At 43.6% G+C, this 233,647-nt stretch overlaps 3 protein-coding genes across 6 annotated transcripts; 2 read left to right on the forward strand and 1 right to left on the reverse strand.

Annotated features, from left to right (window-relative positions):
* The first annotated feature begins 412 nt into the window (after positions 1-412).
* Positions 413-160,465, forward strand: MCU (mitochondrial calcium uniporter). 4 transcript variants are annotated; one of them, XM_050959637.1, is made up of 8 exons: positions 413-568; positions 131,837-131,906; positions 139,814-139,984; positions 146,545-146,649; positions 152,044-152,204; positions 153,059-153,265; positions 157,342-157,458; positions 158,653-160,465. In XM_050959637.1, exons 1-8 carry the CDS (start codon positions 449-451, stop codon positions 158,728-158,730), a joined length of 1,029 nt encoding a protein of 342 aa, XP_050815594.1. In that variant the 5' UTR covers positions 413-448; the 3' UTR covers positions 158,731-160,465. The 4 variants fall into 4 exon arrangements, with proteins under 4 accessions (XP_050815594.1, XP_050815595.1, XP_050815597.1 ...); XM_050959638.1 differs by having other exon boundaries at positions 415-568; positions 153,062-153,265; XM_050959639.1 differs by lacking the exon at positions 413-568 and adding an exon at positions 21,591-21,656.
* A 12,474-nt stretch (positions 160,466-172,939) lies between these two features.
* OIT3 (oncoprotein induced transcript 3) lies at positions 172,940-200,357 on the forward strand. Its single transcript, XM_050959493.1, has 9 exons — positions 172,940-173,003; positions 176,702-177,076; positions 179,258-179,368; positions 183,038-183,160; positions 185,556-185,678; positions 190,138-190,298; positions 192,537-192,952; positions 197,446-197,545; positions 199,466-200,357. Exons 1-9 carry the CDS (start codon positions 172,940-172,942, stop codon positions 199,646-199,648), a joined length of 1,656 nt encoding a protein of 551 aa, XP_050815450.1. The 3' UTR covers positions 199,649-200,357.
* Positions 200,358-206,001: 5,644 nt separating this feature from the next.
* Positions 206,002-229,087, reverse strand: PLA2G12B (phospholipase A2 group XIIB). The gene is made up of 4 exons (XM_050959757.1): positions 228,751-229,087; positions 224,048-224,136; positions 221,871-222,036; positions 206,002-206,628 (listed from the first exon to the last, which is right to left on the reverse strand). The coding sequence occupies exons 1-4, from the start codon at positions 228,974-228,976 to the stop codon at positions 206,510-206,512; spliced, it is 600 nt and encodes a 199-aa protein (XP_050815714.1). The 5' UTR covers positions 228,977-229,087; the 3' UTR covers positions 206,002-206,509.
* Between the last annotated feature and the right edge of the window lie 4,560 nt (positions 229,088-233,647).

The raw sequence follows: 233,647 nt of genomic DNA on the forward strand, positions 1-233,647 counted from the left end.
AATCCTCCAGGATTGGCCTGGAGTCTCCAGAAATTGTAAAGATTATGGCATGTGATAAAATCTCCAGGAATATCTCCAACCAAAACTGGTAACCCAAATTACAAACCAATTTTTCTGTACTATCCACGCTGTGCCGCCAGCCACCCTGCCCGCTGCACAGGAGCCCGCCCCCGAGCTGTGCCCCGCCCCCGCCCGGTTAAACTCCCCGCGCTGTTTCCGGCCTCGCGGCCACCCCTTACTAACCGTCCCCGCTGATTGACATCCTATAGTCCCGCCTCTCACCAGTTTCCTCGCAGAAGGGAGCTAGACGAACATTAGCCCCGCCCCAGCTCGGGGGGGAAGCCCGTTGATTGGCTGGTGGTTGCACGCCTGCCCCGGCCTCTGGCAGCCCCGCGGTGCAGCCTGCCTGAGTGGGGCGGGGGCCGGCTGGGCTGCTTCCACTTGAGAGATGGCGGCTGCCGTGAGGAGATCGCTGCTGCTTCTCCTCTCGCGGAGCGGCGGCGGAGGGGCGCTGACAGCCGCCGGCTGCTTCCCTGGGCTGGGCAGGCACCGCCAGCAGCACAGGACGGTGAGCGCGGCAGGCGGCTGGGCTGTGCCCTTCAGGTGCTGCAGGAGCTGCAGCGGGGCTGGGGGATGTGCGGGCAGGACAGCGGGAAGGCGGGAGCGCCGGGACCGCAACAGCCCCCGTGGGCCGCCGCAGTCGCTTTCTTCCCGTGCGGCAGCAGCAGCTCCGCACTGGCTGCGGGCTCCAGGGGAGCAGCCCGGCCACGTTCAGCCTTTCGCGGAGCCGGCGCGGCAGGCAGGGGAACTCGGGTCCCTCGGCGGGCGGAGCCGGCAGCTTCCATAGACACACAGGCACTTCCCGCGGGGGGGGCTCTGCCCAGTCCACAGCCCCGCGGGGAGCCCTGCTCGGCCAGCTTGGGCTTCCCCGCGGGATCCCGAGAAGGGTCTCGGTGCCTTAGGCGTGTGTCTGACGGGTGAGCGCGCTCCGCCGGCCCAGGAGGGGCTGTGGGAGGAGGTGCTGCTGCAGTGACTGGGGAGAAGCCCTGCACTGTCCATTTCACCTCCTCTCCTGTCAGCGGGTCCCGGGTGGACCTTGATTGCCGGTCTCGTATTGCCTGGCAGAGGGGAAAGGTTCGGGGGACGCCGCAGGGGGGACCCTCCTGATGATGAGAGCTCCTTCTGGTTAGGGCTTTGTCTGTGGAGACATCCCGTGAGCTAGCAAGAGAGAGGGGGGCAACCATAAGTGACACGGGCCTGCTTTTGTTCTAACTGCATTTAGAAGTGCTGAGGAGTGGCACTGGGGCTTCCTTCTCGGCGGTCAGCAGAGTGTCTGTCTTCGGCATTGTCCACAATCCTGCGTGTTGGCCCCTAGCCAGCGATGTAGCATAGTTGTAAGAAGCTGGTCTCCCGCCTTCCCTCGGAGCAAAGTTGTACACTGAATGCAAGATAATACAGGCTGGTTGGTTTAACTGACACTTCCTCTTAAATATGTATTTGTCTGTAATGCTTAATCTGCTGAACATAGGGCAGAAAAATGATCCTTGGGGATAGGAATGAGGAAGGTAGTGTGTAGGTTGTGGATAAGGGAATAATCAAGGCTAAGATGAGTCATGCATAGTGTCAAAGTTGATGCTGAATTGATATCCCTTTTTGCATATGGCAACAAAGAATGCAGAGGTGAAGGAGTTAAACTATAGTATGGACAGCCTTCCTTTAACCTTTAGAAACACATCTCAGTTGTGTTAATGATACATAACAAAAAAAAATCAGCAATATTGACATGAGCTTTCCCACAGTTGTGCTGAACTTCTTTTATTTTGTTTTCTAATGTTATATAAACTGTGATAAATTTTTAAATGTCCCAACAACATCCTTTCATTTACTAATATCCACTAATATCCATTGTTTTAAAAATCTTCTAAACCCCTGTTTATAATTTTTTTTGGGGACTAGAAAACCAACCTATGTTTCAATGAAACTGAGCAAATAAAATTAATAAAACATATGCAAGGTATGAAGGTGGAAGGTGTGCAAAGCCAGCAGTGTGCTCTTACAGCTCAGTAAAGCAACTGTTCAACATTCTTAGCATTATGTTATTGCATATCTGCTCTCTGCTGTAGTGATGGCTAATTCACGTGAAGTTTGAATTAAAAGTGCCTTGATTGTAGAAGGTCTGCATTTCTATCTTCCTCTACAGATCACTGTCTAAAATGAAGGTTAAATTCAAATGTAATGATGTACAGATAAGAAACTAAGAAAGTATGAGCCAAAGTAGAAGTATTAATAAAAAAGAGGCTCTTGTATCTTCTAGCTGAAAGAGGGTAACTTTTCGATCTCATTTTACACTTGCAAGTTACAGTCTGAAAATTTGGTACATGATCCCTCCTGCTTTTCCGTGCTGCTATTTACACTACTTCTCTGCCATCTTCATTAAACAAACCCTGTCAAACTTCCCTTTCCCTCCACTGGCAGACTTGTTATTTGGATAAGTGGCAAATAATCTGCATACAGCTATCCGAACAGGAAATCTTTGTACAGTTGTTAAGTAACAGGATAGTAAGTATTGTGGTAAAACAGATGACAGACAATTCACTTGTCAAATGATGTATAGGATTTTTAAAAATGAATGCCGTATTTTCTTCATTGCTACTTTTCAGAATGATACTAGTTTACACTGGGTTTAGGAAGTTTACGATATATTTAAATATATCGTAACAACTACAAAATAGCTCTTTAAGGAAAGCTTGTTATCAGATGTATACAAGGGATATTTTTGAGATCTGTAATCAAGCTGAAAGAGAAGAATAAATCTCTGTGGCATCCTAATCTAGTGAGATGTTTGATTATACTCTGTTAGCAGCCAGTTCCTGGATGATGTTCTCAAACTGGCCTTGGAATATAAAGTAGCTTTTAATTGGTATGAATCTGGTGATGTCTTCATAGAAGTATTAGAACATCCAAATCAGGGGTTCTCAAACTGGGTGTTGGGACCCCTCAGGGGGTCACGAGGTTATTACATGGGGGGCCATGAGCTGTCAACCTCCACCCCAAACCCAAACCCCCTTGCCTCCAGCATTTATAATGGTGTTAAATATATTTAAAAGTGTGTTTAATTTTTTAGGGGGGATTGCACTCAGAGTCTTGCTATGTGAAAGGGGTCACCAGTAAAAAAAAAAAGTTTGAGACTCACTGGTCTAAATGTTATTGGTAGCTGTAACCAATAGTGGGGGAGGTTTAGTTTAATTTTTAGATTTTTGTATAATTATTTTTTTCCTGGTTTTAAAAGATGTATGTTGAGTTTTCTCTGACATATATTGAGTAACACACAAACATACTAAATTTGTGATTAAAATCATGAACACAGTGAGGGGAGAACATACAGACAGCAATTTTTTGTTTCCTTATTTTCCTTTCAAGATTAAATTAGACATCTTTGAACAATCGTCCTGTGTATACAGTAGGTGGCAGTCTCTGTTTGGATAACTCCTGGCAACTGCTCTAACTTCTTTTCTGTTGCTCAAGTACATATTAGTATGTGGGTTTGATCCTCATAGCATGCTAGTTGGGCCATCAGTTAAGGACATGTAATTCACAAATAGATGAGCTTTTTGGGGGTTGAAGGGAAAAATGGGTACATTAGTGCTATAAGCAAATTAGTGGACTTTGTTTAGAGACTTAGTCAAGATTTTTGTAAAATACAAATTTTGCTTATATCTGTTCGAAAAAGCCTATTAACTATATTTGTCTTCACTTGAAAACAAATTACTAACAGCACACGAGTGTGCATAATATGTAATTAATGAATGTGAGAGCTAAAAAATAAATTGGTATGGAAGGAAGTTTTTCATTTTTCAAGTTATCAAGGATTATTTCTACACAAATGAGTGAAAAAGAATTGCTAAAAATACCGTGGTATTCCTCAGTTCAGACTGAGTGTACAGAATACTCAACCGTGAAATCTTCTTGCAGTTCTTACCTGACCACAGTTCTGTTATAAATCTGTCTATAATGATACCTGTGGATTTGCTGCTTTAGTGGAAAGTTGTAGTTAATGCATGACTTCTATTGGTAAGAATGTCCAATTCTGAACTGAACACCTTATGGATCATTAATTATAAATTTCAAGTGACACACAAAAATTAATATGTTTTCAAAGTATTGAAGCTTTGTTTTTTAAGTATTGCAACTTTCCCCTAGCTTTATATGGTACTTGTTTGTAAGACCAGCTCCTCTCATAAACTTTGATTTGTGGCATGATTCATCAGAGCAGGGAGAGACTGGGTTGTATTTAATGAATATTCCTGCTGGCTTGATTCCAAAAATTGATATAGCTCTAGTAGTTAGTGCATTTCTCTTTCCAAATATGCCATATTTCTATTAATATTTTGTGTTAACTATTAAGTGTACTTGGTCCTGTATAAAACACAGAAAACACCGTGCTTACCACATTGTAAATACAAGATCTTACAGCATCTTAACTAAGCCCAAATTGGGTAAGATGAAGCTACTTGTGTGGCATGACCATTTATTTGTTGTTTAAATATCGACTCTCTCCATGTTACTCTGGCTCCAAAAAGGCAGTTCGTTGAAATTGTATTTCCTGTTAAGTTTTCTAAAGGTGAATTTATTGCAAAGGTGACTGAAATCTATGTGCTGAATGTTCCTACTAACCAGGCTAAGAGTAGCATTCAACCCACAAACAAGTTTAAAAACAAACAAAATCCCACCACCTGTCTGGGTTCCATATGCTCATCTGTGATACTCCACAATGTCTCATTGTGATATCTGAGCTGCCAGACTACTGCTGGAGTTATGAGCAGGCCCAGAGGGCATAGAATAAAAACCAATCTTTCAGAACCCTCTCCTCTGTAATTGTAGAGGAGAGGGAGGACTTTGCCTGAACACTTTTGGCTGGCTAGGTGTTTGTAGTGGATTTTCTTCCCTGTAATTGTGATGTCTTATTTGGATATATGGTATGGTTTTGGCAACTCTGCCTGTGGGCCCTGAAGCATGACTTTCACTTATGCATTAAATCCCTATGTCCCTTCATTCTGGTTGATTGGGGGCAGTTGCTACCGTGGAGAATTAAATGGGTTTTAGTGTCTTCTTCACAGGTCCTCCTTAATGTTGCAGTGAGTTTGGACTTTTACAGTGTATGTGGATCCAGTCTGTGATATAAAAAATTGTGTATATGATATTACTGCCATAATCTAATGGGCTATATTATAATCCAGGGGTTGGCAGCCTTTCAGAAGTAGTGTGCCGAGTCTTCATTTATTCACTCTAATTTAAGGTTTCGTGTGCCAGTAATACATTTTAACGTTTTTAGAAGGTCTCTTTCTATAAGTCTATAATATATAACTAAACTATTGATGGATGTAAAGTAAATAAGGTTTTCAAAATGTTTAAGAAGTTTCATTTAAAATTAAATTAAAATGCAGGACCCCCCCCCGGATCAGTGGCCAGGAACCAGGCAGTGTGAGTGCCACTGAAAATCAGCTCGTGTGCTGCCTTCGGCATGCGTGCCATAGGTTGCCTACCCCTGTTATAATCTGACAGTCACAAGAAGTTGTAGGGTTGAGGATTGTAAGAAGAGTACAAAGCACCACAAACATATGATGTGGTATAGTTGATCGGTGTACCAATCAACTAGAATCCGTGCTGTGAGGAGTTGTAGACTAGTGTCATGGGTATTTCCAATCGCACCAGTAATATGATGTGTAGGACTGCATAAAGTTTGATAGGGACCGGGGCTGTTATAGTTGTGGGAGTCCTTCTTTGCATATTCAGTTCCTTCCATCTGCTCTTTTACCATCACCCAGGCCCAATGCCAAAACACTCTGTTGTTAAATTACCTGTTGTTTTGGTTCTGTTTTTTAAATATGATATACCAATTTAAAGCTGAATGAACGTTGAAATTAACACAGCCATTCTAAATTTGGCTCGTACCTGGTAGGCAATTAAAGCATAGCATCTCTATGCTTATTACTAATTAGCTGTACCAGTGATATTCAATTACATTTTCTAACAGGCCTTATAAGACACAGAGCACTCTCTAGGGCCAAAGGACTCTTCAGATATTTGCTCTCTAGTGAGGGCCTGACACCAGCCTTTCAAGACCAAGTGTACTGGGTTAGATTTATTAATCTGAAGATAAAAGGTTAAGCATGCTGATAGGCAATAGTCCAACAACATCTTGCAAACAAAATTATACAAATGAACTGTAATGCCATAGCATGCTGCTTTAATTCTGTTGTCATATTAAATTAAAATTAAACTTATGAGAAGAATGGACCTCTAATTTCCCTTTGTTACTGCCTGAAACGGTTGACACTTGGTTGCATTGTCTGTTTTTTTGGAAAAGTACTGCACAGCCCACAATCAAGTAAAACTAGTGGAGCACACCAATTACTGATTTCTTCACGTTGTGTAAGTACAGTAACTCCTCACTTAGCGTTGTAGTTATGTTCCTGAAAAGTGCGACTTTAAGTGAAACAATGTTAAACGAATGGAATTTCCCCATAAGAATTAATGTAAATAGGGTGGGTTAGGTTCCAGGGCAGCTTCCCCTACTCTGCAAGCACCAAGGTGGGGGCTCAACCCTCAGCCTGCCCACTCCACCCCTTTCCCCCAAGCCCCCACCCTTCACCTGCCTCTTCTCCCTCTTTACTTCTCACTCTGTGTCCTGGCTCCTCCTCCCACCTAGCCCCCCAAAACGTAGCAGGCCAGCTGATTGTCGAGTTTGGGAGGCAGAGGAGGGAGGCGGGAGATGCACCGAGTCCTTGCTTCTCCCTCCTGCCCGGAGCAATCAGCTGGCTTGTAGCGTTTAGGAGGGAGGGGGGAGGAGCGAGGACTTGGCACAGGCTTCCCCTCCTTCCCCCCGCCTCCTACCCAGGGCAATCAGCTGGCTTGTGGCATTCAGGAGGCAGGGGAGGGAGGAGGAGTAGCCTGTGCGCTGAGTCCTCATTCCTCGCTCCTCCCTCCAAAACACCACAAGTTAGCTGATTGCCATGGGCAGGAGCCAGGGGAGGAGTGGAAGGTGCTGATCCGTGGGGTCTGCTGGCAGGTGGGAGGCGCTGGGGTTAGGTAGGAGGGGGAGCATAGGGAGACAGCCAGCTGTGGAGAAAGCAGGCAGCCAAACAACTTAAGAGTGGAGCATAGCACAACTTTAAATGAGTATATTCCCTAATTGATCAGCAATATAATGAAACAAAGTTAACTGGGATGACTTTAAGTGAGGAGTTACTGTATCTGATTAAGCACCTGATTAAAAGTGTACCACTAAGTTGAAATGTATCGACATAGTCCAGTTTCAATGTGTCAGAATGTAAGTGAAAAAATTCTAAATTAAATTAATGGCATGACAGTAAACAGAAGGAAAAATAAACTGAAGTGCATCTGGCCCGTCCCCATCAGTTCTGTCTTTTAGCCCACCTCCATCTGCTCAGCCCTCATCAGCTTTATTCCCCCCCCCCATCTCACCTCTGCTCTTCTTGGGGTTCTTCACCTACCCCGTCGCAGGCGGGGGAGAGGCATTGCAGTTGGTTCCCCTGTGCAGGAGGGGTAGGTAGCTCCAGGAGTTGTTCATCCCCCTCCCTCCCTCCCTGTAGCACCCAGCCTGGGAGAGGATGTGGTGAGTGAAGAGTGGAGGAGCCATTCCTGCTCAGAGGAGGAGAGGAAGGAAGAGGGAGGGAAGCTACCATGAGCAGCAGGGCTCTCTTTGCTCCCCCTCCTCTCCTCTTGTGAGCAGGGACCACTCTTCCCCCTCCCTTCCTGTGAGAATAGGTTTGGCTCCTGAGGGGCTGTGGAGAGAGCTGTGCTGCTTCCTCAGGAACTCAGATTGGCTGTTGCTTCTTAGGCGGCATGAAGGAACAACTGATGGCCAGTGATCCGCCAAATAGAAGTCCCATGAGGGCCAGTTCTGGCTTAAGGGCTGCCAATTGAAAAACAGTGCAATAAATTATATATTTTGAGGAGCCTCTTGAAATCTGAGGCCCCGGGTTGTAGCCCCACATCGTCCTTGCATTAATCCAGCCCTGAGTACATGTTCTTCAAGCAGAAAAGTATGCCAGATCCCTCCCCAGTGAGTTTATAATCTTCAGGCAGAGGAAGAAGGTGCTCAGTATATACACAGTTGATATTGTGACTGGTCGAGTCTTGGTAACATAAAGTTTGAGGTTTTTATAAAATATATAAGCTGTTCCCAGTTAGAGCTCATGATTGCTATTTTCAGTTGGTAAATTCCCTGAAGATATGATAGAAGTGGACTTTCAAGAAAGCTAATGACTTTGTGGGTGAGATCACCCAAAGAGGGTGTAGAATTGCAAGACATAGGGCAGAGAGCTCTGTAGTACCCCCAAGGACATTGGGAGAGACCAAGAGGAGGATTTTCTGAATAGTTAATTGAGCAGAGGTGGGCAAACTATGGCCCGTGGGCTGGTCCCTGAGCTCCTGGCCCAATGCTCTGGGTGGCAGGGCTGCGAGCTCCTGGGGCAGTGCAGCTGCAGAGCTGGGGCCTGGCCCAGTGCTCTGTGCTGCGCATTGCGTGGCTGTCTCCAGCTGGGTGGCCACCGGTGGTCTAGGCAGTGCAGTAAGGGGGTGGAGGGGGGTTCAGGGTGGTGGTCAGGGGGCAGGGGTGTGGATAGGGGTTGGGGCAGTCAGAGGACAGGAAACAGGGGGGTTAGATAGGGCTGGGATCTCAGGGGGGCAGTGAGGAAGGAGGGGGGTTGGATGGGACGGTGGGGGGCAATCAGGGTTGAAGGTTCTGGGGGTGGTCAGGGGACAGGAAGTGGGTTTTGTGTGGATGGGGCAGGGGTCCTTGGGGAGGGAGGCATCAGGGGACAAGAAGGGGGGCAGGAGCAGATAGGAGCCAGGCCATGCCTGGCTGTTTGGGGAGGCACAGCTTCCCCTAACCGGCCCTCAATACAATTTCTGAAACTGCTGTGGCCCTCAGGCCAAAAAGTTTGCCCGCCCCTGTAGTAGAGGTTAGTATCACACAAGAGCAAGGTAGCTAAGATGTTTGGAATGAATTTAAAACCGGGTCAAAAGCAGTAGAGAGGTTAAAGAGGACAAGGGTGGAGCCCTGGACCCAACATTTTTGTCTACATAGACTTGGTTATATTTTTGAAGAGAGTGATTTCAATGGAATGAAAAATGTGGAAGACAGAGTGGAGAGAACAGAAAATAGAATTGGAGCTAAAGAACTCAAGACAACAGTTGTCTATGGCTCACTGAATCTTAAAAGTGAAGAGCTGGGAAGTAAGTGAGGTCAATGGATGATTGATTGATTTATTTTTTTGAGAACCAAGGAGAGAGAGCATGCAGGTAAATAATTAAGTGGACAGAGTGATCTGAATTACTTGGTAAACTGGGCACAAGCAAACAAAATACATTTTAATATGGCCAAATGTGAAGTCATACATCTAGGATCAAAAAATGTAGGCCATACTTGCAGGATGGGGGATTCTGTCCTGGAAAGTAGTGACTGAAAAAGGTTTGGGGGCAGTGATGGATAATGGATAATCAGCCAAAGATAAGTGTGAAGATGTGGAAAGCCAGGATCAAAATTGATGAGGAAAGTGATTGAACATTGAGATAGGGATAAGTTATGTGACAGATACAGAGAGAGAGTGATGGGAAGAGTTGCTCAGAAGAAGTGGGAAGGAAGGACTGGAAGTAGTAGGAGAGGGAGAGGAAAAGCCTGACAATGTCCTATTGGATGGCTTGAGGTGGAATGTTACAACGTGTGGTATAGTACTACAAAACCTGCTGTATAAACCAGTACCATTTTAAACAATAGGAGCGGAGTGTGAATGAGTCAGGTACTTCACTTTTTTGCAGGTGTTGGCCATTATAGTAGCCGTTAGAGTTTACGCTTTTGGTCTGAGGAATTTAGTAGGTGGTAATAAGATGTATGATCTTAACAACTAATTTATCAAGGTCTTTATCTTTCAGCAAATATTGTCTGTTAGGGCCAGGGCTTCCTGCTTGTCTGCTGTTTTAGATAACCTGCCTTTCTCAGTGGATAAAGGCCACTGAGTAATGTCAGAGAGAAATTTTTTTCTAAACAGTTGCTTCTGAAAATAAGGATTACTGTGAAGCAAGGGAACATGCAGTGAAACCTGTGATTTGATTCTGTGTTGCGGCTGACTTTTTCAGAATGGTATGGGTGTGGTGGGTAAGATTTTAATGATTATGTGATCCAGGAATGTGGTTGGAGAGCTGTCTTGTGTCAAGAGCTGTATACAGAAGTAAATTACAAATATTTTCAAACATGAGTGATTTACTAAAGCTCTTAAAATATAATCTACATTTGTGCTGCATACTGGTTCTGAATGCCTAATCTTCATGATTTCCTCCTATGTAGAAATGGGGGGGGGGGAAAATAGTGTGGTGAATTCTTATATGCCATTGAGACAAATAGAATTGGGCTGGATTCCTGAAAGAACTTTAATTCATATTCTCCATTTATGCCGTGTTCAGATGGTGGTGAACTCAAGGGGTTCTGGACATAATACAGTAGTAATTGCCCATTGATTTTTTTTTTTTTTAAACAAGGAGAAATTATTGCAACTGTCCCTAAGCTAACACTTCTAGTAATGCAACAAAATTGCGGATGGGCTACCTATATATATATATATATATATATATATATATATATATATATATATATATATATATTCAAACTTTTTGATTTCTTTCTCTCTTCCCCTCCCCCCCAAGTTTTAGAGGAAAGACTATGGTTACTTATGTTTATCAGCAGTCTGAGTTCCTCTAGGATTTCAGTGCAGCTTGTTCAGTATTGCTCGTACATATTCATTATCAATGTAATGGTAAGTGTACCCGTCAAAACCAAAGTCTGATGATAACCCCTTTGTTCCTAGAAATAGTTTAAATGTTCTTATTCTAGAAGCTTTCCTTTGTCTTTCATTGAACTGATAGGTTTACGTATAGCGTGTGCCCAATGATGCTCTCCATTCTATGCCTGAAACAATTGTAGCAATAACCGTTCAAACATTGTTGCTTAGCGGGGTTCCAATAGTTTCCCTGGATTGTGTGGATTTGGAATTTTTGTGACAATATTATGAAGTTAAAATTCTACTAATGACTACCTGCAGGAATAATCTGTGGCACTGCTTGGCTTGCCAGACTCTCAGGGAAGGACTCCTCTTGTCTACATTCTCTTCTCCACCCCCACACTAAGGCTGAAATAGCTTATTCCCAAAGATCACAATTTACTCAGCTCTTCAGAGCCCTACTCTCCTGGAATATCCCATATCATAACTACAAATTCAAACCAAGAGTAGTGAAGACCTTTCGTAAGAAGCATGACTGTCAGATGAGATGTAAAAAAACTGTAGAGCTCATCATGTTTCTTTGTCTCCTTTTCATCTTGGGGTGAGCACACTGTGACCACAATTTGTCGTCCAAGCTAAAATCCTGAACACAACACTTCTATAATGTCTCCAGATGGGTTCTGGTGTTGGACTGTCTCTAGAGACCTCTTTTGCCTGGCCTACATTAGAAGAATGACCCACTTCTGACAATTGGAGCAGCTAAACGTTGCTAATGCAGAAAAAATTATCTGCATCAGAAACGCGGTTTTCTGCTGCACTTCCTGAGATAACCAGTATGATAAGGATGACCCATCCTTCAGTACAAATAAGTGTTAGTCATTATTCATTAGGGATAAGTTATTAGACTACTGGTCTAACTAGTTGCTCCTGGTTGGGGAGAATGGAAGAAGTTAGCTGAACTGTTTGGTATCAGAAAGCTGTCCTGCCCCCTTCCCCCAAAGTGAAAGCTGTGTCCCTTGTCTGATTCCTTGCATCTTGGCCATTCTTGGCTAAGGTGAACTGAAAATGGACACTTTTTGAAACTAGTCAGCATTGCCCTTTGACCTCTAAGTGCTGCCAAACATAATTGGCTGCATATGTAATGATTTTGAGGATCTGTGTAATTTATGAATTCTCTGAGCTTATGAACTCTCTGTTCAGGCTGGAAACATCCATTTTGAGTGTGCAGTTTTTTGCCTTATCCATGGTCTGTTTTCCCCTGTATTGATTTGAGATTCCAAAAGCTTCTGGCAAAAAAAATACCAATAGAGGGTAGGAGAGGGTCTCTAAGGGTATGTCTACACTATGAAATTAGGTCGATTTTAATAGACATCAATTTTTTAGAAATAGATTTGATACAATCGATTTTGTGTGTATCCCCACTAACCGCATTACGTCGGCGGTGTGTGTGTCCACAGTACCAAGGCTAACGTTGTCCTGTGCGTGTTCCTGGCCGACCTCAGTTAGGTGGTCGAGGTTCCTGGGCAGACATGGGTGCTCCTGACTGGCCTTGGTGAGGTCAGTCAGGGGCGCCTGGACAAAAATGGGAATGACTCCAGGTCATTCTCTTCTTTAAGTTTCCTCTAATGGAGATTCAGTCCTGCCTGGAATATTATGCCAGCTGGATGCTTCTGCCTCAGGCTGCTTTCCCAGTCGGAAGCATCGCGCAGTTGCACCTACCCCAGCCTACTCCTTGCTCCCATGGCTCATGAAGCCTGAACAGTAGTAAGGAGCAGTTCAACTATAGGCTGAGCAAATGCATAATGGTGGTAGAATGTGCCATTGGACATTTAAAAGCTCGCTGGCGCAGTTTACTGATTCACTTAGACCTTAGTGAAACCAATATTCCCATTGTTGTTAGTGCTTGCTGTGTGCTCCACAATGTCTGTGAGAGTAAGGGGGAGACATTTATGGCAGGGTGGGAGGTTGAGGCAAATCACTTGGCTGCTGATTACACGCAGCCAGACACCAGAGCGGTTAGAAGAGCACAGCACGGTGCGCTGTGCATCAGAGAAGCTTTGAAAACCAGTTTCATGACTGGCCAGGCTACAGTGTGACAGTTACGTTTGTTTCTCCTTGATGAAAACCTGTCCCCTTGGTTCACTGTACTTCCCTGTAAGCCAACTGCCCTCACCTCCCCCCTTTGATCTCTGCTTGCAGAGGCAATAAAATCATTGTTGTTTCAAATTCATGCGTTCTTTATTAATCCATCACACAAATGGGGGGATAACTGTCAAGGTAACCCAGGAGGGGTGAGGGAGGAGGGAAGCACAGGGGTGAGGTAGTTGTAGGGGCACCCCCTAGAATGGCATGCAGCTCATCATAGAAGCAGCATGTCTGGGGCTCTGACCCAGAGTGGCCATTTGCCTCTCTGGTTCTTTGGTAGGCTTGCCTGAGCTAGTTGAGCTTCACGTGTCACTGCTTCGGGTCCCTGTTATAACCTCTGTCCTTCATGTCCCTGGAGATTTTTTCAAATGTTCTGGCATTTCATCTTTTGGAACGGATTTAAGATGGCATGGATTTGTCTCCTCATATAACCATCAGATGCAGTACCTCTCGTTCGGTCCATGCTAGAGCTCTTTTCTGATTCTAGGGCTCCATGGTCACCGGTGCTGATGAGCTCTGCATGGTCATCTGTGCTGATCAGTTCGCCACGCTGGCCAAACAGGAAATTAAATTCAAAAGTTCACGGGGCTTTTCTTGTCTACCTGGCCAGTGCATCTGAGTTGAGAGCGCTGTTCAGAGCAGTCCCAGTGGAGCACTCTGGGATAGCTCCCAGAGGCCAATACCGTCAAATTGCGTCCATGCTACCCCATATTCGACCCAGCAGGGTCGATTTCAGCGCTAATCCCCTTGTTGAGGAGGAGTACAGAAATTGATTTTAAGAGCCCTTTAAGTTGACAAAAATGGCTTGGTCATGTGAACGGGTGCAGGGTTAAATCGATCTAACGCTGCTAAATTCAACCTAAACTCATAGTGTAGACCACGGCTAAGTGGGTGAGGTAATATATTTTCTTGGACCAATTTCTGTTGATGAAAGAGACAAACTTTCAAGATACACTAACCTCTACTTCAGGTCACAGTAGAGAGTAGCTCATTCTAAGCACTCAATTGTTGGACTTCTAGTCACTTTAGACAGAGGATTGGTCCCTGCCCAGAAGAACAAGTTTAGCGGGGGCGGGGAAGTCACCTTGGCAACAGAGTTATCTGGCAGGGGTTTGTACTTATGTGCATAGGCACTGACTTCCTCTCTACCTGAGGGATGCTCACTCCCTCCCCACCCCTTCACTGCACCCCCGAGTGCACCTCTTCCTTGCTCCTCCTTCTCCATCCCAGAGCTGACCTGCACGCCGTGAAACAGCTGTTCAGTGGACAGGAGGCCCTGGGATGGAGTGGGAGGAGTGATCAGTGGGGCTGCCGGGGGGTGGGGGGGGAGGCAGGGGCAGGCTTAGCTGCTGGTGGATGCTGAGCACCCACTAATTTTTCTCCACGGGTGCTCTAGCCCTGGAGCACCCACAGAGTCAGCACCTATGCTTATGTGGGAAAGCTTACAAGGGTGGCACTTGACACAGGGGTGAAAGTTTTAAAAAGGGCAGAAATTGTTCTGTTCTGGGTTATCTTCTCAAGTCTATGAGGAAGAGACTACTCCCCATGTGATGGCCATCATGAGGCAGGGGACACCTTCTAGAGACAACTTGCTGGATATTTATGATCCCTAAGGACTTCCAAAGGAAGGGTGAGATAGAAAGTGACATGCAGGTAGCATTTATTTTGGATGATTTGTACTCTTGTGCTTTATATGATTAAGTATCAAAGAGTAAATTGAGTTAGACTCTGTGCAGAATGTGAGTATGCATTAACTTCACAACTGCTATGTGCCCCTGAGAGAATTAAATTATAAACCAGAAGCTTCACACCTTAGGGATGGAGTTCTGGGACAGGGTCTGTTTAAGTAACTGGGGTATCTTGCAAGGGTCAGTGCTGGTCCTGGGTGCTGAAGGCAGGTGGGCTGAGGAGTTCCATTTCTGAGAAGAAGTAGCAGACAAAGTCAGTGCCCAGAAGATGTGTCAGACAGGCCAAGGGAGGAAACTGTACTACAGCTTGTTGATTCTCCAGAAGCTTGAAACACCTGGGGATCCAGAGCATCAGGCTTGGATTCATCTCAAAGCAGTCCCAGTAGGAGGCCAGGAGGGGGCACTTGCTAGGATCTGTGATCACATGCAAGGCAAAATGTGTCTGCTGTCTCAGATAGAATATGCTACCATGGTTTTGAAGGGCTCAGTATCCCATAGGCTGAGTGTTGAACCATTTCTAGTCCTGGTGAACGAGTGGACATCTAACATGGGTTGGCTTTTTTGGTAAAACGGAATCAGTGGCAAGCTAAAAACCTTGGACTAAAGTTATGTTTTTATTATATATTGTTTGACTTGTACCAAATAGTGTATGGGACACAAGGGGACAGACGGCTTTGAGTGTGAAAAGGGCCAGATAACTTGCTTTTAGTCTTGTCATTCTACTGCTATGGTGGGCAGACTTTTTGGCCTGAGGGCCACATCTGGGAATATAAATTGTATGATGGGTCATGAATGCTCAGAAAATTAGGTTTGAGGTGTGGGTGAGGGCTCTGGTTGAGGGTGCAAGCTCTGGGGTGCAGCCAGAAATGAGTTCAGGGTGCAGGAGGGGGCTCTGGGCTAGGACTGGGGAGTGTGGGTGGGGGGCAGGTGAGGACTCTGAGTGTGCAGGCTCTAGAGTGGGGCTGGGGATGAGGAGTTTGTGGTGTAGGAGGGAGCTCTGGGCTCGGACGGAGGGGTTTGGAGGGTAGGGAGGGGATTGGGGCATGGGGAGAGGCTTCAGGGTGTGGGCTCCGGGCAGCGCTTATCTCAAGCGGCTCCCAGAAGCAACGGCATGTCCTATGCAGAGGCACGGCCAGGCAGCTCTGCTCACTGCCCCGTCCGCAGGCACTGCCCCCGCAGCTCCTATTGGAGCGTGCGAGAGGGGCCATGCGGCTGCTTCTGGGAGCCGCGTGGAGCAGCCCCCGACCCTGCTCCCTTGGCTGGAGCTCCCAGTGGGAGCTCAAGTGCTGGCTTAAAATAGCTGGTGGGCAGTAGTTTGCCCACACCTGGTCTAATATCTCTGTCCAGACCATGTACAAGGGCTATATGATAGTCTTGTGCTCCCAAACCTGAAAGGAATTGCACCTCCCTAAACTGTCCATCCTTGGTTTGCTCCATCCCATGATTATTCCTCTTTAGTTTCCGCTATGTTTCAGTCACCACCTTTCTGGGTGTTTTGTTCAGCATCTCTCCCTCCATTACTCCTCACCGCCTTCCACCAAGCTGAAGGCTGCTTTTGCAGCACTCTCATTTTAGATCTAGAAACGTCATAAGACAGAAAGCACTACCTTTGGGCTGGTTCACGTACCTGAATGATTGCTATATTTCTGATACTGAAAGATGGTAATGTAGGAGTGTATGGGGTAACTGTTACAATCGTAGGAATATTTTTGGCAAATAAACCACCTTGGGTATTGCTGGAATATTAAACAGTGTTTAGCTACATGGTTTTTCAGCAAACTAAATGTTTTTAGACCCTCTAGGACGTATCAGTCCTTAGCATTGAGAAGAAAGTGGCTCATCCTTTTTTCCCTATTACAGTTTTGGCAGCCCTTTACTTTCCCCATGTTATTGTCTCATATTGCATCCTATTAATAAAGCTGAAAAAATATAGTGTTCCAGTATGACATGAAATAATTCTCCAATAGTAGATGATGTCACACTGGCTTGTTGCCTCTTGTAAAATATAAAGTACTTTCCCCCTCTTCATGAAAAGGGTGAATTATAATGTCCTTAAATTTCTGTGGCAGCTTTTAGGAATAATTAAAGTAGCATAGCTCCACCTTGATAAGTGGGACTTCAGAAATTCCGAGTATTTGAGCTTCTCTTGGTAGATCGCTTGTATTAATCTTTATGGAGGGCCAGGGGCTGCCATGCAGCGAGGTAATTCCCAGTCTTATAAAGTCGATAAGTTGGATAATGACAATTTTGAATTTGATGTAAGGATTGCAGTTGTATGCTCCATTTAAGGAGGGCTTCGGATGTACTTCTGTACACAGGTACAGTTGCTAAGCCTTAGACTGACAGTATAGTGTCACTTGTTAAATGCAGTATGTCTGTAGTACTTCTCTAGGATTATTAGTGCAAGGCTTGAAGTGGTCTGGGGAGGTCAGTCACACAAATAAAGCTGAAGTGATATGGTTATTGGAAAGGAGATGTTAAAATATGCTTAAATAAGCTGTTTGGGTCTTAATGTGTTTGAGCTTATCAGTTTCCATCTTGGACAGTGACATAACTGTCACTTTTCTGAGAGCACTTTTAGCTGAGACTTGGCAGACTGACCTGTGTGCTGTACTTGCTTTGGAACCAATGCACACTTCCTGCGTAACAAACAATTGCAGGCCCTATTCCCCCAGGGAAGGTGAGCAGATGTTCTTTTTGCATCCCTGATAGGCATTAAAAACTTAATGCTGAATGACAGTCATTTGTACATGGCGTCTTGTAATACAGGGTAAACATATTGGAGAAAACATATTTAAAAACAATAAAAGAACCTGGGCATGCTAAGTATCGGAGAGGTAGCCGTGTTAGTGTGGATCTGTAAAAGCAGCAAAGGAGTCCTGTGGCACCTTATAGACTAACAGACGTATTGGAGCATGAGCTTTTGTGGGTATTTACCCACAAAAGTTCATGCTCCAATACGTCTGTTAGTCTGTAAGGTGCCACAGGACTCTTTGCTGCTTATGCATGCTAAAAAGCTTGCTAGAGATCACCCCCAACTCCAGTCTCAAGCTCTGGTCGATGTCAGTCCTTCAAAACCCACAACTGGGTTTTCCTTATAGTGACAAGTTCATAACTGTTTCAGATTCAGAACTAGAATCCAGACTGGGCAGTTCAGCATTTTGTTTTCATAACGCTGGCTTTGATGGCTACCTGTTCCCAGAGACTGGACAGCAGACAATGACCCACTCCTCAGAGCATAGTTTCAAAAGTCTAGGTTTTTGCATATCTCGAGGTGGGGAATTTACATTAACCTCTCCCTTGGTGTTCCTCATGAAATCCACTTCATACTTACTGTCTCAAAAGTCCATTCTTATCTGGCACATTTTCAATATAGTCCTTTGAACTCCCAGGCCACACATCACACCTCCTCCTTCCCCCAACAGAGGTTACGTCCAATCTCAGCCCACAATAATACATAAACTTTGCATGTAATACAATGGGCCTCAAAGGTACTCAACATAACTCAGGTAGGTCTCCCAAGGGTATGTGGGAAATTGCCATATCTACCACAAATTTATCATCTTGGCTAAGTCTGCACATACCCTGGAGCTGAGAAATGGCAAATGGCCACACAGAGTTGCCAGGAAGCAGTGCAAACTGCATCCTCTCTTCCAGATGCTGAGTATTATCTCTAATACTTCCAGTCCATCCTCTATCTTTCAAACACCGGCCAGACGAGCAAGTCCTATGTTGCCCCTGTCCTCTTTCTCCTGGCTGGTAGTCTAATATTCACCAAGGCTCTGAGCTGGCCACATTTTTTCTGTTTCTTTACTTCCGTGTAAAAAATGTAAGGTAGGTTTGTTTGTTTTTGAGATAATGCAGTATGACCCCCTAATCATATTAATTTTAAAAGGGAGTAGGTAGCTTGCACCATTGTGAGACTCTAAGACAGGATTTAACAGTTTTCTTCATTTTTATTTATAACATCTTCAGCCACCATTCTGGCTTCTTGTTGATCTGATGATGGTAGAATGGAGACTCTAGTTCATTTAGTTTCAGTAGGAGACACAATCTCTACACTTAAAGCTTGTTTGCTAAAGGTTGGTGTACTGTGTCTTCTGCTTATCAGACAGTCTCATCTCTGTTTCTTGTGTTCCCTCCATCTTGTACACCTCTTTCTTGTGTTGAACTTACACATCTATCTCCTAGAACTGGAAGGGACCTCAAAAGGTCATCGAGTTCAGCCCCCTGCCTTCACTAGCAGGATCAAGTACTGATTTTTGCCCCAGATCCCTAAGTGGCCCCCCTCAAGGATTGAACTCACAACCCTGGTCTTAGCAGGTCAATTGCTCAAACCACTGAGCTATCCCCTGGTACAGAGTCAGTGTTCTATGTCTTTTAAGATGTATATAGTACAGTTCAAACCGTTATCCATGACTGGGGCCTGTAGGTGTGTTTGTAACACTGATAAAGGGAATCTTAACTTGAGAACTAAAATAACAAATCTCATATTCAGGAGGGGTTTCTTAGGTCTTAAGAAAAACTTGAAATCCAAAAGAAGCAAGATAGAGTAAAACAGAAATTCAGCATTTAAACCTGTTACCTTCTCCCACCTCATTACACTCAATGAAAAACTGCCAATGTGCTAATGACTCATGGAAATGTTGCAGAGGTTTCCTTCCACTTTTTTCACAAATGTTTGCTCTCCTGGGATAACTTCAAATGGAGTTTTTTCTTGTCTCCCGGTACCTCATATAGAGTATTTGTGAAATTACTAAGTGTACGCTAAAATCCTCACTTCCTGCTACCAGAAAAAGTTCCTATTGTGCATTTTCCTTAGTCCTAATCTGCAAAGTACCAAAAGTAATAAATATTCATACTACGAGTCAAAGTGCAAACAGTGAGCTTTAATCAGAATGGCCAATTCCAAGGTATATTTTGAATTTCAAAGATCAGTGACAACTATTTTTAGAGGGATTTTTAAATTATTCTATTAAATGGAGCACTGAACCCTATTTAGTGCTTTTTCCATAACATATCAGTCTCATTCTTATTTGCTGTTTGACTCAGAATGGAATGCACTCTGCCTGGCAAAGTACCTCCAAAAATGGGAAAGCTTTAAATATATAATGTCTTCTCTTAGGCTATGTCAACACTTGGAGCTAGAGGTATGTTTTCCAGCCTTTTCTTTTTTTTTTTTTAAAGTGTAGCTACGGTAGCAGCAGTGGTGTCACTAGCTCTGGACCCCACCCCCTGCAAACCTGCCTTACTCCATGTTGCTGCTGCCCTGCCCATGCTACCATGGTTACACTACTATTTTTAGCAGTTAGTGCAGGAATGTCCACATGAGCTGTAAACTGCACCCTTAGCTCTTGAGTGCAGGTGTAGTCATGATGACAGATGAGCAATTAGTTCTGACATTTTCCCCCGTTCTCTTAAAATCCTCAAGATATGCATGTAGTTTATATAGAATATCAGAGTTGGAAGGGACCTCAGGAGGTCATCTAGTCCAACCCCCTGCTCAAAGCAGGGCCAATCTCCATATAAATTTTTACCCCCATTCCCATATGGCCCCCTCAAGGCTTGAGCTCACAACCCTGGGTTTAGCAGGCCAATGCTCAAACTTCTGAGCTATCCCATGTTACTGCTAGAGAACCATCCAGAGGCCAGAAGCTTGCCTTTGAGGTTTGGAGGACTGCAGATGAGAATGAATCAATGTACAGATTGTATGTGATGATAAGCAACTTTATAGAGGACAAGTGATTTAAAGGTTTCTGTACAGTCTGATCTCCCATGTCCCAGCCGTGTGTTCTGGTTTGAGACAGAACTGGAATGTAGCCTGTGCATCGAACTTGAATAAACCTATTATAAGGTGTTTTTGTTAAGGAGGAAGAATCTTGCCTGGGTTGTAGTAGCTGGAGATATATATAATTTTATTTTTTTTTTTTGGTGAGGAAGAGGGAATGGAAGAATAACTTACTTTCTCCTTAGATGACGGTGAACAGAAAAATGCTGATATTGCACAGCAAAAAGCCTGTTCCTTTTTTGGAGTGGAAATGCTCTCATTTATCATGTTTGGGAAATCCTCTTGGCTTTCTGCAGAAGAAAAAGTGGGAGTTAGAGATTTTCTTCACATGACAGACCATAGTGTGTTCAAAATTTGTAACAGCATCTGCTATACTAATGGTATGTCTGCACTGCAGTTAAAAACCCACAGCTAGTCAGTGCCACCTGACTTGGGCTATGGGGCTGTTCAATTGCTGTGTAGATGCTTGGGCTGGAACCTAGGATCTAGGACCCTGAAAGGTATGAGGGTCCCAGAGGATCCCCAACATCTGCACTGCAGTTAAAGCAGCCCTCAAGCCCTGTGAGCCTGACCAGCTGCAGGTGTCTAACTGCCTAGATACATCCTGTGAGCTGATAAGGGCTTGTTGCTGAAAAGAGTGTTAACCCCAGTCAGAGATTCATTTTTTTTTTTAATGGTACAAACTGTAATACCTGGAGTTGTGTTGGATTTAATTCTTTCAGCAGTTTGCAGTTTTGGAAATTAATACACAACTGCATTCCTATTAAATTTGAATGAGTTGAGTGGTTGCAAGAGAATCAAGTTAGTCTGTATCCTTGTGAGCAAGACTTGTATACATATGTGTATTACTAAAAATTCATCAATGAATTCAAGAACTACAGGGAGGAACATTACCTTCCTGCTGTAATTTCCAGATATGTTGTTGTGCTTGTATGACTAACTTGCAAAAAAAATGATGCAGTACTGTTTGTTTGTCTGTCCCTTAAACTTAATGAATGTCACACATCATTGAAGTGTTGAAACAGCAGAGGGAGTGATATTTGGGACATTTCCAGGTACTTGATCTATAAGATAGCCTTGCCCTCGCTTGCCATCGGAGAAAACATTAGGTGAACACCTTGATGCTTATGTTGGCAGCCACGGTAGATTGAATGTACAAAATTAGTTGCATAATGAAGGTTACAGATGAGTTTAATACCAGGAGTTTTAGTCTGGAGGTCACTTGGCTGCTTTGAGGTAGGAAATACTACTTTTAACCCAATATGGTGTCCCTTAATAGCTCATGTTTACTTCTACATATTGGGAGGAGGGATAGTTTAGTGGTTTGAGCATTGGCTTCCTAAACCCAGGGTTGTGAGTTCAGTCCTTGAGGGGACCATTTAGGGGTCACTTCAAAAAATCTGTTCAGGGATTAGCTCTGCTTTGAGCTGTAGGTTGGACTAGATGACCTCCTGAGATCACTTCCAACCATGATATTCTATGATCATATATTAAGAAGCCTAGCCCTAGAGAGCAACATTGTACTCATCTATAGGAGAACTGTTTGAGCCAATATAAAAGTGAGTGGGCAGGCAAGGGAGATAGGGTTTATAGTTTAAGATGGATCTTTAGTATCTCCAGTCATACTGCAAGTTCATTCATGGCAAGCTTGGGTTGGGAGGAAACTGAAGCATTGCTTCAGTAATTATTCGGATAAGCAGCACTGGAAAAATGGACAATCATGATGATCTAAACTAGTCCAGAACTGGGAATACAGCTTTTCTGGTAGTGCTTTTCTGAATGGGTAAATAGTTTTTGTTTTCAGAATGTAACACGAGCTTTTCTTTCTCTTATAAAACGAAACAATCTATCTCTTCATACAATGCACAAGTCCTTTGAATTGAAGTTGTTACATAATATTTCACTCTTAGATAGTTCTGTTCACAGTAATTTTAATGTAATTTATTTGATTTGGCAGCATTTGTAAAACAGAATTACTCTGGATTGACATTTTTGTGTGATATAGTGTACCATTTTTTAGGGATGTCTTCTCAGAATTGCAATGATGAAGCATCATTGTGGTTTTATGGGAAACCTACATGATGATAATTTACATCGATATCTGTATTAAAGTGGGATCCATTTTGTGTTTGACAATTAAATGACAGATACACCTGTTAAGTATGAACTTGTTAGCTGTGGACATACTAACTTTCTTGGTGGAAGATGTTTGTTTTCCTACTGGAAAGAAATTGAAAATATAAAATTCTAAATATAAACTGGAGTTGGAGCTTGAGCTTTCTGACTTATCGTTTTAAAAATGGAAAATCTGGTTTTGTAATTTGAAAATCCAGAAATATTTACTATAATCAGTAATATTTAAACAATAGTCCATCAGTCTTGTTCTTATATTTAGAAAATTTAGCTCACTGAAAGCAATTAAATCAGTTATCTAGTTTAATCCCTGTTAAAATGAATTAATTTGATTTACTTTTGGTGTAAATGTTCGTATGGAAATAGTCACACTTGTCTGTGAAGTAGTGTCTGGTTTCTCTCTAACCATCCAAGTGAGCAGCCCCATTTACTCAGCACAGGCAAACAGAGCTACCCATATAGGTTGTCTAATAAAAAAGTAATTAATTGAAAATTTCCCCTGTTGTTGATGAATCATGTTTCCACTTAGGAGCTAGCGTGTTTAATTTTATTTTCTGCACTAGTGTGCCAATCAATTTGTAGTATACAAAATAATCCTATGATGAGAGAATGAGCATGCGCTCTCTCTCTCTCTCGCGCTCTCTCTCTCTCTCTCTCTCTCTCTCTCTCTCCTGCCCACAATCCTCCAAATATCGGGAGGCGGGGGTGTGGTGAGAGAGGGAGTCTGATCCAAATTCTTCCTCAACTAACCCTTCCGTAGGTCAGGGACTGGCCAGTAGTCAGTTCAGCTCCTTGAAAAATGGCTGGTAGTCACTGAGTTATGAGAGGCTTTCCGTTACTGATTGTTGTGTGCCTCTGCGCAGTTCCCAGCATGAAACTTCTGGGACCTTATCTGAGTATCTTTAGGCTTAGTGACGGAAAATTACTAGTCAAAATCCAAGACAAATCTGTTCGTCAATGCAGTCATTTCCTAAGTATTGCAGACAGTAAATCAGTTGAGAGATTCTGTGGTTCTGCTTAAACTGCTTTAGAGCCATTGATACATTGGCACTTCAGAAATACTGCTGTTTTATGAATGCATCAGCAAAGGAGTTAAATTTCTTTGTGCTGAGCCAATGTTTTCATTTTAAGTAATTAACTTACTGATATTACAACTAATTTACAATAAAACATTTCAGTTAGTGTCAAGACATGCAGCTGGGAATGGGCGATAAGGTTTGGCTCACTTGATGATTACCTGTTATGTTCATTCCCTCTGGGGCACCTCGCATTGGCCACTGTCGGAAGACTCTCTTATTACAGAATTAAGTTTTCAGCAGTATGTTCTGTATTGACTGTACATTGCTATATCATGACCCCTTGCCATTTTTCAAATTTTGTTTATACCCAACCATTTATATTAACTTTTTAAAAACTTTATTGGGAAGTTGAATGTTTTTGGGGTAGGAGGAAAGGGAGGAGTCTCAGAAGATCGGAAGTATAAATTAAAGGAAAGGGAATGTAACTTAATGATGGTTCTGTATGAATGTCCTTCCTGGTGATCTATTGTTCCTATAAATATAAGATTGAGATGTTCTGATATGGACATAATGGTTTTAATATGTTGGCTGTATTTTTCCAGTTCAGGATATATGCTTGCTTTTATCCATTTTGTGTGAGTTTGTCTAGCACTGTTCTCTTAAAATGTAAATCACCAGTCCTTCTGCATCCTTGTCCTGGCCAAGTGCTTCTCAACTCAGAATGCTGCTTTGATGTCCCCAGCATACCATGATGCCTTCTCTACCTGAATGCCGTACCTTTCAGCTGTTACAGGAGCAGTGATGACAGGCAGGGTGATACTAACAGTTGTCTATGTTTGGTCACGTGATATTTTGCATGATTGGCTAGAGAGTGGTTACCTACTGGTTGTTCTTCATTGGTTCTGAAGTGAGCAGGTGTCCCTTAACTGGTATATGGGGTAAGGAGAGTGCTTTGAAGAATGCGTCTTACCTGGCATATTGAGTTTGTGGTGAGACTGGCTTCTAATTGGTGGAGAGCAGGATTCTAGTCACTTGCTAGTACTGACTTATCAAGTTCTGGGCTTGGGTAGAGTAGACACTGACAAGGAAAGCTAGCAATTGGGTTCCACCTCCTTGTGTTGCTGTTTGGAGTTCTGGCACAACCTCTCTGCTCTGTCTCAGCATTAGAGGATGCATCCATGATATGATAGATGCCCAAGGTAAGCAACACTTGGGTCTGTCCCTGCCTTGGTGAGGGCTGAATATATTAGTAAGACGATTTAGCCATCCGGTTTTTTTTTTGGGTGGGCTTGCATAACACTTAATTTTGTCTCCTCTGGTTGTCTGCCAAAATCCTGCCCTCTGTAATCCTGTCTCAGTTCTGTGAACAGGGATAGCCTGAACGTTCTTTGAGCTTAACTTCAAATTTTAATTGACTTATTTGTGTACACATGTATCAAGCCCTCAGCCCAGTCCCCCCACCATCACTTCAGATACAGAAGTAAGCACATCTCCTTCATCACGAAAAGGCAGCCAGCTTGTCCTTCATGGTAGACACTCTTCCTCTTTCCTTCAATTAGGAATGCTCTATCTTTACCTGTTTTTGTGTTTTAAAACATTCCTCCCCCAGCAATCCATCTTATCATATAAAAGCAGCAAAGAGTCCTGTGGCACCTTATAGACTAACAGACGTATTGGAGCATGAGCTTTCGTGGGTGAATACCCACTTCGTCAGATGCATGTCACATCCGATGAAGTGGGTATTCACCTACGAAAGCTCATGCTCCAATACGTCTGTTAGTCTATAAGGTACCACAGGACTCTTTGCTGCTTTTACAGATCCAGACTAACACGGCTACCCCTCTGATAGTTCTTATCATGAAGCGTCACTGAACCAGGGTAGATTAAAGTTAACAAAAATATTTAAATTTGATTTTAATTCATCTTTCTTTAAAAATAACTTCACATTTTAAATATTTATGCCAACCTATATTGTGGTCTAATCTATTAAAATTTAAATTAAAAAGTAAAAATATTCAGGCAAAATTTTAAGCAGTCAAACCAATCAGTTGGTACATATCACTAGCTATGCAAACTGGAACTAGGGTTTATTGAAATTCTAACCAGTGTTTGAGAACTTAAGCCTCTTTCATGTTTTTGAATTAGTTCAGCACATTGACTAATTCATTCAAAGTTGAGAAATCAATTGAGAGTTGAAAAAGGAGTTTGTTTCTGGTCACCTTGTCCTCCAAGATTTTAGAACTAGTAGAGGTGATTCTCTCAACATTGTTTTTATTTATAGATTGGAAGAGTTCAATTATATTATAGTTCAATTAATTAACTACAGATACTTTTTGTTTAATAAATCTGTTTTAAACTCAATATTGGTTAAAACTTTTATTTGTTATGTATTCAGCACACTTAAGGGAGTCTTATTTGAAAATAAATATTTTTGTGCATTTTAATTGAATTACAGTGTCATCCAGATGCAGCTTGACACCTTGAATAACAAAAATTAATCAGTGCCATTTACCATTTTCTAACTTAATAAAAATAAAAATTAAGAATCTGGACGAGTGTACATTAAGCTAGATCATTGCTTAATTTAGTGTATCAAGATAAAACGTATTGTGCTGGCTTTTGCTAACCAGAAGCAAATTTTGTGTAAAGAAGTTGCAAATAGGGTTGCCAATGCTCCAGGATTGTCCTGGAGTCTCCATGAATTAAGGTTGTTGTGTGATGAAATCTCCAGGAATTCATCCAACCAAAGTTGGCAATCCACTTTGCAAATCAACATGATTTAATGGTTATATCAACCAAATGAGAACCAACTTCTCCTTAGGAAAATAACTACAATGTACAAATGCAAAACAAGATTAAAATTGATTATTTAAATAAACATTTCCTGCTTCCTGATTTTGAATCACTGGTTTAAATCAATCCCCCTTGCATGGAACAGTCAAACAGCATCATGGATGACAGTCAGCGGGCAAATGTTAGGTGATTATTATGGAGGAGTTCTGTTCAACAACAGCTTGGTTTTGTTTTTGAAGTATCTAATCCTTATGAAGTCATCCATCAGGATTTAGTTTTCCTGAACTGAAACACAGTGCATCAAACACTTTAATTCTGGAGTTCCCCTGTAGAAAACTACCTTAAGTAGGTCATAACTGATAGCACTCATACAATACCTGCCCTCAGGACAGAGAATAACAGCTTCTTTTCTATACTTGACCTAGAAAGGGCCCCAGGGATTCGATTTCGTCATTACTTTTATCACCATTATTTCACCCTTTAAGAGCTGCAGGCCTCTAAATATCTGCAGAGAGCTTCTTCCAACCAGAAGCGCAAGCACTATGCTGTGTGAGTGACTCTGGATTGGCTGAGCAGCCATCATCCTCGGCCATCTCTTCTCATTCCTAAGTATACATTAATTAACTTTAACACTGGAAGCGTGCACTGCTGCCAGTGTGCTACTCAACAGAGAGCAAAGTGGATTTGGGTGGCATATCAGTTCCACCAACAATGGTGCATACACAGGAAAAGGTTTGGGTGTCTAGTACACAAGAAGCTGTTGATGCTGTTATCATTTTAAGAGATGCATCTCTTTTTTTTTTTTTTTCCTCCTTCCATTTGTTGGCAGAAATCAAGAGCTATATTGTGTGTGTGTGTGTTTTTGTTTTTGTTGTTTAAGGGCTTGAGTTCTTAAGCTTTGTCTGTTAGAGGGAGGCATGATGTGATTCAGTCAGTACAAATTGCACTGGTTCAAAGTGTCCATGGTAACCATTTTGTTCTGAGTGCAGACAGTGCACCCCATCGATGCACAGAAGTCTTAGTAGCACTACTTTGTAAGTACCAGTCTCAGATTACTTCACACTGCTGTCCATCTGTCTTATGCTTGTTAAATATGTAAACATTTAAAATATGTACTGATTAAGACACACACGTTATAAATAACAATTTTATGTGTAGAATTTATATATTTAAAATGTAAATATTTGAGAGTTGACTTGTGATACATATCCACTCTGGAGTGCAAAACCTTGACCAGAGAGGTCAGTGGAGCCATTTCTGGAGTATTGTGGAACTTGCTGGAAGTGCCAGTTGCACCAGTACAGCTGAAGCACTAATCTATTCTGCCCATTAGTGTATAGGGATTTAAGAAGTGGTCAGATATCTTGTAAATACTCAAATAAATAAATAAATAAATATGGAATATCCTCTCTGAAGCAGGATATATAAGGATCTGTCCAATCTCTTCTGACTTGTGCCAAAGGCTGTTTCACCCAGCTATGGGTCATATATATGTGCAGAGCCACTGGATGACTGGGTCCCTATGCAGCTGCCTATGCATAAAGCTGCCACTTGATAAATAATATATAAAGGCACCAGGGTGCTGATGGTAAAATTGCAGTGTGTGGCTACTGGGTGAAAATCCAGATTATAGATTATAATGAAACAAACAACTGGATCATCCTAGTTCATCAAATTTTAAAGATTAATTCCGAGCTACACTTTTTAAATGTGGAGATGTTTATTATGTAGCTAAGAGGACTAATGTGATCCTCTTAATGAACCAGTGTTTTAAGATCTTGAGCCAAGAAGTAACAATGACCATTAATAATATGAACTGATTTTTTGCTAAAAATTCATGGCTGGGAAGGAGTAGGCAATGTAGTATTACTGCTCCCAATCTTCATTTTGCAGTAGAACAGGGGTTCTCAACCTGCTCCTTTCTCTGACCCATGTTGAGGAAAGTTTTGAAACTTCCTGTTCTTCTTCGAGTGATTGCTCACATCCATTCCAGTTAGGTGTGCGCGCCGTGCGTGCACGTTCGTCGGAAACTTTTTTACCCTAGCAACTCCAGTGGGCCGGCAGGTCGCCCCCTAGAGTGGCGCCGCCATGGCACCTGATATATACCCCTGCCGGCCCACCCGCTCCTCAGTTCCTTCTTACCGCCGTGTCGGTCGTTGGAACTGTGGAGCGCGGCATAGCTGTCCTCCACGTCCCTAGCTCTCCTTGTTCTACGGTTGATAGTTGTAGTTAGTAGTTAAGTGTAGTTAGTTATATAGTTAATAGTGTAAATAATATTGTAGATATTCGTTAGCCGGTTTGGGCCGTAGCCCTTCCCGGCACCTGGCACCGGGCTCATGCCTGGTTCGCCGGGCTTCAAGCAATGTGCGGCCTGTAAGAAGCCGATGCCGACCAGCGACCCTCACAACGCATGTCTAAAGTGCCTGGGGGAATCGCACAGATCGGACAAGTGCCGCATTTGCAAGGCTTTTAAGCCTAGAACAAAGAAGGAAAGAGACCAGAGACTTAGGACTCTCCTCATGGAAGCGGCACGTCGACCCGGCAGCTTCGCAGGCTGTCATCTCGACACCGGCACCGGATCGCGCCGGCACCGGAAAGACTCCCCGGCACCGACCTTCCCCAGCACCGGGTGCAGAAGCAAGACCCTCGAAGTCTGCAACTCCATCCAGGCAGACTTGAGTGGAGCGCCCGGCACCGACATCTGCCGCGGCGCTACCGGCACCGTCGACTCCGGGCCCGGAGGGTCCGTCGAGTCTGATCCCGCCGAGCTCCCCCATAAGATCTGGGGTTGAGCTATTGGTCCCATCGACGCCAGAGACCTTCGCCTCGGCACGGGACCTCATTGCCCTGACTGAGTCAACTCAGCCTCCACCCCCGGTACCTCCGGTGCGGGTAGCGTCCAGGGGCAAACCTATGATGACAGCACCGTCTCGGGACTCACGCTCGCTGTTGAGGTCCCGACACCATGGTCGCTCAAGATCCCGCCGCCGCTCGCAGTCCCGGCACCGCTCCCCTCGGCGGTACTGGTCGTACTCGCGGCACCGATCGGCCTCCAGACGGTCACGGTCTGATTCCAGCCACCGATACCGACACTGGGACTCTAGGAGCCAGTCCCGCCGTCGATCAGCGCACCGGTCGACCTCCCGGCACCGAGCTGGTGGCAGGTCCCTGTCCCGATCCCGGCACCGAGTCAGCGGCCGGTACCGGTCCCGATCCCGGCACCGAGTCCAAGACAGACCCCGGTCCCACTCCCGGTACCGGTCCCCGGCACCGAGAACATCTTCGGCGCCAGGATGCGGAGACTCTTACCAGCTGCGGTCGGCCCCTGCATGGCCTTCCAGACAGCCGTCGGTGTCATCGCAGGCGGACAGTGTATACACGCTGGGCACTGGCATACAAGCGGCCCTTTTTCAAGACCCTCCGCAACAGGACCAGGGTCCGCAGCAGTGGGGGTTCTGGACACCCTGGGCGTACCGTCAAGCCCAGGGCCCCCAACAGCTTCCTCCTAGGCCTGCAACGGCAGAGCACAGGGCGCCGGAGGCGTCGTTGTCTCGCCCCCCTCCCTCCCCGGATCAGGGTCAAAGCAAAAGGACCCTGATCTCCCTCCTGAGCCAGAGGCGAGGGCTGAGGCGGACCCTCCGCTGGACACTCTCTTGCCGGGGGTCTCCTCATCGTCTTCTCCCGATGAGGCGGTGGCTGGCACTTCCTCTAATAGCCCTCCTCTGCTAGATCTCAGGGCACATCAGGACCTCCTCAGGCGCGTAGCACAGAATCTGAGCCTGCAAGCTGAGGAGGTCTCTGAGATCGAGGACCCCGTCGTCAGCATCCTCTCCTCCGATGCTCCCACCAGGGTCGCCCTGCCCTTCATTCGGACGATCCAGGCCAACGCCAATACGATCTGGCAATCGCCGGCCTCCAGCCCCCCTACTGCACGGGGCGTCGAAAGGAAGTACATGGCCCCCTCCAAGGGCTATGAGTACCTCCATATTCACCCGACACCATGCTCCCTGGTGGTACAGTCGGTGAACGAGAGGGAACGTCATGGACAGGAAGCCCCAGCCCCCAAATCCAAGGAGGCCAGGCATATGGACCTCCTCGGCCGCAAGGTTTATTCGGCTGGGGCCCTTCAGCTCAGGGTTTCCAATCAGCAAGCCCTTCTTAGCTGCTACGCATTTAACTCTTGGGTGGCAGCGGATAAGTTCAAAGAGCTGCTGCCACAAGAGGCGCGTCAAGAATTTGCGGCGATTCTTGACGAGGGCAAGAAGGTTGCACGAACCTCGTTGCAGGCCTCCTTGGACGCTGCAGACTCTGCTGCCCGTACCCTCGCCTCGGGGGTGACGATGCGCCGCATCTCCTGGCTTCAGGTTTCTGGCCTTCCACCGGAGCTCCAATACACCATCCAGGACCTCCCGTTCGAAGGCCAGGGCCTGTTCTCGGAGAAGACAGACCCCAGACTGAAAAGTCTTAAGGACAATCGGGTCATTATGCGCTCCCTTGGTATGCACACGCCTGGGACGCAACGCAGACCCTTCCGGCCGCAGCAACAGCAGCAGCGTCGGCCGTACCCCCAGTTCCGCCAGCGGCAGGACCTTAATAGGCGCCGCGGCAGAAATGGCAGGCGCAGGCTGTCGGGCAATCAAGGGGGGCAAAACCAAAGCTCCTCTAAAGCCCCACCTGGACCCAAACCTTCGTTTTGAAGGTGTGCCCGAGGGCGTAATACCAGTATCCCCCATGGATCCTTCCCCCTCGTTTTCCAGCCGCCTTTCGTTTTTCCTCCAGGCATGGTCCCGGATAACATCCGACCACTGGGTCTTACGCACGGTGCAGACGGGATACCGTCTGCAGTTTGTATCATTTCCTCCCTCCCGCCCCCACCCTCGTCCCTCTTCAGGGACCCCTCTCACGAGCAATTCCTCCGCCAGGAGGTACAGACGCTCCTCAACAAAGGAGCTATAGAGGCGGTTCCGGAGAACGAGAAGGGCAAGGGGTTTTATTCCCGCTACTTTCTGATCCCCAAGGCCAAGGGAGGCCTCAGGCCTATCCTCGACCTGCGAGAGCTCAACAAATATCTAGTGAAGTTGAAGTTCTGCATGGTATCCCTGGGGACCATTATCCCATCCCTGGATCCTGGAAACTGGTATGCCGCCCTCGACATGCAGGACGCTTATTTTCATATTGCCATATGGCCACACCACAGACGTTTCCTTCGGTTCGTGGTCGACCGCCATCACTACCAATTTGCGGTCCTCCCATTTGGCCTTTCTATGGCTCCGAGGGTATTCACAAAATGCATGACTGTCGTTGTGGCACATCTTCGGCGCAGTCGCATTCACGTGTTCCCTTACCTCGACGATTGGTTAATTCGGGGCACGTCGGAGCTGCAGGTCCGCAGCCACGTCCGCAGGATCACCGGCCTGTTTGCTACCTTGGGCCTCATGATCAATGTGGACAAGTCCACCCTGCTCCCCTCGCAGAGGGTGGAGTTCATTGGGGCCGTCCTGGACTCCACCGTGGCCAGGGCCCTTCTGCCGTTGCCGAGGTTCCAGTCGTTGTCGGCGATCGTTCAGCGCTTGCTGGCAGCCCCCCTGACATCGATACGGACATGCCTAACCCTGTTAGGCCATATGGCAGCCTGCACGTTTGTGACCGGGTATGCACGGCTCCGCATGAGGTCCCTCTAGTCTTGGCTCATCGCACATTACCGGCCGGCAAGGCAGTCGCTAGACATGCTGATCACAATCTCCCAGGGGGTGTTGGATTCTCTCAGTTGGTGGCTAGACCAGTCCGTCGTGTGTGCGGGGCTCCCATTCCACCCACCCCAGCCCTCGGTGTCCCTAACGACGGATGCCTCAGATCTCGGCTGGGGGGCCCACCTGGGAACCCTGAGGACACAGGGCCTGCGGTCCCCACAGGAGGTGGAGCTACACATCAACATGCAGGAGTTGAGAGCGGTCCGCCTTGCTTGTCAAACGTTCTGTCACCAGCTTCGGGGTCGTCGTGTCGCGGTATTTACCGACAACACGACGACCATGTACTATATCAACAAGCAGGGTGGCACCAGATCCTCTCCGCTATGTCACGAGGCGATGCGACTCTGGGACTTTTGTATAGCCCACTCCATTCACCTCACGGCTTCCTTCCTCCCCGGAGTACGGAACACGCTGGCGGACCGCCTGAGCAGATCCTTCCTCGCGCACGAATGGTCCCTCCGCCCGGACGTCACCCTCTCGATTTTCCAGAGGTGGGGTTGTCCCCGCGTGGACCTCTTCGCGTCCAGGGGGAACAGGAAATGCCAGGCGTTCTGCTCCTTTCAGGGCCGGGAACCCGCGTCTATAGCGGACGCCTTCCTTATTCCGTGGACGACCCACTTGTTCTACGCATTTCCCCCCCTTCCCGCTGGTCCACAGGGTCCTTCTGAAGGTGCGCAGGGACAGGGCCCTCGTGATCATGGTAGCCCCGGCGTGGCCCAGGCAACATTGGTACTCCATGTTGCTGGACCTGGCCATAGCCGACCCAGTTCCCCTGCCCCTTCACGGACCTGATCACCCAGGACCACGGAACTCTCTGTCACCCAGACCTCCAGTCGCTGCACCTAGCAGCGTGGCTCCTGCATGGCTGACCAGTTCTGAGTTGCGCTGCTCCACCCCGGTACGTGAGGTACTCTTGGGCAGCAGGAAGCCTTCCACTAGAGCGATGTACTCGGCCAAGTGGAAGCGTTTCTCCTGGTGGTGCGTGGAGAAGGGTCTCCTCCCGATGGAAGTTTCGGTGGCCAATATTTTGGACTATATTTGGTCCCTTAAGCAACAAGGCTTGGCGATATCGTCCCTGCGGGTCCACCTGGCGGCTATCTCCACCTTTCACCCGGGTGGGGATGGCCGCTCCGTTTTCTCTCACCCGACGGTGACTAGATTCCTTAAGGGGCTGGAACGTCTATACCCTAACGTCCGACTCCCTGCCCCTACCTGGGATCTTAACCTGGTGTTGTCTCGGCTCATGGGGCCCCCCTTTGAGCCATTAGCTACTTGCTCCCTGCTCTATCTTTCTTGGAAGACTGCCTTTTTAGTAGCTATTACCTCAGCTAGATGGGTGTCGGAACTCCGGGCTCTCACGGTAGATCCCCCGTATACAGTCTTCCATAAAGATAAGGTGCAGCTGAGACCGCACCCTGCCTTTCTCCCCAAGGTGGTCTCAGCCTTCCACATCAACCAGGAGATCTTCCTCCCAGTTTTTTTCCCGAAACCTCATTCTTCACGCAGGGAGCAACAACTCCGCTCGCTTGATGTCCGTCGGGCTCTCGCGTTTTATGTGGAGAGGACCAAACCGTTCCGCAAATCCCCCCAGCTTTTCGTGGCAGTAGCGGACCGCATTAAGGGGCTTCCCATTTCCTCGCAGAGGTTATCCTCGTGGGTAACGTCCTGTATCAGGACCTGCTATGACTTGGCTCACATTCCTACGGGCCGTGTGACTGCGCACTCTACCAGAGCGCAGGCGTCGTCGCTGGCTTTCCTCGCCCGTGTGCCCATCCAGGAAATCTGTCGGGCAGCGACCTGGTCATCGGTCCACACCTTTGCTTCCCACTATGCCCTGGTCCAGCAGTCCAGAGAGGACGCGGCCTTCGGATCTGCAGTGCTCCATGCCGCTACTTCTCACTCCGACCCCACCGCCTAGGTATGGCTTGGGATTCACCTAACTGGAATGGATGTGAGCAATCACTCGAAGAAGAAAAGACGGTTACTCACCTTTGTAACTGTTGTTCTTCGAGATGTGTTGCTCACATCCATTCCACACCCGCCCTCCTTCCCCACTGTCGGAGTAGCCGGCAAGAAGGAACTGAGGAGCGGGTGGGCCGGCAGGGGTATATATCAGGTGCCATGGCGGCGCCACTCTAGGGGACGACCTGCCGGCCCACTGGAGTTGCTAGGGTAAAAAAGTTTCCGACGAATGTGCACGCACGGCGCGCACACGTAACTGGAATGGATGTGAGCAACACATCTCGAAGAACAACAGTTACAAAGGTGAGTAACCGTCTTTTTTATCTAATCATAAAAGAATGGGTGGAAGATGTGAGCCTCTGAAATTTTCTGTGACACCCCATGACTACCCCCATGGCTGTCAAAACCAGTAGGCCAAGAATGCACGCTTTTTAAGAGCAATAGGAGACTGAAGGAGAGGTGTATGCTAACCTTGAAAAATGTGGCACTCCAGCTTGTAATAAAGCAAAGTTACTAGGTACGTGTGTATCCTTTTGTATACAATTGGCAGTGAAACTATACAGAATGATTCTGACGTTAGTAATATGCTGCAGGCTTTCAGCATGAGTAAGCATGTGTTCGCAGATGGGGGCTGAGGGCAACCCTGGCAGAGAGAAGCTATAATCATTTTTTTCATACAGACTTTCCATCCCTCTCCACTCTCTTCTTGGAAGCTGTACAGAGCCCCCAAAGAAATTCAGTGCTGCAGTTCCGGCAGCAGTAAACTGTTAGGCTTTCTAAAATTCCTCTTTATCGGGATATAACACAGCTTCTAACAAATTGCTTTGATACAGTCTATCTGACGTGGGTATTTATCACTACCAAGAACCTCCATTATATTATAATTGATGTCATTGATGACTTGTGTTAGTGCAGGATCTCACCTAAAATCAACACTGTAGTTCTTGGTTCTTTAAGCTTTTAAACAAAATACATTCTTAAACTAATGTGTGAGCAATACAGTTAAATTTGGGATTATATAGTACCTTGAGTTTAGAGGGTGAAAAGGAGGGAGAAAACAGTAACTCCTAAGATCATAACTGATTGGATTGCAAACTGCATAGATCTGTTGATTGTTCAAAAAGGTACCATACAGTAATGATATCAATAAATAATATTGCTGGCTCATAGAGCACACACAAACTAAGGATCACAGGGATAATTTAGTATAGAGCTCCTTGGTGACTTTAATAGCTTGCAGGTGGTATGCAAAAATGAGCCAAGTTATTTAATACTATTAAGCATTAAAGAAAAGATTTCATGTGAGTGTCCTTCGTATGTTCTACACATGCATATACAGTACAGGATGTCAGAGATGGGGTCAGTAGTTTATTTTCCTGAATTAGTGATCACATACTGCTTTAAGGATAATTCAACAACAGCAACAAAAATGCATATCCACAAACTTTTTATTTGTAATACAACATTTAGAAAGGCCATATTGAGTTAAATGAATACAGGTTTGTGTTACTGCCAGGCTAGAGCCAAATAGACATGCAAATACTTAGTTACATAAAAACTGCCATATCAAGTCAGACCCATGTTCTATCTAGTATGGGATCCTGTCTGCAAAGGGGGCCAGTATTAAATGCTTCAGAGGCAGGGGCGGCTCTAGCTTTTTTCGCTGCCCCAAGCACAGCAGGCAGGCAGCCTTCGGCAGCTTGCCTGTGAGAGGTCGCCGGTCCCGCGGATTTGGCAGCTTGCCTGCAGGAGGTCTGCTGGTCCTGCGGCTTCAGCGTACCCACCACCGAATTGCCACAGAATCTGCAGGACTGGCGGACCTCCCGCAGGCAAGCTGTCAAAAGCTGCCTGACTGCCACTCTCGCAGGGACTGGCAAGGCACGCCGTACGGCTTGCCGCCCCGGGCTCTGGTTGGAGCTCTGGTTCCTGGAGCCGCCGCTGTTCAGAAAAAGTTGTAAGAAGCCTGAAGTATGAGTAATTGAATGATCTAGCTATCAGCGTAGCCTCTTCCTCATCCTCCTTCAGAGATGGTTGCATGCTGTGAAGCAACAGAGTTTGTATCCTTTCCAAACTTCTGACCCTTTTATAATCCTGTCTGATGTTGCTGATGTCCTCATCTATATAAATGCCTAAGCTATAGTTTGGCAATAATCTCCATAGGCTAATTGTGTAAAAGTTTCTATTCTAAAATTACCTTTCAGTTTAATTGAGCATCTCTTTGCTCATATGTTGACTGAGTAAATAGCAGTGCCTGATTTTACCATGTCTATACTATTCATTATTTAATTTTGTATGTATCTCATGTATCTGCTTATTCATGTCCTCTTCATATTTAAACAGGCCCAGTTTTTTAGTGTCTCCTCATATGGAAGTTTTTTCCATGCCTCTAATCACTTTCGTCACCTGTCTTTTTGTTCTGATTTTTAACTCCAAATGAGGAAGACAGGTCTCTTTCTTCCTCATCTGACCACCTTTGTGGGAGGCTGTTAACACTTGAGGGGTTCTCTTTCTCTTCCACCCTCCTGTGGATGTGCTTGAAAATGGTAGGTGTGTGAGGTCTGGTCTACACTACGCATTTAAACCGAATTTAGCGGTGTTAAACCGATTTAACTCTGCACCTGTCTGCACAACTAGGCCCTTTATATAGATATAAAGGGCTCTTTAAACCGGCTTCTGTACTCCTCCCGACGAGAGGAGTAGCGCTGAAATCAGTATTGCCATGTCGGATTAGGGTTAGTGTGGCCGCAAATCGACGGTATTGGCCTCCGGGCGGTATCCCATAATACACCACTGTGACCGCTCTGGAAAGCAATCTGAACTCAGATGCACTGGCCAGGCAGACAAGAAAAGCCCCGCAAACTTTTGAATTTCATTTCCTGTTTGGCCAGCATGGAGCTCTGATCAGCACAGGTGGCGATGCAGTCCCAAATCCAAAAAGAGCTCCAGCATGGACTGTATGGGAGATACTGGATCTGATCGCTGTATGGGGAGACAAATCTGTTCTATCAGAGCTCCGTTACAGAAGACAAAATGCCAAAGCATTTGAAAAAAATCTCCAGGCTATGATACAGAGTCCACAGCACAGTGCTGTGTGACAAGCGTAACAGAAAGCCAAAGAATCAAATGGACACTCATGGAGGGAGGGAGGGGGTACTGAGGACTCCAGGTATCCCGTATTCCCCACAGTCTCCGAAAAGCATTTGCATTCTTGGCTGAGCTCCCAATGCCTGTAGGGTCAAACATATTGTCTGGGGTGGTCCAGGGTATATCTCATCAATTTATGCCCCCTCCCCCTCATGAAAGAAAAGGGGAAAAAAATCGTTGACTTTTTTCAATGTCACCATATGTCTACTGCATGCTGCTGGTAGACATGGTGCTGTGGCACTGAACAGCAGCAGCCTCTCCGCTCTCTTCCCCAGTGGCAGACGGTACAGTGCAGAAGGACTGGTAGCCATCCTTGTCGTCGTCATCCCGTGAGTGCTCCTGGCTTGCCTCAGGTGAGGTCGGCTGGGGGCGCCTGGGTAAAAATAGGAAAGATTCCCGGTCATTCCCAGCAGATGGTACAGAACGGCTGTTAACTGTCCTCATCATAGCAACTGGGGGCTGAGCTCCATCAGTGCCCCCCTTTCATGTCTAAAGAAAATATTCTGTACTGCCTGGACTATCATAGCAGCAGGATGCTGGGCTCTTCTCCCCTCCACTGTTTAATATTCTGCCTGGGCTATCATAGTAGCTGGAGGCTGCCTTCCCCTCATTTTATCTCACTAAAAAGTCAGTGTTTCTTATTCCTGCATTCTTTATTACTTCATCACACAAATGGGGGGACACTGCAATGGTAGCCCAGGAGGGTTGGGGGAGGAGGGAAGCAACGGGTCGGGTTGTTGCAGGGACACCCCCTAGAATGGCATGCAGCTGCTCATTTCTGCGGGATCTGACACGGAGCGGCTGTGCTCTCTGGTACACTGGTTCTCTAGTACACTTACCCCATATTCTAGGCAGGACTGACTCTATTTTTAGATAAAACATAAAGGAGGGAATGATTCGGGGAGTCATTCCCATTTTTGTCTTTGCGCCCCCGGCCAACCTCAGCGAAGGCCAGCCAGGGGCACCCATGACAGTAGCAGACAGTACAGAACAACTGATAACCATCATCTCATCGCCAATTTACACTGGCATGGCAGACGGTACAGAACAACTGATAACCATCTCTGCTACCTTGCAAAGGCAAATGAATGCTGCTGTGTAGCGTTGCAGTACCGCTTCTGTGAGTGGCATCCAGTACACATACGGTGACAGTGACAAAAGGCAAAATGGGCTCCATGGTTGCCATGCTATGGCATCTTCCAGGGAAAAAGGGCGCGAAATAATTGTCTGCCGTTGCTTTCCTGGAGGAAGGAATGAGTGACGACATTTACCCAGAATCACCCGCGACACTGTTTTTGCACCATCATGCACTGGGATCTCAACCCAGAATTCCAATAGGTGGGGGAGACTGCAGGAACTATGGGATAGCTACGGAATAGCTACCCACAGTGCGACGCTCCAGAAATCAACGCTAGCCTCGGTACATGGACGCACACCGCCGAATTATTGTGCTTAGTGTGGCTGCACGTACTCTACTTTATACAATCTGTTTTACAAAACCAGTTTATGTAAAATCGGAATAATCCCATAGTGTAGACATACCCTGATAATGGTGCACAGCTGGACAGTCTTCATTAAATATTCAACATTAAACGTTGGTGGGCTTGGGCTTGTGCACTTGAGAGATCTGAGGGATAATTGCAGTCACCAGCTGGCAAGAGCGAGGAGCATTGCAGAGGAAGAATGTGTAACTTAAGGGGCGAAAAAGCACTTGTGCTTTATTCTGTGCTGATGCTTTTCCACCACACTAAAGGAATGGCATTGTGATCTGGAGGGAACTATCTCTGTTGCCTTTGACCAGACATTACTAGAATACCAGGTCTTTCTTCTGGAAAGCACAGGGGAAGCCCACTTGAAAGATGCATAAAAATCTTGCTTGCCTGTACTGTACGTACAATATACAGTAGCTGCCTGAATCACCCTACTTCTTTTGCTTCAGGCTAGAATTGCAAATAGCCTGCCATTAACTCCAAACATATGAATGCATTTTTTCATGTTTCAAAAAAAACCCCAGGATTATAAATAGTAAAGTAGATTGAAAACTGCTCTGCAGACTATTTTTAAAACGGGCAAGCTGAGAAACAACTGTAGAATAATTTTTTTCTGTTGAGTATTAGAGGAACCTCTTACCTGTATGTGGATGCCAATTAACATTTTATAAAGCCTTCTGTTTTTTCTCTTAAACCAACTTCTGCGAATTAGTACAGGTAAAATATAAACCCATCTTTCGTATACAACAGATTTGGGCTTTGATTTGTGAGGTAAGGATTTTTGGTGGGTAGTGGGCTTGGTTTTTTTACATTTTATGTTGCTTATCCTGAGGATCTTTCATATTGTAAAGACATGAATCAAGCAAACACTTTCCCTGCTAGCCCAACTTGCAACTGCTCTATTTTTGGCTGAGGACTTGGTGCAACTCATTCTAAGACCATGAATCCCTCACTATTTAATCTCCTTGGGTTAATCTTGAATTATGTGCGGTTCTTCCTCTTCACAGGCTGAGCATGCTGTTTATTCAGTGTCCTCTGTTTAGGTTAAGACCCCAACCTCAAGGTCAGGGTTTCTCAAACTTCATTGCACCACAGCCCCCTTCTGACAACCAGATTTACTACATGATGCTAGGAAGGGAGACCAAAGTCCAAGCTCCACCACCCCAGGTAGAGGGGCCAAACCCCCAAAGCCCTGCCACCCTGGGGGATGTTGAAGCCTTGGGCAGTGGGCCTCAGACTTTGGCTTCAGCCCCAAGCCCCAACAGGTCTTCCAGCCCTGACAACCCCATTAAAATGGAGTTTGACCCATAGTTTGAGAACTGCTGCTCTAAGTCTTGCGCAAGCAAGTAGACAAAATTGAAAAGAAAATGTTTAACTAGCTTTCACAGGCAAATCTAAAAAGGTGGAAGACCAACTGTTGCTTATATTTTAACTTCTTACCACTCTTGACTTGTTACGAGCATCAATTGGACCAGTGCTCTGAATGTTGGGAACTTTTGTTTCTTCCTGAAGCAATCAAGTTTGCCTCCTAGGGAGAAGTGTGAGGACTTGGCTATTCCACTTAGTTTCACCAGGACAATTCTCTGAGGGACTTTTTTCCTCCTTCCCCCAGTTTTATAACTCAGCAAATAAAGAAAACAGCAGCAAACTTGTAAATAAAGAAAACAGCAGCAAACTTGTAAATAATAGCATTGTGAGTGTACTTTCATAACTGTTTGTTTCACTTCTAGCTGTCAACTTCATTGAAAAAATTAGTATAGACAAGAAGTATGGGGGGAGGGATAGCTCAGTGGTTTGAGCAGTGGCCTGCTAAACCCAGCATTGTGAGTTCAGTCCTTGAGGGGGCCACTTAAGGATCTGGGGCAAAATCAGTACTTGGTCCTGCTAGTGAAGGCAGGGGGCTGGACTCAATGACCTTTCAGGGTCCCTTCCAGTTCTATGAGATAGGTATATCTTCATTTATTTAATTACTTATAAGTGTTTTGCAAGGATTGTTGCAGTAGCATGTTAACTAGAATGCATACATCTGGAAGAACAGGCTAACTTTAGTCTGGTGACGGGGGGAAAAAACCCCAAACGATGGCATTTTCAGACTGTGCAAGTGTTTATCTGAGCAGCTAGTAATCGTTAAATGTTTTTGGATGAGGGTTTGAGTAAATGCCTAAACCTTCTGTGTTGCCCTAATTTATCTGGGAAGTTCCACCTAATAACCCATAAAACCACATGTAGAGCTGCAGGACTCATGTTTTGTGTGAAATGTGGACCTTGTGTGGCTTACCACGCCCTTATCAGGAATCTGGGTTGTCATATGTACTCAGCAGTTCATTCCTGTGTGATCTGGCAGAACGGGTTAGTCTGTGGCTGGCTTCAGGGACTACATATGAATAGTGTTTTTTTAAATCTGTTTACCACCTTGGCAAAAAGGCAATTCTGTTGCTCAAGTCTAGTGACTGTGTGTGTGTGTGTGTCTTACTAGGAGCTTTCAACCGAAGAACCTGCATTTGTTACAACCAAATTGACCTATTTGTGGAAATAGGGTGTGTGAGAAAAATATACACCCTGATTTACATTCACTGAAAATGTGGTGAGAAAAAGCAGCACCTATAAATCCTTCCTTGAAATAACAAAGTACAAATTACTTTTAAGGAGTCTTTGTTTTAAAAACCTATAGAGTTGGTTGGACTAAGATTCTCTTTCTTATTTACAAAGTCAGTTTAATTCTTGGTCTCCAAAACAAACAAGTATTTCAGTGCACCTTTTTCCTTAATGAAAAAAAAAGCCAATATCAAGAGTTTTGCACAGCAAACCTAAAACAAAGCACAGTGTGTGCACGAAAATCTTGGATACCACTTAAAGGACAGTTTATATACACAGGATTTTTTAAAATTAGCTTTCTATTATCTGTAATTTAGATTGCAGGCTCCTTGGGTTCAACTGCTAGGCACAACAATGATGCTAAATAGCCTAGACTTTTTTTTGTAATGACAATACATGCAGCCACACAAGTCCAGAAATTAGACTTTTAAGGCCATGTGGACAGTATACACAAATCATAAATGGATCAAAATACAGGAAGTTTTCTTTTCATTTGGAAAGCATTAACTTGACTACAAAACATGGATTACTTTGTCACTACGAACTAACATTGAATCTAGTAGTGGTCTACCCAGCTTAAAAAAAAGTTGAGTAGATAAATGGATGCCATAGAAACTTAACTCATCTCTTTAATAATAGCAGTTTTTCTTTTGTCTCTATGTATTGATGGAAATAGCACTAATACTGCATATTCTCTCAGTTTAGGATAGTAACTACGCTGCTTAGGTAAACAACTCCTACATGAAGCAACTTAAGTTTCATTGACACTTATCCAAATTTTTTTCAACAAGAATCATGACAGTCAGCCTTGTCTGGGTGACAGAGCTGGTAGGTGGAAGTGAGTTTGGCTTCATAGAAATGCATTAATTTGCTGGGGACTTCAATTTGGAATTTAGACAACCTTCCACCCTCACACCTGCATGTAAAGCAGTTTTATTTTTACTAGCAATTTTTTATTCACCCCATCCTGTCTTGTAGGTATTGCTACTTTCTGGGAGACCCAGGTTAGGAATAACTTTTTGGTTCTTTATGTGTGGGACTCTCCTGTTGGAGTAACTACTGGGGCTCTTGAAAAATGTAAGGGATTGCTCAACTGACATTGGTTTATAGCAGGACCTCTTAGCTTGTATACCCCAAATTAAGAAACAATAAAGAGCCACCATAGCTTAACAACCATGTAAAAGAAGCAGTGAGAGATAAAAAGACTTCCTTTAAAAAGTGGAAGTCAAATCCTAGTTAGGCAAATAGAAAGAAGCACAAACACTGCCACCTTAAGTGCAAGAGTGTAATAAGAAAAGCCAAAGAGGAGTTTGAAGAACGACTAGCCAAGAACTCCAAAGGTAATAACAAAATGTTTAAGTACATCAGAAGCAGGAAGCCTGCTGAACAACCAATGGGGCCCCTTGACGATCAAAATACAGAAGGAGCGCTTAAAGATGATAAAGTCATAATTGCGGAGAAACTAAATGGATTCTTTGCTTCAGTCTTCACGGCTGAGGATGTTAGGGAGATTGCCAAACCTGAGCTGGCTTTTGTAGGTGACAAATCTGAGGAACTGTCACAGATTGAAGTGTCACTAGAGGAAGTTTTGGAATTAATTGATAAACTTCACATTAACAAGTAACTAGGACCAGATGGCATTCACCCAAGAATTCTGAAAGAACTCAAATGTGAAGTTCTGGAACTATGAACTAAGGTTTGTAACCTGTCCTTTAAATCGGCTTCGGTACCCAATGACTGGAAGTTAGCTAATGTAACGCCAATATTTAAAAAGGGCTCTAGAGGTGATCCCGGCAATAACAGATCGGTAAGTCCAACGTTGGTACTGGTCAAATTAGTCGAAACGATAGTTAAAAATAAAATTGTCAGACACATAGAAAAACAAACTGTTGAGGAATAGTCAACATGGTTTCTGTAAAGGGAAGTTGTATCTTACTAATCTATTAAAGTTCTTTGAAGGGGTCAACAAACATGTGGACAAGGAGGATCCAGTGGACATAGTGTACTTAGATTTCCAGAAAACCTTTGACAAGGTCCCTCACCAAAGGCTCTTACGTAAATTAAACTGTCATGGGATAAAAGGGAAGGTCCTTTCATGGATTGAGAACTGGTTAAAACATAGGAAACCAAGAGTAGGAATTAATAGTAAATTCTCAGAACGGAGAGGGGTAACTAGTGGTGTTCCCTAAGGGGCAGTCCTAGGACCAATCCTATTCAATTTATTCATAAATGATCTGGAGAAAGGGGTTAACAGTGAGGTGGCAAAGTTTGCACATGATACTAAATTACTCAAGACAGTTAAGACCAAAGCAGATTATGAAGAACTTCAAAAAGATCTCACAAAACGGAGTGATTGGGCAACAAAATGGCAAATGAAATTTAATGTGGATAAACGTAAAGTAATGCACATTGGGGAAAAAATAACCCCAACTGTACATATAATATGATGGGGGTTAATTTAGCTACAATGGATCAGGAAAAAGATCTTGGAGTCATCGTGGATAGTTCTCTGAAGATGTCCACGTGTTATACCAATTATATTAGACCAGTAAAAACCAGCAGGATCTTATTAAAGGGGACAAGACAAAGATGCCACATTTATTACGATAACAATTTGATTTGACTAATAACTAATATCTTAATTCTTATACACACACATTATACCTAATACCTATACATTCTCTCACACACACACACACCCATCAGATGTTCTGCAGCTGCTGCATAGTTACCAGTCCTGAAGATAGCTTAAGTTCATGGGTTGATTTTGTAGCTTGGGTTCGTAGCTTGTGGTGGTTAACTGGCCAGGAAAGCCAGGCACAAGGACAAACTGGGTCTCTGTTGGGCAGGCACTGATGTCCTTCCCTGTTGGCAGTAGAATGTTACCCAGAGTCTCTCATCTCACCCTTCTTTTTTATAGGTTTTTAGTTTGGATTCAAAGTCTATAGGTCTTGCTGTGTCACGCTGCCTCTGGGTTTAGATTTATCACCCATCAATTGCAGGCGTGACTTTCAGCCTTGAACCTGGCTTTGATCTTCCTTCTGTTGTTCTGTTGTCCTTTTCTCTTTAGGGTGGATGCTTCTTACTTTGTTTAGGGCTGTTGTCTAGGTCTTCAGCCGTTGGTATTTGAACTTTATCTCATCAGGACAGGCTGGGGCTGGAGGTTGATTCCGTCATCCACACATACCTCATTCACACATCTAAACTAAACTAATAAGATTACAGCAGGGTGTGCAAAAATGAAGGTTGGAGGAAGCTTTTACAAAATGGAGTGAGAGTTTTAAAATGGGGTTTGAATTACAATATGGAACCGAAGTTACAGTGTAGGCAAGTGTAGTGAATGGTGAACAGAAGTTACATTAATAAAGTGAACAATTAAAAACAATTTCATTTATCAGTTCTACACACGCAGTGTGCAGAGGCGGTCAAAAAAGCAAACAGGATGTTAGCAATCATTAAAAAGGGGATAGTCTCCATCTTATTCTCTATCTTATTGCCCTTATATAAATCCATGGTACTCCCACATCTGTGTACAGATGTGGTGTCCTCACCTCAAAAAGATATTCTAGCACTAGAAAAGGTTCAGAAAAGGGCAACTAAAATGATTAGCGGTTTGGAGAGGGTCCCATACGAGGAAAGATTAAAGAGGCTAGGACTCTTCAGCTTGGAAAAGAGGAGACCAAGGGGAGATATGATAGAGGTATATAAAATCATGATTGATGTGGAAAAAGTGGATAAGGAAAAGTTATTTACTTATTCCCATAATTCAAGAACTAGGGGTCACCAAATGAAATTAATAGGCAGCTGGTTTAAAACAAATAAAAGGAAGTTCTTCTTCACGCAGCGCATAGTCAACTTGTGGAACTCCTTACCTGAGGAGGTTGTGAAGGCTAGGACTATAACAGTGTTTAAAAGAGAACTGGATAAATTCATGGTGATTAAGTCCATAAATGGCTATTAGCCAGGATGGGTAAAGAATGGTGTCCTTAGCTTCTGTTCATTAGAGGATGGAGATGGATGGCAGGAGAGAGATCACTCGATCATTGCCTGTTAGGTTCACTCCCTCTGGGGCACCTGGCATTGGCCAATGTCGGTAGACAGATACTGGGCTAGATGGACCTTTTGGTCTGATCTGGTACGGCCGTTCTTATGTTCTTATGGAGGAAAATACTCTTTCTGCTCCAAGTGTGCTACAGTAAGTGTCATCATGAAGGGGGCAAAATGGTGACTTCACTGAATATACACAAAAGATGTGTCCATCATTTCATTTTGGTTGGGACTTGGCAGGATGTGGGCAGAGAACCAAAGGTCAAATGACTGAGATGGATACTACCATATGTCAATAACTCTTGAAATAACCCATAAATGATATACTGTGCAATCTGTGAATGTATTATCTGAAGTGTAAGTCACACGGGGTTGTCAGATAGGGATGGAGCAGAAGAGTCATTCTTCAATTAAAAAGAATGTTGAAATTGCATTTTGTTGAGACTCTTGAGATGAAGGTGAAGTTAGGCTATTAAGCAACATCCATGATGACGCTGAATCCTTCCTTGTTAAGCTGCACCACTAGATCTATTTCTTTTCTGTCTATTAACAGGTGACTAAACCCTAGAACTGAAATAAACACCAAACTTCAGTTTTAACAGATGGGAAGGATTTTTTTTTTAAAAAGTGAGGGGGAGGAGTTAATCCATATGGAATGGTACACAAATGCTGCATTCTGAAGAAAATCTGAGTGGAAGCTTTGACAGTTGTATTTGTTGGTGGCTTTCACTGGTGTTTACCTTGGTCAAATGTTTTTTAGTTTTATAACATTTAAAAAGGAAAAGTTCATCTTGCATCTTTCTTCAAAGAAAATGAGGCTTAAGTAAAATGTACAGGTAGAATTATTACAAATCTAACTGTGGAGAGGCATGTCCACTCATGTAACCGATGAGGTAAATCCAAATACAACCAGCATGCAAATGTGTGATTTAAAAAAAAAAAAAATAGTAAAATGACATGCACAAAGCTATAAGGCCTCCAGGGACTAGGTTAGCTTTTGAAAAGAGAAGATAGCACCTGCTGCCTAGAAAAATAGTTTCTGAAGCATGAAAACATACTTGTGAGATATGAACTGAAAATTTCATTTTTTTTTTTTTTTTTACTGTAGAGATAGTAGAAATGTAGAATCTAGCATGGTTGAAGGGCCACTGGGATGTCCAAGTAATTTATTGTGAGCATAATTAATTGTATAGAAACTATGTTGAAACTCTGACAAAGGTTCCACTATGAAGATGCTAGAACAGTTAAGTAGGTGTTAACCCCCTCCTCCCACCACTTCAGGGGACACAGAAAATATAGTTTTAAACAGCAATTTAAAAATCCCCTTTCCTGTTTAGACCTCACCTTTTCATCATCTGACTTTTGTTTGTCATTATATTATTTACAAGCCATTGACATAGACATTTTCTTGCTAAGTCACCCAGTTTTGTGAGATCCCTTTGTAATTCTTCAGTCAGCTTTGGACTTAACTATCCAGATCATTGATGAATTTGTTGAACAGCAGTTGTCCCAGTACAGATTCCTCGGAAATGCCTCTGTTTTTCTCTCTACTGTAAAAAATGGACATATATTCCTTCCCTGTGTTTCCTATCTTTTAACTAGTAACTTATCTATGAGAGGACCTTCCCAATTATCCGATGATTGCTTACTTTGATTAAGAGCCTTTGATGTGGGACCTTATCAAAGGTTTTCTGAAAGTCCAGTTACACTGTATCGACAGGATCTTTGTCCACATGCTTCTTGCCACCTTCAGAGAATTTGACCGGTGCTGAAAGTAGTTGCCAGTATTGCCTCTGGAAACTGCTTTAAAAATTGATGTTACATTAGCTATCATTGAGTCATCTAGTATAGAGGCTGATTTAAGCAGTAGGTTACGTTTCACAGTTGTTAGTTTTGCAATTTCAGATGAGTTTGTTCAGAATTCTTGAGTGAACACCATCTGGTCCTGGTGACTTATTGCTGTTTAATATATCAGTTTGTTCCAAAACCATCTCTACTGACACCTCAATCTTGGACAGTTCCTCAGATTTGTCACCTAAAATGAATGGCTAAGGTGTGGAGATCTCCCCCAGATCTTCTGCATTCAAGAGGGATGCAAAAAATTCATTTAGCTTTTCTGTAATGGCCTTGTGTTAAAGGAGCACTCAAGGAAGACTTTGTTTGGCCAGTGACCCCACTGGCCAGGTAGGCATCCTGCTTCTGATATACTTTTTTAAAAATTGCTGTTAGTTTGTTTTTTTACAAGTTTCTCTTTAAATGAGTTTTTGATCTACCTAATAATACTTTTCTCTCATGTAATAAAGCATCAGGTGCTGGAGTCATCTTAAGCACCAGAATACTATAGAACTGGAAAAAAAATTTTTTTAAAAACATTTTAAATGGGTTTTTAAATTAAACCTTTTCTTTATAAAAAAAAAATCAGTCTTAAAGTCTCAACTTACTATAATCTATTTTCTCATGCCCTCCTTCTTTGTGTCTGTAGTAGTTTATGCCCCTTGCCACACAAGTAAATATACTGATTAAAAAAAATTAGGGCTGGTGATTAATTGCAGTTAACTCATGTGATTAACTGAAAAAAAATTATTACGATTAAAAAAAAATTTGTGATTAATTGCACTTTTAAGCGCCCTGTTAAACAGAATACCAATTTAAATTATTTAATATTTTTGATGTTTTTCTACATTTTCATATGTATTGTATTCTATGTTGTGATTGAAATCAAAGTGAATATTTTTTATTACAAATATTTGCACTATAAAAATGATAAAAGTAGTAGTATTTTTCAGTTCGCCTCATACAAGTACGGTAGTGCAGTCTTTGTTGTGAAAGTGCAATTTACAAATGTAGATTGATTTATTTATTTATTTATTTATTTATTTTTGGTTACATTACTGCACTCAAAAACAAAACAATGCTCCAGCGGTCCCAGGGCTTGCCCAGAATAAGTCACAGAGGTCTGGAAGGTCACTCAATCCATGACCTCCATGGCAGAATCGTATCCATACTTAAAATTAAATGTGCACACCATGTCGTAGCAAACAGATTAAAGTACCGATGGAAGCCACTTTGTATAGTGCTATGCCAACTTAATAGAAATCCATCAAAATGCACAGTGCCATCTGAGGACCTGATATGTCAGGAGGAATTAGCTAGTTATTCATTGTTGTGGGTTAAATGTGCACAGTAAGGCCCCCCCCCCCCAAAGCTTCTTACTCCTCCCCCGCACAATACATTCTGTACTGCCTACTTTGAGATTATTATTGGTCACTAACCTTTAAAACATGTTGATTTGCAGCTAAATATAGTCCTTAAATCTGGTACTATTGTCAGCTAACCAGGAGGCCTCATTATATTTGTAGATATTTAGATAAGCAGTTATATATCTTAACATGCATTTATTCAATATTATTTTTACAATATTATATTACATGATAAACGATGTATTTCTTATTTACTAGATTGATTTTTTTAAGTCATGATTTGTCAAGCTGGAAATTGGAGTTCAATTTAAAATGTAAAAATTATCTTATTAGCTTAAATGTGGTGGATATGTAAGGTAAAAATGAGTTTTATTAAAAAATGTTCTGCATTTAAAACTAATGGATTAATTAAACAAAGGAGGTATTAATTGATCACAAATCATTTTTAAACTCTAGCTACAATGTCCAGGATTTTAAAATTAGTACTCTCGCATGCTATTTTTATTCATTATGCAATTTATATATTATATATACACATTTATAATTTTATATAAAAATACTATGCAAATGCAATCAGCATGTTTTAATGGTTACCAACCAGCAAGAAGCAACCTTTCTTCTTTAAGAAAATAACTAAAAATTACAAATAGAAAGCAAGATAAAAAATTGATCAAGCTTTTCTGCTTCCTGATTTAAATCACTTTAATATAAATGAATCCACTCTGCTAGATTCCATTCCCAAAATTGGTCCACTGTTTGTCATATGTTGCATAAAAGCTTTCTTCCAAACTATGGGACTGCTTCATAATGGATTGTTTTTGGTGCTTGGAAGCAACACAAAATACTTCTAGGGGCAGTGAGGTGTGGTGGTTGTTGTTGGTTTTTTTTTTTTTAAACAAAAAGCCCCACCCTGTAACACGCTAGTCTTCAACCTCTTTTTTTGTTTGCGTACCCCTACAAAATTTCAAATGTAGGTGCGGAAAATCTTAAACATAGTCTGTGGACCCCCAGGGGTCCATGGACTACATATTGAAAACCACTGTTCTAACAGACAAAAGGAAGGAAGTCCTGAGGTTGATTTTTGAAAAAGGATGTTCAGCTTGGAAGGAATAATTCTAGAAACTCAGGCCAGACTCAGAATATTGCCTTCTCTATTTGTCCTAATCCACTGGTTAAATCTAAGTGTAATAGATTACATCTATTGGGTTTGAGATACAGCTGCCTGTGGTTATTGATTCATTAATTGCTTCATGTTGCCTTAATATGGCTATAGATAAATGTTGTATAGTAATGCTATCTGTTAGAGCAGGCTCTTGAGTCTTAGTTCTTAGAGCTAGTTTTGCCATACATACCACTAGTTTCTGTTTGAAGACTTGCAGGGTAATGGAGGTTGAGCAGGTGGCTGTGAAGAATTAATGTGCCATCTATAGCTGAATCTATTTTGCTGGAATCTGTATAATCAGCAAGGAAGGGAGGATTGGTGATGGAGGGGAACTTAAGTATGTCAAATATTTTAGTACCAAGAATGTAACTTGAGCAGTTGTGAAAGTTTTGATAACTCTGACTAACCAAGTTTCCTACGTGCATTCTATAGCATTGTCTTAGATGACCCTCTACCATCTCACTTAGAAAATTGTCCAGTTATTAACAGATGGTGACAATGTCAAGTAAGCTAAAGTGTGATGAGTTTCTGTGCTGATGGATATTATGTAAATTACCTGCTTGCTTGTCTGAATTCATAATTCAGACATATTTCTCTAAATCAGTTTTATCACTTGTAAGTTGATTTTGAACATGATTCATTATGTTCTTGTACTTATGCAGCACTCAGGGCTTGTCTATATGGTATAACAATGTGCACCATCGTAATGTAATCTGGGGTGTAATATATAAAGTGCTCTGAAGCGTTGTGCTCTAACTGATCTGTGCAGATCCTGTTGATGAACTCTGAAAGGTACCTAGTGCGCATTGATGTAGTCCCAGTTGAAACAGTACTACGTTAATGCACACTAGGTACCTTTTTAGAGCTCATCAGCAGGGTCTGCATGAGACTTTTATAGCGCAACGCTTCAGAGCGCTTTAGAGTTTACACCTTTGTGGTAAGCATTGCTGCACTGTGTAGACTAGCCCTAAGAAATAATGGTCACTTTTTCACATCTCTGCTTCACCAGTTTACTACATAAGAAGCTTTTTTAGCTATCTAAAAACCAAAAGGGATGGATACATATAGGAAATGGAAGGAGGAGTATGTCACCAAGAAAGTATACATGGGAATAGCGTGAGCATGTAGGGACATAATCAGGAGAGCCAAGGCAAAGAATGAGTTACAGCTGGCAAGAAATGTTAGAGACAAAGTTTTTTTTCAGATATGTTAGATAAAAAAGATCAAGGACTAGGGGGGTCTGCTGCTTAATGGAGAAGATTAGCTGGTAATGGAAGATGATAGGAAAGTAGAGCCGTTCAATGATTACTTTTCTTCAGTCTTCTCACCAAAAAATAACATGACTGGAGGGCTAGCAAAGATGCCATAGACAATAAAGGGGAAGGGATGTAGATAAGGATAAATAAAGAACATGTCAAAATGAGTTCAAATCAGCAGGGCCAGAGGCTGTTCACCAAGGGTACTGAAGGAATCAGGAGAAGAAATCTTGGAGCCACTGGCAATAATATTTACAAACTCATGGACGAGAGAGTTGGTTCCTGAAGACTGGTGAAGGGCTAACTGGGAAAAAGGAGGAGCCGGAGAACTATAGACCAGTCAACCTAACTTAGATACCTGGGAAGCTACTAGAGCAATGTATAAAATAATTAATTTGCAAATATCTGGAGGATGAAGGGGTAATCACTAGCAGCCAGCATGGATTTACCAAGAACAAATCATGCCAAACCAGCTTGATTCCTTTCTTTGACAGAATAACTGATTTGGTGGATGAGGGGAATGAAATGAACACAGTATACTTGGACTTCAGCAAAGCTTTTGACACAGTCTCACATGACATTATAAAAAGTAAGCTGGAGAAATGTGGACTCAGCAGAATGACCATTAAGTGGATACGTAATTGGTTAAATAACCGCAGAGTAACTATTAATGGAATTATGTCGGATTGGAGGGAGATCTCAATTGGGGTTCCCTGGGTCTGGTGTTAGACATCTTTGTTAATGACCTGTATGAAGGACTAGGAGCACCCTGATCTAATTTGCAGATGACACAAAGCTTGGGGGTGGGTTGCCAACACTTTGGAGGATAGAGTTAAAATTCAGAGGGATCTAGATAAATTGGAGAACTGGGCTATAGACGACAAAATGAAATTCAACAAAGACAACTCTAAGATGTTACACTAAGGGAAGAAAAACCAAATGCAAAAATACAGAATGGGGGAAAAACTGTACTGGCAGCAGCACTGCTGAGAAGGATGTGAAAGTTATGGTGGATCACAACCTCAGTATGAGTCAGCAATGTGATGCAGTTGCAAAAAGAAGAAAATGCAATTTTAGGTTGCATTAATAGAGGCATAACATGCAAGTCATGGGAGGAGATTTGTACTGCTTTACTCAGTGCTGGTTAGGCCTTAGCTGAAGTACTGTGTCCAGTTTTGGTCACCAGTGTATAGAAAGGATGTAGAGAAACTGGAAAGGATCCAGAGGTGAGGGACAAAGATGATCAAAGGGATGGAATGCAAGCCATATGAGCTAAGTGTGGTGTTTAGATGTTGCTTGAAATTATTAGAACTGGGAGCACTGGCTGTTGGGAGTCTGAAAGGGGAGGAGTTGAGGAGGCAGAGTGAGAGTTACAGAGGGCTCAGCAGCAGCTTGGTAAAGAGGTTTCCACTTTATTTTTAAAGTCCTGTTGAAGTTTAAATGCAAATTTAGAGAAACTGAACTCTCCTTTCTGGATCATACAATTTCACCGGCTGGACTAAAGCCTGATTCAGATCATATCCTGGCAATTTCAAATGCTCCTCCTCCAACAGATTTGCAAACCTTACGTTCCTTCTTGGGTCTTACCTCCTGGTATGCAAAATTAATTCCCAATTATGCTTCTGACATTGAACTGTTAGAATTACTACAGAGAAGTTCAACCTAAGTGTAGACAATGGAAGCACAAGCTAGTTTCGAAATGGTGAAAGACTTGCACTACTCAATCTTGCATTGCCCACAGTTGTAACTACTGATGCTTCTGATTATGGACTTGAGGCTGTCCTCACACAAATTCATGAGGACAACACAGAGAAGACTGTTGCATTTGCTTCAGGGACACTAAGTAATGCTGAGAGAAAATATTCTACAGTCGAAGAAGAAACGCTTGTATCTGTGCTACTGAAAATGGAGAACTTACCTGTGGGGCCATACGTCCAAGTTGCGCACACACCATAGCCCTTTGACGACGTTGCTCACCACGAAAGGACTGGGAAGAGCAGGATATTGTATTGCTAGATAGTCTGCAAGACTACTCTTTTTCAATTATGAACTGGAATATAAGCCTGGAAACAAAAATGTGGTAGCTGATTGCCCCTCTCACCTGCCTTTGCCTTCACCGGATGGTCCACCAGAGAATGAGGATGTAGTAGTTGTGCTTATTACAAGCACTCTTACTGCAGTTAAAAGAAAACAATTTCAAGCTGCTTGTTCAGTGTGTCCAGTTCAACAAAAACTACGGGAATTTCTGACTAAGAGTTGGCCCAGTAACCCTAAAAACCTTAACCCAGTTTTGCTGCCTTATTTTAGAGTTCGGGATGAACTTTCTTTGCTCGATGGCTGTGAGCTACGAGGTACACACCAGCTTCTTTTGCCCGAAGAATTACAGTCAAAACTCATATACCTGGCACACGATACTCATCAAGGAATTGTCAGAACCAAACAATGACTACGGGAACTGTATTGGTGGCCAGGGATGGACTCTCAAACTGAAGCACTATAAAATCCTGTGTCACTTGCCAAATGCATGATAAGACAGCAGTGACAGGTTCCTCTCCATTACAGCCTGTTCCTCTTCCTTAATCTGCATGGGAAAAAGTGGTGATTGACATTGTAGGACCCTTTGATACTGCTCCAATTGACTGTCATTATGCCATCACTTTAATAGACTATTTCAGTAAACACCTAAGGTAACGTTTACATCGCAAATTTCTTCTGCTACAATAATTAAGTTGCTTTCTTCAGTTTTTAGCAGGGAAGGTAACCCCAAAGAACTGGTTTCAGATAATAGTAGTCAATTTACTTCCCTAGAGTTGGAAACTTTTCTAGCAGAGAGGAACATTGTACACAGAAGTCATCCTTATATTACCCTCAAGCCAATGGGGAAATCAAATGGCTTAACAGAAGTTTGAAAAAGTTTGCAAACGGCTAAACTGGAAGGCTGATTGTGGATACCCTTCACTACTGATTTTTTGCAAGCATACCGGGCTACACGACATGTCACAAGGCAAAGATCACCTGCAAAGTTACTGCATGGGAAACAGATGAATATTTGAAAATAAACGATAGAGAGTTTAAAGCATCAATTATTGTTTCATCGGGGATATCATACAGACTACGGGGGGGGGTTCAGTATTTTGGTATTGGGCAGCATATACCATATACAGTCTGTCATGTCCCCAATGCGGGGTGAACGGTGGGTGAGATCAAGATACAGTCGAGAGGCAGTGAGGGTACATCGCTCATACAAACAGGTTACAGACAGTCGTGGGAATAAAGGAGCGAGCTGGGTGATGAGGATAGGGCGACCCTCACATAGTGGAGTTTGGTTTGGTGGGTTCAGGGCTCAGGGGATAGAGTCCAACGGGGGAGTGTGAAGATCTCCTCCCCCCTTCGGGTGCACGGAGTCACGCCCGCTTACTCCTGGTATTGGCGATGACCGGTGACGTGCTCCGTGTAGATGTCTCTGGACCATCTGATAGTGTCCGAGACCATCAGGCGTCTCATGAGCTGCGCGTAGCGACGGCCTACCCCGCAAGCCCGAAGCACGCGTTCATTACAAGGGTCCCAGGCGCCCAGGGCCCCAACGATCAGGGCGTCGGTATAGACCTCGTAGCCCTTTGACTTCAGAGTGTCCGCCAAGGGGGTGTATTTTTCGAGCTTTTGGGCTCGGGCCTCGCGGAAGGCCAGGGTCCTGTTCTCGAAAGGAACCGTCACGTCAACGAGATGATCTTTTTTCGAGCCTCGTCCGTGACGACAATGTCCAGGCGCAGTGGGCTGTCGGTGCCAGGGACGGTGCGGTTGGTGGCTTTTTCTCACTAAACTGAACATTGCTGGATTGTTAAAGGCACAACGTGAGGCCCCAACCGAGGATGATGTGAGGAAAAGCAGTTGAACAGAACCAAGCAAAGTATATGGCTTTCACAGGCACGTGGCGGGGTACTAAGGAACCAAAGTTTGAGTGTGGTTCCTTCGTTAAAATATGAAAACCTGGAATTTTACGCAAAGGGGACCATAAATTCACAGCTCCTCTTAAAATCATAGAGAAGAAAGGACCTTACACCTATCGACTTTCTGATGGGTGGGTATGGAATGCTTCTTATCTTGCACCTGCCTGTGCACCAAAAAGAGATTATGCCACTCAGTCTGCATTGGATAACTTCACCATAGTATCAACACAACAAGACACTGCATTGGAACCGAGGCTTGAGAGACAGGCTGTCAGACCCAGATGACCACCTCTCTGGACTAGAGACTTATGTAGTATCTACAATATTTTCAGTGTAATACTTCTGCCAATAGTATAGTGTCTTGTTTCTTATTTGTTCCTGTGGTTAGAACAACGTTTATTCTAATTGGGAGAGTTTCTTGAGAGGAGGGTATGTGGTGTTTAGACGTTGCTTGAAATTACTAGAACCGGGAGCACTGGCTGTTGGGAGTCTGAAAGGACAGGAAACAGGAAGGAGGAGGGAGGAGTTGAGGAGGCAGAGTGTGCAGCAGCAGCTTGGTAAAGAGGTTTCCACTTCAAAGATAAAGTCCTGTTGAAGTTTATTAGTACCTTGCCTGGCTGATACAACACACAGGCTGAAGGAACGGGGTATGTTTAGGTTGGAAAAGAGGAAATTAAGGGGGGTTATGATAGCAGTCTTCAGATACTTGAAAGACTGCCATGAAAAAGATGGAGAAAAGTTGTTCTCTTTTGCTACAGAGAGCAGAACAAGAGCATAGCATAGCACATTTAGATGAAATCTCAGGAAGAACTTCCTGACTGTAAGACGACTAGGCCAATTGAATATACTGCCTCGGGAGCTTCTTCACTGGAGGTTTTCAAAAGGAGGCTGGATAGCCATCTGTGTTGGATGGTTTAGATGACCCTTGTGGTTCCTTCTAATTCTATGATCACTTCTATCTCAGACCCAGTTGCTTCCTTATTTACATATCCACTAATTTTTCTAAACTGTTCTCACTTTTGATGCAGGATGGTGGCTTTCATTAAACCTTCAGAAATGCTCCCTGATGAGTCGAAACTGTATGTGATGGGATCCCATGTGAGGGGTGCAGCCTGTGACTGTGGGACCACTGTACCCCCTTAACTCTCTCCAGTCTGGATAGAGAAATGATTTTCAGCAGGTCATAACCATTCCCCTGATGCCTTACAAGGCATGCTTTATATGTAATATCAAAATTATATATGATGAGTAATATGGAGGGTTACATTGTACTCCCCCAAGGTACAGAAATCACACTTTAAAAATGCTGACTTGGCTTCCTTTGCTGAACTTGAAACTAGCCTTGCAAGTGACTAGCAGCAAACCCCTCCAAGCGCTGTTATCACTTAGCACAACTGCATGTGGAGACCCTACACCGTTATGTTGCATGAATACTCCCAGAGCCACTCATGAATCACACAGAGAGGCACCACAGCCAAATCCTCCCAGCACGGTACCTCAGGAATATACCATCTTGCACTGCTCAAGATGGAGGGTGCAGATTTATTAATTGGTTCACCAGTTCATCGGTGGAAAATGGATATACACAAGCTTTTGTAAAACCTAAGCAGGTTTGCCACACAGTTCATACAAACTCACTGGTAAAGATAAACAGTCAAAGAGATTTTTTAAGTGATAGGCAAAAAGTCAGTTATTTACCAAAAGAAAGGAAAATATAACCATGCAGTCTAAACTCTCAACTCTATTAAACTGGGCAACATCTAGATTAAGAGGTTTTTCTCATCCTACTGGATACTGCAGTACTTGATATACAGGTTTGTCCCTTAAATCTGGGCCAGCTCCCTCAGTTGGAGCGTTCAGAGTGTCCTTGTTGCTTGCAGCGTAGGTGGGTGACGGAGAAAGGCCAAGCATGTGGCCCTGTTCTATTTTATATTGTCAGTCCCATGTGCTTGGGGAGCACAAGTCCAGGCATGTCTGAGGGCATTGCTGAGTCTCCAGTCAAGGTTGAGCAATTCCCCTGGTGTGGCCTCATGCAGGTGAGTCATTGCATTTTAGGTCCCTTGCGGGAGAATGGTTGTTGATGGGTTGATTGACATCCTGCCCAGTTGTTGGTTACTTTCCTTGCTGTTGCCTCTGGGGAGCTAATATCTGGCTGATTCCCCAACTTACAGCATATTTTAGCGACTACCATACAACACAAATCTCATAACTTCATATGAATTAGTGATATACATATATGGATTGAGAAATGATTTTCAGCAGGTCATAACCATTCCCCTGATGCCTTACAAGGCATGCTTTATATGTAATATCAGAATTATATATGATGAGGAATATGGAGGGTTACATTGTACTCCCCTAAGGTACAGAAATCACACTTTAAAAATGCTGACTTGGCTTCCCTTGCTGAACTTGAAACTAGCAGCCTTGGATTCCAACAGATGTCCCCAAAGAGAAGAGAATATGGTGGGATTTCACTCGCACTGGAGTTGGAGCTTTTCCTTGTAGTTGGGGGTACCATGGCTGATAGTTAATAAAAGAAAGTCCGGAGATCTCCAAGCTTGGACAGCTTTCATTTATGTGTGGCTCTTAGGATATGGCTACACTTGCAACTTCAAAGTGCTGCCGCAGAAGCATTCCCGCGGCAGCGCTTTGAAGTGCGAGTGTGGTTGCAGCACTAGCGCTGGGAGAGAGCTCTCCCAGCGCTTCAGGTACTCCACCTCCCCGTGGGGATTAGCTTACAGCGCTTGAGCCGCGCTCCCAGCGCTGTTTCACTGTTTACACTGGCGCTTTACAGTGCTGTAACTTGCTGCTCTCAGGGGGTTGTTTTTTCACACCCCTGAGCAAGAAAGTTGCAGCGCTGTAAAGTACCAGTGTAGCCAAGGCCTTAGCATTTCAAGAGTCTGAGGCAATTGTTTTAAACATCACTGAACCTCTGCTGAACTCTTCCTCATAAAAATTAGAAGGCACATGCTTCAGAGTATGTCTGTTGCCCAAAACTAGTTGGAAGGGGTTATGTTGGTTGATGCATTCCACAGGGGCTCAGCATATTATCTGTGCAGTATTTCTAGTCCATGGACCCAAATGTAAAACTGAACCCAGCTTATCCAACACATTGAAGTGCAGAGGAGTGCTAATGTTAGGGTAACAGTCTAGCTTCTGTGACTGCTTGATATTTATACATTTGTAGTAATGTTTGTTTCCTAAGGACGCTGCTACAATTGTTCAGAACTAGCACAACACTTTTATTTGCCTTGAAGGGATATGATTTAGTGGAGTGGGCTTCATTGTGTCTAGTTTGTGGATTTTACTATCTAAACTGCACCTCATCAGTTTTCCTGTCCTGCTCGCTGTTGCTGCATTCTCTACTTTTCCTTCAGTCTAGGATGGGTGTGGAAGACTTTGAGTAATGCACAAAGAAATTTGATATATTTAGGTTTTGAGTTTGACTCTGATGTTTCAGAAACTAGTAAATTCCACGGCAGAAAACTTCAAAGCTATGTGGAGTAAATAGACTGAAATATATGCAAGTGGCTGATGGTTTTCCACTTGCAAGCAGTTTGGTTAATGGTAGCCTGGGATGCTTTTAGCCCAGAAGATTTAGGGCTGTGGGGATGATGAGGTTGGGGGTGGTGGTGGAGAAGGGGGAATCTGTTTGATCAAATTGCCCCGTGCTGTTTTGCTCAGTTTAAATTCTAAGCATAGAATTGACAATTGTAGGGCTTGCATATGCTATACTTGCAAATGTAGAGTGCTTTGAGTTAAACCAGCCTTCATAGAGTGCAGTAGGGAAAGTGCTGCAATCTGTCCCCACTGACAGCTGCTAGCACACTGGTGTGGCCACATTTGTGGCACTTGCAGTAGCCACAGAGAACAGTGCATTTTGGTAGCTATCCCAGCATGCAAATGGATGCAACGTGCTTTTCAAATGGTGGGGGATGGAGAGTACCAGCGTGAGTGGGTTTTTGGAGGTCTGAGAGCATGTCAGCATGCTGTCTTGTAAGTTCAGAGAGCAGCAGGTCCCTCTGCCCCTCTCTCTCACACACAGCATTCCACATTAATGGTTTGCTTTGTTAGCCGCATTCCTGCAGTGATTCCAAAAGAATGATAAGAGTGGCCACTTGACTTAAGGGGATTATGAGACGTTTCCAGAGGCTGATCAAAGCTCAGTAATGCAATACTTTGTTCTCACTGATGTCCAGGTGTTTCATCCGAGGCGCACCAAGCGTTATGCTTCTCGCAGAGGTGGATTACCAGGAGTGCTCTAGCCATGGAGTCAGAGCGCTCTGACTGCCTTGCCAGTGTGGATGGGTTGTGAGTTAAGGTACCCAGGACTGCTTTAGTGAGCTCTAACTTGCAAGTGTAGCCAAGCCCTTAGATACATGCTTTATACTGCATCAGTCCTGTTTGCAGTTTTAATAGAATTTGCTAACAACTTCCGAGCTGTAAGAACAGTTTTGTTTTAGTTCATGAGCTGTTGGAAAATTATTTAACATAGGAAACAGGAACTGCTTTTGATGATGTATGTTGTGAGGCTTGAGTCTGCTCTTTGTATGTAAGCACGTTCCCTTTGTAGAATTTCAAATGTAAGCAACGCTTGTCCACAAGCTGTTATTTTGGTTACTGTGTCTGGTAATTCTGGACACACAATATAGTAATCACAAGCTCATTAACCTGGTTTCTGTATCCAGGATCCCCCAGTGTTTAGAAGGTCTCATTTTAGTACTCTGTACATTCATTGTTTATTTGGCGCATAGAATTTTTAACACATACAAATAGTATTTCTATGTTGAAATGGATGTGTGTGAACTTAGAAGCCATTTTCTGAAAAAATGTCCAAAATACATTTTGTACAGTTAACAGGATCTGGAGATTTTTGATTGGCTGAGGTAATAACTCTTCTGTCCTAGAAAATGCCATTATAGAAAGAATATTCTCTCTTTTCAAATAAGCATGCATAAAAAGGATATAAACAATTGCTGTTTGGAGGAATGGGACTATTACTACTAACAGCAAAATTACCTCTCAGAATAAAAGAATTACTAGTATTTGTGGATCTCATTGCTGTCACTTGTGAGACAATTTGTATTGGAAGAAATCACATATCCCCTCATCATCCTTCCTAATGGCATGTATACAGATTTACAGTAGAAATTTTGTCAAGGAACAGTGCTGTTAGAAAATACATTTTAGTGCAATATTATTTTATGTGGGCTTATTTCAGAAAGTTCTGGCTTTCAAAACCTTTTCTGAGTTAAGGACACATGTAATTGAACACTATACTGAAACTAGTGCAGACATGGTTTAATTTTTTGTGAATTGTCATATTCCTGAAAACTGTAAAGTAAAGACACCACCTGACATACTTAAATAACTTTGGATTTCTTTAAAAAATAAAAAAATAGTGAGTTCCTCATTCTAACCAAATGTAAGTTGGTATCTGTCTTGTGCTTTACTGGCTAGTGTAACTTGTAAATTGGGGCAATGCTCTTGTGCAGAGTACACCTTGCAATTCTTGGTGTGTCATAAGGTACACTCATTGCATGTGGCACCTCCTCCTGGTGGCTCCCAGGGATTAGTTCTTTCCAGGCACTACCCTCCTTTGGCACTGTCTCTCTTTCACCCCGTGGCCCATCTCACTCCTGGAGCTGCAGCTTCCTGCTTGTGGCTTGACTCTGCAGCCAGGTCACTACAAGATTTCTCCTAAAGTCCTTCTGCACAAATAGTCTCAGGCAGTCTTCTCCAGCACTGCCCTGATGGTGCCACTTCCCCAGTGGCCAGTAGGGGAACCTGGGTCTGCCCACTACTCTGGATTCCAGTCCAGGGACCCTCAATAGGGTTGCAAACCCTCCTAGCTTGGGTAAGAATCTATTCTGGGAGATTTGAGGATGCTAAAAGTCCGGTGGCACAGCAGGACTAAAGCAGGCTCCCTAGCTGCCCAGGCTTTGCACCGCTCGCAGAAGCATCCGGCATGTCCAGCAGTGGCTTCTAGATGGAGGTCTGACCAGGGGGTTTCTGTGCACTGCCCCAAGTGCCACCTTCACAGTTCTCATTTGCCAGGAACTGGGAACCGTGGGAAGTGGGAGCTGCGGGGATGGGGCCTTCAGGCAGGGGCAATGCACAGAGCTTCTTGGCTGCCTCTGAACCTAGGAGCCACTATCAGTCATGCCACTGCTTCGGGGAGCCACTTGAAGTAAGTGCCACCCAGCTGGAGACTGCACCCTGAACTTCCTCCTGCACCCAAACCCCCTGCCCTAGGCCCTTCCCACACCCAAAGTCCCTCCCAGAGTCCACACCCTGAGCCGCCTCCTGCACCCAAACTCCATCCCAGAGCCTGCATCCCACACCCCCTCCTACTCCCCAGCTCCCTGCCCCAGCCCTGTGAAAGTGAGGGTTGGGGAGAGCGACCGATGCAGGGAGGGGGGCTGGAGTGGGTGCGGGTCAGGGCCTCGGAGGGGCAGGGCAGGGCAAGGGCATGTCCTTGAGGAAGGGGCAGGGAAGGGATTGTGGCAAGGGTGTTTGTGCGATTAGACAGTTGACAACGCTAACACTTACCTTAGCAGTTGTGAGCTTTACTCTCCCAGCCCTCACTACTCCTACCCTGGGCTGCTTCCTGCAATTCCTTGTTCCCTGCCTTTCTTACGTGTACCAGCTCCAAACCTTCCCTCCTTCTGCTCTGTTCCTGGCTTATATAGGCTCCACCTGTACCTCCTCAGCTGGATACCACCAGCAATTAGGTTCCAGTCCTCTTTGGCTTCTCCTCTAGGTGCAGCCTGTGCAGTTAATAGGCCTGTTTGGCCACCTTAACCCCTTCCAGTCCTGTGTGGGGTAGACACCCCATCACATGGTGCTTTGGAACTCTATTTGCTAGATGACCTTGGTATTAGTTAGAAAGAGCCTCTCTGTGTTTTGTGAAGTTGGGCTGTAAAGCACAGAAATCATTTTCAAGTTTCTCAAATGATTGTTTGTATGTATTTAATTTCTGCCAGGTGTCTGATGCTAGTGTTGGAACCTTCCAGTTAAATTGGGTGCCCCAGTGCAGTAGTTTAACAGAAACACCTATGAATGTTGCAGATAAAACTTAATTACAAAATACACATTATACCTGAGGATCTTCCAGAAAAGAATGCAAGGAAGAATGTATTCCTTCCCATGAATGCCTGTGGTGGCAATAATGTTATTTGAGATGGAAGTAGGATCCTGGTTAAAGTTGCCTCTGAAATGATTCTCAAAAAAGAAAATGCAAACTACTGATTTTTCCTTCCTTTTTAGAAAGGGTAAGTAATAGTTGTTACCAGATTTGCCCATTACTTTGGGGTATGCTTATTTATTTAGGTTACTCTTCTGGAGGGTGGGGCTGTGGGGGGTGTTCTGTAATTCTGTCAATGTACTGGTTATGTCACGTGTGTTTTCACATGGAACTCTACTCCTCCCTTATGCAAGTCCCTTTCCAATGACGCTATCCTGCAGGACCTAGCTTTCCTAAGGCTGGGTTCCTCTGGCTCCAGAACCGCGCGCGTGCACACACACTAACAGAGCAAGTCTGAGGGGACTGGGTCAATCAGCACTTGCAAGCTGACCTCTTATGCCCCTGGGCTCAATGGACTGGGTGAAGCAACACTTTTAAGCTGTCACCCTTATGCGTCCCAGATTCAGCATGTCCCTATCCCCAGTCTCACATCACAATTGTACTGGTAGTAACCTACTTGATGAGCAACCCCACTGTATTATTGGCACTGCAGGGGTCTTTAGCTTAGGTTAAAAGAAGCTTCACTGTAGAGTAAATGGGGGGAAGCTAAAAACACAAAAGAGTAAAGCTCAGCAAGAGAGAGAGAAGCAACCAGCTTAACCATAAAAGTTATTTATTGAGTAATAGTGATAACTACACAAGGAGGGCTAACCCAACATAACCTACATTATTAAAGGTTAATACCTAAGCTAGAAAGGAAAACAGAGAGAAGGAAGGGGATCTCACTGCTCCCTGAAGCTTGGACTGGTCAGGGTTCCCAGCTGATGGTGATAGCTGAGGGCTGGAAACAGGCAGAGCCCCCAGCACGATCAGTCAGGAGATGGAGTCCCAGTGGAACTGATGCAGAGTTTGGGTCTATGCATCAGAACACTGACTGGAGGGTGAGTGTATTTTCCTCTACAAAAATCCCTAATGCTTCAAGGGAGAACACTAGATTTGTTTATTGGTAAAAACCCTTGAGTCATCAGTTTATTTAGGCTAAACTAGGGATCGGCAACCTTTGGCACATGGCTCGCCAGGATAAGCACCCTGGCAGGCCAGGCCAGTTGGTTTACCTGCCGCGTCTGCAGGTTTGGCCGATCGCAATTCCCAATGGCTGTGGTTCACTGTCCCAGGTCAATGGGGACTGCGGGAAACGGTGCGGGCCAAGGGATGTGCTGGCTGTGGCTTCCCATAGCCTCCATTGGCCTGGAGCAGTGAACTGCTGCCAGTGGGAGCCGTGATTGGCCGAACCTGCGGGCGCGGTAGGTAAACAGCCTGGCCTGCCAGGGTGCTTAGCCTGGCGTGCTGTGTGTCAAAGTTTGCTGATCCCTGTGCAAGGCAATAGAAGCTGATCAGTCTTGGCTATGGGTGGTGTTTTCTTCAAGGAAGCTCACAATGCAACTAGGCTGCTTCAGTATTTTGGATATCAATCAAGGATTCATTACTAGAATTGGTCTGATAATTGCTGAGCTGGGTGTGTGCAGGCATAGGTTAATTAGCATTTGGAGCAGAGATCCCCCATGATGCCATGCTTCCCTCTAGTCCCAGAGTTCAGTGTGGTTCTCTGTTCTCCATGCTGTATGCCAGGGTTAGGCAACCTATGGTACGCGTGCCGAAGGTGGCACGCAAGCTGATTTTCAGTGTCACTCACACTGCCCAGGTCCTGGCCACCGGTCCGGGGGGCTCTGCATTTTAATTTAATTTTAAATAAAGCTTCTTAAACATTTAAAAAACCTTATTTACTTTGCATACGACAATAGTTTAGTTATATATTAGACTTACAGAAAGAGACCTTCTAAAAATGTTAAAATGTATTACTGGCACGCGAAACCTTGAATTACAGTGAATAAATGAAGACTCGGCACACCACTTCTGAAAGGTTGCTGACCCCTGCTGTATGCACATTGAGATGTCTCCCTGTCCCATCTTTCATGCAGATGAGGCTGAGTTGTCTCTGTTCTTAATTCTGTATGCTTATGGAGATGTCTTAATCTTGTCACCCTTGTCAGGAGGGGTTTAGGTGTGTCTCCCATCCGCCTTTGATTGCTCTCTGCAAGTCTTTTCTCTGATGGGTTTTGGTTTAAGCAGAGACTGGGCGGGGAGGGGTGCGTTATCTTTCATGAGTCAGACAGGCTGGATACTGTGCCCTGGTTCCCCAAGAACACAGAGCTGACTGGTATCATAGTGGACAATTGATATAAACATAACTTTTCAGTGATATTTAGCAGGCTCAAAACCCTAAGTTTAACGTAGTACTCTACAAAAAAATTAATAAACATCAGATGCTCCAGCAAATAACAGGAATTTTAATAGTCTTCTCTCATCTAGCTTTTAGATTTTCACTATGGTTACTTGCAATGCTCAATAGGAACCAGATACATAATTTATTAAAACATATTTTTGCTCAAAGTGAAAATTGTTGAAGTCAAATCTTTGCTTTTGAAACTATTGAGCACTTGCACATCTCTGAAGTTTCTTTCCTCAGAAGAAGAGTGTGTGATCACTTGCCAATACCTTTAACTTTCATGACCTAGTACAGTGACCATTCATATTTCTGAAAGTGACACTTTTGCTTCCACAACTGTTGGAACTGTCAGTGTTCTAATGCATTCCAGCCAACCTGCTGTGATGAGCAAGTCCCTGCCATTTATTACACTGAGCACCAAAACCTTGCTCAGTTGTATTAGTTTGTAGTTATGCTCTGTGGCAGCTTGCCTTGCATGGCTTTGTTTGACTGTTAAAGAGGCTCATCTGATAGTGGAAGTAAGAGGCATGTGTGTAAAAGTAGAAAGTTGAGATTAGTTTCCCATAAAGTGCATAATATTGGCTGATGACTAGAGTATGTAAGTGAACATAATACAGTAACTTTAATGAATATAGTGTTTCCACATGCATGTGCATCTACCCTCCCCCCACTCGCTTCCTTTTGAACATGAATACAGTAAACAGAGCTGGTCACAGATGAATAAAGATGGTGACACGTATATTACACATTTGTCTGTCTAGGTGCTTCAACAAATTAGAACATAAGATTAAGTGTAGTTAAGAGATGCATGCTATTTTTAGTAGGTTGATAATCATATAAAACAAAAAGTCCTCATTAAGGAATCAAAATTAATCAGTTTGTCTATTGCAAAACATGTAGGATTAATCATAAATGTGTTGTGTGTTCTTGTCTGTTTTTAGTGCTTGGAAAGCGAGGACTGTACCTCAAACTGTCAATTGAACAACACCGCTGGCTAGTTTTATAGGTTTGAGGGAAATTGTAGTATATGAACTCTTCCAGACTGTTTGTGCCTTGGATAAGTGATGTTGGCCCGACCAAAGATTGTCATGCACAAATTTGTGGAGGGAGAGGGATTTTCTAAAACTCTCTCTTATAGTTGTCTTTTGTATAGAGTTGAGATCTTGAATTACCCCTGTGGACTTATATTTGAGTGCTAGAGGTTGTACTACAACACTACTTACTTTAGTGTATTTGCTCGATGCATTTATCTCCTTTAGTACCAAGAGAACAGACAATGTGTATAATTTTTACACAGGAGTATGTCTACTAAATGTTGTAGCTCACGGGAATGAGCCTCCCATCCTTGCTCAACAGACTCAGGCTAGTGGGGCTTGTGCTGGCACTCTAAAAATAGCTGTGTAGGCAGCACTTTGAAGATGTGACTCAGGCCAGAGCTTGGGCTCTGAAGCCTAAGCAGGTGGGTTTCAGAACCTTCTCACATCACTGCATTTTAATATGCCTAAACATAAATATATAATCTAGGAACACAGAATGTATCCCTTACTTATGGGATGGGGATCTCTATCCTGGGAAACTGTCTCTGGAAAGGATTTGGGGATGAGAGTAGATAATCATTTCAACATCTACCAGTATGATGCTGTGGCCAAAAGGGCTAATGCAATCCTTGGATGCGTAAACGGGAATCTCGAGCAAGAGTGGAAAAGATATTTACCTATGTATTTGGCACTGGTGTGACCTCTGCTGGAATAGTGTGTCCAGTTCTGGTGTCCACAAAAGAAGGATGTTGATAAATTTATAGAGGGTTCATAGAATAGCCACGAGAATGATTAAAGGATTAGAAAACGTGCCTTGTAGTGACACTCAGGGAGTTCAGTCTGCTTATCTTAAAGTTAAGGGGAGAATTGATTATAGTCTAGAACAGTGTTTCTCAACGACCGATCTGTGGACTAGCACCTGTCCCCGAGATCTCCCGAATACAGTTTAGGAAGACAGCAAGCCAGACGCTAGTACCTAAAAGTCTAGAAGTACCTATATGGGAATGAATATTTGATAATAGGCTCATTAATCTAGCAGATAAAGGTATAACACAAACCAATGGCTGGAAGTTGAAGCCAGACAAATTCAGACTGGAAATAAGGAGTACATTTTTAAGTAAGGGTAATTAAGCATTGACATGGTTTACCAGGAGTTTTGGAGTCTCCATTACTGGCAATTTTTGAATCAACATCAGACGTTTTCCTACAAGATGTGTTCTAGGGGCTATTTCGGAGACGTTAAATGTCCTGTGTTATACAGGAGGTCAAACAAGATCACAGTGGTCCCTTTTGTCCTTGATATCTATGCATCCATGAAACTGAAACAAAGAATATGATGACAAAAGAGGCAGAAGGATCTTGACAAGGCAGCCAGATAAGTTGAAAGCTGTTTTTTGACCTTTGCCAGAATTGAGCCTGGCTCTTAGAAACAAATCCATTCTCTCTTTCTCAGAGTACTGTAACGTTTGAGCAATTGGAAAGTCAAAAAGACTAGGGCCAAGATTTTCAAGAGTAACTAGTGATTTTTGGTATCAGAGGGGGAGCCGTGTTAGTCTGGATCTGTAAAAGCAGCCAAGAGTCCTATGGCACCTTATAGACTAACAGACGTTTTGGAGCATGAGCTTTCGTGGGTGAATACCCACTTCGTCAGATGCATGCAGTGGAAATTTCCAGGGGCAGGTACATATATGCAAGCAAGCTAGAGATAACGAGGTTAATTCAATCAGGGAAGATGAGACCCTGTTCTAGCAGTTGAGGTGTGAAAACCAAGGGAGGAGAAACTGGTTCTGTAGTTGGCAAGCCATTCACAGTCTTTTTTTTTAATCCTGAGCTGATCGTGTCAAATTTGCAAATGAACTGAAGCTTAGCAGTTTCTCTTTGAAGTCTGGTCCTGAAGTTTTTTTGCTGCAGGATGGCCACCTTAAGGTCTGTTGTAGTGTGGCCAGGGAGGTTGAAGTGTTCTCCTACAGGTTTTTGTATATTGCCATTCCTAATATCTGATTTGTGTCCATTTATCCTTTTCCGTAGTGATTTTTGGGTGTCTCCGTTTTGGTGCATCCAACTTCTGGGATATTGTAAAGGAGGGCGTCTGACTTTCAGAAATTGCACAACTGTGTAAAGCAGGCCTCTTGAAGATGTCAGGGCTAAGCAAAAATGGAGGCACCTAGAATCATCGTTACTCTGAAATCTTGGACTTGTTTTTTAGAGTTGAAAAACTTTTCAAAGGCTTCTTGGGGTGTCCTTGTCAGACCGGTCAAATCTGGCCCCTACACAGTATCTTAATAAGTCTGCTGAAAAAATAATATAACTACACATAATGTCTGTAAAATGTTGTCATACACTGGGATGAAAGAGCAGTGTAGCAATGCAGTCCAGTATTAAACATTCATTTGTGCAAATGCAATTTGATTGAATTGGTGGGGTCTTTCCGGCTTAGTCTACACTGCCAACTTATGTCAGTGTAACTGCTTCACTCAAGGAGTGTGGAAGATCCACATGCCTGAGTGACACAGTTCTACTGACTTAACCCCCAGTGTAGACAGCACTATGTAGACGGGAGGGCATCACCCATCAATGTAGGTACTCCACCTCCCCAAGAGGTGGTAGTTATGTCAAGGGGAGAAGCCCTCGTCTGGGTGTAGGTAGCATTTTCACCAAGTGTTACAGTGCTGCATTGGTGCAGCTGTGCCACTCTAAGTGTAGACAAACCCTTCATCAAGTAAAGAGTCTCTCCTAATTCCTTCTAAGACTCAGCAACAAATATGTTGTCTTGGATGGAGACTCTCTGGAGCTGTTGGTGTTGCTCTTTTTGGGTATGCCTACACTACAAAGTTAGGTTGGTTTTTTTTTTTTAGAAATAGATTTTTTACAGTCGATTGTGTATGTCCACACTAAGCACATTAAGTCGGTGGAGTGGGTCCTCACTACCGTGGCTAGCATCGACTTACAGAGCAGTGCACTGTGGGTAGCTATCTCACAGTTCCTGCAGTCTCTGCTGCCCATTGGAATTCTGGGTTAAGCTCCCAGTGCTTGATGGTGCAAAAACATTGTCGCAGGTGGTTTTGGGTACGTGTCGTCAGTCGCCCCTCTTTCCGTGAAAGCAATGGCAGACAATCATTTCGCACCAGACACCAGCGCAATTAGAAGAACGCAGCAAGGCGCATCGTGCATCAGAGAGGCTTTGAAAACCAGTTTCATGACTGGCCAGGCTTCGGTATGACAGTTGTGTGTGTTTCCCTTGATGCAAACCTGCCCTCTTTGTTGATTTTAATTCCCTGTAAGCCAATCACCCTCCCCCCTTTGAAATAAAGTAACTGTTGTTTTGAAACCATGCATTCTTTCTTTCTTAATTTTTTTTTAAAAAATGAGATAACAGACAAGATAGCCTGGGTGGGATGCGGGAGGAGGAAGGGACAAGGTCTCATTGCTTATTGCAGCCACACTGAAAATCAAACTGTTTGAATGGCAGCCTTCTGTTGCTTGGGCCATCCTCTGGAGTGGAGTGGCTGAGTGCCCGGACCCTCTCCCCTGCATTCTTGGGCATCTGGGTGAGGAGGCTATGGAACATGGGGAGGAGGGTAGGCGGTTATACAGTGGATGCAGCGGGGATCTGTGCTCTTGTTCGCTTTCCTGCAACTCCAGCAGACACTTCCTCATGTCTGTTTGCTCCCACGTTAGCATCAGCATCGCGTTCTGCCTCTGTTCTTTGTGCTCTCTTAATTCTTTCCTGACCTCTGCCACTGAATGCCTCCGTGCATTAAACTGTGCCAGGACTGCATGAGCTCAGAAAACATGTAATTGCGAGTGCATTTTTTTTGGCCTTCTAATCTGCAGTAATCTCAGGGACAGAGATGATACGGGGAGTGTGGAAACATTCTACGATTCTGGGGGGATTGCATGGTTACCTGTGCTGCTGAGTTTGCCACGCTGACCAAACAGGAAATGAAATTCAAAATTCCCGGGGCTTTTCCTGTGTACCTGGCTAGTGCATCGGAGTTCAAAGTGCTGTCCAGAGCAGTCACAATGGAGCACTCTGGGATTGCTCCTGGAGGCCAATACCGTCAATTTGTATCTGCACTACCCCAAATTCAACCCAGCAAAGTCGATTTTAGCACTACTCCCCTCGTCAGGGAGGAGTACAGAAGTCGATTTTAAGAGCCCTTTTAGGTCGATGGAACGGGGTTGGTTGTGTGGACGTGGTCATTTTTAAATCGACCTAATGTGGCTAAATTTGACCTAACCCTGTCATGTAGACCAGGCCTTTGACTTTCGGAATTCACGTGAATTGTACTCAGGTGTTTCACTGTTCCTTTTCCTAGGTGTTCCTCTCACTACCAACTGGAGCTCAGCACCCTCTTAGCACTGCTAGTCCGTGTCAATTTGGTGTGAGACTGAAAATTAAACTCTGTCTCCTACATGAGTGTGGCAACCTAGGACTCAGCTGGCTTCAAATATGTAATGTAACAATTAAGGATACAATTATCATGATGGTCACCACTGTAAAGGAACCTATACATTTTGCCAATTTTATGGATCCTACAGCTGCTCATTAATAGTTCATTGGTTTGCTTTAATATATTCCTCTTTGAAATGAGACTAGATCAAAACAAACTAATCAACTGTTAATGTGCAGCAGTAGGGTCCACATAAATGACAAATTCACAGGTTCTGTGATCGTTAGTTAACTTTGATCCAGGCCTGTTTAAAAAAAGCCTAGATCAAAATGAACTAACAAACTGTTGATCCATGGTAGCAGGGTCCACAAGATGGTCATAGTGTGAAATAATTTTTACTATGATTATGCCGTGAATTATGCTGTGATAAAATCCGGTCCTTACTAATCGTGCCCTAACTCCATCCCTAGAGGAGGAGGAGGAGGAGCAGAAATGTAGGTTGAGACCTTACACCTGAAAATTGCCATTTAAGCACAGCTTGGCGAAGAGCAAAATTATTTCCATTTAAATAGCCAAGTGCCCAGTGGATGTTAATGTCGCATCCTGGTTCAAAAGACCAAGGACAGGATGCTAATGGCTGTACAGAAGAATTGGAGTCTTTGTATAGCTGTGGGTGAGAGGGGAATGCCTGCACTATTTTGGGCTATTGTTAGTGGTATCCATTCCTGACTTATAAGCATTAAAAAATATTTGACACAAAACAGAATAAAGTGATGTTACTCAATTCTGCTGAAATAATTCTACTCCCAGTATTGCTATAGCTTTATATGACAGCTATAATTTTCAGTTGAACATCCTAAAAGCAGTGTATCCTTCATGTTACTGGATGGGGCTTATTTGTGGGTTTTTGCAGCTTTAGCTTCCCTAATATAGATATCACCTATCATAGTTTTTAAACATGAATAGAACTTTAATGTTCCTAAAAGGGGGAAAAGGAGCTTTGGAAACCTTCAGAGCCATGTGTACACTACTTTGACTGACTGACTGACTGACTATAGTGACATAGCTTCGGCATTGTACAATAATCCCGTAGTGTAGATGCAGCCTGTAGAGGAAAAAAATGGTTTTTCCCCATTGCTATGGAAATACCACCTCCCCACGCAGTGGTAGTTAGATTGATGGAAACGTTTTTCTATCAGCTTAACTGTGTCTACGCCAAAAGTTAGGATGGCATAACTATGGAGCCAACATTTCCCACCTATGAGCATCGTAGCTATGTCTACCTGAATTTAAAGTGTAGACCAGGCCTTTGTGGTCTAGCAGGAGCATATGTATAGGCTTTGAAGAAAAGTACAAGCAGATAATACATTCTTGTGTGTGTGTTTGACACTACGCCTCTACCCTGTCAAAACAACAACAAAAAACACCTAGTATAGTGTTGAGAGCCAACAGTAATTCAGTTGAGGCCTTCTTTGCTATACCTCTGATGCAGAATTTTCCTTCATCTCTAGTCCTAAATTTCCCTAATCCAAGTCTTATGATTCATCATTTGTATAGTCTTGGTCCTCCTATCTCATCTCTTGAGAGTTAGGAAACACATCTTTGCACTGTAGGAAATATATTTCAGCCATACAGCCCACTTCAGTACTGCCAAATGCAAGCACTGAAAAATAGATTGGCTTAAAAATCATTATTTTAAAAATAATTTGCGGTGGTTTTTGGCTTGTTTTTGAGCCTTGAGTGGTCAAGTTTTCCATTTTTTTTTTTTCTGTGCAGCCCAGAGGGATAGAAACTTTATTCAAATGAAAGTTCAGATGTTCATGTAATTATCTGACTCCAGGCTCCAAGAAAACACTAAATATCACAAACTTTGTAATAAAATCACTACAACTTTTCCTTGGGGCAAATTTTCTTTAAAGGAAAAACTGGAAGAATTCCCAATTTTGTTTTCTAGGCTACTTAATCATAGTAATTCAAGGTGGCTGTGTTCTAAAAGGTGTTCCACTTGTGCAGAGGAAACACAGTACATTTCCTTAATATGGCTGGTCTGACCAGGATGTGGGAGTACATCCTCAATAGAAGCCCAGCAGGCTGCATCAGGACCCATAAGATAACATGCCTCAGAGCAAGGTAGACTTTGTTTCCCTTTTCAGAATTAAATGCTTTGTGGGAAGCTTCTCATGCTTACAGGGAATAAAAAGTTATCCGTAAAGAATTGGGGTGTTTTGTGGGGTGTTTTTTAACAAAATAAAACCACCACAACTTGAATTGTTCCATGTCTCCCTAAGACAGTGGGCAAATCTTTAACTTCTTGCCTGTTATTTGTGTTCAACTTCAGTGCTCTTGAGTTCATGGCTTTAGAAAGTGGGGTTAAGACCATTCTAACCATAACTGCCAGCAATTATAAGAAGCAAAGTATGCATTTCCTGCTGTCATAAGTGTGTGTTTTTTGGATAACTTACAGGTCTTGCTCTGTCGGATGCCACCAAAATAGAGAAAGAAAAAGGAAGTCTTGCAGAGGGGATAAGGAGAAAAACTTGTATTCAATACTGTTGAAATAAGTGTCTACGAAAAATTGATAGGAAACCAAACTGTAAAAATGAAATTCATGCCTAATACTTCACTAAACAAATAGCAGTTGACGCCCTTGCACAGTGCTGTAAATGTACTCTCAGAAACAGAAAAAAATCTTTGGGTAATACTTCAGTTTATAGTTTCCAGTAAGAGCTGGATTTTGAATTTCAAAATCCCCAGTTCAGTGTGTCTGTTGTTTAACTACAATGGGTGTACTAGGAGCTAATGTTGCTTCTAATTGAGGAGTGGCCAGGTTGAGCCAGAGAAGGAGCCAGAATTTACTAATGTACATTACCAAAGAGCCACAGTAATACATCAGCAACCCTGCATCAGTTCCCGCACCCTGCTGATCAGCGCCTCCCCCTCCCTCCCCACACCTGCCAATCAGCTGTTTCATGGCTTGCAGGAGGCTTGAGGAGCAGGCAGGGCACTGCAGGCTCAGGGGAGGGTGCAGGAAGGAGTGGAGAAAGGGCAGAGCCGGGGGTTGAGCAGTGAGCATCCCCCGGCACATTGGAAAGTTGGCACCTATAGCTCCAGCCCCAGAATTGGTGCTACACAATTAGCCACATATTAACTTCTGAAGAGCTGCAGATGGGCCACCCCTGTTCTAATTGATAGGAACAGGGATATCTAGGTTAGGTATTACAAAAAACTTTCTTGCTATAAGGGTAATTAAGGTTTGAAATAGACTTCCAAGGAAAGTTGTGGAATCCCCATCACTGGAGGTTTTTAAGAGCAGATTAGACAAACACATGTCACAGGTTATCTAAGTATGCTTGGTCCTGACTCAGAGCAGGGGGCTGGACTACATGACCTATTGAGGACCTTACATTTCTGATATGGGACCGAACGTAGTTGCAGGACTACACAATTTATTCTCTTCCTTGGGAGGAGAAAGGTATTTAGTGACTTTCAACAAGCAAGACTTAAGAGAGGGTGTAATGTAGCCTTTTAAGACAGAACTAATTTTAAAATATAATTTGCTGGATTTTCTTCTAGTTGGATAAACTCTTTATAGGAGAGCAAACTATGGATGAACAGTCATCATCTAGATGAAACCTGCCTTCTTGGGTAGGGAGGTACTGTGAGTAAGTTCATATGGGGTATCTAATTCAAGACAGGTATTGATGTAAAGTTTTTGGTTCCAGAATGAGATGAGACAAATTAGGTACAAAACTGATATGTTGCTGATGACTCTGTTGCTGTCATTTTTGTTGCTTCTGGGTGCAGGGTTGGAAAAGTTTCAGCACCTACTTATGCAACTGTTTACCTTAGTGCAACCTGAATTAAAAATGCCAAATCCCCACCACCAATTTCCTCTAGTCAAATCTATTAAATTTAAGTTGCTACTTCTTCACACTCTCACCAATCTAATTTGCTACCCAAAACATAATAAATTGACACCTCCTACATCAGTTAATAAATTCTGGGCTCCTTCTGATCAAACAGTTTCGGGGACCTTGACTCAATGGATTCAGAGCTCTCCTCTTGCCTTTGTAATGAATCCTTGGCTTGCCTTATCCCTTCTTTTTAAAGGAGAACTGACACTTGTGTACTGTTTTTCCGAAGTTTTTCTGTTCACCTACTGCAAAAGAGCAGCAGCTCCTGACAGTCTGTTTCACCTTAGCCCTCCCACCCCCCCAAAAAATGAAATACAAAACAAAACAAAAAATCCTATGAACCCCTTGAAAAAACAAATGCTCTGATTTCTCTACCTCCTTTCACTTGCTGCTCTGCATATTTTGTCTCTTCTTCCCATCTGAGATAGTCAGTGGTTCCTCAGCCTACTTTCCCTGGAGAGTTGGTATTACAAACTCTGTACCACTTTACTTCCTCCAAAGAAGATTCTACTGGGCTGGCAGGAGAAACCCTTAATTTAGGCATTTTGTTCTACTTAAATTTTCTTGAACCTTACACAGTGATTGTGTAGCTTTTTTAAAAGATGGTTTTCATGTATTGGAATAACAGTTCTTTTGAAGCTGTTGTTTGCTTTATACTTCAGGATATTTTGGCAAGCGATACAGTTGATAGTGACTACACACAGAAAAGTGTCTACTTCAAACCTAAAAATCTTGCTTACTGTTTTATAACTTTAAATATTCTCCTGCCCCGCTGTAAGTCCTGTGGCAATGAAACTATTTTCTTGACTAATCACTTAACATTTTAAAATTACCTTTTAAAAAGAAGGTGAGAAGTTTGAGCCCATAATAGTGCATCCCTGATCTTACTGTTAATCTTTATTGGTTCTCTGTGGGTGTGCTAAATGGGAATTTAGAGCTTCTTAACAAAATATTATTTGATTTTTGGAATGATCTTTGAATTATGTGCTGTGGCATGAGTTTGCTTTGCTATATTAAGCGGGAAATTAATCTCCAAGGATTGGAGTTGAATTTTTCATTTACATGACCACTTCAAAGCAAAAAGTAAATATTGGTAGATGCTGCTGGAGTTAATGGTGTGTATGTGACAAAAGGTTCACGAACTTCAGAAGTTTGGTTCTAGGTATCAGTGAAGTTTAGGATATTGTTCTCCTCCATAAGTCTATCATTTGCCTTAAGTAGGAGGTCTCTAAAGAGTAGTTAGTGAAGAACATTTGTGGTTGCCTTTGCGAGGAAAGTCCTTTCTCTGTGTGTGCGCATGAGGATGGGATGTGTGTGCAATTACTTTCTTCTCCAACATGAGTGCCTGTGACATTTTCCAGTGATCTTTCCACTTGGTCTCATTAAGTGGTATTCAGCTGAGGTGCACCCTGAGGTTTTGCTAACACTTATGACTCAGAATTCATTGTGGAATAGTGAAATGCTTCCCCCCTCCCTTGCAGATTGTCAGTACCCATATGTAGTATGACAGATTGTGTTGTTATTAAAGGCATAACTTTCGTGACCCCTGTGTATTTAAATTTTATGTTTTTCAGCTCTTAAAAAGAGGAAATGCCTTCATTTGACTAGAATTGCTTAAAACATGTTTAACAGTATCTGGTGCATCACATAGGAAAATAGAATACTTCTTGTAATGTGCGGTTTAAACACTAACAAAATTTTAAGCATGGCAAGTCACTAGGAGGAGGGGACTAAGTTTCATGCCAAGTTTTTAGAAACCACTTAGCTGTGGTGAGAAGCAACTAGGGGCGAGGGGAAAACAAGGCAAGTAGTAATATAATAGATCTTCGTTCTCATATCTGTGCTCCCTGTGTCTGAATCTGGCTGAACTCCTATGTTTTAAAGGTCTGACCAGTTAATTACTCACCTAGCACAATCTCAGTTACATGTGGAAAGGATCCTTAACTCTTACTTCACGTGAAGTAAAATTAATTGAACATTCATCCTGCTTTTTGTTCGGACAGTAAGGTTGGGGATCTATAAATGAGTTAGGCATCCAGATTCTACTGAATCCCTTTTTGGATTTAGGCACCTAATGTCCTTGGGCTTCTTTGAAAACCCCGCCTAATACATTAGGTCAGGATATTTCCAAGAACATATAGAAATAGCTGTCTGATAAAATCTCTCATTGTTTTTCCTTAGCAGGCCTGAACCTTCAAGGGCATATTAAGGCGCATGAGGTCAGAGGCATGGTAGCCAGCCTCAGTTTGGTTCCTATCCAGGAGATTTGCAGGGCAGCTATCGGAGTTCTTCAGATACTTTGTCAAAGCATTATTGTGTCGACTCAGCATCACGGCATGAATCCAGGTTTGGCCCATTAGTATTAAAGAACTTGTTTCTGAGTTGGGAGTAGCCTGGATCTCATGCCCCCATAGATTTAACTTTTCATGATATTTCCATAAGTAATTTTTTTTCTGTGTTGTCTTTTTGAGTGGTCTTAATCCTGTCTACATTTAAAGAAATCTAATTTTTGTTACTGTTGCATACCATGCTAATTGCATTACATTATAAATACTTGTTTATATTGTAACAAGTGTTTACATCTTAGTATTACTAAATATTACTGGAATTTCAGTCTGAAAGTGAGGATCTATTATTACTGCTTGCCTTTCAGAGGAAAAATACTTATCTGTAATATATTTCCATTTCCCTTCTCCCCAGAGAGTTGAGAGTGGTTTTGTGCTTGCTAGAGTCTATACAGTTTTGGGGGAAAACAACAAATCAGTTGACTAATACTGTTGCTTAATATACTGTGGATAAGTGTGTGTCACCTCATACTTACGTAGTTTACCAGTAGAGAACAGTAAAGTAAGAAGGGAGTTCAGCCAGGTCCTCCCCCCCCCCCCCCCCCGCCCAATTGAAAGCTTGGATCCAAGAGAGGGATTCTAATTTCTTTCTGAGAAGTGAGAATTAGTTAGAGGTAAGTAACTTACATCCCCATTTTGTCTTATGAGGAGAGCTGAATGTTCAGACTTACAAACAGACCCCTCTATATTGACTGTTCAAGTTTGTAAGTAAACGAATGTTAACCAAAATTATGTCCCCATATAGAGAGCCCCAAAGGCAAACCATTAACATATATAGTCTCAGTAAGGCTGGAGTCATTATGATCACTTTTTTTTTTTGTATTGATTAGACTAACTGAGGGGGTTGTAGAGGATTGTTATGTGGAAATATATTCTTCCATTCCTTGACTGCTGTTTCTGCAATGATGGTAAAAATGCCAGTGCTATTCGTGTTTCTTTGGGGGCAGGAGTTTAATTCTTGTGAAGTTCTGCTCAGTGGTAGACAATTGAAAATTGCTCTCCTGTCCCATTCAGAGATTTGGCTAATATTTTTCTTTCTGAATGGGAGAGCAAACATAATTCAGAAATCCATATGCTTGTTTTGTTAAAATGTTTAGTTAAACATTCGTCATTGTTTTGTTAAAATTGTTAACTAAAATAGTTAAATGAAATATTAAAAAAAAAAAAATTAAAGCGACTGTTAGCCAGGTCAACATGAGAAACTTAAAATATTGGCTTCTGCAGCTAACTCAGTCATCTTCACCTTCATTTTCCTGCTTGTTCATAATCTGGAAAAGAAAAACAAGCTTTCCTGGTTTTTCAGGTCCCAAACGATTTCTCAGTTTGGAATGAATTAGTCCAAAGGAAGAAAATATTCTTTCTACACTGGCAGAAGAAGCTACTGCTATTAAAAGCGAGATTATCACTTCAACAGTCTTTGAATCCAAGTGCTTAAGTGACTTCCACCAGTTCACTGGTGTGACTTTCTTTAAAAACATCATCAGCAAACATATATTTCTTGAATGGTTCACCCTTAGCTCTGAAGTTTATTACAGTTAGCATAATGGAGGGATGATTGCTGGATGTCCATGTCATAGCCAACTCCTCTTCTTCAGCAGTTAAGGTTTGACCATGGTACCGAGTATTGAGAATATGTGCAAGAAAATGAGCTGGAGATAGCTTGTCCCATTTGTTTTTTTAACACTTGTAATTTAACTCTGTCATTACATATTTCTCTTTTTTAAGTTCTCACTCAGTTCCCTCCAAATGTCAATAGCGTCAGCAATAAAACAGCTATTTCCTTGCATTTTGTTCAAGGCTACAGAAATAGGCTTCAGGGTATTCAGCATGTGTTCAACACTTCTCTTAAGCCCAGTGTTCAGAACTTTGACTGTGACAGTGCCATCTGTTTTTTCACTATTTTGTTCACAAACTGTCTTCAGATTAGGTCAGTTCTTGATACAGGGCTCAAAACAGCCCACTACTTGAGTTCCATCGCACATCTGATGGGAGAGTTAGCCTGGTTCCTCCTACTTTTTTCAGAGCAGCTGCTGCAAAGTGGTTGTTACGGAAGTATTTTGCCATTTCAACATTAGCCTTTATTTCTGGAACACCAAAGGCATTGGCTAGGAGGGGCATCAAATGAGCCCTGCAACTGTATGTTATTAGCTTGGAACTCTCTTCTAAATAATTTCTTCTCATCTTGGATATATTTGTAGCATTGTCTGTGACCAAGCTGCGTACTAGACATTTGATTTTTTTTTCAGTTTGTTATAGCTTTTCCTGCTGCTACTTGTAAGTATTCTGCTGTGTGTGCATTTCCTGATGTATCAATTCCCTTCTTCTGTTTTCACACAAGCATATACAACAAGATCATTGTGGACATGACTCCACCCATCAAGACTCAGGTTAACAATTTTACCCTCTAAACCAGAGATGGCCAACTTGAACCTGAGAAGGAGTCAGAATTTACCAATGTCCATTTCCAAAGAGCCACAGTAATATGTCAGCAGCCTCCCATCAGCAACCGCCCTGCCCCTGGCTCCCTGCATCTCCCACCCACCAGGAGCCCTGCTGATCAGCACCTCCCTCTCCTTCCCCTCACCTCCTGATCAGCTGATTCATGGCATGCAGGCAGCTCTGGGGGTGGAGAGGAGCAAGGGCACAGCAGGCTTAGGGGAGGGGATAGAAAGGGGTGGAGTGGGGGCAGGGCCTGTGGCAGAGCCAGGGGTTGAACAGTGAGCACCCCCTGGCACATTGGAAAGTTGGTACCTGTAACTCCAGCCCGGGAGTCGGTGTCTATGCAAGGAGCTGCATATTAACTTCTGAAGAGCCACATGTGGCTCCGGAGTCACAGGTTGGTCACTCCTGCTCTAGACCTTTTGCACACTGCTCAATTTCTCTTTCATACACTTTATCCAGCAATTTGCCTGCGATATCTGCTCTGTTGAGTGGACTGTAGCCTGGTCTTTATGATTGAACCATGTTAATGAAGTGCAGGTTCTCAATCATATGGAGAGGAGAGTTTGTTGCATAAATAAACTGGACAATTTTTTCATCAATTACCTCTTTTTGTAATCTACTGGTTCTTAGCACAAACTTATCTATGGTTATTTCTGGATGATGGAGATTTTTTTTTTCTTTTTGCTACAGATGATGTTTGTCACATAGCCACAGTATATGATGTGGCTGAAATGCTATCATTGGCAGATAACTCTCTGAAACTATAGAAAATGATGGTGATCTTGAAGGTGAATAGTCTTCAGAATCCTGTATGTTGAGGATGGATTCTCCTAAACAAAATAAGTCAATGCAGTTATTTAATTATTATTCCCATACTGCTCATTTAGTATTACTCATTGCATTCACTGACACTCAGTACTACATCTCTACCTTGATATAACGCTACCTGATATAATGTGAATTCAGATATAACATGGTAAAGCAGTGCTCTGGGGGGAACAGGGCTGCACATTCCGGTGGATCAAAGCAAGTTTGATATAACGTGGTTTCACCTATAACTCAGTAAGATTTTTTTGGCTCCCGAGGACTGTTATATCGAGGTAGAGGTGTACTTTAAAGGTGAAATTGTAAAAGGGAGATCGGCTTATTTCAGCTATTTATTTTTTATCACAACTGCATCTAAAATGATAGTACTCTCGAATAACAACAAACATGAGAATTCAAGAATAGTTCAGAAGGAAGAAAGGCAGCCTTTACGAAAGAAATAAAATGAAATAAAAAAGTTTACCAACCTGATGATCCTGCATGTTTAGAAATGTTCCTTTCATCATCTTCAACGCAGCTTCCTCCTGAGAGAGAACATTTCTCATGATGATGTTTCGTTTGGGCAACCAGGCTTTGCATTTCTTTGTTGCACTATTTGCATTTTGCACATCTGCCTGTCTTACCCACAGGTAGAGGAACTTCATTAAAATATTCCCAAACTAGGTCTCTCTTTACGGTATGCTGCCATTATAGGTTTTCCCTTCTAGTGAGAGAATGGTATGGTAGATCTCAAATCAATGAAGCCTTCACTCAGAAAGACTTGAAGACTTCTGGAATATGCTGCTCAAACAGTTTCACTTTTGTTTCTACTGCCTGTCCCTCCCTTCTCACATTAATCTCCAGACTTCTTCTCCTTCCGCTCCCAACAATCTTCTATTCATTGAACTTTTTGAAACTTTACACTTTTACAGAGAGGAAAGGGATTGACTCTGTGTACACAAATTTGCAGAAGGACAGTAGGGTTAAGATCTTATTTCTCACCTCTATATATTGTTTATTTAAAAATATTTTTGCTGTTTAACAAGCATGTTATCTCTGGAGACACAAATCCACAGTTTAGACCTCTGATGGCACCTTCTAGACTGAGCTCTAAATCCCATTAGGTAGATAGAAAGATTAACCTAAATCTATACAGAAGACCCTGAAACCCCATAAAATTGGGTCCCTAATCCATGAACTTCTGGAATTTATTTACAGAACTTTTCTTAAACATTACACGAATATATTGTCTCATACTATAGAATTAGAATTTATAATCCCTATTCCCTATAATCCCTATTCCATGATGAGTTTTAATTAAGGTATCTTTTAGATTGACTTTTTTCCTCAAAAAGCATTTTATCAAAAAAAATCTGATTTAAATAAAAAATCTGTTTTATTTTAAATCCGTGATCCCCAACCTTTTCGTCTGGTGGGCGCCAGACGAAGGACCATGGCGGCGGTGGAGCATCCACCGAAATGCCACCAAATTTCCGCGGCATTTCGTCAGCAATGCCTCTTGATGACGTTGCTTGTTGGTGGCAAGCGGTGTCATTGAGAGGTGTCGCCGCAGAAATTTGACAGCAACGCCTCTCGATGACTCCGCTTTCTGCTGACAAGCGGCATCATCGAGAGGCGTCACTGCCGAAATGTCGCAGAAATTCGGCAGCATTTCGTTGGATGCTTCACTTCTGGCCAGGACACAGGTGCATTTAGATGCCCCTGTGGACGCCATAGCGCCCGTGTGCACTGCGTTGGGGATCCCTGTTTTAAATAATTGATTTTTATCCACCCTGGCATTTGAGCTCTGTACTAATCTTCAATGTAAAGAGTGCAAGACAATGGCTGAGCGCATTTGAAATTATTTTAAATTAAGACCTCTAAGTTTAGTTCTCTTTTAGTGACGGGACTATCATTAAAACAAAAATAGAAGTTGGAGTTCAGAAAGCTACTGCCTCTGTACATTGCTTTTAATGTAAATACTATTTTGTTTTCCTTTTTACCCAGGGTGAAAGTCCCCTTTTAAAATGTGATCGACTATAAAAATGACATGGTAAAAATAGCACCCCAGTATTGCATGTCTCCTCCGTTCCATTTTGTCAATAACCTAGGCAAAAAACCATCAATCCTTTTATTTTACCCTTTAGAGCTAACGTAAATGCAGAATTACAAAGCAGCATTTTACCTTGAGCATTAACAATAAAATACAACCATTTCAACTCAATAATTTTGTTCTTGGTTAGGTCTATGTTGTTTTGTACATATCTTGATTTTTTCACTACTTTGAAATTGAGGTGGTACCAGTCTTCTTATAAATCTTCATTTTGACTTGTACATTTGACTGGAGGTCTAAGGAGTAGGAAAATGTCCCATATTTAGACCCCTTTCTGACTATAACCATGCTTTAAAAATGAAAAGGATGCCTCAGTGGCTCAAGTATCTTTGACCTTGAGCCACCTTGCCCAGCCAATTGAAATGCACAAACCTGTGGCTGTTTTAGGATATCCCTCACAGCAGTGGAATGGATATGCTGTTTTAGTGTCACCACAGTGAAACAAATTGTAAACGCTGAATTAATTTCTTTGTACAGTGGTCATAACTGAATTTGTACTGAAATGTTCTATGAATGCTTCTGGAGGCTCCAACTCTTCAATTGGCAACAATGAATGGGTGAAAGACTAGCCTAGCTTTCAACAAAAATCACAATGCTGGTTATTGATTTAACATGCCAACGTTACCAGGAATGTAACTTGACTTTTGTGGTAACAACTAATGTCCATAGTTGGTTCATCAGAATATATGCACTTGAATATAAGTTTCAGTACTTCCCTTTGGGATATCTAATAGCTAGGATGAAAGGATAATAGCTGCAAGCAGATGTGTAGTTGGAGCATTAATTCTTCAGGGGGATCTTGTCCTCTCTCTCTTGGAAACCTATTCTTTTTCTTCTTTCCATTCAGTTATGCACTGAAGATATTAGTTTCTAGTACATAATGCTGGGAATAATGAACCAGAATGCTTACCATGTTAAGCTTGGTGCTAAAGAAATTGTTTGTTTTTCTAAAATGCATGCTATGACTTTTATATGGTCTCTCAGAAAAGTTTTGTAAGTCTTTGCATTTCTTTACCTATAAGTACATAGAATGATAAACCTTAAAACTGGCTTATTACCAGCCTTCTATTATTCAAAGTAGGTGCAGTAGTTAATGTAGCAAAGATTTCCCATGATGTGCTAATTAATCACATGTACATTCCAATGTGTTGAGTTCTTACTGTTTCTTATTACACTAAGGTCTTTCATTTGAAAATTCAGTTTCTGGGGAACAATAAATGCTTTGGGAACAAACAAACAAAAAAATGGAACCGTACAGGGTCTTGAGTATACTGGAGAAAGAGCTTCTGATTGCCTTTTTTTTTTTTTTTTTTTTTTAAGACTGTCATGTTGAAATTAAGAGTGAGTTAAAATCTGTTTCCATGGAAAGCTGAAGATTTAAGGTAATTTGGGGTATCCTGCTTCCATTGAGGTACCGGACAATACCAAAGGACTCAGTTAGGGTTGGACAACTTCTGAAGCTTTCTCTGAAGACCTTGCCTCTTAGGAGAGACTTTAACATCCAAAAGCAAGTCACTAATTATTGTCAACACAGGGTACAAATGTTTTCATTGGTTCTTGCATCTGAACTATGCTTTTATCTCACTTATTCTGCTTTGATAAATCAACCAATTACCTGTTTTTTTCCTAAAGTAAACTATCAGCATAAGGGATGCACTTAAGTTCCTGTCCACCCACATGGTACAGGCAAAGAAAAAGGAGGAGGTTATTGGGAGTTTTGAAAGATTAAAACTTGTAGAAGGCAATCCAGACTTGGATGAGGACACAGACATTGAATCAGAAAGCCAAAATAAAAATTGGCAATTAGTTAAACCTAGGAGAAAGGGATCACCCAAAAATAGAAGAGTGAAGTTGAGAAAGATTCATAAGGAGATGGGCATTCAAGATGAATGTTAAAAAGAGGAAGGAAAATGATGGAGCAGGTAACAGAGTGTCTGCTTTGCTTATGAAGTACTCTGAACTACTCTAAAAGGGTATTATTTAAGTCCCAGAATATAATGGGGAACAGAAACAAGGATTACAAATGTGCTAGCTGTATGATTTGGAGGAGAGGTGCAGCTGCATGCTAAAATAGGATGTAATGCCTGAAATATGACTTAGTGTAATTCTATCACAGATACTATTCTTTATTAAAAAAAAAAAATACAGTGCCCCAGCTTCACAGAGGCTGTGGGTATTGAGGTCCCCCCAGAGGGAGTTCACCATATGAGAGGAGTGGGCTGATTAGTCACATGCATTTGGGAATCTCCACATTGTGTAGGGGAAGTGTTTTGTTTGGTTTTTTTGTTTCAGTATATTTTTGAGGTGTGAAGGATTTAAGGGAGAGAAGATAGGGAAGGGCTTGTGGAAACTAAGGATAATGCTCTAAAGTTTAATTGGTTATTTATGTTGAGGGTGTTAATTTTATATGTTTGTAAAATGATGGGAGGGGTGGACAGAACAGTTTGTAAAGGGAAAGTGGGGAGAAGAGAGCTCAAAAAGTTAAAACCTTGGGAGGAGAAGTTTCGTTTTCATTATCCCAACCCGTCTTCAGATCCAAACAAATTTTGATTTAAGAATGAAAATTGATATTTTATGCAGGAGAATGTTTTTGTTTGAGTGCAGAAACCTACCAATGGCACAAATGCACTTTGAATTTAAAAATATTACTCTTTATTAAAAAAGAAAAAAAAAAAAGGTAAAAAAATCCAATTTGAATTGGGGCTTTAGATGATATTTGACTTTTTTCTTTTTCTTTAAAGAATATTATCTACCAGCTAACATTTATATATTTTATCCTGGGTAATACAATTAAATTCTACACCATACATACCAGTGCTTTTAATAGTTTTAAAAAGAGAAAAGCTTTTCAAGCTATCAAAGCTGAAGTCTCAGATATATGCTTTGTACAAGAAAGTCATCTTAAGGAGGAACATAAAAAATACATCAAAGGTCACTGGTTCCACATGCTTTGCATGCTTTACATTTCTCCAAGAACATCAAGTAAAAGAATAGCAATCATTGTTGTCAAATGTATCTTTCCAATTAAAGGATAAATGTAGAGGTCATGAAAGCAGATGTCTACTACTTACCTGTAGAACTGGTGATAGAATACTAATTTTAGGAAATACTTACGCCCTAAATCAAGGTGATATGCTTTTTTTTCAGGAAATACTTTCACATACTAGAAGATTTTAGAGAGGGAATATTATTATTGGAGGCAATTATATTGTGTCTGGACATGAGGTTAGGTGAGACAGCAATAAAATAAAGTATAGAAAACCAAACAGAATAATCTCTCTAATGTTTAAACATGGTTTCTGTGATTTCTGGAGGTGTCTTAATCCCAAGAGAAGAAACGACTCATTTTCAGTACCCCATAGAACAGTGTCTCTCAACCTTTCCAGACTACTGTATCCCTTTCAGAAGTCTGATTTGTCTTGCATATCCCCAAGTTACACCTCACTGAAAATCTACTTGCTTACAAAGTCAGACATAAAAATACAAAAATGTCAGTGTGCTATTATTGAAAAATTGCTTTCTCATTTTTACCATATAATTATAAAATACATTCATTGGAATATAAAGATTGTACTTGCACTTCAGTGTATAGAGCAGTATAAACAAGTCACTGGCTATATGAAATTTTAGTTTGTACTGACTTCGCTACGGCTTTTTATGTACAGGCAGTCCCTGGACTTACAACGCAATTTACAGGAACCAAGTCCTGTAAGTCAAAATGTCGTAACTCGGAACATCAACACACTCCATTGTGGGATTGAGCATTGTAAAGTCGAAACCAATTGTTGTAAGTCAAATCAGGGGGTCAATTCAGAAACGTAAGTGCAGTTCATCATAAACGGAACATTGTAAAATCAAGGATTGCCTGTAGTCTGTTGTACAAGTAGGCAAATATCTAGATGAGTTGATGTACCCCCTGGCAGACCTTTGCATACGCCAGGGTACGCATAACCCTTGTTGAGAACCACTGCCATAGAATATATGCGAGAACAGATATTCTAAGATCTCTAGCTCTTTACTTCATACAGCAACATCAGCATAACAAGGCTCTATTTCCTGGTCAGATCATGCAGCAGTTTGGCTTCTTATTAGAAACTGGCAAGATGCACCTAAAATGAAAAGATGGAGATTAAGCATTCTATTTGCATATGACCAGGTAAGAGTTCAAGATGTCAGAGGACATTAAGCCATTTTTTTCGCATCAAAATCAAAGATCTCCTTCCTCAGCCTACTATAAAACATTACTCACTCAAGCCAAAATCACAATTTAATTGAGTAACACAATACCTGCAGCAGATTTGTCTGGAGTTCAAGGATGCTTAGTGAAGCTTTGGAACTTCAAAGATAAAAAGTGCTATATGCATTTGTAATCGTTAACAACCATGTACTTAGAAACAGGACCACTGAACTGGAGGGGTATGTTGTAAATGTTTTAAAGATGTTTACGGTCTGTCATAGAGCTTTATTATGGTTCTGTTTCAAAGGCGATGGATTCTCTTCTGGTTGTATGCTATAAAGCAGGGATTGGCAACCTTTCAGAACTGGTGTGCCGAGTCTTCATTTATTCACTCTAATTTAAGGTTTCCTGTGCCAGTAATACAATTTTAACGTTTTTAGAAGATCTCTATCTATAAGATGATAATATATTAACTAAACTATTGTTGTATGTAAAGTAAATAAGGTTTTAAAAATGTTTAAGAAGCTTTATTTAAAATTTAAATTAAATTGCAGAGCCCCTGAACCTGTGGCCAGGACCCGGGCAATGTGAGTGCCACTGAAAATCAGCTTGCGTGCTGCCTTTGGCATACATGCCACAGGTTGCCTACCCCTGTTCTAGAAGCTAAGCGCACTCACTAGCTCAGAAAGTCTTCTCGCTCTTGCTGTTTTACATAATTAACTCTGCTGCTTAATGTTATGTGTGGAGAGAACATGGCACCCATCAGTGCACTAGTCTGTGCTGCAGACTAATTTTGTCTTCTGTAACATGCTTCATTATTTCATAACAATTTGGTTTGGAAGCAGTAGTTTGGCATCTGTTGGCCATAGTTGGAAGCAGAATACTTCGTTCAGGAGTAACTTGTAGTATCTAATGCAATTATTGAAAAGATTTACGTCTAAATAAAAGCGCATGCTTTCTGAAGAAGAACAAAATGAGGAGCGGAAGGCGGGGAAGATGTCAATGTTAACATTTCTGCTCTAATTTTATAAAATTGGTATTCAAACTACTTACTTGAGAGAGGGGCTTATTTTGGAATATTTGGAGAAATAAAGAGCTCAAATTTGGTTTCCTGTGGAACAATTTAAAAGGTTGAGATGTAAATGCAATTAATGCCTACCAATAGCCTGCAGTGTACAAACTCGGACAAGGAACCATGGAAAGTGATTGCAAGATTAAATGAAAAGATTAGATCTCCAAAATGTCCTTGCTCATCTGGAACCCTATGATGCATTCGTGTATGCGTATAGATTTTAATCGTGACTGACAAGCATGCGAGGGAAGAACAGACTCAATAATTTCCAAGTGTCTGGGGAAACCTGCACGTGACAGCATGCTGGAAATGAGACTGCAGAACTGCCTTGTGTTTCTAGGGATGGTATGGGAGTTCCCTGCACCAAAGGTAATTCCTAAAGCTGATAGTTACAGTAGGAAGGGTGGGGGGAAAGAAAGGAGGACAGTATTTAATAATGAGCTTATTTTAAAGCTTAATTTTGCTGCTAAGCCCGACTGACACCGGCATAATATTAGAACCTTGCTATTGTCAGGGGAGCGGGGATTCTGGACAGCATCACACTCTTCCCTAACCTTGCTGCTTCAGTAAGGAGAGGGAATTTCATGACCCAGCAAGAGTATCTCCCTGCCTTCCATGTACATCACACAGCCAGGAAAGCAAACAGCAGTAACAAACATTGGCAGTTCCAAGTTCCACTAGTAACCTTGGTGCTGCTGCTGCAGGGTTGTTGTCTGTATTGACTGAAAGCTACAATGTGTTATCCTCTATCAGATTTGTCTCTGGGGTGATTTTTTTTTCCTTCCTTCCTTTAAAAAAAAAAAAAAAAAAAAAGGAAAAAATATTTTAAATCTGCCTTTCGAATGAACAGAGGGAGTTGGCCTCTGTTCTCTCCATCCCCCCCTTTTCTCCAACTCCTCCCTCCATCACACCAAAGTGTGCAGTAGAATTCATGTAGTTTGAATAGCAAAACCTTTCCTGGTTCCTCTGCTGCTGCTGAGCTGTTTAAAAAATAAAAATATACATTACAAGGAGGCAGAAACAGATGGCTGAGCTTGCTTGCTTCCATCAGCAAAATTTAAAAAGAATGAAATTTTAATACTCCAGCACCAGAATATTGATTGACTGGAGGAAGGAGAATGAGAGGCATTTAACCAGGTATGAAAAGTATTTACTTCTCATACTGTCCACACATGCACACTGCAGCTAAGCTTGCACAGAAAGCTTTCATTTTCAAGTGCATGTTCAGTGAACAATTTAAATGTTTCTTTTATTTAAAACCATTTTTAAACCAGTCGAAGAAGTCAGTAAGGACTAGTTGTGCCACATGTAGATTTATACATTATCAGCCATCTTTACATAATATCCTTGTATGAGAGTGGCAAAAATATTTTTGAATAGCAGCATGTGTGTAACCTTTCCTTCAGCCATTTTTCAGCTGAGATTTTGCTCAGATTTTCGAAAAGTCCCCTTCAAGAAGAGACCAAACACAGAAAATTTCAGCCTAAAATGTGAATGCTACAGTTATGAGTGAAAGTAGCAATCAAAATTTTTGTCCTCCGTTACAGTGGATATCAGAATATCATGATCCAGATTAGCAAACATTTTCTGTGCAAAACTGTCAAAGCTGAGTTGGGGTGCAAGAGAAGGAAAAATAAAAAGATTAATTAAATCATTGTCTGTTCCCAACACAACTGTCCAAACTACAATGCTGGTAACTTGCAGAGATTAAGTAGTAATTTCCTAGCCTTGCAGTCAATCTTCTCTCCATTTCCCCCTCTCACCCTACCCACTCCAAATTATTTTGATCTGCTAAAAACACTTCAAGACTATCTAAAGGTTTAGACTGACTTAAACTGCCAAAAAATTGGAGTAATACCATGGGACCACAGAGTAGACTAGGGGAGGGGTCACAGAGTAATGCACTTATGCTGCCTTAAAGTATTAGTTCTACACTGAAAAGGGACTCTGTAAAAGTGGCATAGTCAGTGTGTCTCACAGATTTCCTTACCAAATATATTTAGAGCAGGTCTGCACTACAAATTTTTACAGCAGTGCAGCTGCAGTGCTTCTGGTAAACATGCTCTAAGCCAAGGGTGGGGAACCCTTTTTCTATTATGGACTATTGACCCACAGAAAAAAATCAGTCACGGTCCAAAGATTGCCCTGCGGTGGAGCGTGAAGGCTTGGGGCTTCCCCTAGGCTCTGGAGTGGGGCCAGAAATAAAAGCTTATGGGTGCGGGAGGGGACTCTTGGCAGGGGTTGGAGTGTGGGAGAGGGTGAGGGCTCTGGCTGGGGGTATGGACTCTGGGATGGGGCTGGGGATGAGGGGTTTGGGATACAAAAAGGGGCTCTGGGCTAGGGCCAAGGGGTTTGGAGTGCGGGAACAGACTCAGGGATGGGGCAGGGGGTTGGGGGGCGGGAGGAGGTTTGGCGGTGCGGGCTCTGAGAGGGAGTTAAGGTGTGGGGAGGGTTCCGACCTGGGGCAGGGATTTGGGGTGCAGGTTCTGGCTGGGCGACGCTTACCTCAGGCAGCTCCTGGTTGGTGGCACAGTGGGGCTAAGACAGGCTCCCTGCCTTTCCTGCCTCAGCACTGCTCCCAGAAGAGGACAACATGTCCGACCCCTAGGTGGAGGGATCAGGGGGCTCTGGGAGGTGTGCACTGCCTGCACCTGCAGCCCTCCAGCTCCCATTGGCCACAATTCCCAGCTAATGGGAGCTGCAGGGGCAGCGCACGGAGCTTCTCTGGTTGCCCTGCTTTTAGAGGCTGCAGGGACATGCGGTCACTTCTGGGAACTGCACGGAGCTGACCGGACTCTTAACCATCTGGCAACCCTAGCTTCGCTCCGCAGTAAAGTGAGCCAGAACTTGCAGCTCCAGCCCCACTGGAGTGGCTGTGGCCTGGGGCTTGTGGCCTGTAGAGAAGAGCCTTGCTGCGGTTTTATGAAATGAAGCAGCGGGCCGGAGGTTCCCTACCCTTGCCTGAGCCAACGGGAGAATGCTCTCCCGTCAGGTTAATAACTCCACCTTCACAAGAAGCAGTAGCTGTGTCGGTGGGAGAGCTCTTGCCACCATAGCTCTGTCTACATCCGCGCTTAGGTCAGTATAACTACATAGCTCAGGGGTGTGGATTTTGCACACCTCTGAGCAACAAGTTATACCAAAGTAAATTTTGTAGTATAGACCAGGGCTTAATTTGCAAACAAAAATCTTTTCTAGTTGCTAGTTCCACTAATTCAGCCTGGGTTTTGTGACTCAGGTTGTCCTGCACCCCCACCTGCCGCATCTCCCCTTGTTAAACCATTTACAAATGTTCTGCAGCTCAGTTATACCTATGAAATCTCATTCCTTCAGATCATGCCCTTTTTGATTTCTTTGTAAACTCACTTAAGCCTAATGGGGATGCACAGGTTTCAGTGGGGGCATAATCTGGTAATGATCCATGAGATTTTAAAACAAAAAACAACAAAAACTCACACCAAAATCTTGACTCAGAGCCCAGGGCTAGTTTGTGAGCCAGAAGACATCTTATATTCACAAACTGAGCAAATGTGAGATGGACATCTGAGACAACTAATATGGAACACCACAATGCCATTTTTAGTAACCTTTTAGGATAGAACTGCACCTGAAATGCTTAAATTGCATGCTTACTATGAATGGGCATATATATAGATAGATATCTCTCTCACACACATATATATACTGTAGCTTTAAAAATACTATGCGAGATGGCATTAAGAACACTATACATTTTAAGATGGAACCATTTTTGGCTTCATATGTTTGTTTAATTCTTAGGTATGAAAAGACTGCTATTTGCTATCTTGGCATGGCAAACTCTGTGGCTTCGCCACCCTGGGTATATCCTTGACTGGCCTCAAGCAGACTGATGCAACTACAATGCATTCCCAGTGAACAGATGGATAATTTCATCTTAATATCCATATTTGTTGTCCAATAGTAGACATGTTTCTGCCCCCCACAAAGGAAGCAAGAGCATTACAAATATATCAAGTTTCCAATCCCTATATTTATTTATGAGGTAAGGAAACTCCCTTTTGATAACAGACCCAGCACACTTAGACCACACTTAGACCAGTGGTCTAAGATTGGCTAGTGCTGTTACAGAACTGGGGGCTTTTCTTCAGATGCCATATTGATGGGCTGGTCTAAGAACTCAAATGGAATAGAATTTTTTTTTTTAAAACTAAAAAATTAAATGCCAAATTTAAGGCAATACTGCGTTAGCAGAGTAAGAATTTTAAGTCAGGAAATGTGAAAGTGGAGCTTGAATGCACAATCTTACTACTTCCCTTCTTAGCAAGCCAAGAAAAAGACCTGGTCAAAATCTTTCCCCTCTCACCATCCATATGAAGATTGTCTTTATAATCCATAAATCTCTTGGTCCCTCACCAATGAACAGTCACATAGAAGCTATCTTTGAAGTTACCACATGGAAAAGAAGTTTATCATCTCTTGGTCACTGCTACAATTGCTATTCCTCTGCCACACTACTCCTCCAGCTATGCACAACTGTGCCTGCAATTTCTCTCTTTTTTTGAACAGCCTGTGATGACTTTTTTTTGCATGCACTCAAAACCTCTTCCAGAAAGCTGTTGTAGTAATGAGTAGTGGTAGGGAGGGAAAGAAAATATATTCATAATATAATCTGTCCTCCTACGAGTAACTGAACTCTGTCATTATTTAAAATTGCTTTTTGTCCGCGCTCATTATCTAAATGGGCCTTTCATTGTTAGCAATGTTTGTCTAGGTCAGGGGTAGGCAACCTATAGAACGTGTGCCATTTGAGAATGCTTGGTGAAGATTTTGTAGGTGTTCGTCTCTGTCTGAGAGGTTGGAGCAGATGCAATTGTACCTCAGTGCTTGGCTGTAGACAACGGATCATGTGGTGTGCCCGGGATGGAAGCTGGAGGCATGAAGGTAGGCATAGCGGTCGGTAGGTTTTCAGTATAGGGTGGTGTTAACGTGACCATCACTTATTTGCACCATGGTGTCTAGGAAGTGGACCTCCCATGTAGATTGGTCCAGGCTGAGGTTGATGGTAGGGTGGAAGCTCAGAATCAAACAAAGACTGTGAATGGCTAACTAACTACAAAAGCAGTTTCTCCTCCCTTGGTTTTCACACCTCAACTGCCAGAAGAGGTCCTCATCCTCCCTGATTGAACTAACCTCGTTATCTCTAGCCCGCTTCTTGCTTGCATATATATACCTGCCCCTAGAAATTTCCACTACATGCATCTGACGAAGTGTGTATTCACTCATGAAAGCTCATGCTCCAGGACGTCTGTTAGTCTATAAGGTGCCACAGGACTCTTTGCTACTTTTACAATCCAGACGAACACGGCCTCCTCTCTGATATTCTACATAGTCTGTGGTGAAAATGAATCAAACTTTCCTACTCTTCTCAACTTCTTTGAAAGTGACTCAGTTGTGGCAAATCATTTAAGGTGAAGGAATTCCCAGCTGCTACGATGACCATCTTAAGAGCATGCTACCTTGAGTTGTCTGCCAACTGGTGTTGCAACTGTCACCAATAAATAGTGATTGTCAGAAAAACTCAAGTGTTTACAAAAGTATGTGGACAAATGTTACTTGCCACTTTATTGGAGGCTATATTGGACAAAATGTATGTAGTCAGAATTATTTTAATAGCATTTGTGCTGTAAATGGGAAGAAACTTATGAAATTAGCTAGCCTAACCCCTTCCTCTAGAAGTCTGGGAGCATTGAAGGGTTTCCAAAGGCATGAGCTGGAACTCGTGACTTTTGGCAATTCTTTCCTGTTAACATGCCCTCTTCACCAAAAAAAACCCCTCAAGTTGATATTAAAGTTGTAGTGTGAGGCATTTGGACTGTAGCTGACTCAGTCATGCTCCAGCGGAATGAATGGTATATTATCACAGTGTGAAATTCCAAGCAGGGACAGCATGCAAATGACTTATGACTGCATAAGATGAGATGGCCAGGGAAAGGTGTAAAACTTGTGCCCCACCCTTCCTTGCCCCCACACTCTGCTTTGGACATCTCTGGAAAAACGTGCATATTTTTAAGTTGTATGTGTGGAACCAGCATTCAGCAACAACTTAAAGCCAGTAACATCAAACATGACAACATTAAATAACTGAATATATGGATTGATTTATTATGGTGTTGGAAGTAAAAGTGCTATATTCAGTTTTGTGGGTGAATTTGTTTTCCCTAATACCATAAACAACTTCCTCTTTCTGGAATATTCCTTTCAATACCTAGCAACAAGCCCTCAGTTAAACTGCTCAATAAGGAGCAAACATTCTGGCTGTCTCATGGAGGATTCCAACTCATCAGTTAATGCTAAAATTGAACATAAACGGCTGCCTAAACCCTTCATATGTCACTGAATAGATGTGGGACACCTAACTCTGCGTTAACACGGCTACCCCTCTGATACTTAACTCTGTGTGTCTCTGCAGATGTTTAGGTTGAACATTAGGAAAAACTTCCTAACTGTCAGAGTGGTTAAGCAATGGAATAAATTGCCTCGGGAGGTTGTGGAATCTCCATCATTGGGGATTTTTAAGAGCTGGTTGGACAAACACTTGTCAGGGATGGTCTAAATAATACTTAGTCCTGCCTTGAGTGCGGGGGACTGGACTAGAGGTCCTTCCAGTTCTATGATTCTATTGTAGCTGAAAGCCAGTACATTAGGACACTGCTGCAGAGTAAAACTAACTCGATAAATTATGCACAAGCTTCAAGGAGTTAGCATTTTCAAACCCTTGCCACCTCTTTCCCCAAGCATGGAAAAAGGGATTTGAATGAAGAGTTGATAAAAATAATAATTGGAGATGTACCTATCTCCTAGAACTGGAAGGGACATTGAGTCCAGCCCCCTGCCTTCACTAGCAGGACCAAGTACTGATTTTTGCTCCAGATTCCTAAGTGGTCCTGTCAAGGACTGAACTCTCAACCCTGGGTTTACCAGGCAAATGCTCAAACCACTAAGCTATCATCCCCATCCTGTGTTTATTTTGTAGCTAATGTAAAACAGTTCTCTCCACCATACACTGGAATGCGATGTCCAAGGATCAGCTTGTGGGTGCTAACTGAAGTATCATATGCAGCTGTCATAGCAGCACTTCCTCTTGCTGCAAATAATCAGAACTGATGAAGGTCTATATCTGTATCTTCCAATGGAATGAGAGTGAACAACAATGGAGAATTGCGTTTTCAAAGTGGGCTCTGATTGTGGTTTCTCTTGTCAAGCTCAGTTTATAGGGCTGGATAGCATTGAGTAATGTGCTTTGTCAGTCACCTCTCAAATTTCATCCTGGTTAGCTGAATTTCATTGTGTGGAGGACTGTGGGAATGGAGAAGCAAAGAAAGTAGAGCTAGCTAAAGGGGCTAGGTGCAAAATGTTATCATGTATTTCTCTTTGCATAGACCCTTATTATGTCTACACTGCAGTTAGACACCACGGTGCCAGCTGACTTGCAGGACTAAGGCAAAGGGGCTGTTTAATTGTGATGTAGACGTTCAGGCTCAGGCTGCAGTCTGACCTCTGGGTCCCCCTCCCACCTTGTAGGGTTCCAGTGCCCAGGTTCCAGCCCGAGCCCAAACATCTACACCATAATTACACAGCCCCTTAACACAAGCCCCTTAGCCTGAGGCAGCTGGCCACAGGCTAGCCATGGGCATAGGCGCCGTCTCTGTGGGTTATCCAGGGTTCGGGCATCCATGAGGAAAAATTAGTGGATACTCCACACCCACCAGCAGCCAAGCTCCCCCTAAGCCGCCTTCTACCCCACCCCAAGCATGCTGCGCCCTTGCTCCTCCACCTCCCTCCCAGCGCTTCCCTTCCCTCCCTGCTGCCTAACAGCTGTTTTGGTGTGCTTAGGAGTTTCTGGGCAGGTGAGGGAGGAGTGGGGACATGGTGCACTCAGGGGAGGAGGCAGGGCATGGACTTGGGGAAAATGGGTGGAATGGGGACGGGAAGGGGGCAGGACTGTCATAGGAAAAGGCGGGGTTTGTGTTTGTCTGTTTTGTTTTTTATGTGGTGGCAAGCAAGGTGTAATAGGCATTGGATTGAAATACAAACTTGGTTTGAATCACTCTTTATTACAAGATAAAATCATACAGGCCTAAGCATTACTGGGATTCCCTGTTGCTTATTTATTTATAGGTCTGTAACAAGCACTACTACTAGATGATGGTAAAAACTGCTAGAAGTAAAAAATTACTGTGCACACACAATGATATCCAGGAAACTTATTACAAGTAATATTATTTGAATGGTAGAGTTGGCTATGATATCACATAGCAACTATAATAGGCAATAAATAGCTCAAGAGGAAGCAATGATTTAAGTATGTGTATTTCTGGTTTTAGTGGTAATATACTGTACATACTTTGTTCATTAGCCCATTCATATATAAGCCAGCCCCTCAAGATGGTTAGGTTAAAAATAGCAGGAACTGTATGACACTTTCATAAGCCAACCCTATATTTCAGGGGTGGGCAAACTTTGGATGCCGGCCCGTCAGGGTAAGCCACTGGCGGGTCAGGATGTTTTGTTTACTTGGAGCGTCTGCAGGCATGGAGTCCCTCAGCTCCTAGTGTCTGCAGTTTGCCATTTCCAGCCAAGGGCAGCTGTGGAAGTGGCATCATATTTTCAAATTTTTCTCTGTAATCGTCAGTGAGAAACTTACTTGTTTAGGAAAAAATACAGAGACTCTCATGTAATCACCTGACTCCAGGAGCTAGCGTTTTTAGGAAAAACAACCATCACTAGAGTCTTGATTAAAATATCAAGTTGATGACCCCAGTGGACCCCGTATGGGCAGAACAAAGTTTACCACTGGACCTCGTCCCCGAGCTGGAGGGATCTCTTAGTGTTAAAAGTTTAGTTCAGTCCTAATGCATCTTCTGTCATTCTCTTGGGATTACAGAAAACTTGCACCTATGCTGATGGTGTTCTTGACGACTGATTTACATTTATACTTCTCAAGGATCTCAGAATGCTTAATAAATGTTAGACACCGCTGTCCTCCTCTGAGAATGGTAAATGGGGAATGTGTAAGAAAAATGAGGCATAATAAGGTTAAGTGGTTTGTCTGTATCACAGTCAGGTGCCATCATGTGGATATAGAATCCAGGTGTGCTGATTCTCATTACTCTTGCTATTACCATTAGATCTGCCATCCTTATATTATTAATTAATTAATTGTTTACTTGGGTAGTTGTTCATCCTTCTGAGATTAAGTTCTGTGTTGTGTAATCTTTCAATCCTATCTAATTGTCAAGAAAGGAAAATTGAGAAACCATTGATTAACTGTTTCTGCCTTTAAATAAAAGCCAAACTGAAATCATCTTTGCAAATAAAACAAATTTTAACTTCTGGGGTTTTCTCCCTTTGACATATAATAAAAAAGTTGTCAGAATTTAAATTGTGTAGTTTGGAATACTGTTCTCTTGTCTTCTGTTTTCTTTCTTTCTTTTTTTTTTTTTTAAACAGAGAGAAACCATCTTCCTGGCAAGTTCACCAGCACAGCATGGGATCTCTGGAGTTTGTTGGGCACAGTGGGATGAAATGACATTGAAAGCAGCTGAGTGATAATCAGTGTTTGGATTAAGAGTCTGAGCAAGGTGCCAACAGAATGCTTGACAATTGAGTGGGTAGTTGGTCCTTGAGATTGGCAGGAGTTGAGGTTGTGAGAAGATTGCTGGAACTTTATGTACAGCCTAGTGTAGATGGCATATATGAACAGTATACAACCAAGAGGTGGTAAACCTCTTTTAGGCAAGGTTTAAATGAAATGTTAACTTCCATTTGGAACCTTTTCCATCCTTAGCCCCCCCAGAATAATATATGTCTCTTTATGCACACCTCTATTAAATTATATTCAATGCTGAAATGATAGCTAGAATAGCCTTTTTACCCATAGGCCCTGAAATATTTTAGGCCAGCATGTGGGCTCAGAGAAGGTGAAGTGCGAGGAAAGGAAGTCCTGCAGTCACAAGATGTCCTGGGAATTTAACTCCTTTTTAAGTACGGTCCAGTGTGACTGACTCGCTGACCTAGAATTCTAATAGTAGCTGAAACTTGCATTTGGGAAGGGAGAGGTGGGGATAGAGTTTATATTAAGCACTTAACATGTTAGATACTAGCACCACAGTGACTGTAAGAGCAAACAGAGTAGCCATCATATATTCCTAGATCTCACAGCTTTTGACACTAAATTATTTTAATAGAAAAAGGATTTAGTCAATACACTAGGTTTTCACCTTGCTGCTGTTAAACTGTCATGAGGGTGGGTAAGAAGATATCTGTTTAACACTTTCTTCAAAGGAGTGTTATGTTTGCAGCTGTACTTACTTCAAGGATAAGAGCTGCATAAATCTAGGAAATGGTAATGAGCTATGGAGTGTTTAATCCCTAGGTTACATGTTGAAATGCATTCTGAGGGTGCAGTTAATGGTTGCCTTGTAATAGCTTAGTGATATGAGAATGCATAGTTCAGTCCGGTTCCTAAGAGACATCACAAAACGAAAAACGTGATTTTTCCCTCCCCCCTACCCCCCACTGCTTATGCCACTGGTCTGCCAGAATGGTCTATAATCAAAGCTGGGCTTGGAAAGTAACTTTCTAGTCACACCCACAATTTTTTTCAGTAACTTTATCACATAACTAAAGGATTAACAGCCAACCAGGTGATCTAGTTGCAGTGTGATGTGCTTCCATGTGGGTTCATTCAGCCTTTTATAAACAATTAAAAAAGATATGGGTCCTCCATATGTGTTCCACATTGTCCTGTAGCAACAACTGGCTATTTTCATAGATTCCAAGGCCGGAAATGACCTGAAATCTTGGTGAAGGAAAGTACCCGTCCAATCCAGAGGTAGTTTTAGAAAATGGAGTCAGCTAAGTTTACTTTTCCAACACGGAGAATGCAAAACAAATACATATTGTCAGTATTTTGGGTTCTTTTCCCTATCTCCCTGCCTTTCATTTCCCATATCGTCACTAAATAAAAGGGATGTTTAATTTGCAGTCTAAAATGCAAGATTTTTTTTGAAAGGAGAATTAAATGTTGGCATAGCCAAAATTTGACCATCTCTTTTCTTTGCATCCATTTGACTGATTTTTCCACAAGTCTCAGTATTTTTTTCTAAATCAATCACATTTGCTTTTCCCTTTGTATGTAACTCTAAGACACCATCAATGTGCATAAATGATAAAGTGGAGAAACGGCCAACTCAATCCTGGAGATACTCTTCTCATATTTTCTGTCATACAACTCTCTCTCCCTTACCCTTCCTCTACAAATTCAGATGCAATTTGGGCTGTTGCCTGTTATCTTTTGCTGTTTCATATTTAAGAGCCCTCACTTGCTATCCTGCTTCTCATTTCATTTAATGACAGCTGGGGGGGACGGGACTTTCAGGGATCAAGGTTTTTTCCCTGATCTTGCTTTTAAGATCAATATTCCTTCTCCATTCTCTTGAAGGTCAGATAACAATCTGCTTGCTACTATTAGAAAACTGCTTCCTCTGTTTAGTAGGGCATTTTTAGCACTAGTGCAGATATGAACATAATTTCAGACCAGTGTATGTTTCTCTGGTTTGACAAGAGTATTCACATTAATTTTCATGGCTAAGCAGGGTTAAAGATGTGACATCACTGAAGTATTGAGTAGGAGGCTGGGTGGTTGAGTGAGGAGCTGTCTTTTTATGTCTAGATCTTATTGATGAATATAAATTACTTGTGTTTTTCACTTTTTAACTTTAAAATTAACTTAAATTTTTTTCTGGTCTGTTTTCATTTACCTCAGTTCTGCATAGAAGTCCCTCTTATAGAAATTTAATCTGGTATCAACCTGCATTGACATCTTTGGATGAAAAAGTACTGTGAAAACACAAATAATTGCACTGATATTAACACTTTTTACAAAGTATTACTTGTCTACACTTGAAAATTATTTCATGTTAATGTAGGGTGTGAATTTAAGTGCAATGGCTATTCTGGAATAGTTCCCCATCTTGAACTGTCCACATGGAGACCTGTTTAGCAATAGCTCTTTCAGTTAGCTGCTTGTCTACACAAGAAATTAGAAAAGAGCTTCAGTATGAGTGAAAATTTTGATGCATAGCGTGCAGTGGTGATCTTAAAGATTAAACTTTCCTCAGTAAGTATTAATTTAAACTACCTTAACTGTATTTAGCCAGGCAGTAAAGCACTTAAATTTTCTAATTGTATCTGAGCCAAATTTATTTAAGTGATTGATTAAAAACACTGGGCTATTTTCACTTGAACCACTGATTAGTCTTATTTTCTCTTTTGTCAGTTAGCCAAGAAACGAGTGAAGTTTGCAGCACTGTGGCCTATTTTTCCTGAGTCTTAGTGCTCTAAAGAGGTTATAGTGGTTGTCCCCTCAGTGGTAGTAAAGAGCACGAGACTATTGTGACAAAAAGTCAGGACAGTTAATGAAAATGGTTAGTTACAAAAGCCTGTACTTTAGCCCAGGGGTAACTCGCTGTACATATCTCTTTAATTTGATAATACACAGCAGGCTGTGCTGTATTGATGACTAAATGCAGAAGGTCAGTAGCACAAATTAGGAACTTGGGAACGTGAGTAATGGGTATACGTTTCTGTCCTATGGTAAATCCGATTTTAGCAAATTAGGGTTATTGAAACTTAAGACTGTGTGCCTTGTGTCTGTGGAATGTGAAAGCTTAACATGGGGTAAAATTGTTCATTGCAATTTCAGTAGGCAGCCTGCCTGCCGTGGACTCCTGTAATTGTAAGGGGAAATGACCTACTACTGGAGCATATACAGCTAATTAATATAATAGTGGGAAAGGAAACAGTTCAAAAACTCCAGTAACTCATGATCTGATGTCTGCTCCTGACAGCTGATGGCTTTTTTTAATTGTTAGCTCCTCAGCAGTAATGCAGGGCAAGTTTAAATATGCAGGTCTGCAATATGGTGGTTTGAGTCTTCTTGAGAAGCATTTTAAAATTGACTTTGATAATCTATTGGATCAAAACTATAGATGATACTAAACTTCCTTTATTTCAGGATATTTGTCCTTTTGGTTGCATTATAAGGTTAAATAATAAAATGTTAGGTCAATAGTTCCAGCTGACCCAACTGCATGAGGCTGCTGAATAGGTGGCATAATCCAGCCACGTATCACTTTTTCATATTTTAGGATTGGGTTTATCCTGAGAAGCATGTGAAAACTAGTAGACTTCAATTATACATACTCTGATTTAAAAGCTCCCTGAATAAAAATCTGGATGAGTTCTTTTGAATTTTTGTGTGTGTGATGACACTGACGTTAGGCAACAGTAGTTAAGAGATGCTGGCTGATCATGTCTAAAAGCTGAGAGTATACACACTGATTGAAAAATCATTTTTTACATTCAGACACAGGTACAACCTGCCTTGAATTAAGAGACTGCATTCCTGAGATTAGGATGTACAGGCATTTCTTCAGTTGGGTATTAAGTTTAAAGAGACGGTGAGAAAAGAATATTGCTTTCAGGGGAAAAAAGCCCTGTAGACCTACTGCTGCTTCCTTTGTAGAAGGAGGTCAGTGTGACTTTTTAGTGTGTGCTTTTCCTTAAATTATACTATGAACTGATCTGCTGGTTCAAAATCGAGAATCATCTCTCTCTCATCCATTAAATCAATGAAGAAAATGCATCATATGTAATGGGAACAACAGAGGGCTCATGTTCCATTTGTCCCAAAGCCCAGACTGCCTGTTTCAAAGCTCCACTTAAATAGCTTATTGTCAAAACTTTGTGCAATCTGAACCAACAGGTGAAATAAAATAGTCACTCTACAGTATCATCATTTAGTGGCTTCCGCTGGCTGCTCACTGGGTTCACTGGATGCAATTCTGGATAAAGAATCTTCACCCTGTGGGAAAAGAGAAAAGCATTGCATAAATCAACAGTCAAGCTGTATTAATCAAAAAAGCTTGCGTGCCCCCCTTCACCCCCACCCCCCAAAAAATCCCCAACCCACCACCACATACATTTGTCTTCTTTCAACCCTGCTTTGTGTACTTACTGTTACAGTAACAGTGCATGTATTTAAGGGGATGCACTGTTGAAGTGAATTGTAGCACCTTAATTTGCCCTGGCAAACAAGTAAATGTTATTTCTTCTCTTCAGGCAGTTGAGAGCTATGCAGAAGGATTTGTTTCATCGCTACAGTAGATGAAGATGAAAAAGCTCAAGTGAGACTTTCTCTTTGCTGGCTGTTCCACCTTGTTTAGTAATTGCTGCTAAACTGTATGTCAGATAGCTGGCACATTCATATATACATTTGACTGCCCTATTAAGGTGAATATTTGTTGCAGTGACCAGTGAAATGTTGAATCCAATGTAAATAGTGGGTTTTTTTGGTTATGTTTTGTTTTTTTAAGGTCAAACTCAATAGAAAGGATTTTCGTTGGCTGGAATTGGTTAGCAGAATTGTCTAACTTTACAACCACACCAGGCAATCTACTTCCAAGATTTCTCGTATTCTGAAGCTCTGAATTTGGTTATCTTGCAGCATTAAAACCCCTTCTAAAAGTTCATTGGAAAAGAGTTCAGTTTTTGTGGTGATGGTTTTGTTTCTAAAATATAAACAATGTTGCATAACTATATAATATGCACTATATCGATGGGGATCTTTCTGAGGACAGACGTTCTACTGCTTTTTGCAGTAGTTGGAGTGGTCTCATTTAAGTACGCTTTTGCTGTGCAGTGGAGCTTATTAACCGATTAACTTATGAAACACTTTCAGCAAAGAACAGACTTAAATAACGAATTTACAGTAAGATTTGGAGATAAAACTTTAGATCACCTTTAAATCAGGTTATGTCCATTTCTCTTTTGGGGCAAGAAAAATTATGGAGCAAAAGAAGGTTAATCAGTGTTTCAAGGGTAACTCAGATTCACTGGTGTATATGAAATGAGTTTGTGGTCTTGATCTGATGTTGGTTAACAGATACCTACCACAGTGAATCATCACTGCAAATAAAACCAGTTGGCAGTCTGGCATTTTCTGTGAAAAGTGTAGGACTAGTCAGGCACATCTGCGGAGAAGCATTCATTAACCGCTTTCCAGTATATGTCTGTTTTGTGACTGACAGACTTCATTCTGCCAGGATGGTTGGTCCAGATCTTTAAATATGTAAAAATTCAAATAGTTCTCTGGCTCTTCTCAAATGTGATGACAATGTTAAGCCTCCCTAAACCTGTAGAAAAGATCCCTGTTTTTGTGGGGGTGGCCAATAATGGTCTGAACTCTAGCTAAAGTTACCTCAATTATAGTAGTTACAGACTTCTCTATCTGAGTGGATATGTGCATGCAGTTTTTAAAAACAGAAAATACTTCTAGAGGGGAGATTATATTTCTGCTTTTCTTTCTGCTTCAATGTTAATGCACTTTTGCAAAGTTAGGGAAAACGGCTTTTATTTTATGTTCAGATGACTTAACCTGAGATCCTATGAAGTTAGGAGTCTGCCAAATCAGTATAAAAAAATTAGTGAAGTGAAAAGTTCACAAGTATATTTGGGGGGGATTGGAAGGAGTTGATAAGCCAACCGGTTTCCTTTGTTCAGGAATCATGCTGATTGTTTGTTCACATTTCAATCTTGTGCACGACTGCCAACATGACTGACACAATGCCTGTAAATTCACTGGCACAGATATGATTTTATATATTTCTTTCTATCCTACACTGATTGGTCATTAGAACTGTAGCAGTGCCTGGTGCTATGTAAGAATTTGGCAACACTGACCTAATTATGACCACAAACAGGTGCACCAATGTAAGTCTACGTGCGAACACAGCATTTCCTACAATAAGGTGCAAACTGCTGTACTGAAATTTCCTACTTAATGATTTACTGTGACCATCTGGGGCTGAGGCTACCGATTAAGCAGAAATTTATTTGAAGTAAATCCATTTGTTGGAGAGTTCTGAATGATTAGCTTTCTTTTAACAGGACCTAGGTGTAGGTGATCACGTTGGCGTGAAATTCCCTCCATTGAAGATGGCTAACTATAGTGGGTTCTTTAGATTAAGAATCCTATTTTACTTGGTATTACCAGTAATGCTGCATCAATTTGAATGAATGTGTGTTGGTTTTAGTACTTTCTGACAACAGGCTTTTTCAAGTAGCTATGAATGACTTAAACACAATCTTGATTTTTTCTTGTTAATGCGATAAACATACAAGGCAGTGTTTTAAAGTTGAGGCTGATGTGGTCTAATGTAGTTTCTAGGAATTTGTCTTGGGGAGTCCTAGCTGTAAACATTGCTACCTTGTTTTCAACATTATTATAATCTTTATTTAATTAGAAAGAGCTGATAGTCTTGCAGTAAACTGTTCTAACCATTACATACCATCATGTTGCCAGTTCTCCTGGGGCTATCAAAAAGCAAGTTGTGTCTCAAACAAATGATCTAACAGCAGTGCAACATGGAGTTCAGTGATTTGTAGGCCTGTCCCTTTTGGCCAGTGGTATATTTCGTATCAATTTAGTGATTATCTCTGAATGATCTAACAATACAGATGGTAAGCTCTAGAAGGCTGTAGCTATCCAGAATGACAGATGAACTAGAACTGGGATCTTTTGCAAAGAGCAATGATTGGGTGAATACTTTCCTAGACATCTCCCTCCCTCGATGAGATTTTTCCCGCAAGCAGTGGACAATATTCCTGACCCAAGCTCAAACCTCAGAGATACAGAAGTAGGTAACAGATGGAAGCACAAGTGGAGGCAGGTGTTCCCCAGAAAAACAAAACTCAGCCCCAAAATGCACAGTAAACACTGCCTTCTTCAGAAAGCCTACAGAAAGATCTCTCTCAGCCCTCTCATGTTTTCACTGGCAAATCTACAAAAAAGATGCTGATACCCAAAGAAAAAAGGAAGTCTCCCCATAAACCTTATTGTAAAATTATACATCCTCTTAACAATCTTGTTTCATTTTCTCTTCAGGAGGATAAAGGACTAAGTAAGGTTCTGGTCACCAGAAAACAGGAGACCCTATAAATGATCTGAAACAATAACAAACAAAAAACAAAACTCTGTAGAAATAACTTCTCATTCGAGTTACAGCAGTAGAACCAGTCCCTCTCCATGAAACAGCAGTAGTAGATGAAACTATGTCATCTCAGCAATTTTCAGACTTGCACTGATGTTCCGTGGGGAGCTATTTGTTCACATGAGGCTATTTTTGTCTGGTTTCCCATGGTTAAATCACATTAAGGGGGCAAGATAGAACCAGGCATAAACTAATTAGGATTTCTTTTTCAAATATTTGCATATTATGGTCCACAGACCAGATTTACAAACTTACTTAGGCATCAAAAAATTTACTACTGGGATTTACTAAAGCACCCGAAGCAAGTTAGGCCCCTACCTACTATTGAAGCCTCCACCTGATTCAAGATTGCAATTGGCTACCATCCCTGCCACTTGGGTTCATAGAAGTCTGTAGCTGTAGCTGAGGCCTGGCCTATGCCAACCCCCTACACTTGAGTCTGATCAACGCAGCTTAGTTTTGCTAACTGCCAAACATAGGAACCCAAGTGACAAAATCTGGTGTCAAACTTGAGTTTTTCAGATTCCAGAGAACTGAATGAAGTTTTCTTCCAGAGCTGGGCGAGCTGTTCTAGATAAGTCAAGTGGAAAGTTCTCAGAGGGAATCCCAATAGTGACATGCAGCAATTGCTTGCAGGGGAAAATGTAATAGTGGGAAACTTTTCGTTGCAAACAATTTAATTGGTGGAAACAAGGAGAGTTAAAATCATGTGACTTGGCAGCTCTCAATGGATCATCAAGTGCTTTCATCTGTTGTTGAGAACCACTGAACTAAGTCATAAATGATGGTGGAACTCTGTAATTTAACCTGTTACAGAATTCTTTTATAACATCTGTTGCTATAGCTACATATCTTAAATAAAAAATCAAATCTCTGTAGTCCAGTAAGAAAAAGTGAACTTCACAGTAAATCCTTTGGGAATGTAAAAAATTTTTTTATTTTAAAAATTTTATCATGATCTCTCTTGATCAACAATTTCAGGTTCTTTGTTGCTAAGATTTCTTATTTTTAGTAATGGAAAATGGCTAGTCAAGTGTACCAAACCAAATGAGATCTAATGTACTCCTCTGCCATAAAACTTGTTTTGTACTATCTAATAATTCTTGACATTAATAGATCCAATACTGGTACTGAGATATTTACAAAAGCCACAGAAAAGCTAAGTGACCTTTTACTATTCATTTATCAGTGTGTGCAGTTCCTTTTTCAAGGCAAATGAAATAGCTAGTAGTGAAAAAGGAGTTTTGTATACAATAAGTCTACAAGTCTAGGGACTTGGCTGGGTATGACCTTGTGTTGGATGCATGTGATAACTCTCTGAAAGAGATTTCAGTAGTTGAGAAACGTGGTGGAATGGTGTGCACTGGAACAGGGATTAGACTAGTGCAGTCAGCGGTACAATATAAGTATCTTTTTTGCTAACAGGATGTTTGGTTTCTTTTAGATTTTAACCTTACTGTGTATGACTGTCATGTCATCTCAATGACTGAATGATATTGCTAATGCTCTGCCTTCACAATACTCTTCAAAATACTCTGCCTGTATAAAAAATAATTTAAAAATTAGTGTCTCTCTCAACTTGAAGGGTAGATTGTGATTCAAATATGGTTAGCTGAATCATGTTGTGGGTCAGCACTAAAACCATTGCTGTATCTCTTCTCTTTCCTTACCATGTGTGGGCCCTTCCTTGGTAAAGTATCAGTCTGCAGCTAGTACTCATTTAGAATGTGATGTGAAATATGGCTCTCTGGACTGCAATACTTAATTCACTGTGTCAGCAACTCTCAAACAAATGGAATTCCTGGCAAATGCCGTAGACAGTTGTGAATGTTGAATAGAGGGTTTTCTATTTATGCCCCGCATCCCCTGACATCCATTATGGCAGTGATCCATTGAGGCAAGCAGTGACTGTCAATAAACATTATGATTTGTGATGGTTTTATTTGCAAAGAATGGATGAGACCAGAGGTTTCCAAAATTTTAATAGTGAAGCCATCTAATGAATTACTGTCCTGGTTGCTGCTTGCTGACCAGGATCTGTCACTACCACAAAATAAGGACTAGTAGATTAAAAATAAATTCTCCATCTTTGCTTTTCAACAGATCAGAATGAATCTCCCCACTTGTTTCCTCATAGGATCAATTTTCCTTCCCCATTTAAAAAAAATAATTAATATTGCCCCTGTGTACATCATTAAGTCCCCACAAATGACAATAAAGTCATTCCAATTGTAACTCAATTTTGCTTTCCAACCCACAATTAAAATCAATTCATCCTACAGTTTTTCACGAATCAAGGTCCCTCAACCCTTCTCCCCACTGAAACTCTTCCACAGTCTCACACTTAGAATAAATTCCATTCCCACTCTCCTTAGAATCCGTTTCTACTCTTAACCATTGGCCTTTCAGGCATTGTCCTTTCCCCACCTTCAGCCCCTTTCAGATTCCAAGTCCAGTCTCTTCTTTTTGCCTCAGCCTCATGCCCCTATGCTTCTTCCTCCTCCTTATTTCCCCCCCCTCCAAAATGCTCCCATGCCAGTAAATGCTGGGGATCCTCCCACTTGTATCCTTCCCCTCCAGTGATGAGTACAGCTTCTCATGATGGTGTATGGCTCCCTGTGACTGCGCTCCTGACTTGGGGAGTGGGAAGCTTCACTTTATGGGTATGAATCTGTTGCACATATTCTTTGTTCACCAAATAGTCTCTAGATCTATCCCCTTGTTATCAAATTTGTGTACAGTTTCACTCACTGATTGAGGTGAACTTCATATGAGTTACACTGTGTAGACTAGAAGGAACTCTAATGACGCTCACTACTTTCTCTCCCCAAAATAATTTATCTAGGTAGAATATTTCCATTAGAACTGGTTTGAAGTTCTCCAGTGAAACATATTTCCACGTTAGAATGCAGATTGGTCAAACATTCAGAAGGTTAGGAAAGGATGGTTCCATTTTGACTAAGATTTGATTAAAACTAGGTAAGGTTGCTGGCAGTTCCACCTACCCATAAGCTCTGCAGCTTGCCTGGTTGACAGCATAGGAACTTTACCTAAGCTCCTAGGCTACTCTGCTGCTTTCCTGCTGGGTTGCTGTGGAGCAGGGCTTGTGGGCAGCCCCCTAGATGGGATGGCTGGGAGTCAGGAGCCTGGGAGCCTTGGGAGTATCAGCTCCCAGGCTTCCAGTTCTTTGGCATCAGGGCTGCCAAGGTCCATGCATCTGGGACACCCTACCAAGCAAATGGCCCTGGTCCCTAGGGACCTTAGAACTTCCAGTGCACCATGCCAGGCAAATGGCCGCATTTTTGATTTGTGGAGAATTTCAATATTTTTGGCATTCATTCAAGATATTAAAATCCTCTGAACTGGAGTTACCTTTTCCCACACAGTTCTAGTTTCCATACCAGGCCTTAAGCCTTTTCTTTTCATAGCAAACGGTATTGTATGGAGGGTCTGACATGCAGGAGTGATGGTGAGAAACTAGTCATCTTTTGCTAGCCCTAAGCAAATTGCCTGGGTTAGGGTTACAAAAGGTCATATCCCTGTCCTGGGTCAGTACTCATTAACTCGAATAGCTGTTTGGACATGGGTACTACAATAGAACCCATATAGCTGTAATGGAGCAAAGCTCAGTCTGGAAGCTTATTATATTCATGAGGAAGGTGAAAGAGGAAGATACTAAGCTGTTAAAGGCCATCCTGCATCTCAGTAATCCCAATTACAGGAAAACTTTTATAAGAGGAACACCAAATAAACATTGGGTCATGTTGCAACACACAGACTAAGTAACCAGTTCCATCAGTTAAGACAAGGGTAGGCAACCTTCTAAAAATGTTAAAATGTATGACTGGCATGCGAAACCTTAAATTAGAGTAAATAAATGAAGACTCGGCACACCACTTCTGAAAGGTTTCCAACCCCTGCTTTATAGCATACAACCAGAAGAGAATCCATCGCCTTTGAAACAGAACCATAATAAAACCAACCCCTGAGTTAAAATCATGCTCCTTCTGTGGGTTTCTGTTCACTTTTGCCTCCCTTTCTTTACTGTTGTGTTAGTGATTGCTAAGTAAATTTTAACCATGTCATAAGGCCTTTAGGTTGTATTGGTTCTATGAAGCTTGCCCATTATCTAGCCTTTGTTTTTCCTTCGCTAATGGGGCATTGTTCATAATAACTTCATACTATCTTTTAAAAAAGCAAAAAAAGTTCTGGCTTGGTTTCAAGGATCTTATTTTCCGTGTTGAGGGGAATCCAGCAAACCAAATCCATCTAGTTTCTGAATCCAATTTAAATTCGTTTTACTGGTGTTTTTTGTTACATAAACTTTCAGAAGTGGGAGTATATTAATTTGTGTCCCTTGAGCCAAAATGCATTTAGAATTACTGTTAATCCTCAGTCACACCTCTGTTATTCAGAAACAGCATGGATCACTGCAGTCATATATAGTACACTGTGCCCCGCCTGAACATAAGGATTTGCTTTTGCAAGCCTGGTCTATTCCCCTACCTTCTAAGATTGTTAGATGGATTTATGTTAATTGTCTTTTGGACAAGGAGTTAATTTTGTAGTCTCTAGTATTGACATAAATATCTAATAGTTCTCTTTATTGTATTTGGTGGATTTGCATATTCCTGAAACAATCCAACTTTCAGCCAGTGTCATCTCCCAGAGTGCAAGCATGCATTCTTTCCTCACACACTATTAGTGCAACCAAATTGTAAGGTACAGTACCCTAGCTATTCTAATATGACCTAAAGTGAGAAGGTGTTAGTTGGCTGGGATTCTGTTTTCTTAATTACATTTCATTAAGTTGTTACTGTGCCAGAGCACAATCACAGCCTGTCACGCTGGCCAATATTGTCTTGTTGTTTCCTTGTACTCCCCTGGTAGTCTGTCTGTCTTCTCATCTTATACTTAGAACCAAAAGAGCGCCAAAGACCGTAAGTTCTGCTTGTACAATGCTTAACACAATGGGGACTTGGTCCATGACTGGGATTTCTAGCCATCATAATACAAATAACGGTAATCCTTACTTATGTAGTGTAGCACAGTACTAGCTTCTTCATTATGACTTCTCTTTCCAAATTCATGGCATTTTCTATAATATTAGTGTTGTATTTCATATGTTGTAACATAGCAGACTTTTTTCTGCTGAGCATTTAATTTCAGAAAGGGGAACTACACAAAAATGAGGTTAGTTAAACAGAAATTAAAAGGTACAGCACCAAAAGTGAAATCCCTGCAAGATGCATGGAAACTTTAAGACCCCATAATAGAGGCTCAACTTAAATGTATTCCCCAAATTAAAAAAAATATAGAACTAAAAAAAGTGCTGCCATGGCTAAACAACAAAGTAAAAGAAGCGGTGAGAGGCAAAAAGGCATCCTTTAAAAAGTGGACGTTAAATCCTAGTGAGGAAAATAGAAAGAAAGGAGCATAAACTCTGGCAAATGAAATATAAAAATATAATAAGGCCAAAAAAGAATTTGAAGAACAGCTAGCCAAAGATTCAAAAAGTAATACATTTTTAAGTACATTGGAAGCAGGAAGTGGGGCCACTGGACAATCGAAATGCTGAGGGAGCACTCAAGGATGATATAGCCATCACAGAGAAGCTAAATTAGTTATTTTCATTGGTCTTCGTAGCTGAGGATGTGAGGGATATTCCCAAACCTGAGCTATTCTTTTTAGGTGACAAATCTGAGAAACTGTCCCAGATTGAGGTGTCATTAGAGGAGGTTTTGGAACAATTAAATCAGGAGTCGGCAACCTTTCAGAAGTGATATGCAGAGGCTTCATTTATTCACTCTAATTTAAGGTTTTGCATGCCAGTAATACATTTTAATGTTTTTTAGAAGGTCTCTTCCTATAAGTCTGTAATATATAACTAAACTATTGTTGTATGTAAAGTAAATAAGGTTTTTAAAATGTTTAAGAAGCTTCATTTAAAATTAAATTAAAATGCAGAGCTACTCGGACAGGTGGCCAGGACCTGGGCAGTGTAAATGCCACTGAAAATCAGCTCGCATGCCACCTTTGGCACGCGTGCCACAGGTTGCCTACCTCTGGTCTAGATTATGGTTCAAGAGTCACATCAGCCTGTGGGGAATGTTGGGTGTCCTGGGCATTAACACAGTTGTAGCCTCTTCTTTTTGGAAGGGCTGATAATTTTTTACTGTTAGGTTATTTTAAAGCTGAAACGATAAGTTTTAATGGAAGGAGGGTTAGGTTTGAAATCTAACTTTAACTGTTTTCTTTAAGGTTGTTTTTTTAAATATTATCACCATAAGGATCTGGGTTTGATTTAAACAAAAAAGGAAGGAAAAACACTGGCTACTTAAGTACCTACTTTTACCCACTTTTACCCTGCTAAAAAGATACGGTTTGGTGAGTGTTGTGTAGAATGAAGTGAAATGCAGCAATAAAACTGTTGGAGAGTGCTGTACAACTTTGACTGAGAGAAATAATCTCTGCACATCTAATCAAAACTAGGAGAAACCTACATAGCTGTATTGAAGCAACTAAGTCCAGTCTATAAATTTACTGCCCTACGTTTTGGAGAGATTTTAAGTAAAGGAGGAAGATGCTAAATTTTTAAAGGTCATCCCACATCTCAGGATTACTAATTTATGTACCACGTGTTAATCCAGTGCAAAAGAAATGAGCTGCTTTCTATTCCTTTAATGGAATACGACCACATGCATGTAACTAAATAATACTACTTGTATTAGAAATTTCAGTACTCTTCATGGTAAAAGATGGTTACTCACCTTTGTAACTGTTGTTCTTTGAGATGTGTTGCTCATATCCATTCCAGTTAGGTGTGTGCGCCGCGCGTGCACGTCTGCCGGAAACTTTTTACCCTAGCAACTCCAGTGGGCCGGCAGGTCGCCCCCTAGAGTGGCGCCACCATGACACCAGATATATACCCCTGCCGGCCCGCCCGCTCCTCAGTTCCTTCTTGCCGGCTACTCCGACAGTGGGGAAGGAGGGCGGGTGTGGAATGGATGTGAGCAATACATCTCGAAGAACAACAGTTACAAAGGTGAGTAACCGTCTTTTCTTCTTCGAGTGCTTGCTCATATCCATTCCAGTTAGGTGATTCCCAAGCCTTACCTAGGCGGTGGGGTCGGAGTGAGAGGTCGCGGCCTGGAGCACTGCAGATCCAAAAGCAGCATCAACTCTGGACTGCTGGACCAGGGCATACTGCGAAGCAAATGTATGAACAGATGACCAGGTCGCTGCCCTACAGATTTCTTGAATGGGCACTCGGGCGAGGAAGGCCAGCGAGGATGCCTGTGCTCTGGTAGAGTGAGCAGTCACACGGCCCGACGGAAGTTGGGCCAAGTCGTAGCAGGTCCTGATGCAGGACGTAACCCATGACGATAACCTCTGAGAGGAGATCGGCAGCCCCTTGACCCTGTCCGCCACTGCCACGAATAACTGAGGGGACCTGCGGAAGGGTTTTGTCCTGTCCATGTAAAAGGCTAGCGCCCGTCGGACATCTAGCGAGTGGAGCTGCTGCTCCCTGCGGGACGAATGGGGCTTAGGGAAGAAAACTGGGAGGAAAATCTCTTGGTTGACATGGAAAGCTGAGACCACCTTGGGAAGAAAGGCAGGGTGTGGCCTCAGCTGTACCTTATCCTTGTGGAAGACCGTATACGGTGGGTCCACCGTGAGGGCCCTCAGCTCTGACACCCTTCTAGCTGAGGTAATGGCCACAAGGAAGGTGGTTTTCCATGAGAGGTAAAGTAGGGAGCAGGTAGCTAATGGCTCGAAAGGAGGGGCCATGAGCCGGGACAGGACCAGGTTGAGGTCCCATGAGGGGGCCGGAGGGCGAATTTGGGGATAGAGTCTCTCCAGCCCCTTCAGGAATCTCGCCACCATGGGGTGAGAGAAAACAGAACAGCCCTCCACGCCAGGATGAAAAGCGGAGATGGCAGAGAGGTGAACTCGTAGGGACGACAATGACAGCCCCTGGGTCTTAAGGGACCAGACGTAGTCCAGAAGAGTGGTGACGGGAACCTCCATAGGACGAAGAGCTTTCTCTGCACACCAGCAGGAGAAGCGCTTCCACTTGGCTGTATAAGTCGCTCTGGTGGAAGGCTTTCTGCTGCCCAAGAGAACCTCGCGGACTGGGGTGGAGCACCGCAACTCAGAGTCAGTCAACCATGGAGGAGCCACGCCGTGAGGTGGAGCGACGGAAGGTCCGGGTGACGGAGCCTGCCGTGCTCCTGCGTGATGAGATCCCGATGAAGAGGTAGGGTAACTGGGTTGGTCACTAAGAGGTCCAACAACACGGGGTACCAGTGCTGTCTGGCCCATGCCGGAGCTATGAGAATCAATTGGGCTTTGTCCCTGCGCACCTTGATTAGAACTCTGTGAATCAGGGGAATGGGCGGGAAAGCATAATGGAGGGATCAGGAATGCATCCGCGAGAGACCCGGGCTCCTGACCCTGGAAGGAGCAGAATGTTCGACACTTCCTGTTCACCCGGGATGCGAAGAGGTCTATCCGGGGACGACCTCACCTCTGGAAGAGTGAGAGGGCGACGTCCGGACGGAGGGACCAATCGTGTGAGAGGAAGGATCTGCTCAGCCGATCCGCTAGGGTATTCCGCACTCCGGGAAGGTAGGAGGCGGAAAGGTGAATAGAATGGGCTATGCAGAACTCCCAGAGACGTATCGCCTCCAGACAGAGGGGAGAGGACCTGGTGCCGCCCTGCTTGTTGATGTAGAACATGGTCGTCGTGTTGTCGGTGAATACCGCAACACAACGACCGTGGAGGAGATGGACAAATGCTTGACAAGCAAGGCGGACCGCTCTCAACTCCCATACGTTGATGTGGAGGTTGATCTCTTGCGGGGTCCACAAGCCCTGAGTTCTCTGAGTGCCGCAGTGAGCTCCCCAGCCCAGGTCGGAAGCGTCCGTGGTTAGGGATGCAGAAGGCTGGGACGGATGGAACGGGAGCCCCGCACATACTACGGATCGGTCCAGCCACCAGTGTAGAGAGTCCAGCACCGCCTGAGAGACGGTGACGACTGTATCCAATGACCGTCTGGTCGGTCGATATTGGGTAATCAGCCAGGTTTGAAGAGGTCTCATGCGGAGACGGGCGTGCGCTGTTACAAATGTGGAGGCCGCCATGTGGCCTAATAGGGCCAGACACGTTCGGATTGAGGTCAGCGGGGCCGCTCGCAACCGGAGAATAATGTCTGACAATGACCGGAACCTGGGCAGGGGTGACAAGGCCCTGGCGAGGGCAGAGTCTAGAACAGCTCCGATAAACTCTATCCACTGCGTGGGGAGTAGAGTGGACTTGTCGGCATTGATTACGAGGCCCAAGGCAGCAAAGAGGGTGCTGATCCTGGTGACATGATCTCTGACCTTCTGCTCCGACGTACCCCAGATCAGCCAGTCGTCCAGGTAGGGGAAGACGTGGATATGGCAGTGTCTGAGGTGAGCGACAACTACTGCCATACATTTTGTAAATACTCGTGGGGCCGTAGAGAGGCCAAATGGGAGGACCGCAAATTGATAGTGCTGGCGGTCAGCCACAAAGCGGAGGAAACGCCTGTGATGGGGGGTGATAGCAATGTGAAAATAGGCGTCCTGCATATCGAGGGCGGCGTACCAGTCTCCGGGATCCAGGGACGGGATGATAGTCCCAAGGGACACCATGCGGAACTTCAACTTCACGATGTACTTGTTGAGTTCCCGCAGGTCGAGGATGGGCCTGAGACCGCCCTTGGATTTGGGGATCAGGAAATAGCGGGAGTAAAACCCCTTGCCCTTCTTGTTCTCTGGAACCACCTCTATGGCTCCTTTGGCCAGGAGCGTGTGCACTTCCTGACGGAGGAATTGCTCGTGAGAGGGGTCCCTGAAGAGGGACGGGGAAGGAGGGTGGGAGGGCGAGGGTGAGGAAAACTGCAGGCGATAACCGTCCTGTATCATGCGTAGGACCCAGCGGTCCGATGTTATTTGGGACCACGCCGGGAGGAAAAAGGAAAGGCGGTTGGAAAACTGCGGGAAAGGATCCGTAGAGGAAACTGGTACTGCGCCCTCGGGCGCACCTTCAAAATGAAGGCTTAGGCCCTGGGGGGGCCTTAGCGGAGCCCTGGCTTTGTCCCGCCTGACCTCCCGACTGCCTGCGGCGGTTGTTCCTGCCCCGGCGTCGCGAGGGGTCCTGTCTCGGGCGGAACGGGGGGTATGGACGCCGCTGCTGCTGCTGATTTTGTTGTCTGAAGGACCTGCGCTGGGTCACCGGAGTATGCATTCTGAGCGACTTTATGATGACCCTATTATCTTTTAGGTCCTTCAGCCTAGGGTCAGTCTTGTCCGAGAACAGACCCTGGCCTTCGAAGGGGAGGTCCTGGATCGTGTGCTGGAGCTCCGGCGGAAGGCCGGAGACCTGCAGCCACAAGAGGCGCCGCATGGTGAGCCCGGAAGCCAGGGTTCGCGCGGCCGAGTCAGCGGCATCAAGGGAGGCCTGGAGTGATGTTCTCGCCACCTTCTTGCCCTCGTCCAGGATGGTGGAAAACTCGTGGCGTGCGTCCTGTGGCAAGAGTTCCGCAAACTTCTCCGTCGCTACCCAGGTGTTAAAGGAGTAGCTGCTGAGGAGGGCCTGCTGGTTGGATACGCGGAGCTGTAGAGCCCCTGCCGAATAGACCTTGCGGCCCAAAAGGTCCATGCGCTTGGCCTCCTTTGACTTAGGCTCCGGGGCCTCCTGTCCGTGGCGCTCCCTGTCGTTCACCGACTGGACCACCAATGAGCAGGGAGTCGGGTGAACGTACAAATATTCATACCCTTTAGATGGGGCCATGTATTTCCGCTCCACTCCCCGAGCGGTTGGGGGAATGGAGGCTGGTGACTGCCAGATGGTATTGGCATTATTTTGTATAGTCTTTATGAAAGGCAAGGCAACCCTGGTTGGCGCATCGGCTGCCAGGATGCTCACCACTGGGTCCTCCACTTCCTCTACCTCCTCCGCCTGTAGGTTTAGATTTTGAGCCACTCGGCGGAGGAGATCCTGGTGAGCCCTTAAATCCAATGGCGGGGGGCTGGAGGAAGAGTTACCGGCCACCGCCTCATCCGGGGATGAAGATGAGGAGATTCCGGGCAACAGAGTATCCACGGGGGGTTGTGAAAGGGGCTGCACCTCGGTATCCTGAGGGAGCTCCGGGTCCCGGGAAGTGTCCTCCGTTTGCGGAGAGAGGGGTGGCCTGGACACCGTAGCCTCCGGTGGTCTACGCTCCGCCAGTGGACGGGGGGTGATGTGATGAGGACCTTGTGTCTGGGCGTATGCCCACGGGATCCAGAACCCCCACTGTGGATGTCCTCGATCTTGCTCCGGGAAGCGGTTTTCGTGCCTGTCGAGTGTCTTGTCATAGACACTATCATCGAGGGAGGAGACGGAGGGCTCCGTAGCAGGCCAGGGAGGCGCTGAGCTGGAATGGTACAGCGCCGCCGGTGCCGCAACTGATGTTCCCCTCGGTGCCGAGGCTCGGTGCCGTGACTCATACTGGGACCGGGACCAGGACCGAGAGCGGCGTGATGACCTGCGCCGAGATCTCGACCTAGAGCGGGAGCGATGTCGATGTCTAGAGCGGGATCGCGACCTTTTGGAGGCCCGGTGCCGAGACGGCAATGGAGACCGGGACCTACTACCAGCGCGGTGCCGGGAGGTCGACCGGGTTCGGGACCTGCCACCGGTTCGGTGCCGGGAGGTCGACCGTGGTGCCGAACGCCGAGGCGAACGACTCCTGGAGGCTCGGTGCCCATGGTGTGATGAAGCCGATCGGGACCGGCCAGATGGTGATCGGTGCCGCGAGTACGACCGGCACCGTCTGGGCGATCGGTGCCGGGACTCCGAGCGGTGCCCCGAGCGTGAGCGGTCGCGCCTTCGGGGTGATCGGCGTCGGGACGCGGGAGAGGACGGACGAAGCATCAGCTTGCCCTTGGATACGATGCGTCCCGTGGATGGCAGCTGTGGTTGAGTTGGCTCCGTGAGAGCAATCAAGTCCCGAGCCGAGGTGAAAGTCTCCGGCGTTGACGGGACCCTTAGCTCGACCCCTGATCGTATTGGGGAGCTAGGAGGAGCTGGACTGGACGGACCCTCCGGGCCCGGAGTCGACAGTCCTGCAGGCGGTGCCACGGCTAAGGTAGGAGCCGGGCGGTCCACTCGGGTCTGCCTGGGTGTGGAGACAGACGTTGAGGGACGTAGGTCTGTCCCCGGTGCCAGAGATGGTCGGTGCCGGGGAGTCTTGCCGGTGCCGGAGCCGAAGCCGAAGCCGTGGACTGCGCTGCTGGTGCCGGAGAGAGAGCCGCTTCCATGAGGAGGGCGCGGAGACGTTGGTCTCTCTCTTTTTTAGTGCGCGGCTTAAAGGCCTTACAAATGCGGCACTTGTCACTAATGTGCGATTCCCCCAGGCACTTCAGGCACGCGTCGTGGGGGTCGCTTGTAGGCATCGGTTTCTTGCAAGTCGAGCACTGTTTAAACCCTGGCGAGCCAGGCATGGGCCCGGTGCCGGGTGCCGGGGAGGGCAACAGCCCACTCACAGGCAACGTTCAATAACTATTTACAAAAACTTAACTAACTACAACTATACCGAAAAGGTAACTATAACTAACTGAGAAAAAAGGTTTTAGAAGCTAAACGATGAGGAGAGCTAGGGACGTGGAGGTCAGCGAACCGCACTCCACAGTTCCAGCAACCGACACGGCGGTAAGAAGGAACTGAGGAGCGGGTGGGCCGGCAGGGGTATATATCTGGTGTCATGGTGGCGCCACTCTAGGGGGTGACCTGCCAGCCCACTGGAGTTGCTAGGGTAAAAAGTTTCCGGCAGACGTGCACGCGCGGCGCACACACCTAACTGGAATGGATATGAGCAAGCACTCGAAGAAGAACAAGTGTTATAAACTGTCATTGTTTTTGTTAAAGGAAAAAGTTTGTTTCTTGGAATAGATGCAACTGTTTATTATGTAACTTAATCCTTTCTGAAGTTATTTATAAATCCTAGAAAGAGGATAATTTACAACTGCAGATAATTTAGGAGTTAGCTCTCCTGTTCAGGTAGGTAATGGCAATTCAGACATACAGGTCTCCGATAACCACCATAGTTGAAACTGTTACATGATAGGTAATATTTAAGAATTACTTGCTGCTCAATCTGACAATCATTTATATCACCTCCAGTAGTTTCAGTGCTCCTTTTTAAATGCTTCCCCCCCCCAATGGTTAATTATTCTCACAGCTGTTCTGCAGAAGCTGAAATAAATTTTCCTTTTTTAAAAAAAAGTCAGAACTTCAAGAATTCCCTTTTCACTGATTTTTTTTGTTTGTTTTTTTTTCTCCCCCAGTGGAAATAAAAGCTGTCTCTGTAAAATCTCTCAACCTGGACATGTTTAGGACTTCTACTGAACTCTAGCTAGAAACAATTTAATGCTTTCTATCTTTTGAAAATATAAACAATTGAGGCTATTAAATCATGAAGCAGGCATAGCTTTTTTATGGCTCCTGGGATTGTATAGGTATATGGAGCTTTTTGTTTTTAAATACTCAGATTTAATTTGGCCTTTAGGATGGTGAGTAACATTATTATCTAATGGTAATTTGACCTCTATGAAATAAGTTTGTAGTCTGAGTCCAGTTCCATGTTAGTCCGTCAGAGGTAACCCACGGTGGTTGTTGAGTCTTGGACTCAGGTCATTTTGCACAGGTATGAAAACTGGAACTGCCTTCTCATTTTGAAGGTGGTTCTTCCAGGTTATTGCATGTTCTTGGGGAAGCTTGCATCACTGCTGTCCATATTGTGCCATTTATTTAGATAAACAAAACATAACTCTACAGAACTGTAAACCTGGCACCTTTCACAAGTATTATGTTAGCTTAAGAAGAAGACACAATCGAATGGGGCTGACATTTGTTAAGCAAGCTGTCTTCCCTAAATCACTTCATTTAAAGCAGCCAAGTTTAAGTTTCTGATAGCAGAATGTAGAATGGAAACACTGGTGCACCTTGAAGCACTCTATTACCTACATTGCTGCTTAAAGTGGGCTTGGTTTGGTTTAAGTTGCTAGGATTTTGGCATTTTATTCATTTTTAAGTGACTGATAGAACATTAATATGTTACTATTCAGACCTGATGCAAAAGCCTCATTATAAAGGAGGAAAGTTTGAAGTGCTGTAGAATAAAATCTGGTGAACTACTGTGGAATACATATACATCTGATGTGTGGCCTATAAGTAGTAATTTGAGGTATCCAAAGTAGGGTTTTCATAGCCCCAAGAACTGTTAAATGTTGTTTTGGTCTCTTCACATATCAGAACTCTCTTTGTGCTTTCTTGTCATAGTCAGAAAGTTGTGCCATGGTTTCCAGTGGAAACCTTTTTCAGGTGGTTAGAAGTGTAAATCCACTGCAAATATTTGCAATGACCTTTTTTAGTAATTTTTTTACAAGCAAAATAATTTAAACTTTGTTCCCATGGTTTCAGTTCATGTAGGTTTTTTGATTTCAGAGTGAGTTAGAAAAAGTAGGTTCTGCATTAAGCCATTTCTTTTGTTAACTGAAGTAATTACAAAATGAAACCAAGTGCTTTTAACACTTTAACACTTCAAAAAACAAATTATGCTTAAAGGTGACCACTCTGCAGAGACAAAGAAGCTTAAGTGGCTACTGCCTACATCTAGTAACTATCTTCTTTGACAACTGCTAAAATACACACACACATATCCATCTGCTTTTCTTGGTAGGTTGACAGAATATCTTTATACAATGAGTTAAAGTATGTTCAGAAAAATGTGTATATATGACTAAAGATGAGCCTTGACTAACAATATTTTTATACACATGCAGATATCCAGTCCCACTTCAGCTCTTGTTCTAAGGCAGTGGTCCCCAACCTTTTCATCTGGCAGGTGCCAGATGAAGGACCATAGTGGCGGTCGAGCATCCGCCAAAATGCTGCCAAAATTCGGAGGCATTTCAGTGGCAACGCCTCTGGATGACGCTGCTTGTTAATGGCAAGCAGCGTCATCCAGAGGCGTCGCCACCGAAATGCCGCCGAATTTCAGCGGCATTTCGGGGCATTTCGGTGGATGCTCGACAGCCGGCCAGGGTTCGGGCGCATGGCACCTGCGGCCACTGCATTGGGAACCCCTATTCTAACGCAAGGGAAAGACAGGAAATGACAGAAATAAACAAATAGCAGTAATCAGAACTTGACCTCAGTCCACCCATGCAGCTTTGTGAGATGTGTCGTCTAAGGAAATAGCTTACTACCGCATGCTGTCTCTTCTCCCAGGAAGTTTACCCTTGACACAGTATTAGGTTTGGCCTGAAAACAGTGCTGACCTCAGCTGAAATAATCCACTTGGATTATATCTGTTCCTGAAATTCTGTTGAGTAGCTACTGTCCACTTCATCATATTCCATTTATCTATGTGATATTGTATTCAGTTTTGTCGTGCAGGAGCTCTGTCTTTGATTACTTCAGAATATTGAGCTAAATAGCTCTAATTTGATGATTTGGTGACTGTACTATGAAGATAGATGCTGTTCCAGCCATTTATTCTTCTAAGAAATCAGTTAAATAGCAACCTTTTTTCTCACCCTGGTGAAAGTGGACTTGTGTGGAACTAGTATTCTTCAGCGCAGTCTATTTGGTGGCATACTTATTAGCAAATTGATTTCTAGTAGTAGGAGCAACATCCTCTCTTGGTTAGACTGTAAATCCAAAAGTTACATTTAATGGAGAGGAGAATTGGGGTCTTATTGAGATAAGAAGAGTTGTTTTGTTTGTACAACCACCTTATCTAAAGACATTAAATTATCCTTGTGCAAAACTTCTAGTGCTTGGTTCTCCTGCAATATTTAGTGCTTCAAAGAGCATCTCTGTTCCAGAAGAACCCTTGGGAGTTCTGAGGGCATGACCAGTTAAATAGTCAATATGTTCACGAAGTTCTAGAGCTGTCTGTAATTTGAGAAGTAAAATAAATCTAGTGTTGAGGATTTTGGTTCTACTGTGACTGCTATAAATCCATAGCATTTTCTTCTTGCAGACTCACTATCTGGAATTTCAAAGCTGCTGTCTGGGGAGGAGTATGATGTTTCTAATAACCCACCACTGGGTTGCTAAATATTCCATACTTAAAGCTTACAGTGCTGCAATTCTACACATACCTAGACAACAGGGTCCAGATTACTGCTTTGTCCCTTCTGCACAAGGCTTTAACTCCAGGTTCATGTCTCCTCCCCTTGCAAAGAGCACTAGGGAAAAATGTAAGATCTGGTGGGGGGAAAAGAATGCCTGTGGGAAAGCTCCACACCTGGGTACAGAGTGGGTGAACCTTAGGGGTGGGGAGTAGGGGATGTTGCATATTGGTACCTTCTTTATTATGTTGATAAAAATTTGCTCCTACTGAAAAATACTGTCTTTCACTCTTAATTTCTGCTGTGTCACCCAAGCTCTCATATGTGCACCTAAAGTGACTAGTGGGTTAGCATTATTTGGTCTCCTCTTCTATAATAGAAGAGGTGCGGATGGGGTGCGCAGAGAAACATCAGACACTTCATTTATGTAGAAGTGGGGAAAGTAAAAATTCATATACAACTTAGTTTGCTCTCTAGCCCACTGTCTGATTAGATTGGATCCTTTTTGGTAGTTTTAAATCTTTATTGTATAAATCTTTGTTAGCAATTTCTTGTGCTCTTCGATTGTTCTCTTAGGCATCCCCTGCTGCCTACAGAACTACAGCTCTGTAAACAGTCACATAACATTGGCAGGGAGCAGAGGTGAAACAGAAAAGTCATGATTACGGACGTATTGCATTACTGACAAGTGTTTCTAGGAGAAAATATCCTCAGACATGCATCTCATGAGTCAAATGGCAGATGCTTCCTTTGTGTTTTAACATGTGTATAGGACCAGTGAAGATTTTTTTTCTTGTGTACACCTCACCTAGTAGATGAATGCTATGAATTAAAAATGGAGAATGAAGATTTATTCTGTGAGCTGAATTTTCAAAACTTGCTGAAACTTTATGAAGGAAAACTGGCCAATCCTAACTAGACCTGGGGATGGAATGCGATTAAGCTTTTCTTCTAGATAAGGAACCATACGTCTATCTACAAAGGGATTTTCTTTGTACTTGAGCAAACTACACTTAAAACATGGCCTGCTCACTTATTTTCATGTCTTTGAAGAACCGTATTCCTTCCAGATTTAGAATCCTGAATTATTGAACTTCCCTTGGAGAGGGAGATAAATTGGAATCTCTAACAATTATCTAAGCAAAAGGGAAGAGAGAGTGGGGGGAAATCTTCAGTCTAGTAGTAATAGAAGGAAAAGTAATTGCTTGATGGAATCAGATGACTCTGGTAACCTATTTCTGGATCACCAAAAGTGAACACACTAGTTGCAGGGTGCTCGTTAGCTGCAGCTGTCTTGTTCTCTCTCCTTGTATATATTATATCTTGTACAGCACTTTTTTATAACATTAAAGGTGAGTGGGTGCAAAATCATGGTAGTTATTTTAGCACTAGTGAAGACTAGAACTGGTGAAATTATTGAAAGAGCTAAATAGTTATGATGTCACTTGATCTGAGGATAAGGAGGAGACAGTATTCTCCATAATGAACATTCACATAAGTTGGTGAAATAGGTGATAGAAATATTGCCAACCCCGTGTGCTAAAATATCATGAGTCAGGTCCACCCAAAATGAAGAGACTGCTTTGTAAAGTATGATTTTTTTTTTAAAAAGTGTTTTTTTATTTGCTTCCTGGTTTTTGAGCCTTCAGGTTAGATTCAGGTACTGTTTTCAAGCCTTTCTTTGCTACCATGAGGGCTAGCGACATACTTTAAAAACAAAACAAAATGAAGGCTGAGAGCCTCACCTAATCACTAGATTCCAGGAGCTGGGTCTTTAACCCCACCTCCCAAAAAAATCCAACCAAGAACACCAATATTGAGACTTTCAATAACATTGCAAGAGTTGGCAATGCTGGAAATGTAAGGAAATGTTTCTTTGAACCTTTTTCCCCACTCTATTTCAGCCCTGGATAAAGGTAGAGTGTGTTCAGCTTAGAGTAGAAATGTGGGTGCCATCCCTGACAACCACCTCGGCTTGGCCTACACTAGAAATTTGTCTGTATAACTGCACTGCTCAGAGGTGTGGAAAATCCACACCCCTGAGCGACACAGTTATACCGGCCTAATCCTCAGCATAGACAGCACTATGTGGATGAGAGTGCTGCTCCTGTTGACATAGCTGCTGCGTTTAGGAGAAGTGGAATGCCTACGCCAATGGGAGAAGCTTTCCCATTGACATAGGTAGCATCTTCCCTAAATCCTAATCTACACTACAGTGTTAGGTCAATGCAATGCACCTTATATTGATCTAACTCTGTAAATGCCTACACTAAAATTTCACTCCCACCAATGTAACTCTCCCACAACATCGACTTAACTCCACCTCTAAGAGTTGTAGAGTAAATTTTGATGTAGTTAGCTTGACACAGTGTCAGGGCTTGTCTGTACTGGCAAGTTTCTGCACAGTAAAGCAGCTTTTGCGCTCAAACTGCAGACGTGTACACACTGCCAAGCCACTTTGTGCACAGAAACTCCTCAGATGAAGCACTGCAAAAAAATCAGCCTTTTGACTTTCGTCGAAGTATTTGCACAGAGGCTCCAGCGCAATATTGCTAGTGTAGAAACTTGATTGCTTTCTGCACTGTAATTGGCCTCCGGAGCTGTCCCATAATGCCTCAAGTGATCATTCTGCTCATTGTTTTGAACTCAGCTGCCCTGGAAACATATGCCCTTCCCATTTCAAAGCGCTGTTTCTGACAGCCATTGCATACTATGCTGATCTGCTCTGGGACACAAAGTAAACAATGTGGAATGCTCCTGTTGTTGAACGCAGAGGCTGAGGGGAGGGGGGCCAGGGGCTGATGTCAGGGTTTCCCCTTCCCCCTGCCTCAGGTCTGGTTGCCTCTTGCCGCTGTCTGAACTTAAAAGACAGCATGCTGACAAACACTCTGTCTTCCCAAAACACACTCTGTCTCCCCCACTCCCACCCCATACACACATACACATTCCCTTTCTCTGGAATTTGCTTGTTACCTCTTTCTTTTATTAAAAAGATGAGTGAAGGAAACACACTGACAGGGAAATATTTATAGCAGCCACCTACAGCTTAAGCTCTTCACCCTTTGTACATCTGCTAGGAAAGGAATGTAAATGTGAGTTGAAGCTGCACACAGGTAATAGAATAGAGGTAACACAATTAAGGGGATTGGAAGGGAAAATACCAAAGTGTCTCTAATGTGTAAGGCTTATTCAACTACCTCAGACTGTAACCCCTACGTTTGTAAGGGAAGCTTCTTTTGCTGAGTAGAAACCTACCTCCAGACCATTAACACAGTTTGCTGTTTGGCGTTTGAGGAAAAGATTTAATACTTCTTCAAATATTATTGGCACTATCCCTTTGTGTCTGCCTTCTATGTCCTGGTAAAACATAAGGATTTAAGAGACTTTTATTGCTGTTCAGACATGCCTCAGTTACCTTGACAACCACTTTGGACCTTTATCTGTTTGGAGGTCAAACACTAAAACATTTCTTCAGGGCAGAACTGTCATTCAGTAGGTAGTTGAATTAGGGGAGGGAAGAATAGGAAGCTAGGCAAACAAGAAATGAGCTTAAGCCATTGATTAAATCTAAGTCTATTGGACTTTGTTGTGGGAAGCAGGAGCTGTGCACAGTGAACAATGCAGATTCTTGGGTGTGGTTTTGAAGTTGGTGAGAACACATGAATTGCAAGAGTGAGGTCTTCTCAACAGAGCATCTCTGATAGCACGGCTCCCAGACACTCAAATGGAGCAGGATATTTCTGTTACTCTCCAGCCATGTAGGCGTAAGTGGAGCATGAATAAAACTCCCCCATTATCCCTCTTTTTTTTTTCCTTCCCCCACCCATTTTGCCCCAGATGCAATCTGTACAAAGAAAAATTAGCCCTTGTTAGCCAGGAAATGAAAGGTCATGAATCTTACGTTTTGATCTCTCATTTGGCTTTACAGTACAGGGCAGCATCCTTTAGGCTTGAATGTTGCTCTTGTAATAATTAATGTTATGGTATCAGGCTACTGCTGTGCATTTTATTCGGTTGCAGACTTTTAAATATACACGTAATAGCCTAAAATGTGTTAAAATACATAAGTAGTTAAGGAATACTTTTACACTGTGAGGGTTTCTAAAGATCATGTTTGAAAATGTTTGAGAAACCTGCCATACAAAGTTATTTCTTGATGTAAATCTGGCAATGAAAGTAAAAGTGTCAGTAATTGTAAATTGTAGATGACCCTAAGGAGAAATCCTGCTGGACAGCTAAGGATTCATGAGTTCAGGGAGGGAGCTAAGAGGGGAGAAGGAAGGAAAGATCTCTGAATGAAAGACCTCTGAGAAGCTTTTTTTTTTTTTAAAGCATACATAATAGTGTGGAGTGGAACATATGGGAATAAATAGGACTTCGCATTCCAGGTGCAGTCAAATGGACAAGCCAGAGACTGAACAGACGACCAGACAACACCCTATTAGTAGTAATTTTGTCTTGTCATAGGAATTCTAACCAGTAGCTTCTGAGGTAACCAGTGTCAGAGCCAACAAAGGGCATTCTGTTTTACACAGTGGAAAAACTGGATATGGAAGAAAAACGGCTGGTACTGTTGAAAAGACTAATTGGCTCAAATCTAATTTCAGGCCAATACAGATTTGACAGGGTTCCTTCATAGGTTGCTGGCATGAACACTGCAGTATGCATTCACTAATATGTTGAAGTTTTTAAAAATATTTTGCATCATAACTAATACAATCTCTCATTGATTTAAACCTTTTTTACATTCTTCTCTTCCTCAGAAAATATGTGTTGTCCTTTCACATTGTGATTCAAGAGTTCTAATCACCTGGTCTGAAGCTTGGCTCTCAAATGTGGCTAGATTAGTTTGCAACTGGGAAACTTTCAAGATTGTCAATGAGCATATTTTTATCTGTAATAATGTCAGTTTAAAAGAAACTCATATTTCTTTGTCGCTTTATCTTGGTCCCTGGTTTAAATCAAGTTCCAGGCATAAGTAACCAAAAATTATTACCATCAGGATACTTATGCTAGCCTAGGTGAAATAGTTGATAGTGGTTTCCATCCAGTTTGTAGTGGGCCGTTTTCCACAACACACAAACCACTCTCCCAATTAACCTCCATGTTGGTAGTCATGGACTTCCTCACCAATGATGCTTTTCTGTGTATCCTCCATTGCTGTAGCACCGGTGGGAGCATTAAAAGTAGACAAGATGCTGGCATTTTTATCACTGTATCATATGCCTCTGCTCAGAGTAGGTAATTAAAGATTCAGGTAGCCAGTCTGCGCTACTACTTCCTCCATTGCTTGAGTGGATGGAGCTGCTAAGCAGCACTGGGTATGTCTCCGCAGCATTTTGGACTGAGCAGTAGAGAGCCTCCCAGCATGAATCAGCAAACTTTGGTGTAAGGAGGCTCACACTAGTGCTTTTAAAAATAGCTGTATAGACAGTGCCTTGAAGTCATGGCTTGGGCTGGAGGTTGGAGTCTGAAGCCTACTGTCTTGGTATAATTCCCCACTCTGAACCTTAGTGTCCAAAAGATGGGGTACCAGCATGAATTCCTCTAAGCTCAATTACCAGCTTAGTACTTGTAGCGCTGCCACCAACCAGGAATTCCAGTGCCTGGTACACTCTGGTCCCCCCCAAAACCTTACCTGGGGACCCCCAAGACCCAGTCCCTCTGGATCTTAACACAAGAAAAGTAAACCCTTTCCCTCACCATTGCCTCTCCCAGACTTCCCCTCCCTGGGTTACCCTGGAAGATCACTGTGATTCAAACTCCTTGAATCTTAAAACAGAGAGGAAAATGCACCTTCCCCCCGCCTTCTCTCTCCCCCTCCCAGACTCCCTGAGAGAGAAAGTAATCCTAACACAGAGAGAAATTAACCTTTCTCTCCCCTTTCCCTCCTTTCTCCCCACCAATTCCCCGGTGGATCCAGATCCAGTCCCCTGGAGTCTCACCAGAATAAAAAAAACAATCAGGTTCTTAAACAAGAAAAGCTTTTAATTAAAGAAGGAAAAACAGTAAAAATTATCTTTGTAAATTTAAGATGGAATAGGTACAGGATCTTTCAGCTATAGACACTGGGAATACCCTCCCAGCCTAAGTATACAAGTACAAATTAAAATCCTTTCAGCAAAATACAAATTTGAACTCCTTCCAGCCAAATATACATTTGCAAATAAAGAAAACAACCATAAGCCTAACTCGCTTTATCTACCTAGTACTCACTATTCTGAACTTATAAGAGCCTGTATTGGAGAGATTGGAAAGAAACCTGGTTGCACGTCTGGTCCCTCTGAGCCCCCAGAGTGAACAACAACCAAAATCTAACAGCACACACACAAACTTCCCTCCTTCAAGATTTGAAAGTATCCTGTCCCCGATTGGTCCTCTGGTCAGGTGACAGCCAGGCTCACTGAACTTAACCCTTTACAGGCAAAAGAGACATGAAGTACTTCTGTTCTATTAACCCTTGACTATCTGTTTATGACGCCTACCCATAGGCTTCAAAGCCTGAGGCACAACTTTCTATGTGTACAGCTATTTAAAATTTAGAGCATAGCATGAGTCCTCCTAGCCCAAGTATGTTGACTCAGGCTAGAAGGCTCATTCCTGTTCAATCCAAAATGTTGTGTAGATATACCCGCTGAGATGTGAAACAATAAACCCATTCTGGACAAGACAGAGAGGTCAAGGATTGAATGGACATGAAAAGCGAATTCATAGTTCTAGTCTCTCTCTTCATATTAAATGTACAGTAAATGTGTGCCACAGTTTGATCTTAGATATAATTCTTGTGTATCACTTTACTAAAACTAGAGTTTGGATATGAACTAAGTGTCCTCAAATGATTGTGAGACATGATCAGTGAAGCATGAAACGAACTGCTCTTTTGGTCCAGAATTTCATTTTTATGCCATGTTGCCCTGTAAACCTGTTGAATAATACGCTTTGGGGTGGAATGGGATGTCTGTTGACAATGCCTCATTATACTGAGGCCCAATTCTGAATCTTGGGATGAATGTAAGTGATATGTGATTTTAACCTGGATGTTGATAAATGGAAGAGGGTTCAGAGAAGAGTTATGAGAATGATTAAAGGATTAGAAAACATGCCTTTAGTGATAGACTCAGAGTTCAATCTATTTAGCTTAATGAAGAAGAGGGTGAGATGATTTGATTATAAATATCTACATAGGGAACACACATTTAATAATGGGCTCTTTAATCTAACAAAGAAAGGTATAACATCGTCCAATGGCCAGAAGCTGAAGCCAGACAAATTCAGACTGGAAATAAAGTGTCAGTTACTCTTATGGTTAAAAATCAACCATTGAAACAACTTACCAAGATTCTTGTTAGAATCTGTCACTGACATTTTAAATCAAGATGGGATATTTTCCCAAACGATACGCTCTAGGAATTATTTTGGGGAAATTCTCTGGCATGTGTTACACAAGAAGTCAGAATGGATTATCACAATTGTGCCTTCTAGCCTTGGAATCTATGAATCTATAAAGTGAAGTGAGAACCAAATTCTTTCCATAGGGTTACTGAAAACTTTGTTTCAAAACTAAACTGATTATGTATGATTCAGAAATTACAAAGCCTGCACTTCCTAAATATGTGTAGGTACAAAATAGATCTGGTGCCTTGTCATCTGTGTTGTGTGAAAGTGAGTGCTTGACCATCTTAGAGTAATGGTCAGTGGTTAAACCTTGCCTTACAACAGCCATTCGGCACATACACAGCATAATTTATTTTTTCTCTTCCTTTGTTTTGAAGAATATTTTGCATTAAAGTAGGAAAGTTTCTAGACTAACACCTGCTGCATACTTGCCTCCTAAACTTAAAATCCTCCTAGTGTAATATCTCCACAACTGCCACTTTTGACATCGTTGTGAGGGATAGTTGGCTTCGTGTCATCAGGTCATACCAGGGCAATGTGTGTGATTTTAAAGAAAGAACACTTGAATGATTATGACAATTATGTGGTAGTGATAAAACAGGCCTTAAAGGATTTTTGGGACTGTTTGAACAGCTGTCAGACTTAGGACTGTCCTGCAAAAATCAGGTAGTATGGTAATTCTGTATCTGATGTTTCTACATACAGATTGTGGCTTCAGATAGGGGGGAAAGGATTAGAAGTGTTAAGTTTAAAGGGTTTGGTGTTCTGCCTTGAAATAGAGTGAAACAAAAATGAAATATCGAGCAATGTCAGAACTGTCTTCAGAACGTTTAATTTTTTTAAAAATCACAACTTTACTATCTGTGCATACCTGATTGCTGTTGGACTTTGTGTAGATTTAGATGCATTAATGTAAGTATGAAGTTAGTGATTTCAACTTCATTCAAAAGGGTCTTAGTTTCTCTTGAACTAGGGACAGTCGTATGTCATATTTACAGCCTTGTGTGTTTACATATGAACTGCACAGCTTTTGACAATTGGAATTTCCGGTGCAAATGCTAACACAGCCTTTGCTGTGTAACAGAAGTGCAAAGAGAGGGGAACACTGCCATTTTCCAGGACATCTGGAGTGGTGACAGTTTGTTTCAAAGTAAATTGAACAATGTTGATAACTTAGTGGGCTGGTTTTGCTTGGTAGCTCAAACAGTGGACATTCAATATTCCTCTTGGGATCCCACAGTCAGATTAAATACCCAGATCTTCATTCCTAACCATCTTTGCTTTCAGTCAGACTTGCTATTTTCAAATGTTAAAGGGACATTGTAATTTTAAATTTGGCCCAAAATGTAGACTTTTGTAAAAGAGAGATTTTTCCAGCCCAGTAGAAGTGTTTAAATTCATTTATTTTAAATTCAAACAGACTTTTTAAATGACTGTTTCTCTTTTGTTCACCATCCAAACACAGTTCTGAGATGTTCAAAATGCAACGGACCCCAAGCTAAAGTGAAACTGACTTGCACTGATATTGATTTTCATTTTCAAAGCTGAGAAAATAATGTAAATACAATACAAGTTTCATTGGATTTTTAGAATTTTCAATGTTCTCAGCAGGCGGGCATATCACAATTTTTAGGCTAGGAGATATTAGGGTCTGGATTCAATTTGTGCAACTGCTTTCAAAAGAAAAAGGGAAATTAAATTGCTGAGAGAGCCATTTTTATTCCACTGGCATTCCCCTAACCAAGGTGGATTTGATTTAAATCACTGGTCAGGAAGACTCGATTTAATCATGTATTTATACATAAATTGTATACATTCTTGTTGGTTGTTATAACCTTAATACATAGTCTTCACAACTCAGAGACAGATGTAGGTTTCATTTTTAGAAGGTACACACTCTGTATATTTTTAAGTGACTTACTTGAAAACTTGTCAGATTTGTTTTACAGCTGTATCAGAAAATGAATGATTGTTTGGTTATTTCATTCACCAAACGTAATTGAAGCAGATATTTATGAAGGTGAGAGGTGAACTATCTTCAATTCAACAGGCTAATCATTAATATTTGGAGGATTTTCTTACCATGCTGTATTAGGAGGAGAACATCACCTGACAGACAGACATTTAAATTGTTTTATTTAACTAAAACAACAACGTTATGTAGTCTGGATTTTTTTTCTTCAGCCACAAACATATAATAGTTCAACAAAACAAGCATTTGAATAGAGTTAAACATTCCAGTTTTTTAAAATCAGGTTTGTGGTTTTTTTAAAATTATTTTAACAAAAATAGTTCAATGAAATACCTTTTTTAAAAAAACAAAAATTAAATTGATTGTTAGCCAGGTCAACATGAGAAACATAAAATATTGGCTTCTGCAGCTAACTCAGTCAGTCATCTCACCTTCATTTTGCTGTTTGTTCATAATCTGGAAAAGAAAAACAAGCTTTCCTGATTTTGCAGTTCCCAAACGTTTTCTCAGTTTGGAATGAATTAGTCCAAAAGAAGAAAATATTCTTTCTGCACGAGCAGAAGAAGTTTATCACTTCAGCAGTCTCTGAATCCAAGTGCTTAAATAACTTCCACCAGTTCACTGGGTGTGACTTTCTTTAAAACATCAGCAAACATATATTTCTTGAATGGTTCTTATTCCCAAACTGAGTCTCTTTTACGGCCTGCTGCCATTATATGTTTTCCCTTCTAGTGAGAGAATAGTATGGTAGATCTCAAATCAATGAAGGCTACGCTCAGAAACACCTCAAGACTTCTGGAATATGCTGCTCAAGCAGTTTCATTTTTGTTTCTACTGCTTGTCCCTCCCTTCTCAAGTTTATGTCCAAACTTCTCCTTGTCCAGATCTAGTCCGCCCCCAACAATCTTCTGTTCATTGAACTTTCTGAAACTTTGCACTTTAAGAGAGATAAGGGATTGACTCTGTGTACACAAATTTGCAGAGGGACAACAGGGTTATTTCTCACCTCTATATATTATTTATTTTAAAACATTTTTGCAGTTAAGAAGCATGTTATCTCTGGAGACACAAATCCACAGTTTGAGAACTGCAAAACTAAGCATCTCTGATGGTATCTTCTAGCCTGAGCAGTGAGTCCCATTGGGTAGATGGAAAGAGTAACCTAAATAATCTATAGAGAAGCCCTTAGAACCCCATAAAATTGGGTCCCTAATCCATGAACTATTGGAACTCATTTATAAAACTTTTTTCTTAAATATTATATTGCCTCATACTATAGAAATAAGAAATTATAATCCCTATTCCATGATGATATCTTTGAGCTATATTGTATCTTAATTAAAACTGTTTTTAAATAAATTTTTTCCTCAAAAAGCATTTTATCAAAAAAATCCAATTTTAAATCTGATTTTTATTTACAGCAATAACTAACACATTTTGAGTTCTTGATACAAAATTCTTATCAATGCAGAAATTGTCCAACAAACACTTGAAGCAAGACTCTTTAGTAAAGGTACACTTGTAATTGGAATACAGGCTTTGGAATACAAAAATAATTTGCAATTAAACATGGTCACAAACCGCTGAAATATCTAAATGTACTAACTACTAAATATATAGACTGCTCCAGTCTTGACTAATGCCATCTAGTTGATAAAATGGGGGCACTTTGTAGGTTTGTGCTAGTACTGTAATCTACCAGTAAGCATTTATTAAACACATGTAGTGGGATTATCCTAGAATACAGTGTTTCTGGAAACAAGTGCTTAAATCAGCCTGACTCTAGGCTCTCCCCTACAAACTAATATATGTGGCTTACCGAGGGTAAATAACATCAATACATACAAAAGTAAGTTAATCCACTTCTGTACTTTTCTCCTGATAACTGCAAGGCAGTCTTTTTCAGCCCAGTGGTCTTGCCCCTTTTGGTAAGGTGGTTGTATACAAACTGCTTGTATGAAACATAATAAAAATGACCTTTTCCTCTGTTTTTGTTGATTTATATACTGAAAGGACAAAATGATCTAACCTATAATTCCTCATAACTCTTTCTATTCACCCATTATGTTGCAGTTCCTTCTGTCTTTCCTAAGTGTTATCTACTTATACTGCTCTTCACCTTATGTTTTTTCTTGCCTTCTCTACCTGTGCCTCTCTCAAATTTAATGTTCAAAAATTCAGTTTTAAGATAAAGTAGCTGTTGTGCCAAAAAACATTGATATCTAAGCTGCCTCTTTAAAGTTTTCTCTAACTACACTATTTGGTGGGCAGAAACCATGAGAAGTGAACATGGCTGAGGGGGTATATCCCTTCTGGATGACAGACGGCAACAAAAGATGCTGCTCTTGACAGATGCTCCTGACTTGCTGTGAGCCTTGTGGTAGATAGGAGGATATGCCTAGATAAATGTCATTAGGATGTGTGGAGAGAGAATAGGAGGTGGTAGTGGGGTGAGAGTCTGAGAGACAGTCATAACCCAGCATTTGCCCTTTATTAACCATTCCACTTTGCTGTGTTTGGATTTTCTAGGTGCACCAGAGGCTTTTTCCATGGCAGAGCTTGAGAGTGGTGCATTGCAGTACAGTAGTGCCCTCTGATGGTGAGTTTTGGAAAAGAATTTTTAGTCTTGTTTCTGAATAACTTTCCAACGCAAAGCAACAGAGTCCTCTGGCACCTTATAGACTAACAGAAGTATTGGAGCATGAGCTTTTGTGGGTGAATACCCACTTCATCAGACGTCTGTCGAAGTGAGTAGGTCTGACGAAGTGGGTATTCACCCACAAAAGCTTATGCTCCGTCTGTTAGTCTATAAGGTGCCAGAGGACTCTTGTCGCTTTTTACAGATCCAGACTGACCCTGCTACCCTCTGATACTTTCCAACTCAGATCACCCAGTGTGACTGACTGTTTTTTCCTGTGATGCCGTCCAGTTTTTCTCCAAGGACTGGGGTGGGGGCGGAGACGTAATGGCAATGCTAAGACAACAGCAGTATGAAATACAGATCATAAAGTCGCTTGTGTAAAATTAAAAAAAAGGACTGCCCCTATATCTTTTGCTGAAGGTTGGATAAATGCATGCACATAATCCTTCTAGGGCAGCTGCTCCTTCTCTTTCCCTGAGTTTTCCCTAGTTCTGTTTCACCACGGTAGCACCCTCCTCCTAGGAAGGAAGGAGGAAGATAGAAGGATTTTTTGTTTATCATCAGTTTCATTTCCTGACTTGAGAAGAGATTGGTCATTTACTTCAAAAAGGCTTGATAAAATGTTCATGCTCAGAAACCATACATCATGTCCACAGTCCACTTCATTTGCTCATGAGAACAAGGAGTCTTGAAGGTCACTCATCATCTTACAGAATGCCATTTATCTGTGCCACTAAACCAATCCTTGGCTTTCTTTTGCAAAATAGCTGCTGAGCCCCAAGTATAGCACAATTTTACTTTTACTCTTCCTATATCTTTCGTTTTCCTCTCACCAAACAAGCCGTAGCTTTTCATACCAGCTCCCTCCAGAGCCAGTCTGTGCTGCTTTTGAAATAGCTGAAGGGGGACACCAGTCCAGCAAAGCATCTCCTTGCCTCACTCCACCTGTGTACTTCTAGGTCAACAGAGTCTGGGAAAGCTGTGGAGGCAATGCAAAGGATCAGCCACGTTTTACCCCAAAAGCGATGAAATGATAGTTCCAAGAGATCAAAATTTACAAACTGACATTAAAAACTTCCATGTTACAAACTGCAAATGAAGGCACACCTTATAAATGTTACTTTAATTTCATGTTATTAAGCAGGCCACCAATCCAGAACAAAAACATTGTCACAATCTTTGACAAGCATATTTAGATTTATTGTTATACAAGTCTGTACAGGGCAGTGGTTCTCAAACTTATGTGCTGGTGACCCCTTTCACATGACAAGCCTCTGAGTGTGACTCCCCACCCATAAATTAAAAACACTTTTTTTAAAATATATTTAACATCATTATAAATACTGGAGACAAAGCAGGGTTTGGGGTAGAGGCTGACAGCTTGTAATCCTCCATGTAATAACCTCGCGACTCCCCCGCCGAGTTTGAGAATCCCTGGATAGGGAGTGTATGTTACATTCTTTTTACATTTGCGTGCAGTGAAAGAAGTAATTGCCACACGCAGGAGTGTGTCTGAAATCTCCCACAACACAGCCATGCAGTTTCAAGCTAAAAGAAGCATTAATATACATTCTTGCCACCCCCCAAAAATTGTAAGTGGATCAGAGTTCAAAGGGGTCATTGCCAAAGTTCCTTGTGCTAGATCTTCATTTATATGTACATTTGAAGAAAAATCTTTGGAGAGCACTTTTGTAGTCTTGTATCCCAGAATAGGTCTGCAGGTTAGTGAAAACATGCAGTATAACAAGTGCCCAAATTGCAAATATTTCCTGCTGAGAGAATGAATAGCCCAAAAGCTTTGTGTAGATCTGGGAATCTTAATTAAATTGGTGGATAAACTAAATATAAGATAAACCAGTCACAGTTTGATGAAAGTGTCATTTGCAAAGAACTATAGTTAACCTTTCTAATATCCACTTTTACAAAACTAGCTTTAAGAAAGGAAGAATATAATTGTCCAGCAAAAATTCATGCTAAGTAGTCTTCTGCTATAATTATATGCTGTACCCAGTATTTTTATGTGACAAATATTTAATAAACAGTGAATGTACTTAAAGTGCAGTTGTACCAACTACTTACTCAATCCTTGCTTTGATCATTTATTCATTACTAAAGCGGTTTCCTCTTTTTTTTTTTTTTTTTTTACAGTCAAAGGGCTCAGATACTGAGCTTTTCAATAGTGTCAGTGTGTGACATAAGGCAAGGGAATCTGTTGCTAGAGAAGGTAATCTCTAGTGAAATGAAGGTCCTAGTGCACCAAAATCATGTTACAAAATGAAAACAGAAGACTTCTACTTCTACTTCTATGTCTGCTTTATGGCTACATAGCTCATGATAACTGTAGACAGTGCTTGTGCAGGATGACCCAGTGTGCTAGTGAGAGTTGCTGCTTTTCATATACAAACTTAAACATTGAGTGTAGCCAGTGAATACATATAGAATAAGACTAGCATTTACAAGCTAAATTTAGGAACCAGATATAACAATACGTTTTAAATGAACCAGGGAGGGTGAACAAAAGGATGGACAGGTGCAATTTTGATAAGATTATGCAATTATCTAGGCTAGTTTGTGTATGACTTGATGAATTCTGAATCATTTAGTCTTTCTCACAGTGTACTTTGGTATTTCACTTTATTCCTTCAAGTAATTTTGTTAAACGTTCAACCCTAAGTATGAGTTTGACATGCCCATGTTTTTTAATATTAATGTTGAATACACTTCCCAAGGTAATACTGACCACATTTTCTTAAAAAACAAAAGAACACACCACACTGCATTTTTGAAGCTTACATTTACAAAGTTAAAATTTCAGATAGAGTGTGCAAGGATGAAGTTCAGTCCCCCCGCCCCCAACTCTAGCTGCTGAACTGGAGGTTTTCCAAAAATCTTGGTGTTTTCATTAATTTTGACTGGTTTACAATTTAAAAAAAAAAAAGTAGGAAAATTGTGTACATGAAATAGTATATGCATGACATTACTTTTAAATGCATGATACAAGTTAGAGTATTGGTTTAAAATTAATCCAGAGTGACATGCTAAAATAAACATTTTGTACTCAGTGATTACATATGCCTCCCAATCCTATGGGTCACATACCACACAGGGTATACCACAAAGGACTGGGTCTGACAAAGATAGCCAACCAGTATGCAGTATCTCATTATACAACTACCTCTTTGACTTTTTCCCATATCAATTCCCTGAGGCCTGACGTTTCTATTTCTTGGAATCTGTTGGGTTGGAAGTATTGAGGTCCTCAGTTTCATTCTTACCTGAGGCTTTTTCCCCCAGTAGTAAAGGTTTGACAAGGCCTGACCTTTACTGGAAGATAGGAGGATCAGCCATGATCCTGCTGAATTATGGGCCTTTTCCAGCTGTAAATAAGGTTTCAGAATTTTTTTTTTTTAAAGTTCATTGTATAAGGTGTTGTGAAGAAGACACAGTGTAGTCACAGTCCAGTGTAACTGAACCAGTCATCCTAAGGAAATGAATTACTGTTTCTGTGGCTTCATCTACACTTGAAATTTTTGGGAAATCTTATACTGGTGCTAGCAATTGAGGGTACTGCTAGTATAGACTTGTTTGCAGCATTTTTATTACTGTCATCTAGATCTGCTTTGAGCAGATGGTGATGAAAATGCCAATGGTCAGTTTACACACTTCCACCAGTGCTAGAGACAATGGAACTACACTTGTCCTATTGCAAATGTGGAAGGTTATCAGAAAATTGCTAGTGTAGAGACAACTTGAAACAGCATCCCCTCATTGTTTCCAGTAATGGAGAAGGTTCATTCCAGTAATGGAGAATGGCTATGTGATCAGTCTAGCATTTAAAATCCAACATTTTTTACATTGTACTAGAGCCTAGCACATACTTTCTCATGGTCTCCAGGCTTATATATCATTTGTATACGATTTTATATTATGTTGTATGCATATCAGCCACAGGATCAATTCATATTTTGAAAAAACATAATATTAATATTTTAATATTTGGGGGGGGAAATGAACTATTTAACTTCATCCAGTTGTCACAGAATTGCTTCTGAGCTAATTTCTCCACAGTAGAAAAATCTGCTTATATCAGTTCTAGAAAATTGCCATCAGCTTTTTGCACTTTTCCAGTGTGGTTTGTTGTTTTTTAATTAGTGTCTCCTAATACCAATTTACATTCTTAAAAGAGAAGATAGGAATAGTGTTTTCAGTTGAGTTAGTTTTAATAAATTGATCTCATTGGTTCCCCCCATCCTTTCAGGAAAAAAACCCCAATAATGTAGACACTGGGACCTCAAAAATTCAGGGATGTTTTCTGTAAGGAGTATTCTTTCCCAACACAGGGGTCAGGTCAAAGACATGTGAGACTAGGGCATCATCTGAAATTAAAATATTTCCAGTCTCTGATGTAACAGTTTGTGCTATCAGCGTGGAGTATAACAGAAAATATGAGTGTGAATTATGTGAAAAGTCAATAAGAAGCACCATATATTGAATAACTTAAGAGGTCTCTGATAAGCTATCTCCCAAAGGTGAAAGCAAATTTTTTTCTTTTGGCTTGGGAAAATAATCTTGGTCTTCTGCCATGATTTTGTGAGAGCCCAGGAAGGTCATTAATAATAATTTGCTGAAAAACACTGAATGTTTTGAGGCATAAACTTTTAACCAATATATAAGCTCTTTACCATATACATTTCTACAGACAATTACAGTTTTTCCCTTGCTCTCTCTAAGTGTAATGGTTTAGAAAAGAAAATTATGTATCCCTTCCTTCCAGTGAAGTGCAAATTTTGATGCAGGAGAATATGGATACCCTGACACTTTAGGAAGTGGTATTTATTCTAGTCAGGACTGTTTTACAGCTGCATAAGTAATATGAGTTTACTTTGAACAACTGACACTCTGCATATAGATTACATCATCAACAACCACCTGCATATTTTCATCAAACCACATAAAATAAAACACAATATTGAACCTGTGATGGTATAAATTGAGTGTTTTTAAATTCAAGTTGTAGATCTCCAAGTACCCTGATGAGGTTCACTGTAAGTCAGAGAGCTGAATAAAAAGTAGCAAAAGAAATGTTACTATAGAAATCCTAGCAGTTTAATGCAGGCTCTGATCCATAGACAGATCTCAAACCATTGGGAGTTATAAATGGAGGTTCCCAATTGCTTATTGGAATAGAAAGACACAAACTCTGCTTCTCTCAATGATGAGCTTCAGCAAAGGACAAGGAATTTAGCCACATGACCTGTTAACTTGGGTAAGTAAACTTATGTTCTCTAGAGCACAAACTAGCATTAAAGAGAAGGAAAGGTGGTGTGTTCTGACAGTAATTCTGTGTATCCAGCCTGAGAACCAGATCATGCAACTTCAGTGGAGAGTCCGTGGTATAGTTAAATTATGGTTGACATTTTGCTAGAATGTCAGGACTAAAATCTTTTTTCTGATTTCCTGAAACAGTTTTGTTACCTTACAAATCAGCCCTTGGTTTGTGCAATGTTTAAAACAAAAACAAAAAAGAAACCCTACATTTTTCAGGGATAATACTATTATCACAGGTTTTTCATCTCTGTAATGTTGTATGTTGCATCATTTTGTTTCTCCTAAGATTTTATGTCAAATGATATAAATCAAAATGGTATACAGGTCTGAGTTATTCTCTGTAACCTCATGCTTCACTGTTTTGGGAGCTGAATATTCATTTAATCAAGTTTTTGTAGTATTCTGGTTGAATATTGTGATTTGTTTCCCAGAGGCAGCATTCAAGTACAGCTACTAGTTCCTTAATATTTTGGGGGCTCTTCTTGACTTTGTACTATCACCGTAGGTGAGCACACCTTGTCATTGTACTGAATTACAATGTACGGGCCTCCACTTTAGATGCAGTTTCCTCAAACACACATGATAACTATGAAACTGAGGTTATACATAACTTTCTTATGGAATTTAAACATGCCTTATAGGTGCTTCTGGTTGCCATACTGTCCCCTTGCCTTAAGTCTTTATTACACTTTTTAAAGATGCAGTTTAGCATTAGAAGCTGCAATTCTTGCATTTGTAGTTCTGTTTGCCCCTTTACCTAGGTGCGATGCATTGCATTTACTCACAGGTATTTGTTTGGCTTGAATCTAGATTGTTGCTGTTCAGACTTAGTTCCATGGCTTCCTTTCATGTCTTAATTCCACACATGCTAATGCAACATTAACCTTCCATTCTATGCAGTTTTCTGCTCCACTTACTTATGATACACTGTTCAGTTTGTATGGGTGTTTTTGGCATGTCTCCTACTGATATTTCTGAAGGGGCATGGTCCCAGTTTCAGTCCAATAGTTTGAAAGGATGAGTAATACAGGCAGGGTGATCATTTTGCAGCAAGCCTGTGAAGAGTAGTGCAAGGCATGTCCGCAGCACAACTGTCTGTATACTGATCTACTCATAGAAATTGCATCAACTTAACTAGATCCCTTTCTAAATAACTTCACTTAAATCAGTGCATCTCTCCCTTGTGTAGACACTGCTAAATCAGTTTTGGTTTTAGCAGTCCTTAAACTGATTTAAGAATAGTAACACCAGGAAGTTGTACCAATTTAATTAAATTTATTTAGAAAATGATTGTTAAACAAGTGCAGAGTTTTTTTGCAGGCCTGAGATACTATTAAACTAATGTTGGACTAGATAGACTGTACTATAGGTGCCTGAATTTTATCTTCAGACATGGTGAATACTATGCAATCAACAAAAGATAACATTTTCATTTTTTCGTAACATAAAAATTCAAAGAGCATGAAGTTTTGCATATTTTTAAAGATATATACTGCTAACCTTCTATATTCCCATACTTTTAGTCAGCAACTGTTACTTGGAAAACTTGACCAACTAATAATGGGTAGGTAGGCAGCTTTATTTTATACTTCTCTAATTCCATCTGTTCATTTTAGAGCGTAAGCTGTTGGAGCAGGGACTGTCTTTTTATATGTGGACAGCCCCTAGTACAATGTGGATGCTGTGGTCATGCAAATAATAAAATAACTTGCTTAACTTACGTTTGGGACAAGGAATTATATGATTCGCACAGAAATCCTCATGCACCTGTGTGAAAATGCACCCCAGAACACTTAAGAAATTGAAAAATCCTTTATCTCTAGCTTAGCCTATGGAATAATTGTCAGTGTAGGTGTTGTCTTTTCTCTCCTTCCCATTTCTATGTATGAGTGATATAGCATTAGACGGAATACCTTCTAGCTTATAAAACTGATGGAATATTGTCTCTGTGATTTCAGAATTCTGACTGTCCACTTATTGGTCCTACTTAAGGCTGATTTGTTCATTCAACACAAATAGGGAAAAATTTAATTAATCAGAGTAAAAACATAATTTATCTAAAGTATGTCCTTTTGCTGGATCTCCTAGTGTGTAATCTGTCTTTATTTCAGAGATTACAATCCGAAAGACAATCTTTTTTGTCTTGCAAAGTACCAAATGTTTGGTGCTTAGATTAGAGAACATTTTTTATCACTGCTGCTGTTAATTACCATGCACTTTTGTCCAATAGCTACACTTTCATCGTACCTCTAAGAATCACACTCCACTTTAAGACTCTCCAACAAAGCACCAGAAAGTTAATAGATGTTGTGAACTTGTGGGGAGGGAGAACTTCAGATATCCTTCAACACAAAGATTGATAAGGCTGTCTGTATAGTAATAAACAATAATTAAAAACTGGAACTTCCATTTTGATATTTAACCATCCCTGCCATGTCTTCATGGGAAAAATACAAGATTGTTACACAAGGTATTTTTTTTCCTTATATTGCATATTTGGAAATGGTCTGTCTTGAGTCTAATATTCTTTTCTCTAGACGTGACAGTGGTTTACCAAAATGGATTACCTGTGATTTCTGTGAATCTTCCATCCCGGCGTGAGCGTTGCCAGTTCACGCTTAAACCTATCTCAGACTCTGTTGGAGTGTTCTTACAACAGCTGCAGGCAGAGGACCGGGGAATTGACCGGGTCGCAATCTACTCCCCAGGTATGGTTATTTTTGCAAACAAATGGACTACCCATATCACCTTATTCCATTCAAGTATAGCACCTTTTCAGACCTTAAACTTTTTTAAAAGTAATATCTTGAACATGTTTACCAGTGGAAGTGCAGCCTCCAACATGGAGAATATTCTATTAGTTCTCTGAGTGCATGCTCATATATTTCATGGACAGGCTTGACAGTGATGTGGAGGGAGAGGGGACATTTCTAACACCAAGTTTCAACTCAGAAACTTCTTCTTGCTATACCTATAGTTTCCATCTTACCTTCGTATCTCACTCTCAAAAAAGTGATTCGTAATGAAAATTATGTGGAGCAGGAGCACACTGGCCCTTGCTTCAGCATTAGTTACTGTAACTGCGTGAATGTAACAGCTGAAACAACCTCATTTTTAGAAGTTGCATAGGTATTTGGGAGTTTAATGATTGAGGGTGTCAAAGTGGCAAAGAGGAGTTTCACATTAATACCTCTGAATGAGAATCCTTTTACCAAAAAAGATAAATCAAAGTACCATGGGGCAGTTAAAAAAACTACCTTGAAAATAGAAATATAAACATCTATTATTTAACTTGTTTTTCCTCTCCCTGCCTATTAGATCCAAATATCTAGAAAAGTGTTGATATTTTCTCACTGTGAAAATTAGGTCTTTTTTGTAAATCCATGCTTGATAGTGGCACCAGCATCCTAGTATGAGAGACTACCCATGGAGACATTCTATTGAAAGAAGTCCGAGAAGAGTCACTTTTTTTTCCTTGCTATGGAAGAGTAGGAAGGGTCTGCAGCTGTTCAGTATTTTTTCTTTAAATATATTTTTAAACCCTACAATCTAAAGTATTCGATCAGTTGAAATTCTGTTTAACGAGCAAATGGTTTTGCTTTATAGAGATGCTCCCTCATGAACTCGTGTAGATAGCCTGTGCCCTGCCTCCAAACAAGTTTTATTAATCATGCAAAGTACAGTTGCTCAGCTAAGCTTCCTTATGGCCACTGTAAGTCCTGGTTTTGGTTACCCTAGTGTCTAGACTGAAGGCATGGCAGGAGTGTACTAAAAAAACCTGATTATTTGTAGAGACTGCTAGTGACACAACTGGAGCCCTCTAATTCATTTGCAAGGAGGAGGAGTGTTCATAGAGCAAAGTACACTCAAGTACTATGCTTAGATCACCCATGGTGTATGCACGACCACAGCTTTAAAAAAGTTATTCTTCTAGCGATTGCTCATATCTATTCCAAGTAGTTGTGTGCTTGCTGTGTGCATTATCATTGTAAGGTTTTTACCCTAGTGGTACTCATCTGGTTTTCAGTGGAGACCGTGGAGTGGCGCCTTCGTGGCCATGTATATAGGTGCCTTCTTACCACCAGTGACAGTCATTGGAGCAGCTCTCATTCTTGCATTTGCAAGTGCTTCCCTACTGGTTGTCTGTCTTGTCTATTTGTAAACAGTTATGTAGCTTAGCTGTAGTTTTAGTATAAGTTAGTTAGGTTTACGTTGGGGGTCACCCCTGCAATAACCCCTTCCCCACGACTGGGGCATGCTTTGGTCTCAGGGCTTCAAGTGGAGTGGGTCATTTCGTAAGCCTATGTCCAAAGGGGGACCACGCAATTCCTGTCTTAAGTGCCTGGTTGAAAGTCGACAGGTGCAAAATCTGTAGGGGCAAGCATCCCTTCCGTCCCTCTCACCCCCACCTCCCATGAGCTGGAGGGTCTGGAAGACCCCATGCCAACAAAGGGGTCATCCTCTTCCTCCCCTGATGAGGCAGTGGCGGGGACATCCACCACATTGCCTGCCATGGACATTAGAGCCCATCAGGATCTTCTTAGGAGGGTGGTCCAAAACCTTAATTTGCAAATGGAGGAAGTCATGGAAGAGACAGACCCAATGGTGGATATTTTGGCCCCAGAAGGGCCATCGAGGGTAGCCTTGCCCCTTGTTAAAGCTATCCAAAACACTGCCAAGGTATTGTGGCACATGCCTTCCTCTATTCTACCAAGAGTCAAGGGAGTAGAGCAGAGATACTTTGTGCCATCCAAAGGATACAAGCAGCTGTTTACCCACCCCCAGCCTGGGACCCTGGTGGTCTACCATAAGGAGCGGCAGGGGCAACTGGAGCCCATGCCTAAATCCAAGGAAGCCCAGAAGCTGGACCTCTTCGGTTGGAAAGTATACTCCACCGGAGAACTCAAGCTTCGGAAAGCTAAACAGCATGTGATCCTAAGCCACTATGCTTATAATTCCTGAAACACTTTGGTGAAGTTTCAGGAATTGCTCCCAGCAGACTCATGCTCCAAATTCTCAGTGTTCCTGGAGGAGAACAAGGTGGTGACCAGAGCATCTCTACAGGCTGCCCTGGACTCCGTTGACTCAGCTTCCCGCACTATAACCACAGCAGTGACTATGAAGCACAGGTGTCTGTGCTACCTCAAGAGGCCCAAAATACAATCCAGGATCTGCCCTTCAATTGCTTGGCCCTGTTTGCAGAGCAGACTGACTCAAGGCTGCATAGCCTTAAGTACTCACAGGTGGCCCTTAAGTCCCTGGGGATTCACACACTGACCCCTCAAAGAAAGCTGTTTAAACCCCAGACTGCCACACGATTCTACGTTGTCCCTGCTAGACAAGATTTTAGTAGAAAGTAGGGCAGCAGTAACAGGAGGCGCCCATTGCAGTCCTCCTCTGGCCAGGGCTAGGGCTTGGCTAAACAGTAGTTGGGTGCAAAGCCAAACTTTTGAAGGTGCACCTGAGGACAGAGCACCAGCTGAATGCCTGGATCCTTTCCCTCCCTTCGTGAGCCATCTATCCCATCTCTACCATGTCTGGTCTCAAATCACCTCAGATCACTGTGTCCTGAGCATGGTGGAATTGGGATATTCTCTCCAATTCTGTTCCCTCCCACCCACCTTCCCCATCCCTCTTCAGGGACCCTTCTCATGAGCAACTCCTTATGCAGGAGGTGCAATCACTCTTTCTATTTGGGGCAGGAGGGGAGGTTCCTCTGGAATTCAGGGGCAGAGGGTTCTACTCCTGTGATTTTCTAATCCCCAAGGCCAAGGGTGGGCTCAAGCCTATTCTGGACCTGCGAAATCTCAGATTCATGAAGAAATTAAAGTTCTGCATGGTCTCCCTGGCTTCCATCATCCCTTCCTTGGATCTGGGGGACTGGTATGCTGCCCTCGACTTGAAAGATACATATTTTCATGTCTCCATAATCCCATCCCACAGACACTTGCTGCAATTTGTGGTCAGTTGCCAGCGCTGTCAGTTTAGTCCTCCCATTTGGACTGTCGGCAGCTCCTCGGGTGTTCACCAAGTGCATGGCAGTTATGGCGGCCTTTCTTCACAGGCACCAGGTGCAAGTCTTCCTATACCTGGAATACTGGTTCATCAGGGGCGATCTCGAGCTCAGGTGGAGGAGCATGTGAACCTGATGCAGACAACATGCCTCAGACTCTGTCTCATCCTCAATGTGGCGAAATTGACCCTGACCCCCAATCAGAGAATAGAATACACTGGGGCTCTCTTGGACTCCACCTGAGCCAGGGCGTCCCTTCTTCAGTCTCATTTTCTGACCCTGAATGACATTATCGAAGGTCTCCATCAGTTCTCAACCACGACAGCCAGGAATTGCCTAAGATTGCTGGGTCATATGGTGGCTTGCACCTACGTAATGCAGCATGCAAGGCTGCAGCTCTGCCCTCTCCAAGCATGGCTGGCTGAGGTGTAGAGGCTGAGCTGGCACCTGCTGGACAGGCTGGTCACACTCCCTCCTCGGGTCTTCCAGTCCCTCTGGTGGTGGCTACTGCTGCAGGTGGTCTGTGTGGGAGTACCTTTCTCCAAGCCACAGCCGTCACTGTCATTAGTCACAGATGCATTGATGCTGGGGTTGGGGGTGCACCTGGGTGACTTCAGGACTCAAGGTCTATGATCCCAGGCAGAACTATCACTGCACATCAATGTCAGGGAGCTATGAGCAGTGCGTCTAGCTGGCTAGACATTTCAGGTCTGTCTTCAGGGCAAATGTGTTTCAGTGTTGATGGACAACACCACAGCAACGTTCTATATCAACAAACAGGGTGGTGCTTGCTCTTCTCTCCTGTGCCAAGAAGCCCTCAAACTGTTGGACTTTTGCATTGCCCACTCGATACAGTTAGCGGCATCGTACCTGCCAGGCTCACAATATGAACTAGCCGATCACCTCAGCAAGTCCTTTCATGGCCACATATCGATCTGTTCATGACCCGGAGCAACAGGAAATGCTAGCAGTTTTGCTTCTTCCTGAACCATAGCCCCAGCTCCATCTTGGACACCTTTCTCCTCTCATAGGCAGGATAACGACTGTACGCGTTCCCACCCTTTTCTCTTATCCACAAAGTCCTTCTCAAGGTCCGGCAGGACAAGGCATCCCTTATTCTTGTAACACCGGTGGGGCCCCGCCAACACTGGTTCTTCACACTGTTAGACCTCTCAGTGGAACCTCATCACGCAGGACCAGGACTGCTTCCAGCATACCAATCTGAAGTGTCTCCACCTCACAGCACAGAAACTCCATGGCTGAACTCATTAGAGCTCCAGTGCTTCCATTCAGTTAGGGAGGTTCTTTTGGGCAGTAGAAAGCCCTCCACTCATACCACTTATCTGCTCAAGTGGAAACGGTTCTCTATTTGGTCCTCTCTGAGGGGTATCCCTCCACTCCAATCTTCAGTTCTCTTTATACTGGACTATTTACACTACTTAAAGCAACAAGGACTGGTAGCCTCAGCAATTAAGGTGCACCTAGATGCTATTTCTGCTTTCCACCCGGGTGCGGCAGGGCAATCAGTATTTCCTAGCCCCATGGTTGGACACTTCCATCGGGAGCTAGACAGACTATACCGACAGGTGAAGTAACTGATCCACCCTAGTGGGACCTCAGCCTGGTCCTCTGCAGGCTCATGGGACCCGGACCCCCTTTGAGCCTCTAGCAACCTGCTCTTTGCTCTTCCTCTCTTGTAAGGTTGCTTTCCTAGTGTCCATAACTTCATCTAGAAGGGAATCTGAGCTCAAAGCGTTAACTTCTGAGTGCCCTTATATAGTTTTCTATAAGGGCAAGGTCCAGTTGCCTTTCCCTATAAAGTAATGTTGCAGTTCCTGCTGATACAAAACAAGACATTTTCCTGCCAGCGTTCTTCCTGGAACCGCATGCCAGTGACAGGGAACGTATGCTCCATTCCCTGGACATTAGACGTGCACTGGCTTTGTACATTGAATGTACAAAGCTGTTGACACAGCTCTTCATCACCATCACTGTAAGGATGAAAGGGCTTCCTATCATCCCAACCAATTTCATCTTGGATCACGGCCTGCATCAGGACATGCTATGACCTGGCAAAGATTCTGGCCCCAGCATTGATGGTGCACTCCACAGAGTGTAGGCTTCATCTGCAGTGTTCCTGGTGCAGGTCCTCATTCAGGATATCTGCTGGGTGGCGATGTGGTTGTCTATCCACAACTTCACGTCGCACTACGCCATCACATAGCAGGGTAGGGATGATGCTGCTTTAGGTAGAGCAGTGCTCCAGTCTGCAACTCGGTGAACTCCAACACCTCCTTTGGGGAACTGCTTGGGAGTCACCTATTTGGAATTGACATGAGCAATCACTTATAGAAAAAATGATTACCTACCTTTCGTAACTGTTCTTTGAAATGTGTTGCTCATGTCCATTCCAAGACCCACCCACCTCCCCTCTGTTGGAATATCTGGCAAGAAGGAATTGAAGAGGTGGCAGGTCAGCAGAGACCTATATATACAGCCATGAAGGTGCCACTCCAGGGGGCTCCACAGCTGACTCAATGGGTACCATTAGGGGAAAAACCTTCCAACGATCGCGCACACACCTACTTGGAATGGACGCAAACAACACATCTTGAAGAACAACAGTTATGAAAGGTAGGTAACCGTTTTTTACTGTGGGGTCACAAAATGATGACACACAGAATTAGATATATCTCTAGAGAGTCTTTGATAGGAAATCCAAAAAGGAGGGACCCCTCTGGGTTGGTGGTGTCAAAGCTGTTGTCACTTCTTACATAGAGGGTGGAAGTAATCATATTTTACGCCAGCATGATTAGTAGAACCCTGCATGGATACAAAATTTGTATCTGTATCCAGCCTGCAAACATGGTCCGCAAATATAAAGCAGATATCCGCAGATTTGCAGTGCTCAAATGATTAGGTACAGGGCATCAAATGTCTGTACTATTGCAGAACATGGTAGCATGTTAGACAGCAAGACATGACTGGCTCCTGAAAGTCTTAGTTACTAGAAAGTAGTAGTTCTATAAATGATTCAGAAGCCAACTCAGTCCTTGCCAAGTTGGGAACGTAAACCAGGAGATCTTAAATGGTATGGCAGAGTACTGGCTACTAGGAAATCATTAGAGTTCCTGAATGCTTTCTTAGTCCAGAAATTTTGTAAGTAACAATGTCAGCTTCTTCTTTAACTGCAGTAACACAGGTGAATATTTTCTTCCCAATCCTTAATCAGTCCCTCTGTGATTTGTTTTTCAGATGGTACGCGAGTAGCCTCTTCAACTGGCATAGACCTCCTCCTGCTGGATGACTTCAGACTGGTCATCAATGACTTAACATACCATGTTCGACCACCAAAGAGAGGTAAAACCAATTTGTTGCATCTGAAAAATAATTTCAGAAATGTTTAGTTGCAAATTCTGCACTTAGTTATTTAAGGAGCTACTTCAGTCTCAAACTAATTGACATTTCAAAGGTGAAGGACACTTGTGTAAAAACAGGTTTTCTAAAGTGAATTTTCCTATTGTGTAATCATCCACTTGAAGTCCTAACTTCAATGTTTGTATATAGCATCAAACATTTATAAACAAACATCCATCCTGTTCTCAAGCAACACCCCTACTAATAGAGGAATAAATGAAGAAAACTAGTGGAATTGTTTTAGTATTTTTTAAACTTTTAATATGGGGAGTTAAGCTCTTTAGTTTAGACCCAAAATGTGTTCTCTCTTAAAACTACTGTCATATGGTTTGGAAAAACCCTTCACATACAAATCCTTTCCACCATTCCGAGGCACTTAAGTAGTGGAGATTTGTTTTCTGAATGTGGCAACTACAGTGTTCCCAATTACCTGTGTGGTCAGTAGAGGTAGCAAACTCTCACCAGCAAAGTCTGTTACCAAAGCTGTGTTGACAGCTAAATGATGCTAACCCTCAGTGAAATAAACTAAGCAGAGTGTATAAAGGGTTGCAAATAGGGGCAGCACCAGCCACTTGGTGCGGGGACTGAGCTGGGCTAGTCAGAAAATGGGGGGGGAGGGGCTGTGCTGTACATCTTGTGGGCACACATACAGGAGCATGGAGGCTTCCCTGCCCCCACACAGGGCCAGGGAGGAGCATGAGGGCTCTGGCCCCTTGCTACAGTTCAAGATTCAGCCCCGCAAACCTCACACCGCCTGCTGCCCTGTAGCACAGTTCAGCGGTGCTAGCAAGCATGCCTCTAGGAGCTCTCGGACAACCACGGCAGCGGGACTGGACTGCTCCCAGCTCCTCCTTGCCCCTGTTGGTGATTTCCCTCTCCCCCACTGTGATCCCTCTCCCTTATACGTGCTCGTCCCTGTCTCTCTCCCTGCATGCTCTGTCCCCCTCTGTTTGTTATTTCCATGCCTCCACCCCTTCCCCATGCTCAATATGCAACTCTTACTTCTCCGCTGCTGCTGGTGGCAGCGCTTCAGAACTGGGTGGCAAGAGAGCGGTGGCTGCTGATTCAGCACCCAACTTTGAAGGCAGCACTGCCACCAGTAGGAGCGCAGACCTGCAGAAGTACTAGTGGCAGTGCCATACCATGCCACCCTTAATTCTGCATAACATTTGACCTTTGCACTGGGGTAGCTACCAGGGGGCTAAGGCAAATGTTAGGGTAGCTATAGCTCTTGCTAGCTCCTCTAGCACTGGTCCTGGGTGCAAACCCCTAAATGAAGAGAGATGGGAAATCAATGTTTTTCAAGATGAGACTGTAGCAAAATATATTACGTCTCATTAAGTAGAATTGGCATTAGCCACCTTGCCATGAATAGGACTCACCTGAGGATTTGGGAGGTTAGCAAGAAGATTTTTTGGAGTGTCCCCAAAAGCAGCAATAACTTTATATATAGAAGAGGAGGAAAGAAATGGCAATCTTCCAGTATGCTCCTCTCTTCTTCAGCATCCTGTTGCAGGTTTAGTGGAGCCATGGCTACTTGTGTTGATCTGTGTCCTGCAGCCAGGACTTAAAGAAAAAAATTTTGTTGTTGTTGTTGCAAGGATAAGTTTCCAAATAAGATCAGGCTTGAGGACTGCTAGGCTCTCAGACAATAGATACTTTTTTGTGCATTCTGGTCAATGTATATATATTTTGTTACATAACATTAATTAGTCCCAACCAGTAGACCTGATGGCCTTTTAGATTGTTGTGTGGCTGCTGCTTTTGTCCAGAAGCTACTTGACAAAAGGAGTCAGATCATCTGTAGGGAGATGGTGATGGGGCCATCACAAATTCCCTCTCTGCTATCAGTAGTAATCTGAACAACACTGCCTGTTACACCAGTTAATTTGACCTGGGATCTTCCCCAAAATCAAGGAATTGACTGTACGTTTTATGGGTTCCAAAGGCCAAGTTAAGGGGCTACAGTAGGGACCATGAATTATCTGATCTTTAGGAAATGTCAGTAACTGGAAAAAGGGCTAATCTGAGTTTCTGTTTACCCCTAACACTTCCAGATTTCAAAAATTGGTTATCTGGTCAGGATATCATGTACAGCCATGCTCTTTGGGACATTACAGCAAATTATACTGAGAAAGTACTGATGTATTACTTAATCTCCTCTATACAGTTCCCAAAGCTCAAGCTGTACCATTTAAAAAATCTGGGGCTCCATGAGATCTTTCAGGGGGGCCGCAGGGCTCCGTGGCTGAAACCCAGAGCCCCAAGCCCTAGGGCCCCCTGTGGGGATGAAGCTGGGAGCAGCGCAGGGCTGAAGCTGCTCCCATGCCCCCCTGAAACCCGCAAACCTCTCCCCACAAGCTGGGCGTGGTGCAAGGCTGAAGCTGGGAGCCTCAGTGCCCTCCCTCCCCACACTCCTGAAGCTGAGATCTGCACTGGGAGCTTCTCCCTCCCTGCCTGCCTGTACACAGCCCTTAGCTACCTCCTCTGCCCGTACGCAGCCCCTACCTATCCCCTCCCTGCACCCTGAGCTGCATCCTTCACTGCACACAGCCCTTAGCTGTTCCCTCCCTGCACCTTGAGATACCCCCTGCCCCCACACAGACCCCAGCTACTCTTCTGACTGCACTCTTAGTGGTTTTGAAACTTTTTGAACTGAGTCCCCCCCCTTTAATTTTTATTTTTGGTTAAGACCCCCCCCCCAACCCAGACAGGCCAGGTAGCCTCCTGAGTGAGTCAGGGGGTGGAGATGGGGCTGCCTCCCTGGATCCCGCTTTGCAGAGCTGGCTAGAGCTCCACCAGCCCTTGCCAGCCCCCCTCAAAAATAGAAATAAAACTATGCCTGTGCCTAAGGGTCCCCCAGCCCAGAACAAGAAAAAGGCTGAGAACCCCGCTATAGAAAATGAGTTGATGAAATGGGTGTCTGGAGATAAGTGTCCATACTCAGACATGTTTTATATGAACAGAGAGGGAGTGGCATCCTCATCCCCACTGTGCTAGTAAGCAGTTCGAGTATGGAACTGGTGCATTAGTACCGTAGATACCTCTCCAGTATAATTAGGTTGTTAGCCTGCAAGTTTGAGTCATCCTGTAGCATGGCTGTGTAAAACAAAAGCTCCAACTATTTAAATTCACACTTTAGAGTGGTCTCTGAACAGATGAGTCAATGGAGAATTCCCTTTGGAGTCCATCTGCTCACCTCTTTAATGAGCCAGAAGGGGTCATTTCCCCTTTCTGAATACTGAATCTCCCTCCTCACATTCCCACACCCCTACTGGTTCAAGGAATGAGAGTGAGAATTTGAACGTGTCTCCTGACCATAAACCAGTGTGGCAAAGTACCTGTTTCTCCTCTGCTGGCTCAGTCCCCTTTTTCCTTGGAGATACAGGCTTGGGCAAAGTAAAGTCCTTCCTGGTCGCGCAGAGTCTGGCTGATCCTTTTCTCAGGTAGTCCCTTGCTCTGTTTTTCTCCCCTTCTGGGGAGAGTGCAAGTCTTCCTGGCTGGAAGAGTTCAGAATCTTGCTGCACCTACTCGCTGGCTGCTTCTCTCACTCCTCCCCTGCCTGGGAGGATTTAAAAAAGTCTCCAGCAATTTGGGCCATCTGAACCTAATTAGTTCCCTGGCAACCCCTGTTCCAGCTGAACCTTACTTCTCTATGGCTATCTCCCCTCAGTGAATAGTGAGGCCTTTTAGCCCCTCTGGGACTAATTACTATCCCTCCTTTTGGTAACTATTTGTCCTGGGTTTGCCACACCAGTGAGACTCCAAGCTCTTCTCAACCAGTCTTAAGACACTATACAAAGTTAATCTGCCCATTAACTTCTCATTTTTCCCATTGTTAAATCAAATATACCATTACGTACTTTTCTGCATTGAGAGAAGTTTTGTCCCAGTGTAGAACTGTTCATGCAACTCTAATACATGATGATGACTAGACCTAACAATTGACCTGCTAAATTTACATAGCTCAGCTGTGTGGTAGGATAGACATTAGTAGAGCTGTTTTGCGGCGCAAGCGCTGGGAGGGAGAGAGGAGAAGCAGGATGTGGCAGCCCTCTCAGGGGAGGAGGCGGAGTGGAGGCAGAGGTGAGCTGGGGCGGGTCAGGGAGCTGCCAGTGGGTGCTCTGCACCCACCAATTTTTCCCCATGGGTGCTTCAGCCCTGGAGCACCCATGGAGTCAGCGCCTGGGTTGAGGGCCACATCTGGGTATGGAAATTGTATGGCGGGCTATGAATGCTCATAAAATTGGGGGTTGGGATGCAGGAGGGGTTGAGGGCTCCAGATGGGGATGTGGGCTCTGGGGTGGGGCTGGGGATGAGAGGTTGGGGGTACAGGAGGATGGTCTGGGGCTGGGACTGAGGGGTTCAAGGGTAGGAGGGGGATCAGGCCTCGGACAGGGAGTTGGAGCACGGGAGGCGGTTAGGGGTGCAGGGTCTGGGCGGCACTTACCTCAAGCAGCTCCCAGAAGTGGCAGTATGTCCCCCATCCAGTTCCTACGTGGAGGCGTGGCCAGGCAGTTCTGCGCACTGCCCCTGCAGCTCCCATTGGCAGCGCTTGGGTTTGGTGGCAGTGTGCGGAGCCCCTCTGGCTGCTCCTACGGATAGGAGCCGGCGGGGAGACATGCCACTGCTTCCAGGAGCTGCGTGGAGAGGGGCAAGCCCTCAATCCTGATCCCCAGCTAGAGCAGGATAAGCCCCCAACCCTGATCCCCAACGGGAGCTCCAGGGCTGGATTAAAACGTCTGGAGGGACGGATGCAACCCGTGAGCTATAGTTTGTCCACCTCTGTTCTAACATGTATTGACAAATTAACACTGGATAACATATTTTAAGGCAGCCATAATACAAGTAAGCAGAATTAAAATTAAGCTTCCAATCTTTTAACATTGCTTTTTATGGCTTTACAGTGCTTGATTTCTCAACCTTAATGTTTATATTATTGAGATTTTCTACATGGAATATATACTAGTTAGTGTTTAATTAGATATGACTCTCCTTTACTGGCTTGCTTGATTTTTAATAAACATTCCATATCTGGTGTTGGGATAAAGACTATTCTGTTAATTGGCTATGCTGGAATATTTGGGTATAAAGCAGTATAGCAGTTGGTATCAGTTTTTAGGTGCATCTAGTGTGGAAGCATAGCTTTCTTGGTTGAAAGTTTCATAACTTTGCTCAAAACTCGATTGCTGCAGCTCTCCAATAGACTGTTCCATAAATTTTCTGTGCAAGCCAAATAGATACTAATGCAAATCCCTGGACTCCCATAGCTGTTTTGAAGAGTACATGATAACCAATGTGGATGAAGACACATAAAGCAGTCTTCTTTTTCTTTAGACCTCTTAAGCCATGAAGATGCAACCACGCTGAATGATGTTAAGACATTGGTTCAGCAGCTGTACACCACTCTGTGCATTGAGGAACACCAATTGAACAAGGAAAAGGAGTTGATTGGGCGGCTAGAAGACCTCAAGGAGCAGCTAGCACCCCTGGAAAAGGTGAGATGTGAAATCTCCCATGGAAATCTACTTATCCACTGAGCCAATTTACTTTCATGGTTATAATGAAGTCTATCTTAAATGGTGGCACTAACTATACATTAAGCTTTAAAAACCATTTGAAACATAAAGACTGACTCAATCAATGAGTAGAAAGCCATTCTGTTGTCTTCATAGAAATAAATAGTATTCACTGCATAGAACTGAAAATAAAATAAAATTAAATGATTTGTAAAAATATTTGACAGGACTTTTTTAAACATAGTTGCTTCCCAAATTGGCCCCAGACACAGAGACTCAACATTCTTGCAAAAAGTGTTTTCATTTTTAAGCCATTTTATTTATTTAATTTGATAAGAGAAAGGAAGAAAACACAAATAAAGCAAACATGACAGGCTAATAAATATTTTGAACCATGTTGGTTTCTACGCAATATTTTGATACAGTAAAAGTAGGATATATCGTAAGTAGTTGTAACAATCTCCAGAGCAGCTATTAGTATAAAACATATTAAAAGACAAAGACTGAAAATGGTGGATCAAAGCACACACCAACAGCGTAGTGATGACTATCATATACGTACACAGTCATCCACGTTTCTGACAAGAATATAAGTGGTGCCGTGGCTAAGTTTCTATAAGCAAAGTGAATATGTGAGATGTTGACCCAAAAGAGGCTAGAGTTAGTTTTTTGTTCCCTGAGCTCTTTCTGCATAAACTATAACACTCAAATCAAGCACCTGTAAACTCTAACCACTTTCATAGAAAGTATGCCTTTATGTTTTACCTGATCTCAGAATGACTGTCTCAACCCCATAAGATATTGAGAATACAAAACTGTTTGTTTGTGTCCAGCAGGTCAGGATGGAAATCAGCAGAAAAGCCGAGAAGAGGACCACCTGGGTTCTGTGGGGTGGACTGGCCTACATGGCCACTCAGTTTGGGATTCTGGCCCGACTCACATGGTGGGAGTACTCTTGGGACATTATGGAGCCAGTCACCTACTTTATCACCTATGGTAGTGCTATGGCAATGTATGCTTACTTCGTAATGACACGTCAGGTAAGACATGCCCTCTGTGTTGTCATTGTCTTAATGACAGATTTAGCTTATGCAAAGCTTTGAAAAGCATGCCCTTTGGACACCTTCCTGCCCCCGTTCACGATACCCTTATTTCTCTCCCCCGACACACACCAAACTTCCCCATTCACTACTGGTGGCATGAACATGAAAATTACCCTCATCTATTACTGGATATGCACTAGCTACTCATAACTGAGGCAATATCTTGCTGGTCATGTATTAGTCTGCCATGATAAAACAGAGCTTTCAGTAGGTGTTCTCTGTGCATGTGATTAGCTTTCAATAACTTGGAATTAGATCAGCCTGAAACCTTATTCCTGTAGATCAGAGAGTCCTTACCTTATAGAGCACAGGAGGAAAGCTAGAAGACTGTGTTTGATTGGTTCTTTTCCTGGTTTTACTGCCCAGTTCTTTCTAATCTGGGAAGTAGAGTAATTTCTCATGTCTATGATCTCCCATGTATTTCTAGGAGCAATAGGAGCAGCACTTTGAGGGGATGGATGAAAAGTACAATAATAGTTGTAGTGCCCATCCAGCTCCCTCTCTGTCTGACCTACTTCCTTGCCCGTTCTGCCTGTCTGCGCCCCCTTTCTCAGCACTACAAGGTTGTAGGAAAACCCATTCATACTCACCTGCTTGCAGATCTGCAGTTCTTATTCAAATGCTTGTCTATATGTATTCTATTGTAAGTGCATGTGCCCCCCATGTGATCTGTCAGAGTCTTGCAGCCCGCAGTGTCCACTAGGACCATGCATGTGCTTTGAGTGTTCCTGTGCTCCTGTACAGACGGTACCGAAGCGCAGTGGATCCAACTCCCCCCGGTTCCTTCTCGCCACTCAGGGCTCCAAGATGGAGCTTCTCAATATACACCTCTTTACTCATCCTTTTCTTACTTTTCTGTAAATATTTGTGTACATATTAGAGTTAATTAGGTTGAGATAGTTTGGTAGTTGCCAATTGGCAACATGTTGATAGTTTTTATAAATTTCTTAATTTTTATTTTTTTCTTTTCTGATCAGGAGTTTGCCAGTACTGGAACTTAATAACGTCCTCTCCCTAAGCCTCCTGCCTTTAAGTCTTTCCCTAGTTGCAAAGTGGCAGTTCCAATAAACGATGGTCACATAAGATGTCTTTTTTTCTTTTTTCTTTTTTTAAGGGAAGGACACGTCCTTGACACGTGGGTGATGTGCAAGTCCTTTTCTAAGGATCTTAAAAGCTAGGAAAGCACATTTGAAAACGTTCATTGGACTGCTCCATACAATCAGCCTTCAATCCAGGCAGTGCAGATCTTCTGGATAAATTTCATCTCAGTCCATTAGTGCCCTGTGACTTCCACATCGATTAGCTCCCATGTTTCGTCTTTGAAGACCATGCCTTCTTAGGACTCAGCTAGAACTGTAAAATCCGAGCCCTGCGACAAAAAGGAAAAGCAGAGACAGATCCCCAACAGGAGTTCCCAGTAAGAAGAGATCTAAGTCATCTCACTTTTCTCATTCAGTGGAGGCTCTATGGCCTGATCTGAGCTCTGGTACTGCCTTGAGAATTGAAATCAAGGCCCAGGGCATTTGGGATTAGCTCAGAATCAAGGGTCTTTGGCACTAGTGATTATGGTACCAGGTTCCCTAGTACAGCTATTTCAGTGCTACTCACTTCTGTACCAAGCACAATCCTGATATTATCTTCTCCTGAAATGAAGTTTGCAGCACTGTCCCCTGGATACCAGGGAAGCATGCAGTACTGAAGGATCTTCAGCTCTCAGAGGAACTAGAATATTCTCTGCCATCTACTTGACTAAGCGTTCCTACCATGGTACCAATACCTTCTATCTCATTAGCACAGAGTACCTCCCTGGGGCTCTGATGTCTTCTAGTATCACTACGCAACCTAACACTCCAGCTTCAGCAGTCTCCTCCCTTAGGCCTGAAATGGTCATTTTCATGTTTTGACTTAAACACAATGGGGAGGGCTTCCCTACTTATTCTCCAAGGGCTTTTTCTTATGAAAATTATGAATCCGAGAGGTCTAGGTTTCAGGGAGAGATTGAGATTAGGCATATGTCATAATTCCTTTCTTCGTCGCCCAGCCCTTTTCCCATACAGTGTTCCTATGTGGCCCTATTGGAACCTCTGGAGTCTTCACTGCCCAGGTCATCACACCTCCGCACCACCTCCTAGAACAAGAGCCTCCTCCATGCCAGGAACCTAGGGTGTTTCAGCTTGCAGTACACGAACCTGTGAGCCATGAGTAATTTTCCACAGAGGAACACCTTCAAACTAAGGGTCAGGCAATAGCCATGGGTATTTTGTTCTCATCCCCAAATGAGACAGTGGTCCTAGCTGCACAGTCTCATCCAGAAGGCTACAAGGGCTTTCAAGACCTGATGAGAGAACAGCCAATTCTCTTGAGGTATAAAAATCCTCTCAAAAATCCTCTCAAACTTTTGGGAATTCATTTTCCTATATCTTGACCTGTGGCATTTCCCATTAACGAAGCTCTCATGGACCCCACCAAACATATCGCAAACTTGGAAAGATCCATTTATTATAGTCAAAATTTTATTGCCGTCTGTCTAAAAATCAAAGAAAAGATGCCCTCTGTCTAAAAATCAAACCTACACAGAAATCATAAAGGCAGTACTCCACTGACACAAGACAGTTTGACGCCATGTCCAGCCTCAGTCATCTTCAGGAGGATCTTCATACTGCCATAAGGACTTGCCTATGTCTGACACATGACGTCCTACCCCTTCATGTTGCAGCATGCCAGACAACATCTTAGTTGCAGGCAGGGCTATTGGAATTCAGTATGTGCCAAGCAAACATCACATAGATATGCCTTGTAGTCCCTCAGGATGTTCTTACACCAGTAAAATAGTAGAAAGACCCCAACACTGCTGTGCAGGGAAGTACCTTTTCCCCATCCCTCCCATCCAAGACCTTAGTGACAGATGAGTGAACCTGGACTGTCAGGCACAAGTCTCTGGGACTCAGATTCAACTGTAAACATACATATAACATGTTCTTGGCACAATTAACAAACCTGTGCTACCTTTCTACCATTGAGTCAAAGACTGACTGTCCAAGTGATATCAGATACCACCTCCATGCTGAGGGTGTCTGGAGATAAGTGTCATTGGCCATTGTATTTCACAACCCGCCCTTCTTCCCTGTTACTATGGAGTCTTTACCATCTGGATTCTGCAGTGGTGAAGGAACTTGGTGGCAGTTGCACCCACTCCACACTGTGCTCTCAGTACAGGAGTCCAAGGACATGGAAGGCACAGATGAAGCCCCAGCAGACACTACTGACCAAAAGACTCTAATATCCAGCACATAGGGCACATGCACCCCAAGAGTGGAATATAGATAGACAATACATCACTCCAATTTCTGTAAAATATAGTAACTTTTCTGATGACCTTCTCTTCCAAACAGGCTAGGAACTAGGCAGTGGACCTGGTGATAGGGTGACCAGATGTCCCGATTGTATAGGGGACAGTCCAGATTTTGGGGGCTTTTTCTTTTATATAGGCACCTATTACCCGTCATCCCCTGTCCTAATTTTTTACACTTGCTATCTGGTCACCCTAAGCTGGTGTACTTCTCTCTAATTACCTGTCTGTATCTTAAAGCTCCCCTTTGCAGCCTAATTAATTGATTGGGCCCAATTCAGCTCTTGCATGGGCAGTGTGGGGGAGCACACCTCATCACATGCGCATATGACAGCATCCCAAAATAACCCCACAGTTTGATGGTTTGGCGCGCATAACTCTTCCTTCTCAAGAGTCCCAAATTTAGGGCATATGGGGGACTACTGCAAGTCAGGATTAAGGTTCAGAGACAGGTAAGTGTTGGAGAAGTGGAGTGGCTAATTACATTTAGCAAACAAACCCACACTTCAATCACCAGTAACAATTCAGCCCCTCCTCCCCAGAAAGCACATATAATATATGCTGAGCTAGTAGCAGCCTGTGTTTGGAATTTTAATTCTTATCTCTGCCTCTCATCCTCTGGCTCCTCTCCCCTCGCTCTCTCTCTCTCTCTCTCTCTCTGCAGGAGTATGTTTACCCAGATGCCAGAGACAGACAGTACTTATTATTTTTTCATAAAGGAGCCAAAAAGACACGTTTTGACTTAGAGAAATACAATCAACTCAAGGATGCAATTGCTCAGGTAATTCAAGGTTTTGCCAGAGTAAAAACAAAATAATTCACCCCCCACTTGTGTTTTTAACAGTTATTGATGCGTGCATTTCAAGCAAAAGTAGAATGATAGTCTCTGTCTTAATTTGGGTTTCCAGTTTACTTTCTTGTCACAGCCATCAATAACCTGTTAGCTGGATTTGGTATTTTGGCATGCGCTATGCATAAGGAAACAGGTGCAACTGCTGTTCAAAGATGGAGTCTGAAAAAGTATCTGTAAGGGCTTCTGAGAAACTATTGCCAAACCTTACATCTTTTTAGAGATGGTTGAAGCACTTCATGCCTCAGAGAATCTGAGTCTAGATTTCCTCCTTGCTCTGTTTCTGTCCACCTACACACTATGGATCTACTAAGGGATGAAGACTTTTCATCCACTCAGTTCATGTCTCCCTGGGTGTGTCTTAATCATCAAGAGCCCTATATAGTAGGCACCAATTGTTTTCTGCTGATTAGAATGGGGGTGGGAGGTGCTTTTAGAAGGCAGTGGGAGGGTTACAATGACTTTCATTATGTGGCCTGATGATTATAGGTTCTTGCTTTCTTTACCACTCTTTTATGTAATTCCATGAGTGCTACTGGGTGACTGTACCACTTGGTGAACCTACAAGTCTGAGCAGTTCACTCTGTGGCTGTACGAGATCGTCCTCTATCAGGACAACTTGAAAAAGCAGATGTCTTTTATTGCTGCTACTACTAATTTATATAACAGCATTGGTGTAGAGGGTGGATTTATTAAAAGAATTGTAGGGCACACCACCTGTCCCAAGGAGGTTACAGGTGGTTTAGGAAAACTCAACAAAAATGACAGTCCTTGGTCAGAAATGATTCTAACTATTGCGTGTCATTTTGCAAAGACTACACAATGGTAGTTCCTTGACTTTTGTATTGTTTTTTGTTTTTGTTTTTTTAAGACACTAGTTTGTCTCAATGGATTCTGGCTTCTAAGTTAATTTTATAATGGTTGAATACCAGAACAGATAAGTAGTGTTCTAGGTGTAGAAAGCCTTCAGTAAGTGACTAGAATGACCAGAATATCTGTTGCTGATACTCAGACTATGACTTTAAGACTTTCTCTTTGGATATTTACTCTTATGGCACCTGGGGGTTGGAGGGCAGGCACTGATGAAGATGTTTAAGAAACCTGTTCTTTATACTTTACTTTTAGGCAGAATTGGATCTTAAGAGACTTCGAGACCCGCTGCAGGTTCACCTGCCTGTCCAGCAAATCGATGATAAAGACTGATCAGCAAAGAATGTCTGAATCCCAGCAAAAAAAAACAAACCTGTTCATAGCTCTTGCCTTTTTAATTAAAGCATTGCAGGTGAAAGCTGGGAGGTAGTGTGAGGGTGGAGGGTTTTTACCTTTAATTTAAAACAAAGGACCGTGGGGGGGAAATCTCTGAAATCTGAAGATCAGGCATTGTGGAATGTTAGCCTCAAAAAGGGCTTGGCAAATATTGTCACATGCAAGCATTTGTATCTGATGAAAATGGTGTACAAATACAAGATTGGGGGTTTTCATAATAAGAATGTAATGCTGGGGGGCTGTCTTCTTCCAGCTTTGCAGGGTGTGCCTCTCAATAATGCACCAGCAGCCTGCTGAGCTCTTTTAAATTTTCCTTTTTTTATTTTTGACACACTCCAATAACAAAACGCACCAAAAAACCAAGCCATCTGGAGCTATGGCTGGCGAACAGACAGTGAGCCCCATCACCATTAAAACACAGTCCTGGTCAGACCTGATGTCTTTTTTTGTAAAGTTACTGCAAGACTGCTTTCTACTGAAAATCATGAGTTTCTCCTGCCCACCCCCATTTCCTTCACTGACTTCTTCCATTACTTGTTTGTTACACTGATGAGTTTTATCCAAATCAGAAATGGAACTATCTTTGTTCTAAGTGTTTGATAATGGACACTTTGGATTATTCCTTAATATCTTCTTCAAGTGTGAAGTGTCCCAGTGCTCTAGAGCTACTTCTAGAAATAATGGCAACATTGCATGAGAGTTTTTATACTCAGTCTTAAGGAAGGAAGGTCTTTCCCACCCCAAATCTGGTAGCCACCTGGATGACCAAACCTTGAAGGTTTCAAGGATTAGGAAATTGACTCAGAATCATGACTCTTACTTAACCAAGCAGTTTCAGAATGGGAATAATTAAATTTGATGAAGTTTGACTGCTTGTGTAATGGGATAAATGGTCTCATTTGTGGTACACTACTATTTCTACAGGCTTTGTCGAAGGCCAAGGTTCCTGTAGCAAAGGATGCAGAATTCCACTTTGATTTGCTAGCTTACTCCCTTATTTAGCTAGCTTCCAATGCTCTGATGCCCAAGGGTCAGGATTTCTTAGGGATGGCTATAATTGCATCTCCAATTCTTATTTTAAAAAAGACATTGGGGTTGGAAAACCAACACATTGCTCTCCACCTTGCCTGAAACTAGCTGATTTGTAAGCTCCACACACAATACACAGAAAAGATGGAGGTTTCTCTTGACAGTTCATTCTTTCTTCTCACTGTGTCTTGACGAGAGGCTCCAGTTTTTGGAGAACCATGTTTAAATAAAGAACAAAAACCAAACCAATATTAAGATGCCAGGTGCCTTGCAGATATGGAAAAACAGATGGGATTGTTGCTGCCTCTCCTCACTCGGTGGCATGTTGGACCGAATGGATGCATGTTTCTAATTTTTTTTTTCTCTCCCCACATTTTCCCTGTCTTTTTGTTTTAATTACATTGTGGATTATTTTTTACCTGTTTTATCCTGTTTGCGTGCCGAGTTTTAAAGGGAAAGAAAATGAACACAGTCTTGTAGCTGAAACCTTGCTGTGTGTTTGGGGTGAGGGAGGGGTATGGAGAAAAATCCTTACTTACAAAAAAAAAAACTGAACATGTGTAAAATCCTGTATCATTTATGAAATATGTATAAAGCAATGTACTTCTGGAACAATAAATAACTATTCAGTTTTTGAACTCAAGTGTTCTTAAAAATGTTTATTTTCCTCAGTTGAGGGGGGAGCATCCCTCAGACAGCAGCTGAACTCCTAATTTCCCCTTGTTTCTTTTAATTCAAATTGCATTTCCCTGACCTTATCTCTTTTGAGGCCATTTTGTTGCAGACACCAGCCTTCCTGTTCAGACTCAAATGGAGCTGTCACCATCTTATGTCACACATGAGAGCCATCAACAGTGCTTCTGTAAAAGCTTTGTGCAAATGTTACCACCTTTGTTGTGAACAGTATACGTCTCTGGGCTGGTCTACACTACGGGGGGAAATCGATCTTAGATACGCAACTTCAGCTACATGAATAACGTAGCTGAAGTCAAACATCTAAGATCGGATTACTCACCCATCCTCACCGCGCGGGATCGATGTCCGCGGCTCCCCCTGTCGATTCCGCAACTCCGTTGTGGTTGGTGGAGTTCCGGAATCGATATAAGCGCACTCGGGGATCGATATATCGCGTCTAGATGAGACACGATATATCGATCCCCGAGCAATGGATTTTAACCCGCCGATATAGCGGGTAGTCTAGACATAGCCTCTGTAGAGGTTGAGGAAATCAGGGGACATCTTGGCAAGCTGGAACTCCAACATAACGATATATCCAGGGTGTAGCTCATCTGGAATGCAGCAATCTCTGTCCTTAGATCTCAAGCTATCCCAGCATTTTTAATTGTAAAGGTTTTACATTGGATTTGGGCATTCAGAGATTTGAACTCTTTTAAGACTTTAGTGGCTGTGTTGCAGTTTGTTTGACACAAACATTTACCTGCTATTCTTGGCTGTTTAAGATAATTAGCAGGGTATTTTGTTTGTCCTGGTTACAATCTCAACACACTGGGTTCCAGAGGATTTTCTCCTGTTTTGATTGTGGAATAAATTATTGGCTAGTATTCTCTCTCTCTCTCTCTCGTTTTAAAACCAGGTTGAAAGTGTCTGTAATTACGGTCAATTTTTATAAAGTTTACGTGTACGGTAACAGCAACTTGTTCCAATACTGTTGTTAGATTAGTCCCTTCCTTCTTCTAGACACACCCATCTGGAACATACTTTACATAAAGAATTGGGCAGAAGTGGCATCCAAAAGTTAAGTTACTGATTCTACAATCTTCTACTGGGCTGGTTGTCTGTTCTGGTGTTCCTGTAAGTCTTAGTTCCCAGCAAGTTGTCCTTATCTGAATAATTCTCCCTGCCCATTAGCCCCACCAAAATGCACATCTGATTGACTCATGGAGGAAGGTTCTATTACCAGGTTACAGTCTGAGAAGTGCCAAAAAACTCAGAGCTCCTGGCACTTTTTTTGCATGTAATTTCTCTTCTATTTAAAAGCCAAACAGGTAGTAATGAAATTTCTAGTTGTTACCAATTTAAGCATAGGCAACATTGCCTAACGCAACACTGCATGCACCAGCTCCAGTATAATTTGTCATGGGCAAGATGGAAGCAGCTGTAATTATGGGAACTGTTGCCTTAGTTCATCTGCTCTTTTGTCTCCCAAGTTCATTCTCATTTGCTGAGACAATAGGCACCGTGCTTATCACTTCCAAGATATGTGACTGTTCTTTCTAAAAGTTTGTTTTTAGGGAGTGGAGTGTTATACCCCTTCCCTGGACAAGAGAGGTGGTATTCAAGTTCTGCATTGCCCTGGGTGACCCTAACCTGAAGGTCTGTCCATCCAGAGTTGCCTCTAACCTTTCCTCTCTCCTTATAGGTAGCAGTGATGTTGTTCCATAGACCAGCTGTTAGTCATCCATTTTATAACAAGCAGCTGCCTTTGCAGTTCACACTTCTCTAACATACAAACTCCAGTGTCTCTTCTTTAATATGCTAGAACTGCCCTAGGCTGGTAAGAAATCCTGAAGCTGTTGGCCCAAGATATCTTGTACTACACCCCATCAAGTAAAGCAGCTAGATTTCCTCTACTAACTGAGCTATTTGATCATCTTACTTTTTATATTTTTGTTTGAGTTGAAAGCCATGCTGTATTTGTGGTTAGACTGTGTATGCCAGTGGCCTTAATATTAATTTTGCTCCCTAGCAAGCTAGAAACTTAATTTTTAAAAAAGAGCAATGGTAAGCATTTCCCATAAAACAATGTTTCCACTGAATCCTGGATATTCTAGCCAGTTCACCCTAAATAATCATTCCTGATCTCACACTGACATCCTTGTTTTAGAACCTTGAGTGCAGAAGGCCAAACCACAGCATTCTTTGATGTACATAAGAAGGGTGGCAAATTTTGGATTCCAAATCTAGAGCATTAGAGGCAGGTACCAGTCTGTAGCCTTGCCTGCATGATCCACGGGGCAGGATACTGAAATAGGAGTAGGTTCTAGTCCCAGTTATGCCGTAATGAATAGCTTTGTGATCTTGGGCAAGTTCAAGTTCTCTGTGCCTCAATTTCCCCATCTGTAAATTGGGGGTAATGCTTAATTTACCATGTAAAGTGCTTTGATCTTTATGGATTAATGCTGTGTAGGTGCTAATCAGTATAATTGAATTTCCAATAGAATATTTGCCAAATAGGGAATAGAATAATCCTCCTCCTCCCTCTCCCTCCCCCCTAACCATCCTAAACTCAGGGCTGACTGCACTGGCTCGTCAACACTTTGTTTTTAATCTTAATGTGACCTTTAAATTTAGATTACTTTTTCTTCACATGTGTGTGGTTTAAGTTCCATAGTAGTGCCAAATGAAGAGCTGTTTAAAATCTTGTGAATTCAGTCTAGGTGGAGCGTGAGTGCTCTGTCCTGGGACAGCTTGTTTACAGAAACAAGAGCTATCTAAGTAGAAGTCCTTGACACACTCTCAATTAATCTTGGCACCATGTCCAGGCTTATCTGTAGCACACATCCTCCAGTTAACTGCGGATGGGGATCTTACAGCATGTGTCAGACTTTCAGTGGCTTCCCAGCATCAGGAAGTGCTGATCTGCTTTTTCTTCCACCTTCTGCCAGCCAGGGGCTCTCAGGCCTTCCAGGATCATTTCTGCAGTGAAAGATTTCATTAGCTCAAACAGCCACTGGTGTAGTGTTTCCATCTAACTTTCACGTGTTACAAGGATGGTTCTTCTTCGAGTGATTGCTCATGTGTATTCCACAATAGGCGTGCAGGCTCACCACATACACTGGTGCTGGAAGTTTTCCCCCTAGCAGTACCCGTAGGGGAGCGCCCTAGTGACCCCCAGAGTGGCGCCTCCATGGCGCAGTATAAGAGGCGCTGCGTGCTCCCCACACCCTCAGTTCCTTCTTTCTGCCAGTCAAGGTGCTTTGGAACTGTACTGCTCCAGCTTTGCTGTAGCTCATCCCCAAAACTGCTTATTCATGCAATGTATGGTACCTGTAGTTGTTTAGTTTAGCTAAAGTGTCCAGGCCGGGGCATGCCCTAAGCCACAGGTTTTAATTTGTGTGACACTTGTAGGCAATCTATGACAGTGAGTGATCTGCACATGGACTGTTTACGCTGTTTGGGGGAAACCCATCTCAGCAATTGCTGTAAGATTTGCAAGTCGTTTAAGCCTCTGACCAAGAGAGAAAGAGACATTAGGCTCCGGGCTATTCTGATGGAGTCGGTGCTTCGGCGTGCCGCTTCAAGTTAGCACCAGGCACCATGGTGTCAGTGCACGGCGACCCTTCAGCGCCATCAACTTGTCGGCACCATTCCCTGTCCACAGGGCACGCCAAGAAGGCTAGGAAGAGGCCTTCACCGTGGCACTGGAGTAAACCCGGGACAGAGGCTAGACCCATGTTGGGCAGTCCTTGATCCCCACCGGCCTCTAGGCCTCCGATTCAAGTTGAGCGGAGTAGCCTGGCCCATTTGGAGCAGGCCTCCCCAGATGTCCAGATACCCTCCACACCAGAGGTCCTGCAGGTGGCCTGAGATGTTATGTCTGTGCCGGTACCGGGAGCACCACCGATGTCAGCCCTGTGCTCCAGAGGCAAGTCGCCGTTGGAATCTCCGCAGTCACCCTTGGCTAGGTACCAGTCGAGGGAACGTTCCCCATGCCGTTCACTGTCCAGCGTCCATTCAGGGCAAAGTCCACGTGGATCACCCTAAACGCCCACCAGGCTGTCTGGCTGGGCACCGCCCTGCCTTGAGGAGCGAACACCAGGACCAAGACAGACGAGGCCAAAGGTCCTCATCATGGAGGGGCTATCGCAGCCGGTCATGGCACAAACATCGATGGCTTTCCTGTTGGTCGTCCCGCACCAGAACCCCACATGTCAATCGCTGGCGTCTGGCCATCGCAGGGCCACCCGCCGGAGCCAATTGTGGAGCAGCTGTTACCGATGGTACTGGTCCTCCACATCAGGATCATGGTCCCGTGGTCGGCATCGTTCCCGGCGCCGCCACTTCTCCTGGTCCAGGGACAGCGGCAGGTCATCTGTCAGCCCAGCCTCCCTTCAGAGTTGTCCATCAATGGGCCAGGCCAGCCAGGCCAAACAGCCGGCTTTGCTGGTGCCACAGCAGGTGCAGTGGCACCGGGCCCCATGGCTGGCCCAATGGTATCAGTGGGCACCATGGCCCCCAACACAGTCCCTGGTGGGGGCTCGCTCAGTGGCCAGAGCCTCAGAAGGACCATCAGCCTCCCTCTCCAGATCTCCGAGGAAGGAGTCGGTGGGACATACATCCTCGGCACCATGCCCGGAGACCAACCAGGTGGTGGACCTTCCAGTGCCAGTGTACACACAAAGTACCATGCCAGCCTCCTCACCCTCCCCGGATGAGGCAATTGTGGCCCCTCCTTCCTCCGTCCCACAGGAGGACTTTAGGGCCCACCAAGAACTCTTAAAAAGGGTGGCATGAAGTCTCCACCTCCAAGCAGAGGAGATGGAGGAACCCTCGGGCTCCCTGTTTAAAGTACTGTCCTCCTCGGCACCGGGCAGAGTGGCCTTGCCTCTCCATGAAGGGGTGGCAAAAATTTCAAATGTCCTGTGGCAAATCCCAGCCTCATTGGCCCCTATCTCCAAGAGTGGAACGTAAGTATTTTGTGCCTGCCAAGGGGCATGAATACTTATACGCCCACCCTGTTCCTAACTCCCTGGTGGTCGAGTCGGTCAACTAGGAATGGCAGGGCCAGCCAGCCCCTACCCCAAAAAATAAAGATTCAAGGAGGCTAGACTCATTTGGAAGAAAAATTTATTCATCCTCAAGCCTCCAGTTACGGTGGCAAACCACCAGGCTTTCCTGGGCTGGTATGAGTTCAATCTGTAAGGCTCCCTGCCCAAATTCAAGGAGCGCGACAGGAAGAAGTTCAAAGCGCTGGTGGAGGAGGGCACCGTGGTAGCCAGGGCAACCCTGCAGGCAGCTTTGGATGCAGCAGACTTGGCTGTGCGGTCCATGGCTTCCGCAATGTCCATGAGAAGGGCATCATGATTCCTGTTCTCTGGGCTGTCCAGCAAGGCGCAGATGTCCCTGCAAGACCTCCCATTTGATGGCAAAGCTCTGTTTGTGGAACAAATGGATACAAAGCTGCATGGCCTGAAAGACTCCAGCACGATTCTCCAGACTCTGAGTCTCTGTGTTCTGGCTCTGACTAAACCTAAGTTCAAGCTGCAGCAGACTCCCACTCAGGCCACCCATTCAAAATACGAGACCGCTTATAAGAAGTCGTGGGACTATAAGAGGTGCCCACAGAAGCAGTCTCGGCCTGCCCCCTAGCCTGTGTCCAAAGGCAAGCAAGCAGGGAAAGGGCAGTTTTGATGGGGGGCCCTGCCTGTTCTCATCAGGGATCCACCGTCAAAAAAGTTTCCCTTCCCCAATCAGTTGTGTGCTTTCCTCCTAGAGTCGTCGCGGCTGACTTCGGACCGAGGGGTCCTCAACACCATCACCCAGGGCTACACCCTCCAGTTTGCTTCCTCCCAGCCCAACCCACCCCCCATCTCTCCTGGGGGATTCTTCGCACGAGGCTCTGCTCGAGCAGGAGGTGGGGCGGCTCCTGGGGCTAGGAGTGGTGGAAGTGGTACCAGGAGAGTTCAAAGGCAAGGGTTACTACTCCCACTATTTCCTTATCCCGAAGGCCAAAGTGGGGGCTCAGGCCCATCTTGGCCCTGCAAGGCCTGAACCAGTACATGGTGAAGCTCAAGTTCTGTGTGGTCTCCCTGGCCTCCATCATCCCCTCCCTGGATCCCGGGGACAGGTACACTGCCCTCACTCTGCAGAACGAGTACTTCCACATTCGTATATTCGAGGGGCACAGATGCTTCCTTCTTTTCACGGTGGGGCAGGAATACTACCAATTTACAGTCCTCCTGTTTGGCCTGTCAGTGCCCCCAGGATATTCACGAAATGTATGTCAGTGGTGGCAGCTTACCTCAGGCACTAGGGGGGTCCAGATCTTCCCCTATATGGACAACTGGTTGGTAAAGGGCAGCTCCCGGTCACAGGTGCAGGGTTATATGGTGCTCCTTCTGTCCACGTGCACCACTTTGGGCCTGTTGGTAAACAATACCAAGTCCATATTAGTCCCAGTACAACGCATAGAGTTTATCGAATCGGTCCTGGATGCCTCGTTAGCCAGAGCATCCCTCCCACCAGACAGGTTCAAGACCCTGAAGGGGCTCATTGACATGGTCACAAGGTTTCCGGTGACAACAGCCAGAGCGTGCCTTCAGCTCTTGGGTCACGTGTGTGCACGTACTTGGTCCGTCACAACAGATTCAGGATGAGGCCCCTCCAGCTCTGATTGGCCTCGGAGTTCTCCCAGGCCAGGGACAGGATCAACAAAGTCCTCACGGTGCCCGAGCCAGTGATCACTCCCTATGGTGGTGGTCCTCCCTGAGAAACATGCTCCAAGGGGTCCCATTCGGGGGCAGAGCTGGAACTGGTGTCTGACGCGTTGGACCTGGGATGGGGAGCCCATGGGGGGAACGTTCAGACCCAAAGTCTGTGGTCAGCTCAGGAGTTAACCCCTCCACATAAATATCCAGGAGCTCAGGGCGGTACGGCAGGCCTGCATGGCCTTCTGCTCGCACCTGGAGGGCCGGGTGGTCAGGGTCCTCATGGACAACATGGCCTTGATGTTCTACATCAACAGGCAAGGCAGGGCCCAATCCTCTGCTGCGAAGCCTTCAGGCTGTGGGGCTTTTGTATAGTCCACGACATCTGCCTACAGGCCTTCTATCTGCTGGGTGCTCGGAACACTTGGGCAGATCGCTTGAGCAGGGACTTCTTCTCTCAACACGAGTGGTCTCTTCACCCAGAGGTGGTGCTGGGGCCAGATTTAAAGGGCTCTGGGCTGCCGCGGCTGCAATCAGCCCAGAGTCCTTTAAATCCCACCTGCGGCTCCAGCGGCCAGGATGGGGCCAGATTTAAAGGGCTCTGGGCTGCTGCGGCTGCGGTCAGCCCAGAGCCCTTTAAAGCCCACCGGCAGCTGGGCTGGGGCTGGATTTAAAGGGTCTGGAGCTCCGCAGTGGCAGGAGCCCTGGGCTCTTTAATTTCCCCTGAGCCCCAGGGGCTCCCAGCCACCTCTGCAGCTGGGAGCCCAGCGTTGATTTAAAGGCCCTGGGGCTCCCAGCCACAGCTGGTGCCCCAGGGCCTTTAAATCTTGAGAGGCACCACCTTTTCTGGTTGAGGCCACGCCTCTTCCGGTTGAGGCCTGCCCCCCTCAGGACTCCAGCATTACTGGTAAGTTCTGTAAGTTATTTTCACCCCTGCTTGGCAGGAATCCCTCCGCCACCAATTGTGAAGACACACTTGACTAGGGCACAGGCCTCGTCAGCTGCCTTTTTGGTCCATGTACCCATTCAGGACATTTGTAGAACTGCCACGTGGTCTTCAGTTCACACCTTCACCTCACATTATGTGATTGTCTCTCAGACCACGGAGGATGCTGGGTTTGGCAGGGCCATTCTTCATTCCGAGAGTTTGTGAAATCCTTCTCACCTCCAACAGATATAGCTTGGAATCACCTATTGTGGAATACACGAGCAATCGCTCGAAGAGAAAAGACAGTTACCTTTTCCGTAACTGCTGTTCTTCGAGATGTGTTGCTCATGTCCATTCCACATCCCACCCTCCTTCCCCTCTGTCGGAGTTGTCTGGCAAGAAGGAACTGAGGGTGGGGGGAGCATGCAGCGTCCCTTATACAGTGCCATGGAGGTGCCACTCCAGGGGTTGCTGGGGCGCTCCCCCCTACGGGTACTGCTAGGGGAAAAACTTCCGGCACCAGTGCACGTGGCGAGCATGCACACCTATTGTGGAATAGACATGAGCAACACATCTTGAAGAACACCAGTTACAGAAAAGGTAACTCTCTTTTCTGGCAAAGTTACCTAAAGTCAACATTGGCAAATAGTGAAATGGTGCAATGAGTGAATGCGCCTATGTAGAGAAGCTGCATCAGCCTTTCCGATCTGACTAAATAGAGGAGGAGGCTGAGCTGTCTGTATAGGGTTAGTAAATCAAATACATTGCATCTTAACTGGTGAGTACTGGCTGGTACCTGCAAAATAGTGTAATTGGATACACTTCAAAGGGCTCAGACATTTCCTCTGCCCTGAACTGTCATGAACTGGTACTGGGCAGGAAATACCTCACCACTCAACAGCATGCCCTCTGCACTGACAATACTTTGAATAAATACTATCTTATGGAAGTGCCTTGATGGGACCCTGCAGCTCATCACTATTGGATGGATGCCTAAGCAAGCTCCAACCCCCCTGTCAATAAGGGTATTGGTGCCTTTCACTTTCACTTTCCTTTCCTCCCTTGAATTTCAGCCTCCATATACCAATAGCTCCAGGCAAGCCTAGTTTGGACCTAAACCTTCCCTGGTTCGGGGGTCACAATTCTAGCTTATCCATGATTACATGTGGACCAGGCTGTGGGGGAGAGGAAGTGGGTGGCAGGTTTGAATATGCTGAGAGAAGAGCTCTATGCAGGTGGTGGCTTTTTCACAACTTGCATGAGCTCCATATCTTTCCTGCATATTCAAAAGAAATTCAAAGGTAGATTTGGATCAAATTTAGCACATTGCATCTTTAAACCTTTAAACTGAATCCCTGGAATAGAGAGGAGAGGTCAGGGGTTCGGTATAGTTTTGTCATCCAAAAGGTTGGAATCTCCTCGTCTTGGGTTCCCTGACAGACCATTTTGGGGCTATGCCTGTGACCTTTTAGTCTTTGGAGTTGAATGAATGTGAGATGTCATTGCTAATAGTCATCAGTCACTCACATAAAACTTCCAGAGTGCTACTATCAAAATTAATATAGCTGCTACACAGAAAGAGCTGCAGAACGCAATGAAACTGTATGCAGAGAAATAATATATATACACATTTATAACACAAATAGGAATTTCAATTCAAACTTGTCAGTTTTGTTTACCCTTGAATACAAGTATGAATCAGCTTCTGAATGAAAATGGCAAACTGTAATAGTAGTGACTTGCTGCAATATTCTCCCTTCAATTTTAGTTTAGCAATGATCATTTTCATTCCCTGAAGAGAGAGTCTCAGTGCTCCCTGGCTTTGGATGGTGAATTTTACTTTTTCTTCCCCATCTGTTGCAAGACGTTATGCATTATCTCACAACTCCTATTACAACATGCACTAAAAGTTTTACCTTTTTTACGGTAGGGTTGCCAGGTGTCCGGTTTTCGACTGGAAAGCCCAATCAAAAAGGGACCTTGGTGGCACCTGTCAGCGGGGCTAAGGCAGGCTCCCTGCCTCCCATAGCTCTGTGCAGCTCCCAGAAGCAGCAGCATGTCCCCACTCTGACTCCTACACATAGGGGAAGCCGGGGGAGCTGCATGCTGCCCCTGCCCCAAGTGCCAGCTCTGCAGCTCCCATTGGCCGGGGAACTGCAGCCAATGGGAGCTGCGGGGGCAATGCCTGCAGATGGGGCAGCTCGCAGAACCACCTGGCCACCCCTCTGCATAGGAGCCAGAGGTGTGACATGCCGCTACTTCTGAGAGCTGCTTGAGATAAATGCTGACCAGAACCTGCACCCCCTCCCACACCCCCGCCTCAGCCCTGATCTCCCTCCTGTCCTGGGAACCCCTCAATCCCAGCCTGGAGCACCCTTCTGCACCCCATACCCTTCGTCCCAAGCCCCACCCCAGAGTCTGCAGCCCCACTGGAGCTCTCACCCCCTGTTGTATCTCAACCCACTGCCTCAGAGTTAGCATGGAACCCACACCCAGAACTCCTAATTTCTGGCCCCAACCTGGAACCTGCACCCCTAGCCATAGCACTCACCTCCTCCCGCACCCCAGCGCCCTGAGCCAGCTGGTGAAAATGAGTGAGTCAACTGGGGGGGGTGAGCGAGCGACAGGGCCGGGGAGGATGGAATGAGCAGGGGGCAAGACCTTGGAGAAGGGGCGGGGCAGGGCAAGGATGTTCAGTTTTGTGTGAGTAGAAATTTGACAACCCGATTTTATGAGTGGAGGCTGTAGCAGTTATTAATATAGCAACTTTCATCCCAACAAATCTCAAAAGCATTTACAAACTATATAAATATGGAAGTTGCTTCACTCCTGAAATACAGACAGCCACTGCTGGGATGGATATGAGCAGCCAGGGAAGCAATATACAGTAATATATCACCGGTAAAGGCAATTTTTCCCCCAAGAGAAAGAGGAAAAGTTTTTTTTTCTACAACATGTATAGGGTCTTGAGTACCTCTTTGCTCTGCATAGATATTCAATACCAGTTTTTCCCTGATATCTGCCTCCGTCTTTCCCAAATAAACTATGCTGGTTTCAGATTCTGTACTTTAGGAGGAGGAATGGCTGAGTCACCCCTGCTGGGATTTGAATCTATAGTTTCAGGGTGTCAAATTCATCTCTGTACCAATGCACAGCCTGGCACAGGGACTCTGGGATAAGATATGTGCTCATATCCTTGAGCTGGGGAAAACTGTACCTTTAAGAGGCTCTGACATGAGCCAGTTGGAACCAATTAAGACATAATGCAGATGATCCTGTGACACACCACTGCTGGTCAGTTCAAACTGGGTCTCTGAATGGGGTGGAGCTGTACCAGACACCTTGTCTCTGAGCATCGCAGGGGGCACTGGGGCCCCTCAGCGCCTGATGAAGGCCTGCTGCATGCCTGGGACGGGAGCAGGCAGCTGCAAAGCACGTGGCACAAAGGGCCCACAGGTGTTTAAAATGGGCTACTTAGGCTGCTAATCCGTCCCCTTCAGTAAGAGCTATAGCCTGGCCTGCAGACGCTGGAGGATTTGGGCTGGTTCTGCGGGACGGTGGCGGGATAGGGGGGACTGAGCGCTCCAGGTGAGTCTGTCCAAGGGCCGACGGTACCGCCTACATTTTGTGAGACTCGGTCCCCCATGGAGGAAGCTGTGGGGGGGAGTTGCACACCCACTACCCTGGCCTGCCAGGCTATGGCTTGTCAAGGAATGAGAGAACATTCCCCTTTCTGCTCATTAAGTTGCCATCTTCTCTGGTGAGTGTAGCAAGAAGCTGACTTTTGGGTGCTGCGCTGGAAGCCAGCACGTTTGTTTCTCACAAACTGCAGAACACATGGTCACAGACACCCAACTTGGCTTCAACCACTGACTAACTGGTAAAAAAGGCACATTGAAAAATAAAATGACTTTTGCTGAAGTACATTCAGTGTAAAAAGAGGGTAGATGGTAGGTATATCGACTAACGACCTGTTGATAGTACTTTCAGGTAGTAAAGTGGTCTTCAAAGGGTTAACTGTACTCCCCCCGCCCATTTCCTGTTTAGTCAGTGGATGTTTTTCCCCCACTCTGTTGCTGTGTGGTTGAATGAAGCAGCATGTCCCCAGTCTGCACTTACTTACTATCAGTAGCATGTTTTTTGTGCACTGAGCAGACTCTGTACAAAACTCATGACTCAGGGAGTCAGGATATTTGCTCTCCAGTGGAAGGTGTCCATCATGGGACAGCTCTCTTCACTTTGACTGAAGTTCCCAGTACAGCAGTGCTCCGTCCTGGCCAGTCTCTGCAGGAGAGGTTTAGTTTTCGTCTTTCTCTCCACCACCCACTCCAGTTAAAACTTTCCAGTTGTCTGTGATTAACTGGGGGGAGCATCATGAGCATCATGAAGTCATATGACTTTTGGAAGGAGCTGAGATAACAGCTAGCACCAATCTGCCCTTCTCTTCCAGCCTTCCAGGATGTCCGGGTGTCCCCTCCATTATAATTCCCCTTCAGATAAGATACTAGAGGTGTCACTTCAAGAAAACAATAAGGGATGAGTTTAAAAACAAGATTGGTCAGTAAAGGGCAGTGCTGCTTTGTGCAGGTCAAGGCTGAAGTTGCCCAGCATCCCCTCGGCGTCTTCCTCCGATAAACCCTCCAATAGCACTAGCGCCATCACACTTCCCAGAGCTTGGAGTCAAAACACACAAACCATTAGGAGAGGCAGTCAGAGAGAAGGACAGTGAGGCAAGATAGAGGGGGAGCAGGCAGTTTCAGGGAGTTTTTGTTCAGGTGCAACTTTTACTTGGTTGAGTGGGATGTTCCAGTACTTGTTTTTCTCCTTCTGTATCTATGTCAAGTTACAGCCAGTATCTTCAGTGGGTGAGTAACTACAAGTGGCGCTGCTTTTAGGAGTATGTGTGTGCATGGTATTTTTGGGTTTAGGTTGGGAGGCCTTGTGTGCCTTTTGGATAAAAGAGTGGTAGATCCAGGAATCAGTATTCAAAATATCTTGAGGAGTTTTACTGCCTCCTGTTCTACACAGAGAGTCCTAGAGTGTTTGGATGCTGCTTAAACAGGCAACATTTCCACTTATTTGTAGTTAAAAGCAGGGGAAATGTAATGTTCATTAATGGTGGCAACTCTCTTTAGGGTGGGCAGGTACTGTGCTAGTTGCTCACATGATCTAGCAATACAGCTCAGTTCAGAGAACTACAGTATCCCATTACTACTACTTCTCAGAGCAGAAACTGACACTTGCACAAAATGTACAGGGTTGACCTTTCTCCAGATGTCACTCATGAATGCTTATTAGATTATGAGCTACGTAATTATATACGTTAAAGTGCACAAACAAAAATCAGTAGTATCAGTAAGGTTACAAATTGAAATGCTTAAATGAAAGTTAATGTTCTCGTAGCATTAAGTTGGCCGTGCTATTTCCAAAAGCACTCTACAAAGCTAATGGAAAGGGGAGTTTGAAGGGGTGAGGGTGAAAATGAAATGTAAAAATGTTGCAGTTTTGATTTTAAAAAATTGAAATACTTTTTCACATTTCTTGTGAAAAAAAATTTAAATTTCCTTCCCAAAAAAACAAAACCAAAAAATTTTCCACTAGCTTCAGTGTCGGAAAGAACCCTTTGGCATTAGCACTGTGCCTGCTGAGGCAGTAGCTGCATGGTCGTGCAGCTGTTTGTCTGCAAATAGCTGTATTAGTCTTCAGCGTTCTAGGGGCTAAGGAATATTTTAGTCACTATTGTCCCCTCCTACCTGAAACTGCCCACAGTCTGGGTGGGGGGTGTTCTTTTGCTTGAACTGCTTCCTCAGTCTGGAGTTCCCCCTTCTCCCCCTCCAAGTCCCTGCATTGTTCCATTCTCTAAATCTCACCTTTAAAACCTTTCTTATCTGTTTAGCTAATGACGAGCTCTCTGTGGCAAGTGTTTTCTTAGCCCATCTATGAAAGACACTATTTAGAAGCTAATTGCATTGTATGTAACTTCAGTGCTGCTAAATTGGGAAGTGGACAGGGAATTCCTCACTTTGCCACCTTTTTGTTGCCAGCACAGAGTTTTTAATCTTGGACAGTAATCCATCCTAAACCCCAGATAAGAAAGTCATTGAAACTAAAGCATTGAGGAGAAAGGCCAGGTAAGTGTGAAAGAGGCTATTTCAGTTATATCTATTCTGGATACAGGGATAGCCTAGTTCCTCCATGAAATGAGTTCATCCTGCTGGTAAGAAAACAAGGATTGAGACACCTTAAATAAGTGGGGTCCAAGTCTGGTCTTGTTTGGGAGGTAAAATAATCTCTTTGGGAATACTGGCTTTAAAAGAGTGGCATCTCTGGAAAAAAGAAAATGCATAGTGAGTTTCTTCAGAGATCTGAGATTCCTGATGAGGGCTTCCCTTTGCAGTCCTTGTCAGGGCTAAGGAATACACGAGGGATAGCAAGTTTTCTGTTAGTTCTTCTGCTCATCACTTAAAAACAATGGTACCAAAGCTTCTTTAAGTTATCCTCCATAATCCAAACCTGATCTCCTACAGCTTCCTCTCACAGCTTTGCAGCTCTCCTGCAGCTGGGTGTTGGGTTTTTTTTCTGTTATACTGAACTCAAAGCCAAATGAGACAAGTCTGTGATTGCAGATGGTGTAAGGATGTTTAGTGAGAGATTCCTTTAAGAGTCTTGTATTATAGGAAGGTGCAAGATAGCATTTCAGTGAAGGAAACAGGTATTTACAGAGGATACAGGTAAATTAGACAATCTTTAAACGATTTCTCAAAGCACTTATAGTTCCCATTTCAGAGCAAGTGAAGCAATAATAAGTACTGTACAAAGACAGTATCTACAATATTTTATTAAAAACAATAGTTGATTTTGAACGGCCTCTTTCATATAAACTGCATCACGCCATTCTTTAAAACTAAGTTAAATAATAAATAGCAGAGAGAGAAAGTACAGAATATGTGGAAGAACTATATTAAAGAGAGAGAGACCGTGTATTCTATTTGGCTGGGATGTACTTAATCAGAATGACTGGCTTTATTAGTCTAATGCTACTGAAGGTAATGAATTCTCCTTAGTCAGGAAAATATTAGCATATATTCTGCTTACAGAGGACAAATTGAGTCGTGGTTAGTGGTACTTAACCAGGTGTTCATATATTGTGAAAATGTAAGTTCCAATCTTCTAGTCTAGAAACAGACTAAATACAGGAAAGATGAAAATGCACTGAATATTTTTGTGTTTTCAGTGGCACAGTATTCTTCCATTTTAGATATTTTGCACACACACATCTCCCACTTAAGTCAATAGATGCTGGTTTCCAGCATGTCCCAATTCAGAGCACTCCATTCGGTAGGTTTTGAGGTGAGATATGAAGAGACATGATAGGAAGGCTGTTTCAGATGGCAGCTGAAGATGGTCAGACCAACCATAATGAATGTTTTGAGTCAAAGGAGGGATAGTGTTAAAGGGCAGAAGGAATAGTGTGGACAGGTTTCTTGGGGTAGTCTGGGACAAGTCCACGTGGGTCTTCAAATGCCAGAGACCTGAGTTTTTCCACTGCTTTGCCCCTTGTGTACTAATTTACACTAGGAAAAGTGGGTGTAAAACCCTAGCAAGTCAGCATGGTAACCCTTTGCACCCACTTTGCACCGGCATACAGTACAAGGCTACACAAGGGGCAGGGTGATGGAAAGCTAAATCTAAGGACAGTAGTTTGAACTGCCTGAGGAGGGTTTACAGTTATATTGGATTCTAATGACTCTTGTATAGGTTCTGGGCCAGATCCATAGGCAAGGTAACAGGCAGATATTTTCCATTTGTAGAACTGTAACATGAATATGTTCACCACCTATCTATTGCTTGCATTCTAACAGCTACTTCTAGTGATGATTTCTGACTTCTATCCATAGAAAACTAGTAGTCGACAAAAAGTGAACTGTGCTATTGTTGAATGCTTTTTATGAATTTTATAAATGCTTCAAAATCCACTTGGAATTCGATCCTCCTCCTTCTGAAGTCTGGGGGAGAATTAGAATCGACTCCAATGGGTCAGACACTTATGTGGCCCCAGCAAGCGGATGAATGCCAAAGAACTGATGCTATGCAAGGCATTTCAATTATGCTTAAATAAGGGATTCATGGGGTGTCTGATCCACTTAAATCATCCACATGATGTTCCCTGCAAGCTTAGTCACCAGTCAGAACTTGAATTTCCACGTCACTTCATTCTGCTATGCTCGAGGTACCCATTATACAGTAGTTACTCTGCAAGTCATTCTTACTGTCATATAGTGTTTTAAGTGCTCGAATGGTCCTTTACGTTGCTTGTTTTTAAAGGAATTAATTAAGTTGAACTTTAAGAATACTTCATTCCTCTGAGCTTCTGGTAAATGAACAATCACTTTTCCAGCATCATTCTGTGTCCCTGGGATCTCTGTCCATTAAGAAGATTCTGCTATATCAGGAACGGAAAAATAAAATTTGAAATTCTTTTCTGGTTTCTACAGTTACCAGTCAATAAACATGGTTTGATTATCACTGGTTTCTCCCTCTTCTCTCTTATCATATGACTCAGCCCTGGACCCTTGCTCTGCCTATATCAGCCTGAATGAGCCTTGGAGGAACACTGATCACCAGATAAACGGTTCCCGTGACCAGCCTACATGCGATAGCCACATTGATGGGGAGTGGTACCGCTTCACTGGCATGGCTGGTGATGCCATGCCTACCTTCTGCATCCCAGAGAACCACTGCGGGACGCATGCCCCCATCTGGCTAAATGGCAGCCACCCTAGGGAGTTGGATGGCATTGTCCAAAGACAAGCCTGTGCGAGTTTTAAGGGGAACTGCTGCCTCTGGAACACCACGATTGATGTTAAGGCATGTCCCGGCGGGTATTATGTCTACCGCTTAACCAAGCCTAGTGTCTGCTTCCATGTGTACTGTGGGCGTAAGTAACCATGGGTGTCCTTTCTTTTCTTTGACAATCTCTTTATTCTTTTCTGTGATTCTCTGAGTGACAACTGTGTTGGGGATTTCCCCTTTCTGGTAGTTAGTTACTCACTCCCACCCCTTGCCTTGGGGTGGGGAATCCTACTGATGTTGGAGAGGCAGGAATGCCCCCAGAAATCACTCCAACACAGCAAACAGTCCAAGTGTCACTCCAACATTAGCCTCCCACAGTGGCCATGCAAAACAGGCTGCTTTCTGTGTCTTTCCCCAAGCCCTGAGCTCAGACTCTAGGCAGGAAATCCTCTATGGCCTGTGTTATACAGAAGGTGATTGATTAGATCACAGTGGTCCCTTCTGGTCTATAGACAAGATGATCATAGTGGTCTGTTCTGGCCTAAGAATCTGTGAATGGTATTTCCATCCTCCAGCAGAAGGAGAGCTGGCAGCAGAAACCATGGGTAGGGCTTCTTGCCAGCTCTCAAGTAAAGGAGGGTTCTGGGGCCAGAGGGTTTGGCCTTTCACACTGTTGATATCTGAAGTGAGGACTCCACAATGACAATGCTGCAAAACAGTTGAAAAGTGGAGGAGTTCCCTTGTGCCTAGAAATTAGGTATCTTAAAGAGAATAAGGAAAGCCTAGGCTATGAAAACAGCACTAGCCCAGCTCCTATGACTAGGGCCCTAACAAATTCACAGCCGTGAAAAACGCATCATGGATGGTGAACTCTGGTCTCCAGCGTGAATTCTGGCCTTTTGTATACTTTTACCCTATACTATACAGACTTCACAGGGTAGACCAGCGTTTCTCAAACTGGGAGTCCCAACCCAAAAGAGGGTTGCAGGGTGTGTTTGTGTGTGTTGCCAGGTTATTGTAGGAGGGCCATGGTATTGCCACCCTTACTTCTGTGCTACCTTCAGAGCTGGCCGTAAAGTGGCAGCTGCTGGCCAGGCGCCCAGTTCTGAAGGCAGCACCATCGGCAGCAATGCAGAAGCCTGGGTGGCAATGGGCAGCCAGAGAGTGGTGGCTGCTGTCCGAGGGCCCAGCTCTGAAGGCAGCAGCACAGAAGTAAGGGTAGCAATACCATACCATGCCATCCTTACTTCTGCACTACTCCTGGCAGTGGTGCTACTTTCAGAGCTGGGCTCCCAGCCAACAGCTGCCACTCTCTGGCCGCCCAGCTCTGAAGGCAGTGCCGCTGCCAGCAGCAGTGCAGAAGTAAAGGTGGCAATACCACGACACCTTTTACAATAACCTTGCAACACCCACCCCCCACTACCCGCTTTTGAATCAGGACCCTTACAGTTACAACACCATGAAATTTCAGATTTAAATATCTGAAATCATGAAATTTATGATTTTTTAAATCCAAAGACCATGAAATTGACCAAATTGAACCATGAATTTGGTAGGGCCCTACCTATGACTTTCACAGAACTGGGCTGAGGTCTGAGCTGACAACAGAATCCAGAAATCTCCATGATTTGGGGTGAGTTCCAGATCCTGTGGGACACTTTCAACTATTTAATTATAACTTTAAAAAGTCTGTTTTCCCCATGTAATCAAACCCATAAACCTACTAGTTCTTCAGTCATCCACAAAGTCTTCCAGGAAAAACAGGGAGATGTGGAACCTGAATTTTTATATAAATACATAAATAAAAAACAGGAAAACATCCTTTGGCCTAGAGGATGTCTTTATACCTGTGAGAGAAGATGTCTGATTTCTTTTCTTCTTGCACAAAAAGCTTGTCAGACTGATGCAGCATAAACTGTAGGCTTGTTTATATTAGAAAAGTTGCAACTGTTTCACTAAATCAATTTTAAATCTGTCTAGTTAAACTAGTGCCAACCTCTAATGTAGACATACTTAAAATGGTTTAACCTTCGCTTAAATCGGTTTAGATTGTGTCTGTAAATTACCAAAACTAGTTTTGCTTTGGTAAATTAAGATAGTCCAAATTAAATGAGTTTTAAACCAGTTTAAATGTCTCTCCATTAGTCTGCACTAGATTAAACAGATCAATTCAAAATCATTTTAATAAGACCAGTGTTTTTCTAATGTAGGCCAGGCTTGTAACTTATCAACTTAGCTGAGGGCATGAAACTCATAGCACTAATGGTAGAACTAGTTGTCTAGATTCTCAGTACTCTAGATGAACAGTGCTCTTGTCATTCTGTAGATTTCTATGATATCTGTGATGTGGTGGATTGCCATGGCTCCTGCTTGGATACCGGAGACTGCATGTGTTCCTTGGGGACAACTCTGGGACCTGATGGACAGACCTGTCTTGGTAAGGGCAGAAACAGAGGGGCATAGAAAATGTGAGGAGAGACCAGCTGGAGAAAGGGACTAAACAAGTTATTGATGTTTTCTTTCTGTTCTTTTAGTTATTCATCTCCCAGTTAATTGCTTTTAAAAAAAGGTGGAGAGACAGATATGTTTGGGACTAATTTTACCCCTTGTTGCTTGTAACAAGTCCACATTGTTTTCAGGTCAGTGATCTCATCTTTGGAGTTTTCCACCATTGACTCAGCACCTAACTGACCATTATCCTGGTGTCCCTGAGGCCATATAATTACTGAGGGTGAATTTGTGTTCTATGTGGACCAGCTATTGGTTTAATGAAGAGCTAATCAGAGGGCAGCAACTTTGCTGTCAGTGGTGATTTGCTTTGGAAGGTCACTGCTCATTCATATTCAACAATAGGTTCATAGTCTGTCATGAGAGGCTTTTCCTTCATGGCTCTGTGGGATTCCTCAGTCCTCCAAACAGTTACATTCACTGTCACAGTGCTACATGCTAAGATTGGTGATGCTGACAATCGTCCTGTCATTGCAGGGCCCTATCCAGGGCTTGGAACTCAGTATCTTCATATCACCTGTTGGATTTTTAGATTTCTGTCTCTGCAAATGTAGCTTGGAGGCAGAGAGACTATGCCTGATAATCTGTGACCAAGAGGTAAGAGTTGCCGGACTTAGGTGGCCTGAGGCTGGTGCTTTTTCGGTGGAGGGGCCTCGCCCTGGAACTTCCTTCCTCTTCTGGCCCACTAGAACCTGAGTCTGTTGGCCTTCAGGACTAGTGGTGAGATCTGTCTCTGCTCCCGGGCTTTTTCATTATGGTCTGATTATGGTGGAGAAGGGATTAGGTATAATGATGGATGTGAAAGTTGAATGATGAATGAGTCTTCTCCAATATTGTCATTAGTCTGCAAAATATGTATGGATTTTTCTTTTTAATATTTCTTGTGTCCCTAGACTATGTGGTGTGTACTTGTCAATTAAAACTTAAATCCGTGGTAAATATCTGGTGGTAAAAGATTGATCAAATAGCTGGTGTTTTCTGTTGACCTTCACGCTGTCAGACAGAGGTGTTATTTTTTCCCCACTGATTTTAGCACTGGAGAAAAATGCTGGACTGACAGCCCTGCAGACTGATTCCCTTTATATGTCCACAGAACAGCAGTGCAAATTTTCCCAAATTTAAAGCCTTGCCAATATGCTTTCAATCTGAAGCTGTGGGAGATCAGCTCTAAAGAGGAGAGAACCGTTGGTTTCTTTGCTGACACTGATAATTGTCAGAGTGGGATTTGCATTGTAAATATCTTTCACTCCTGAACTGAGGCCATCAGGCCATTTCACTTAAGTCACTGAACAGTCAGAAGATGGTAATAACTTCATCCCTGCTAACATGGGTTGGAGTTCACCAGTGATCTCAAAGTGAAAGTCTGTGTACACCCATTACTAATCCCATGAGCCACTGAGGTCTCTGACATGAACTGCATGTGGATCCTCAAGTGTGTAATAAGCATCTGGGAGCAGATATTTAAGCCACAAAGATGCCTTCTCAGAGATTTATTCCTAGCGCTAAAAAACAGAAGGAAATATACAACAAATATATGCACAATTTGATTCCACACACAGTTTTTGCTGAGGAGTCTTAGTACTCTTGTCCCTGTTGCAGGATTGACTCTGCTGTCTTTACCTCCTACATTACTTTTCTTTTCTTCATTTAATTAAAACATTTATTGGACCTAATCAAGCAAGCCATCTGTGTGAGAACTCTCATTGACTTGCAGGACTGGGCCCATTCACTGATGAGTCTCCCATGACAATGGCGAAAATGGAAATCCCAACTCACTGATTTCTCACCCTTGCCTAAAAATTTTGGAGTTTAACATTCTGTCAAGGACAGCAATGGATGTGGATCTATGGGCAGGGCTGTCTAGGATTTCCATACCACACTTCCTCTGCATGATAGCCAAATGCCACAACCACCTCTCAGCAGTAATATTTGCAGTTGTTCTGCCTGCAGTCTTCAAAGCCATATGACTCATTCATCTTTCTAATGAATATCCTTTGGTGTGATTAAGTTGAAATTTATTTTGAACACAATCAGTCTGGCCTTAATACTAAAATTACCCATATCTGTTTTCTCACTGAGGATATTCCCTCTTCTCCAGCCACTTGTGGGCTGGGAATGCAGCTCCACAACTAAACAGCAGCATCTGGGAATTCTGTCTAGCGCTGAACTAGACTGACTTATGCAATACACTACAGATGTTATATAATGTTGACTCCCAGTTCTGAACTGCTGATCCTGCAATTCTTTTCAGTTTCCTTAAATTAAATACATTCACCTGCAAACTAAATTATGAGTTAGGATTTAGGCTTCCTGCCATAGACCAACCTATCCTAGTGGGTTAATAATACTATTGACACACTCACTTTTCACCTCTTGGAGACTTTGAGTCAATCCCAGATTGTCATAGCTGAAATTACTGTCTGTCAACCTCATCCCCTCAGTGACACTTGTCTTCATAAAATCACCATGTTGATCATCTCTGCTTTGATAAGCAGAACTAGAAGCAAGACAGGATTAAAGTCTGTGGGCAGAATTTTGTGGAATTACAAGATTAGATTTACAGAGTCTCTGGCTGGATAACGTTGAAGGTGTACAGCCTTTAGCAGAGCCATTGAAAGAACTCAGCACAGCCTTTTCCTGCTTTACGTCTATCTCTAGCCTGCCCAATCATCTCTCATTTTCATAAGCACTAAATTTCAACCAACAGCATTAAAAAAAAAGAGAGAAATTGATCAACATGCCTTATCTCTATGAAAAGCAGTATCTCTGTGCCTCCTAAATTCACTCAACATTTCCCTTCAAGGGTAAAGGATGGGTTGCAGCTTATTCCTTAAGCTAAGAACATCAAGCTTGTATCACTTGTGGAAGCAGATTATGGCACCAGTTACAAACTGTTTGTGTGGGACACATGAGGACTAATATTACCTAAAAGAACTCATCTCTGTGCTGTCTCTTAAAACTACATTTTCCTTATTTTTAGCTTCTGTCAGCTAGTAAATAATAACTAGCAAGCTATGTGGAGAAAATCCAAGCTTGACTGACTGATAACTTTGTCATTTTACCTCGACTTAGAAAAATTGTCACACACACCCCCCTTTAATGTATTCATTGCATGCAGGCAAAGAGTAAATCAAGTTTAAAGAACCAGGATTCCCTATGAAGAGTGAGCCTTTCAGCTCAAAAGGGAAGAGAAACTACAGGCTTCAGGGGTAGTTGTAAAATGGGAAAAATTAGGAGGAATTCTTGGGTCTCAGCCAAGGGATTCAAAGGTAACCTTTACCTTTTCCATCCCCTCTCAAATAATTAACACGTACGTACTGTCATCCTCCCTGTGAAACAGTTTCTGTGTACAAACAGTGACATGTCTTTCCTTCATATTGAGCCTTCTTCCTAAGGCAGACTCAGAGTAGAAGAGGTATTGGCTGCAGTCAGTGGTTACGACCTCTGTTATGTGATGGGGGTATTGATTCCTAGACCTAGCTCGTGTGAGTTAGGCCAGAAAATAAAGTCCAATTTCTTACCAGCAGCCTTGTTCATCAGACCCATTTTACAGGCTGTGTGTTGCAAAATTGTGTATTACAGTATTTGCTTCCTGCAGATGAGAATGAATGTGAACAGGATAATGGAGGTTGCAGTGAGTTTTGTGTGAATCTGAAGAACTCCTATCGCTGTGAATGTGGAATCGGGCGCACACTGGGAAAGGATGGTAAAACCTGTGAAGGTGAGTTAAAAGGCAAAGGGATGAAGGCAGCTGCATGGAATTACAGCTCTGAATTGCACCTTCTACAATCCTACTTCCATAAAGTTACATCAATCATTACATTATTTCCTGCATAAATATTATCCCACAGTATTTGGTCAGTCATAGTATTTTTCAGCTGGTGTGAAATTAACTTGTGTTACTGTTGTACTTGCCAAAAATTTTACTCCTGAAACACTTAGAAGAAGTGGTGAAGAGGCTCCTTCCCACTCCTACAGTATTGTTTCCAATAAAAACATACATTTGTATTTGTTAACACATTTTTTATTCGTTGTTAGCAGACATAAGTGGCTTTTAAGGAAGGATGGAGATAACCTTGAAACATGATCTGAGTGCAAATCATGTAGTGATGAGTCCTTACCATCACAGCTGTCAGCTACTCTGTGCATAATCCTCTGATCATCACCCCATACAGTGATGAAGGAATGGAAACAAAATGATGAGGCATGGGACAGGGCAATAGGGGCACGTATAGGGGATGAGCAGGATTTTGTATTGCCATAATCTGGCAAAAGGTGAAACAGGGATGGGATTGGTAGATGGGAAAATAACAGTTAGTCCTAGTTATAGTTGAGAGTTGTGGGGTTTTCTGGTTTGTTTTTTTTACTCTGTTGAAGCTTCTCCTACAATCCTAAACTTCACTCATAGTTGTAGAGAGTAGCTGTATGTGTGCGGGAACAATTAGCAGAGAAATAGATAGATACTAAATATGTTGTCATTGTGATTCAGAATTATCACTCTGTTGAGATGTGTGAGGAATAGTTCATCTCTCTCTTGGAGGTACTGGCTAATTTGTGCCCTGATTTCACCCATTAAATTGCAGTGGTTTGAGCATTGGCCTGCTAAACCCAGGAGTTTTTTGCTAAACCCAGGAGTAATTGTGAGTTCAATCCTTGAGGGGGCCATTTGGGGGAACTGAGGTAAAAATCTGGGGATTGGTCCTGTTTTGAGCATGAGGTTGGACTAGATGACCTCCTGAGGTCCCTTCCAACCTTAAGATTCTATGTGACCCCAAACTTCACCTGGCTGTGATTTTCCGCAGTAAGAACAAAAGGGTCCTTCCAAATGGCAAAGATTAAAATCAGTGGGATTGTACAGATGTAAACTGAGGTAAGCCCTCATCAGGCACACTTCGTTTGCAAACACACGTGTTCTAAGCTGTTTTTGCATGAATGCTTTAGTTTTACAGACCCACCAAACAAATACTAGAAAAATGCACTACTTAGTATAGGTTCAGTAGGACCCTTCTTTCCTAAAGACTAAAAACAATCCAATATAGTGCATGTTTTACACCTTTTAAAATGTAATTGAACCACATTTTTAGTCAGCAAACATGGGAAAATTTCATTAGCTTCTACTAATGCCCTGTTAAACTCAGAGAGTAATAGCAAATGTGAAATCTGACAAACTGGAGTGACTGTTAACATTACAAATGCTTTTTTTTTTTTGGTTTCCACAAAATTTTCTTGAAGTAAAATCTCACCCAGTTCTTACTGCCAAAGCTCTAAACTAATCAAAATGCTCTTTATACAGCCAGAAATATACTCTGCAAGCTGAATAATTGACATTTAGTGTTTCTCTCTATAGGATAAGTATAAAAGTAAAGAATTAAAATGAGCTGAAGATTGATTAAGGAAATATGTATGTGTGGTAAAGAAAGACCCTGCCTAGCAAGTAGAAGGGAAAGCCTTGGAAATAGTAAGTGGTAAGGCCAGAAGGAATAAAGTAGGGAGGATGTCTGGGTCAAAGAATGACTAATAAGATAAGGGGAAGTTTCTAAAAAGAAGACTTCTAACCAGTTGGGGTGACTGCAGATGCTTTTAAATCAAAGAGAATCTGTCTTAAAATGAGCTAACACAGCCCTTCCCCAGCCCACGCACCAATGTTCAAGCCTGTGTGAACCCAGGTATAATGGGAAAACTGTTGGACATCAAAAAGGAGGGGAGAAATGGCCTTGGGGAAAAAAGGTGATTGTAAATCTTATCTGGATTAAGACTGTACATAAGGGTGAATTGTCTCAAACTGTTTTTTAGCTGAAGTCAGTAATTGGCGCTGACATCCTTGTTTGTTAAAGGATATAAAAAGTTTATTGCTAGTACCTGCCTGAACACGTTGGAGCCGACCAATATTGGTCTGAGCACCTTTGGGTTTGGTCATTTATAAGCATCTTGATCAAATGTTTTGTTACTGTTGGGATGTAGTAAATGACTTCTTATTTAGGCTTTTTCAGGCATATTTAGAGGAACTGCATAAAACTTTGGATTTAATACAGGAATTTATGGTTAAATTGGTGTTTGGTGATTTCCCATGTTAATATTTCAAACATTATTAATAATTCCAACACTTTGTCTCTTAGAAATTGAAGGTTGCCACAATAACAATGGAGGCTGCAGCCACACGTGTATTGCAGTGGAGGACACATACCAGTGCGAGTGCCCAAGGGGGCTTGTTCTGTCAGAGGACAACCACAGCTGCCAAGGTAGGGCAATAAAGATCACTTGCTAGAGAGCCAGCCCAGGGCAATGTAGGTAAAGTAGGGAAGCACCCTTAGATCTTTAATCCATTGGAGCTAAAGTGCATCTTGAAGGGGATACTCCTAGGCTCTTGGATGATGTAGAAGGGTCACCAGTGCTCATAATGCCTCTGCTCACCCACCCTCACCAGCTGGAGAACATGTGTTGTGGAGTCAAGTATTTAGCTTGAAGGCAGGTTGGGGGTTTAAAGGGGTAAATGGTGCCTCTTCTGAGATTACTATTTTACAATGGGGCCAATTAGTGTCAGATGTTAAGGGCATTTTGTGGAGGAATTCAGCATTTTAAAGAACAAGCAATCTTACTTTATTAAATTCAGTCAAATGTATGGTCACATACAGTAGTTTATGGTGTAAAGCAGATATTTAACAGAACCTTTCTATAACTGCAGAAATACAAGCTTTTATTACCTCTAATCAAGTTTATGGTGATGTAATGAACTGTGGAAGACTTGCACAGAAACCTGAAGCAGTTTGTCTGTATCATATCAATAGTTCTACATGTAGCAATCCCTTTCAGCGTAATTCATGGTATTGTATCATCTGCAATTTTTTAAAAAAGGGGGTCGAGTCAAAGAAATGTTTATAATTTTTAAAGTAATTTTCCCCTCCCATTTATTCCTGCTACAGTTTGAAATTGAAATACTTTTTTCCTCCCGGACATACACAAACCCTATGTACAACTAGGGATAGCTATTGTAATAATTTAAAATTTATTTGTATTGTGGTAGCCTCTAGGAGACCCAGTCATGGACCCCCATTGTGCTAGGTGCTGTACAAAAAAATGGCCCTAGCACCCAAAGACTTCAAGTTCTAACTACAACAGAGAAAAACAGACAGACTCAGGGAGCACAAGGAAACAGGGAGACAATATTGATTATCATGATAGGCCATAGTCTTGGGCTAAATTCCTTGTAAGCTGTGCGGCCACGCAGCAGCCTATTTAGCACTGCGCAGGTGCTCAGGGAACCCACCCAGGGACCTGCTGTGCCCCTCCCCTAGCCTCAACCTAGCCTGACCCCCAACTGGCCAGAGGAGGCAAGTCCAGGCCAGGGGAGGGGCGCCCTGGCAGGTCCAGCCATGGCAGAGTTGGGGCTGGGGGAGGGGCACTGCGGACGTGGCAAGTACGGGCCGCCTCTCCCCTGGCCCCAACCTAGCCTGGCCCCCAACTGGCTGGGGGAGGGGAGGCCCTTACCTGCCGGAGCGCCCCTCTCCTGGCCCCAATTCTGCCATGATCCAGCCCTGCCGGATCTCCCCTACCCTGACCAGAACCCGTCCCTGGCCTGGATCTGACAGGGCCGGGGGAGGAGCACCTATCCTGCAGCTCCAGCCCCGGAGCTGCTGCAGTGGGGAGAGGCACCTCTTCCCCTAGCCCAGGTAGTGGTGTGGGGAAAGAGAGCTGGGGGAGTCCTCTCTCACTGCCATTGCTCTGGAGCACCCTCCTGCACCCCAAACCCTTCATCCACCCCCACCCCAGAGCCTGTACTGCCGGTCAGAGCCCTCACCCCCTGCACCCAACCCAGAGCCTGCAACTCCAACCCTCTGCCCCAGCCCTGAGCCCCTCATCCCCAGCCCCGTCCTAGAGCCCACACCCCAGCCAGCACCCTCACACCGATGCACCCTAATCCTCTGCCCCAGCCCTGAGCCCCTCATCCCTGGCCCCATCCCAGAGCCCACAGCTCCAGCCAGAACCCTGCACCTCAACGCTCTGCCCCAGCCCTGAGCCCTCTCCTACACTCTGAACCCACATGAATTTTATTATATGTACCAATATGAAGCTGAATGGAACACTGGTCTCGGGACACAGTGCTGCCAGCATTGTAAGCAGTATGTGGATTAGACCTCCTGTGAGCTGAATTAGATGACTCAAGTGCTTCAAACACCAGCAGCTCTTCTACTTTAGGGCTCAAGATTTGTTAACTTTGGTGAAATTGAACCAGTACTGTCAATACTGGGACAGTTTTTTGAAAGATGTCTCTAATGTAGGCAAAGTTACATTCTTCCATTACTTTGTGGTTGCTCATCAGTAATGAGTTGTTGGCATTGCTTTTTTTTGTTTTTTTTTTAGTCTTCTACCAGTGGGGGATGAGTTAATTTGGATCCAAAGCTGATTTATTGATAGTAGTGAAACCTGTTTTAGTTTTAAGTGTTCTATGGATTCATGGATTCCCACTTAGTCTAGAATACACAGAAGCCTGCATCGCCCTAGCCCAGAACTCAGGTGGTAAGGATTTTCTTCTCCTCTCCACTTAGTATGTCAAAGTAACAGCATTAAAAAATAGAGATGTGTCTAAACCAAAACCCTGGATCCAAATGCTCCTGAACTTTGAAGAAATGCAACCTGGATCCAAACTCTCTTGCTCTGGCCTATCTCAGTTTAAAAGCATTTGGCTTCCTCATTTGTCAAAGGGTTAGCTGATAGTGTTAATAAAAGTCCTAAAGTAAGGCTGAGTTCATCACTTCTACACAGTTTTAGCTTTCTGGAGACAGTGGAAATGGTTTCACAGTATCCCTGTAGAATCTTGAAAATAAGATTTGTCCTTTCTTTTGTCCTGTGCTGTTTGATTATTGATTATTTCTCACCATCTTGTCTTTCTAACAGAGCAGGAGCTCTGAGATTTCCTTTTTATTTAATTCTGCTTCCCTCTTAGTGATGGCAGTTAGAGAGCACATGGCTCTGGGAACATTGCTTGTTATTTGGCACATCACACCAAAAATGATGGCTTTTAATAAAACTGTTATTCTCTATAATGACTCGGTGAGTGTTAAAAATATTGCTGCTTGTATAGCATAAATGTTCACTCGGGGGAAAAAATTATACTTCAATGACACTAGTTGTATCCCAGACCCAAGTAGCTTGGAATTAGAGAGGCAAACCTTGTGGAGTGGGAAGTGTTAAATTATTTTTCTGAGTTGCCTGAGTCTGCCAAATTAGTGAATTTGCAGAATGTTTTCTCCTGTAACTTAAAACTAAATAATTCCCAAATTCTCTATCTTTTCTAGCTAAGTGGGGAAATCTGGGCTACGCATAAGAAGCAGAAAGCCTCCCCTAAAATTAAGTGGGTTCCCTGTGTATAGGGTGTACATATAGTATTTATTTTTTAATGAAAATATTTTCTCCTATACACACTTCTTTTTAACAGTTTCTCTCTAGCCTGTTTTCACTCTGCTCCATCTCTGCTCATCTTTCCCCAGTTTCTCTTTAATAGAGTTCAAACTCAAAAATGTTCAAGTTGAATTTTTCAAATCCCGGATGTCCAAGTGGCTTGGCATGACGAAGAATGAGTTTGCTAATCATTACCAAATGTATTACATTAAATATTGATTCTAATGGTCTTTCCAAACACATCCATTCTGGCTGGACATCTATACAGGATGAATTAACCCCTCCCAAAGTCTTGTTATAGCATGTTCTGGGACTTGTATACTACCTGAGATAGATTCTTCAAGGATGGCTCTGTTTGGGTTGTTACAAAATCCTTGCCAGTAACATGCAGGGGTCTTGCCAGAACATTACACTGTTAATGATATCATCCAGGCCTTGACTAAATAAGAGTAATTTGAAAAACAGTAATTAAGCTCTTCCCACAAAAACTTCAGTCTCTTCAATTCTGTCTTCTGCTGCTGGTCCAGCCAGGATGGAAATTGTTTCAGTTTCTTGGTTCCAATATGCCAAGTGGAGAATTTGGGGGGTAAACATGGATTGGAACAGTGAGGAAGTTTGGGGTGTGGACAGGACATAAAATGAAATGGGGGGGAAGAGCAAAACCTCACCATATTCCACAATAACTTAAAACACTCTGTAATTAAAAGGGATGAGGAAGATAATGTGATACAATACTTTGGCTAAAATGCTTAGTGTTAGTCTGGAAAACAGTAGGGTAAAAATCACTTGTATTGAATAATCATAACTGAACAAAAGGGCAAAGACCTCTACCGGATCCCAGCAATGCAGGAGATGCACATTAAATGCAGCTCTCAGACTCATGGGTACAGATTTGCCCCATGAAGAGGAAAAACTGCTCTTTGGGGCATCTAAAAAGCTGAAATATGAAATATACAGTTCCCCTGTCTGAGCAGAGAGATCAAAACAAACTGTTTGTAGGCCAATAAAAGGCCATTTAAGGAAACACTGGAATGGGAGTGAAAGGCAGCCTGGTCACAAATAGGACATGTACTCTCCCCTGCATTCCCAGTAATTAGGGTTACCAGATAGCAACTGTGAAAAAAATGGGACAGGGGATGGGGGGGCAATAGGCACCTATGTAAGAAAAAGTCCCAAAAATGGGAGTGTCCCTTCAAAAACAGGACATCTGGTCACCCCACCAGTAATGGTATGCAGAGGCCTTCTCTACCTCACTTGGCAGATTTGCTGTGCTGATCATTGTGCTGGGGGGGTTTCTTGCAGTTCCAGTGCTGTGCAAGTCCACCTCCATTGAGGTGAGCATCCCCAAGGATCTGGTTGGAGGGCTGGATCTTTCTCTCAGCAATGCTTCCTGCAAAGGAGTATCCAATGGCACTCATGTCAACATCAACTTCTCTTTGAAGTCCTGTGGCACTGTTGTAGATGTACGTATCCTCATCACCATCGGCTTTGTCATCATCATTGTTCTCGTTACTCGTGTATGGACTGGGGATAAGCGTAGGGTCAGCTGGGGCCCAATCCTCATTGACATGAGTAGCTGTACTGAGGTCACTAAGAGAACTGATATGGGGAAGTGCTGCAGGATTGAGCCCTCAGTAAATGTTCCCACTCTGGATGTGTCATGTGAGTTGTGAATCCAAACTCTTAACTGACTGAGCTGTGTGGGTATCCAGTTCATCTGTGTTTCATAAAGTTTCTTATTGTACAAGTAGAACCTCTCTCAGACAATCTGATCTCTAAGCTCCTAGTAGCCATGTTATAAGATGAATACCCAGGGGTGAAAGTAAGCCAGTACGCCCCGGTACCACAGCCCCAGACCCTTTAAATAGCCGCCGGAGCCCCGCCCGCTGCCTCCTCCCCAGGGATCCGGCAGCAGGACTTTGGGGACGAATTAAAGGGTTCAGGACTCCAGTAGCCACTACCACCCCGGGCCCTTTAAATCATCCCCAGAGCCTCCCAGAGCCCTGGGGTAGCGGTGTCGGGGTTCAGGTGGCGATTTAAAGGGCCAGGGGCTCGGCCACCGCTACCGCCACAGGCTCTTTAACTTGCCACTGCAGCACCGCCACCGCTACCCCAGGGCTCTGGCAGCAGGGCTCCAGGGTGGTAGTGGCAGCTGGAACCCCAGGCCCTTTAAATCACCGCCTGAGCCCCCAGCTGCCGCTGCTATCCCGGGGCTCCAGCAGCGCAGGTCAGGTAGCAATTTAAAGGGCTCGGGGCTTCCACTGCTTCCCTCCAGGGCCCTTTAAATCACCACCCAAGCCCCATTGCTGGAGCCCTAGGGTAGCGGCAGTGGGGCTTTGGCGGTGATTTAAAGGGCCAGGGGCTCCCAGCTCTGCTACTGCAGTTGAGCCTTGGGCCTTTTAAAGCTCCTCCAGAGGCTGGGGCCCCTTCCGAGGGTGATTTAAAGTGCCTGGGGCTCCAAAGGCCCCGCCTCTTCCGGTAGAGGCCACACCTCTTCCAGTAGAGGCCCCTCCCCCTCCTAAGGACTCCAGAGCACTGTTAAGTCCTTTAAGTTACTTTCACCTCTGTGAATACTGTGCATTTGTGGGAGACAAATACAGAAAATACTGGCTATATGCATATCTTCTATGGAAACTTGAGTATTTCTACACACTTCCTCTCAACTATTCACCCACCATATCATAGAAGGCCCCCACATGGCAGGTCTCATCCCTTTTCCAAGGAGGAATGGACTGAAGGGTATTCCCTCTCTCTGGAGTCCGACTACCCTCTTTCCTTAGCACTTTCAGGTCAGGAGGAGAGGAACTGGGACAGGAATCAAGCTGCTCGTTAGGCTGTACTTCAACAATCACAGCAAAGAACATAAGGGAGAAATTTCAGTTCAGAAAGAGCCTTTGAGGGCCCATCTTTCACAATATCTGTTTTTATGTGTGTGCACATATTTTTTGCTTGAAATAGTGGAGTAAGCAGGCATTTTCTAGGGATTTTAGCCACAAATTACTGTGTGGAAGCTGCAGTGAGAGAATCTTTTCCTGCTGCCATGCAAACAACCTCAGCCCAGGTCTAGAGGGGCCACCAAACTCTGTATGTGAGGGTTGGTTCCCTCTCCGTTATTGGCTCAGTCCTTGTAATGTACATTTGGCAGTATCGAGGACTGAACTGAGACTACTACATTCAGTTCAAGTAGGGCCTCTGAGTGGGCTTGACCTTGGTCCTTGAGGGAAAGGCCAGTTTTTATGCTCTGTCACCCAGTAGCTGACTCGTTTGCAGAAATGCAGTCAGAAGGGAACACAGGAGGGGTGTCCTCATTACTGGCAACTTCTCAGGAGCCAGAGGGCTACACCTATCGCAGCGTGAATAGTGTAGCCAGTTGCATGGCCTTGGCCTCCATCTGTAATACAGACCTCCAGTCCAGGGACACTGCATGTCCAAGCATAATGTTTTTATCCAAGTGCCTCATTCTAATCAGATAGTGTCCATGGCTCCTACTAAAGATGAGGGTGACTGTGGGTGCAGCTTATAATTTTATTGACTGCAGTTTGTTAGAGCAGGAATAGCAAGAGAAACCCAGTCTCTGACTCTTGTGTCCAAAATCAAACAGATTTTAAAAAATAAAGGTCCTGTTTGATCCCTGATGTTTCCAGTTGCTTCGTGTTGTGATGATCTTCCTCCCCTTCCCACCTCCCATTGTTGTGCTGCAGGTAGTAAATGATAAAATCATTGCTACCAATATGGTGACCGGCTTGCCCAAGCAGACACCTGGCAGTAATGGGGACATCATCGTCCGCACCAGCAAGCTGCTGATCCCTGTGACCTGTGAGTTCCCCCGTCAGTACACCATCTCTGAGGGCTACGTCACCAACCTGAAGAACTCCCCTCTGGAAATCATGAGCCGCAACCGGGGCGTCTTCCCCTTTACCCTCGAGATCTTCAAAGACAAAGAGTTTGACGAGCCCTACAGAGATTCTCTCCCTACCCTCAAGCTTCGCGACTCGCTGTATTTTGGGATCGAGCCCATGGTGCACGTGAGTGGGCTAGAGACACTGGTAGAGAGCTGCTTCGCCACCCCCACCTCAAAAATTGATGAGATCCTGAAGTACTACTTAATTCAAGATGGGCAAGTGTCACAGTTTTACTTCCCTTGTTTGTCTGATATTTAACCCCAATACCATTTGCCATCTGGGTCACAGGGCACATAGAGGAAACAGAAAACACCATCACTCCTCCACAGACAGGCAAAATCTAGACTACTGGTCAGGACATGTTCAGAGTAATTGCCAACAGCCATTGCTACCAATGCAAAACCACCCACATAGTAAGAAGTCTGGAGAGACCAAAAGGAAGGCAGCATAAATAACTGTTGCATATTGTTGTTGTGTATCTGTCTCTATAACTTGGCTCCTGCAGAAAAACCATGTGGCCCTCTTTGTGTGCCAGCTGGTGACCAAACACTAAAGCTTACTTAACCAATGAGTTGAATCCCTTTACTGTGACTGGGTTTATTCTGTGCGCAGCTAAGCCTGTGGAACCAAATCTCTTTGTATTCCATTAGCAGTCATTTTTACCCTATGAGCCAAAAGTTCTGCCATGACTGGGGCTTCTAGGAGCTTTGCTGAGCTTATCTCACAGCTTACACCTGCCACCTAATGGTCTATCTGGCTATCACTATAGACACAGTGGGCTACAGGTCACTTAATTATGGGAGCAATTTTCTGGCAATTGCCAGTGGGCCAAGTCCTCAGGGGAATGTTAATAAAAAGCTTAGAGCAGACCTCCGAGGTCTGTAAAGGGACATCTAATAATGATAGTGGCACAACAGGTTCCAAGTAGCTTTGCTGAGTGTTCTGATGTTTCATAAGATAAGTCCCAGCTTTGACAGGATTGTCATATGTTCTGACATGTTTAGAATCATTTTAGTGTTCGCATGATGTTGTCTCAGGATGTTTGCATCGTGGTGTTGCCAGTCAGAATGGCATTGCAACATCCTAATGCAAATTTCACAGTATTGTGACGGTTGTATGCTATGACTCAGGGGACAAAGTCCAGTAAAAGTAATATCCAGGATGCACACATTCAGCTACTAGTTCAGGGACTCTGGTAATTAGTTAAATCTAATCTAGTGTCTGCCCATCAGCCTGCAAAGATAACAGTGGTTTATGCAATAACCTGGCTGTTGAAGAAATAAGTCATCCACCATGACAATTAATGAGGCAAAAGTTTCATAGGCTGATATTTTAAAAGTAGCAGGGAGGATTTGAGTTGGGTGTTTTTTTTTGCTTTGTGTTTGTGTTTTACTTCAATTTGTCTAACTTTAATGCATTATTACTGCAGCAGTGTGTAGTGCTTCTCTCTCGGTAACCAATGGTAAGCTACACGTTGGCTCTTGTACTCTGTGCTTGATGCATCAGTTGCACTTAAGTCACTGATGCACTTCTACTTTTGTGCTTTATGCACCAAATCATAATGGAATAACTTGTTTATCAGATCTCCTAGCAATGACTTTGGGCACTTGTATTCTTGGGGCTCCAAACATCCATTAATCACCAACACTTGAGAACATTGCTGAAAATGGTCAGTATTGGAAAAAGGAGGAACATGAACTGAATGGGGAGAAAGGAGAATTGAATGGTGAGGTCTCTAATCCATTACAGCGGCAGATTTGCACTTGACTATGATGGGTCCAGGGGGTTCCTCCTGTAAGCAGTCACTGGCATTTTCTCTTCATAGGAAGGAGGTACCAACAACCCCTCTGCTATTTTTATACTTTACAGGACAACAAAACTTTACAGAAAAGATATGACATTAAGTGTGGTGGAACAGACACCATTCTGACTTCAGTCTGTATAGTCCTGTCAAGATTACTATTCCCTATCAAATTACTCTGCATGGGCACACTGCATACTGTTTTAGCTGCTTTTGCATCAATTAAAAAGTAAACTTCATAGACTATACCAGTGATTTGCCCATGCTAAAAAACGCTCATTCTTGCTCAAAATAGTACTCAGTCCAACATCCCTTAATCCCCCCATAGACAAAATCCTAAAGATAAAAGACAAGCCTTTTAATTAGTTTAGATAATTAACCACCATCAGGTCTGCAAGGCAACTGTGACTTAGAAATTCTTAAATAAAATACTGTATAAGGACTTGAAATATTTTTAGGGAGCATCCTTCCCTTACTTATTTTCCACCACCCCAAATCCCCCAGCTGACAAGTGCTGAATGTACCTTACTTTGGAGCCCACCACCTCACTTCTGAAAGGGGCTGTGTCCCTTCAGAGGCTGAGTGCAACCTGACTGAATGGTGGGGGATTAACTCAGACTCATGGGTGTTGGAACTAGGGTTCTGGGGGTGCTGTCACGCCCCCTGGCTTGACGTGGTTTCCATCATATATGGGGTTTATAGTTTGGTTCAATGGCTTTCAGCACTCCCCTATAGAAATTGTTCCTGCAACCCTGCTCAGACCCCTTGTGTGTTGCAGTACAACATCCTGCCACTAGACCAGCAGGGCAGCCCTAAACTTATATTTAAAGTATGTTTTTAGTATCCCTATTGTGTGTGCCTCTAAAAAAGCAACAAGCTGGTTGTAGAGAAAACAAATATTATAGCTCTCCAGTGTGTATATCCAAGACCCTGTGGTTTAAAGTGGGTCCATTATAATCAAATCATAGTCCAGGACTTTTAAGAAGGGCTTGATTTAACCCAGCTCAAATATTTTTAGACGGTTCCAGTATAAATCTGTTAATAACACTCTTTAAAGGTGGCCCTTTCATTATTATCATATAAAGAAAAACTCTTTAAATTGGCTCCTTCATAGTCAATTAGGAGCTATGAGTTTAAAAGCCACTTTATAATAAACAATCCAATAGCATCTGATGTTTGTCCACCATGGGGACATCTGAATATTGCAGTTCTAGGAGTGGGCAGTTCAGATGGGCAGTTCTAGGAGTTCTAAACTGACACTTCGACCATATTTTGAGAACAGCCTGAAATAAAACAAGTGATGAACTAAATAACAGTGATTTTTATTAATTTGTATTTGTCTCTTTTCTTCACCCCTCCTCAATTCGACAAACTGATCGTTCCAACAGTTATATAGTGCAATGCATGCTATTGAATCCAGTTTATGCAGAACTCTGCTAAAGAGAGCAACATTCTGCAGGCTGAGGAACCTAACTGGCTGACTATCCCAAAGGTTTTTAAATGAAAATTTCTGCATAAACAGAGTTAATTATTTTTCTTTTTCTTAAATGAATACACTATACTGTGTAATCATTTTCAACAATTCATCAAAATAGTTTACTGTGGCTGTCTGTTTAAAAGTCAGGCTATAGTATTTCAAGTTTTGTTCCTCTACCCTCCACCATTTCCATCACAACCTCTTTTATAACATGCGAAATCCACATTCCCTGAGATTAGTTTGTGGAAGAGGACATGCTGTGTTGTAATGCAGTACAACAGCAGAGTAGAATTTGTGCCTTTTTAAATTGGCAGGGCATTGTAATAATCAACAAGAACTTCTATTAAATAAAAAACATTACAATTTTTTTGTTAGTTCTATATCTAGCTCTAAACTGTTGTATAGTTCAGGCTCCAAATTTAAGTTCTGTAAAAACAATTAACCGTTCTCCTGTAGTGTTCATAGAAATATAGGGCTGGAAGGGACCTCAAGAGGTCTTCTAGTCCAGGCCCCAGTCTTGAGGCAGGACCAAGTATGCTACACTGTCCCTGAGCAGTTTTTGTTTAACCTGTTCTTAAAAGCCTCCCATGACAGGGATGGGATTCCACAACCTCCCTGGGAAGCCTTTTCCAGTACTTAACTATCCTTACAGTTAGAAAGGAATCTAACCTCAATTCCCCTTGCAACAGATTCAGCTTATTACTTCTTGTCCTGCCTTCAGTGGACGTGGAGAACAATTGATCACCATCTCTTTGTACCAGCCCTTAACATATTTTAATACTGTTATCAGGTTCCCTTTCTGGCTTCCTGTGAACCCTAACACAAACATATTGTCCTAGAGCATGAGATGCTGAATGTGAAATTGGGCAGACATGGAGAAGTTGATCAGTGTAGTTTCACAGGCTACACTGAAGAAATGCAAAAAGTAAACAAAAGCATAAATAGTGAAAAGTACATTAGATTTGAAAAATGCTTTGTTTTTAATGATCTAAGAAATTTTAGTAACACAGATAAGGACATTTTCTTTGAAAGTAAATGATTTCTATCTTCTCAGTGTCCCTTTAATTATGACATATTTTTTTAAATAATTCAGCAAATATCTGAATCTGTACATCTTTACTGACCACTGCAGACTCTGGTGCCCAGAAAGGTGAACTGAGGATAAACTTGATTGCAATTCTCTGGCAGATGTTCTGATTGTGGGTGTATGCAGCATTATTAGTTGTGTGCATTCTGCCAGTTTCCTTTGCTGCAGAACTGTGCTGGCGATGCTATCAGTCACCACAGTTGTTTTTTGTCTTCATTCTTGAATGTTCTGCGGTGGCCAAAGACAAAGTAATATGGATGGTAACTAGATGACTAAATAGGTTGGAATACCTTTTTTCCACCTCTGTGAAAGCTATTAAACCTTCTCCCTCTCCTTTCTTCAGTTGTGTTTCTGATGACTCTGTGAAACAATACACGTCAAAGGATCATCTCACTAAGCACTTCCAGGTCCCTGTGTTCAAGTTTGTGGGTAAAGACAACAAGGTGAGCTCAAAACAAAATTACTTCTCAGGCAGACATTAAACCAGCCCCTAACTGGATTGGGAGACTGTCCATGGGGGAGCGACTAGTGGGAGGGACACAAAGGGGGCACCAGCTAAAGGGGTGACTCCTCCCCGCCCCACTCCCCACATGACCCCCCCCATGTGACTCATCCCTGCCCCCAGCCCAGGGGCTCTGCATTCTCCCCGTCCCCTACCGACCCCATGTTTCCTGGCGGGGGGTGGGGAGAGTCTGCTCCAGTCCTCCTAGCATGTGTGGAGCCACACACTAAAGCACTCTCCCAGACAGCCTGTTGGCCTGGGACGCTGCCTGGTGCAGCATGCAGCAGCTGCACCCTTCCAGGCAGCCTCCAGCCATGCTGCCTGCCTGGCAAGCAGCGTGGCCAGAGGCTGTCTGGGAGAGTGCAACCGCTGCATGCCGCACCAGGCAGCATGGCCAGAAGAGGAGAGGCTCTGGCCCTGCCCCTTCATCTCCCTGGCTGCCGGCCTCCTCCCACTCCAGCATTTTGGGGAGGGTCATGTGACCTTTTGCCCCCACCCCCCATAGTTCACCATTGCAGGGGGCTGATTCTTTGTGTGTGTAGTATTACAGTAATAGTAGAGAGTCAGGGATAGGAATTGCCATACCAGAACAGATTGATGGTCTGCCTAATCTAGCATGTTCTTTCCTTTAAGAGCAGGGGTTCTCAGACTGGGGGACTTCTCAGGGGGTCGTGAGGTTATTACGTGGGGGGTCTCGAGCTGTCAATCTCCACCCCAAACCCCGCTTTGTCCCCAGCATTTATAATGGCGTTAAACATGTTAAAAAGTGTTTTTTAATTCATAAAGGGGAGGTCACACTCAGAGACTTATGTCAAAGGGGTCACCAATAAAAAAGTTTGAGAGCCACTGTTTAAGAGCCTAGATCAGGTGCTTTTACAGGAAAGTGGGGGGGTCGAGGGAAGCCTTGACAGTTGTGCAATACTATGGCTCAATTTCTTCCTAACAGCAGAAAGCACTTAGCTTAGTCCTGAAGCATGAAGATTCATAGCTCCTATAATTGTTGGCCTACCTAGTGAGGTATAACTGCAGATTCTGTTCTATCTTATTCTTGTGTCTACACCTGTTTGAATTTCATTAAGCTGTTCTTGGCAGTATCAGGTTCAAAATTTAACCTTACCTGCATGCACAAAAATGCAGGACGTCCTGCTCACTACTCAGAGGGACTCTACCATCCTCTCCTATCATCTGGGGCACAGGGAGCTGCCATTCCATCACTCCCTCTTCCTTGCTGTCTAGAAATTATAGCTGCTACTCACATCCTCCTTCCATGGTCCCCCAGAGTCTCCTGTCCCCCCTCACTCTACATTGACCTGTTTGCCTTCCCTATCCCCTCACAGTCTTCTACTCCTCACATTTGCCCTCCCGGCTCATGCCACATTCCACTGCACTCTCTCCCTCTGCCTTATGCTCCCCCCAGTCCCCTGATTCCTCATAATTTCCTGTTGTTTCCTGACAAATTCTCCCTTATGTGTATTGCCCCTTCAGTTTCATTCCCAGCACCTTCATGTTCTCTTTCCCCTGCCTGCCCCTTACACAGTGATTAAAGGGGCCACCATCTTCTCTGAGCTCAGTTAGGCTACAAACAAACAGGGCTGCTATTTTTGCTGGGAGCAGCCTCATTTTCTCCTCTAAAGGTTAAAGGGACATGGCAGTGAGGGCGGCCTGTGGCTTCAGTCCCTTTAGTAATGGGAGATCGTGTCCATCTTGGAGAAGGACAATAGTTTGCAAGTTTGGGATGGATGATGGGAATCATTAAAAAAAAAATCACATAATATTGTGAGAGCTGGCAACACTGCTTATGTGACAGCCAGCCCCATGGTTCTTCACACTGCCAGCTCCCTGCCTTTTCACAATCCTGCAGGAAGTGTTCTTGCACTGCCGCATCCTTGTGTGTGGTGTGCTGGAGGAGAGGTCTCGCTGTGCCCAGGGGTGTCGGAGACGAATGCGCAGGTCAGCTGGGATGGAGGAAGAGGAGGAGGAAACCAATCACATGGCAAACCATATCCTGACAGGTGGCCCCATTAGAATCGACATGGATGAGTAGCACTCTCTCACCACCACAGTGTACTACCCAAGAACCTGCCCTCCCTCCCTACTGATGTTTTGTCGCATGGGTTTTGATGATGTGAAAAAAGTGTTTGGTAAAGCCCTGCATAAGCCTATTATCGTGTTTCATAGTAGCCTGACAGTTATTTACTTTTGTGAAGCTATATTAGACACAAGAGGCAGCCCCTCCATATGTAATCTGATCTGCTGTGTAATACAGCTGTGCCTGCATTTCTGTCAATTAAAGGGAGACATTTCAGTTATAGGCCCAAAATGTTACCTGCCTTCGTTTTTCTGAACTGTTTGCAAACCTCCCAGTGTTTAAACACATTTTGAACCATGCTGCTAATGCTTTATTTTCCAAGGACAATACAAGCAGTGCCAGGAGCCTGACACACATACTGAACAACTCCTGTGATAAGTCTGTGTGTGCGGTGAGGGTGACATCAAGGTTCTGAAGGGGGGTTAATAAAATACATATAAATATATATCTCAAATATGCAGACTCTTTGAAGCTGTAAAAGAACAGTAATATGCAGCTAAAGCTCAGAATTGTTGCAGGCAAATGTGCATATTTTAAAAGAATTATTTCATAAAATTAGTTTTATATTTTCCTCTGACAATTACATACATTTTTTACAATATGTTTCTCTCTATTTAGTGTATCTTTTCTTCATCTCTCTTCCCCCTAATCCTGTCCCACTAGTTTGGTGATATGTGGTGCATTTTTGTAAGTGGTGTGACACCTTAACTGCAAAAAAAAAAAAAATTAAAAATCTCAAAACTAATATGAACTGTGATGCTGTGATCTTCTGTGACTTGGATGTTCTAATGCATTAACCTAGAACAGGATAGTGGTGTTAAATAAATGCATAGTACGAACAATTGATGGAAACACTCCATAGATAGTATTAAACATAGAGGATCAGGTTCAAAAGCCCCATCAGGTCTGGTTACTGCAGAAACTCTCAGAAAGTTCTTAAAGACATTGTGAGGGTTAAGCACCATCTTGGTGGAGGAAGACTAGCAGGATAGTCTGCTCCAGTGGATATTGAATATTGGATACTGATACCTGTCTGAGATTCATTTGGAGTACAAAGCATCAGCGCAGAGGGAGGTATAATACCAAAGCCATCCTGAACTAGCCCATGCAGCCAAAGACTAGTGGCTTTGTGTGAAGAGATTTCCTAGGTAAGAAGTAAAATGCAGAGCCAGCAGTAAGGGTCAGCAAGTGTGCAGAAAGTAGGGACGGCGCCCGAGAGAGAGAGGAGGGAGCTATTGGGCTTAACTTTGTATTCATGGGGTTTTCTGCAAATGAAATTCGTTTTGTGCAGTTCTGGCCAGCACTGTTCAAGGTAAACAAGACTTGTGTACATTTGTAAATAAATAAATTGCACTAGAAAATCCCCTGAGTCTGTATCACCAACTTTTCTTCCAATTGGAAACTGTCCAAAGTCCAAAATCTGTTATTGCTTGCAAATGGGCAACAATATAAAAGGGATTACAACTCATAGCTGCAGTATTCCACTTCAGAGCTTTATATCCTTCAACAACCAGACTCAGAATACAAATCAGAGTTTAGCATTATCGATTTATTTAGTAGCTCTGATTTTTAAAAAATGGCTTTTAGCCTGTCTTAATGAATAGAGAGAGAGAGAGTCTGTGTTGGAAGAAGAGCAATAATGGAAAAATTGCTGGTAAAATAATATGAATAAGTGGAGACACTATTGTTTTGATGTCTTTATCTAACCACTGTGAAATAAAAATAAAAAGGAAATGTAACATACTGTTGTATTACCATATTTCTCCTCCTGTTCCTGCTGATTCACTTCTGTATTAGAATTGTTTTAGTAATTTTCTGTTGTCATTTTAACTTTTTTCAAACACCCAAATGTTTTAATTTCCTTATGTTGATAGAACCTGAGTTGTGAAATAAGATGGATTTTCAACCTTCTTGCTGTGGAGAGATTTTGTTTGTTTGTTTTGGTGAAACTATTAACCTAAAAGGTGGGGCTTTTTGTTTCACTCTTGGGCAGAGTAGCTGGTTCTTACTGAGAAACTGTGATTAAAATCTCCTTTCTGATCTGCAGGCTTTTACTGAAATTAATTGCAAAGTAAATGGGAGGAAAGTGAAAATCAGATTGAAAGTCTGGGCCCTAAATCTTTCTTGGTTCAGGGAGAGCTTGCTTGGAATGTGCAATCTTAGCTGTGGCCTCTGTAAATTCTGACTGAATCTCTCCTTGTACACTGGCCTCATCCCAACACCCCAACCATCTGCTGCTGAGCTCCAATAATGCTGCTCATATTGGCCAGCAATTCTTATAGTTCATTCCATTTTTGTGTATGTGAATTAAATACTAGCTAAGTTGCTTTGTTGACAGACTCCCATTTATCAACAGAACAGGTAGGAGAGTAGCAGAAGCTTTGCTATACTACTCTAAAACTGTCTCCTCTCTGACCTGGTGGGACTGACTCTAGGAGCCTATGTTGTCGTCAGGCCTTGTCCTCTATCCTTAGATTGTAATTAAAGGTACCAGGTGTTGTCATTGTTTGTGACATCACCTAGCCACCATCAGATTGTAATAACTTTTGGTCTGTACCATGTAATGCTAGATTCACACTGGTGATCTGGACATGAAAGGGTTTAATCCCATTACCTGAGCCACTTAGTCTCCATAGCAGGTGTTCACTGTAGATAAACACACCACACAGGCTATTTTTCCTCTTCTAATATTCCCAGGGGAGCTGAGACCACCACTTTAAGTGTTCCCAGCTCCTGCCAGTTTGAAGTGCATGAGAACGGAGTCCCTGCAGGATCTTTTCCTTGCAAATTTCTTATCTCCAACATTTGCAGTTTATTCTGAGCCTGCACTGGGGACTGTGCATTGTTAGCTTTATTTGCTCCTTTCATCATTCCTTCAGCCATTCCATAAACCATTCTCCTTCATGGCTCTCCTAAAATTCCAATTTAGTCTGCTTCCACTCCTTGCCAGTGTTACTGTTTGACTAGAACACATTAGCAAATTGGTCCGAACGTGCTCCAGGTGTGCAAGAACAATTTTTAAAAAACACGATTGTCTCATAATAGAGTCGGAAGCTAAATACAGAGTAAGCAGCCATTGTGCAAATTTACCCTACACTGCTCAGCCATCCCCCACCAAAGTCCTGACCTGAATTGCTCACTGCTAGTCCAATTCTAAATGCTGTTGTGCTGACTCAGAACTGGGAGGGTTTTTGATGTCCAGGCTTGGAGCAGAACTAACTCATTTTCAAATATGTCATACGGTAAGTCAGAGTCTGAACCCAGAGTTCCAAGAATAAAAGGCTAATTCATTAAATCACTGTACCCGTTATATGATTTCAATGAACATGCAGGGCAGGGATCGGCAACCTTTGGCACGCGGCCCACTAGGGTAAGCCCCCTGGCGGGCCGGACCAGTTTGTTTACCTGACGCGTAGGCAGGTTTGGCATATTGCGGCTCCGATTGGCCCCGGTTCACTGTCCCAGGCCAATGGGGGCTGCAGGAAGCAGTGCGGGCGAGGGATGTGCTTGCCGCTGCTTCCTGATGCCCCCGAATTGGCCTGGAGCAGCGAACTGTGGCCAGTGGGAGCCGCGATTGGCCAAACCTGCGGATGGGCCAGGTAAACACACCATCTCAGCCCAGCAGGGGGCTTACCCTGGCAGGCCATGTGCCAAAGGTGGCCGATCCCTGATGCAGGGGATCCCATAGAAAGCTGTAACAGGCTGGCCTGCTCCTTTAAGGATCAGGAGGCCTGGAGCCAGTCAGCCCTGTTCAATTAGTCCTGCCCTGCTACACCTGTGTAGGATGTGGGATTTAAGTGGAGGAAAGCCCAGCTGTGAAGGGCTGATTAGGAAGAAGTGAAAACAGTGTGTTCCTATCCTGGGGTAAGAAGCTTAGCCAGAAACCGCCTGAGGAGTATGGCTGGCCAGAGCCCTTTGCAGGCGCATGGGCCTGGACTTTACTGGTGATTGGCTCAGAGCCCAGGTGCCTGTTAGTGAGTGTTGAACCAGGCTGTGGCAGCTGGGACTTTAAGGAAGGAGCTGGCTGCTGGGTGAAGATTCCTTTGTTGTCCTTTCTCTAAAGGACTCTGTTACCCTGGGAGGGGTTGAACCCTCCAATGCTGTTTGTCTGGAGGCCTAAGTCATCGTTCTGGCCAGGGTGAGCTGAAGAGCATGGTGGGAAAACTGAGGCAGCATAGCTGCAGTGCCTCACTACACTGTGAGATGGGTCCTCTGAGATGCTGAGTCTTGTACAGAAGTATTTTAACTGGAGGGAAGACACCAACTAGATCATTTGTAAACAAGAACTGTAAGGACTTCAACCCATATAAAAAGCTGGGAGGAGGCCGCTTGAGGGGAGCACAGGATCTCTTCCTTCATGCATCAATTGGGGGTGAGAGCAAAGATGATGCAGGCTTTAGCACATTGAACTGTAGTGAGCATTGATTAGACTGAGGTGAACTGAAATTAAACAGCTGTGTGCTGCTAAGCAGCCACAATGGCTATATTTCAGCGACTGATCTCTGGCTAGGCTGTAGAACTCTAAGTTGTCTTATTTCATGTAGCACGTGTGTCTACTCCTACATATTCTTGTTTGGTTCTTTTCATAAGACATTTCAAAAGCTTCATCCAAAAATAATTAAGGTGTGATTTGTTTTTTTCCCCAAGTCAGTAAAAGGAAACTTTACACTGGAAAATGCAGGTTCAATGGTCTTCCATCTATCAGCTGCAGTTTGTAAAGTGGTTTGGGGATGAAAGGTGCTATATAGATATGAAGGAAATATCACTTCTATTTGTGATTTCCTCAAAGTACCAAAGCTTGGATGGAAAGGTTCAGTTCAAAACGCCTCATTTATCCATTTTGTCATGATCTAGCATGTCATTGTAGAGATCTGCAATTTAAAGGTAGCCACTGAACACAGACAAGATATTTTTGCAAGTGATATTTAATTGTATGTATAAACTCACCTTTAGACTTAACAATGGGTAGCAGTTCACCTTAAAAAATATAAAGCTCTTAGTGTCTGGTTCTCACACACAACCCCCCTGCCTCTCCCACCCCAAACAAACTAGGGCTGACAATCAGGTTCTTTCTGCAGGAAACATTCTGATGGACAACTACTGAAATGAACTTTTGGCACTGGAATACTCACTGGCTTATCACCTGCTCAGAGGAACATCTAATTTGCACTGAGGAAATAAGAATGGCCCTTCCAAATGGGGGTGGGGTGGGGTGAGGATGGGAATCCCCACACAACTCGGTGTGATCATTTTTTATTACCTTAGACTTATGTTCTCTAACAATAGTTGCTGCAGACCATATGGGTCAGATGTGTAACACTTTCCAATGTGCGGCCAATAAGCCTGGCAAAAACAGGGACAGTAGTTTAAATAATGTACTGCTAAATGTTTAAACATTTGTGCCAGAAAGGATATAACTAAAACAGAATCTGTCAAAAACCAAACAAACAGTGTTGGAACTTCCACTTTGTGCAGTGTGTAAAAGTGAATGGAAGACAGGAAGTGTGTGTGTGTGTATGTACATCTATCTATCGGCATGTGACAGATCCACACATATTTTGTATGTTACACACACCTTGGTAGAAACTCCCTTTCAGCAGCAGCAGCAACAAACCACAACAACAACAAAATTTCCTGGGGAGATGTAGTTTTTAAAGTCTATAAGAGAATCCTTTCTCAGATTCAGATCTTAGACATGTTTGAAAAAATAAATCTGCTGGGATTGTTCATCTCTTTGTTAGCCATGTCCCTACCCAAAGGAGGGGGTGAAACCAAGCCCTGCCTTACCAAACATAGCCTATGCAGTACCATTCTACAAATATGCCTTCATATGCCTGAAAGTTTCCCAAAGTCCCATCAAATCCTCCTGCAACCTCCTCCCTCTCCCTGAAAGGACACTGCTGAAGGTGCTTACTGAAGACTAATGTAATTTTTCCCTTTGGTTTTAAATTATGAAGGAGGAAAATAACAGGTACAGCTGAATGGAATTGTGGGGGGAGCTTATTCCTCTGCTGTGAAATTATGGGCAGAATCTTATATGTGTATCAGAGTGTACAGTGTTGAGCTACTTGAGCATGGATGGTACCTTTTGTGTGCACTCATGTAGCGGAACTACTCAAAATCCCTCTTGGCTAATATTTGGCCATGTCCCCAGCCATAAATCATTCTCTTAGCTAACAAAAATCCTTGGTTATCTGAACAGTTTGGGGAGTCTCTAAATATTTAAGAGAAGCGGGGTACTTTGCATGTGTGTAAATAATTGGGTCTGAACCAAAACCCCAGAAGGGGATTACTCCTTCCCCCTTTTTCTATACCCCCCTGCCCCAATATTGTAGCTCAGCCCATCTCCTGTGTTTGAATAATTTATTTAAAAGATGTAACTAATGACTGGAACTTTGATGGCTAGTGGGAAAACTTGTTTTTCGGGGTGTATCAGTGATTCAGGGACAGGAAGTTGTTATACACGTGTGTATCTGCTGCAGAAACTACTTATTACTGTCTGCATTGCATTCTGTTTGCTCATCTTAATTGGTCTCAATAGAAAATTGGCATTAAAATAACCCACAGTGATACACCTGGAAAGAGATGGGGCTGTTAGATTGGAGCTGAGGTGGGCAGTAGTTGTCACTGCCTCTGACAGCACCCCTCCACCCCAAAGCTGTAACTGATGCATTATACACAGTGCAAAAATCTGCTCCTCCTGCCCCATACGATCATAACTTCTTCAGTTCAGAGGGCTGATGGAAAATGGCTTGCTAAAAAGCTGCAACAGAGATGGAATGCATGAGGTCATCTCTGGCCAGAGGGCTGTGCTCTTCAAAGTTCCTCTTTCTCTTCCTCATTACAAATGCAGGCACTTCTTTGGCTGTTCATGAAGGGTCGGCAGCCCAGAGTCCAGACAGTGTTAAACACTGTATCTGCTACAGATTCACAAGCTGTCAGGAGGGAAGAGAACAGGCATGTCAGCAGTGGTCTCACCCTTTCATTGCTGGTTAAAATAGTGCCAGGGCTGACCTCCAAACCAGTGTGGATTGTGTGGGGTACTGCAATGCCCTTTTGTCTTTGTGTATAGTTCTATTTCTCGCTGTCGGCTGGATTTAGGAGCCATTTTGTTCCCCGTGTTGCTGCAGTCCAGTCTCTAACAGCTGTGCTCGCCCTAAGAGAGACTTTCTTTTTGTTTTTTCTTGTTGAAAGTGCGTTATTCTCTTTGCGTATGGTGACATAACAAGTGAGCTCCTCAAAAGATCTCCCTGCATCAACTCTTCCCTACTTCTCAGCCCCTCCATTTGACCATGCCCTCATCTAAACTAAGCTTTTACCCCTAGGCTGTTTCTCACATGGCTATATCACCCTCACAGTGGGAGCAATAGTGTAAAACAGGTGCCAGTGGTCATCAGCATTTGACATGGGTGTTATCTAGACCTGCCCTGAGCAGAGCCAGATGACACAGTAGTTAAAATGTCAAACAGCCTGGAGTTAGGGTTGCCAGTTTTGGTTGGATGTATTCCTGGAGGTTTCATCACATGACATCTTTTAGATTAATATTTAATTCCTGGAGACTCCAGGACAGTTCTTCAGAGTTGGCAACTCTAACAAAAGGCTCACTATGGAACTCCCCAGCCAGGTACATAAATGAGTTAATACTAAACTCCACAGGGTGGTCATTTTCCCTGATGGGCTGAAGACAATAAAATCAGTTCAGAAACAGACTTGGTAATAGTCCTACCCCATGGCCTTCTCTCTCTAGTCCGCTTGCAGCTCCTCTGGCCATTTCTCTGCAGTTCTGCCACTGTAACTCCTGCCACCTGGGACAGCCTTTCTGATCCCCTCTGCCCTCCTTGTTACCTCAGAGCTCCCCAGAGAATCTCTTCTCTTGTTTTACTTAATAGGGTTTGGGGATATGAGTATAAAATGTATAGAACCATATATATATATGTATATATATATATATATACACACACACACACACACACACACACACACAGAGAGAGAGAGAGAGAGAGAGAGAGAGAGAAACATTCCCTGCCTTTGAGCACTTAAGACACAAGAGGAGACACAGGGCAACAGTTCAGGAGTGGGGATGACTCATTGAAGCGGTGGATTGCAATAAGGGATGTGAAAGAGATGGTGGCTGACAGGTGAGAAAAGGGAGATTGTTCCAAAGACACTTAATAGAAGGCACAAGCTGAGACTGGGAGGAGAACTAGAGTATGTCTACACATGGAGTTATTCACCAGTAACTGTTGTGCTTTAAATTCACAGCCTAATCTGTATTGTCTTTGAAGTGTAGACAATACCACAGATTCAGCTGTGCTTGTGCAACCCCTTGTGCAGTCAAGTAAAGCATTGGTGGAGCCTACCCCTGCTTGAAACCAGGCTAAACTGTCTTGGTGCAAATTGTGGCTGATTGGGGTTTACTCAGGCTGTAGGCCACCGATGGCTGTAATCAAGGAAAAGTCCTAGTGTAGACTAGGCCAAATCCATTGAAGTCAATGGGAGTCTTTCTATTCACTTCATGGGGAGAGGGATGGCCTACTAAACCCAGGGTTGTAAGTTTAGTCCTTGAGGGGGCCATGTAGGGAATGGGGATAAAAATCTGTCTGGGGATTGGACCTGTTTTGAGCAGGGGGTTGGACTAGATGACCTCTTGAAGTCCCTTCCAACCCTGATATTCTATGATTGGGCTTTGAATCAGGTATATAGGGAGGAGTAGTAATGTGAACTGATTGTGAGGAAAGATGACACAAAGTGGCTGGCCCTTTAAGTGAAGTAGCCCTGCTCCCCTGATGAGTAGGCAGGTTAACCCAGGTTGCCTCTAATGAGGGGCAGGGCAACACCCCAGTTCAAGGATAACAGGGGAGCTGCAGAGAGGCAAACCCCTAGAAAGGGGCTGAGAGAGGAGCCTAGGGAAGGTCCTGAAGAGAGCAGTGAGCTCCTGTAGTGATTACCCCAGGAGGGGAGGATATCATTTTGGTTGACTGCTTTTATTTTATGAAGGAACCCTGAGGACTTGTGCCCAGGAAAAGGGAGCTCAGAGCATAGCTATGGGGGGAGCAGGGCAGCAGCCGCTCCCTCACCGAGCACAAGTGGCACCTTTTTAATCTTACTCACCTGGGAATGGGCGGGTGGGGGGGAGAAGGCACCACCTGCTGCAGTGCTTTTACTGACAGGGCAGCGCTCCAGGTCTTCGGTGGCACTTCAGCAGCAGGACCTTCACTCGCTCTGGCGGCATTGAAGCTTCATTGCCAAAATGCCGCCGGACACCTGCGGAGCAAGTGAAGGTCCCGCCGCTGAGGTGCCACCAAAGACCCCTCTTCCCTGCACCTGGCTACGCCACTGAGCTGAGCACCTGAAGAACCTGGCACAGAACAGAAGGAGATGACTAGGACTTAAAGCAGACCCTCAATCAACATCTCCACTTAAAGACTGGGTGGAGTTATTCTAAATATTAACAGACATGCAACAGAGGCACTTGCTATGTTTAAAAGCTGTCAGTGGAGTAACTACTGAGGCCCTTGAGAGGACGGTGTAATCCTGGCCTTTCAGGCCACACTCAGCCAGCAGAGGGTGATCAAACAGAACTCTTTGATAAAGGGCTATCAAAACTGACAAAAGCAGAGTTGTAGGTAGGGTTTGTGTTCACCTTTGAAGATAAGAAAGAGCTTGGGGGGCGGGGGGGGGGAATGCACTTCAGCAATAAGATCCTCAGGCCTAGACTCTCTTTGTTCTCTTTAACTTGTTGCTGTGCCCATCTTTGGTACTTCTCTACAAATGTTTAATCATCCTAATGAGACAGGAAACCAATGGAGGGAGGCACTGTTTTTCAAGTCTGCAATAGCAGCACTCAAGTATGAACTTCCCCATTCATCTTAATTAGGTGTTAGGTTTGAAAAACAAATTAGTGACCGCTTAACCACCTCATTGCTGGCTGGCTGCACATGGGGACCCAGCCAGGGAGGCTGCATACCATTTGTGAGAAATGCTGGGATATGCAACACTTTAAGGAGCACATCATGGGTTAGACTCACTAAGAGGGTTCAATGTTGTATAAATACTGTTTTATGCCCAAATAAATGTTAGTCTCTAAGGTGCCACAAGGACGACTCGTTGTTTTTGCTTATACAGACTAACAGCACTGGGCATATCTGGGGCATGTACTTCAGATGGCAACACACAGGAGCTGTTAAGGGGATACTAACAGGTGTGAGGAAACCAGGGCACCCAAGAGAAACTTTATTCTGCTCTCCTTGCTGAGGGTTCTTAATCTATCTCAATCCCATAGACCAAATGGAAACAGCAGCAAATGATAGAAGAATGGAAGAGACTGTTTTCCATGCTGTGCTCCAACATTAGTGTAGGAAGGATGTAATAATAACAACTGATCTGGATGTCTAGAGTTGGCCCTGTCACCCTTGACCATGTCCCTTTCAAAATCCTTGATGAGTAGTGCCCATTAATGGCAGTGAGTGTGTCACTGGCAGAACCCAACACGCAAGACAAAAGGGTTAAAACAGGCTTTTCAGAGGACAGGTCTACGCTATGGACTTCTCCCAGCATAGCTGTAGACAGTTATACAGACAAAACTGCACTTTTACCTGCGTAGCTTGTTTCATGCAGTGGGGGGCTGGAACAAGCTATGCTGCCAAACCAGCATCCATATTCAGAGTGTTTGGCCAGCCCAGTACAGTATATCAATATAACTACACTGCCAAAGTCCTGCTAAGGTAGACCTGGGCTCAGTCACTAGAGAAAATGACCAAAAGATAGGCAGAGGTATTAACACCTGTCCTGATAAATTTGGATCTGCATAGTCAGTGACCTTTTGAGGGGGAGAAATCCTCCCACATCTCTTCCTCCCCCCATCCCCATTAACTCCCTCAATCAGGACCGGCGCTAGGGGTTTGAGCGCCCTAGGCGCATGGCAATTTTGCCACCCCGCACTCTGGTCCCGCGGCTCCGGTGGAGCTGCCGCAGTGGTGCCTGCAGGAGGTCCACCGGAGCCACGCGAGCAGCCGACCGTCCACCCGCAGGCATGACTGCGGCAGCTCCACCGGAGCCGCGGACCAGCGGACCCTCCACAGGCACCACTGCGGCAGCTCCACTGGATCCGCCTGCTGCCCCCTCTGGCAAAACGGCACCCACCAATTACTCCGGCACCCTAGGCGATTGCCTAGGCTGCCTAAATTGTAGCCCTCAATCACTCAGAACCTCATATCTAGTGACCTCTGACTGAGGAGGGCTGTTCACAGCAACTTCTGAGCTACTTATGGAGCTAGGGATTGTGGAAGTGTCAGTCGCAAGCACAGGTCTCCATGGCAGGGCTGGCCTTACCATGAGGCGAACTGAGGCAGCTGCCTCAGCTGCCAGACTTGGGGGTGGGGGGCCACTAAGACCCAGAGCGTCGAAAATTGTCTGCTGCTGATCCATATGTATTCTCTCTGCTCTAGATGCGTAGAGATGGTGGAGCGCTGTGCCGGAGGAAGTGGGCACAAGAGACATAACAGGCAGGCAGGAAAAAAGTGAGAGGGAATAACAGAAAGTAGTAGAAGCTGCAGAGAGAGGGAGGAGAAGGAGCCTCTTAGGTACCTCTCTAGCACCCCAGGAGCCTGGATTGATTAACACCAACTTCTCAGGGAGCTTCCTGTTTCCTGCTGCTTCCCTGAACCTACTTGAGGAGAACAGGCACTCAACTGAAGTAGCGGAAGCCAGTTAGGCCCTGAAGACACTGATATCTTCCCTCACTCAGGCCCTGCTACCAGCCTGCTTATTTGTCCCCTTCAATTGAGTGAGAGCCACTAGAGCTGGCACAGAACAGCAGTCATGAGGGAAAGAAGAAAATGCCCCCTGGGACAGCATTCAGAAAAAGAAAGAAAAGTTTCCTTTGCTTTCTGTCTAAGCAGGAAGGAGATCTCCTGCGATACAGACACAAATGTTCACAGTGAGCCTTCCAGCCCCAGTGAGGAGATGCCTGATCTTCCAGTTACTCAGAGTGCAGGTGACTTGGCAGCTACTGCAGCATCCATATCTCCATCTCCAATGGATGTAACCATGCACATTCCTGAAGAAAAGTGTAGATCAGAGAAGAGTGTGGTGGAGGCGCAAGAAACAGCTGCTGCTGAGTTTAGTTTCTTAAGTCTAGATGATCCAGGACTGTGGACCCACTTGAGCAGTAGCCTGAGGGACTTCCTTGTTCTGATAGGCCACAGCAAGTGGAAAAACTTCATGTTCCTCAAAGACAATGAAAATAGAAGTTTCTATCCAACACATTACTGGCGTGAAATCCCCAATTGGTGACAAGGTGGTGAGGCCATGGCTTATGTACTCAAAAACCCAGAATGCTGCATACTGTTTTTGTTGCAAACTCTTCCAGTCTAATGTTCCAGCCACATTGGGTTCTACAGGAACAAAGGACTGGAAAAATCTGGCTAGAAAACTGGCATGCTATGAGAAGGCAGCAAATCACCAGAGAGCATTCCATAGGTAGAAAGAGCTTGAGATAAGACTAAGGTTAACAGCCACCGTAGATGATTATCATCAAGAGAAGATTGCATCAGAGTGTCTTTACTGGCAAAATGTTCTGAAAAGGCTCATTGCCATTGTGAGAATGCTTGCTACCCAAAACCTAGCACTGCGTGGCACTTCAGATCAGCTGTATGTGCCAAACAATGAAAACTTCCTTAAAATTGTGGAACTGACGGCTGAGTTTGATGCTGTACTCCAGGAGCATCTAAGAAGAGTCACCACCCAAGAAATGTACACACACCACCACCTTGGAAAAGCCATTCAAAATGGAACCATAAAGTTACTGGCAACAAAAGTCAAACAGAAGATTGTGGCAGATCTGAAGTCAGCAAGATATTACTCTGTTATTCTGGACTGCACACCTGACATCAACTATACGGAACAAATGACTTTAATGGTGCATTTTTCACTAGATTCTGTTGTTGTTACAAATGTCCCTCCAGTCAGGGCCGGCTCCCACTTTTTTGTGGCCTCCAGTGGCAAAGCGAAGGAAAAAAAAGATGAAGTCGATTGGCGGCACTTCGGCAGCAGCTCAATCGTGCTGCTTCCTTTAGCAACAGGAATTCGGTGGCGGGGCCTTCACTCCCTCTCTTCCTCTTCGGTGGCACTTTGGTGGCAGCTCAAAGAGAGAGAGGGACTGATGGACCCGCTGCCGAATTGCTGCCGAAGACCCGGATGTGCCACCCCTTTCCATTGGCTGCCCCAAGCACCTGCTTCCTTCGCTGGTGCCTGGAGCCAGCCCTGCCTGCAATGGTGACTGTCAGAGACCATTTTCTAGAATTTATTGACATTGATGATACTACAGGAGCTGGTATGACAAAAGCTTAAAAAGCTGGAAAATACGGGAATTGCAATAGCTGACATGAGAGGTCAGGGCTATGATAATGGTGCCAACATGAGAGGAAAGAACAGAGGAGTGCAGACACAGATCCAAGCATTAAACCTTTGAGCTTATTTTGTCTCATGCAGTTCTCATTCATTGAGCTTGGTGGTCAGTGATACAGCATCAGCTTCTAGTGAGGCTGCTGAATTTTTTAATGTAATTCAAAGTATCTATTTTTCTCTGCATCAACTCACTGATGGCAACTTTTGAAACAACATCTGGGAACATCCTCTCTGACACTGAAACCACTGAGTGCCACACGATGGGAAAGTTGAGTGGAGGCAATAAAGCCTATCAAACACCAATTTGGAAAGATAGCTGAGGCCATAGTTGCCATTATGGAGGATAATGCTATGGTAGGAACTGTTCATGCGAAAACAATGGCAGAAGGAAATGGAATCACCAGAAACATACATAACTTCAAATTTCTGTGTGGCTTAGTGTTGTGGCATGACATACTGTTTTGAAATAAATGTTGTAAGCAAGAGACTCCAAGGTGTTGACCTTGATATATCTGGACCAATGGAATGACTGGACAAAGCAGAGTCATACCTACTGTCTTACCAGTCAGATGAGGGATTTCAAAACGTTTTGAAGAATGCACAGAAGTTGGCAGAGGAACTTCACACTGAAGCTATTTTCCCACCCATTCAAGAACACAAGAGTCACCGAAGAAGACATTTTGATTACGAGGCACAGGATAATCCCATGTGAGACCCCCAAACAACCGCTCAAGCTGAATTCTTTAACCAGGTGCTAGATTGTGCAATACAGTCCGTTGAACATTTCATGCAGCTCAGGAACCACAGCAGTATATTTGGGATGTTGTACGATATTCTAAAACTCCTCACTATACCTGAAGAAGATCTACACCAGCAATGCAGGGCTCTAGAGACAGTGTTGACACATGATGACATGCGCGCTATTGATGCGAGTGATTTAGGTGATGAACTGAAAGCCCTTTCAGGATACATTTCAGCAGGATCAACTCCAAAGGCTGTTCTGGAATATATGTGCACAAATAAGATGACCACCCTCTTTTCAAACGCTTGCTTCTCGCCTCAGGTGCCAAAATGTTGTGGGCCGGCCCTGCCACAGGGGCAGAGAATGCTGCTTGCATCACAGTCCACAAGGGGAAGCAAGGGGTCTACCATGCTACACTGCAACTCAGCCACTAAGCAGTCCAAATCTATGCCCAGAACAGGTGTTTCTCTGCTCATCTCTCTCTGCATCTCAGCTCCAAGAGTGCCCCTTCTTGCCTACTGATCCCACCAGATTTGCCAATTTTCCTTTTGTTCATTAATCTGACACAGGGTTACCCCAATTGCAGGAGCACTAACCCCTGCCAAATCCTTACACTCCTTCCAATCCTCTTTCCAAACTGCCCCATTTGTCTCTTTCCCATTTTTGATTTCACTCCTGCTAGCAACTTACCCTCTGCTTAGGCCAGTTCCAAGCACTCTCCTCCAAACCAGTTTTCAACCCACATTTGTGATGCCTTCTAATGCTGAGCTCCCTTCATGGGGGCTTCACTCATTCCTAGACTCAAACTGCTGTCTCACTACCTTTCTGAATTAGATTAGTGTGGTGGTGGTTTTGTTTTTTTTTTTAATTTGTTTAACCACAAAGGATACTTAGTCCTATATAAATCTGTGTTTTTAATATGCCTTTGGTTGAAGTATCTAAGCACTACAGAGAAAGGAAGGTTCACATTGATTCTGCCAAAGAAAACCAAATTCTCTCATCTTCATCTATAACCCCATGCATGCTTGTTTTTATGTGGATGTCAGAATACTTTGTCTGCAGCCCACAGGAATTTCATCTCGATAACCATGAGCTTCTGTGTCCATAACTGTCGCATATGCCTTGTTGGATGGCGGAGGGAGAAGTTGTCACTCAGACATGTAGGTTTCAACTATTAATTGCCTCACAGGTCAGGATTAGCACCTTGAACTGGATCCAGAATTGGATCAGGAACCAATGCAGTTCTTCGTTGAAATGTGCCCTACCAATTCATTTCACTTAGCAGCTGGGCCTCAGTATAATGAACTGTGGCTTCCATGTGGCCTTTGCCATCAGTCCCAAGTAAGGTGAACTGCAGCCGTCTAGTCTGGATATGATGAAAGGTTCTGACACTGTGGCTGAATCCACATCAGAGAGGAAAGGATGCAGTCTCTGGGCTAACTGAAGATGAATCAAGGCCTTTCTGGCCACTGTCACTATTGGGTGCCTAAGTAGTGCAATTAGCCTAACAGGACCACTAGATTGTCCATTGCCTCGACTATCAGATACACACTCACAAGAGAGGTGAAGTCACAATAACTTATTGCTCCTCAAATTGTCCTGCTCTGTTGATATTGCTTGTATTGTATTAAGTTTCAGGAGCTGATTCCTGGCTACATTTGCAGCTGTTTCCCTATTAAATATTTCTACTTTTGGTCACCTCCTGAAATTCACAAAAATGGTCATATCAGCCTCAAAATTGGTAGGCTACTTCTGAGACAGTGTTCAAATTTCTCTACCAAATTTGAAGAAAATCAGACAAAGGGTTCAGGAACTGATACCCTAAAAACAGTCATTTAAGAGAGCTCAGGTTTTTAATTTTTTTTTTAATATAAGCAAAATAAGATGGATATGGAGGTAGCAAGAACCTAATTTACTGGACTTCTTAGCAGTGAATTGTGACAGCACCAGTGTTTCGTAGTTTAGACATATTACAAAAGTTGTTAATCTTTTGATTAAGAACATTTATTAAGGAAGTTTGGTTTCAGCAAACAATTTTAAGGTCTTTGGCAGTCACTCTCAGAAGCATATTCTGGACAACTGCACTAGAAAAGTCTGGGGAATATTAATATGGGGATTGTGTACACCTGCCATGTGGCACTACCATGAAGGAGGCCCAGTGATATGAAGAGGTGCACTCAGAGGTATTTCAGGAGCAGGTGCTGAAGCATAGTGCTTCCCTCCCTTCCCAATTCAATGAGCCTCCTGTGGCTAGCACGCTAGGGATCTGTCTACGCTGCAGCAGCACTAAAGCTGTGCCGCTGTAGCACTGTAGTTTAGGGCCTGTGTCAATGGAAGGGGTTTTCCACTGTAGTTAATTCATCTCTCTGAGAGGCCATAGCTAGGTTGATGGAAGAGTTGCTTGTTTCCCCCCCACCCGACCCCATATCAACCTAGCTGTGTCTGCAGTAGAAGTTAGGTTGACCTAACTATGTTGCACAGGGCATGACACTTTTTCATAGCCCTGAATGATGTAGCTAGGTCCATCTAATTTCAAATGTAGCCCAGGCCTCCCCTCTCATAAGCCACATGAGGTTTGCTGGCAGGAGAAGGAGGAAAGCTGCATGTACTGTGTTTCTAATTTAAACCCCACCATTCTAGGAAGGTGATATACACTCAAGCCACTGAGATGTGCCTGTAACTGTCACTTGATTTGTGAAGGAAAAGACGGTTACTCACCTTTGTAACTGTTGTTCTTCGAGATGTGTTGCTCATATCCATTCCAATTAGGTGTGTGCACGCCACGTGCACATTCACCGGAAGATTTTTACCCTGGCAACACTCGGTGGGTTGGTTGGGTCGCTCGGGTCACCCCCTGGAGTGGCACCGCTATGGCGGTGAATATATACCCCTGCCGACCCAACCACCCTTCAGTTCCTTCTTGCCGGCTACTCCGACAGTGGGGAAGGAGGGCTGGTTTGGAATGGATATGAGCAACACATCTCGAAGAACAACAGTTACAAAGGTGAGTAACCGTCTTTTCTTCTTCGAGTGCTTGCTCATATCGATTCCAATTAGGTGACTCCCAAGCCTTACCTAGGCGGTGGGGTCGGAGTGAGATGTCGCAGAATGTAGAACTGCTGAGCCAAATGCCGTGTCATCTCTGGACTGTTGTACCAATGCATAATTTGATGCAAAGGTGTGGACCGAGGACCAGGTAGCTGCACGACATATCTCCTGGATGGGTACATGAGCCAGGAAGGTGGCAGATGAAGCGTGAGCCCTAGTAGAATGTGTGGTGAGGTGGCTCATTGGAACATGAGCCAAGTCATAGCAGGTGCGGCTGCACGACATCACCCAAGATGAAATCCTCTGGGAGGAGACAGATAGGCCCTTCATTCGATCCGCCACCGCAACGAAGGGTTGGGGTGTTCTACGAAAGGACTTTGTTCGCTCGACATAAAAAGCGAGAGCCCTACGGACATCTAGGGAGTGCAGCTGCTGCTCTCGGTGTGAAGAGTGTGGCTTTGGGAAGAAGACCAGAAGGAAGATATCTTGGTTGATATGGAAGGCCGATACCACTTTAGGGAGGAAGGCCGGATGTGGTCACAGCTATCCCTTGTCCTTGTGAAACACTGTATACGGGGGGTCGACCGTGAAAGCCTGAAGTTTGGAGACTCGTCTTGCCGATGTAATGGCTACGAGGAATGCTGTCTTCCAGGACAGGTACAGCAGTGAGCAGGTTGCCAGCGGCTCAAAGGGAGCAGCCATAAGTTTAGCTAGAACAAGGTTGAGGTCCCAGGTTGGGGCGGGGCGGTGGACCTGTGGGTATAAATGTTCCAAGCCCTTGAGGAACCTCAAAACCATGGGGTGAGAGAAAACCGAGGGGCCGTTCTCCCCTGGGTGGAAGACAGAGATGGCTGCCAAGTGCACCTTTATTGATGAAACAGCTAGGCCTTGTTGTTTTAGGGACCAGAGGTAGTCCAAGATGGTAGGAACTGGTGTCTCGGTAGGAACAGCGTTATGCTGCTCACACCAGCAGGAGAAACGCCTCCATTTGGCTATATAGGTTAACCTAGTGGAAAGTTTCCTACTACCCAGGAGTACTTGTTGTACCGAGGCAGAGCAGCATAGCTCGGACTGGCTTAACCCTGCAGCAACCATGCTGTTAGGTGAAGAGACTGCAGGTCTGGGTGGTGAAGTCTGCTGTGGTCCTGAGTTATAAGATCTGGCCAAAAAGGTAGGGGGATTGGGTCGGCCAGCGAGAGGTCGAGCAACATGGTGTACCAGTGTTGCCTCGGCCACGCTGGAGTGATCAAGATCAGGTGGGCTCTGTCTCTGCGGAGCTTGAGGAGGACCCTGTGGACCAGCGGGAATGGTGGAAAGGCTTAAAGGAGATGTCTCGTCCACGGTATCAGGAATGCATCTGATAGGGAGCCCAGGGAGTGACCCTGGAAGGAGCAGAACACATGGCATTTCCTGTTCTTGCAGGAGGCAAAGAGGTCTATGTGGGGAGAACCCCACTTCCGGAAAACAGAATGGATAACATCCGGGCGAATCAACCACTCGTGAGACAGGAAGGATCTGCTGAGGTGATCCACCAGAGTGTTCTGAACCCCTGGGAGAAAAGACGCTACCAGGTCGATCGAGTGGGCTATGCAAAAGTCCCAGAGCTGGATGGCTTCCTGACAAAGGGGGGAGGAACATGCGCCGCCCTGCTTGTTTATGTAAAACATGGCCGTCGTGTTGTCTGTGAACACAACGGCCTTGTATATGCTCTTGAAACACCTGACATGCGAGGTGGACTGCCCTCAGCTCCTGTACATTGATGTGCAAGGTCAGTTCTTGAGGTGACCAAAGGCCTTGGGTGCAAAGATCCTCGAGGTAGGCTCCTCAACCCAGAGATGACACATCCGTGGTCAGGGCTATTGAAAGTTGAGGTGGGTGGAAAGGCACCCTTGGGCAGACCAGGGCGGGCGACTTCCACCAGTTCAGTGAGTTTATGATGCTCGGGGGGGATCGTGAGGATCATGTCTATGCTGTCTCTGCCTGGGTGGTATATTGAGTTGAGCCAAGTTTGAAGGGGACGGAGGTGTAGTCTGGCGTGTTTGGTTACGAACGTGCAGGCTGCCATGTGACCTAGGAGGCCGAGACAAGTGTGAGCCAAAGTTGTCAAGGTTTTGCAGGCTTTGGATAATTGATACCATCGCCTGAAACCAGGGCTGTGGTAAGCAGGCTCTGGCTAGAGTGGAGTCCAGGATGGTCACAATGAAGTCTATTCTCTGAGTGGGAACCAGAGTGGATTTTTCTATATTGATCATCAGGCCTAGTTGCCTGAATAGGTCATTCATGATGCCCACATGACGGGTGACTTGTGTCTCGGAGGTCCCTCGAATGAGCCAATCATCGAGATACGGGAATTGGGGAAGGGCCGGAGGAGGATGTTCCCGTCATCGCCTCATCTGGAGAAGAGGAAGAGGAGAGGCAATGTATAAGAGGGTCCTGCGTGGGCTCTTATTCTTGGGCGGTGTCAGGTTCAGGTGGTCCTGAGTTATGAGAGTCTGTCAGCGGAACGGACGCTTCATCCGTACCCGCAGGAGGTGGGCAGCTTACAGTCGCCTCTGGCACCCGGTGTTCAGAAGGCACGGAGCATGGGACTTCTGGGTGCGCACCTTGGGCTTGGTGATATGCCCAAGGTGTCCAGAATGACCACTGATGAGGCCCTTGTTCTTGACCTTGGGTCTCCTGGAAGACTTGGCTGGGCATGTCTGAGTGACGGTCCTGTGCATAGGAAGCACTGTCCGTGTGAGATGACACTGAGGCGTGTCTAGATGGCCAAGGAGGAGCTGAGAAACCCTGAGAAGAGACTATGTCTCTAGACAATCTCTCTTGGTGCGGCACCGGGGAGCCATCATAACGGTACCGTGAACGAGACCGGGACCTGCGACCGTAACGGTGCCAGGAGGTCAACCGGGATCTCGAAGCTTATCATCTGGAGTGGCTGCGAGAGGCATGGTTCCAGGAATTGGATTGGTACTGGGATTGCCGAGCCGGTGAACGGGACGCTGAGCGGTGCCGCAAGTGCGACTGGTACTGTGATGGAGAGCAGTGCCGGGACTGCGAACGGCGTCAGGACCAGGAGCAGCGACGGGACCGAGAACACCGGTGGGACCGAGATCTTAATCGGTGCCTCTCAGCAGTGCCGACAGAGGATGGCCTCAGCAGGGCAGGCTTGCCAATAGACTGAATAACCCGCACTGGCGGTGCCGGGGATTGAGGCAGTGCAGACTCCATCGTTGCAATCAAGTCCCTCGCTGTGGAGAAGTGAGTCAACCACAGCATGCGCTGGGGAGCTTTCAGGCACCGGACTTGACGGTCCTTGAGGGACCAGAATCGACGGTGCCGAAGCTGGCGGTGCCACGGCAGGTGTCGGTGCTGGGCGGTCCGATGTAGGCGGGTGCTTCAACTGTGGTGCAGGCGGTACCGAAGCAGCGGGACTCTTATGCTTCTTGACCCCTAGTGACAGGGAACAGTGCCGAGCCGACATCGGTGCCGCCAATGGTCGGTGCCGAGGGGCCTTAGTGGTACCGGGGTGATCCGGAGCCGAAAGAGCACTTCTCCCTGATACAGACTGTTCAGCGCTCGGTGCCGAGGGCGTTGGACTAAGAGCTGCCTCCATAGGAGCTGTTTGAGGCGAAAGTCCCACTCTTTCTTCGTCCTCGGCTTAAAGGCCTTACAGATCCGGCACTTATCTGAGAGATGTGATTCCCCAAGGCACTTAGGGCAGGAGCTGTGGGGATCTCCCGTTGGCATCAGCTTATGGCAAGTCAAGCACGGTTTGAAGCCCGGTGACCCAGACATGAGCCCCGGTACCGGGTGGGGGGAAGGGGCTAATCCCCGATCCCCTCGCTACTATATACACTAAATAGTTTGTCGTTTTCTATAATAAACTACAACTACAGAGATTATAACTATATACACAACTATTAATAAGGAAGTAAGAGTAGCTAGGGAAGTGGAGATCAGCTAAGCCGCGCTCCACTGTTCCAACGACCAACAAGGGCGGTAAGAAGGAACTGAAGGGCAGTTGGGTCGGCAGGGGTATATATTCACTGCCATAGCGGCGTCACTCCAGGGGGCGACCCAGCCGACCCACCGAGTGTTGCTAGGGTAAAAATCTTCCGGCAAATATGCACGCGGCGCACGCACACCTAATTGGAATCGATATGAGCAAGCACTCAAAGAAGAATCTGTATTTAGCTTCAGCCAACTGCTTTTCAGCCAACCTCTCTTTCTCAGACATTGGGGTAGCTGGGAGATGATTTTTGTCTCCATTTCAAGATTAAGAGAAGAGAAGCTGGGTGGATGTTGGCATTTCAGTGGCACTACCCTCTATGGTATCACATTCTCCATGTCCCCTCCCTCACAGTGGCTTTACTTGGATGTAAACATTAATAAAGAAGAGGTGGCAGTCCTTCAAGAACGGTTGAGAGAGTTTGAATCTTGAAATTGGGGCTTATAACCGTAATACGTTAATAAGAACCTTTTGTAATAAAGTTAAATACTGTGGAAAAATTATCCCCTTTCTAACACATTAACATTGAGCCTTTTAAACCTGGCTAAGGGATTTGGACACCCAGTTCCCATTGGAAAGTAATAAGAACTGATCATCCCCATAGGGTGGGATTTTCAGAGCCACCTAAGATAAAAATGAATGGCTTGGGGCTGTTTTATTTTTAAAATATTAATAAACTTCAAACATAAGCACATTAGGTAATGGTCTGGGATAGGTCTGCGTTAGAGAGGAGGGAGGCAATGTTCAAGCAAAAGTTAGGGCTAGCTCAGCCTTTTGATCTAAGTGTATTTCATCTAAGTGTATTCGATCTAAGCTGTGATAGCACTGCCACAGCTGAACGGCAATGTCCTATTGCAGTCACAGCAAAAACCTGCTGCTGTGTTGTAGGACAAGGATCTCCTGCTACTGCTCCTCTGGAAAATGGGGCTGGAGCCACCTGCCTCCCACAAGAGTGGCCTAAGTGCAAAACTCACCTTCAACCTTGGAGACAAAACCAAGACTCCGTTTGAGGTCTGAGCAGATGGAGTGGAGACACCAGCGGAACTTAGCATCACAGCGGTATTTGTTGGCTCCACAGGTATCATAACAAACATCCAGCTGGTTACAGCACTTAGTCATGGCAGGAATGCCTAAATCCAACTGGACGCAGAGGAAGAGAAAGGGAAGACAGCACTGTTCAGGCATTGTACTTAGTGAAGGGTACACTCCTCTCCAACGGTGGTGATGCCCCTCTTTCCCCAAACCATCAAATGCTGCTCCTTGACCCAAAGCTTCTGCTATACAATTCCAGTGTTAATGCCGTAGTTGTAACAAACAGAGCTGTAAGGTCAAGAACAAATACACTTTGGATTTTTGGTTTATACTCTCCCATTAGTGTGCGTGGAATAGGCACGAGAGTTACACGTGGGCCTATTCATATCAAGGTGGGAATGACGTCCTTATTTTCTAAATTACTTATTAGAAACTGTTTCTCTTCCTTGTCCCTGATGTAGGGGTCTAGTTTCCTCTCCTTGCTTCTAACACTCTTGAATGCACATGCATGCAGGAGATGACAGAAGCCTCTAGAGAGGTTTGTGGTGATGTCCAGTTTAAGGAACTAAAATAACTTTAAAAAAAGCCCACAAGGGATTTTTTTTTAACAGAATCTTAATTGGTGCAGACCCTGGTGGGAACAGAAAATGGCTAATTAGCCAGGCCAGCTCTTATAGAGGCTCTGCAAGGAACCACTCTCATGGTATAGATCAGGGGTTGGCAACCTTTCAGAAGTGGTGTGCTGAGTCTTTAATTATTCAGTCTACTTTAAGGTTTCGCGTGCCAGACATACATTTTAATGTTTTTAGAAGGTCTCTTTCTATAAATCTATAATATATAACTAAACTAGTGTTGTATGTAAAGTAAACAAAGATTTTAAAATGTTAAAGAAGCTCTATTTAGAATTAAATTAAAATGCAGAGGCCCCTGGCCTGGTGGCCAGGACCCGGGCAGTGTGAGTGCCACTGAAAATCAGCTCATGTGCCACCTTCGGCACGCTTGCCATAGGTTGCCTACCCCTGGTATAGATTAACTTTTGATTTCATTAATTGCTTTAAAAATAACCAAGATACAAAGCCTGGAAATGAGTTGAATTTAGTACTCAATATTGAGGCAGGGAGCTGTAGAAAGGGACCAAAGGGCTGCATAGTAGGAGATTTATGAGAGCAAACACCAATTCGCACCTGTAAATAGGCTTTGCAGGAAACACCAGGCATTGCCATTTATCTCTAAGCTTTGAGAAATTGACTGCCTTGCACTGAATGTTCCCTACTTATCTGGGTTTCCATTGAGTGGCCTCTATTGCACCAGTGCTCCGTAGCTAATGCACGGATTGCCATGTACCTTCTGAACTGCTTCCCTGATGCAAGCACTTGCTTCTCCTGAATTTATCTGCAAGGAAGACTTTATCCTCCAATAAATATTAAGACGATTGGAGTTTTGTATCATGCATCCACACATGTAATCTGACAGGATTATTCATCCACCATAAACAGCAGCCACCAACTTTTGGGAGCTGATTGCTCTGCTGGTTAGCAAATTGGATAGTAAATTAAATGGTTACTTAAAGTTACATTTTCCTTCCCTTGCCATTGCAGACAGCCATCTCCTTGGCAGACCCATGCAGACAATTTAGGGACACACCCCATCCATGTACCTATCTGCTCCACCGATACTGACGTGGACTCCTTATTCATTCCATGGATGGCGTACCTGAGCCCACTTATCCACTGACACTTTAAAAACCCTTACACCCCATTCTGGGTCTATGCCGGTTATGCAATATGTATGTATCTTTTCATCCTTGCAAATAATAGCTGTAACTACCCATAACCCAAGCCTGACCCCAGATGTACAGTACCGTCCCTCTCAACCTGTGTATATTTCATTTCAAACGTTTACTTTAATAAAAATTTTTAAATATATGACTATCACAGCAATCTTTGGAAAGGTGAGGATACCGCTCAGAGCTGGCTGCAGCCAAGAAAAAAAATTCAATAGTTATCATACCAATAGCAAATGTCCTAGCTAGACCAGATTCTTAACTATTTTTTTAAGCTGATTATTCCGGTTAGTGAATTATTTCATGAGGGAACTAGGCGTTAGCAGCAGTACATACACTTTCTGGTACCTTGAGACCAAGGAAGTAGGAGCTGCAGCCATTGGGCTCTTGTGGCTTGTAGTTCAGTCTGGGCATTGGAGCCTTTCCTTGAAGGACGGAGAAATGTGAAAAGTTAAGGATGAGCGATTGCAGGGGTGTCGAACTTATAAGTAAGCACATGTTCTTTGCTTTTGATTTGCCATAGGCAAAGAAAAATTATACGACGAGGATCTTAAATACAGCCTTCTATAGGCATCCTAGTTTCACTGAACAGAGGACCATCACCCACCTAATCTCTTGCTTTAAGAAGAGAGGCAAAACTGCTCTTTTCAGATCAAGTGAAAGATAGTACAACACTCCCTGAGGACCTGATTGTTCCTCTCTCACTAATTCTTTATGAAGGGCTATGGCATTGCTGGATTCCAGTGTTTACAACCTGGTCCAGTCCTCCTCCTGGACAGTTACCAGTCTGTTTGTAAATGGATCTAAATATGAGTCCCCTGGGTCTGTAACTCAATTGAGTCTGGGCCGAGTCTAGCTACTATTCCTAGCTCTGGGTCTCCAGGTCACATTCCCAGGCTCAGGCCTCTTGCCTGAGTCCTTCTCAGGGACAGGACTCTGTATTCCAGTTGCCTCAGACTTCCTGAGGCCCCCAATCTCTTCCAAATGTTCCACCTGGGCTATATTCAAGTAGTAAAGAGGGGGATATCCACGTCTGTGTAAATGTTGGTAATAGAGCCCTCCACAACGGAGTTAAAATTTCACCTGCTGTTTATTTCTTTCATCAGAGACTTGGGCCAGCGATGGGCTCCCTAGCATTGGATACTCAAGCCACATTAGATTACACTGCCCATTTTTACTAGGGTGACCAGCTGTCCCGATTTTATAGGGACAGTCCTGATATTTGGGGTTTTGTCTTATATAGATGCCTATTACCACCCCCCCATCCCAATTTTTCAATTTTCTGTCTGGGCACCCTAATTTTTACACAGACCCATTCAGCACTGTGCTGGAAATCATAACTTCTAGAGCTCTTAAGTGTTAAAATGGGTCCCTTGGACCAACTCTGAAAAGGAGGCAATGTGCGGCAAAATGCTGCAACTCCTGCTTGCCTGCCTATCCACAGAGCCTGACATCTGAAACTGGGGGAAACTGTCCACAGAATTTTTATTTTTAGCCCACTTTTGCTTGAATGCCTGAGAGTGTGGCTTTTCCTTTTTCACCATTGACTTTCTTAAAGAAAAACCTTACTATCCCTCCCAATATTTTTCAGCAAACAACCACATAAACATAACACCCCTCCTTTTGGGTTACGTCACATTGTGCATTCCCAGTCCTCCACACTACAGCCCTCTGCTGGTGAGAAATCCGCTAAGAACCATGTCAGCTGGCAGCCAGGAGAAGGGAGATTCCAACTGCAGAGAGCAGGAAATTCTCTCATCAGCATAAGATGGATATGACCATTACCAGTAAGTCCTGACCTTCATTTCAGCAATATAGACTATTAGCAGCATTAGTAGGCTGAAAAAAAGAGCAGTGGGTAGAGTTTGTAACAGTTTGCCCTGGGAAGAAGAGACTAGATCTTTAATTCCTGATGGAGTTGCAGATGGCTGCCCTAGGTCAAGGGATTCTGCATTTATTCTTCCTGTGAACAAATTCATTTTATCTCACATTCTGGATTTTTCCCCTAGCTTGCAACTTCAAATGCTTGACTTGAGAGTGCAAGCATGGACAAATACTGTAGGACTGCATGAATCATCAAAAACCTCGAGGATGTGCTGCCAATATTTCAACAAGGGACTTTGCTAATTTCCACTTTAGCCTGTGACTAATCACTTGTCCCAGGAGAACACATGCTAGCAGGGAGGAGTGTGAAGAAGGAATCTACTTGTTTGTTTAAAAGGGAAAACAAATACTTTCTCATGACTACAAACAAGGAGGGAGGTTACATCATGTAGCAAACATACATCTGCTCTTCTTGCTAGATTTGTTCCTGACAAGTAGATAGAGAGAGTTAGAGGTAGTACAGCAAATATCCAGTGGGAATTCTTGAATGGGAGGTATTGACGCTTGAGTGCCAAAACCTCACAGGGCACCTCTGGGTACAGAAGGCTGGGGTATTTTAAATAACTACCGTTTGGTCCATTCCAAAGCCAAAATTTTTGCTCTTTGGAAATCTTTCTGAGCCAGTGGTTTAGGTAATCCTGGCAAACAGAGTGGGAACCTGTCAGGCAAGGATCTCACTGCAATCTTCCCTTTGCAGTGGAGGCAGGATTTTTAACATGGGGCTCCTTGGGTCTCCCTCCAGCACTTCTGTGATTCCTCTTCTAGAGAAGGCATAAAAGACCTTAACAAGGGAATGTCTTCTCTCCACCTCACAGGGCACCTTGAGCCTTTATCAAAGCTAACAATCGTTTACCCTTAACATAACTTAAATGGGGATAATTATTTTAACAAGAAATATGCTCCCCAGGCATTTGAGCTGCTTTCTGTTCTGTGGGCACCTGATTCTCATTTCACTTACCATGGCATCTCCATTTATGTCAAAGGGTTTTCTTCTGATTCTCCTGTGTGAGAATAAATGGAGATACCTGTGTAAGGGGAATTAGGTCCATTGTTATGCAAGATCAGGTCCTAAACTGCTTTCCTACTATTTGAAATGCCTCTTGAAGTAGTTGGGACTCTTGGGTACACTCAGGGCTGGCTCCAGGCACCAGCTTATCAAGCAGGTGTTTGGAGCGGCAACTCCGGAGCGGGGCCGCACTTTCAGGTATTTGGCGGCAATTCGGCGAAGGGTCCCTCACTCCCGCTCGGAGCAAAGGACCTCCCACTGAATTGCTAAAGATTGCGATCGCAGCTTTTTTTTGGGGGGGGGGGCGCTTGGGGCAGCAAAACCCCTGGAGCTGGCCCTGGGTACACTGACACTACAGGCCTGGAACCATAAGGCTTTGTGAAACCTAATCTGAATATAACTGTTGTCTGTTCCAGTACATTTAAGCACTTGCCTGGATAGTGGCAGTTACAGCTGTCCCTTCTCACACAAGAGCTCTCCTTATAGTTCATCAGATCCACAGGTTGCCACTGTCACAAAGCCCTGGCCTCAGCTTGTTGGCAGGTTGCCTGCTAGATTCTTTTCCCCCTACAGTCTTTAGTGGTAAGACCTCCCTTGTGACACATCTCCAATGTTCTTCAGCATAAGTAGGGCAATTGATTTCCCAGAGGTCTGTGGGAGTCTAAAATGGCTGTTGGTGAAAGCATCCTTGAATACATTCAAAGAAGCTTTTCCCTAAATTCTGTCTCAAAGACAAACTGACATGTACTCTAAAACAATCAAACAAACCAACCAAAAAACCTGAAAGCCTAAGACACAGCAACTGTCTGGAACAGCCTGAGTGTAAAAGGTTCTTGTAATAGTGACAATAGATCTTATTTATCTTCCAGTTCTCTCGCTCCCTCCTCCCCTCATTGTTACTAATCTTAGAACTAAAGAACTGCTGAATAATTAAACTCTGATGACTGCAGAGACCGCTGCATCTGGCCTGGTCTGCTGCTTGTGAGAGTCATTTAGAAACTCCACCTTCTAAGCTGATAGATTTGTACAGCTAGAGCCAGAAAGACCCCCTTTCTCCTTGTGACTGTAAAGGCTTGGCTGTCTAACCAAACTGGCATGGGAGGGAAAGGAAGCTTCCTTGTGGAAGATGCTGATTCTGAAAGTTCCCTGGATGATGAGGGGCAAATCAGAGTTACATCTGTCCTATGCTGACCTGCTGTTCTTCTGACCTCAGAATGGCTGAATCTAAGCATATAAACTTGATACATGTTAGAGTAGCAAACAGCATCACTGCGTTATACAAAGTCCTTTCTTACTTAGTGTTTTGAGCCTAAAGTGTGCTAGGGGTTGGTCCCTTATTCGGGGTGAGGGGGAATAGGGGGGAGCAAGGTTGGTCTCCTCTGCTGAAGAGTTGTCCCCTGGTTTGAAGCCCTAAACGACTGAGAACTGCCATGTGTTAAGACAGCCATGTTCTCTTCTCTCCCGTTATTCCCAAGTAGCAAAAAAGTCCAAAGGAGTCTCTCTAGGGAAGCCCATAATCTTCAGGGCAGGGCAAATTGGCCCTTGGCTGTTCCAGGGAGGGGAAGAACAAGCTTCCCCACTGTGGTGTGGATATACTAGGCTTAGTTATCAGCACAGGGTTGAATTCTACCCTCCCCCAGTTAGGTTCTGACTTGCTAATTCAGTGTTAGACACAGAGTTCCCGTTTGTTTTAAGGAATTCTCTATCAGTGTAAGTGTCATGAACAGAATCCATCATAGCTCAGGGGAAAAGCTGTAAGTTTAAAAACAAGTAAAAGGGAGTTTGAAAGGAAAAAGAGCAGGAAAAAAAACCACCAAGAATTCTGATGGGGAAGCAGAGAGTTAAAGAGGCAGCACCAAAGACTCCATTAGTATTAATTTAGAAAGCTAATGGAGTGTGGACAGTGCTGGGAGAGCAATGTGCAGAATTCAGTCAGAAGTCCTAGAAACAGATACAAAATGTACAAGATTTGTGTCTCCAGAGAATTTCTGTTGCATTTGCCCTTCCCATCTTCTAGCTTAAACCTAAAACTGATCGCCAATATCTTGCCAGTAAGAACTGTTACTGTTAGGCCTGAAATAGGTGCACCAATTCACAGGACAGGTGCCTGAACCCACAGGGCCCTATGGAAAGGAAAGAAGCCACTTACCATATCTACATCTGTACTGACAAATCCCATTTTTTCCTCCTAGCAGCTCTAAAAAAGAGTCAAAATAGCCATTAATGGTTTCAAAGCCATCTCTGATAGTCCCAATGCCCCAGTCTGCTAAGGATGATTCCTCTGGGGCAGCTTGGTTGACTGGGGTTACTTCTTCATTGCATCTTCCTAGACTCAGGGCCAGGCACAGAACCACTGTCTTGACAACCTGCTTCATCCTGCTGTCAGACCAAACAAATCCAGGCTCCCGAAACTCTAATGCACAGGCATGTAGTGAGATGGAAGTGAGACTGGGTTGTTTCGAGTACAGGGCATGAATACTCCTCTCTCTGATGGACTTTAAACACTGCTGTGGTAACCAAAGTGAGGTCACAGCAATTAGCGAGTGCAAAGGTCAGACAAAGTGGAGATTCGGTCCAAGTTCAGCTCATAAAACAGGAGAGTGGAGGACAGTTGTGTAATACTGTGAAATGGTTCAAACACCTCAGTATGGGGCATTTAGCCAGTATTTGGATGGGGCAGGAGGGAATGTCCCTCTTTCAGTCAGAGCATGCTATTGGCCCATGCTTCTCTTCATCAGGGGATTGGTAGCTACTCAAACACCCCATTCAGTTAGTGCATTAGACAGATGGCCACAAAACCTTTCCTGAGTTTTTGTTTTTTAAATCTTCCCTTTTCTTTGGAATTGGGGTGGGGATTTGTGTATCCTCTCTAGACTTTCTATGCTAAGATGGTGGGGCAAGTGCCTGATCAACAAGAATGTCTCTGCTGGAGGTTTTTGTGATCAGGTAGACCAGGGACTGGGCCTTCCATGAGGCCCCATTTTGCAATCAGGGCACATTCCACAGCACGCTGGTTCTAACACTCTTGTAAAGCTACTTTAGCTTAATGACCACCTGCTTTACAGCATACTAATAGATGAATGACCATTCTCCTTACACTTTTGCTGGCACTTCTGCAGTGGCTAATGTAGCAGTAGTCTGACCAACTCTACACTGCGGGGGGATGATTCCTGAGGATCTCTGACGGTGTCTCACATAGAATGGTACTGGGGCACCTGTGAATCTTTGTTATAAAGATTAATGTACTGTCAGCCTTCCTTGCTTAAATATAACAGACCAGCAATAAGTGACCATAATATAAATATAACTTGTGGCACTTAAAACTATACCTGCTAGGGACTCCATTCCACAGCATTGTTGTTCCTCCTGGTCCTGAGATGGAGCCAGTTTAATGCATTCATCTGGCCTCCATATCAGTTTAAGCCTTTGCAGAAATTAAACATATTTAAATCAATGCTTCGAGCCCCTCAGTTACCAAAAAACCCACCCCTGATCCAGTGGATTGCTGTCTTCCTGAGTCTGCAAGCAGCCTGACGTGTTAGCGATCCCACTAATCTCAGTGGGGTATTAAATGCCATGGGCCAGATTTTCTAACAGCTCAGCTCCCTCATAGGCACTGAAAGAAATGGCTTCTTTACAAGCCTCACTGCTAGTTTAAATTTTCTTTATATGATATAACAGAGAACCTCAGTAACCTTTAACTATGGTCTGAGTTTACAAATCTTTCACAAGTAGTCATTGCTCTCAAAAAGCAGTAGCATCAGTGGGCATTCAACTGTGAGTAAAGATCCATTGAGATAAGGGGTTGTAGGACTGGGCTATTTGTTCACTCTGTGTTTCAAGACATTCCTAAATGGCTTGAACTACTGCTGACAATTGAAGAATGACCCCTCTCCTTGCTGTTTGCTTCAGGATGTGTTATCAGTAAATGTTGACACAATGAAAACCAGGTTCAAGTCATCATATCTTTCTCTTCTACTGAATAGAGCAATGCAAGTATCAGAATAATCTTTCTGCACAAACTACTAGACTCTTTCCCCCCCGCCCCATAGAATTTACTATGCATGGAATGAATAACTCTAAAAATCTATAGAAGCATTGGAGGTCTGCTGCTGTGATGTTATGCCTAATAATATGCCTTTCAAAGATAAATCTGGATGTGACTCCATGGCATTCCTTCTGGGTACCAAACACTGGTTGGGAGGTAGGGAATGTGAGGACGGGGAAATTTGCCATGATTCACAAGCTGGCTATTGCCTATGGCCTTTGCAGTTCAGTGCAGCTGTCACTGAAACTAGCATTTAGCATAGAGGAAAGGTGGTGAGGAAAAAATCTAACATACATAGTGAACGGATTCTTCAAAACACCTGCTGGTGCAGATCCTTTAGTTCTGAGCTCACTTGTATCACCATCTAACAGCAGTGCCCAATGGGATTGTAGTGTACTATATCTGTGCCTTCCCCCTCCCCCCTCGAGCATTCCTTCCTTCAATTCAAGAAGTTATAGCAAAGTTCTGAAACAATGGAAAAGTTGGGCAAGTAGTGCAGATCCACCAAAGCAACCATCTTGAAGAACCACTGTTGGTGGGTTACTGTACTATTATTTTTTCTTTAAGCACTGCCTGCTCCCCAAAGTGTAGATCTGATTTTTAAAAGGAAAATCCTGCTGGCATTGCTGTACAAAGGTGCAGACTGAACTCCAGCTACAAGGGGTGGCACATAGGGCTCTGTCTTTTGCTTAGTTAATACAAGTATGTCAATTTGTACAACAAAAGCAAACTGTCTACTATTCATAGCACTGGGCTTCTTGCTTGCCACAGTAAATAATTTTAATACATCTTCAGAATCCATGTGGAACAATATATATTGATTTTATCTCATTTTATCTATTGATTATTTCAATTCAATGATCACTCAAAATATTTTCTGTTCAAGAGTTGCTGCCGTCTAACTGTGAACATACTCTTAGATTTAAATTACTTTTAAATATAAAATCCATTTTGTTAACAGAGCCCAGCTATTCTGGCAACCAAAACAATACAAAACTGTGTTAGTCAAGAGACTAGGGAAATGAAACCTAGCGTATTTCTACTGTCCAAACAGACTAATGCAGAAAGTAAACAAGTAAATCTAAATTTGTTCAACTTTCAGGGCCAGATACACAGGTGATGTGAATTGATTTAGTTCCATTTACACTAGGCTGAGGCTCAGCTTCAGTTTTTATATAGAGAACCTCTAAAACTTGACTCTGTTTCCATAACTGCACTCATTCCCAAAGTGTAGCTGTGTTATAAGTGTGGAATATGAGTCATTCAGTTTATCCTCATAGTGGTTACTATAGAATTACCCAGCATTCTAATTCTCCTAGTGCAACCATCAAAACGTGTTTTAAATCTCATAATGGTAGAGTGAGCAAAAGCATGGCTAGTGAGGAGAGGACATAAACCACCTCAAACCACTTAAAGTTACTTGACACTTAAGAAGCTACATTCTTTTAAGGTCCAATTCTGCCCACGTAGCTTTACAACTCAACTTCAATGGTAGCTACCTTTGTGGGCAGATCTGGATCCAAACGATTTTGGCTAGACAGCTGATGTAAAGACTTTTAAAGTCTATGCTATCATAACATGTGACTGGATGTACTGTACACAAAACCATTTGCGTGCATTCATTGTTCTAGATGAGTGAAGGTTCATTTGAACTACATTTCTACGGCCCTGTCATCCAGCAAGTATGGTTTGAAAATCTAGCTTCAATGTAACAAAAATTAGCATCTTTAGTACTTAACAGGACTGCAGTGTGCAAATTGCCTGTACAATTGGGATGAACTGAATTACCTCTGATGTCCAACTCCCTTCTTTGAGAGTAGCAGCAGGTACAATAAGGAATAGATAGAAGCCACATTCTGGGACAGATAGCAGACTATAATGCTTTTGATACTGTATACAATTTGGGAAGTTATGAACAAGGAATATGGACAAGAAGCTACATTTGGATATCTTTCACAAGACATCCTTGCTCCTGAGCTGCCCAGCTGTATGTTGTGTATTACAGCCACAGAGGGAAAAATGACTGCAAAAATTTCATAGTGTGTAGTGAAGTACTATACAAATATCATCACAGAAAACCTTCATTAGCTCAGATAAGGCTGAAGAAAGAATGTGAAGCACAAGGGAGATTATGCTAGGTCATGGCAGGGAACAACTGAGGACTCTTTGTATGAAAAGTAGCCAAAGTACCAGTTTGCTGGGTAGAAAGTTAAAGGAGACAAAGGGCATATCTACACTGTGGTATAATGTGCCCTGCTGGTAAGGGGTGGTGTGACTTGAAGTGTTCTAAAGTATGTTAATAGATCCATGTAGACAGGGTTGGTAGGAACTAAATTAAAGCACTCTAGGGAATATTAGTGTTCACCAGCAGCACCTGAACAGAGCCATTAATATACATGTTAGGGCATTTCAGAAATCAGCCTGTAGGGCACATTACCTCATCCTATAGACAAACCCTGAGACCCTAAAGAGAATCAAAATTTTTCTGCCAGTTCATACTGGGTTTTTCAAAAGCTAAAGGTTGTGTTGGTGTTTTTATTTTAAACTGCCATCCCCCTCCCTGCTGCCTTGGGACTGACCCTGCCTCCCAGCCTGAGTCCAGATTTGAATTTCATGCTTGGGACCAAAAGTCTAGATCCCAAACACCCTTGAAATAAGGGGTTAAAAAAAAAAACCTTTATCTCTAACAAAACTGCAGTTTAAGTTTAATCTATCAATAGCATCTATAGCAAGTGTTCCTTAAATGAGAAGCACACAGCATGTATCTAGAAAACTATTTGATTTATGGGATTACAACATGGCATTGCTATTTCTTTAGCATCTCTTTTGGAAAATGTTTGTGGTTTGTCAGAACTGTAGAATTGGAGTCCATAGGAAACAGTATAGTGTTAAACACCATGGGCATACAAAGGTTGGGAATATGCTTTTAAGTGCCTTGGCATGGGCTCTTCCTCAACTACCCTTTCATGTGAACAATCCAAAGGTCAGGGTGCCATAG

This window comes from Gopherus flavomarginatus, chromosome 6 (genome assembly GCF_025201925.1).
Source record: "Gopherus flavomarginatus isolate rGopFla2 chromosome 6, rGopFla2.mat.asm, whole genome shotgun sequence".
NCBI classification, from domain to species: domain Eukaryota; kingdom Metazoa; phylum Chordata; order Testudines; family Testudinidae; genus Gopherus; species Gopherus flavomarginatus.

Bases quoted from the DNA above. Each gene is read 5' to 3' on its own strand.
- MCU (XM_050959637.1), top strand. From the start codon at position 449: ATGGCGGCTGCCGTGAGGAGATCGCTGCTGCTTCTCCTCTCGCGGAGC. The intron at 569-131,836 runs GTGAGCGCGGCA...TGGATTTTCTAG, and splicing joins ACCGCCAGCAGCACAGGACG to GTGCACCAGAGGCTTTTTCC. The intron at 157,459-158,652 runs GTAATTCAAGGT...CTTTACTTTTAG, and splicing joins TCAAGGATGCAATTGCTCAG to GCAGAATTGGATCTTAAGAG.
- OIT3 (XM_050959493.1), top strand. From the start codon at position 172,940: ATGTTCCAGTACTTGTTTTTCTCCTTCTGTATCTATGTCAAGTTACAG. The intron at 177,077-179,257 runs GTAAGTAACCAT...GTCATTCTGTAG, and splicing joins CTTCCATGTGTACTGTGGGC to ATTTCTATGATATCTGTGAT. The intron at 190,299-192,536 runs GTACGTATCCTC...GTTGTGCTGCAG, and splicing joins CCTGTGGCACTGTTGTAGAT to GTAGTAAATGATAAAATCAT.
- PLA2G12B (XM_050959757.1), bottom strand. From the start codon at position 228,976: ATGAAGCAGGTTGTCAAGACAGTGGTTCTGTGCCTGGCCCTGAGTCTA. The intron at 224,137-228,750 runs GTAAGTGGCTTC...CCGTCCTTCAAG, and splicing joins TCAGTACAGATGTAGATATG to GAAAGGCTCCAATGCCCAGA. The intron at 222,037-224,047 runs GTATGTACTGCT...CTCTGCGTCCAG, and splicing joins GTCTCAAGGTACCAGAAAGT to TTGGATTTAGGCATTCCTGC.